Below are 287,102 nucleotides of genomic sequence, written 5' to 3' on the forward strand. Positions count from 1 at the left end.
CTTGTTAAGCGTGGAAACCGCGTGGAGAATACGGGGGTTCATTGTTCTATTCTCTGTACTCTTGAGGTATCTGAATATTTTCGTGACAACAAACTCCGGAGAGATTTTTTTTAAAGACCGTGCGTGGGAGAGTAGTAAAACGATATTAGTTTCTCTTTTTCGCAATAGCGAATATAAGACGTGGGCGGAAGAGAAAATCCTCTCGGCGTTTTATTAAAAATACTCTCGGGGACTCGTTCCTTTAAGGATCCCCTGAAACCGCCCTCGGAGCGGGTACGCAGGCCACGCACGCCCCAGCCGGGAGCGGGCTTCAGAGCGCGGAGGGAAAACTCAGATCAGCACCAAACCCTGCAAGATCGAGTATCAGGGAAGGCGTTTTTTGTTTTGTTTTTGATCTGTTAAAAAGAAAATCCCCAAGAGGGGAGCCGCAATTTTTGTGGGACGAGAATTATCTGGGCTTGTTAACCCTCCGCACAATAAAGGCGGTCGCGGCCGTGACTCCCGGGAGCGGCGCTGAGAGCGACAGCAATTGGGGAATCGGCCCTGGGCGTCGCCGCTGAGCCGGGGGCCACAGAGCGCGGAGCCTCCCGCCCTGCGGTGCAGCGGCGGCCCCCGGAGCACGGAGACCTGTTTCTCTCGGGCGCAGTCCCCCGGCCCGGGTCCTCTTGCCCCCTCCCCGCGCCGCCGCCCCTCCTTCGGGCCCCTGCGCGAGCCGCCGGCGCGTCCGGCTAACGAGTGCGGCCCAGCTGGCCGGGGTCGTGGGGTCCCGCGAGGAATCCGCAGTCGCGCGGCTCCCGGCGCCGCAGCGGGCCCGCGTGGGGATCTCTCGCTGCCCCTCCTCGCCTCCCGCTTCAGATCATTCCTTCCTTCCTCGTCGAGAGGGGGACGGCGGGAGGGAAAGGAGCCGCGCTCGTGCGGCCGCAGTGCTGGCAGCGCTCTACGGGCCTCCCTTTCGGTCTCCTCGGTGGAAGGCCGTGGGGCCCTGCGCTGCCGGGACACCAGAGTTGCTCGTACGGGAGCGACCGCTTCACCTCACGTCACCACCGGGCGCTCCCTCCGTCACCTACAACCTGACTGATGTTCACGGCGGAGGAGAGTCTCCGGACGCGCGCGGCCGGTTTCCCGTACGCAGTCTCTCACGGCTGACTTCGGGCCATTTTCCCGTTCGGGCCTGCGTGGACCGAGGGCTCGGCCGGACTCCGCCGAACGCCCCTCCCGCACCCGCGGCCACACGCCGCAGGGGAGGGAGCGGCCGCTGCTCCTGCGACTGGAGCGCGGGCTCCCGCGAGCGACTCCTTCCGGGCTCTGTGACGTCACCCGAGGTCCCGCCCCCGCGGGCAGAGCCAATCGGAAGACGGGGCACGGTCTGCCAGGAGCGCGCGCGCGCGCGGGCGGGCGGCCCTGGGGCGCAACGCCATGGACCCGGTTCTCCTCAGCGCCCAGGCTCAGGTCCCGCCGCAGCCACCGGAGGGGTGGCCGCCCGTGAACTCCGAGGAGGAGCTCTACGACTGCCTGGATTACTACTACCTGCGCGACTTCCCGGCCTGCGGGGCCGGGCGCAGCAAGGGTCGGACGCGGCGCGAGCGGGAACTGCGCACCAACTGGCCGGTGCCCGGCGGCCACGAGCGCAAGGTCGCGCAGAAGCTCCTCAACGGCCAGCGCAAGCGTCGCCAGCGCCAGCTGCAGCCCCGCGCGCGCACCCGCCTGGTCTGAGCGCGGGTGCGTGCGGGCTGCAGCCGCCCGGACCCTGGCCCAGAACCCTGGCCGCCTGGGCGCCGGTTGTGCTGGCCGTCTGCGACTGCGGCGGGCAGTCTCGCCCCCCTCCCCCCCCCCCGCGCGGCGGCTCCCGCTGGCGAGTCACGGCCGGCCCCGCTCGCCCCTGGGCCGCAGTACGAATGGCGTGAAGGATCGACACGGTCAGAGTGGGGAGTCGGAGAAGAGGCTCGGCGGTGCGGAAACATGTCTTTAAGACTGAGTGGAGCATTTTCCTCCAGCGCCTGCGCGCGGGCCGGGGACAGTGATCGGCCTGGCGGTTCCCTGCGGCCCCGAGCGAAGTGTTTTCTCCGGCTCGGCGGTAGCTGTGCTCCGCAGGGGAGAGTGCATGTGAACCAGCATTTCTTCCCGACGTCGCCCAAGTTGACCGCCGCCGCCTCTTTTCCTTGTGATTGTTAAGTAACACCAAGTGTCCAAGGGGTGTGCCTTTTTAGGGTTTCTAATTAAAGCAACAAGAACGGCATTTTAACTCTTGGTGGTTTCTTTTCCCCGTTGCTACGGTAACTCGTTTCAAGTCCACAAAGAAAGTAGTTCATCTTACGCATAACGAAGATGAATGGGGGTAGGCGGAACCTGCACGATTCACAGATGTGGTGTGCAGGCTTAATACTCGCCAGAATAAGAGTGTATTCCGCTATAATCGTGTACATGGGACATTGGCTAAGACTTGATCTCGCACCAGTCCTTCCAGGCGCGCCCTGCTAGCTCCCATTCCTCAGGTACGCAGATCAGGCCCCTGCAACGAAAGTAAAGGAAGAGGAGAGAAAGCACTCACCAAGTTTGTATGGAAGCTCGGAGTCCAGATGAAAAGACCCAGAAGCTCCACATTCAGGTACCAAATGATGTGGTTTTGGAATACAGGTGAGGTTTGGTGAGGTGGGGTCCAGAGCTGATGACCAAGAAAGAATTCTTGAGACATATTTGGTGCACAGGGGTGGTTTTATTAAAGCCTGGACAGAAAAAGCTGCTGTCTGGAGCTCTTTTTTATTCTTTTTTATAGTTACATAGTATGTGATGTGACTTTAAAAAAAAAAATCAGTATTCTACTGACAGGAATCTAGGTTGTTTCAAATCTTATACCATTACAAAATAGCCTAGTACAAATATGTAATATTCTCTCTTCAGTGTAGGAATTAATGACTTAAGCCAGGAATGATTTTAAAAGTCTGTTCTGGATGCTTGCCTGAACTGTCCACAGTTATGCTCTTCTGGGGCCCCGATGTCCTATACAAGGCTGGCTCCTTTACTCCTTCTCCGCTTATGAATTCTCCGACGGCAAGTACAAAGTCGCATCATTATTAAAGCTTTCATTGAGTTCCGTGAAAATAAAACTTCTTCGTGAAAGGTTTGTGCGTTATTTACCTTTTGGATGCACACACATTCCCTGTTACTGGAAATAATGCGTTAAACTCTCTTACTCTGGTGGAAGGGGAAGGCGTCTCTTGACATCCACGCAGAAATGCAGGGAACACCTCCGCTTCTCCTCCTCCATAAATCCCACCCCATCCCAAGGCCCTTCCCATGAAATGCCACTAGCCAACCTCCCCCCTTACTGCAGCGGTTCGGAAACGTTACTGCAGCCGCCTGTCGCACCAACAGTCACCGAAACGCACACACTTGGGGCTTTCGCAACTGCTGTTCCCTCCGCCGGGCCTGCTGCGACCCCTGATCGACACCTGGTTTCCTTTCGGTGCCTCCTCCAGGAGTCTATTCAATGCCGCCTCTTCAAAGACCGCCGCCCCCTCCTGCCTCTCAACTTCCATCTCACTCGCGCAGCTTCTGTTCCTGTCGCCACGACCTGCTTCCTGCGGGCGTCTGTGTCCCGCTCCCTGCCTGTCTCACGTGCTGCCGTGTGGACCTGCAGGGCCTCGCGGGCGCCGGACCGTCGTTCGGAACACGGGTGACTACCAGCGGACGGTCCTACCCCGCTGACGCGCACAGGCCGGGACACAGACTAAGAGCGTCCGAACACGCGCAGCCATAAATGCGAGGCGCCGCTAATCTCCACTTCTGCTGCCTCAGCCCAGATGAGAGAAAGACAAACCGGTCCGACTCGGCGCCGTCGATCCTGCCTGAGGTATTCCGGCTACCTCGTTCAGTCCCTACCGCGCGCCCACACGGTGACTCAGAACACCCGACCCGGGCGAGTAACTTCATGCTGAGAGCTAACGCGTCCGAGGGCAGCGGCAGTCGCGCCAGAGATCTGTCCGCCCGACTAACAACACGCCGGTCCGGAGGGAAGCGGCGACGGTCCTCGCGCCCAGGGAAGCGAACCGCAAGCCCCGCCCACTCAGGCTCAGCTGGGGGAAGAACGCTCGCGCGGTTACTTCACGCACTTCCGGTCCCCTGCCGGCGTCCGGCGCGGAGCTTATGACGCAAACCGCGTGCGACCTGGCGCCGCTGTGGCGTCCTGCCCTTCCAGCGACCTTCAGGGCCCGCGCGGACGTGGGCGAGCAGGAGCCTCTGCGTGCGCGCTGATTGGTCGCAAGCGCAGGCCCAGCCCGCCCCCTGTTTTCCGTTCTGCGGCGCCGCCGAAGCCGCTGGGGTCTCCGCCGAGTCTCGGACGTCTGGAAGCAGGGCCGCTCCGCCAGGAACCATGCCGCGTGGAAGCCGGAGCCGCACCTCCCGCATGGCCCCTCCGGCCAGGTGAGGCCTCCGTGGGGGGTTGAGGCCCAGCCGGCGCGTGACGCAGACGTAGGCCGCGCTAGGCCTCGCCGCGGCCGGGGGCGCCCGGAGGCCGGCGTGGCGGGGGTCAGCGTCCGCCGCCGCTCGTTGGTTGTCACGGCCTTCGGCTGGGTTTCGCGGCGGGGGCCCTTCCCGGTTCCGAGCGCCCGTGACTCCCTAGAGCCCGTTGAGTTAAGTGACTCCTCCGGGAGGAGCTTGGGACTCAGGACCCCCGCTCCGGCCCGGCCCGCCGCGCGCTCCCAGAGCGCCTTTTACCTCGGAGCGGCCGCGGCCTGGAGGTGGCGTCCTCCAGTGGGAGCCGAAACGTCAGGAGGAGCCCCCCCCGGAGGAAGAGGGGGAGGAGTGTGCTGGAAAGGCCGTAGGATGGGGGAAATGACCCGCATTTCAGTAAACTGGCAGATCTGAGCACCAGCAGTGGGTTCCGGGGGCTCGGCCTAGTCGGGAACGCAGTTACTGAAGCCTCCCGTGTAGGGGACGTTTTCTAGTTCTTTTCTCTTCTTTTTGTAATACTTATTTGTCAGGGCACAAGCAGAGGCCGCGGTAGAGGGAGAGGGACAAACAGGCTCCCCGCTGAGCAGGGAGGGGGCCCCCCCATGTGGGCCTCGATCCCACGACCTAGAATCATGACCCGCTGGGAAGGTGGACGCCTAACCAGCTGAGCCCCCCCCCCCCCCCCCCGTTTTCTAGGTCTTAAAATATTTTGAAAGTACACGGTTACTCGCACTTTAACCTCAACACCAGTAACCTTAGGGAGAGATGTTATTCATCTTTTCCAGAAATAAGGAAATCGACGGCTCGGAGCAAGTGACTTGTCCACGGTCCCTCTATCAGTGCGTAGGAAAGCCAGGTCCGACCCGAGTCTTCCAGTTCAGGACGTTTTAGCACACTGGTTTTCTGGAGTAGGGTGGATTGTGGTGAAACAGTAGGCTAGGAGTATAGGGAAAGAAGTTTAACGGAAAGAAGTTTCTCTCCAAAGAACCAAAAACCACATTTTTCTAAAGTGATGCCAGATGCACCTTGATGGAACCGGAGTATAAACTTCTGACCTAGCCTTTTTTGGGGCAAGAGCACCCGAGGAAGTAATCTAAAAATGGCTGGAGGAAACATAACATTTTATTTTTTTAAAATTTTATTTATTTGTCAGAGAGCAGAGGCAGGCAGGCAGAGAGAGAAGCAGGCTCCCTGCTGAGCAAGGAGCCCGATACAGGACTTGATCTCAGGACCCTGGGATCATGACCTGGGCGGAAGGCAGCCAACTGAGCCACCCAGGCATCCCTTTATTTTATTTTTTAAAGATTTTATTTATTTGACAGAGCACAAGCAGGGGGGAGTGGCAGGGACAGGGAGACGCAGGTAGCCTGATGAGCCAGGAACTCCATGGGGGGCTCAATCTAAGGACCATGGGGTCATGACTTGAGCCACCGCCATAGGTGAAAATTTTTAAAGCAGTGCTGGACATGTTAGTGAGAGCCTGTTGATGACCAGAAGCCTTAGTAATAACAGAAGCAGGTAACATGTATTTTGTATGTTTTATTATTAAAATACTGTATTCTTACAATAGAGTAAACTAAAGGAAAAATGTTACTAAGAAATCATGAGAAAATACATACGGTGGCGTACCTATCCTGTATTTATCGAAAAAATCCACATTGAAAGTGGGCCCCTGCAATTCAGACCTGTGTTAAATGGTCAACACTACCGTTCCTTTAAGTACAAACCTGGTAGCAGGTGGGCATTTCATACTTTCTGTTCTGTTCTTTCTTAGCCGGGCTCCTCAGATGAGAGCTGCACCGAGACCAGCGCCTGCAGCTCAGCCGCCAGCAGCGGCTCCCCCATCTGCTGTTGGCTCACCTGCGGCTGCACCCCGGCAGCCCGGTCTCATGGCCCAGATGGCATCCACTGCAGCTGGCGTGGCTGTGGGCTCTGCTGTTGGGCACACGATAGGTCACGCCATCACTGGGGGCTTTGGTGGAGGAAGTAGTGCTGAGCCTTCAAGGCCTGACATCACTTACCAGGTAAGGTTTTGAGCAGTGTTTTCTTTCCGTGGGTCATTATGAGAAAACCTAGTTATTTTTAAGTTCCTTATGTATAGGAACTGTCTGTAATTTTAGAATCCACAGTGCTTTTAACAGAAAATGGTTTATCAAGAGCCAAGCTTGGCAGTTGTTAGTGGCTTAGATCAGCATCATCAAGTACTGAACAAATTGTATTCGTTTTTAAGGAATAGAAGAGCAGTTCAACTTGATTTCACTGTAAACAGCCATTTCCCCCTTATTTTAAATTTAGTTTCAATCTTACTAAGTGTTTAAAAATCTCTTCAGTAGCTCTAAATCTCTTCTCTACTATGATCTCTTCTCTGACATTTGCCACTGCCCCTTTTTCTGAAGTATGTGAATTTATTTCTCTGATGAGCATATGTGTTTGGTGTGTAGCCTGTTGTATTTTGGTGTATTCGATACTCTCATCTGTCAATTTTTCTGTAATAGTCCCACTTTCTCCTCCATGAAACTTCACTGAACCTCACTGGTATTTTGCTTCATTGTTCTTGAATCTTCCTTCTTATAACTGGAATTTTGTTAAAGCCCATTTGCTTTTGCCTTTAAATTTTTTCACTTTCCATGTTATTAGATGGAAACCTTAATTTCCATCTAGTTCTAGTTATGTTTCCTCAGTTGACCTCAAAGACATTGGATACTGTTCTTTGTTCAGGCGTAGATCTAATTTGCTTTCTAAATGGTCCTGAATGTTGTGCCTTTCAGGAGCCTCAGGGAGCCCAGCCAGCGTACCAGCAGCCACAGCAGCAGTTTGGCCCTTGCCACTATGAGATGAAACAGTTTCTGGAGTGCGCCCAGAACCAGGGTGACCTTAAGCTTTGTGAAGGTTTCAGCGAGGTGCTGAAACAGTGCAGATTTGCAAATGGTAGGTGATGCATCAGTCCCTGTTCGATCCTGCATCTGCTCAGTTCATAACTTTGGGATTCTGTGTCATAAATTAAACTGACAAGTTGGAGATTTCGTTTACATTTTAAAAATAATCTAGTTCTTCTAACAAAGAGCTGGTCCAGAGGTTTCTAGTCATTATCTTGAGTTTTTGCCAGTTACATTGTGATTCTGATTTTTCTTTAAGTGGGTGTAGATTAGTGTGTCAAGTCTTGTTCTGGTTACAGGATGTGAGTGATCTAGCCATAAAGCTGTGAATAAAAAATTAGATTCCATTTTCACCCATGTCCAAGATTAGATATAAGGACTGATAAGTTATTGGCATTCTTCACACCTTATTTGAGAAAAGAGTTTATTCCATCCCTCAGTGGAACTCTGAGGTTTGGGCTATCTGGAGTGCTGGCAGTGAATTTGTTTATATAATCTCCTCCTTTTGATCTAAGAATTCACCATCTGTTAAAATGCTCATTTTCATTTTCCTACCTTCATTTAGGCAAGAATCTGATAAACCTGGGCTTTCATCTGTCTTTTTATCATTTGGAAGGCTTCTGCTTTGCCAAGAATATACAGTTATTACTCTACTAACTTACCTTTTCTGTTTGCAGGATTAGCCTAATCAAGAGGTTCAAATTGAAGACACGGAAAATCATCTCTCATGACCAAGTTAATTTAGCATAAAAATACATAATTAACAGTGAATATATAAAGTCTAAAATCACCAGTTAAGCCTTTCCATCTTTAATTACAGCTTGAAAAAGCATGTTCTTACTGAATAGAAGTTCATTGAGATGGTTTGAGTTTGGGGCTGCAAGGATGTTTGTGTGCCTCCTTAAATCACCTTTTGTGATGTTCTCATTTGTGAACTAATTAATAGAATAAAGTGATTTTCTCTCAAAATGTGGTGTCTTTGAAGTGTGAGATTATAAATTAGATATGGTATACGCATGCTGCACATAGGCATTTTGCAAAAGAACCCAAGTGTCTCAACTTGTCTTTAAGCATCTATGTTTTATAGTTTTAATATTAAATTAGCATCCATCTGGATGATCTGGCTGAGCTTCCCGAGGAGCTTTTGTAGGAAAGTAGTTCCGTAAGGAGTCGCTCACTAGCCAGCAGTGCTCACTAAAAAGGTTCCAGATGGAAGGCCAGGGTTTGGTACTGAGCAGTAGTAGGAAACTGTTTTAAAGTGAGCGATAAAGGAAATGTGGGCGGAGACCTATTGCAGGAGTGGGTTCCTGTGGCCAGGTCAGCACTTCTGTCACTTCCCCAACTATATCCAATTAATTGGTCAGAGATGTGAACCAGTCTCAGTACAGGCATTTCCCCTGCAAATGTTTTTATTCTACGTAAGGCCTTGTAGCTTCCCTTTGCTGAAAGACCCAAGCTAGCTGCAGCTGCCCACTCCATGCTGTCTTGAGATGGGCTCAATTTGGGGTGCATCATTTTTAAAAAAGGAACCCAGCGCCATTCTTCACAACTCAAAATATCATTCACTTCTGGGAGTTCTCCAGCCTGTGTTGTGCTCTGCACTTCTGCTTTCAGATGCACCTTTCTGAGGCCACTGGATTTCTTCAAGTTGCAGAGACCCGTGTTACTGCAAGGTGAGGAAGGCGCTGTTGAGTGAGTAGATCTTCCTCCAGTTGCTGCCTCCTGTTCTCAACTGTGTTCTTAGAGTGTCCCACTCAAAAAATTTTTTAAAGATTTTATTGGACAGCACAAGCAGGGGAATGGCAGGCAGAGGGAGTAGTAGAAGCAGGCTCCCTGCTGAGAAGAGTGCCCAGTGCAGGGCTCCATACCAGGACCCTGGGATCATGACCTGACCCAAAGGCAGATGCTTGACCAACTGGGCCACCTAGGTGCCCCTAGAGTGTCCCAGTCTTACTGAGTTCCTGAAAGGGGCCAAGAACACCTTGCCTGAATCACCACCGACCATTCACTCCTGGCAAATCCCCCAGCGCCCAGTTCTGTGAAAGCTCAGAACTTCTAAATTCTAATAGTGTTACTTCTAATAGTTCTTGTAATAGTGTTACTGCCCCTTATGTCCATGGTGTGTGATGGGGTATGGTGGGTACCCAAGTAGTATTTTTTTTTTAATTTTTTTTTTTTTAAGATTATATTTATTTGACAGAGATCACAAGTAGGCAGAGAAAGGGGGAAGCAGGCTCCCAGCTGAGCAGAGGGCCTGATGTGGGGCTCAATCCCAGGACTCTCAGATCATGACCTGAGCCGAAGGCAGAGGCTTTAACCCACTGAGCCACCCAGGTGCCCCACCCTAATAGTATATTGTTGAATCAATGAATCAAGGGAAAATGGGGCAGCTGGCTGGCTCAATGGGTAGATCATGTCACTTTCAATCTTGGGGTCATGAGTTCAAGCCCCACATTGACCACAGAGTTTATGTTAAATAAATAAATAAATAAACAGCTGTCAAGAAGAATGAAATCTTGCCATCTGCAATGGCGTGGATGGAACTAGAAGGTGTTATGCTGAACAAAATAAGTCAGACAAATACTGTATGATTTCATTCACATGTGGGATTTAAGAAAACATAAACACGAAAAAATGTTCATCATCACTAGCCATCAGGGAGATTCAAATTAAAACTACATTGAGATATCACCTTACACCAGTTAAAATGGCCAAAATTAGCAAGACAGGAAACAACATGTGTTGGAGAGGATGTGGAGAAAGGGGAACCTTCTTACACTGTTGGTGGGAATGCAAGTTGGTGCAGCCTCTGGAGAACAGTGTGGAGATTCCTCAAGAAATTAAAAATAGAACTTCCCTATGACCCTGCCATTGCACTACTGTGTATTTACCCCAAAGATACAGATGTCGTGAAAAGAAGGGCCATCTGCACCCCAATGTTTATAGCAGCAATGGCCACGGTCGCCAAACTGTGGAAAGAACCAAGATGTCCTTCAACGGACGAATGGATAAGGAAGATGTGGTCCATATACACTATGGAGTATGATGCCTCCATCAGAAAGGACGAATACCCAACTTTTGTAGCAACATGCATGGGACTTGAAGAGATTATGCTGAGTGAAGTAAGTCAAGCAGAGAGAGTCAATTATCATATGGTTTCACTTATTTGTGGAGCATAACAAATAGCATGGAGGATATGGGGAGTTAGAGAGGAGAAGGGAGTTGAGGGAAATTGGAACGGGAGGAGAACCATGAGAGACTATGGACTCTGAAAAACAATCTGAGGGGTTTGAAGGGGCGGGGGGGTGGGAGGTTGGGGGAACCAGGTGGTGGGTATTGGAGAGGGCACGGATTGCATGGAGCACTGGGTGTGGTGCAAAAATAATGAATATTGTTATGCTGAAAATAAAAAATAAACTAAAAAAAAAGAATAAAGAATGGTCAAGAGAAAACAAAAGAAAACATAAACACGGGAAGGGAAAGAATAATAAAAGATGAAAACGAGACAAACCATAAGAGACCCTTAGCTATGAGGAACAAATAGAGGGTTGCTGGAGAGGAGGTGGACGGGGGTTGGGGGGGGATGGGGTAACTGGGTGATGGGCATTAAAGAGGGCACTTGGAGTAATGAGCACTGGGCATTGTTTGCAACTAATAATCACTGAATTCTACCCGTGAAATTAATATGTGATAATTTAAGTAAAATTAAAAAATTAAAAGGAAAATGAATCGCTGACATCAATAAATGCAAGAGTCTGGCTGGCCTGGCCTCTCTCTGGTAGTAGCCATGGCTACAAAGAGACAGGAATAATCCACTAGATACATTGGCCTTTTGCCCTGAGGTTAGAAGGGATTTTGTTAAACACTGAAAGTATAAAGCAGAAATCAAGTCTGTAGTTTAGCATCCAGACAACAGAAGGGATCAGGGAACTTAGTGACCGTTAAGTGAAGTGTTTTCATCTTGAGCCAGATGCTGCGTCTCAGCAAGCAGAAGCCTTTATGCACAGACCCCAAGTCACTTCTGCTCCTGCCTCTCTAGTAGTCCAGCAAGTATCTCCCCCAGGGGAAGAAACAGATGGTCAACATGAATAACGGAAAGAGCACTTGGGGCCACAGCTGAGATCAGTCTAGAACCTCTTACGTATTTAGTGGCCTTGAGCAAGTCACATTCTCTTTACCATGGGCTTAACACCAGAGTTTTGGGGTGCAAGTGCTTTGTGAAATGCTAACCAGGTGTGCTTGTGGGCTCCGCCTCTGTGTGGGGCACTGCATTACCCCTTCCTTCATTTGTTCTATTCGAATTAGGGATTTGGAAAAAGATAGTTTTAGGGACATCTGGGCGGCTCAGTCGGTTAAGCGTCTGCCTTCAGCTCAGGTCATGATCTCAGGGTCCTGGATCGAGTCCCACATCGGGCTCCTTGCTCAGCAGGGAACCTGCTCCTCTTTCTGCCTGCTGCTCCCCCTGCTTGTGCCTTCTCTCTCTCTCTGACAAATGAAATCTTAAAAAAAAAAAAAAAAAGAGTAGCTTAGAACGAGAGAGCAATAAGTAAGTGTCTACTGTGTGCCAGCACCTTCCATACATTATTTCCAATTCTGTCAACCTCTTAATCATACTGATGAGGACCCTCACCCGAAGAGCCCAAGGGCGCACACTGTCAGAGCCCATATGCTTTTCCTGGCTGAAAACCAAATGGGTTAAGGATGAAATCATGGAGGTAGGTCAGAGATCGATTCCTAAAGGGGATATTCCCTAACCTTTAAGGTCTGCATTTTGCAAGTCAGCCACACTAACCGTTCCTCCGTGGGCCCCAATGTCTGGGTCCCCATAGCAGCCAGGGCTGCTCTATGGGTCTGCCAGTGCTTGGGTTTCTCCAGGGCCCTGCTCTCAACATACACAGAAATGGTTCCCAGAGAAGTGACTGCATTCCCACCAAGGCTGGCTTTGTCTACTCAGGGTCCGGAGGCCGAGGGAGCTCCGAAGGGGAGACAGGTCACCTCTGCTGTCCTGACTGGTCCCAGGCCGCCCGAGCTTCCCTCACCCTCCAGCAGAGGTCACCTCCTGGGGAGACTCCGGGCCTTGGCCTGCATCCCAGGTTTGCAGTTGTGATTTATTTCTGGTACATCAGCCTTCCGTCACCAAGTGGCAAAGCCCGAAAGCCGAAGGAGGAGCAGCAAGATATCTTACTGTGGCCACGAGCGTCTGCGGGGTAGCTGCTTCAGCGCTCAACTGTCCCCACTCCCCAAGGGGCTCTGAGAACTTCAGGATTCCTGTCACATTCACTCCGGGGCCTGCGAGGACCTAACAGTGAGTAGCTGGGCGGGTGATGGACAAAAGCCAGGCGACAGGCAGAGAGAGGGAGAGGCTCTGCGGCAGAGAAGACAGAAACCCCAAGAGCTGTTAGACCCACTTTTCTCTTCTGAGGGCAGATGGATGCAGAGCGACACCACCGACTCTTGAAGCCCCCGTCAGGGTATTTGCCTACAGAGAGCAGGTTCCCTGTATTTTCAGACTCTCTGAGCTTGGAGGAGGGATGTTTTGTTCCAAAAAAAATCAGGTAACCTACTCCCATCTGGGGACCCTTCCCAAAGAAGTCTTGGGAAAGGTGTGGGGGGTATGGATGGAGGCCATGGACAGAGGCCCAAAGATGGCCCAAGTTAGGCCTAGAGCAAGGGGCTGGCCCTCCTGCCCCACCCCAGGAGAGGTGAGTGCAGCCAGAAGTCTGTGAAGCTCCTCATGCCAGAGAATGGAGACCCCAGCCTGGATGGCTTCCGGGGCTGGGGGTGGGGTGGTGGTCCAGATAGATACACCCTCTGCCTGTGGAGGGCTGGGGAAAGGGAGAGACGGTGTGCTACCCAGTCGTGGCAGGTGGGGGCACAGATGCCCATCTTGGGAGCTTAAAAGGACTTGCAGGAAATAGGCTTGTTTTTACAGGAACAGACATTTCTGTGCTCAGCTGGGGTTGCTGACTGGGAGCCTGCAGCAGCCCGGGCACCTGCTCTTGGCAAAGGAGACTGTTGTTATTCTAATTCTTCCTCTGGTAACCAGGCACCCGGCAGTGGGGACACCAGGCATCCTGGAACAGCGAGCCCCACTTGGCTGGTCAGAAAATTGGCCCCTTGGATAGACCAGGCCTTCCTGAGCCCATAAAGGGCAGTAGAAGTGAGACTAGAGGCTGGTTTGGCCCTATGGAGTGTGAACTTGTGCCCATTTTCTGTCCGCCCCCTCTCCATCCCTCAAATCCTCTATCGAAGGTAGGAGTACTAGGTGGCCTCGTGGGTTGGTGGCCACCATATTCCTGTGGCAAAGCCAGCTAGCTCAGCAGCTCTGTGTCTGGCCTGCATATCCTGGCTTGGTAGTGCCCCGAAAGGCAGTACCTGCCACAGGGCTCACTGGCCAATATTTTGGTAGGACATGGGGCATTCTGAGGACAGGTCCACTCTGCCATCAGGACCCTGAGCCAAAGGGATACCTCCAACCATTGACTAACATTCAGGGAGCAGCACTGGGCACAGGTGGGGAGGAATGGCTAGGGCATCCCAGATAAGATCAGTCGAATGGAGGAGGTGACACCACCCACTGATGAGTGACACCAGAGCTTGGGACCATGAAGCTCTGCATCCCTCTGAGCACCAGGCAGAGGGCTTCTCGAGGAGTATGGAAGAAAGAAGAGGAAGAAAGAGAAAGAGAGAGACATGGAGCGAGGGACAGAAGAGCAGGCAGGCAGGCAGGGAGGGTGGAAGGAGAGGACAAGAGGGAGGAGAGAAGGTTAGGAAAGTCCTGGATAAGGGCAGAATGAGTAAGGAACAGTGGGAAGCACAGGAAGTGTGTCCTCGAAGGAGGGGAGTTTCCAGGAGAGGACAGTTATGACTGTAGGTGGCAGGGAAAGGCTATAGGACTGCCATATCAAGAAGGGAAATCATGAAGCTTCTCATCACTCAGAAGTGCAGAGAACAAGCAGAGGAAAAGCAGGACCACCTTCATCTCCTCAAAGAGAGGAGACAGCCCTTTACTTTGTCCCCTGAAGGTTTCTCGGGAGATCTTTCTGGATTCAAGGGTGTGACAGCCTTGTGAGAGCTGACCTTGAGGGCTGATGGCCCAACCTCCTGCCTCCAGCCTGGGCTTAGGCCTGGCCAACCACATGCTGTCAGAACAGCAGCTTACAGCCAGAACATTCCAGGAGCCACGTGCTTGCCTGGGGTTCACAGAAATTTACAGCCAGTGGGAAGGTGCAGGTGTTTGGAGCATTCACAATAGGGCTGCTCTGTGCCAGGTGATACAGACGGGGGAGAAAGGGCCTGGCCCTCAAAGGGCACACCACCTAGATCAAGAGGACTAACAGCTGCTGCTGCTTCTTTTTTTTTTTTTTAATTTAAATTCAATTTCGTTAACACCTGGTGTAATATTAGTTTCAAGGGTAGAATTCAGTTGACAGTGTCTTTCTATTTCTCCCTCAGAGCCCCTGAGAATCACCCCGAGTTGCTGAGCATGACCCGGGACGAGGCACTGCCAGACTCGTACTCAGCACAGGGCTTCTATGAGAACTATGAGCCCAAGGAGATCCTGGGCAGGTAAGGCCCAGACCTTCCCCAGGAAGTGCTGTCTTAGGCTCCAGCCAGTTCCATGGCCCCTTTTCCATCCCCAAAGCCTTATCCCCTTGAAGAAACCCTTAGTTTGGGTCCTGCCCTCCTGAACCAGGACCGATGAGAAGGGTACAGAAGCATCCAGGTAAGAGACCTCTCCCAGCAGAGCTGTCCCGGTGCTGTCGACAAGCACATCCAAACCCAGTTTTGTGCCAGTGTCGGAGATCAGGGGTCAGAGGGAAGATTATGGCCTTCGGTGCTGAGAAAAAGCACTGAACTAGGAGTCGAGGGTCCCAAGACCAGGCTTATTACGAAGCAGCTCCAGACAAATCACCCTCCAACTACCTTCTTCATCCTGCCCTCCCCCCAAGCTCACAGGGAGGTTGTGGGCAAGAAAGGACCTTTCTTTGGTGGCTTAGACCTGGGATTCTCCCTGGGGTGAGGGGGCCCTGGAACCACTTGTCCTCCGCACCCCCAGAGGAGTGAGCAGCGTCGTCAGGCGCTGTATCCACAAGCCCACGTGCCAGGAGTACGCTGTGAAGATCATTGACATCACTGGCGGAGGCAGCTTCAGCCCTAAGGAGGTGCAGGAGCTGCGGGAGGCCACACTGAAGGAGGTGGACATCCTGCACAAGGTCTCAGGGCTCCCCAACATCGGTGAGTGGTGGCCCTAGGCCCCAGCACGGTGCTCCACCATGACTCTGCTCTACTAACCCAAGTCCAGGATCGTGGCCCCACCGGCCCGTCTCCTGCCCCTGAAACCCCGCCAGCTCGGTGCCCTGAGGCGTGAGACTCCCAGTTCCATGCTCTCCGCTGCGGAGATTCAGTTCTAAGCCTCCTCTTCCAGCCAGACGGAAGGGGTTGCAAGCAGGGCTGGGGCTAGTTGCAGGTTGGGAATGGGAACGCGAGGTCCCTGGGCGGGTCCCTCCCTTAGCGGTCCTCCTTCGAACAGCATTCTGATGCCCCTTCCAGCTTCTGAGGTCGGTCCAAGCAGCTTTAAACCTGTTGCTCCTCTACCCCTGCTGCCGCTCTGCCCAGGCTCCTCTGCTACCTGACACGAGTTAGTCATTTCCATTTCAGTACAGCTGAAGGACACTTATGAGACCAACACTTTCTTCTTCTTGGTGTTTGATCTGTAAGTACCCAGCCCCGGAGCCAGCCACACCCTGGGGCCTGTCGGAGAACCTCCTGTAGTGGTCCCCTATCCAGTGCTTCCTGAAGCCCAACAGTCAGCTCCCAACACTGTGGAGGCCAAATACGATCTCCAGTGCGTTAGGGAGATCAGCCCTGGGGGTCAGGCTGCCAGGTCTCGAGTCCTGTGTCCACCATGTAGAAGCCAATGATTTCTTTCAGTGTCTGTTTTCTCATGGGTATTGCAGAAGTAATAATAGCACAGCAAATGGCAGGATGTAAATGCTATGAATTATTTACTACAATGGTCCTTCTACAAGCGGTCCTTCAACCCTCACTTTAGACACGGAAGCTACAGCAATGAGCAAGACATATAAGGTTCCTGACTTCGTGGAAGGATTTTCAGAGAGTGAAGAGAAAGCAATAAAGTCAGCCACAACACACGCACACTTACGTACATGTACAGACACATGAGCCAGAACAGGGCTTAGAGAGAGGTGGGGTTTCTTTAGATGGAACGACCGGCCAGGGAACGCTCTCCAGAAGGTGACCTAACTAGAGACACAGACGAAGTGAGGGAGGGATCAGAGTCAAGACCTGGAGAAGGCTCTGCAGAAGGGCAGAAGGAAGAGCCAAAGCAAGGGCCCTGCTGGGTGGGCTTTGCATGTTCCGGGAAGCCAGGGTGGGGGCAGGGAGCAAGCCTGTGGTGTTGGCAGGATGTGAGGTTGGTCTGGACCGAACACCAGATTTTGCAGGCATGTTAGCCAGAGTCAGGATTTTGGAGGGATGTGAGCAGGAAGGTGATGGGATCTGATTTACTTTTGAAAAGCATCCATCTGACTGTGAGGAGGCAAGAGTGGGAAGGAGGAGACCCTCAGTATTGGTGCAAGAGGCCCAGGAAAGCAGGTGGTAAAGGTTATATTTGGGGTGTGGCTGAAAGAATGACATCTTCGTTGTCATCATCAATGTCACTATCCCCCTGCTTCTGCACCACTAGGGCTCACAAGATGAGCTCCTGTCAGTGTTAGCTCTGAGAGCCTCTGTTTTCTCAAGAAAGGAAAAATGACACCAACCACTCTCTCTCCCAGGCTCTCAGCATTAAATTCCAACCACACAAAGTGCTCTGTGAACAATGCATTCAGACCTACTATCATTCCCAGGGAAGGGAGCCCTCCAGCTCCCTGTTCCCCCACTCCCGAGTCCTCACTGAAGAATGTGAATCTCCCTGTGTGCATCATTCCTGTGGGGGCGTCTTGATTTCTCCACACATAATGGCTAATTTAGGGACTGGGTTTACCTGAGGAAATTACTCAAGTAGATTTTGTCTTGTTAGAATGTTTCATACTGTAGCCATACTGTAGTACAAGCAGGGTTATTGTGCTCGGAGACACAGTGTAACTTGGCTGGTGTGTACTGTTCAACTGCCACCTCCAGGAAGCCACAGCCCGTTGCACCCTGCACAGTACCCAGTTTTACTGGTAAATCTTTCTGCAGCTGCTAACAGTGAATTCTCCTAGTGTCTTTAAAATGGAATTAGAATGATAAAAACTGGATTCACACATTGCTTTTTAGGAACACAGTACAGGTATCATGCAAGTAAGTTTCACCGCTGTGAATTCTAGGTTATCTCCTCAAAGGGGCCCCCTTCCACCTCCACCAGCTAAGCTCAAGGGTTTTCTTGCCTCTGTGCCATGGGCCAAATCCCTTGTGCCTTAGGAATCAAACCGATTTCCCCAGACGGGTGGCTGGGAGGGGGCAGGACGCATCTTTCCTATTTAACCAGGGGAGACTTTCCCAGGATCCCCAAGACTTAACTGGCTGCAGCTGTCCCAACTCTGCTCAGTGACATGGTCCTTTAGAGCCCTTGAGGCAGCTCAAATATCCCTAACCTTTGAAGAAGTCGCTCGGGGAAGCTATTTTTAATGCTGTCCTGAGTTGCCCTCCAGAGTGTAACTAGATTGTTCTAGCAGCGACCTCTTTCCACGTCATCCCAAGAAGTGAGAAGACTGAACCATAATTCTTAATCCCAAAATAAGCAGACTTCGCTCCCTCAGCACCTGCACTATGGCTTCTACCATTCGTTCCTGGGAAAGATCAGGATACTCCTGTCCTTCTGCTCTGCATCTGGGGCCTTGGACCAGTGGCTCGGGGTCCCTCTTTCACCTCCCAGCCCTGATTTTTTTTTAAGATTTTATTTATTTATTTGACAGACAGAGATCACAAGTAGGCACAGAGAGAGAGAGCGCAGGAAGCAGGCTGCTGGGCAGAGAGCCCGATGTGGGGCTCGATCCCAGGACCCTGAGATCATGGCCTGAGCTGAAGGCAGAGGCTTAACCCACTGAGCCCCCCAGGCACCCCCCAGCCCTGATTTTGACACTGACAGATCCCAGTCTGGGCTGGGACTTCCACACATGGGGGACCCGACACTGCTGCCATCCTACCCCTTCAGCCCCCCCGCTCTCTTAATCTTCTAGACAACGGCTCTACTCACGTCCCCAGCTTTTCCCTGCAGCCCTTGGTCCTTTATTGTGGCCCACCCTGTCTCTGGAGATGTGAGGGTAGGAAATAGGTCCCTGGGAGCAGGATAAGGTGGGGTGGACTTGGAACCAATCCAGCCACACTCTGTCCCCACAGGATGAAGAGAGGGGAGCTCTTCGATTACCTCACGGAGAAGGTCACTCTGAGTGAGAAGGAAACTAGGTAAGGATCCACCTGCCCCCACCACCACCCCCTGTCCCAGAGCACAAGTGGTCCCACCACCAAGGGCTTGGAGGGGGCACAGCTTGCGTTTGTCTGGGCTGGGGGTGTGCTGCAGGCTTCCGCAGCCTTCCGCCAGCCTGTCCGGAGCCCTCCCTCACTGGCAGTCCGGCAGGTACATGGGCTTTCGTCTCCCTCCTGGGAGATCTGGCCCTGCAGAGGAGGAGCGAGAGTAACACGTGCCTGTCCCACCCCAGGAAGATCATGAGAGCTCTGCTGGAGGTTATCCGCAACTTGCACAAACTCAACATTGTGCATCGGGATCTGAAGCCTGAGAACATCCTTCTGGATGATGACATGAACATCAAGCTCACCGACTTTGGTTTTTCCTGCCAGCTGGAGCCAGGAGAGAAGCTGCGAGGTCTGGTAACATGGCCTTGACCTATGTCAGAGGCTCAGGCTCTCTCATCCACACTTCCAGGAACAGAAAATGCCTGCATTTCTCCTCCAAGTCCTCCCCCCTTCCCCGGGAATAAAAATGTCACTGTCTCAGGTTGGGTGTCTTTTCGGGTAAGCCTCATCCCAGGGTTGGGCCAGGTTCCCACTGCTGGTGTTCTAGGCCATGAAACCACAGGCCCACGCAGGTGGTCCTAGGAGCCAGCACCTAGTCCCTGCCCTTGGTCCTGCAGTTGGTCAGTGTTAGAAGAATCCCAGCCCAAGCACCCGGTCACTTTTATCACCACGTCACCATTGTTTTCTTTGGACCTTCCCCTTCCAAGTGCCCCCTGCTGACCTATCCCGATGGAAACTATTCCTGCAGAGGTCTGTGGGACCCCCAGTTACCTGGCCCCTGAGATCATCGAATGCTCCATGAACGATGACCACCCAGGCTACGGGAAGGAGGTGGACATGTGAGTATACTGGGGAAGACAGCGACCCACAGTGACAGGGGAGTCCCCATGGCCCAGAGCACCTGGTTACGGAGGGAGGAAATGGCAGGAGCCACAGCCAGCCCTCCCGCCTTCCTGTCTCCCTGGTGCCAGGTGGAGCACCGGGGTCATCATGTACACCCTGCTGGCGGGCTCCCCGCCCTTCTGGCACCGGAAACAGATGCTGATGCTGAGGATGATCATGAGTGGCAACTACCAGTTCGGCTCGCCTGAATGGGATGACTATTCAGACACTGTGAAGGACTTGGTGAGAGGCCAGGCCTGCTGGAGTGGGGGGCATATGGTGCTGCAGAATGGAGGACCCTGCTGGGAAGACCCTCTGTCTCGTCAAGTGTAGCGGGGACCCTGCCTTGGTGTCTTCAGCTCCCTTCCTTGTTCTCTCAGGTTTCCCGCTTCTTGGTGGTGAACCCCCAGGGCCGCTGTTCAGCAGAAGAGGCCTTAGCGCATCCCTTCTTCCAGCAGTATGTGGTAGAAGAAGTGCGCCACTTCAGCCCCCGGGGCAAGTTCAAGGTACCGAAGCTCCTCCCACCCAGGGCCCCGGGGCAGGACCCTCAAGCCCAAGCCTCCAAGTCCCCTTCCTTCCCCCAGGGACTCGTTTCACCCACAGGGCTTCCAGAGCACCTGCCCTTCCGCTCTCCACCCATCCCCGCGATGGTTCCAGTTCAACTTCTGAATTCAGAGAAGGCTCCATCTGGCTCCTACAGCCTACATCTCTGCAGATGCCACAGGGGTTGGGATGTAGGGAGAACACGGGGAAGCGCCCAGCAGTAGGAACACAAGGCTTCATGGCAAACGAGCTCAGGGACTCTCTGCTTCGGAGGGGAAGGAGACAGGCCAGCAGGGGCTGGGGCCAGCTTCTCACTTCTGGCTCTCCACAGGTGATCGCTCTGACAGTACTGGCTTCAGTGCGGATCTATTACCAGTACCGCCGGGTGAAGCCTGTGACCCGGGACATCGTCATCCGTGACCCCTATGCCCTCCGGCCTCTGCGCCGACTCATCGACGCCTACGCTTTCCGGATGTATGGCCACTGGGTGAAGAAGGGACAGCAGCAGAACCGGGCTGCCCTCTTCGAGAACACACCCAAGGCTGTGCTCCTTTCCCTGGCTGAGGAAGACTACTGAGGGGCTGGCAGGCGGGGTAGGTAGGGTGGGCAACAGGCAAGGGGGGGAAGCCCAGAAACGTAAGCTGAGGAGTAAGACCATGCCCAGGCCTCTATCCACAGGGGGCACTTGGCCCTGGCCAGGACCCCTGGCACTAGGGCCACCATCCCCTCTCAGAGGCTCTGCACAGGAAGAGCAGGTTGCTCCCATCACACGTTGTAAGTGTGGTCAGGGCCAGGTCCCGGGGAGGGGCAACTAGCATTTGGGTTTGAGAGCCTTCCTGCTTCTCTCCTTCCCAGCTGTACCACCATCTCAGGTCCTTCCCCGAGACCCAGAGTTCCTGACACTCACAGGTACTTCCCTTAGGGTTCCAGGAGGAGGGTAAAAGAGAGGACAGTCTGAGATACACAATCGTGGAAATTTTACTGACCCCGCAACACCCACTGACACCATGGGAGCAGGTTCCTTTCCAGGGACATGTGTTTAGAGGCATATGGAAGCCCTCATATAATTAATAATAGAAAAGGAAGGTTCTGGTATTTGTTTCTCTGGAGTGTTACTTACTTTGTGACTCCCACAATGTAGTTTTGTCTAGTCTATAATTCAGTTCTCCTAGACCTTTTTAAGACTCATACTTTAAAGAGCCTAGCTACCGCCTTCTACAGACCAACAGCGGAAATCAGGTTCCCTCAAAGGCACATGAAACACCCCAAATGAGGCTAATGAAGGATGATTTTCCTTCTACAGCAGTTCGCTGGGAAAAGAAAAATGGGGAAATTCTGTTTTCGGAAAACAATGTGGGATCCCTGCATCAGGCACTGAGAAAGGGAGAGGGAACAAATTTAAAAATTTCTAATGACGGGCCTTTCAGAGCATTCTGCCCCAGATGTTTAAGGACTGGCCCTATATGGTTAATATCTGACCTCTATGAGAAACAGCCAGCTCCCGGGCCACTATCCCTGAGTCAGGCCCCTTCTTCAAGAGATAGCGGGACCCCTCCTCTGAGGTCAGAGTCCTCTCCTGGCCTGATGAGAGATGCCTGCCACAGAGGGATGGGGTAAGGGGAGGGAACTCCTTCTTGAGGCTAAAGCTGAAGAGCCTGGAGTTTGGCTGTGTGGAGTGTGGCTGTGTGGGAGTGACACGGGTACCACCGGGCTTTTCTCGGCTCTGCGTGGCTGTTCACAACTCCCCAGGCAGGCGGCCTGCACTGGAAGCACAGCGGAAGCCTAGGTTGTCTGAGGCTGAGTCTGGAGTGTTGCCCATCCTGCCACCAGAGAAGAGGAAAGAGAATGGACATTCGTTGAGAAAGGGGCCTGGAGCCTTACCCAACTTTCCTGCTCCACCTCCTAGGGCCTGCTGTGGTCCAGGGTGCCTAAGGACTCAGGGCAGGGACTAGAAAGAAGGCTGGTTTGAGCGCACTCCTGGGGAAAAGGGTAAGAAGGGATCTGGGATATGGTGGAGGAAGTGGGAGTGCGTAGTCCTGAGCGTCTGCTCTGGAAGGCAAGAAAGGCAATGACTAGTAGCTTCGGCTGCTCACAGTTCAGAATAACTCAGCCAAGACAAACCTGTCAGTAAGAAGTGAGAATATCATGTGCCAATGAGTACTTCATACTTTTCAAAGGACTTTCACATATATTCCTGCATTTGCCATTTCTCAACCTTCCAGCAGGCAGGTTTGTTCACCACTTTACAGACCCAGAATCAGATACCAGGAAGATTCAAATGTCTTGGCCAAGGCCAACCAATGCTTCACGGGCACAAGAGATTCAGTGGCAAACCAGCTTCCTGGTTCCCAGGCAGTACTTTCTCTACTACTTTACTGTAGAAGAGGAGGGAGGGAAAGCCGGGGCCCTCACTGTACCAAAAGAACCAGCTGCAAACCTGACTTCCTGAGGCCACGGAAGCTGTGGTCTCTTTCTGGTCCTTATGGAACCCAGGAATGGGAGGAGTCAGAGGGAGATCATCCAAATAACCCTACAGATGAACAAAGCAGAGAGTCCCAGCAGGGGACTCGGGAGCCTGGGACTCTACCACTCAGGCACCAACACTACCCATCTGTGTGACACGAGCAGGTCCCAGCACCTCTGTGAACCTATTTTGACTGTGAAGTAAAATGGTTATAGAAAATGATTTTTCATGTGCTTTCCACTTTGAAGGGTGAGCATTTCCATGACCACGGGCCATGACCTAGTACTGATGTGGCCATTCCCCTCCCCTGCCTCTGCCACCTAGTTATGAGGACGAGAGGAGAAACCCTTATGATGCGAGACACAAAGTCTCTCTGGTTGCTGAGACATGGCAAGAAAAGGTGCAAGTTGACCTAGGTTCTTCTGCTTCTCATGGCAAATGCTGCTTATTCTCTTTCCTCTACCCACAATCTGGGGTGCAGACCGAGGGGTGGAAGCAGCAGCAGCACCAGCTCTGGGGCTGCCTGTGCTCTGGGAGAACAGGACCCAGACCCTCAGACCCCAGCTACCAAGCTCCTCACCTGGTGGTGACCCGGGCCCGGTGATTGGCAGAACCATCAGCTGTGTCGATCCAGGAGGCCCCCCGAAGGACACGCATGTCCTGCTCAGCAGCCTGGTATGGAGATGCTGTCCACTCCCACACGTTGCCCATGAGGTCATAGAGTCCTGCAGCACAGCAGGTGGGTCAGTCCCAGGCTGGGCAGCACCATCCCCTGCCCCATAGGTATCAAATGCTTCCCTGGTGGTGTTTCTCTCGCCTCATCCTTCAGGCAGAGTGATCCCACCAACCAATTTGAGTGTTGAAAGCAACGTGGAGGGAGAACTTACCGTAGTTATTCTGGGGGGGGAAAGCATTCACTGGGGAGACTCCATGGAAGCCATCCTCAGCCTTGTCACCCTTGGGGAACTTTCCCTGAGGGGGAGAAATTTAAGCTCAAACATTTACCATCCTGTTCCAAGGTGGGTGTTCCTGCCTGCTCGGAGGAAAACCAAGGTCACCTGGGGCAGGATGAAGGGCATGAGGCAGTGTACTGAGATGCCCATCCTGAGCTCCCAAACCTGTCTCCTCATGGGCTCCACCCTTACCTCCTGGCTGGATTAGGAAATGTGTGGTTTCCCTGTGCCCATAGTGGTCTACGTCAAGCCCATCCCACTCCCACTTTCTCCACTTTCGGCAGCTTCCACCTCTCAGCCTTGAACGCCAGGTCTTCAGTGCCTTGGGGAGGCTCCTCCTCTCCACTCGGCACCACCTCCCTTCTCAAAGACGACTGATGCCTGCCCTATGCTCTCCTGCACCATCTCCTCCCCTTCTACCCCCAACAGTTTAACTCTCCCTCATCTGACCCGACTCTACTGTCCTCATCTGTTCTTATCACCAAAATGCTTGGAAAGGAACCTGTATTTGCCGATGCAGTTTGTTCAATCTTCTCAGTAAAACTGGGGTTCAGGTCCCCCTACTCTACAGAAGCTGATCTCACTAAAAGGAAGATGAAGGGGTAATAATTTACTCAGCAGCTACTCTGCTCCGGCTGCCACATTTCTCTCTTTTAATTTCATCCTTGCACGGCTGTGAGGTGAGTATTTTCTCCTTTTAAGAAACTGGCAACTGAGGCTCAACGTGGTTAACTTATCAAAGACAATAGAGCGAACACCTCAGATGTGTCTTTCTGCAAAGCTCTGATCCCAAGATCATCTAAAGATCAGTTTAGCCCTCAGGTCCACTTTAATGCTTTCCCCTGAAATGCGGATGCCGTGCCTGCCCCCCCACACTCTACAGGGATTCCCAGGGGAATAACATTCTTGCCTAAGATAAATGTTGCTGACTCTCAAGCCACTTGCTCTGACCCAGACCTCTGTCCTAAGATTCAGACTCATAGATCTAGACTCATGTTTTCAATGTTTGAGCACATAAACGACCCAAGGGTACCTTAAACTAAGCTGATGCTAAACCCATCACGTTCTATCCTTCTGACCCCAACTGCATACCATCTGTTCTGGATGATGGTAGCACCATAACCCTGTTGCCCAAGCTTAGTTTCATGCTTGAATCCAACTCCCTCCCACATCTCCACTTTGATTAATTACCAAACCCCGTCTATCTTTCGGCCATGCCTCTCCCATTTGGCTTCCTCTCCATCCCATTTCTACTTGATTCATGTGTTCATAATCCCCTGGGCCATTGCCACAGCCTCAAATTCAGAGACAGCTCCCACCCCTGCCCCCACTGCAGCTCTACTTCACTTAGACACCAATGAGTGACTAGCATCCTCCCCAAATCGAATGATGTTGTGAGTCCCATTTAAAATCCTTCACCAGTTCCCCACTGCCTGTGGGGAAAACCGTACAACCCGCTGTCTACCTCATCTCCTATACCTCCTGGGCTCCAGCCTCTCTGAATTTGTCCCATTTCTGAACACATGGTATCCCTTCCAATATAATGCTGACACTCACATTGTTCCTTCTGTTGTGAACACCCTTTCCTCCAATTTTCGCGTGGCAAACTCCTATTCCATCAGCTCAAATGTCATCTTCTCCATGAAGTCACCCCCACCACGCTCAGGCAGTCACTAACTTCTGCAACTCTTCGATATGAAGACCTACCACAATGTCCTTTGCTTTACCAGGTTCCTGTCCCATTAGGACACAAAGCCCACTGCAGTCCCACAGCCCAACACAATGCTTAGCCTCAGGAGGTTTTGGTCGATGCTTTGAGAAGGGACGGGGTGAGGAACATATGACTTACCTGCCACAGGTTGGTGCGGTTTGGCTGGAACTGGTTTCCCCATGGGTAAACCTGACCTGCCAGGACACAAGGAGACAGTGGGGGAGGAGGTGAAGGGTTGTGGAAGGGAAGGCCAGAGAGAGGGAGGGAACCAGAAGGAAGTCAGGAGGTGGTGAGAAAAGAGAGAGCGAGCGATTACTTACTTTCATTTCCCATGCCTCACCATCCACTCACCATCCCGCATTCGGAGCCCTTGGCCGCCTGATCTGCTCCAGGGCAGTGCAGTCCCAGGTGTGGCTCGGACTCAAGCCAGTCTGTAGACTATCTGTTACCCGCTCAAATCCGGAGAGGTACAGACACTGAGAGTAAGAGCTCAGACACTTGTCCATTGGACTTAGACTGGATAAATAAACAAGCAACCTCATTTATCACAGTAGTTTTGACTAATGGCATGGCTGGTATTTAAAAAGCAGCGGAGCTGCTGTTTCCTTCTCCTGACTTTTTGTTTAGTCGGGACTGCCACGCTTTGTAGGAGTCCCTTCACGCCTACGGAAAAGGATTCTGGGTAATTCTTTTCTTATTCCCTGTACTATGTTGTTCTGATTATATGCATTGAAATATAACATGTCTGGGTAGAATCTCCAAGAAAAACCAATTTTACGTCTGTTTCTTCATTCCAGTTTTCCAGTTATTAACTTTTATTGGTCTGAGATGGATCAGAACTGAGAATGGTAACAAGTGGCCCTCCGCCAGCCACACAGATTAAGAAGCACTGCTCTAGGAAGTATGGACCCTTCCCCCCCTTCAAAGCTCCCACACAGGGCAGGATGGGGAGAAGAATACGGGTAAGTCGCCTTGCCAGCTCTATACCGTTCAAGCCCCCTCGGGCAGCAAACTCCCACTCTTCCTCAGTGGGCAGCCGTTTCCCCCGCCACGCACAGTAGGCACGAGCATCATTCCAGCTCACGTGTACCACTGGGAGCTCCAGTTTCTCTCGGATGCCAGAGCCAGGACCTGCAGGCTGACAGCCAGGATGAAGTCAGACAAGCTTCTGGGACTTCACAGAAGTCTGAGGACGGCTAGGCCTATGGTGTCTGAGTTCAGCTTTTACCACTAGATGGAGCAAGGAAGTCGGAGGAGGCCGCCTGGAGCGTGAGCAGAGGCGAGTCAGGAGCATAAATGTGAACCAGAGGGGAATGGGATGGGCAACGGGCAAGAAGATCAGGGCGGAGGAAACAAGGGTGCTTGGCCGCTGCCCTTTTTAGTTTAATATCCCCAGATGGGCAAGGGGTCAAAGGAAACCAGGCTTCCAGAATAAGAGTCAGCAGGAAAAAAATGAGGCACAGGAACCAACCCTTACCTGCCTCCAGAACGCCCTTTCCACTGGAAGCCACCAGAGGACAGACTACAAAAAAGAAGAAGTATGACCGCCAGATTCTCTGACCCAGCAAGGGCACCTTCCTGGCTGACACACACGAGGCAGAGTGACACTTCAGGCTCAGAAGCAGGGGGTCCAAGTGCGGGTGTTTCTGAGCCCCTGAAAGCAGGCCACCTCACTGCTGTTACTGGAGGGGTGACAGGCTGTTCTCTTGTCAGCTCAGGGAGTAACTTGAACCCTACATGTATCTGGTTTCTTACCGAGCCTCAGTGCGCAGAAACCAGCCCAGTGTGAACACCAGGAGTGTGTGTCCCGCGGACCGTCCGCAGGGGGTCTCTTTTGCTTCCCCCCCACCCCGCCCCCTGCAGCTCTCAGATGGGCTTCCCTGTGATGCTCTACCGTAAGCACCATAACCCACTCGCACTCCCTCCGTGGCAAGCCCGGTCCTCTCACCTCCATCTGATGGGTCACTTTGTTTCTGAGCTCATCCGAGACAAAGTCCTCAAAGACAAAACTCCACCCGAACATCTCAGCCTCTGTCCGGTACTTTTCTTCCCTGACAAACTCCCTGAAAAGTGATATTTCACTTTTAAGCTGATGATAAGGTTCCATGTCCTGCTCTTACCCCCTCTTGCTCCAGAAAACCTCATAGAGTCTCCTCGAAGCCACACATCACAGAGTTTCTGGCAGCAACAAGCACGTCCTACGAAAGCCCGGGCAGGAGATTTTCTTTTAAAATCTGTGGCTGGGGGCACCTGGGTGGCTCAGTGGTTTGGGGCCTCTGCCTTCGGCTCAGGTCATGATCCCGGAGTCCTGGGATCGAGCCCCGCATCAGGCTCTCTGCTCAGCGGGGAGCCTGCTTCCTCCTCTCTCTCTGCCTACTTGTGATCTCTGTCTGTCAAATAAATAAATAAAATCTTTAAAAAAATAAAATAAAATAAAATCTGTGGCTGTATGTTTAATTCACATACAGTACTTTTTAGTGCATAGTTTTGTGATTTTTGACAAAGCGGACAGTCACCATCACAATCCAGATAGAGAGCAACTCCCTCATGCCTCTGCAACCACTCATCTGTTTTTGTCCCAATGGTTTTCCCTCGCCAAGAATATAAATTCACATAAATTGGATCATACATAAATTGGATCATCCAATAAATTGGATCATAACCAAACTTCGCTTATCCATTCACCAGGCACAGATCATCTGGATAATCTCAAGTTTTGGGAGATTATGAATAAAGGTGTTGAGAAGATTTAAGCGGGGGGGAGGGGAATGGGTCTCCTCTCTGAAAGGCCTTCATCATACACCTACTCACCCAACAATCACGAGAGGGAGGCAGAATGTGTTACTATTTCCATCTAACAGATGAAAAAAATGGAATCATATAAAAATAACGTGCTGAAATTTTAGAACGGATGTTCACACAGTTCGGTATGGTAAAGCAAATTTCAGCAAGCAAACTGCCAGGGTAAGATGGATTGTTTTCACTGGGCTAAAAGTACCCCGTCGATGCCCGCCCTTTGATCTGAGAAGACCTTGTTCACCCGTCAAAGGGGCACTGAGAATGGAGGAGGTCAGATTAATAGCTATTTACCAACCTCAGAGTGTCTGAACGGTTTGAAAATCTTCCACCAGAGAGGCAGAGATAAATCATGGGTTCTAAGCAACGTTTAGAGGCTTGCTGAAAGTCTATCATAAACAGATGATAAAAATAAATAAATAAGTAACAAACAAGTGTTATTTGAAATATAAAAGATTTCTATCACAAAATAGATCATAAGTTGAAATACACAAAAGTGCACATGCGTCTACCCAGCTAGCTGTTTCTGTCATGATATAGTGCAAGCCTGACCTGAAGTGATTTCTCCTTAAATTTTAATAAACATTCTTTTAAAAAGCACATATAAGTAGTGCATATTATAGAAAAATGAGAAAATAGAGGTAGATAAAAACAAAAAAACTGAAATCCATTATTACATCAACTAAGATATATCGTCTATATTCTTTCCTGTTCTGCCCCATCCACAGGATTTCTAAATAGCTTTAAGGTGTTTACCTAAAAAAAAAAAAAAAAAGTGCTGGGGCACCTGGGTGGCTCAGTGGGTTAAGCTGCTGCCTTCGGCTCAGGTCATGATCTCAGGGTCCTGGGATCGAGTCCCGCATCGGGCTCCCTGCTCAAGCAGCAGGGAGCCTGCTTCTTCCTCTCTCTCTCTCTGCCTGCCTGTCTGCCTACATGTGATCTCTCTCCTTCAAATAAATAAATAAAATCTTTAAAAAAAAAAAGGTACTTCTGTGCAATTATTCTCATTTGGACATCACAAAAACATGGGCAAAATCTGTTACCTAATGCAATGTTACATCTTCCAGTCCTTTTTAAACACATTTACACTCCATGCACGTATTTTTTAAAAATAGGATCATACCCTGTATATTGTTTGTAAGCTACTTTCTTCACTTAACATCTCACAATTCTTTTTGACAAAAGGATTTTAATGGCTGCTAAGTATTCTGTGTTGTTGATGTAACATGTTTAAGTGATCCTTATGTTGTTAGTATTTGTTCACAATGCCATCTTTTTAGCTAAATGTTTTTGGAAGACTTTCTTTTGCTTAAGGAGAATCTTTAAGGGTGGAATCACTAAGTCAAAGGGCCTGAGAAGTCACCAACCACCCTTATGCTCACCTCCGTCTGTGTCTCCTGAATTAAAAAAAAAAAATTTGTCTTTTATTTTTTATAGATTTTATTTATTTATAACAGAGACAGAGAGAGACACAGCAAGAGGAAGAACATACACAAGGGAAATGGGAGAGGGAGAAGCAGGCTTCCCACCAAGTAAGGAGCCCAATCATGGACTTGATGCGTGCTCAATCCCAGGACCCTGAGCTACCTGAGTTACCCAGGCGCCCGGAATCAACTTTTTTCTAAGTCCACAATGTAACACTTAAGTCATTTCCCACGTTTGCTTTGTCTTTCTGTTCCTTCCTTTCCTTACACTCCCCTCCTCCCTCTCCATCCCCCTCCTGTATCATATGAAGGTAAGTCATGGGTATCTCCTGGATCATTTTTTGCTTTAGCCTGCACAAACATACACAAACATACCACCTTGAGGAGACCAAGACAGCTCAGCATGGCTTCTTAGATTGAGCTGGAACCACAATGTCCTTCCTAGACTAACTCCATTTCCCTAAGTAAATATAAAGAGAATTTAAGAGACTCAGCTACTACGACCCTGCTCCCAATTCCTTCTCCCTGTGGAAGAGGTTTTCGTTGAGTGTTTGACTTCCGCCCATAATTCTCAGTGCTATACCCAGTGTAATGGAAAATCCACTGGCTGAAGAGTTGGGGGATGTGAGTTCCAGACCCAGCTCTGCCACTAACAGAGCGTGAACCTCCAGACTTCAGATTCTTCATCTGAAAACTGTAACACTTATCCCACAGCATTACTGCAAAGATGACATGTAATAGTAAACAAGCTACTTTCCTTTTAGATATAAGGAATAAAAATTTGAAAAAGCTCTACCACTCCTGGAAGAACACCTGATGTACCTGAAATCTTTGTTGGTGACAGGAAATATGTCAATGGCAAAGGGTTTTACTGTCACCTCCCGGACAGGCCCTTCACCATCTCTGCCATCTGGAGAATTTGTTCCCATCTGGAATCTCCCACCTGGTAGCTGGACCATGTTAGTAGTCTGCCCATTGCCTGCAGAGAAGAAGAACCATGTAATACATGTATATAGAACCAGTAATACATGAATATATATTAAACAAGTGGCAACATTTGGATTATATGTAATATTCATAAGGGTGTAATGAAAAAAAGTAGGCTTAAAAATCTGGCCTTAAGTTCTTGTTCTGCCACTTAATTTGTTGGGTAATCTTAGGCAAATTAGGCAGATTTATTTGCCTACAAAGTTGAGATAACATCTAACTATTTCATAGGTGTGGCTGTATAAATTAAAATTTTATGTGTGTGTGAAAAAAAAAAATTTATGTGTGAAATGTTCTGAGCAGATGGTAATTACTCAAGGAATGTTTATTTCTGTCCCTACTGCTCTATTCCTGTACCCAACAACTCTGTCCCAGCTACCTAAACCTAGACACTAATACTCGCAGAACGTGTCTATCCATACTTCTCATGTTGTTTCTCTGCCTCTTCCTCCCCATTTCTTACTGATTTTCCCCATTATATTAGATGTTCCAGGAAGAAAAGTACTATATCTATTTGGCCACTGTATTCCTGGCATCTAGCACAGAGCACAGTACTTAGCAAATAATTGACTGAGATCCTTCATATCCACTGTTTGAACCTCAGAAAATCAGGATTAAAAGGATCATTAATTCAACCCCCTTATTTAACAGGAAAAAACCCAGGACTCCAAAAAGGAAAAATCACGTGAAAAGCTAGTTAGCCGGGAGTAAGGACTCGATGACCCGGGTCTCCTTACTTCCTGCTCAGTGCTATTTCCAACCCACCGCACTTGTCCCCACTTTGGAACGTCCTGTTTCTACTTAAGGACGTCTAAGTACCCTACGTTCCTTTATGGCAGCAGCGTGCAGCCTCTTCGCGTGTTTCTGTCTGCAACCTCCTGTGCTCCTTCTGACGCACTCCCACGGGGACTTCGGCTACCTCAGGGAGAGGAACGAGCAAGCAGGCCCTCAGACTGAAGGGAGTTAAGAGACGACGTGCACTCGCCGCGCCACTTCCTGTCGACACCAGCGCTCGGAAGCCGGAACAGAGACACTGGGGAGCCGACGTTTAGGGACTTAACGAGAACTGTTACCCTTTTAAGGCAGGGAAAGAGGACAGTATTTTTTTCATGACTCTCTTGTGGCTTTTCAAGCTGATATTTACAAATAAAAGTGTGTAATGCCTGGATTCACTTCAAAAAGGCTGCAGGGAAATGGGAAATTGGGAGCGACACCAAAACATCAAGATCAGCTATCAATTCGCAACTGTCTTAAGCTGCGCGACGGGCACATGGGAAGGGATGTCTTTACACCCTCTACTTAACGTCCAGAAGAGAGAAAAAGAAGGGAGTGCACGCCGTTCCCACCGCGCCGCCTCCGGAGGTGCGTCGGGCCGCCGCAAGCCCTTCCAGGAAGCGGGCGGAGGGGCCACGGTCTCTCTCCCGACCAGGGCGGGGAACCCACCCCCTTCCTGATGTCTCCCGGGGCACACAGGGTCAGGCCAGCACACTGACCTAACGCGAACCGCGGACCACACAGGAGCAGCAAGAGCGCCGGGACCCGCGGCGAGGGGCCCATGCCGGCAACACGAGCCGCGCGCACAGGACGGCCCTGCTGCGCATGCACTCCGCGTGCCCCGCGTCGGAAGCCGTACTGCGTGCCCCACGTCGGACGCCGTAGTGCGTGCGTACAGCCAGAGCTTTTTTTTTTTTTTTTGGCGTTAAGGTTTACTTCTTCCGGGGCTACGGCTGGGTCCTGACTGAACACGTGTGGAGCCAGGTAAGAGCGGTGTCGTCAAGCTTAGCGCTGAGGGACGCCGCCTTTCCAGAAGTCCCTCATTACCCTATGAACAGAACATTTTGATTTCCTTCCCTTTCATATTCTAACTCTTGTCGGGCGCTGGAATAGCATTGGAGATCAGAGAAAAGGTTTCAACTTAACATTTATTATGCATGTACTTAGGCAGCTGCCAAGCCCCCCAAAACACAAAGCTTCACAACACACAACTTTGGGGGCGGGGGCTGCAGAGATACACCGACCATACCAAAACCCTGGGAGGAAGGGCACAAGCTCGGGGGTGTGAAGACATGACCCGCGGAGAATCCACCCCTCAGCCGCGGCCTGAAAGGAGTGGAGGCAGCAGTGGTGAGACGGCCGGCCTTTTTTCCCCACGTCACACCCTGGGCTCACTCAGCTCCCCCGTCCTTCTGTTCACGACGGCTCTTCTGGGGAGCATATTTAAGCACAGCTGCTTGGAAATCACTAGAAGTCTCAAGATCCAATAGTTTCACTCACAGGAATTTACTAAAAAGGGACGCTTTCAAAATTGTAAGTTACTTTAGTATTTGTATTAGCGAAAACTTCCAAGTGTAACAATGGATAAATGAGAATACGTCCATTAGAAGAAATTACTAAACCATTACAATTTGTTTTTCAAGTTACATTTAATAACAAGGTAGATAACATATACTTAACTAACATGGGACCTTTGTTATCACTCTAGCTAAAGCAAACATCCTTCTCATTGGGTAAAAACGGCCTGCTTGATGGGTGTACACTGCAGTGCAATTTAAAAAAATACTGTAATTTCAGAACTTCAGAATTTAGGTGTGTCAGTGTTCTCTTTTTTCATATGGGAAAAGAAGATGCTTTTGAAAATTGTTTGAAGCTTGGACAAAATTGTCGCTATATTCTTAGGATCACTCTATAGTCTTCATGATTCGGATGACATGAAGGAAGCTTCAAATTCAACCTTTTAGAGAAGACATTCCAGCTCGCATGATCTCATCAACCAGGAGAATGTTGGTGGCAATCACAGTGCTGAAAGGGGAGGAAAATTCAGATGAATTTGAGATATGAACCCTAATTCAGCTCAATTTCCAAACTGCAAATTACATCCAATTAAGTTTCTCCCTTTCCTCTCCAAAACATGGGAGGCTAGTTTAATTTCTATACTTTCAGTTGATGATCATTTCTGCAAACCAAAACCAAACAAAAAAACAAAAACCCGAAGGAATTAAATAGAAAACACCAAATTAAGAGTGTGATGAGTCCCTAAAGGTTATCTTAGTTTTGGTTTTCTCAAACTTACCAGGAGTGAAGCAGCTGCTTCTTTACACAATAGTTATCCCATATGCCTACTTCGGCTGCTACCATTGGCTCACCTGCAAAGAAATCCAGGCTTCTTAAAACCACACAGGAGGTTACAAGATCAGAATGCTAAGACAACAGAGTATTTTGTCATTTGCTCATCATTATCTAGACTTCCTCAATTAGTCCAATGTTGCTCCAAACCATGAATCCTGTATATACCATCTCTGATTAACTGGTTGATCTCTACTCAGAAGACTTCTAGTAATAGTAATGCTCTATTTGGTTACCAAATGATTTATCATCTCTATTTTATGGGACATGTTCTCATTTGTCCCTATTAAAGTAAAAAGCATTTGAATTGTAGTCTGGCCAAAATGGGTTATCATTTCCCTCACCCCAGGAACCTTTTCTATTAACCTGAATGTAAATGATGTTATTGATAACAATAGGTCTTACACATACTGCATGGGAGTAGACATCTCAGTTCTCTCTCTTCCACTTTCTACTTGTCTATTTTGTGTGATTGCATTTAAGACTAGGACTTTAAAATCATTTCATTAAGACTTGGTCCCATCTTCCAGCATTATTTGCTATCCTCAGCATTTTTTCATCCACGAATACCATCATCTAATGTATTTTCTTTTTAAAGTTATGGACAAAAGACTGAGTACAGTCAGCCCAACATGAAATCCTTCCATATTAACCTGAACCACCTACTACTACTCAGCAACATCAAAAATCCATCCTCTTTGAAATTACACAAATGTCTACCTTATTCCATTACTTACTGTATCTAGTCATTCCATTTTTATATTTTTTACAACTCTGGGTTCCCTAATAACACTGATGTCAAACTGCAAAGCATCACACCAAGATTCATTTATCTCCATTTTTTAAAACTTATTTTTCGTTTATCTCCATTTTTTATCCTTCCTGGCTTTCTCTCACCTGAATCTAGCTCTCCCCCTACAAATAGCTGTGTTCTCTTACCTGTGTTCAGGTCCACACCGACAAGTTGACCTGATTCTGAATGTTCTGCTTGAACTTTAACTAGTGTTTCCTGAAGGTCAAAACCAGAATTCTGAGCAAGTACCTAAAGCAAACAAATTTAATCCTTTAAAGACAGAACCTAAGAAGTGATAGTCAATCAACAATAAATGAACTGTAATTCCAATTAAGAAAAACAAACGAAGGGGAGCCTAGGTAGCTCAGTCAGTTAAGCGTCTGCCTTCAGCTCAAGTCATGATGCCATGGTCCTGGGATCAGAGCCTGCACTGGGTTCCCTACTCAATGGGAAGCCTGCTTCTCCCTCTTTCTGCAGCTCCCAATACTTGTGCTGTCAAATATATTAAAAAAATCTTAAAAACAAAAAAACAACATACCTTTAATGAAGACAGACCGGTATTTACATTCACTTCACAGAACAGACATTTGTTACTAACTCAATCCACTTAGCCCAGCAACACACTGATATGAGCAATACCCCCAAATGAGCACATGACAGAATAAAAATAAAAAGCAACGTTTACTCGGGAATATAACCCCTACACTCCAAACCCTCTAAAAACAGTTTCTCTCCTGCATCTGAAACTTCAGATATTCAATTCCCTTCCAGAGGAACCAAACACATCTGACTGATGAGAGATACCAAACTCTAGCTACATTCATGAAAAAGTTGATAAAACCTGTTTACTCAAAATCTACATTATGAAAAAGATCCCACATTATCAAAAACTTTCATCAGCTAACTCATTTTGATATAGTTAGGAACACTGACTGTTAAGGTAGTCCTACCTTGGGAATAATGAGCAATGCATCAGCAAATGCTTGAACTCCCAGCTGGGCCCTGCCTTTTACACTGGGCTTGTACTTAATCAAGGCTTCTGCCATTGCCACTTCCACTGCACCTGCTCCTGGAACTACACAGCCTATGGGGGGTGGGTGAGGAAGGAGAGAAATGCTCAACTACCAAAATAAAGCTGTAGAATCATTTTTAATACATAAAACACAATGTAAAAAACATTAATTTCCTAAGAATGTGTTACAGTCACAATGTTAATATTGTATTTGAAAGCACTATAAGCAACACATCAAATGGCAAAACGGTTTAACTAGTATCTGCAAGCTTTTAGTATTAGCTCATTTACATGTACCCACTTTTAAATATGATATGCTATGAAAAAGCTTAGCATACCATCACAGGCATTTTAGAGGGAAGACTTTACTTTTGCATGGTGTCTGGCTGTGTAAACTACTGATAAAAAGAACACAGTATTCAGCCATGCCTTTCACATTAGCCAAAGAACATAAATACAGTAAGGATCTTACCATCATCAAGAGCATTTTTAACAGCCCTCAAGCCATCTCTTATTGCATCTTTGATTTGTGTGAGTGTGTGCTTATTTGGTCCTTTGATCAATAATGTGACAGAGCGAGGATTGTTACATTTCTCAATAAAAGTGAACTTCTCTTCTCCCTATGTGAACAAGAGATAATTATTTTCAAAAACAGGGTATGTTTGGACAAAGAATGAAAAGCTTACAGGGCTTATGGAAGAATAAGTAGCATATTAATAAGGGACCAAAAGACCAATAATATTACAGCAAATTACTTCATTTAAAAAAAAAATCACATATAAAAGAAATGTGTTTTTTCCCATCAGTGGCTTATCATTTACTACACATAACCTTCAAAATGTATGTACACAAAGCAAAAACCTGATCCTAAGTGTGAATGAATTTTTACTACCAAAGAATTCATGAACCAAAAATCAGTATTTATTAAATTATCTTTGGAAAGAAAATACACTTACCAATGTGTATTCATAGACAAGTCCTGCATGTCCCAAACAATCAGGACTTAGGTCATCAAAGGAATTTAGAGCCACTCCACCACAAGCAAGAGTCAGCCTGAAACAGTGAAATGTGTTAAGGAAGATGTGTAAGCGGCTCTGTTATGTCTAAAGAGATTATTAATAATTTTTAGGAAGCAATCTTTCAGAATTACATACTAAAATCCTAAAATGTTATTTTAACTTAAATGTTCCCATTCACCACCAACCAGCTAAACTAGTCTTTTTTCCTAACTTCACATTTAATCCACTCTTTGAAAGTCAGCAAATACTCCTCTGATAAGAAATCTCAAGATGAACAAGAGCTCTTCATTGTGGTGAGGTCTGGGGAAAAAGTCATTCTCTGAAACCCCTTGATACTCTCTTGACATACTCTCTTAAGGTAAAAAACGAAAGCATACAACAATGTTCAGAAAAGCGTTATTCACAATAGCCTAAAGGAAGAAACTGAAGCGTCCACTGATAAATGCATTAAACAAAAGGTGATATATCCATACAACGGACTATCATTTGTCCTTAACAAGGAACAGCATTCTAACCCACTACAACATGGTGAACTTGGGAAACACCATGCTAAGTGAAATAAGCCAGACACAGAGGGCAATTATTGCATGATGTCTTAATATAAGATACCAAATTCACAGAGACAAAGTAGAATAGTAGTATTTGCAGGGGCAGGGGAAAGAAACAAAGTTATTTAATGAGTAGAGTTTCAGTTTGGGAAGATGAAAAAGTTCTGGAGGTGGATGATGAGAATGGTTGCACAATAATGTGTATGTAACTTAATGCCACTAGATTGTATGTTGGAAAAAAATGAGTAAAATGGTAAATTTTGTATTGTGTATTTTATTCAGAGTAAAAAAGGAAAAACACAATAGTAAGAACAGAAAAAAGAAGTAATCCCACTTAATTTGCAAAGTAAGTAAAATTTACAATACTAAGGTAATACGCTATGCATACCTTTCCATATTTCTCCTTTTAGCTCTACGCAGAGCTACTATACCTTCTTTTGCAAGAGCATCTAAGGAAAATGGGTCAATTCCCTATAACAAAAATAACAGTTAGTTAAAACAAAAGGCACTTTAAAAAACAGCAAAATGGACAATACAGACTCATTTCATTCTCACCTTTTGATTAATAACAACGAATCCTTTATCTGAATCACCACAAACTTTCTTTTTCAATTCTATTATTTTTTTAACTCTATCTTCAATGAATTTTCTTTCAGCCTTTACAAGCTTCTCTCTCTCTTCCGCACTCTTGTAAAAAAAGCCAGAATTCACTTCTCTGTTTAAGAAAAAGTTACGGAAAGGGGGTGGGGGAAGAATGTTTATTTTTTGAAAAGATAAACCAGCAGCCTCAGAAACAGGATTGGTCTTGAGATTTAACAAATAGCCACTGAGCTCCAATCCTGCCCCTGGTATATTTTCAGAGGTTGTTTTCCAGAATTCACCTGAACCCAACTGAAGCATTACTGCCCTCACAGTGGGGAAACTTAAATCTCACAAGTGACTTGCCCAAAATACCCAGCTCCTCCACCTTTCTATTCCATTTGTTAAGGGGCTGTAAACTCACGTTTTTTCATATTCTAATGACACATTGCATGTGAGGATGTATGCATCTTCTACTCTTTTTTTCATATCAGGATGCCGTGCCCCATGGTCCAAAACAAGACCTCTGATTAAGCTGTTGAAACACATAATAATTTGTACTGTTATTTAGTTCCAGATGATATATAACCTATACTAATGAAATTCAAATACTGAATTGAGACTGTATTGGTAATTTTCACATTATATTTCTTGAGTTTTTGAAAAAGGCTTTTGGGTTAAATCTAGGCAGGTTCAATTATGAAAAAGCAATACCCAGAACATAGTACAAAAACAAGCCATTCAAACAAAAGTAACAACACTTATCTTGTACAGAAAATTCTGCAGAGAAACAGTAGCAACTGGCAGGCTCTCAAATTGTGATAACCTCCTTTTAAAAATCATTTCCGTATTAGGCTTCTGAAATGTAATACATATTCTAAATTCCCTGAAAGTCTCCTGTTATGCTTTGTAACCTACAGTTTAATAAATCACTGACACAGCTCACTTTTCAGAATAATTCCAACTATAAATACATCATTTCAAGAACAAAATTGAGCAAACTAAATACTAAATTACACTAAAAAGTAACTTATCTAGGCAATACACATAAACTCGAAGAAAAAGAAATCAGCCAAATGATATGAACATACGTATAAGGTGCCTGTAAATTTAAAAACACACTTTGTAAGTATTTCATTGCTTTCTATCACCTACCTTGTATCAGTTTCAGATTTATGTTTCATCTCCATGATCTCAACCATGAAGAGGTCGATAGGTTCATCTTGTTTTTTAATGGCCAAAATGGAGTCCACCACAGCCTACAATAAGAGCATAACCATTAAATGAATTTGATTTGCAGAGGTCCAGATATTTACATTTCTTCAAAATCTCTGAATCAATCTATGTTTTTTTTTTTTTTAAGATTTTATTTATTTATTTGACAGACAGAGATCACAAGTAGGCAGAGAGGCAGGCAGAGAGAGGAGGAAGCAGGCTCCCTGCAGAGCAGAAAGCCCGATGCGGGGCTCGATCCCAGGACCCTGGGATCATGACCTGAGCCGAAGGCAGAGGCTTAACCCACTGAGCAATCTATGCTTTTTTTCTAGTCAGTAACAGAATACATTAGTTATAAAGGATTGAAGTCACTTAAATTTCAACATCTCAATTTACAATTACATAACTGACATTCCTACTATTCTATTAAAAATATTGGGGATAGGAAGTTTTTGCACAATAAAATCTCAATTTTATACACCTTTGATGAAAACTCTGATTACATCTTTATAACCCGGTCAGGTATACTGCTGTTTTTCTCATTTCACACACATCAACTCTCAATGCCACAAAAAGAGAAATATACTTATTTCACATGGTATGACATTGTGAGTTTTTAGGTAGCACTTTGTAATTTCAACTAGAAAGTATGCCAGGGGTTTTCAGTATAGATGTGCACACTGGACACATACATTTAACATACCTCTGTTAAGACATCAGCAAGTTCAGCATGCACTTTAGTACGCAGAGATGTTTTGGCCACATCTATAAGTGTTTCCCTGTCCATTTCTTTGCTTACTTTGACTTGTTCCAAAAACTGAAGTGCCTTTACCTTTGCAGCTTCAAATCCTTCTGTTATTATTCTGGGATGAAGACCCTATAAATATACAATTATATAACCACCGCTAAGTGGAGTTCTTCAACTAGATGGTAAAATATTTTAAAGGGATATTCTGGATCATTCACATGCTTTATTACAATGTGCTGACTTTCTGAATACATTTAAAAGGATAAATAGTCCTTTCAATGCAGAGGGAAAGAACAGACATTGCTCTAGCACAGACTCAAAGCCAAGGGAACTATAAAGCACACTTGGGTGTTCACTGTGCACACCACAAGGAATAACAGCCAAAACTTACAACCATACTCAAGAAGACCATTTACCTTTTCGGTTCACATCATTTGCTAACAAAAACAAACAGGGAGACTAGGGGTCTGCTTTTTCTCTCTTCCCAAGAATTTCTTGGCATTGGATTACTATTAAGGTTTGCTTTAACCCTCAGACTAACTCAGGGTTAAAAACATTTTGTAATTCTTTATGTTTTAGTTGGCTTTGTCCTTTAAATAAATACGCCTAGTCCTGAATATCCTGTTTTGAGATCTCAACTATCACTCTCTTATAGATTTATATAAATGCAACTTGATTTAAAAAGCTTTCAGGCCAAGGAAGTTTCCTTAATCTGTCCAAGATTGTATGAAGACCAGGATATAGGTTCTAGTTCCCAGATTAAGCCCCTGCTCTTTACATTCTACTACATGGCCACAGCTATTATTAACAACTCAATTTATACAAATTTCCTACATATAAACTACTACAGAAACAAGAATCATGTATACTTCAGAAATGTAGAGATCCGCCTGCTTCAGTAGCTCGCCAATGATTAGGACATTGGAAGTGGTACCATCACCAGTTATGTCATCTTGGGCTGTTGCTACTTTGGCTATTAAGGAGGCTGTCGGGTGCTGAATTTGCTGAAAGTAAAAAAGAAAAAAAATACTTGAACGGAAATAGTCCACATATACCATAAGATGTATGAAAGGTCTCCATACGTGTATTTATTTGTATAAAATTGCCCAAGTGTTCAGCTACAAACCACGCTGACTTAAAACTCACCATTAACTATTTCCCACATTAATTTATGGTAACTCAAACATTTTCACATATAGATTTGAGATCATCTCTGCTTTACTGATGAGAAAATCTGAGGCCTAGTAAGTTTTACTGAAGAATGCAGAGTTAACAGTAAGAAATAATTTCAAATCCATGCAAGCTTCTTTAGAACTCTTGAGAGTAAACCAGGTTCCTTCTAAAATTAAATCTCAGTCTCCAGTATTACTTGGAATTGAACAAAAAATTACAAAAATCATCAGTGAATGCTAAATCTTGAAAGGTTCTGTAAGAACAGGACATTCACTAAGTCTCCAATATCACCCACGGATTCTTAAAATTGCAAAGGATACAAAAAGTGTTCCTGAACTGCTTTTGGTTTTTAAGTCTCCTTATTCTCTGTAATCTAGAACAGTTTCCAGCCTTTTCTCTTTGGGGACACTGACAGTTTTAAGAATCTAGGCCAGATATCTTGCAAACTATCTCAACTAAATGTGATGTTAATTTTGGGGGGGGGGGACAAGAATATTACATGAGTAATACTATATACTTCTCACTGGTTTCATGTGCTTCTTCATTATATATATATATATATTTTTTTTTTAATTCTATTTATTTGACCAAGAGAGAGAAATCATAGGCAGAGAAGCAGGCAGAGTGGGGAGCAGGCTCCCCAATGAGCAGAGAGCCCAATGTGGGGCTCAGGGATTGATCCCAGGGCCTTGAGGATCATGACCTGAGCGAAAGGCAGAGGCTTAACCCACTGAGCCACCCAAGCACCCGTCTCTCAATTTATATTGTATTACACAATTTAAGAACTCAAATAAAAGAAGCCACACAGATAAAGCCTTTTTGACAACCTATGACTCTAAGTATTGTCTGTTAGTGCAGGTCACCACTTAGCCAACTAAAAACAGAGTTTTATCTCCCTTTGAGTCTGGAGGTGGAGAGAGATGTTAAAAGACAGAAATGAATATTTTAAAAGGCGAAAAAGTATAACCATTTTGCACCTGTCAATCACTTAGTTTTTCAGATTTTAACAGTTAATCTTAATAACTACAACCCTTTAACCACAGACTTACATGGCGAGAACAGGGACTCACTCACTCACTCACTGCAGGATCCCTCCCGGCACTGTACGGTCAGTGCTCTTACCGCACTTCCTCCACTGTCTGAAAGACCTGCTGAGAGCTGACCAACGTGCCCTCTGTTGAAAATAACATTAAAAACCTTCCTGCAAATCACACGCAACGCGGGAAACCCGGACATTTTGGACCTGGTAGAGCAGCCTCTCACCATTTCATGAAGCAGTACATTGCCGTCTTTAGTGAGCTTGATGTCTCCAGCTCCCGAAACCAGCCTGTTCGAAGGCACAAAAGAACCAGTGTGACTTTTTCAACGGGGACCTAACTGAAGAGTCCCACTGCAATCGGGCTTTACCCTGATCCTAGGCAGCGGGGCCACGCGGCCAGTTCTCGCCGCCCGTCACAGGAATGGTGCAGTGCCCACGCCCTCCCTTCGGAGAAACAGCCTGCCCCCCTCAGGGTCGCCGGGGTCCCCGGGCGCGGAGCGAGTCGCGCACGCGGGCAGCTTTGTTCTCCGCAGAAACGGCATCCATTACAAGAGGAAACGGCCGGGGCAGGAAACAGGAGCGACCCGGGAGTCTGCGGGTAAGCAGGGCCGCAGCTGCGAGCGGTGAAGCCCGGGGGCGCCCGGCTCGAGGCCCGGGCCCCCTGCGCCAGGCCCGCGATGGCGCTGGGTGCCCGCCCGGCCCCCGCCCCGCCGGCCCCGCCTTACATCTTCATGGTGCCTTTAGGCCCCAAGTTGGTCCTCAGCACGTCCTGCAGGCCCCGGGCCGCGCTGATGTTCACCGCCAGCGCCGCCTGGGCTCGAGCTACCTCGGCCTTGGGGTTCAGAGTCTTCACGGCCGCCATGGCTAACCAGCTCAGGAAGAGGAAGAGACCTGGCGGCGCGCCGAGTGCCCAACGCCGGCGCAGCGTGGCCAGGAGGCGCGCGCTCCCGGAGGCTTCTGGAAAAGTCGGGCGCGCCCGCCCCGCCCCCGGCGCTCCCGTGCGGCGCTACCATTGGGCCGCGGGTCGACTAGCGCCGCTCACTGGGTGGTGGCAGCGACGGTCCCGCCCCTCGCGGCCGCCCGGCAGCCATTGCGCGTAGGAGGGCTCTATTATGGGGCAGTAAAGGTTCCGGGCGGTCGGTGTCGGCGGCGGCCGGGACCCGGCTTTTCGGACCCGGGACCTGGGGACGGAGGCGGGGCCTGTGGGCCAAGCGTGACCCAGCGGGACTGCGGAACGGGCGGCTCTCGCGGAGGTCTCCGGCCGCAGATGTAGGGTGGACTTCCCCCCTCCCCCGACTCGCGCGGTTCGCTCGGCGTCCTGTCAACAGCGTTCTCTTGACTGCTGCGTGCTTGGAGGGGGTCTCGGTGCCGTGGGGACACGGCGGTGCGTCTGATAGTGTCTCTCGCCCAGTGCTCGGGGGTTGGAAGAGAAAGAGGGCGGGTGCGCGGTGCCTTGTTAGCAAGCTGTGGGCTGAGGAGAAGCCGGGCGAGCGCCCCCCCCCCCCCCCGACGCGCTGCTCTCTAGGCGGGTTTTTCTTTATTCATTTGTCGGAGAGCGCCATGGAGGACTCGATCTCAGCACCCTGGAGTCACGACCCGAGGGGAAGGCAGACGCTTACCTGACTGAGCCACGCAGGCGCCCTCGAGGCAGGTTTTCGATGGTGGAGTGAGTCGGGATCCGGTTCTCGGAGAGGACTGACTCCCTTTTATGACCAATTCCGAGGGCTGCGTGCGGTTCCTCTCTGCTTCCCAGTCCTCAGCGCCCGTATTCGGTCTGCGAGGTGACGTTTGGCCTCATTCTTGCAGGTAATGAGGAAAATGTTAGAAGTCAAAGTGCCGAAGGGTGCGGTGAAAAGTAGGCTGCTTGCCTTTCCTTCAGCTTCCTTCAGACAACGGCGTCACCCTCAGATACCCCGAACTTCGGATGCTGAGTTTGTAAATAAGCCAGCAGAGGTACGAGCATTTCCTCCACACGGACGCCGGTTTATAACGCGCACGTTGGGTGTGTTACACTCCATCTCGGCGATTTTGCACATCAGTAGGAGCAGGGACGCCTCCTTCCCGTTAACGGCTGCTGGTATTTTCTGTGAGAGTGACGGGATTAACCGGTCATTCGCTGGGTGACACCTAGGTTGTTTCCGGTCTTTTGCTCTTCAGCTGCCGTGAATACCCTGGTGTGTAATACTCTGAGGTGGCTTTATGCTTGAGAATCGGAAAAGCACACGCACACGTTTGAGTCACAGCGTTACTTACTGTGTCAGCACCTTATATGTGTGCAGATGTATTGACTGTTACAGACGAGCGGGGAGACGGGAGCGGAGATGAAGGTTGTGCGGTTTCCAGGCATGTGCTTGCAGGTAGGGAAAGGGGGAGTGGATCTCCTGAGGTACAAAATTTAAAGGGGCACCAAAAACTTAGTAATTGAGACCAATTTTTTTAAAAGATTTTATTTATTTATTTGACAGAGATGACAAGTAGGCAGAGAGGCAGGCAGAGAGAGGAGGAAGCAGGCCCCTTGCGGAGCAGAGAGCCTGATGTGGGGCTGGATCCCAGGATCCTGAGATCATGACCTGAGTAGAAGGCAGAGGCTTAACCCACTGAGCCACCCAGGCGCCTAAGACCAATAATATTTTAATACAATTTAAAAAAAAAACAATTGATGCAAGAAATGCACAATAAATGGAATTTTATTTTTTATTTTTAAGGATCTTATTTATTATTTGACAGAGAGAGACACAGTGAGAGAGGGAACACAGCCGGAGGGAGTTGGAGAGGGAGAAACAGGCTTCCTGCCAAGCCAGGAGCCGGATAATGGGGTTCGATCCCAGAACCCTGGGGTCATGACCTGAGCCAAACACAGACACTTAATGACTGAGCCACCCAGGTGCCCCTGAATGGAATTTTTTTTTTTTTTTAAGATTTTATTTATTTATTTGACAGGCAAAGATCACAACGAGGCAGAGAAGCAGGCAGAGAGAGGAGGAAGCAGGCTCCCTGTTGAGCACAGAGCCCAATGCGGGGCTTGATCCCAGGAACCTGGGATCATGACCTGAACTTGAAGGCAGGGGCTTTAACCCACTGAACCACCCCCGTGCCCCTGGAATTTTTTTTTTTTTTAAATATTTTATTTATTTATTTGAGAGACATCACAAGTAGACAGAGAGGCAGGTGGAGAGAGAAGGGGAAACAGGCTCCCTGCTGAGCACAGAGCCGGATGCAGGACTTGATCCCAGGACCTTGAGATCATGACCTGTGCCCAAGGCAGAGGCTTAACCCACTGCGCCACCCAGGCACCCCCTGAATGGAATTTTTATTAGGCAGCTCCACTAACATGACACCAGACAGTCTCAGCAAAACAGATCCACATGATCCCTGTAGAGGCAGTCTGCTTGCATATAGCAGTCTCCACTGCCACACTTTGAAGCAAATTAATTGTTTTCATTATACCATGCAAAAGAATGTAGCAAGGGAGTGTTGCCTGTATGCTAATATATGTGTAGAGTAGAAAACACTAGATTGTCTTGGGAGAATTTCACAGAAAGGGTCATGTTGTGGGAGCAGCTCCATTTCAATTATAATTGAAGCTGTTGTGGTGACAGGAGATATTTAGCCATTTGATTTGAAAGGGATTCAGTAAAGAATAAAATTTTGAGGAATGAACTCTAATGAGGCAAGGTGGTGATAATAGAATCCTAGAGTCAAACAATTTGAGTTTGAATTCTAGTTTGGCAAAAAAAAAAAAGAATTCTAGCTTAACAATATGTACCATTAGTGGGGCGCCTGGGTGGCTCAGTGGATTAAGCCGCTGCCTTCGGCTCAGGTCATGATCTCAGTGTCCTGGGATCGAGCCCCGCATCGGGCTCTTTGCTCAGCGGGAGCCTGCTTCCTCCTCTCTCTCTGCCTGACTCTCCGCCTACTTGTGATCTTTCTCTCTGTCAAATAAATTAATAAAATCTTTAAAAAAAAAAAAATATGTACCATTAGTGACCTTGGACAAGTTATTTAATTTTTTTTTTTTTTACTCTATTTCCTAATCTATAAAGTGACATCTTAAAAAAAATTAAATGAAATTACGTTTGTAAGTAACATGCTTTGTGTTGTGCCTGACATGGAAGGTGTGAAGTAATTGCCACTTTTGCATTCATACGGTATAATTACGCTATATAATTTTTTTTTTAACACATTTTTTTTTTTAAGATTTTATTTATTTATTTGTCAGAGAGAGAGAGAGAGAGAGAGCAAGAGCGAGCACAGGCAGAGTGGCAGGCAGAGTCAGAGGGAGAAGCAGGCTCCCTGCGGAGCAAGGAGCCCGATGCGGGACTCGATCCCAGGATGCTGGGATCATGACCTGAGCCGAAGGCAGCTGCTTAACCAACTGAGCCACCCAGGCGTCCCTAATTTTTTTTTTTTTTTTAAGCTATATAATTCTTATGGGACTTCACATGTAGTGTTTCATTCACTAATATGAATCCTTTGCCATTTAATAGGTCAGGTATTAAGCCAGTTTCATAGGTGATTAAATCAACCCCAAAAGGTTAAATGACCAACAAGGTCATGCTGTGTTGTATGAGTAGAGGGTCAGAAATCTAAATTTCACCCTTGACTCCTCCCTTTGCCCCAGCCCCCCACATCCACTTACTCCCTGAACACTTTCACTTTCTAGATATATCCATTTTTCTCCATCCCCACTTAGACCACTCAGGTTTAGGCCATGATGATTTCTTACCTGTATAACTACTGTAGTGCCCTAAGTAATCGTTCTGGCTTTCTTCTCCATGTTGCTACTGGAGCAATCTATCAAAAGTAAATCTGTGAGCCACAGCTCTGCTTATAATCCCTGTTATCCTCAAGACCTTAGACTGAAATATAAACGTCTTAATTTGCTTCCAGAATCAGCAACATCTTGTGCCTACCCTCTGGGTCAAAACCCTTTTCTCTTTTTCTCTTACTGCATTCCCTGGTCATCTGAATTTTTCAGTGCTTGGAACACTCTTCAAGGACCACTTCACTCCTCATTCTTATCCCCATTCCCATCCAGTGTGTATAGAAATAAACATCCCTAATCTTCAACAGGCATGGCCTACAAGGAGATAAACTTATAAATAGGTGAAGGACTATAGATTGTAAGATGTTATAGTTAAGAGAAATGAAGTACAATGAGCACAGAGATATTAGCTTTGAGCACCAAGGAAAGTTTCTTGGAGAAGATGAGGCTGATGGGATTTTGAAAGATACATAGATAATTCTTTCAAGAAGAGGACTTAGGAGAGTGATTCCAGACAGAGCAACAGTGAAAGGAACTGGCATGCCCATTGAAAGGTGTATACTTAGGATGGAGAGAAGAAGATTGCAAGAGACAAATCTGGAGAAGTAGTATTTCCTGGCTGTCATGCCTTTTTTTTTTTTTTTTTTTAAGATTTTATTTATTTATCAGAGAGAGCGAGCGAGCACAGGCAGACATAGAGGCAGGCAGAGGCAGAGGGAGAAGCAGGCTCCTTGCCGAGCAAGGAGCCTGATGTGGGACTGGATCCCGGGACGCTGGGATCATGACCTGAGCCGAAGGCAGCTGCTTAATCAACTGAGCCACCCAGGCGTTCCCTGGCTTTCATGTCTTGATTAAGACATCTGGGCCAGCAGTGGGAACCTCACAAACTAGTGATGAAGATGACTCTGGAGGTGGAATGGAGGATGAACGAAGAGAGAAAACTAAGGATAGGGCAAACAGGAAGAAGGATGTTGAAAAGTTTGTGCAAAGGTGTTGAAGGCGTGTTTAATGACATAAAGAGGTGTTCTTGGTAAGAGGGAAAAACATACTAAATGGCGTAAATTTTACGTTTTCCTTTTTGTAACCACTCCCCATGTATCTATACCAAAACAAGGATATGCATCAAAATACTATATTAAAAATTTCAGAATACTTTTATTTTTGCAAAGCTTCACAAATTTATGTAGCCACAAAAGGGAGATGCAGAAGTATATAAATGAAAATATGAAATATACAAAGTGTGTCCAGTGTCTTGTTTTTAAGTCTTCTAAGTGTATGTGTGTATATTTGTATATGTATCAATAAAGAACCAGAAGAATATACATCAACATGTTTAACATTTTCTATGTTTGCCAGTCTTGTAGGTGAAAAATGGTATCTTAAAGTTTTGTTTATTGAGAGTGAAGGTGAGCCTGTATCTTAGATGTGACCTGTTTCTGTGAACTGTCTATTCATGTCTTTTGTCTGCTTTCCTATTTGGTTTCTTGTGGATTTGTGGGAACTGTTTATGTTTTATGTGTTGCAATTAACTTGTCTCTATACTATTTGTACAGTAGTTTGTATGTATGTCTTTTTTCCAATTAAAAATTTAAAAAATTATTTTCCTGTAGTCATATATATATATATTTTTTCTTTTATGGGCATTGGATTTTGTGCTCTACTGTGTAAAACAGGCCTTATGCTCTTAAAACGTATTTTTAAAATTCTTCCATGTTTTCTTTTGTATTTTTAAGATTTTCGTTTTCATTTTAATCCTTGATTCATTTGAAATTTATTTTAGTAAGGAATGTGATAAAAATCTGTGGTATTATGAAAATATATATTTGGTCTTTGTCCCTGGTTCCTGGCACAGAAGTCCTTAACTATTTCTGAGTGATGGGATTATATTTGTTATAACAATTCCATTTAGAATATACTTGAGATGTGCTAATGATGTAAGTTAAGGTGAGAACTCTAGATAGCCTCAGGATGGGGACTGGTTACTAGAAAGACTAAACACAGTGATTACAGTGGGTATTCTCAGTCCTATGCCCCCATCCTCTGGGGGAGGCATAGTTATATGATAGTTTATAAAAATGGTTAAATAACCAGTGTGGGTAAACCCATTGGTATCCTGGTAGGGTGGTGTACCTAGAGGGCTTGGAAGCTCTGTGCTTCTTCCCCACTACCAGATCTTGTGCTTTTCTTCCATTTGGTTTCTTTATGAGTTGTATCTTTTATAATAAACCATAAACCTAAGTGAAGTGATTTCCCAAGTTCTGAGTTAGTCTCAAAAATTTTCAAACCTGGGGCGCCTGGGTGGCTCAGTGGGTTAATGCCTCTGCCTTCAGCTCAGGTCATGATCCCAGGGTCCTGGGATCGAGCCCCACATCGGGCTCTCTGCTCTGTAGGGAGCCTGCTTCCCTTCCTCTCTCTCTGCCTGCCTCTCTGCCTACTTGTGATCTCTGTCTGTCAAATAAATTAAAAAATCTTTAAAAAAATTTTTTTTCAAACCCGAGGAGGGAATTGTGGGAACCCCCAAATTTGCAGCCAAGTCAGACAAATGGAGGTAGCATGTAGACCTGGAGCTTGTAACTGGAGTCTGAAGTGGAGGCAATACTCTGGGACTGAGCCCTTCACTGCAGGGTCTGGACTAATTCCAGGTAGAATTAGAATTGGATTGAATTGCTGGATACCCAGTTGGTGTTGGAGAATCAAGAACCTTGGTATCTGAGGACTGAATTGGTTGTCAGTATTTGGAAAGGGCTCACACAGAATCCAGTTTAATTTTTTTTCAGAATAATTCATATTTTCCACTACTAATATGTAATGCAATTATTAGCATATGCTATGTTCTCAAATGTACCTGGATCCACCTTGGACTAAATTCATAGCTAAGTCTATGTAAGTAGGAATACCATATTTTATTTACTATAGTTTCACAATATGTTTCAAAGTTTGGTAGAGCTGCATCCTCTTCAGTCTTTCTTCAGAAATTTTCTGGCTATTTTGCATGTTTGATTTTTCCTAAATGAAATATAGAATTATATGGTTTTGAAAAATCTGTTCTTTTGGCCTACACTTTCAGAAATAAGCATATATTACTTTTTAAATAAAACTCACGTTTTATAAGTGTGATATTCAAATCAAAGCAGTGGACATATAGATAGCAAAAGGCCAGGGGCTACAGGCATTCTTGACATAAAGTTGACAGAATTTTGAAACGTACTACGTGGTCACCATTTCTAGTCTAGGAGTCTGAAGAAGTCAAAGAAATCCCAGAAGTGGGCCAGGTTTAGAATGGGTAGGTGGAGTAATAGTATGCATTTGGGGTAATATTTTTTCTGTTATTCACCATTCATTATTTGAGTGTACTTTGTAGCAGAGTAGTGTGCTTGGGATAAACATATGCACATGAAAAGTGGAGGCTCTTTTCTGTAGAGTCTTCCTAGTTTATTAGACAAACATACAATAGGACACACAATATACACAATGTACTCAACAGCTATAATGGTATATTCTGAGTGCTATGCTACTAGGGTAGATTTCCCAAAGCAAATCTTGATTTATTTTTTAAAAACCTTATTTACTTCTTTGACACAGAGAGAGATCACAAGTAGGCAGAGAGGCAGGCAGAGAGAAGTTGGGGAAGCAGGCTCCCCGCCGAGCAGAGAGCCCAGTGTAGGGCTCTATCCCAGGACCCCGAGATCATGACCAGAGCCGAAGGCAGAGGCTTTAACCCACAAAGCCACCCAGGTGCACCGCAAATCTTTTTTTTAAAAAACTATTAAAAATATATATTTACTTATTAGAAAGATAATATATGATAATCCTAGAAAAAAACAAAAAATTTTAAATAAATTTATAAACTTCCCCAAGAGATAACCATTTGTGATTGTTAATTTTATGTGTCAACTTGGCTGGGCAATGTTGGTTCTCAGATACTTGGTCAAATGTTATTCTGAATGTGTTTTTTTGGATGATATTAAAAAATTGGTGGACTTTGAGTAAAGTAGGTTATTCTACATAATATGGGTGGGCCTCATTCAATCAGTTGAAGGCCTTAATAGAATAAAGACTGACCTCCCTATAGCAAAAAGGAATTGTGCCAGCAGACTGCCTTTGGATGCAAACTGCAACTCTTTCCCTGGGTCTCCAGTCTGCCAGCCTGTGCTGCAGGTTTTGGATTCATGAAGCCTCCATAATCACATGAGCCAATTCCTTAAATTTCTCTTTTTTAATCTCAATGGTGGATAATTCCCTCGCTATGGATGGATATATAGATGTGTATATGCATCCTGTTGGTTCTGTTTGGAGAATCCTGACTAATAAAGATTTTGATACTAAGAGTGGTTCTAAGGAAGCAGAATCTTAAGGGTGAATTCTCTGAGTAGGTTCTGGGGTTTCTAGAATTGGCTCTCTGATCTGATCAGATTTTAGAGATGCTAAGGATTGTGTTTCCAGTAGTAAAGAGTAAAAGTAATGATAAAATCCGTGACATGATATGAAAATAGGAATATGTGAAATACCACTATTGGATATTCCTAATCAAACACAAGAGGCAAGAATCTGGATTACTGTGTGTGATACCTTCAAACATTTTTGTCAAACTAAGGAGTATAATGAAGTTGCTGTTGCTTCTAATGTCACTGAACAAAGTGGGGGGAAAATGGATGAGATGAAGGGTTCAGAGTCCCAGCCCAAGAACTGTATAAATGATTGAAAGCTTCTCTGTCCATGCTGAAAGATACTCCTGTAGCTGCAGAGCTGAGATTGCTGAAAACCAAACCCCAAATCTCATCATGTTAGTAGCCAAATTATAATGTGAGTTGAAAAGTGGAGGCATTGGTAAGGAAGGAATGGGATTCTGATATTTGGAATGGGGTGTACGAGAATGCCCTGATGAAGTTTGGGACACTGGGCCTGTAAATTCAGTTGTACTTTATTTGCTGGTAGAAGCAGTCTGTCTACCCCTCTCTGTGGAGATACATCCTGCATTGCACTAGGAAACTAATGGTCTTCCCCAAGAGAGTTGCCTTGGAAGACACTGCTGATTCTCTTCAGAACCCATTCCCACCACCCCTCTTTGCACCTAGAACTATAACTAGACTAATATCCCAGTAGGTCCTGGAAGCATAAGTAATTGTATAAAGAAGTGGCCCAAATATTGATGGTCCTAACTCCTGCTGTCCTACCTTCTCTGTCCCAGCCTGCACCTGTGGCTTTATAGGAAGTTCCCTCTGATCAGGTGACAGAGGAAGAGAAAACTTGGTCCTGATTTACAAATGGTTCTGCAGGATATGCAGGCACCACCCAAAAGTGGGCAGCTGTGTACATCCATGAAGGCAGTGATAGAGGGAGATCCTCTCAATGGGCAGAACTTCAAGCAGTGCATCTGGTTACTCGTTTTGCTTGGAAGGAGAAATGGCCTGATGAGTGATTATATACCAATTCATGGGCTGTGGCCAGTGGTTTAGCTGGGTGGTCAGGGACTTGGAAGGAACATGATTAGAAGGTTGCTGACAAGGAAGTCTGCAAAAGAGATATGTTGATTTCTCTGAATGAGTGAAAAACATGAATATATTTGTGTCCTGTATAAATGCTCAGCAAAGGGTGACCACAGCAGAGGACGATTTTAATAAGTGGATAACAATTGGCCCCTTCAAGCCACCACTGTCTTTGCCCAGTGAGTGGCCATGGTGGCAGGTGGGAGGTTATGATGGGGTCAACAACATGGACTTCATTCACCAAGGCTGACCTGGCTATAGCCATTGCCAAGTGCTCAGTCTGCAGAGACCAACACTGCATCTCTGATATGACTCTTCATTGGAGTGATGAGCCAGCTACCTGATGGCACGTTGATTACATTGGACCACTTCTGTCATAGAAGAGGCAACGATTTGTTTTTATTGGAATTGACACTCTGGACATGGATTTGCCTTCCTTGCACATAATGCTTCTGCCCAAACTAACATCTGTGGACTCCATGAACGCCTTATCCACCATCACGGTATTTCACACAGCATTGGTTCTGGTGAAGGAACTCAACTTTATAGCAAATGAAGCTAGGCAATAGGCCTGTGGTAATGGAATTCACTGGTCTTACAATGTTCCCCACCATCCTAAGTAGCTGATTTGACAGAATGGTGGAATGGCGTTTCTGATTCAGCAGTGCCAGCCAGGTGGCAGTATCTAGTGGGGCTGAGGGAAAGTTTTTCCAGGAAGCTTATATACTCTGAATCAATGTCCAATATAGGGTGCTGTTTCTCTCATACCAGGCATTCACCAGTCTAGGAATCAAGAAATGGAGATAGAAATGGCATCCCTAGTAACCCAGTAAAATTTTTGCTACCTATCCCTAAAAACTTGTGCTCTACTAGGCTCCTGGTCTTAGTTCTAAAGGGAGAAATGCTTCTAATAGGAGACATTCCAATGAATTGGAAATTAAGACTGTCACTTGACCACTTTGGATTCTTCATGCCCTTGAATCAATAGATTTATCTTTTAACTTTATGAAGTTTGCTTTTGTTTTTGTTATGTGGAAACATTTATTTATTTTTTAAAAAAATATTTATTTATCTATTTGGCAGACAGAGATCACAAGTAGACAGAGAGGCAGGTGGGGGTGGGAGGCAGGCTTCCCGATGAGCAGAGAGCCCGATGCAGGGCTCGATCCCAGGACCCTGGGATCACGACCTGAGCTGAAGGCAGAGGCTTCACCCAGGCACCCCAAAAAATTTTTGTATGTGGTCAAATTTACTAAGGTTTTGGTAAGTTTGAGTACTCATTAAAAGTAACTCCTCTACTGCAAGAGTAAATTTATTTTTCCCTATATGACTTGTAATTTTTGCTTTATGAGTATGATATTATACAACATAATTCCTGATACTTATACATTTTCTCTTCATTGTGAATTAAAACTGTAAGCAGTATTTCTCATTTAAAGATTTTTGGCCTCTACCTCATTGTCAATTAAAATTGTTACTCCTGCTTTCCTTTATTTGCCCTTGACTAGCAGATCTTTAGTCATCCTATTTCAATCTTCTGAATCACTTTTAGGTGAGCCTCAATAATGCAGCATACAGATTGGTTTCACTTTTAGATGCAATCTGAAAATTCTTTTTTAAAGATTGATTGAGGGCGCCTGGGTGGCTCAGTGGGTTGAGCCTCTGCCTTCGGCTCGGGTCATGATCTCAGGGTCCTGGGATCGAGTCCCGCATCGGGCTCTCTGCTCAGCGGGGAGCCTGCTTCCTCCTCTCTCTCTCTCTGCCTGCCTCTCTGCCTGCTTGTGATCTCTCTGTCAGGTGGATGAATAAAATCTTTAAAAAAAAAAAAAAAAAAAATAAAGATTGATTGATTGATTGATAAATACCAGGGGTAAATATGCAGTAGTGCTATTGCTTGGTCGTAGGGTAGCTCTATTTTTAACTTCTTGTGGAAACTCCACACTGTTTTCCAGAATGGTTGTACCAGTTTGCATTCCCACCAACAGCGTAAGAGGGTTTCCCTTTCTCCACATCCTCACTGGTATCCGTTGTTTCCTGGGTTATTAATTTTAGCCATTCTGACTCCTGTGAGGTGGTTTTTTTTTTTTTTAAAGATTTTATTTATTTATTTGACAGAGAGAGAGATCACAAATAGGCAGAGAGACAGACAGAGAGAGAGATGAGGAGAAGCAGGCTCCCCGCTGAGCAGAGAGCCCGATGCGGGACTCGATCCCAGGCCCCTGGGATCATGACCTGAGCCGAAGTTAGAGGCTTAACCCACTGAGCCACCCAGGCGCCCCTGTGAGGTGGTTTTGATTTGTAGTTCCTTGATGCTGAGTGATGTTGAGCATTTTTTCATGTGTCTGGTGGCCATTTGGATGTCTTCTTTGGAGAAATGTCTATCATGTCTTCTGCCATTTCTTAGCTGAATTTTTTGTTTTTTGGGGTATTGAGTTTGATGAGTTCTTTATAGTTTTAGATATTAACTCTTTATCTGATATGTCATTTGTGAATATCTTTTCCCATTCTATAGGTTGTCTTTTAGTTTCGTTCGTTGTTTTTCTTGATGTGCAAAAGCTTTTTACCTTGATGAAGTCCCAATAGTTCATTTTTCCTTTTGATTCTCTTGCCTCTGGAGAGATGTCTAGCAAGAAATTGCTGTGGCTGATGTCAAAAAGGTTGTTGCCTGTGTTCTTCTCTAGGATTCTGATGGATTCCTGTCTCATGTTTACGTCTTTCATCCATTTTGAATTTATTTTTGTGTGTGGTATAAGAAAGTGGTCCAGTTTCATTCTTCTGCACGAGTGTCCAATTTTCCCAACACCATTTGTTGAAGTGACTGTCTTTCTTCCATTGAATATTCCTTCCTGTTTTGTCAAAGATTAGTACCCCTAGAGTTGAGCATCCATTTCTGGGTTCTCTCTTCTGTTTCATTGATCCCTGTGTCAAAAACAGGGCCCATACCACACTATCTTGATTACAGCTTTGTAATACAGCTTAAAGTCTGGAAATGTGATGCCTCCAGTTTTGATTTTCTTTTTCAACATTACTTTAGGTACAAATTTGGCTATATAAATTTTAAAAATTGTTTGTTCCAGCTCTGTGAAAAATGCTGGTGGTATTTTGATAGGGATTGCATTGAATATGTAGATCACTTTGGGTAGCATAGACATTTAAAAAAAATTAAATTTATTTATTTATTTTTAATAAACTTATAATGTATTTTTATCCCCAGGGGTACAGGTCTGTGAATCACCAGGTTTTCACATTTCACAGCACTCATCATAGCACATACCCCCCCCACCAATGTCCATATCCCCACCACCCTCTCCCGTCCCCTCTCCCCCCAGCAACCCTCAGTCTGTTTTTTGAGTTTGAGTCTTTTATGGTTTGTCTCCCTCCCAATCCCACCTTCTTTCATTTTTTATTTTCCTACCCCCCAACCCCCCCACATTGCATCTCCACTTCCTCATATCAGGGAGATCATATGATAGTTGTTTTTCTCCGATTGACTTATTTCGCTAAGCATGATACCCTCTAGTTCCATCCATGTCATCGCAAATGGCAAGATTTCATTTCTTTTGATGGCTGCATAGTATTCCATTGTGTATATATACCACATCTTCTTTATCCATTCATCTGTTGGTGGACATCTAGGTTCTTTCCATAATTTGGATATTGTGGACATTGCTGCTATAAACATTTGGGTGCACATGTCCCTTTGGAGCACCACGTTTGTATCTTCAGGATATATACCCAGTAGTGCAATTGCTGGGTCATAGGGTAGCTCTATTTTCAGTTTTTTGGGGAACCTCCACACAGTTTTCCAGAGTGGTTGCACCAGCTTGCATTCCCACCAGCAGTGTAGGAGGGTTCCCCTCTCTCTACATCCTCGCCAGCATCTGTCATTTCTTGACTTGTTAATTTTAGCCATTCTGACTGGTGTGAGGTGGTATCTCATTGTGGTTTTGATTTGTATTTCCCTGATGCTGAATGATGTGGAGCACTTTTTCATGTGTCTGTTGGCCATCTGGATGTAGCATAGACATTTTTAATGTTTATTCTTCCAACCCATGTGCATGGGATGTTTTTCTATTTCTTTCTGTCCTCCTCAAATTCTTTCATAAATGTTCTGTGTTTTTCAGAATACAGATCCTTTACATCTTTGGTTTGTTTTATTACTAGATGTCTTATGGTTTCTGGTGCAATTGTAAATGGAATTGATTCCTTGATTTCTCTATTACTTTATTGTTAGTGTATAGAAATGCAACAGACTTCTGAGCATTAATTTTATATCCTGCAACTTTGCTGAATTCCTGTATCAGTTCTAGTACTTTTTTGGTGGAGTCTTTTGGGACTGGGTGAAGTCTGCATTTCATGTCATCTGTGAAGAGTAGAAGTTTGACTTCTTCTTTGCCACTTTGGATGCCTTTTATTGCTTTTTGTTGGATAGACATCCTTATCATGCTCCTGACCTTAGGGGAATTGCTCTCAGTTTTCCCCCATTAAGGATGATATTTGCTATGGTTCTTTCATATATGGCTTTTCTGATGTTGAGGTATGTTCCCTCTATCCCTACATTGTGGAGAGTTTTTATCAAGAAAGGATGCTGTACTTTGTCAAATGACTTTTCTGCATCTATTGAGAAGATTGTGTGGTTTTTATCCTTTCTCTTTTATTAATGTGCTGTATCACATTGATTGATTTGTAGATGTTGAACCACCTCTGCTGCCCAGGAATAAGTCCCACTTGGTCATGTGAGTAATTCTTTTAATGTACTGTTGGATCCTATTAGCTAGTATCTTGTTGAGAATTTTTGCATCCATGCAAAATTGGGGATATTATTCTGAAATTCCCCTTTATGGTGGGGTCTTTGTCTAGTTTGGGGATTAAGGCATCATAGAATGAGCTTGGAAGTTTTCCATACATTTCTATTTTTGGGAACAGTTTCAAAAGAATAGGTATTAATTCTTCATCAGATGTTTGGTAGAAAACCGCTGGGAAGCCATCCAGCCCTGGATGCTTGTTTTCTGGGAGATTTTTGATTACTGGTTCAATTTCTTTGCTGGTTATGGGTTTGTTCACATTTTCTGTTTCTTCCTTTTTCAGTTTTGGTAGTTTATATGTTTCTAGAAATGCATCCATTCCCTCCAGATAGTCTGATTTGTTGGCATATAATTGCTCATGATATTCTGTTAGAACTGTTTGTATTGCTTCAGTGTTGGTTGTAATCTCTCCTCTTTCATTCATGATTTTTTTTATTTATTTAGGTCTTTTCTCTTTTTGATAAGTCTGGCTAGAAGTTTATCAGTCTTTCTAATTCTTTTTTAAAAATATTTATTTATTTATCTGACAGAGATCACAGCAGGCAGAGAGAGAGAGAGAGGAGGAAGCAGGCTCCCCGCAGAGCAGAGAGCCCGATGTGGGGCTCGATCCCAGGACCCTGGGATCATGACCTGAGCTGAAGGCAGAGGCTTAACCCACTGAGCCACCCAGGTGCCCCTTTCTAATTCTTTTATTAAACAACCAGCTCCTAATTTTGTTGATCTGTTGTACTGTTTTGTTTTGTTGTTGGTTTTTTTTTTTTTTTCCCTACATCACTGATTTCTGCTCCAATCTTTATTATTTCTTTTCTCCTGCTGGGTTCAGGCTTTATTTGCTGCCCCGCCCCCCCCTTTCAGGTGTAACGTTATATTTTGTGTTTGAGATTTTTCTTGCTTCTTGAGGAAGGCTTGTATTGCTATACACTTCCCTCTTAGGACTGCCTTTGCTGCATCCCAAATGATTTGAGCTGTCATGTTTTCATTTTCATTTGTTTCCATGTATTTTTAAAAATTATTTAATTTCCTTCTACCCATTCATTCATTTTTTTTTTAAAGATTTTATTTATTTACTTGAGAGAGAGAGAGAGACAGAGAGACAGAGCATGAGAAGGGGAGGGTTGGAGGGAGAAGCAGACTCCCCGCTGAGCAGGGAGCCTGATGTGGGGCTCGATCCCAGGACCCCTGGATCATGACCCGAGCCAAAGACAGACACTTAACCAACTGAGCCACCCGGGCACCCAGCATTTATTCTTTAGTAAGATATTATTTAACCTCCATGTATTGTGGTCCTTCCAAATTTCTTGTGGTTGACTTCAAGTTTCATAGCATTGTGGTCTGAAAATATGCATGGTATGAACTTAACCTTTTTGTTCTGGTTGAGTCCTGATTTGTGACCTAGTATGTGATCTATTCTGGAGAATGTTCCATGTGTACTAGGGAAGAAAGTATATTTTGCTGCTTTAGGATGAAATGCTCTGAATATATCTGTTCAGTCCATCTGGTCCAGTGTGTAACTCAAAGCTCTCGTTTCAGGGCACCTGGGTAGTTCAGTTGGTTAAATGTCTGCCTTTGGCTTAGGTCATGATCCCAGGGTTCTGGAATCAAGTCCCACATTGGCTCCCTGCTCAGTGGGTTATCTCCTTCTGCCCTTTCCCCTGCTCATGCTTTCTCTAGCTCTCTCTTATGTGTTTTCTGTCTCTCTCAAGTAAATAAAATCTCTAAAAAATTTTTTTTAAATGGAAAAAAAAACAACCCACCAAAAAACCCCCCAAACCCTCATTTCCTTGTTGATTTTCTACTTAGATGAATCCAATGAATCCACATCCATTGCTGTTAGTGGGGTGTTAAATTCTCCCTACTATTATTGTATTATCATCAATAGGTTTCTTTAAATTTGTTTTTTTTTTAAGCTCTTTTTTAAAAGAGTTCATTTATTTGACAGAGAGAGAGAGCAGCAGAGGGAGAGGGAAAAGCAGACTCCCCACTGAGCAGAAAGCCTAATGCAGGAACTGAGTTGAAGGGAGAAGTGTGCCATGCAGGCACCTTCTGTAAGTTCATTACTAACTGATTTATATATTTGGCTACTCCCAAGTTAGGGGCATATATATTTGCAATTGTTAGATCTTGTTGGATAAAGCCCTTTATTATGATATGGTGTCCTTCTTCCTCTCTTATTACAGTCTTGGTTTAAAATCTAGTTTGTTTGATATAAGGATTGCCACCCCAGCTTTCTTTTGATGTCCATGAGCATGATAGATGGTTTTCTACCTCCTCACTTTCAATCTGGAGGTATCTTTGGGTCTAAAACGTGTTTCTTGTAAGCAACATATTGATGTATCTTGTTCTTTTGTTTGTTTGTTTTGTTTTTTCTTTCTGATACCCAGTGTCTTTTGATTGGAGCATTTAGTCCATTTACATTCAGAGTAATTATTGAAAGATATTAACCTAGTGCTATTGTATTACTTGTAAAGTTGCTGTTTCTGTAGATTGTTTGTTCCATTCTAGTCTTTGTTATTTTTGGTCTCTCTTTCTCTTAATGGGTTCCCTTTAATATTTCTTGCAGGGCTGATTTAGTGTTCATGGATTCCTTTACTTTTTGTTTGTCTTGGAAACTACCTCTCTTTCTATTCTGAATGGCAGCTTTGCTGGATAAAGTTTTCTTGGCTGCATATTTTTCCCATTTAGTACATTGAATATATTGGGCCAATCCCTTCTGGCCTGCCAGGTCTCTGTGGACAGGCCTGCTGCCAGCCTTACATGCCTACTTTTGTAGGTTAAGTATCTCTTGTCCCAGACTGCTTTCGGGATTTTCACTATATTTTTGTAATTTGCAATTTTTACTATAATATGTTGAGGTTTTGACCTATTTTTGTTGTTTTTGAAGGGAGTTCTCTGTGCTTCTTGCCTTGAATGCCTGTTTCCTTCCTCAGATTAGGGAAGTTCTCAGCTATAATTTGTTCAAGTGAAACTTCTGCCCCTTATCCCCCACTCTTCTTCTGGGACTACTGTATTATGGATATTATTTTGCTTTACGGAATCACTAACTTCCCTAGGTCTATTTTCATAATGTAATAGTTTTCTTTCCTTTTTCTTTTCAGCTTCATTATTTTCTGTAGTTTTATCCTGTAGATCACTGGTTCACTTGTCTGCTTCTTTCATCTTCATTTTTGTGGTCTCCAGTTGGGACTTCATCTCAGTTATAGCATTTTTACTTTAGACCTCACTAGATTTTAGTTCTTATTTCTCTACAGTAAGGGATTCTCTAGTGACTTCTATACTTTTTTCAAGCCTGTCTGGTGTCTTTATAATTGTTGTTTTAAATTCTAGTTTGGATATCTTACTTATAGCCATATTGATTAAATCCCTGGCTGTAGGGGCACCTGGGTGGCTCAGTGGGTTGAGCCTCTGCCTTGAGCTTGGGTTGTGATCTCGGAGTCCTGGGATCGAGCCCTGTATTGGGCTCTCTGCTCGGTGGGGAGCCTGCTTCCCCCTCTTTCTGCCTGCCTACTTGTAATCTCTCTCTCTGTGAAATAAATTAAAAAAAAAAAAAAAATCCCTGGCTGTGAATACTACCTCCTGTTGTTTCTTTTGTGGTGAATTTCTGTGTCTCATCATTTTGTCCAGAAAATAAAAGAAGAAAGAAAAAAAAAACAACAACAGCATCATCAACAACAGAAAGAAAACAAACAAACAAACTAGATCCTGGGTATGTTTTGATCTCTTGTTGAAAGAAACTAGATCCCAGCCCCTGGGTGTCTGTGGGTTAAGCCTCTGCCTTCAGCTCAGGTCATGATCTCAGGGTCCTGGGATCAAGCCCCACATCGGGATCTCTGCTCAGCAGGGAGGCTGCTTCCCCCCCTCTCTCTGTCTGCCTCTCTGCCTACTTGTGGACTCTCTCTATGTCAAATAAATAAATAAAATCTTTAAAAAAATAAATTAGATCCCAAAATAAAGAAAGAACATATACAGGTAAAAATTTCCCCTAGAGCTGAAGCTTTGCAGCCCTCTATGATCAGTGAACTTGGTGTGAATGAGCTGTTGTGCTGGTCTTTTGGGGGAGGGACCTGTTACGGGTCTCAGGTGAACTTGCCCTAGTGGAAACTGGCCTCCAGTGCACAGGGAGGCAGGGCTCTGTGTAAGCAGCTCTGGAGTCCACTAGGTCGTGCTGTTTGACTCCTTGAGGGCTTTCAGTACTGATGGGTGGGATGAACGTCTTGTTGCCCAGCTCTCTAGCTCCAGAGCTGAAAAATGTGCTTCCTGGACTCTCCAGTGAGCCCTTACAGGAGAGCGATCAATCACTCTTGTCTACCGGGTGTTTCTGTCAGAACTCAGTGCTCACCCTGCCTGTGTCTGAGCATATTTATCTCGGGCATGCACTGAGTTCCCAAACTCTAACTTTCAGGGACTCCTGTGGTGTAGATCCAGGCTGTTCACCCAGGGAGGGTCTTGCCACCTTTCTGCCTTTTGCTGAACCAGACCCATGAAAGCGGTCACAGGATGGCTCAGTGGTTCGCAGTTTAGGACAACCCAGAGCAGAAAGTTGGCACCTGGACTCACTGTTCTCAGAGGGCTTTCATGCTCCTGTGCCTGGGAACCATTCGGCATGCAGGCACCATCAGTTCTTGCAAACCTGGCGATCCTCAGACCGCACTGTCACAGCCTGCCACTTGAGCACCTTGAAGCTTCGCCACTTGAGCACCTTGAAGCCAGGCAGGTCCCCCACTGTAGCCGACTTCTAAAGGTTCTAATGTTGGTTCTGGTGTTTTTAATACTTTGGGGTAGTCTCCTTAGGCAGTCTCTCTCCCTGCCACCATATCCTTAGCTATAGCACACCGGATTCAAGTCTCTATGCTTCCTACCTTCCAGATTAATGGTGGTTTTTCTCCCAGGAGACTTGCAGAATTTTTCTGACTTCCTACTGATATTTCGGGTGTTCCGAATGATTTGATAACTATCTAGCTGTATTCAAGGGATGAGACAAACTTACGGTCCCCCTACTCCTCTTCCATCTTAACTCCTCTCCTGGAGAGATCTTTAGATCCACAAGAACTCTATGGATCTCCAGACGGCATCTCTCACAACTCCCCCATGTCATTCCTCTGGGCTTGATTCAGAGACCATTATCTCTGGCTGGGGCAACTGCTCTTGCTTTCAAATGGCTTTTAGAAGTGAGGACCACACTGTGGTTCATCTTGATGGGATGAGTGTCCTTCAGATGCTGGAAAGATCAGGGAAGCCTTGGCCTGGAGCCATGACACTAGGTCCAGGAGGGGGAGGAGCTAAAGGAGGATCTTGAGGACAAAGAGCTGATGCAAATTCAGCCACTGCCTCCCACCAAGGTCAGCAGGAAGCTGTTGATGGTTTCTTCAATGGTGTCTTTCCTTATTTTTAAATCCAGTAGCTGTTATTTATGTATCTTTAAATACTTATTTTGTTCTCATGTTTGGTTATTTTCTTTGGAAAGTTCAGCTATGCTTTTGTTGCATCTCCCTTGCCTGTTTTCTATCATTTTCTCTTTTATTCTCTTTCATTATTTTATATAGTTTGGTTAATTCTCTATCATTATTATATACTGTTTGCTTTGCTCAGTTTTATCCTTTATATTGGTAAGTGGGTTTTTCATAGTATCTAATTTATTTGTGTCCTTTTTTAGTTTCATCTTTATTTTTTTATTTTCCCCTTTCGACTTTTCCCTTAGATTTTGTTTTGTCTTTTGTCTTCCTCTTCTCATGTCATCTCTTCCCTGAACTCCTGCCTTTTGTATTTTTGTTTGGAGTCAATTCCCTGTGGTTTTTTTTTTTTTTTTAAGATTTTATTTATTTATTTGACAGAGATCACAAGTAGGCTGAGAGACAGGCAGAGAGAGAGGAGGAAGCAGGCTCCCCGCTGAGCAGAGAGCCCAATGCGGGGCTTGATCCCCTATCCTGGGATCATGACCTGAGCTGAAAGCAGAGGCTTTAACCCACTGAGCCACCCAGGTGCCCCTCCCTGTGTTTTTAATATTAAAACAGAATATATAATCAGTCTTAGTTTTCATCTTTTCTGTGACTAACAGTTTTCTGGTGTGTACTTTTAGCTATAGGTAAGATTTGCTCTCCTTTTCTACCATTCTTATATAGTAATTTTGTATGAAAAGTTGTATTAGTTTGTATAACAAAAAAACCACAGACTGGGTGACTGAAACAATACAAATTTGTTTTCTCACTCTTCTGCAAGCTAGAAGACCAAGATCAAAGTGTCAGCATGTTTGGTTTCTTCCAAGGCTTCTCTTTGGGCTTGCAGAAGGCTGCTTTCTCACCGTGTCCTCATAGAATCTTTGTTCTGTGTGCACTCACATTTCTGGTGTCTCTCCATGCATCCAGCTTTCCTCTTTGTTTTGAGCTCCCGGTTGGACTGGATTAGGGTGTAGTCTAAGGACCTCATGTTGACCTAATCATCTCTTTGAGAGCCTTATCTCCAACTGTTTTCACATTGTGAGGTACTAGAGGTTAGAACTTAAGCATATGAATTTTGGACATACACAGTTTTAACTCATGACAAAGGTATTTGTCACTTTGTTTTTCTTTATTTTTAATCCATTTCTTTAAAAGATTTTATTTATTTGAGAGAGAGAACATAAGAGGGGGGAGGGTCAGAGGGAGAAGCAGACCAGCCCCCTGAGCAGGGAGCCTGATATGGGACTCCAGGATCATGACCTGAGCCAAAGGCAGTAGCTTAACCAACTGAGCCACCCAGGCATCCATTTTTAATCCATTTTTAAATGAATTGTGTTTTCTAGGACCCATGATTTTCAGGGATCTCCTGCGAAGGAAGGGCAAGAGGGCCCAACGTAGTTTTCCAGGCTGAACAGTGCCAAAGTTTTTAGCTGCCATGGTCACACCGCCTCATTCAGTGTGGCTTTTCTTAGCAGCTTTTGTGTAGCCTCTCTTCCTTTGCTTTCTTGTTCTAAACTGGCCCATACCTGCTGTCATACCTGTGCTCTCTGGCTTTGTCACTGGTCCCTGAACCCAGGAAACATAGTGCCTGCATTTGAGGTGAGCTGTTTATCTACTTTCTGAGATTTATCATGTTTGGTTTCCAAGACATTCTTTTGGATACTGTGTACCTTCTCTGTCTACTGGGTTTCTTGTAGCCTAAGTGCAACCTCACCTCTCATCGCTGTGTGCGTTCTGGTTGTTTTGAACAACAGGTATTTTCATTTTCATGTGAACCTCTCATCCTCAGGGAATCTGCTTTCTGGTGTTTTCTGGGATCTGCTGCTGCTGCTTCCCTTATGACCTCCCAAGTGCCACTCCCCTATGCGTTGCTGCCCAATCTCTGCTGCTTTTGGTGGCCCTTATTCAGGCCTTGGAGTCTCTAGTGGCTTTTCTTCTAATATTGTGGAATACAGGATATTCAGGTCCCCCTCAACCAACTCTCCATTGCTTTGTAGAATTTCTAGGAGGAGAGGGGAGATTCAGTCATGAATGGCTGCACTTTTTATATTGTAATCATCCTGCTTTATAATGTAAGTTTTCCTATTTTTCTCCACTATAAGGATAGCTTTATGTTTTCCCTAATGACAAATTTAATACTTAATGTGCAACCATGTAGGAGATTCAAGTAACACAAAAGAGTACAAGGAAGAGTGAAAATCATCGAGAGGCAGCCATTTAGCATTTTGGTAAACATTTCAAATATCTTCCAGTTACATACAGATTTATATGAATAAGTTCATACTGTATATATTGTTTTATATTCTGCATTTTTACTCAGTAATTTGTCCAAAAGCTCTTTGTCAATAAATATAGATTTACCATCCTTTTAAATGGCTATGCTGTATTCTATTGTATAATATATATATATATACCATACATACATATATATACCATATGGTATATACATAACATAAATTGTTTAACTTATCTAATGAACACCCTGAAAGAGGAATATTTCTGCATTGATTGAGCTCTTTGGGATGGGTAACTAGAAGTTAAAAAATTGCATGCCTTTATATTCACACTGCAGATAAGGGCCCATTTTTCTGCATCCTTATCAACCTTTTTCATCTTTGTGTATGTGTGAAAAAATTTGTAACTCATTATTTTTCTTTGAATTTCTTTACTAGTTTAATTAGTTTTTTTTGTTTGTTTATTGGCCTTTAGTGAATTGCATATTCATGTTCTTTTCCCATATTTCTACTGGAATTAGTTGTTTTCTTTTCTTTTTTTTTTTTTTTAAAGATTTTATTTATTTATTTATTTGACAGAGAGAGAGAGATCACAAGTAGATGGAGAGGCAGGCAGAGAGAGAGAGAGAGAGAGAGAGAGGGAAGCAGGCTCCCTGCTGAGCAGAGAGCCCGATGTGGGGCTCGATCCCAGGACCCTGGGATCATGACCTGAGCCGAAGGCAGCGGCTTAACCTACTGAGCCACCCAGGCGCCCCTAGTTGTTTTCTTTTTTAAAGATTTTATTTGCTTATTTGACAGAGAGAGATCACAAGCAGGCAGAGAGGTAGAGAGAGAGGGGGAAGCAGGCTCCCCGCTGAGCAGAGAGCCCGATGTGGGGCTCGATCCCAGGACCCTGGGATCATGACCTGAGCCGAAGGCAGCGGCTTAACCTACTGAGCCACCCAGGCGCCCCTAGTTGTTTTCTTTTTTAAAGATTTTATTTGCTTATTTGACAGAGAGAGATCACAAGCAGGCAGAGAGGTAGAGAGAGAGGGGGAAGCAGGCTCCCCGCTGAGCAGAGAGCCCGATGTGGGGCTCGATCCCAGGACCCTGGGATCATGACCTGAGCTGAAGGCAGAGGCTTGCTTAACCCACTGAGCCACCCAGGCACCCCTGGAATTAGTTTTTTTTTTTTTTAAGTTAGTTTTTTTTTTGTTTTTTTTTTTTTTAAGTTTCAGAAGCCCCGATTTCTTTCTTTCTTTCCTCTCTCTTTTTTTTTTTTTTTTGAAGATTTTATTTGTTTATTTGACAGAGGTCACAGGTAGACAGAGAGGCAGGCAGAGAGAGAGGTAAGCAGGCTCCCTGCTGATCATGACCTGAGCCGAAGGCAGCGGCTTAACCCACTGAGCCACCCAGGTGCCCCTGGAATTAGTTTTTTTATTACTTATTTGTAGGTCTTTGTAATCTGCGCTGTTCCTTGGCCTGCCTTTGTCCTATCTGTTCCTTGCTCTTCCTTTGCTCTGTTCTGTCTGACACCTACGGAAAACATATTTCCCCTTAGGTTCCCTGTGTCAGCTGGCTTCTAGGTAGATTTAGCCAGGAGAAACCCTGATGAGAGGAAATGAGAAACCAGGGTGTTTCTCCCCCATGTTTCAGGTGGCAATGTGTGTATTTCCTCTATGGCTCCTGCTTTGCTTGGACAGCCCACTGAGCAACCCAGATGCCCTGAGCATCTTGTGTTCTAATGGAGCACCTCTGGGTGGGGTTCTGGATGAAACCTAGTCCCCAGAAAGACCAGTCCATAATTAGAAGCTTGGAAATTTCAGTCCTGCCCCCATTCTCTTGAGAAGAGAGAAGGGCTGAAAATGGAGTTACTGATCGATCATGCCTCTGAAGACTCCATAAGACCCAAAAGTGTATGGGGTTCAAAGAGCCGCCAGGTTGTAGGACACCCTGAGGTGCTACACCCAGCTTCATGGGGACTGAAGCTCCTACACTTGAGACTCTCCCAGACTTCACCCTGTGTGTATCTCTTCGTTTGGTTGTCCGTCTCTATGCTGTAGTAAGCTGGTAAATGTGTTTCTGAGTTCTGAAAAAGCACATGATCCAGCAAATCAGACCTAAGGAGGGGGTCGCTGGAACCTCTAATCTAGAGCCAGTCACACCATACACATATGTCCATGATATGTCCTGTGACTGAGGCAGACTTCAGAATAATATATACTGGTCTATTCCCATTTTTGAAAGAAGAAAAAACTCTGTGCATGTCAATAGTAATTATGGTGAGCAATTAATCCTGGGGAGTAAAAGGAATGAAGAATTTACCTTTCTAATTTTTTTGGTTTCATATTGGTTGAGATTAGTTTAAAAATATTTATTAGTTTTGTAATGGTTTATGAATCCATTAAAACTAAATGCTTTAGGAGTAGGGAGCATGAACTACATGAAGGTGGCCAAAAGGTACAAATTTCCAGCTATAAAATAAATACATTATGGGTATGTAATTGAAAAGAGAAAAGCTCAGGTTTTTTTCCTCCCAGCAAAACCCAATTCTTTCCTCCTATGTTGACTTTTACTACTTACACAAAACACTTTACTTCTGGTCATGAAATGTGGAAGTTTCACTAGCTGTGTATCCTATTATCCTAAATTTAACTCAATTCTGACACTATCTTCTCAAACATAATATCCCATAGGTTAAGGGCTCAGTCCCACAAGACTGCCCCCATCCACACACACATTTCATACACATTTTTGATTCTTTCATATTATCTGTGACCACCCATTAGCTTCCTCTGGACATTTTTTTTTTTTCAGTGCGGTTTGTGTTGTAGAGCACTGCTACCTCATGACCCAAGTGTTAGTACAGATGTGACTATGAGGTAGGTAGAGAGACCATGAGTAGCTGACAGATTTTATTCAGTGCAAATATTTTATTTGAAATCTGTTTCATATTAAGCATCTATGAAATATGAATAATAGCAGGAACTAATTATACTTTCCCACATTATTGTACTTGGGTTTCTTTCCCCCTAGAAATACTCAATTACCGTCTATGCTTATATACAAATATTTGGTGTTTAACATCTTTTATTATACTGATGTCTAAATTACTACAAAATATAAACAGGTTCTTAATTAGATTGTTATTTTAGATCCCCTTATTTTACCCTCCCCCATTAGTGGTATCATTTTTTTACCTCATATTTCAGAACATCAAAATTCCACCTCTCCATTCTTCAGATCAGAACCCACTTTGTCACATCTGGGAGAAATTAAACCAGATGTGCCCCAAACCTGCAACCATTTTCTTGCTGAACTTCAAGGGCATGCCTGGCTAAAGAACAGCAGCACTCTTGTTTCTGGATTGAATTGTGTTTTGAGAGGTTCTGTAGCAAAGAGCAGGGATGTGGTGACCGACTGTCCTGCTCCAGCAATTGCGTCCCCTCTCCCTGAGTGACCACTTGTAGGGAACCTGAACTGTTAGCGCCTGAGGTTTAGGGCGGCACCTCACTGTCCTGCTCCAGCCAGCTGACCCAAAGGTAAATGTTTGGAGGTGCTCACCCCTTATTTATTATAGTCAACTTAAAAGTAGCTCGGCAAGTGACACCTAGAAGAAAATAAGATGACAAGAAAAAAGAAAAGAAAAAGGATCAGACACATTTTGTCACTCACAGCTTTCTGCATTTAAGTTGTTTTGCTTTTGATACTGTATATATTTTTAAGTGATGGTTGATATATAATATGATAGAAGTAGTTACTGAAATTCTCCTAGAGACCTACATTCCTAGAACAGAAGATCAAACGTGAATTCAAAAAAGACCCCTAGAAGCTTCCGTTAATTGCAGAAAAGGTCCCTAAGGAGCCCAGAAGTCCCTGGCTTTCTCTTACCCTCATTTCTAGTGTGGCGTGCCGGGAGCGCTTCTGCCCCTCCCGCATGAAGTGGAGGAGGGGCGGGCTCAGAGAAGCCCCGCCCAGGGGCGGGGCCGGGAGGCGGAGAGGCTGCGGGTCCGCGGCGGAGGGGCGGGCTCAGAGAAGCCCCGCTCAGGGGCGGGGCCAAGCGCTTCTGCCCAGCCCCGCAGCGCACAGCCCCGCTGGTGCGGTCGGCCGCTGGGAAAGCCGCCCGGAGGACGCCGCGCTGCCAGCAGACCTCACGGGGCGGCTCGGGGAAGCCTCTTACCCTGCGCAGGCCGCCCCCTCGGAGCTCCGGGCGGAGGGTCGGGGCGCGCCCGCGGCTGCCTGCAGTCGGAAGGGCAGCCCGGCAACCAGGAAGGGCAGCAGCCCCGGGTGAGTCTGGGCGCGTGCCGGGCGCTCCGGTGCCGACTTCAGGTCTCGGAGCCGGGCCTTGTCCGTGGCCGGCGGCGTTCGCGGTCGCGGCGGGGGAAGCGCTCGCGGGGTTTCCAGGCTTTGGCTTCCCGGTGTACTCTGGAGGAGCCCCCCGGTCTTCCCCCGCCGCCGGTTCCCGAGCCGCGGGAATGAATGATGCAATCCTGCACCGGGACGTCGCCGCGGCGAGGTCGGGGGTCGGCGCGCGTCCGGCCGGGCCGTCTTTCCCGGCCGAGCTGGGGTGTCCGCGGAGCACCTGCCGGGCCCGCTGCCGCCCGCGACCGCCGCGAGGCAGGGACTGAGTCCGCTTCGTGAGAGAAGCTTGGCGGCGTCTGCTTCACGGGCGCCGCGCGCCGGCGTCTGCTTCACGGCGTCCGCTTCACGGCGTCTGCTCGTCCGGGGCTGGACTGACCCGTGCGGGCGAGAGGGTCCGGGGAGGAAGGGGCAAAGTCCAGGATTTCTGAACGGTTTTACCACAGCTGCTGGTGGGTGCTCGGTGTGGTCGCGGGGCCCTCACCGCCGCGGGGGTGACCTCGAGCGGTCGGGACGGTTGAGGTTTTCAGGTAACTGGATGCATGCCAGTGCCCTCTCTAAAGCTGATGTTTTCTGAGGTAGAATTCGACGCAACAGGACGCACCCATTTTGAGTGTACATTTGGGTGAATTTCGAGATTATCTACACACTTAAAATCGCCAGCGGATAGAATACTTCCGTCTCCCCTGCAGAGTCCCCAAGGCCTCTTTGCAGCCCGGCCGCCCCACCCCCGAGCCCTCCTGACCTGATTTTTGTCATCGTAGCGTCTGTGTTTTCTGGTGTGTCCTGGAAACGGAATCATGCTGCATGCGGTCTTTGGGGTCTGCCTTCTCTCACTATCACGTTTTCTGTGTTTATTTTGGCGCGTGGTACGGTTCCTGTGTGGGGATATCCCCCGGTTCTGAGCGCTTATCTGCTGGTGGACTTTCTGGTTGGGGGCTGTCACAAAGAGAGTGCTCTTGGGTCTCTCTTGGGTAAACCTCTGTTCAACTTCATCAGAAACCACTAAAATGTTTTCCAGAATGGTCGGACCATTTCCTATCCTGAGCAGTTCTGCGGTTCCCTGTCCTCACCAATACTTGGTGTGGTCGGTCTTTTTCATCTTAGTCATTCTTCTTTTCAGTTTAGTTTCATATCTTCTTTTCTGGAATGTCTATCCCAGTCTTTTACTCATATTTTAATAAGTTGTGTTATTACTGACTTGTAAGAGTTCTTTATTCTGGATACAAGTTCTTTGTCAAATATGTGTATGGTAAGTATTTTCTCCTATTCTGTAGCTTGTCTTTTCTTTTTCTTTTTTTTTCCCATTATGGTATCTTTTGTTGTTGTTGTTGTTGTTGTTGTTGTTGGCAGAGGCAGGGGGGAGAGAGAGAGAGTCTTAAGGAGGCTCTGTGCCTAGTGTGGAGCCTGATGTGGGGCTTGATCTCACCACCCTGAGTCATGGTTCTGAGCTGAGATCAAGAGTCAGATGCTTAACTGACTGCACCAGCCAGGTGCCCCATCATGGTATCTTTTGAAGAGCAAGTGCAAGTTTTTAATCTTGAGGAAGTCCATTCTATCATGCTTTCTTTTTATTGTTCATGCTTTATTTAAGAAAGTTTTGCCTACCTCAAAGCTGTTATTCTAGCTACCTATTGCTGTTTAACACATTACCCCCAAACTTAGCAGCTTTAAAACAAACATTCATTTTTTCACAGTTTCTGTGGGTTTAAAATTTGGGAGGTCACGTTGACCAAGTCCAGTTTATTTGAATGCTTTATTGGAGATCTGCCTTGCTCATTCACATGGGAGGCAGGATTCAGTTCCTTGAGGGTTGTGGGATCAAGGGCCCCAGTTCCTTTCTGGCTGTTTCCTGGGGGCCTCTTCCAGTTCTGCCACATGGACCTCACCATAGGGCAGCTACCTCCCAGGGAGGGAGGCTGGGCCAAGATGGAAGCCACATTCCTTTTCTTTGCTTTTGAGACCAACTCAAAAATTGGATGAGAGAAAGGTTATGCAAGGTTTGTATTTTGAACCCTCTGAATTATTTATTGCCATTATGGTTCCCCTCTTCAGACTCTTTGCGTTTTCTTGCCTCATCTTCTTAACTATTTCTATTATCTTTTTTTTCTTCTGAGTTTTGGTACTTTTATCTATTTCTACTTATAGTTTTAATTATGAGGATTATAATTCAGAATTGTTGGCTGTGTTCCCTTGATATTGGGCAATGGAACTTTTCGTTGACTGTTCTTGGCATGTTGGCCACTGTGTCTACTCCTTTTGAAGACAGAAGGATCTGTTTTGCAGAGTCTGGGATATACCTGAGTCAGCCCTCTGTCTGCATTTTGTTCTCTCAGTAGATCCTCCCCCCTTTCCCTCTCGTTGGCATTCTGCTAATTGGGTTAGGTGATTTCCTGTCAGACCTGAGGCTTTTGCAGAATAAAGCCAGAGAAAATAATGTGTTTACTCCTCTGCAGTGTGAAAAGGAGGCAGAAGTCAAGCGTTTCGCAAGGGAAGCAGTCTTAGGGAATTTTGCATCTGACTCTTCTTTGTACTAATCCTGCCAGTGGGGAGAGGGAAGCTAGACAGTTTCTCTTTCTTCTCTTGTGTCTGGACCTTGATGTTCGTTTCCTCCTCTCCTAGGCTCTCATCTTGCAGAACTCTCAAGATCTCTTGTAAAGAGATTCATAGTCAGAGCTTTATGCTGCATTTTTATTCAAGAAAGAAGCAGGGAGAGAAGAGTGTTATTTCCCAGGAATCCAGCACTGGAGAAACGTGAGTCTGGTTTGTCTGTTGTTGTTGTCATTTATCATTACCAGTTTCCTCCTCACCTGAATAAAACTGTCTGCTGTCATGTATGTGGGATCCATAAAATCTCAGGTTCTGCAGAACAGCTATACTTTTTTTGAGTCATAAAATACACTATAAATTCATTGACTGGGAACCCTAGGCCTATTTACCAGAGGCTCTTTGATTCTCCTCTGACCCAGAAGCTTCTCAGGCTGCATTTGTGCCTTCTTGCAGTGCCTGGAGGACCTGAAGCCGACTCACCGCTCCTCTGCAAGGTGACATCCATCTAAGCCTGGTAAGGTTTATTCTCTTGGATGTGCTTGTTCTCCACAATCTCTGTACCAGCTTGCATTTGTTCTTACACAGGTGAAGGTAAGAGGTTGGTCCTGACAAAGAGTAAGCTGCTGAAGCGATTTTGGATGCCTCTCATGAAATACAGAGATGAAGGAGTTCAAAGAGATTCTGGGTGAAGAGGTTTTTCCCTCTTATCTAAAATCAGACCCCCTAAGCCTGGCCCTGAAGGAAAACTTGCTTTTGTACTTTCGGAGCTGGGGATAAGAAGGGGTCATCCTCAGAGGCTTCTTCACCATTTGGCCCTTTCTTTCCCCCAGACAGACCAGCTGGGCGCCGGGCGGGTGGGAGACCTGTTCTGACCCATGGAAGGGAGGGGCTCAGTGGTCCGGACGGGGCCTGGGAGCTGCCATGTCAAAGCACCTACCCTTCCACCAGGACTTCTTCTGCCTCCTGTCCTGTCCCCCTGCCAGGGCCATATGTGAGGGATCCAGAGTCCATTCTCTAGCAAGGAGTTTTGTGTATGTGAAATTCTAAGGTTCACAATTTACTTGGAAGCACCTGAACTTACCAGATGTTTTTTTCCCCCTTGTAGACATGAGAATTTTGACTGAATTATGAATGGCTCCTGGTGGAGAGCTGAGAAAAAAGGCAACTGGCAGTAAATAAGGAGGCAGGGCATTTTATGGTGTGGGCTGGGAAGGGCTAGGGGAGGCTCAGGCCGTTTGTTTTGAGTGTGAGCAGGGAGCTGAAACCTGTGTAACCCCTGGTGTGGAGGGCATATCCCCTGATATGAGCATTTTGTGGGCAAAGTTAAGGTTCTGTAATCCAGCTCTGTCTCCCAGGGAGGGTGTGGAGAAAGATTCCGCCTTCCCAGTAAATTCAGTGCCATTTTTGTCTCAAACATCGTATTTTCTCTGCCTTTGGTACCACTATAGTGTACCATGGGAGGTGTCGGCAATTCTGAGTCCTAAGTCAGGACTCGTGTTCATCTGGGGATATGGAAGTCAGCCCTCACTCTACTTAAGGAAATGTGTGTTTCCTTCCATATTTGAGGCTGATGGTCTGGTTGAAGCTATTTGTTTTGTCTGTGGTTGGGGAGAAGCTCAAGCCACTGGCTTTTCAGACATGAACAATAATGATTGGTCTGGTCATCTCAGTGAGACCGCCTCTTGGAGATGATGCCCGTTCTGTACTTTCCAGGTCTGAGGCTAGGCGCAGGGGGGCAGTGTGGACTGGCTTTGGGGTTAGGAGTTTTGAGACTTCAGGAGCCCGCCAGTCCTCCTCGGGAGTCTTGCCCATTCTTAGTTATGTTGTGTTGCCTCATGCATAGTCTTTAGCCTGTCCCATTTATTTCATTTTAGCTCTTCTTAGGTATATTTCATTTTAGCTCTTCTTAGGTAATTTGTCTGCTCCTGGCTTTCCCTCCATTTACATATGACTCATTCTCCATGCTCAGGGGGGTTGCATTGCACTAAGCACTGCTTCTGTGCTGACAGACCGTCTGTGCTCTTCTGTGCTGGGGTAGCTGTCTTTCCATGTGATGTGAAGTGCGTTGATTCTCTCTGGACCAGTGCCACGTGGGTGGTTACTGAGCCATAGAGAGTGGGATACGAGGCTCCTTGGTATTCCCTGGCTTGGTAGAGATTGGACAATTTATGAAACTTGTTTCTATCCACTGGTCTCCCAAAGAATGTGCAGACTTTCTTCTTTCATTATTAATGAATCATCACCCATCACATTGTCCAGCTAGCAGAACTTTGGTCTTTTTTTTTTTTTTTTTTTAAGATTTTAGTTATTTAAGAGAGAGAACATGTGGGGAGAGGGATAGAGTGGGAGAGCAGAGGGGAGCCCAAAATGGGGCTCAATCCCAGGACCCTGGCATCATGACCTGAGCCAAAGGCAGACGCTTAACTGACTGAGCCACCCAGGCACCCTGGTCTGAATTCTTCATGGCAATCTTTGACATTTCCTCAGTCCAGATAGGTTCCTATCCAATGTTTAACCTTATTTAGTTCTGCTTAATTTATCTGCCTCTCAGTTTATCCACATCTTAATTTATGTACCACCTTTTATGTTGTCTGTATGCATTTGAGATCCAAATTTTAGTTTTTTAGCCATCGCTTAGGAGCTGTGTCACCTGGGTCATTTAATTTCCTTATACCTCTGGTCATTAATCTGTGAAATGGACACATTAATATCATTCCTACAGAAAGGCATGGGTCCAGACCTAAATGATGGCTGTGAAGTTTCTTCCAACTTAAGAATTTATGATGTCAATTCTGTTTCATTCATGATAGTCATCATTGCTGGTTAAGGATTTTAATTTTAGGCTAATAGCATTCTAAGTTGGAATAGGTTTTTTTTTAAAGATTTTATTTATTTATTTGACAGAGAGAGGGAGATCACAAGTAGGCAGAGCAGCAGGCACAGAGAGAACTGGAAGCAGGCTCCCTGCTGAGCCGAGAACCCCCCATGTGGGGCTTGATCTCAGGACCCCGAGATCATGACCTGGGCCGAAGGCAGAGGCCCAACCCACTGAGCCACCCAAGCGCCCCTAAATTGGAATAGTTTTGTTGAGAACAATAATCTCAGTTCTAAGTTCTCAATAACTTCTTAGATTCAACTCTATTTAATTTATGAAACATTTACTTTATACCTACGGGGTCCTGGAAATAAAGGTGAAAGATATTTCACTCAAGGAGAGGAATGGGAATGATTAATTAATTCTCTGAAGGAGTAGGAAGGAGATAATGTAGTATAAGGCAGGTTATTTAATTATCATCTTGAAGAATAAATAGGAATTTGCCCACTGAGTATGTGGGATTAGGCGATTTCAGGCAGAGAAAATAGCATTTGCAAAAGCATAGAGGATTAAAAAACCAAGACATATTTAAGAAACAAGACATCTTCTGTATATTATGAACATAAGTTGTGTGTGTGAGTGTGTGTGTTTTGTCTTGGGGGAGAAGGTTGGTGAAATAGGATCCAAATCATGGAGGGCATAAATTAATTGAATAACAGAGATATTATGGTTAATTAATATGCTAATGATGGGGAATGGTTTAGCAAGGGCATCATTAGGTCTGCTATGATTAAGTACTTTTTTTTTTTTTAAGGTTTTATTTATTTATTTGACAGACAGAGAGAGAGATTACAAGCAGGCAGATAGGCAGGTAGAGAGGGGGAAGCAAGTTCCCCTCTGAGCAGAGAGCCCTATGTGGGCGGGGCTTGATCCTAGGACCCTGAGATCATGACCTGAGCCAAAGGCAGAGGCTTAACCCACTGGGCAACCCAGGAGCCCCTTGATTTTGATTAGACTTTAAAGATAGAACCAACATAGTTTCCTGAATGATTGGATAGGAATTTTGGACATGGGCCATCAAGGGAGAGAATGGATTTTTATTTTTTAAGAAATTAATTGGACTAGAATCTTGGGGGTAAACAGGATCCTAAAGGTTCCATTTACCTTTAGGTAAATTGAAGAATGGCAGTTTTGGTGGGACAAGAAGATCAGGAGTTCAGTTTTAGGCTTGTATTTGGGGTGTTTCCCAGACATATGAGTCAGGTCAGGTAGGTGGTTGGAGTTGCGAGTTTGGGAGAGAGGACTGGGCTCCAGGTACACATCTGGGAGTTCCCATCCCAGAGACGACATTTCAAGCCATGAGCCCGGATGAATTCCATCGGGGAGTGAGTATGGTTGGAGAAGACCGGTGGGGGGCCGGGGACTGTGGGCATTACAAGATTAAGAGAATGGAAGAGAAGCAACCTGCAAAGGAGCTCAGTCTGTTTAACGGAAACTAAATTCACATTGAGGCTGATGTTAGTTTAGAGTTTAATACTCTATTACCTTACTGGATTCACGGACTGTCTTCTCTTTCCCCCTTGTCAGTGGGTCTCCAGTGAAACTCCAATTTCCCATTAAGAGCCCTCTTTTATAAGGGTTCCAAACAGGGGTCTGCAGTTTTTCTGTCAAAGGCCAGATAGTAAATATTTTAGGCTTTGCAGGCCTTACAGTCTCTGCTGCAGTGGCCCACCTGCTGTGTTATGTGAAAGCAGCTGTGGACATGTAAGCCAGTGAACATGGCTGTGTTCTTCTGAAACTTTAATTATGGACACTGAATTTTTTTTTTTTTAAAGATTTTATTTATTTATCAGAGAGGGGGAGAGAGCGAGCACAGGCAGACAGAATGGCAGGCAGAGGCAGAGGGAGAAGCAGGCTCCCTGCTGAGCAAGGAGCCCGATGTGGGACTCGATCCCAGGACACTGGGATCATGACCTGAGCCGAAGGCAGCTGCTTAACCAACTGAGCCACTCAGGCGTCCCATGGACACTGAATTTTGAAACCCATGCAATTTCTGTGTGTCGCAAAGTTTTATTCTATTTTTTTTTTTCAATTATTTAAAACATAGGCATGCCTGGGACTGGGGCTCAGTGGGTTAAGTGTCCCGCTCTTCATCGCAGCTCAGGTCTTGATCTCGGCGTTGTGAATTCAAGCCCAGTGTTGGGCTCCGTGCTGGTGTGGAGATTACTTGAAAAACAATAAAAAAAGCAAAACCAAAAACAACTTGCTCTTACTTTACAGACTGTACAAAAACAGGCTGATTTGGCCTACCGGCTATAGTTTGCCTCCCCCTGGCATAAAAGTGTTAAAAATATAAAACGTTTCTTCCCCCAGGTCAGCTTTGCCCTGGACCCTTCTGCCAGGTGCACTGCAGCTCTTTGGGGTTTGTTTTCAGCAGTGTCTGTTCTAAATACAGATTATTTGCATCATCTGTGTAGCCTCATATGGGACATATTTGATGAGAGACGGGTCTGGGGAACCTTTAGGATCCCATTTACCCCCAAGATTCTGGTCCAGTGATTTTCTTAAAAAATAAAAACCCACGACATCCCTTTCGAAACTGTCCTCCATTGCTTCTGCAGCTCTGTGGTCTCTCAGTCTCTTCCTGTGAGTCTCGACCTCCTTTTCCTTCCCAGGCTCCTGATCTGATCCTTTCTGCTCCTGAGAGCTCTGTCCTCAGACCCCTTCTTTCCCCCTCTCTCTACTCTCTGGTGACTTCCGTCAGGCCATACCCTCTGTATGGCTGACTGACAAATGTGCTGTTCCGCTCTGAACTCTCTTCTGTGGCAAAAAGCCTTTCAGGATTTTCCACTACCTAGATGTTAAAATCCAAACCCGTCAGCCTGGCCCAGAGCCCCGCTTGGTGCCCTGCCCGGCAGCTGGACTCCAGTGGGCAGTTTCCAGAATGTCAGCCATCATTCTTGTTCCTTGCCTTGGGCCCTGCTCTTCTCTTTGCTGTCATTATCCTCTCTTCTAGCCTCCATCTCCCTGCCCCCTACTCCCAGCACCCACCAAACTGATGCCCTGCCCTTGGAGAACCCTTTCAGGCTACTTACCCTTCAAGATTTGGGTTGAGTTTCTGTCCCCTTGGAAGCCCTGTCTCATAGGCAAGCTCAATCATCTTCTCTGTGTGCCTGTAGTATCTTTAGTATCTTATGCACATTTCCACTTCAGCACTTGCCTTTCTGCAGTCATTGTCAGGTCAAAAATAGTCGAATATTGGTTGAATGTGATATATATTTGTAAGTCGGTACCTTCACCAGACTGAGCTCCTCGGAGAAGAGTTTGGTCCTGCTCATCTTTGTATTCCAAGAGCCTGATATTTAGATGGTGCTTACTTTGTGTTAAAAACAACAACAACAACAAATGAGCCCAGGAGTCCATGTTTATGTGGAATATGCTGACTTTGATACAGATCAAAGTATATTGGCATTAGTAGGCCTAATTGGATCTTTTTATGGTGAAGCATGTTTAAATATGTCTGTCTTTTTCTGTTGTAGGAGGAAGATTCTTGCGAGGATGGTCTCCCATTCAGAGTTGAGGAAACTCTTCTGTTCTGCAGATGCAGTGTGCTTTGATGTTGACAGCACGGTCATCAGAGAAGAAGGAATTGATGAGCTAGCCAAAGTCTGTGGTGTTGAGGCTGCCGTGTCAGAAATGTAGGAATAGTATTTATTCACTTTATGAAGTGATAAAGAGTTGCAAGAGAGTGTTTGGGTGGCATGCAGGACCATGGCCGTTATTCCCTGAGTTTTAGGCCCTGACAGCAAACTTGGGCAAGTTAGCTTCTTCCGTCACTCAGGGCTGAATTCACCAGTGTGCATCATCCAGTCACCCATTTATACAGACTCTTATGGCAGAAGAAAATAGTTGCCTCTAAATAAATATGAGTGACAGGCTCTTACCCAGTGAGGGAAACGACGACCCTAACTAACCAGAGGAGATGATGGGGGGTGGGGATGGGGATCCATGGGGATCCCCAGTCGTCCAGCGCTTTGTGTCCATGGCTGACCATGTGGCCTTAGTGGCTTGCTACAAAGCTAGTTTGGGTTCAGAGTCTCTTAGTCTATGTGCAGGTGAGACCCTTCCCTTCCTCCTGCCCTCCCCATTGCTGCCTGCAGTCACCAGGTCAGACATTTCATGTTCAGCTGCATTTGACGTGAGATGTGACCACAAAATATTAATGTGATTCTCAAGCAGACTGCAGTAAGTTTATTCCCATGGCCTCGCTGCTGTGGCACTGTAGCATGTTGTGTGGTGGGGCTCTAGGCAGCACCTTCCTCATGGGTGGACACTGGAGGAGCTAGGGAGGTAAGGTGTGGACTTGGGGGACATCTGACTTGCCTAGTCTGATTGTTGGGTCTTCCTCCTAGGACACGGCGAGCCATGGGTGGGGCAGTGCCTTTCAAGGCTGCCCTCACAGAGCGTTTAGCTCTGATCCAGCCCTCTAGGGAACAGGTGCAAAGGCTCATAGCTGAGCACCCCCCACACCTGACCCCGGGCATAAGGTAAGAGGAACCCTGGTCTTGGTACCATCTCTCCGTAGCACCTGCATTTTGGGGCATATCCTCTTGAAAGCATCTCACTATGGCTCTAGTGCTGCCTTCTGCCTGCCTCTTTCAGCTCTTACGTGCAGTGCTGTCTGAGTGGTTCTGCCCAAGTCATCTGCCCTCCCCTTCTCCGAAGAGAGAGCCGAAGTTTCCTCCTCATTATCTGTTTCTAGGTTCATGAGCAGATTGGGTTGTGGGATGGTTTCTTAAGCCGTCCAGCCCCACCTATTAATTTCTTTTTTTTTCCCCTAAACTTTATTTTTTTTTTAAAAGATTTTATTTATTTGACAGAGACACAAAGAGAGAAGGAACACAAGCAGGGGGAGTGGGAAAGGGAGAAGCAGGCTTCCCGCAGAGCAGGGAGCCTGATCTGGGCCTCCATCCCAGGACCCTGGGATAATGACCTGAGCTGAAGGCAGATGCTTACTGACTGAGCCACCTAGTGCCTCCACCTATTAATTTCTAAGTGCATTTAGAAAAACATACATGGGGGGCCTGGGTGACTCAGCAGTTAAGCATCTGTCTTCAGCTCAGGTCATGATCCCAGGGACCTGGGATTGAGCCCCGCATCGGGCTCCCTGCTCAGTGGGGAGTCTCTTCCTCTCCCTTTCCCTCTGTATGTGCTCTCTCTGTCTCTCTGTAGCTCTCATTCTCTCTCAAATAAATATATAAAATCTTTTAAAAAATACATAAAACATTATAATTAACCAAGCAATATACCTTGTCCAATGTGTTTGGGCATATGCTTTGCGAACAAGAAAATGTATTTTAGTTTCCTTTTCATGTTTCACGTTTAGTAATGATTTTGGTGTTTTATATTTCTTTTTGCAGGGAGCTAGTAAATCGCCTCCAAGAGCGAAATGTTCAGGTTTTCCTAATATCTGGTGGCTTTAGGAGCATCGTAGAGCATGTTGCTTCAAAGCTCAATATCCCGTCGACCAATGTTTTTGCCAATAGGCTGAAGTTCTACTTTAATGGTAAGAATTGAATGGTACCATTTTTCCTTTCTTGTTAGTTTTAGTGTTCGGTATCTTATGAAATGTCTGTTGGAATGCACCTTAAGTAAGGCAGCCTCAGAGTTAAACACTGAGATGAAGGATTCTCTCCTTTTTAATTGATTTAATTTAATTTAAATTCAATTAATTATCATATAGTGTATTATTAGTTTCAGAGGTAGAGTTCAGTGATTCATCAGTTGTATAGAACACCCAGTGTAGGGGCGCCTGGGTGGCTCAGTGGGTTAAGCCTCTGCCTTTGGCTCAGGTCTTGGTCTCAGAATCCTGGGATCGAGCCCCACATCGGGCTCTCTCCTCAGCAGGGAGCCTGCTTCTCCATAACCCCTTCCTGCCCCTGCCCGCCTGCCTCTCTGCCTACTTGTGATCTCTTTCTGTCAAATAAATAAATAAAATCTTAAAAAAAAAAAAAGAACACCCAGTGTTCGTTTTTTTACACCTAGTGCCCTCCTTAATGCCCATCACCCAGTTGCCACATCTCCCCTGCTAACTTCCTCTCCAGCAACCCTGTTTGTTTCCTAGAGTTAAGTGTCTCTTATGTTTGTCTTCCTCTCTGACTTTGTCTTATTTTATTTTTTCCTCTCTTCCCCTATGATCTTCTGATTTGTTTTTTAATTCTACATAGGAGTAAAATCATATGGTAATTGTCTTTCTTTGATTGACTTATTTCACTTCACATCATACCCTCTTTTTTTTTTTTTTTTTTTTTTTTTGAGATGAAGGATTCTCTACTGGTGTCTTTTGCTCCTTGGGATCCTTTGCTCTGTGAAATAGACTTAGGCCATCATCTCTCCCGGCTTTAATGTCCATCTAATCTCTCTCGGTGTATAAGTGCCTGCACTTGATTCCTATGTACCTAGGTGACTTGTTTTGTTATGTGTTATAGTTCCATTTTTTGAGCTCTCTTCTGTATTTGAACCAGTTTAGGCTCAGGAAAGAGGGTTTGTTGGCCACGAGTCGCTGCTCTCCCAGCTCTGAAGGGCCTTCCGGTTCTTCTCTGGGCCATCACAGGGCCGCAGCTGCATCCCTGCCATTTCAGGAGGTTTCTCGTGATGGCCACGGGTGGCTGACAGCCTTATAACCAAATAATGTTAATTTAAAAAAAGTAAATGTGTTGGTGGAACATTTTTGAAGGGTCTACAGGTAGAGATTGTTAAAAAACGTAGACAGGGGGCTCCCTGGGTGGCTCAGTGGGTTAAGCCTCTCCCTTCGGCTCAGGTCATGATCTCAGGGTTTTGGGATCGAGTTCCGCATCGGGCTCTCTGCTAGGCAGGGAGCCTGCTTCCTCCTCCCTCTCTCTCTTTCTCTCTGCTTGCCTCTCTGCCTACTTGTGATCTCTCTCTGTCAAATAAATAAAATCTTAAAAAAAAGTAGGCAGAAAGTGTGAGAATTACTATAAGAAAGAAAATCGATCAAATCTGAGTTGGAATCTCCTCTTAGATGAAATTATATATTAACTTTTTAAAACTTCGATATATTATATATTACTGTTTCATGCTGTTCTGCCCCCTTAGTGAGGTTTGAGAATTACAACTCTGACAGCTTAGAGGGTAAAACCGATTGACCCCAAGGTGTTGATGACCTAAACACCTCCACAAGAGGGACCTGTACTTTAAAGTTGTCTGTTGGAGGGTGGGGAGAGGTGTGGACATCCAGGCTGTGTCACTTTATTGAGGGCCATTTTTAGCTTTCTCGGTGATATTTAAGTGAGGGTATCATCTGTGCACAAAGCTGGCTCTACCGGTATAATTCTTTGGGTCACTGACAGTGTTTTAACTGCTTTTTTAAGGTGAATATGCAGGTTTTGATGAGATGCAGCCAACTGCCGAATCTGGTGGGAAAGGAAAAGTTATTAAACTTTTAAAGGAAAAATTTCAATTTCAGAAGATAGTCATGATTGGAGATGGCGTCACAGACATGGAAGCCTGCCCTCCTGCTGTACGTATTAAGTGTGCTGGTTTTTCTGGTTGTGTTTTTGTTTTATACGGCTAATTTGGAACTCTGTGAGATTGGTGAAAGTTAAACAAGAACACTAGGTAGCATTGTGAAGAACCAAAACAAATAAAACAACTTCAGTCTCAGTATGTCAGCTGACATTTTGCAAACCTAAGGAATAGAATGGTTTAGAACTTTTTGACCTGGTTCCTGACACCTCTCAGCCCAGGTGTGTGCCCGATTTTCAGCTTCACTTCCTTGAATAATACCAGAAATAGTAAGACAGCTCTCGTAGCTGGAACCAAAATTTTAATGTATATACATACATATATATGATTTTATTTTTTGAGAGAGCGTGTGTGTGCGGTGAGAGAGACACGAGAGCATGCAGGAGCAGAGGGGAGGGGCAGAGGGAGAAGCAGGCTCCCTGCTCGGCCGAGCAGGGAGCACAGTGTGGGACTTGCTCCAAGGACCCTGGGACCATGGCCTGAGCTGAAGGCAGACACTTAATGTACTGAGCCTCCCAGGCGCCCCTGTGTTTTTATATTTGATAAAGTATTTCTTCATACATTATCTTCTCATTTTTACTAGTTAAAGGGGACTGAGACTCAGGGAGGTTTGAGAGTGTGCCTGTGTTAAAGCACTTCATTCCTATGAATGAATGTTTTCTGAGACTAGCTAGAAACGCATGCTGTGTAGTAAGTGTCCAGAATATCAAATATGTCCCTTTCAGGTAGGACTTTATCCTTATTATTTCATTCTAAATTAAGAAAAAAGAACCAAAAATAGAGTGGTGAACTTTTCAGTACCTACTTTCCTGAGATCTAAAAATAGTTGTCTCTGTAAATGATTAACACAAAGTGGTTAAAGAACCTTTGGGTCCTTTTCACTGACTTGCATCAGCTCAAGATAAGACATCTTCAGATGATTGACCCCCCACACTGGTGCTGAGTTAGTCACAGAGGCTGGGCCAGTTGAACGAGGAGTGCCTGAAGGAAACCGTGGAGAGTTCTGTCAGGTTGCTGCTAACCCTGATGTCAAGAAATGACCAAACTGTGAATAGCAGAGGACCTTACCCATCATCAGACAATGACAGGCCTGACTGAACCGAGCGCGAGTGTGTCTACGCAGACGTATAGCCCTCAAAGGTGGTCAGAGGAGTGTGTGATATAGAGGAAGGTTAGCTGCCCCATGTGAAGGCCTGGCAGGATGGGGATGGGGGGGGCAGCGGAGCAGAGTGGGGACGCACTAGGAGCGGACCTGGGCCTGTCAGGGGCCCAGGAGACTTTATGTATCAGGCACTTGGGGGTTTCCACTAGGCTGTGGGGAGCCCTGAAAGGCTTGGGGATAGAGAAGGAAGGCGACAGTGTGTTGGGACAGCTGAGTCGGTGCTTGCTTGCAGAAAGGGCTGCCAAGGAGGCAGGAAGCTCATGAGGCTAAATTTAACTGGAAGGTCAGAATCTTGCTCTGTTTTCCCCTTGTGTGGTCTGAAAACAAAAATGAAGAGAAAAGGCAAGTAAAAGAATTTTCAGTGTCCAAATTAGGTACAGTGTGCCTATACCCTGGCAGAAAAAGAGAAAGTACCGCTTTAAAAGACCATTGACTATAAGAAGGTGTCACTTGGTAGATACTAAGGAAACAACATAGATGCAATATTAAATTTAATGATGGAAAGAAGAGTGTTGCCCCAGATCCTGGGGCTGTCATCGCCTTCAGCCCAGAATAACACCCTCCCTGGGAGGGAGGTCCGTCAGGCTCACAGAGGGCCGGTCAGGAGATGCCTGCTGTGGTCCTGATTCTAGGGCCAGTGGGACTTCACCTGCACCCCATGCTTCTCTCTCATCTTCCCTCTTTGAGATCATCTGGCCTGGCTGTGCCTGCGTCCAGTTTAGAACTCAGGGGATTTTATCTTTGTAAGAGATTGTGCTGGTGTTAAGGGGGCTTAAATTCTCCTGGAAGGCTGCAGTGGCCTGGGCCTGAGTGGATTTGCAGCAGAGGTGCTCGGACTCATTCATTCTTGGGACAGGGGAGGCAAGAAGGCACCCTTTGAAGGCTTGGCTTTACCTCTCTTTGCACAGTTTGTTCTTTCAAGGAACACTTACTGCCCCAGGGTGTATCCTTTTTTTTTTGTTTAACTCTCCCCCCCCCCCCCCCCCCCCCGTTTTCCCCTCTTAGGATGTTTTCATTGGATTTGGAGGAAATGTGATCAGACAACAAGTAAAAGACAACACAGAATGGTACATCACTGATTTTGTAGAGCTTTTGGGAGAACTGGAAGAATAATATCAATTTTTATACGGTTCATAACAACTTTAGGTAAATTTTTAAGAGTTATACAGTTTGATACCATTTGCTTACAATTGCTTATTACAGCCTAATGTATAGGTTTGGTACCGATTATCTGTACTTCCAAGTAGACTACAGAAAATTGCTCCTTTTTAACTGCAGTCCCAACATTATTATGACCATTAATTACCTGGAGAGTTTTATAATCTGAATTCTTTATGTATTTTCCTACCTATATTTTATTTGAAACCTTTTAAAGGTGTATAGTAAACGAAACACCTTCCCTATTGGAAATACAGGGTAGGCAGCTTATGTGAATGTTGGTTTTCCCTTTGGAGGTAAATAAAAATTTATCATGTATCAGTACAGATTGGTGGCATTGTCACTTTCTGCCTGTCGTGTATTTCACTATCAAATGTTTAAGGTACGTTCAGTGTTTGAGTAGAAATAGCCTCCAGGCAAGGGACCAAGAAGTTGGGAGACCCTACCCTGATCACAGGGCGCAGTGCTGGTAACCACGCAACCCCGCCAACCCTCACCCTGGGCGGGGGGCGGGTTGGTGGGGATGGTGGCGGCTGGAGACGCTTCATTAGCTCTTGGAATTAGTCCTATCAGGAATGTTACAAAGGCTTAAAAAAATGGAGCCTTAAACAAAAGCAGTGACCTTAAAAGACAGGCATTTGATAATCCCATGAAGTAAAAGAACTAAAAACACATTTTACTCATCCCAAACGGGTTTCACCTTAAATGAGTTAATACCTCCTAATAGCCGATTTGAGCCGTTCTTTCTTAACAGAGGACTCAGGTTTGTGTTGATTCTTGCAGTGCCAGGAAAGAGGAATTTCAGAACGGGCTTCGAAAGTAAGTGGTTATATACCGTCTCTGGTAGAGACACGGGGAGGGTAAAGCACAGGTGTCGCTAGAGGCATTAAGTGAATAATTAGGTAGAAAAGGCCAGAAGGGTTTAATACAGGAATTTATTTGAAAAATTTATTATTTAACCAAATAATCAAATTTGGTCAGATACTCAGGTAATTGTGTACCAATCAGATGACTCGGATTTCCCTGAATCCAAGTTGCGGGAGGAGCGCGGTGACAGGTTTGGCGAGTTTAGAGGAGACCCGCAAACAGCGAGGCGGCCGTCAGGCGGAGAGACTGGCTGGCAGCTCTCCCGGGAGCTGTGCGGGGGCTCGGGGCGGGGCGGGGCGAGGCTCGGGGGAGGGGGTGGGGCGGGGCGGGGCTCGGGGGGGTGGGGGCGGGGCGGGGCTCGGTTCGGGGGGCGGGTGCTGCCGAGCCGGTCTCCTCGCGGCGCGCGCTGCAGGAGCACCGGCCCCCGGCTGCGGGAGGGCGGCCTCGGACGCTTCCGACTGCCGCACCGCCGGGGCCCGCCTTCTGCGGGGCAGGGGCCTGAGCGGGAGGGCGCTCCGGGTTTGGCGCAGAGGCGTCGGATGGGCTCAGGAAGCGCGTGCCTGCGTGGAACCGGCTGCGCCCGTCGCCCGAGGCCCCGGCCCTCAGCGCCGCGTCGCGCGCTCTGCCCCGCGCTGGGGACCCGGCGGCGCCGGCAGCTGCGCGCGGTCCCAGGAGCCCGGGGGCGGGGGTGGACGGGGTTGGTTGTGACGCGGCTTCCCGCCGGTGTGACGTCACGGTCCGTGCTGATGACGCGCTGTGCTGTGTAGACGGGAAGGCGCGAATCGGGGTGGTGGAATAACTGGTTTTTCGCGTGGGAAATGGAAACAGTCCCTCAGGGCTTCCCCGCGCCGAGAGGGGCGCGAGCGCGAGCCGCGGGCGTGTCGCTCCCACCGCCGCCCCCTCTGGGCCCGCCGCGGGCGTCCTCCCGCTTCTCCCCGGACGGCGGTTTTCCGCGCCGCTGCGGGGCCCCCGCGGCCGCTGCCAGGCGCCGGGCCGAGCGCTCGGGACGCGGTGCAGGGGCGCGGGAGGCTCGGGAGGGCTCCGGAGACGCTCGGGGTGGCGCGAGCGCGGTGCTCCTGCCTCTGCGACCCTCCGTCCGACTCGCCAGGGTCCGCACGGGAAGCGCGGGCCGCGGCCTGACCAACGGCCCCTCCGCGGCCGGCCGGCCCCGGGCTGCTCTCCGCGGCGCTCGCGTGGCTCTCCCGGCCCGGGGCCCGCGGCGCGCGCACGGCCCACCTCTTCCCCGCGAGGGCCGCGCGCGGGGTCACCGCCGGCGGAGGTCACGTGCGGAGCCGGCGACTCCCCGACCCGAGGGTTCACGGGGCGCTGGGCCCGGACGCCCTAAGCGGACACGCGCCCTCGGAGCGCCGTGTTCACGCGTGTCCCGCGGCCGAGGAGGTTTCACTCCCCAGGCCGGAAGCCTGTTCTGCAAAATGTGCGGCGGGTGTCCTTTCCGGTGGTCACGACCTCTGCAGAAAGTACTGCTTTCAGCCCTAAAGAGAGGACCATTCAGGACTTTGCTGACCAGTTTGCACCTCGGAACTTATTTGATGTATGTTTATGATTTTCCTTGTGAATTGTTTTTGCTGACTTGACCTAGGCATATCATAACTTCCAAGGACTGCTAGAATTTGCCTCAAAAATAGTATGCATGAAGACACTGCCCTGCCTTCCGAGAGCCTCGTGTATTTTCCAGCGGGAACCGACCGTCTCCATCCTGTCTCTTTTCCGAGCTTCCCTTTCTCCCTTTCTCCACTTACTTCCCCCTCCCTTCTTTCTCTCCATTCATCGAGCACATTATTAACATCTACTGTGTCCCAGCCAGAAAGTGAAGGTATCAATTTAGTAAATATAATGCAGAACTGAAGAAAAGGCTCTTTCACAGGCAGCCATGGAATAAGGGGGAAAGAAGTAGGTTCTGTCAATTGTTGGTTTTCGGAGAGCAAAGTGTGGGTCCTAGAGGGCTTTTAAAAAGGAGTAGGGATGATATCCCATGAATGATAATTAAAAATGAGTGGGCTTGGGGAAGTAATATTCACCAGACTTACACCCAACGGGTGGAAAACGAGTTTGGAAGTTTTGAATATTCCTAATGAAAATTCGTAGTAGGACAAAATGATTTGCTCTTCAGTGGGCATTTTATAAAGGGAGTTGGCAAAGTGGGCAGGAGCTGGTAAAATAAAGTGATTATTTGTAATTAGTATAATGAGAGGATGTTCTTGATAGTCACCAGGTGATGGCCATACTACTTAGTGAGTGCTCAGTTTTCAGACCTCGTCTGACCCCGCCTCGCAGCAGCATTTGCCATCGGTGATCGCATTCTTGATGGACGTTGTTCACTTAGCTTTCATGACATTACACTTCCTTCAGTTTCTTCCTGTTTCCCTGATGGTTCCTGGTTCCTCCTTACCCTGGCCCTCTTCTCTGTGTACACTCACTCCCCATAAGACTTTAAGTTCTGTATGCAGAGAGTTCACACATGCCTGTCTCCAGACAAGTCTGCTCTCCTGAACTGCAGAATTCTCACGCACCTACCTGCTACCTCCATCTTATACCCACATGGACCAGCTCAAACTCTGTATGAGCCAAACAGTTCCTGATCTTCACTTCCCCAGATCTGCTGTACCACGCCACCGACAGCCTTCCCCATCCTTAGTTGTGGAGGCCAAGACTTCATTCACTTGATTTATTCCTTCATTCATACTTTCATTCAAATCATCTTGGCTCAGCCGTCAAGACATATTCAGAATCTCTCCATTCTGCCTACTTCTACTGCTACCCCACTAGTCTAAGCCACATTTAAAATGTAAGTCAGATCTGTCCTTCTCGGCTCAGTACCTTCCAGTGGATCTCATCTCGAAAAGTAAAAGTCAAGGTCCTTCCAGTGGCTCCCAACACTCTACTGATCCAACCCCACGACCTCTGCCTTCTCCCATCAAGACCTCCCTCCCTCCTGTTTCAGCCAGTGGCCTCCATCCCTCTGGTGCATGCAGGAATGACCCTGATTCAGGGCCTCTGCTGCAGACATTCCCCCAGCATGGTGGAATTCCCTTCTAAACACTTGTTAACACTGTTACCTCCAAGTTTTTGCATAGATCTCAGCTCTTCAGTGAGGCTAACTCTGGCAATGCTCTGGCACTGCCTCTCCCAGCCCACCCTTAGATTCCTGATCTCCATTACCCTATTCTACCTCGCCCCACTACAGCATGCATCAACTTCTCCCATATCATGTAACTTATAGTATTTTTTTCCAGTAACATATAATGTATTATTTGCTCCAGGGGTACAGGTCCATGATTTGACAGCTTTCACCATAGCACATGCCCTCCCTGGTGTCCATCACCTGGCCACGCCATCCCTCCCATCCCCACCCCTCCGGCAACCCTCAGTTTGTTTCCTGAGATTAAGAGTCTCTTATGGTTTCTCTCCCTCTCTGGCTTCATCTTGTTTATCATATGATCTCACTGATATGAGGTATTTGAGAAACAAGACAGGATCACGGGAAGGGAGGGAAAGAGAACTTGCAGGATCTTACATTTTAATTGCTGGTCTCTTCTACTGCACTGTAAGCTTCACAATGGCAGGGATTATGTTTTGTTCATGATGTATTCCCTGTGTCTGATGCTTGGCACATAACAGAAACTCAGTATTTGTTGAATGATGACTAAAGCCTAGCATGAGGCAGGCTGCTTTGGGAAACCCAATGACTTAATTAGGACAAATTCCTCTTCCTAGTGTAGGGTATATTCTGAAAGAGCTCCATTTTACAGTTGGTTCATTCCTTGGCTTTCTGGACAGAAAGCTCCTTTAAGAAAGCAAAACAAAAGAAAAGCAAAGTTTCTAAAAGAAAACCTCATTCTTGCATATTCTGTTTGGCATCTGGACATCGTGGTGCTCACCAGAGACTGAATGGCATCTGGATGGGGAGTTGGGTGATGGCACAATTTAGGGAGACTCATCCAGCTCGTCCACCAACTGAGCTCAGTTGTGATAGCTAATTTTATAGGTCAACTCGACTGCCCGAGGGATGTCCAGGTAGCTGCTAACACATCTCTGGATGTGCCTGCCTGTGAGGGGTGTTCCTGGAAGGTCAGCATTTGATTCACCAGGATGAGTAAATATCCATCCTCTTCAATGTAGGGGGCATCATCTGATCCTTTGGCGGCCCAAACGGAACAAGGCAGAGGAAGGGCAAATGTATGCGTTCTGCTGGAGCTGGGAGGTTTATCTTCTGCTTTCAGAAGATCTCTCTGGAGATCTTGGTTCTTGGGCCTCTGAGCTTGGACTGGAAGTTAAGCAATCAGCTCTCCTGATTCTCAGGCCTTTGCACTTGGGACAGAATTATACCACTGGTTTTCTTGGTTTTCTAGCTGGCAGATGGCAGGTTCTGGGACTTCCTGACTTCCATAACCATGAACCAATTCCTGCCTCTTCTTAAGTGTACCTTATTTAGGTATTCTATCGGTTCTGTTTCTCTGGTAAACCCTAACACCCCAGTGAATGATAGAAAATTCGTTTCTGCAGGGTTCACTTCAAGTCCATACAGTTTATAAGTGAAAATCCCTCCATTCCTCGCAATTTTTTCCCAGTTCTGAATAGCTAGGTCACCAGTAAAGGTAATTCACCAGTAATACTAATTCTATCCTTTCTCTTTATATAGTTTAGAAAGCAGTTTCATCTAAATAATTCTTTGTTTCACATCCTATAAACATGCTCTGAGCATCCAGTCAGTAGAACTGCTAAGATGCAGGTCTTCTATGCTGGGGCTCCCCATCCCCCCTCCTTCCTCCTGCTCCCCGTGGCACTAAGAAGTTAAAAAATTCAGAGCAGAAGGGATGTTAAATGCCACTGAATTCCACCTCCCCATTTTATGGATTCAGGGAGCTGAAAACCGAAGACGGTTAAGTGCCTTGTCAAGGAAAAGCGCCGGTTCTTCTGCCAGCTGCCCCAGTTCCCCAGACACCATGCCCTGGTACACCAACACCCAGTCCTCGAACCCTTGGCTAAGTGGCTAGGGAGAAGTCGAGGAGCTTATTCAGTATTTTGCTCCATAAACTCAACATGTGCCCACTCAACAGGGACAAGCTGTATTTCAAGAGGGTCAGGGTCATTTTCAGCACAAGTTCATACAAAAAGATTGCAAACAAGTAATATGTGAAAATCAAGAGGATTTTATTGATTTTTTAGGTTCTTGGAGAAAACCATTCACATGTAAAAGTTTGACATTTGCTATGAGATTTATTCACACTTTATTTTATACATAAGTTCTTTAATTTGGGGGTCAGACAATTTTTCACTTCAACAGAACTTTCACGTGATTACAGTCACAAAACAGGCACACTATATTGAAAAACTAAATCAAACAGAGCTCGACAAAATATGCACTTTATTCCAACTTGAATCTCAACATGCACCACCCCTCATACATGATCTTGGAAGTATCTGCTGTGAGCTTACTAAAATATTAACTACAGAATGTCTGAGGTCACAAATGATTGTTTACAAAATAAAACCTCTTTTCCTAGTGCTACTCATTTTATTATAGAAAAATATTACCAATAAAAATTAGTGCTTTTCAAGATGTTCATTTCAAAATCACATATGATACACAGGTTCAAGACATTATTTCCTCTCACACAGAGCTATCACAGTACACTCTGTGAAGACAATTACTGATTAAATGTATGTACCTTAGCAACCACTTAGTAATGACATGTCGTTTACTACACCAACTGATTAAAAAGGAGAATGAATTAAAACATTTTCAGGTATTGGGTATGCTCTTAATTTGTTCTGAGTCTGAGGCTCAGAAAAACTGCTGGAGTAACATGACAAAATTTATATTTCTTCCTGATACAAGAAATTTGTCTAAAAAAATCTGTAATTATAAAACAGATTTGCTTTTAATAAAGAGGTTGCTAGCTTTTTTTTCATGGTTATGTTCCTATTTGGAGAGGATTCAAATTTTAATTTGGGCCCTCTTTTTCCAGAGGGTGGAGAGGGGTGGCTAGAAGTATAAGGTGTATTCGACAAACACAGGGATGTTTCCACTGTTACAGTCAAAACGTAATAGTTTCCTTTCTTGTGATTATGTAAATTTTAAAAAGAAAAGAGGTCTCATAAGCTATATACAGCAGTTTACACTTCAGTGTTTTTTCACTTGATATACAATTAAAATTAATTTATGACAAATACTTGTCCCATAAATTTATGTAGGCACGTCTAAAATCTGTTTACTGGAGGGGTGAGGTCTTCAGTGGGATCATGATTCTGGATTCCATTTCCTGAATGAGTGGGACTGAAAACAAGGATAAAGATTATTACGCTTGTTCTTTTTTTTTTTTTTTTTAAAGATTTTATTTATTCGACAGAGATCACAAGTAGGCAGAGAGGAAGGCAGAGAGAGAGGAGGAAGCAGGCTCCCCGCTGAGCAGAGAGCCCGATGCGAGACTTGATCCCAGGACCCTGAGATCATGACCTGAGCCGAAGGCAGCGGCTTAACCCACTGAGCCACCCAGACGCCACGCTTGTTCTTTTCTAAACATATTATGGTAAATGTACAGTAACAAACAGGTTGCAGAGAATGTTCAGAAGACATGCTGCTTGGAATCAGAACAGACTGGAAAACAAAGGACTGATCTCAGGGAGAGAAATACATAGGCTAAGGGTAGACCAGTTAATGTCCCAGGAGATGTTTTTAAAATTAAAGCAGATTCTGTTTGGAGATCTGTTTCATTTGTAGAAACTTAGGAAAGTCCCTGTTGTAAGAAAAATGATGCTTTCTCAAAAGGCTGAGAAGTCTGAGCTAAATAAAGTTATATAAAACGAAGTAATACTGCTTGTAACTACAGACAGCACTGAAACCCACTGCTGAGTAAACTACGCCTCTTGGAACTAACGAACGTTTAAGAATAAGCAAATCATCCAATACAATTACATGATGTTTTGAACCAAAAGACAAGATAACACTTATTTTCTAGAACAAATTACTCTTTGATTTTCTTAGTAGTGTATGGACTTAAATATACCTGACATGCAACATGACTTGTACTTATAACCTGTGTCCACGTTACTGGGTTGTATTCAGCCCAACTGTTCTTATAAAAAATCAAGCCACCAGGATTTCATAGTATATATGTATGTGGCTATCCATGCAAAATGTCAAATTAATTTTCAAAATTACTTTTAATTGCTGTACTAAATTATAATGTTTTTGGGAATAGATAACTTTGATGAGAAAGGGAAAGCCCAGAAAAATATTGTGTAATAAATATTCAGAGAATATTCAAATGTACAAAAAAAGGGGGAATGATGTAAAATTTATAACATACAAGGATCTGAAAACTGTACCAGACAATACTTGCTTTTTTAAAAAGATTTTATTTTATTTTTTAAAAAGATTTTATTTATTTATTTGACAGAGATCACAAGTAGGCAGAGAGGCAGGCAGAGAGAGAGGAGGAAGCAGGCTCCCCACAGAGCAGAGAGCCGGATGTGGGGCTCGATCCCAGGACCCTGGGATCATGACCTGAGCTGAAGGCAGAGGCTTTAACCCACTGAGCCACCCAGGCGCCCCTAAGATTTTATTTTTAAATAATATCTACACCCAAAGTGGGGCTTGAACTCACAACTTTATGAGATCAAGAGTCACATACTCCACTGACCGAGCCTGCCAGGCGTCCCCCACACATACTTGAAAGAAGGAAAGTTCCTTATTGAAAACAAGGCATTAAAGAAAAATCTGACTCTTCTCCATTAAAGAAAAATCTGACTATTCTCCATTCCCCCCAGCCTTATGAGTCACCATCCTAGAGTAATATACTATTAAAAAAAAAAGTACATATTAGCCTTGGAGGGAAAGAACATAAAACAGTTAAGATGAGAAGAATGACAAGTTTTATGTTTATGAAAATATTACCTGTATAATATACCAATTCTTCCCAGCCATGTTTATGCCACGCTGCATTCCGTATATCTTCCCTGGTCTGAAGATCCTTGTAAGCTGAAAAAGAACCACACAGAAGCAAGGCTTAAACCAAAGAAAATGTCCTGTATTCCACTAGTATGTCCGTCAAGTACTGGGTCAGCTGCTCGGCTAGTTTTCTCAAAAAGACCACTTTGGGGATTTAACACTAAGCTGAGATCACTATAAGCTGGTTACTCTGAGCAAAATTATTTAAGCCTTGTGAGAAGTAAAATAGCTCTCTTAAGTTTGACAGTCTAGTTGATCCAAGACCTATCTTTCAAACCAAGTGAATTTCTTCAATAACATGTTAAATTCATAATCAGAACTGTCACACTACAGATAAATAATATTCAATTCAATTTTGCTCAACATTTCCAAAGCACTACAACGATGTGCTCACTGCAGCGGAGGGTAAAAAGACTAGTAAAGGCAAAGAACACGGTGGTCTCCTTGAGAACAGAGCAGGGAGGAGAGCTGCGGGAGGTGTGATTTGACCAGGTGCTCCTTGAAGGTTGAAAAGAATGTCATCGACAGGAACAGAAGAGAAAGCTCCTCCAGGTAGAGAGAAGAGGGTCAAAAGCATCAGGTCTTCGGTGTCACGTGGTACAATTCAGGGATCTCATCCGGATGCCTTGATTTCTGATTCCCGATTCCCGGGCTAGGCAACCTCCTTCCAACCACTCACCAGGGAAATACCTCTGAGGCATTTTGACAGGGGTGTGTCAGTGCATCTCTAAAGCTTTTCACCATCGCAAATTAAAACTGTACCCACTGAACACTAACTCCCCATTCTCCCTGCCCCCCAGGCCCGGGTAACCTCTACTCTGCACTGTCTCTATGAATTTGCCTCTTCTAGACACCTCGTATAAGGGAATTTAATGTTTTCAAGGGTTATCTGTGTTGCCATATGGACTGGCATTTTGCTCCCTCCAGACGGATAAATACGTACATACCACATTTTGTTTATCTGTTCATCAGTCTATCCACATTTGGATTTGGGGAGGCTTTTATTTTATTACTGTTTTTTTGTGTGTTGTTGTTGTTGGGGAGGCTTTTAACGGTGGGAGGCCCTTGAGCGTGGACGTATTGCGGAGGGAGGGAGCCTCCCTCCCTCGGTGGTGGTGAGCAAACGGATGGGGTGGTGGTGAGCAAATGGATGCAGCGAGGCGTTGAGGTGAGGAAGGAGCGCACCAAGCGTGCAGGTCAGAGGAAGAGTTGCCGTGCTGTGAAGAGATCTGCTTTGGAGTTGGACGTGCTCAAGTCTGAGCCTGGTGCAGTGACTCAACGGCTACAGATTCTCGCTGATTTATTTATCTGTGAGTCACAGATACCTCGCTGTGGCACACGGCTGTAAGGATGAAGGAGAATGACGCTGGAGGGGCTGGGTCAGTGTGGTTCTCTAACAAGTACGGCACAGGGAGGCAAGGTTTTGGAGGCAGGCAACTGAAAATTCAATTCTGCCTGTCTCAGTACTTTCTCCAACAAAGTAGTGAGCAGGCAGTGGACATTTGGCACACTAACTGGGGACAACAAAGGCAGGCAGAGAAAGGCACTGCCTAAGAAAAGACACGATCACAGACACGGACTGGTGGCATGTCCCTCGTACTGGCTCTTCCCTCATGAGACCCGTCACCGCTCTGACACAGCAGGCAGACAGGTGCCGCCCTTGGTGGGACGCGGCAGGTCAAACCAATGCCTCAGTTAATGAATATGGTCCAGAAACGAGTTATGCTTTTCATTTCTTTTAAAAGTGGGCCCCACACCCAGTGTGCAGCCCTTGGAGGGCTTGAGCTCACACCCTGAGATTAAGACCCGAGATGAGATCAAGAGTCCGACGGGTAACTGACTAAACCACCCAGGCATTTTAACTTTAATGAACATACACACATGTGCCCCAAATGACCAAGCTGTTACTCAGACCTGGCTCCCGTTCAATTGGGGGACAGGGACACATAGCCTCAAATGACGACCTACCTGGTATCAGGCTCTGGGGGCTCAGGAGGAGAGGGACAGTCACTGGGGGGCGAGGGGGCACATCTGAGTCAGGCCCTGAGAGGCCAGACCAAAGTGAGCAGTGACGGAAAAGGTGACAGGAGAAGGGCCTCCAGAATGACAGTCTCAGACACAAGGCAGGCAGTAAGTGAGCACGTGGGGACCTGCCTCTCTGGATTGAATGTGGGATAATCCGCGAGGAGCCACGGAAGTGTCTAGAAAGGGATGGCAGCTTTATCATCTTCCCTCTCCCATGGCTGCTCACTTCTCTTGCTCCTCTCACCATGATCCCCACTCTGATGTCAGCCTCTAACACACCCCAAGTCTACGGGCCTTTCACTGCTGACCTCTTTCCTTCTAGACAGCCCAGCACTTAACTTTCTGTGTTTCAGTTTGCTGCAGTGTTTAAAGTTACTGATGGGGGATGTGCTGTGTCGTCTGGTATAGCTTATTTGGTAACAAACTCTGAAATCCTAGTAACACAAAAATGAAGGAAAAAGTTACATACCCCAAAGATGATGGACCATGTATAGCTGCCCAATCTGAGAGAAGAATCCTCCCACCGCTTCACTACCGTCCTGTCTGAAGCGAATCGCACGAGCCCTGTGAGGAAGAATGACAACGCTCAGGTGCTGAGCCAGGTGTGCTGGAACAATCCGATTCTCTCCGCCCTCAGAGCAAGTGGTACCCTATCAAGACTAAGTGGTTTTTAGCTACCAAATGCAACTGAAAATTATTTTAATGTGGATAACATATCTAAGTGCAAATGTACTTTTCTGTAGCTTTAACAGTTATTTTGGGGAGAAGTGGACAGTAATTAATGACTCTTAAAATCAGTGCTTGATAATACATTAGTCAAGAAAATTGGCCGAGGATAGGACCCATCAACTTAGAAAGAACTGCTTCTCCAAGAACATGCTGAGAGAAAGCTAGAGAAATGTGGATGCTAGAACACTCAAGATGCCGAAGGTACTGTTTCTTAGGGAGACAGGGACTGCTCCTGGAGAATGGGGTTTAAGAGAGAGATGAAGGGAGCACACCTTCAAAGCAGCTGCAGACCCAGGAATTCTGGAAAACACACTGAATAACCATGAACGTGGAGCTTCCTGGCAATCCAGTGTCACTATCAGAACGGAAGCTGCCTTGTGGTATTGTCATGGTGTTGCCCTATGATGACAGACGGCAGCTACACTCGGGGTAAGCAGAACATAATGTACAGACTTGTCAAATCACTGCTGTATGCCAGAAACTACTTTAACATGTGTGTCGACCATATTTCAATAAAAAATGGAAACAAAACCCCCCTGCCTTTTTTTCTTTTTATCAGAACAAACCATCAGGAAAATTACCAAATGGCATTCCTAATTTGTGGAAGAACATGTATATACATGTGTCCATGTGCATGACATGGAATTGTGATTAAGTTGGCTAAAAACCGGCACTTGTCTTCAACATTCCTTTTTAAGATTTCCTACTGCAAAACCCAGCTCCTTAAACACCTTCCGTCATATTTGCACAGTACTTTATCTATGTAGTGATGCATCTGAAATCCTAAAATGGTTTTTAAGAAAAATGTACAGGGGCACCTGGGTGGCTGAGTCGGTTAACGTCGCACTCTTGAAATGGACTCAGGGTCCTGCGATCAAGTCCCTCATCAGGCTCCACACTCAGCTGGGAGTCTGCTGCTCTCTCTCCCTCTGCCCCTCCCCTAGATCGAGTGTGTGCCTCCATGCTCTCTCTCTCTCAAATAAAGAAAATTTTTCTAAAAATTTGTTTTCCAAAAGCAGTTTTCAGGAATCAAACTTGAAAATGAAGGAAGTGGCCCGAAGTGATATACATAAGTCACCTGGAAAATAGCTGGGGTGTCTCCAGGGCCCCACACCACAGACCACCCGGTATATTTACAGCAACACTGCCCAGGTTTGGGCCTGAAGTCTGTCACCTCAAGGTACCAGAGTTGACAGGACTTGGGAAGATGGATTTGTTCTAATTAATTTAAAGGAGCTGGAGGCATAAGAACAAGGATTCTAATCTACTCACATATACAGTGAGACAGAACTCTTGAGGGACAAGAGATTTCAGTTGGCTTGACCAGCACTTTCTTGTCCTGGAGGTAAACTTCACAGCAACTGAATTAGAACATCTCGAGACAGTGGTGGGGTACAGATCCCAGCAAGGGCAACCAGGGCAGGAGTGATACACCCAGAATCCTCCAGACTGATCTGTGCATCTCCACTCTCATACCCATGAGCTCCACTCTGAGCGGGACCCACGCTTTCAGGTTCTTCTGTGGTGAAGGAGGAATCTCTTGCTAGTGCCCCCATGGGTTACCCCCAAATAATATTAAATTCTTTAACCCTTACATTCAGAATTAAGTGATCAACAGCTTTATAATAATTATAAATCTGATTGGTAAATTACTGAAATTAAGCAAATCACTTTAATGTGCACTCTAGCTCTAGAGGGAAAAACTGTCTTTCATTGATCGTTATAAATATTCAGCATTATTCATTCCATTACGAATTTTTCTAATTCAGTTACAGGAGGCAAAGAAAACATACTTGCCTTAGCGTGGTAATAATCAGAAGCATGTACTGAAGAGATCACCATCTTAAATAGTTACCTATGTGCCAAAATATAAATTGAACGCTGAACTGGCTTTATAAATACTTAACTGAAGAATCATCTCAGCACTTCTTTGTGAAGTCCACGGCGGGCAAGTCTTAATTAGTAATGTGCAAAAAAAGAACTAATGAATGATCCTATTCTGCGGGCAACTAAATTATTACGTTTATAAGGCCCCTCCCTAAAAATGATCCCTTAATAAAACGGTGCCTCTAGTAGTGGTATCCAATTAAATAGGTATGTCTTAGTTTTCAAATTAAAAAAACTTCTAACTTGCTTTATGTAGCCTTTGATGACCCAAGAAGAAAAGATTTATTAGAAATAAGAATCACGGGGGCCCCTGCTGGCTCAGGCTATAGAGCATGTGACTCTCGATCTCTGGGTTGTGGGTTCAAGTCTCATGCTGGGTATAGAGATTACTTAAAAGAAAATCTTAAAAAAAAAAAAAAATCCAGACCTGTTTTTTGGAGCTAGAAGAGATCTTAGTTCAAAGCAAGAAATTTCATTGCTGAAAAAAGAACACGTCTAATCTGAAAGTAAGTAAAAAGTCACAGGTTCTCATTTAAAGATAAGGAAGGCAAGGGGTTAATGTCTGACTAATGGCCAATAACCTACTCTTCTATCCCTCTTAATTCCTGAGGTTTTATATTATTATAACTTCTATTTGTTTTTTCCTCACAATAGGATTTTTAAAAACTATATAAAATGATGGTAAAAGTTGGTGTTTTGTGATAATGCTCTTGAGCGAGCTTCTTATGTTCCACCATCCAGTTTAAAATAGCTGTTAAGATGGAAAAAATGGGGCGCCTGGATGGCTCGGTTGGTTGAGCTACTGCCTTAGGCTTAGGTCATGATCCTGGAGTCCCAGGATCAAGTCCCACATTGGGATCCTGCTCCACAGGAGTCTGCTTCTCCCTCTGACCTTCTCCCTCTTCATGCTCTCTCTCACTGTCTCTCTCTCAAGTAAATAAATAAAATCTTAAAAAAAAAAGAGATGGAAGAAATGGAGAGTTTTATAGTTCAGGCCAGGGCTGGCAAAACAGATCCTCAGACTAAATCCCACACCAGAGTGAATTGTTTTGGACACAGAATGGTCCACAAACCCTAAAATATTTACTAACTGGTCCTTTACAGAAAAGCTTGCCAACCTGTGATTTTAAGAAAATATTCTCTATTCCTAATTTTTAAAGTGTCTCTTATTAGAAGTTAGTGTTTAAATAAAACTGGTGTTGAATCTTACCAAATGTCCTCTGAACATGTACTAAGATGATTTTTATACTGTTAATTTGTGCCCATTAAAACACTCTGGCCACTTAGATTTTTAAAACATCAATACTTGACATTTTCGTACATTTCAGATCTTTTCAAACAGAAATGACCACCACAGAAACAGAGGAAGCTCCCTTTGCATTCTTCCCCCCGCCCCCCGGACTAGTTACCACTTTTTGGAAGCAGTTACCTCTCCTTTGAAGACCGTCTTCCTGTCCACGGTTCTATATTTCTACTTCATATGTGTGTATCCATGAACAGTAATTATATCTTTTTCATAGAACTCGTTTATATCACTCTCTTGATCATTTTAAAATTGTACATATTCTCTAACTAGCTTTTTCTCCTCAACTTGGCTTTTCAATATTACTGCATCTGCCAATCTGTTTCACATTCGCCACCGTGTAGGATTCTACAGCATGAATTTACTACAATCCATTTCCCTCAGACACATAGGTTGTTCACAGGTTTGGCAATTGACCTTTTCTTCATGTGCAACCACGAGTTTCTGCTGTCTGTTAAATGTTTACCAACATTTACCAACATTACCTGGCCCAGGATGGGCCAGGCCTTGTAGACAGTGTCAGGGACTGGAAAGTGGAGCGGCTCCTGGGCTGACAAGTGCTCTAACAGAGGCGTGGAGGCAACGGGCTGGGGTGCAGAGGCCACACACCAATTACACACTTGACTGTGTTGTATCTATCAATTTCCTTATTATGAATTACCCTTGGATTCATGGTATAAATTCTCTTTAGCGAGGCGTGTCATTAGCAGCTTCACTGAGGTATATTTTATAACCTATAAAATTAAATTAGATGTATAGTACTTTTTTTAAAAAAAGTAAACTTACAGCCTTGTGCAATCATCACTTAAGCTAGGATCCCTTGTGCCCATCTGCAACATTTTCTGTTCCCACCTCCAGCCAAAAGAAATCACTCATCCTTCCGTCTCTATAGATTAGACGTTTCTGGACATTCCATACATGTGGACTTCGAGCACATATCCATGGTTCACTCCTTTTCATTGCTGAGTAGACCCCCACACGGACCACCACGGCTTGTTTATCCGTTCCTCTGCTGATGGGCATTTAGGTTGTTTGCACTACTTGGTTATTATGAGAAATGCTATCTATGATCACGGATATGAATCTATAAGGATGCATGCTTTCATTCTCTTCGAACAGAACTGCTGGGCCATATTGTAATTCCACGTGTAACATTTTGAGTAACTGCTTATTTTCCCAAGTGCCTGCACCATTTAACATTCTCCCCAGCAATGTATGAGGGCCCCAAAGCATTCCCAACCTCACCAACATTTGTTACTATCTGTCCGTTTAGCCACAGCACTCTGAACATGTGTGGAGTCTCATCTCTTGTGGTGTTACTTTGCATTTCCCTAACAACTGAGAGGGCTGGGCACTTTTCATGTGCTTATTAGCATTTATTTATACATCTCCTTTGATGAAATGTCTATTCAAATCCTTTGCCCACTGAAAAACATTTTTTAACATTTATTTTATGATTATTATTTTTTACTATTAATTTATTGTATCATTAAAAACACGTAACATTAAACTTATCTCAGCCACTTCACAGTTCAGGACTGTCAAGTACATTCACATTGTTGGGCAAGAAATCTCCGGAACTTCTTCATCGTGCAAAATTGAACTCGATACCCACTAAATACCAAGTTCCCTTCACCAGGACCCTGGCAACTGTTCATTTTCTGTTACTGTGATTTTGGCTACTTTAGATACTCATAATAGTGGAATCATATAGTATTTGTCCTTTTATGACTGGCTTAATGTCCTCAAGGCTCATCATATTAGAGCACATGGCAGAATTTCCTTCTTTAGAAGGCTGCATAATATTCCTTTATGTGTATATATAAGATTTTCTTTATCCATTCATGTGTCAATGGATATCTGGGTTGCTTCCACCTCTGGGCTACTGTGACTAATGTTGTAATGAACAGGAATGTGAAAATACCTTCTTGAAATGCTGCTTTGAATTCTTTTGATTACATACCCAGAAGGAGGGTTGCTAGATCATATGATAATTCTATTTTTAATGTTTTGAAGAACTGTTGTACTGTTTTTTCCTAGTGGCTGCAACATTTTACATTCTTACTGACAATGTACAAAGTCCCAATTTCTCTGTATCTTCACCAACACTTGTTATTTCCCGTTCTTTTGATAATGGCCTTCAGAGAGGGTGTGAGATGGTATCTTATTGTGGTTTTGATTTGCATTTCTCTTATGATTAATGATGCTGAACATCTTTTGGCTGTTTGTGGATATTTAGAGAACTGTCTATTCAAATTCTGTCCATTTTTAACTGGGTTATTTGTCTTCTTATTATTGAGTTGTAGGATTTTTTTTATATATGTGGATACAAGTCCTCTATCAGGTATGATTTGTAAAATTTTCTCCCAGTCTATGACTTACTTGCCTTTTAATTTTAAAATGATGCCCTTTGAATTATAAAAGTTTTTAATTCTGATGAGTTATAATTTATCATTTTCTTGTGTGCACTGTGGTTTTGGAGTTACATCTAAGAACTCTTTGCTTAACCCTAGATCACAAAGATTCTCTCCTGTGGGGCGCCTGGGTGGCTCAGTGGGTTAAGCCGCTGCCTTCGGCTCAGGTCATGATCCAGGGGTCCTGGGATCGAGTCCCGCATCGGGCTCTCTGCTCAGCGGGGAGCCTGCTTCCCTCTCTCTCTCTCTGCCTGCCTCTCTGTCTACTTGTGATTTCTCTCTGTCAAATAAATAAATAAAATCTTAAAAAAAAAAAAAAGATTCTCTCCTGTGTTATGGTTAATTTTGGTATATATGTGAGACAGGGCTCTAAATTTATCCTATTGCAAAGATATTCAGTTGTTTCAGCACCCTTTGTTGAAAGGCTATCTGTCCCCACTGAAATGACTTGGTGCATGGACTGAAAGCTAATGAAGTCATGTATGTGAGTTTCCTTCTGAACTTGCACTTCTGTTCCATTGATTTGCATGCCTGTTCTTATGCTAGTACCACACGGTCTTGAATACTCTAGCTCTGTAGTCAGTTCTGAAATTGAGAAGTGTGAGTCCTCCAGCTTTGTTCTTCTTTTTAAGGTTGTTTTAGCTGTCCTGGGTCCTTTGCATTTCTGAAGCCTTGCTGGGGTTCTGACTGGGATTGTTGTGAATGTATAGATCAGTTTGCGGAAAAACTGGTACTTTGTTACTTAAATGAAGGAAAAAAACAACAAGCAACTGTGTTATTGTGGTGTTGTGTGTGTGACAAAGACATTTCAAAAAAAGTAATATCCAAGAAGAATATGAAATAACCTAATGCAACAGGGGGGTTTTATTTAAAATAAAAAAATATATATATATCATGTTATTCAGGATTTACCTTCAAATAGTCTGGGTTGGGAGAGTCAGACCTAAGCAAGACTGGCCAGGTGTTGGTAACTACGGAAGCTAAGTCACGGGCATGGAAGGTGGGGAGATTCATGGGGTTATTCCCTCTAGTTGTGTGTATGTTCAAAAAAATTTCATAACAGAAACATCAAATAAAACAGTCTAGTATCAACTCATGGCTTTATACCCAGATTTTATTTCTGGAATTAACTCTATAACCTAAAATAATCTATTAGTAAGACTACAAACTCACCATTTGGTAATATACTCACCAGTAATTGCCCCATTCTATCATAGTTCCTGGCTGAAAAGAGATTTGGATTTTGGTTTGTTAGTTCTGTGAATACATATGGAAATAGTAGTATAAAAAATATCAAATGACAAAACTAACTTAAAAATAGCTTTTAATAACATGAAGTATAATGTAAAAAATGTAACAAATTAATATTATTTACCATGCTCATATCTATCCCATAGTGGAAGTAATGTTCTATTCTATTTCAAGTAAGAAGGCAGTATTTACAGTAAAGCATCCAATTATGGTTATCAAAATCATAGCTAGGTCCATTCTCCAGATGTACTGAACTCATGATTAAATTGTTGGCACCCATTCAGACTTTATTGTGAAATTTAAAAAAAAAATTCAATTTACTGAATCACTATATTTTCCAGTATAATGGTGAGTATTAGACTACTAAGATCTACTACTGATATGTACTCCTTTTAACAATATTGCCATGTTGCTATCTGGGGCTTTCTTTCTAGTAGTGCTCAGTGGGGAAGCACCATGAAAGGCTTACAAAATATTCCCTTCGACTCTTAACAGTGCTGTGTGACTTATTCAGCGGGGCCACATTTATTAGTTGCTCTAGTTCAATTACAGCAGATGCTATAAATTGCAGCTAGTCCTGCATTTAAGGTCTTTAAGGTCTTTCCTCTTAAAAACCGCTATCCTAGATGGAAAAATGTCAAATAATAAACATTATACATAAGATGTATAATGGCATGGCAGAAGAGAAAGAATATGAGAAAAGAAGATAAAAAAGGAAAGAGGAGAAGGACTGGACAGCAGAGAAGACAAACCAATCAAAATATTATGCCAAACAAACATCACAAAATGTAAACTCAAGTTTTGTTTTTGGCACTAAGGGGTGCTCACGCCTCCTCACAGAAGAATGAGGGCTGTTACCCGTATTTCAGTACTCACTCGGAGCTGGTAAGATCTGAGTTCATATATATTAGGTCCTGACCGTGGCACAGGCTCATTCCAGAAACTGAACTCCAACAGCAGCTGATTCTTCCTAGAGAGAAGCATGTTGCTTCTTGCCTTGCGGAATTCCACAAATTCCTTTGAGGGAAACAAAAAATGTGCTCATGATATCCTCTGATAGTTACATAGAAACCCACGTTAGTATCATTTATATTCCTCCCATGATAGAAAGCTACCATAAAAAGGGTCCCAGGTGGCCCGAGACAGCCCTGGTTTACAGCTTGTTGAGCCAGCATAAAAATTATAAGCACTCACTTTCACTCTCAAAAGTGTCCAGAGTTAGATGACCAACTACATGGCCATCTCAAGTACTCAGGTAAGAGTGTAAGCAAATTCAATTCCTACAGTTTTAAGTTCTCCTGACAGTGACTGACAACATATCAATAGAAGTGACATAGGATTACAGAATACCAGATGGTCCAAAAGCCACTTAGGTTTGGACTGGGAATCTACACAAAAGGTTTTCTTTCCAGTAGTGTGTGGCTGTTCAAATTCTCTTCATCGACCTGCACCTATCACTGAAGGGATAGGAAGGGGAGGGAAGTCGCTTCCCAAAGCAGCTGTGTGTTAGGTAACCCACGGCTCACTGTGTCTACCATGCTGACTTGCTGGCGTCGAAGTACCGGCTCACCAGTTTCAAAGCACAGCCGACTTCTATAGTAAGAACTGTTATGTTAATAGTATTAGAGCCTGTTAATTAGTTCCAGTACAGCTTCAAGAATCCAAACAATAAAACTTTTACTACAAAAAAGTTTATTGGGGCGCCTGGGTGGCTCAGTGGGTTAAGCTGCTGCCTTCGGCTCGGGTCATGATTTCAGGGTCCTGGGATCGAGTCCCGCATTGGGCTCTCTGCTCAGCAGGGAGCCTGTTTCCCTCTCTCTCTCTCTCTGCCCGCCTCTCTGTCTACTTGTGATTTCTCTCTGTCAAATAAATAAAATCTTTAAAAAAAAAAAGTTTATTAATGTTAAAAACTGAGGACAGAAAAGAGTCATTTAATTCTATACTATCATTTATCATTAGTCTGAATAAATAAACATTTTTCAAAATCATACCCGATTTTCTCTGAGTTTACTCATGACCTCTGTGAGGGCTGGGTAGCCTCCTTCATACCTCCAGAGGTGCACTGAAATATATTTTAAAAGAGAACATACATTTAGGGTTTCATTATACTCTTCCCTTGAAAACAGTCTCCACATACACGTTAACACGACACGAAACTATAATGGGCTGTGCTGCATACGAGTGACACCATAAATGTTCAATAATGGATTCAAATTTAAAGAAAAAAAAGTAGTTTTGTGAAATCAATGACTGGAGAAACTATTTTAAACATAAAACTAGACTGACTTGGAGAGCTTTGATTATAAAGACAAGTATTAAATTAAATATTATTTAAGTCATTGACAGGAAAGGCATAGGGAACAAGCGTTTATTCCAAAGACGTCTGCTTCCTACCAGCTTGATCCTGCTCGCCATACCACGTGTTCCAGGTCCCCACCAGAGTACAAGGGTAATGCTTATCTTCATGAATCTTTGGCAACACCTCTTGACTTAAAGAGAAGAAACAGCAACACTAATTACACAACTGACAAGATCATACCAGGTGGACACATGATCAGCAACAGGGAGAAGCCGTCTACTCTGTTCTGACAACTAACATCACAATACATTTATGATAAACCTGTGTTTAGAATTACCCTTTTAGCTACGTTCTACTCTAACATTCCCCCTTATCAGAGACTCAGGTTTCCGTAGTCCAACTACCTAGAACAGCTGGAAACAACTGCAGTGATAAAAATGGATAAGGAAGAGCCAAAGGTCCCAGCATTCCAGGAACTACATGGGTCTACCATTTGCTATTTCAGGAAAAAGAAAATGAAGTACTTAGGAATGGTGAAGTTTCTAAGAGCTAAGTTCTGCTAGTTCCCAAGATAGGAAGGAGAGAAACAGGAATAGAAAAAGAGCACAGAAGAAATAAGAGAAGGAAGTGATGTTTAAGACAGGGGACAACAGAAGCGGCCCGAGCAGGTAGAGGTGGCCGGGGCAGAGAACAAGTTGGCTCTAAGGAGGGAGGAGGAAGACAGAGCTGGAACCCAATAGCCTGGAAGCAACCCAGCTCTAACAGTCCCCGAGGGAATCAGAAACCAAATTAAAGATACAGCGTGGAGCATAACTAGGTTCTACTCGATTCAACCAGTTGATGGGATTTAGGAAGTATCATACAATCCCATTTTGCATCATTACCAGTGACTGTACAGACTAGCGGCAAAGCCATGATGGTTATGACAGTCTATTAATTTAACAGAGGTGCCAGAGCTTGGCTCCATGGAAACCTTCCTATCGTACAGATTTTAATAGCCAGAGCAAGGCAAAAGGAAGAGACATGACTGTGCCATCCAAAAATAAAAGCTAAAACATGCACATGTTCTGAATAGAAAAACTGTGATGAAAAAATACAATACAGATTCAACAATAAATGCAAAAGGGTATCAAGGCTTGGAAATGGAACCTGTTCGAACTATTTGCTGACACTGAGTGAAAGTTAGTGGTCACTGCCAGAGGCTGAGGCACCACAACTGAGTGTACATGCAGTTAACAGAGAAAAGCCCAGAATGCTCTTCTGTCGAGCCAAATGAAAACCCAAAATGTCATCCTTCAAAAAATACACATGGTGTGATCATTGTACAGGTCAAAAAAGACTTACGTTAGAAATAACACTGGACTGATGGAAATCAAGGGTGGGGAAAGATGGATTATATATAACTACTGGAAACAGATCTCCTTTTTTGTCACAACATGAACAACCCCAAATGAGAGCCAGTGTAGAAGAAAATCTGTAGAGATGACCAATGTGGTGTTGAGACAGGGGCTGGAGCTTGACGGCGAGGCCTAGGGTTTTCACCAATACGGAGTGGTATCTTCTTTGCTGGGGACTCCAAAGCTGCTCTTGGAAGCCGTGGCCTTCCTTACACAAATGAAGGCTGTAAGGCAGGTAGTACTTGTACCTAGAACTAGCTGGGTTGGCCAGACCTCATCACTGGGGCCTCTAAAAACTAGGCAGGAGTTAAATCTTTATATACTGGAAACAGTTTCAGAGAAAAGAAAAACTCGATGAAGGAGAAAGCAGAACTCGGGGAGATTAATTTGATAAACTTCTAAGTAATGAATTGGGTGTGGGGTAAGGTACAGGCACAGCCTTGAGGCCAGGAAGGCACTCAACGAGGAGGTTACTTAGAAATGGGGCTCAAGAGGCTGGGAGAAGGAGATGGAGAAGGAAATGGAATAGAACCAAAATGCATGTCAAATGAAGAATGCATAGCTCTTAGCAACCAGTTGCAAAGAACTAAGGAAAAGATTAACTAAAACCATGGTGAGTGACACATGTGGGAGGTAGGAAGTGCCGTGTGATTCCACATGTTGAGTTTGAAGGGAGAGGAAGACATCCAAATGGAAATATGAACACACAGGAAATGAAAATCCGAGACAGGAGATGAAGTGATACAAACAGGACAGGAAGGATAACCCAAGGAAATACTAACATGGACAAGAAATTTCATTTTATGAAAGAAGATTTAGAAATATGCATCTGCTTTGTTTTAGGACATTTTTTAATAAAGAGAACTGTGCTGAGGTGATTAAGAAACACTATGCTAATGTTTTATTTCATGAATCCTTCCCCAAATAAAATAACAAAAAGTTTTTGCATCAAAAAATTATGCTGATTCTGGTGACAAAATTATTTGCTTTCTCATGAAAATAGCAGATGTGAAAGGTAAAAAAATGCTTTTTAATGATGTTTGCTCATAACTGATCATTAAAATACAATTTGTTAGCTTAATCAAGAATGAATGCACTTAATTCTCTTTGGTCTTAAAGTTTACAAATTCTGTAAAAGCATATGCATCTCATTATCATATGAGAATCTGCCAAAGGGACTTGAATCCTGGTGAATGAAGACTTGAGAAGAAATGGTGGCTATATTCAAATATATATGGGACTTCCATGTGGTGGCTTTAGTGGAACTGGAAACAGTGGAGATCACGGGGATGTCAGTTCTAATTCCTAACACTCAAGTTATCCAGAGATGGAATGTATGAATGTACCTAAACACACCAGTCAGGAAGGTCTGCAGAAAGGACTCAAGCACTGGTGAGTAGATGGACTAGATGGCATTATACAGTTCCTTCCAACCTACGAGTCTAGAACATTCTAATGTCTGAGAGCTTACGTGATAGCTGTGTGAGTCCTTAAAACCAAAATGCCCTTGGCAGTCCCACACAGAGCTCAACTTAAGAGCCTCTGAACATTCAGCTTCAAGAAGAGGGATCAAAGATCCGACTCTGCTATCAAGGGTTAGCTGAACCAACAAATATGCAAATTGTTAATTTTCCCCAAGTAAAGGATAGTTTGGTATACACACCAAATTTTGTTGTATGCTTCTAGGCATTCCGGTTTAACATTGTGAACTGAAACAAAAGAAAATTCAACGATAAACTTATGAACAAAGGGAAAAAAGTCAACTATGAAGATAGCAAACCTATCACTCACACTGCAATTTGTATAGACTGCTTGTTTCCTTTTTGGCTAGAAGATTAGAGTGAGCATCTTTTCTTGGATCAACTTTCCGGACAAATAAGGATTTTAGCCAGCTGTCTTCTCGAGGTCTATTATTAGAGAACGTCAATCTCCTATGGAATAACAAACATAAAAATGTGAGTCTCATTAGCGGAATGAAGATTTCAGCATCTTCAGGTAATGTCACATAGCACACCGTTTTTATAAAATCAATCCATTCAGCAAACATGCCTTGAGCACCTATTCTAGGCACTGTTATAGAACCTAGGATACCAGGGTGCGTGTGTGGCTCAGTGCGTTGAGCCTCTGCCTTCAGCTTGGGTCGTGATCTCAGGGTTCTGGGATCAAGCCCCACATCCAGCTCTCTGCTCAGCGAGGAGCCAGCTTCCCCCTCTCTCTCTACCTGCCTCTCTGTCAAAGAGGTAGAATCTTAAAAGAAAAAAAAAAAAAGAACCTGGGATACCACAAAATGTCCACTCTCCATTCTGATAGCACGCAATCGAAATGGCAAAGTGTAAAAGATGTAACTTGTGGTCCTTAAAAGAGAGTTTTAACTTTTTAAAAAGTTTTTATTTTTTAAAAGATTATTTATCTATTTATTTATTTATTTGACAGAGAGAGAGAGAGAGAGATTACATGGAGGCAGAGAGGCAGGCAGAGAGAGAGAGGGGGAAGCAGGCTCCCTGTTGAGCAGAGAGCCCAATGCAGGGCTTGATCCCAGGACCCTGAGATCATGACCTGAGCCAAAGGCAGAGGCTTTAACCCACTGAGCCACCCAGGCACCCCTAAAGTTTTAAGTATAGTTAGCATACAATGTTGTATTAGTTTCAGGCATATAACATATTGATTCAACAATTCTACACCGTCTGTCAACATTCAGCATTACGACAGTATTATTGACTATATTCTCTACGTTGTAATTTTCATCTCCATGACTTATTTTATAACTGGAAGTTTGTACCTTTTTTTTTTATTTTTTAGATTTTACTCATTTATTTGAGAGAGAGAGAGAGAGACACTGAATATGGGGAGAGGGACAGAGGGAGACAAAGAACCCCAAGGAGAGCCTGACATGGGTCTTGATCTCATGACCGTGAGATCACGACTTGAGCCCAAATCGGACGCTTACTCAACTGAGCCACTCAGGCATCCCTGGGAGTTTGTACCTTTTAATCCGCTTCACCTATTTTGCCCATCCTCCCTCTACCCACCTCCCCTCTGGTAATCACCAGTTTGTTCTCTATAGTTAAGAGTTTGTTTTTTTGTTCATTTGTTTTGTTTTTTAGATTCCACATGTAAGTGAAATTGTACAGTATTTGTCTTTGACTTATTTTACTTAGCACAATACCCTTCAGTTCCACCCATGTTGTCACATGATCTCATTCTTTTTTTATGGCTGAATAAATTGTGAATCCATTGTGTATTATGTGTGGGTGTATATATATGTGTGTATCTATATGTAGCATATCTTCTTTATCCATCCATCTATTGATAAACATTTTGGTTGCTTCCGTACCTTGGCTATGGTAAATAATAATGCAATAAACATATGGGTGCACGTATCTTTTTAAATTAGTTTTTTCATTTTCTTTGGTTAAATACCCAGTAGTGGAATTACTAGACTGTGTGTTATTTCTTTTCGTTTTCCACATAAATTCCTTATACTGTACACTTCATCCTTGTGATTTGTTCATTCCATAACTGCAAGCCTTGCACCTCCTATTCCCCTTGGCATTTCTATTTTCAATGTTTCGTGAACCTTCCATATTGTTTTCCACAATGGCTCAAACCAATTAATATTTGCACCATCAGCGTAAGATGGTTCCCTTTTCTCCACATCCTTGCCAATACTTGTTATTTCCTGTCCTTTCGATACTAGCCATTTTGACAGGTGTAAGGAAAAATCTCATGGTGGTTTTGATTTGCATTTCCCTGATGATTTGTGATGTTGAACATCTTTTCACAGAGTTCATGTTTATCTTTGCCATTTCTGCTATGTGTCTTTCTCTCCTCTAGTGCAATTTCTGACATAGAAAAAAATACATATGGTAACCTAGAGTAGTCAAGTTCATAGAGAAAGAAACTCGTAGAGTGGTGGCTAGAAGTTGAGGAAGGAGGAGAATGAGGAGTTATTGTTTAATTGGAACAGAGTTTGGGAAGGTGAAAAAGTTCTGGAGTTGGAGGTGGTAATGCACAACAGTGTGAATCTACTCAGTGTTACTGCTGAACTGTACACTTAAATATGATTAAAGCGGCAATTTTATGTTACATACACTCTACCACAATAAATAAGTGTGAAGATATACAGGGGAAATGAAATAAATTCTTTCTTTGAAAAAATTATATTGGGGTGTCTGAGTGGCTCAGTCAGTTAACTGTTTGCCTTCAGCTCAGAAAAGATATATGCACCCCTATGTTCACGGCTGCATTATTTTTTTTTGGTCAGAGAGAGAGCGAGCAAGAGCAAGCACAGGCAGACAGAGTGGAAGGCAGAGTCAGAGGGAGAAGCAGGCTCCCCAAGGAGCAAGGAGCCCGATGCGGGACTCGATCCCAGGACGCTGGGATCATGACCTGAGCCGAAGGCAGCTGCTTAACCAACTGAGCCACCCAGGCGTCCCATGGCTGCATTATTTAAAACACCCAAGATGAGGAAGCAACCTAAGTCCTAAGTCCACTGACACATGAATGGATAAAGAGAGGTGGTCTATGTATATGCACATATTGTAACACACACATGCGCACAAAAATTATTCAGTCATATAAAATCAATTTTTTGTAAATAAGATTTATTTATTTGTCGAGAGAGCGACCGAGCAAGCATGAGGATCAGCAGGCAGAGGAAGAAGCAGGCTCCCCACCGAGCAAGGAGCCTGGGGTAGGACTCGATCCCAGGACCCTGGGGTCATGACCTGAGCTGAAGGCAGACGATCACTGAGCCGCCCAGAGCCCCAAGATTTTTTTAATAGGACTATATAATTCCTGTTTTTTCTTTATTTTAGATTTTAAGTTCACTAGACAGAAACTGTATTGAAAAATTTTGGGGGGTGGTGGTTAAATAGATTTTAAGACCTTAGGAATAACTGTTATGAATAATGAAGAAAGGGGTCCAATGCAGATTTATAAAAATATCAGCATTAGGGAATTTCATTTAAAATAACAAATATTTACCAAAGCAACCACTTCTAACAGTATTTAATTCCAGAAATGCACAGACATGCATCATCATGTGTACATACAGATATTTAATTTTTATGACATTTAATTCTTTATAACATTTATTAGTACCTTATTTCCAGTTTTTTTCCTGGTATAGGCAATTTAAGTATCCATTAACAGGGACCGGTGAAATAAATTTGCAATATCCAAAACCATAATAGAAGCAATCATGAAAAAGAATGAAGCAAACCTACATGCACTGATAACCTGGTATTTCTGAAAGTAAATTATGTGGGAAAAGCAGGTATAGAACTGTACCATAAATACACAGAGCGAATTGTTAATAGTAGTGATACCTGGGGAAGGTTACTGGATGTGGGGTGGGAGTTTTTTCTTTTCATGTATAGTCTTCTGGACTATTTGACAAATTTTCCATATATATTATTGTACTTAAAATTAGCTATAAAAGTGCCCATTTAGAGAGTCTTTTATACGAAAGGCACATAGGTATATTGGCAAACTAAATTTGGAAGGGGAAAGACCCTGAAGTAATTTATTTTCCCTCCTCTTTAGAATTTAAGGGGATTACAAATTAATAAATACATACTTCCTGTTAGGCACTGAGTTAGGTAGCCCGTCTATGTCATCTCTTTCAGTCCCCGTACAGCCTAGCAAGGTAGATATTATCACATTTTAAGGCTTTTCTCAGAGAGGTTACATGACATGAGCTAAGACGTGGCAAAATGAAAATATGAACCCAGACCTAACTATAAAGTTCAAAGAACTCTCACTTACGTGGGATGCCTCCCGAACATTCATCTCACCAGTTGAGCATTTTCCCAGGTTTTACTAACACCAAAGGGATTCACTTTAAGGTGGGTAAAATGAGGTAAAGTGTATGGAAACACTCTGTAATCTACGAATGAGCCTAAGAAATAGTCATGGGACACACACAAGAACGCAAGCGGTGTTTGCTTGGGTAGCAATTGTCTTGACAAATAAAAGAGAGTCCAGTCCAGCATTACCCCCAGCGGATGGTGGAACACTGAAATCTTTTCTGCGTCAGGTGGCCAAAGCTGACTCATGCACCCAGTCCATCTAGCTGTCCAAGCTGAATCAGGGAACACAGCAGAAAGCAGCCATGCCAACAGCTGTCAGGGTGATAAGATCCCAGCCGGGGTTCTTTTTTGAGAATGACAAACACGATCACCACCACATGTATGTTGTGTGGCACTTTACAGAGTGGTGGGTGGGAGGGCAGATCATTCTATAAAACATTAGACTTTATTTTTATTGTATTTTCCCAAAGATCTTATTTTTAAGTACTCTCTATACCCACCGTGGGGGCTAGAGAGATCAGGAGTTGCAGGCCTACCAGCTGAGCCAGCCAGGCGCCCCACAGCACAGCAGACTTTAAATAGAGTCAGCATGAGGAGCCGAGGAGTGCCCCGGTGGAGCAGGCTTCGTGCCCGACTCTTGGTTTTGCCTCAGGTCATGATTGCAGGTGAGACTGAGCCCCGTGGTGGGCTCCACTCAGTGCAGAGTCTGCTGGAGACTCTCTCTCCCTCTCCCCCCTGCATGCTTTCTAAAATAAAGAAATAAATCTTAAAAGAAAATAAGCACTATGTGCCAGGCTCTGTGGGTATAAAGATGAACCAGACGCTTCGCCTGTTCAGTCTCTCACCCGGAGTGGTCCCAGATACTACAGACTTACACACACACACACACACACACACACGGTCTCTGACACTACAGACTTACATACACACACACACACACACACACACGGTCTCTGATACTACAGACTTACACACACAGACGCACATACATGCATGTGCACTGTGTGCGCTCAAGGGAAGGAACCACTGGTCTGGCGTGTGAGGAGAGGAACTCCCGCAGAGACATTCTGGTTCGGTCTTGGGAGACAACACAGACTGGTGGACAAGGCGGGTGGCAATTCGAGTCACAGGGAACACAGACCCAGGGGCATGGTGTGGTGACCCCGTAGGGCGCATCTGGGCAACAGCAGAAGTTCAGCGCGGCGGAGGGGAGGGGCGGGCAAGGGGGCGGGGCTAGGTTTCCCGCGCACCACGGCTGTCCGCCGCGGTCAGCCCGCCCGCGGTGCCGCGCTAGCCGGTCTGAGGGAAGCGGCGCGGCGGCGGGCGGACGGCGACCCCAACAGCAGGGCGCGTGGCTGCTGGGTTTTCCGCCGGCAGCCGTGCCCCGCACGCCAGCGACACGGGAGGAACCGAGTACTCCTGGGACGGGCCGACAGCCGGTCCTGGGTTCCGACCACAGCAGCAGGCACGAAGGGAAGGTCACCTTCAAGAGATACTCCTGAGCCGGAAAGCAGAAGACGCGGGTCCCGACCGCGTGGGCAGACCGCGTCGCACTTCGGATGGAGCAAACCACACGAGGAACTGCACGCGACTCTGAGACCCCAGGACGCGGCAGCCCTCCGCGCGCGGGCGTCTACACCTGGTGCCCGCGTGGGTCAAGCCCCGTGCCCGTGAGGCTGTCGAGAGGAACACGCCCGGCCGTGACCTCGCAGAGCTGTCCGCTGGTGGCAGCACGCGGACAACCATGATGACGGCCTAGCGGGAGGTGAGCTCCCGGACAGGCGCGTCAGGTAGTGCCGGGGACAGCGCGGGGTCGGAGGAAAGGGACTCCCAGCGGCTGGGGGAGACGTGAACCCCTTCTCCGAGGAAGCCCTTGCTGCGCTGGAGACTGGAAAGATGAGGCCGATGCCCAGGAGAGGAGGCAGAACCGCACCTGCCAAAGCCAGGAGCCCGCGAACGCGGCTGAGGAGGCGGAAAGGAGGGTGAAGGGCCGGGTCCGCGGAACAGTCTTGGGGGAGCGCAGCCGTACGTGCCCCTCCTGACCAGCAAACCCTCCGCCACCCCAATAAACCAGTCTGCAGAGAACTAGCCCCTAACTCTTCATTTTTTTAAAAGAAAACTACACAGAGGGGTGCCCGGGTGGCTCAGTCGTTAAGCGTCTGCCTTTCCAACAGGAGAACGTTCTACTCAGAATTCTTTAGTTGTCCCCTTCACCAACAGGTTCAAATCCTTACTTTTCACAGGACTCTGGACAAGTGTTACCAAGAGTTGAGGTAGGGGTATGGTGAGAGAGAAGGTAGAGTCAAGACATTCCGGAGGCAGAACTGACATATCTGGCAGCTGGCTAGCTGGGAAGCAGAAGGGGTGGACCTGGGGCCACCACACGGAAGATGTACCATTAGTGGAGAGAGAACCTGGGAGGACAAGCAGGTTCTGTTGGAGGAAGAGGAGTTGAATTCTGGGCACAAAAGCATCTCAAGGACCCGTAAGACACTAGTGCAATGTCCGCTAAGCCACTGGAACTCCAGGCATTGCACAGAGCTGGGAGGTGCTGGCAAATAAATCTCCGGGGAAGGCTTCCTCCTTCCCCTCTGAAACCCCTCTCACAAGGTCACTCAGACTCCTGTCGGCAAATCCAGTTTTCTTCATCTTACCTTTTTAGCAGCATCTGGCACAGTTGCCCACCACCTTCTTGAAATACCTCCCCTTGGGCACTGCCACAAACAGGGACGTCACGGGCGCCTGGGTGGCTCAGTGGGTTAAGCCGCTGCCTTCGGCTCAGGTCATGATCTCAGGGTCCTGGGATCGAGTCCCGCATCGGGCTCTCTGCTCAGCAGGGAGCCTGCTTCCCTTCCTCTCTCTCTGCCTGCCTCTCTGCCTACTTGTGATCTCTCTCTGTCAAATAAATAAATAAAATCTTTAAAAAAAAAAAAAAAACAAAACAAAAACCCAAAAAAACAGGGACGTCACTGGCTGCCCCTTCCCAGTCTCCCTTCTTCTTCTTATATCTAGCATGTGAATTTTCTTTTTAATTTAAATTCAAATTAGCTAACATATAGTATGGTACTGGTTTCAGGAACAGACTTTATTGATTACCTGTAATACCCAGTGCTCATCCCAACAAGTGCCCTCCTTAATATCCATCACCCATCTAGTCCAGCCCCCAGACCTATATGTTCTCCATATTTGATTCTCTTATGGTTTGCCTCTCTATTTTTATGTCATTTTATTTTTCCTTTCCTTCCCCTATGTTCATCTGTTTTGCCTTAAATTCCACATAGGAGTGAAATCATTTGTCTTTCTCTGACTTATTTGCTTAGCACAATACCCTCTAGTTCTACCCACATTGTTGTAAATGGCAGGATTTTATTCTTTTTGATGCCTGAGTAATATTCCACTATATACAAATACATATATAATCTTTACCCATTCATCATTTGATGGACATTTGGGCTCTTTCCACACTTTGGCCTACCAATGCTGGCATGCCTCAGGGCCCGTTTTTTAGCCCCTTCTCTATCCACACTCTTCAAACAATCTCATCCATTCCTGTGGTTTTAAAAAATATTTTATTAAGAAAATTTTCAATTAAATGCAAAACAGTATAATGAAGCCCATAGATCTACCAACATTTGGCATTTCTATATACCAATAACTCCCAAATGTAACCTATAGTCCAGACATCTCCTTTGAGGAGTCAAACAGGTCAACTGGGCCAAATGCCCTTCCATTTGAATAGCTCACAACCATCTCAACTCCAAAAGTGCTCTGGATTCCCCTCTTCCGACCTTGTACCTGTTCTTCCTTCTCCGAATTAGGCGCAAGCTCCCAAATGGCCACAACTTTATTCACTGACATTTCCCAACAGCACCTGGCACATGGTGGGCACTCACTCACTCATATGCTTATAGAACAAGTGACTTTCAGTAAATGGCACCACTATGAGCCGTTGATTGTGTTTCCTTTCCAAAATCAGACTGGTATGACATAGATCAGATCATGTCACACTAGAATGTATACCTTTAAATGTCTTCCATGGCTCTCAGTAAAAAATCCAAACTCTCCAAAATGGCTTGCAAGGCCTGAAATTATGGGGCTCCTGCTCCTTGCCACCTGTCTTCCCTTCACTCTTTATTTTCCATCCTCCTAGACTTTTCTGGAGTTTCCTGGTATGCCTTGCTCCTTCCCAGTCAGGGCTTTCCTGCACACTGACCCTTTAGGTCTCAGCTTAATGGCACCTTCTTGGAGGGCCTTCCATGATTTCATGGGGTAGGGTCCCTGATATTCTCTCATACTACCTACCTCAACCTTTAAGTTGATGTAGGTTTTTATACCTCTGCCATGGCTTCCTGGGGATAGTGACCACGGCTATTACATTGAGCTCTGCAAGGTTTCAAAGAGATATACATTCAATATTTGTAGAATTAGTGTATTAGTTGGGTCTAGACGTAGTCCCAAAGAACTCCTACAGTTAAGGAAGTCAAAAGATACAGAGGCCTGTGAGAATAATCCAAGAGTCAACAGGTTGGGCTTCAGTTTCGAGCGCATTTGGTTCCAGCAGGGCGTGGGGATACTGGGCAGACAAGCTGACTCTGGGTACTTTAGATGACTATGTTGGGGGAACACCTTTCAGCCTCAGCTGTCTTTGTTGGAAAGGAGAAAATATGAATTTCAGTTTCGTATCCCCTGTGTAGGGGAAAAAACAACAAAAAACAAGACACAGCAGATGCTCAATAACAGAATAAAGGGAGACTGCTCTGTCGACGAACTCGGAAAGATACACATCGAACCTGGAGACCCAAGTTGGGCTTCAGTCCTAGGAACGCCTGATAACCCTGAGCTCAAACGCCTTTTCTAGCTGGACGTGTCCCGCGCTCTGAGGCTCCCTCTCACGCGTAAAACAGACCCCGACACCGCAGAGCGCGTCTGGGGCTGGATTAAGGGACCTCTCCGGCCCGGAGTAAGTCTGACAACGGGCGCCCCTCCGCAAGCGGCGGCTGAGTCTCCGGAGACTCAGCACCCAGCCCCAGCAGACCACGTCTGGATCCTCCGGCGGGAGGAAAACGAGAGCAAATCTGCGCCAGCCAGAGCCTGGGTCTTGACCACGGAAGCAGGACACGGAGACGAGGGGATGGTTCGGGAAACCCAGTAGGGGACCCAGCGCGCGGGGAGAAGTTCCTACTGGAACCCAGAGCCCGCTCCCGAAGGCGACCCGTAACGCCCGTCGCCGCGCCACCTCCGCTTCCCCGCAAGCCAGCCTGTCCGCGCTGGTCGGACGCCCCGCCACTCCGCGCGCCCCGACCATGAGCTACCGAACCCCTGCTCACCGCCTCAGGGGCGAGCAGCAGCCCCGGCGCCGGTCGGCGGACGCAGACCCCGCGGCCCCGCGCTTGCGAGCAGCCGCCGGCGACGCCAGGGCCTGGCGCCTCCGCGCGCGCGCCCTCGGCCACCGCTCGGGTCGCGCCGGGTCAAGGTCCCGCAGGCCGGGCCCGCACGGCGCGCGGATGTGGCCTGGGCACGGAGCGCCGTCCCCGCCGTGACCTTGAGCCCGGCGCGCCCCGACCGCGCTCCGACTCTGCCGAGGCTCCCGTCCGCGCCGGCCTGGCCCACCGCGGCCTCGGCCCCACCGGCCACGCAGCCCCCGCGGCCCGGCCCGAGCAAGCGCTGCCGGGCCGGAGCGGGCCGGGGGACCCCGCGCCCTCCGCCCCGCGGCGGCCACTCCCCGGCCGCTCCCGGAGAGGGCGGCGCTGCTCACCGGAGCGGGGGCTGGAGGCTGCAGGGCGCGGCCCGCCGCAGGAGACCGCCGGCCGAGGCCGCTCCGCGAGCGTGCAGTACTCGCGCCGCCATCTTGCTCTGGCGCCTGGGCTCCCACCACCCGGGCTGCAGCTGACGCTCCCGCCGCCGCCACCGCCGCCGCGACCCCTCCCCCGGCCGGGCCCGCCGAGCCGGGGCGGGGCCGGGGCGGGGCCGGGGCGGGGCTGGGCGCGCGGCTGCCGCAGGGCGGGGCGCGGCCGCCAGGGAGGCGCAGGGCGCACGGTCCGGGCGCAGGAGGCCCCGCGGCGGGGAAGGAGGAGCGCCCGAGAGGCCTGCACTGGGCGACGACGAGCCCCGCGAAGGAATCCGGGCGCCTCCGCAGGTGCGCAGAGGAACGTGGGCTTTAATCACAAGGAGCGAGCAGCACCGCGCTCGACCCGGGCCTCTTCCGGCACCGTCCGCACTTCGTGCCGGCGCGGGTATTTCCTCTTCAAGCCGAGGCCGACCCCAGACGACGCGGTCACGGACACCTCCCGGCTGGAAACACACTCAGGTCGTCGCGCGGTCTCGGGACACCGTGTTCTGGTTCATTTCAACGCGGGCGGGCGCCGGCCGCGGCTCCGCTCTCCAGCCGGCCCCGTCCAGGGGCCGGGGTGTGCCAGGGGGATGCGCTGAGCGCGCCGAGCGCGGAGACGGAGAGGCTCGCAGGGCGGGGAGGGGCCCGGACGGGAGAGCGAGTCCCGCGGCGCCACAGGCAGGGGCCGGAGCCCGGGCCGCCGGCGCCACAGCGTAGTCCCTGGGGGCGAGGAGCTGACCGGTGCAAGGGGGACATCTCCGGCCAAGGAAGCAACTTAGAGGCGTGGGGTCAGGACGGCATCTGTTCCCGGAAAATGCATCCCGGGTCAGATAAAAGGGCACAAGCGTAATCTCGAAAACTGCCACCCAGACGAGGTAGGCAGAAAGGGAGCGAGACCGTGCGCGAAGGGGGAGCAACGAGGAGGAGGAGACGCCCAGCCGGCAAGGGGAGCATCTGAAGGGCCGCGCGAGACACTGCGGACGCCGAGAAGAAAATGCCCTCCGGACTGGGTAGCTGGGGGTGTCTCTGTTACCCAGGCAGGTCTCCGCAGAAGAGGGCGGCGGCTCGGGACACCTGGGTGGCTCCGGTCGTGATCCCAGGGTCCTGGGCGGGAAGCCTGCTTCTCCCTCTCCTACTCCCCCTGCTTGTGTTCTCCCCCTCTCACTGTGTCTCTGTCAAATAAATAAATAAAATCTTGGGGCGGGGGGCGGGGAAGCCGCGGGGCCTGACCCCAGGAACTGGGCTTCTTGGAGGCAAAGGAAGCACCAGCGCGCAAGGGGTGCAGTTTTCTGACTGGGAGATATTTGGACATGTTCGTATGCCACAGAGCCACCTGAGAGGACACAGAGGGGTCCTGTGTATGGAGAAGTGGCAACAAGGATTTGCTGCAGACCAGGGAGATACGTCTCTCTCTCGGAGGCCAGTGGAAAGAAGACCAAGGGGCACAGGACAGGAGGCCGGAGGCAGTGTGGCTGAGCAAGCTGCTGGTTTCAACTGGCTTACGTTAATGACCCTGTAAGGAACTGGAGAGATCCAAAAGGGAGGCTGAAGTGAGCTTTCCCCAGGGCAGAAAGGACATGTCCCCATCCTTCCCTGCAGGAGCCCTCTTCAAGCCCATGGTGTCAGTGTGCCCTTGTGACTTTCTCACATATTCTCCCAACTTCTCAGCTATTTTTCAAGAGACAAATGTTTTCAGGGGCATCTGGGTGGCTCAGTGGGTTAAGTCTCTGCCTTTGGCTCAGGTCAAGATCCCAGGGTCCTGGGATGGAGCCCGCATCTGGCTCTCTGCTCAGTGGAAAGCCTGCTTCTCCCTCTCTCTCTGCCTGCCTCTCTGCCTACTTATAATCTCTGTCAAATAAATCTTAAAAAAAAAAAAAAAAAGACAAATGCCTTCTAATGCATTTTCCTGCATTGTAAATTTGGTAAATATTTCTTGGATTTGACCTTGCTTTTGTGATATTTAGCGTAAGACCACTTATTCTGCACCTTCCCCCTCCATCATCTTGCTCTGGAGTTCCATTAACCCTGTGTGTCTCACTAGGTGAGGTACTTTAATTTCTCAGGTGTATAGCTTAGGTTACTCCATGCCATAGAGGAAATATTGGGCATATTCCTGGAGCATAATTTTTAATACCAAGATTATTAAGAAAAATATCTTAACATAAAAAAACAATAAAGTATATGTAAACATTTTAAGTGTTTGAGGCTTTTGAGATGGCTTGTACAGGTGTCCTGTTTATTCCAGGATAACCGGTTCCATACAGCTTCACCTGTGGGAAACCTAGGCACCATTTTGCTTGTTGGAACATCATCTATCCAACCTCTTTTCTTCTTTCCTTATTCAGCTCAGTTTAGGTCTTAGGACCAGTCTTTGAAAGTCTGTCTCCTTCCTTCTAATCTTTCCTCTTCCAGCTCCATTCTCTACACTGATGCTGTAACGTTTATAGGAGTGTGAATCTAATTATATCATTCTCTTAAAAAATGTCAAATAACCTAAACCACCTAAGTATAATGTCTGCCTATTTCTTTTTCTTTCATTCATTCTTTTTTTAAAGCAAGTTTATTAAGCAAGTATACAGAAAAAGCTCTCAGGAGTGAGAGGGGTTCTGACAGAGTTGCCCTCTGCCTGTTTCCTTACCTGAGCTCCACTCATGTTCAAAATGTCCCAGCAGTCCTCACCAGCTTACAGAACCCCTTGGTTATGCTCCTTTTTCTCATACTTTCAGGATTTTACACTCTTCCCTCTGCGTGGAATGCCCTTTCCACAACCCTCATCTACTAGCCTGGAGACTATCCCTTTAAGATTTAGTTCTCTAACACTATCTAGTCTCTCCCGGGAAAGTTACCCTAATTTCTTCCCCACCGGTGTGCTTTTCTTTGCCACAAAGAACCCCGTGCATACCTCACTTACTAAATTATGAGCCTGAGTGTGTGGACAGTGCCTCGTGGTTACTGCTGAAACCCTGTGCTTATAAAATACACATATTAGTTGAGACTGAAATATGTTCCAAATCTCTTTCTAAGAGCCAGAAGACTGAATTACATAACTTGTTTCTTCAGGTCAAAATCTAGGTTTGTAGTTTATTAATAAACAGCAACAAAACAAACTCTCCAACTCAAATGCACAGTGCGAGAAGCTCTAAAACTTCATCAATGTATCCGATTTTAGGAACTCAGTCTTATTTAATCTACGCTAGAATACAGGATTAAAAAATAAGTGACAGAATTTTCAAGTTTTATTTTCTATGTTTCAACATTCATAATACAAACTTTAATCTGATAAAATCTGACCCCAATCAGACTGTTATTTCCATTTGTAACTAGTTAAATCAGAAAAAAATTTAATTTCAAATATATGCCACCAAAAATAAATATTCACTTAATGTAGTCTTATCTGTTTTTTATCAAAAGATATTTCCTCCCCAAATAAAGATTCTAAGATAAATTCAAGATTCCTTTGAAAGAAAAAAAAAAAGGATACCTTCTAACACAGTGAGCTTATAAAACAATGCTAGGGGACTGCTAGGCACACTTACTCTAAGAGGAAAGTATGTCCACTGAAAAGGAAATTTAAAACATGACCTTAAACTTTTATGAAAAATTTTAACGGCCTTTACTTCATTTACTTTTAGCTATTCCATAAATACCGGGAGAGAAATTAGTTTGTAATGAAACTTAAAAAAATTTCTTTTTCCATAAAGCAAGCTTATCAATCTTTCCCTTTGGCTCCTTCTTCCAATCCTCCTTCACTGTGCTGAAGAGCTTTTGAGTTCTTCCAGATTTTTGGGTAGGCAGGTGGTTTCTATGCTGACTGGGCTTTCCAGGTAGGTAGTTCCTGCACAGGGTTTTCCAGTCACTGGATCTATGACTCGTCCGACTTTGAAAATGATCTCGGCCAGTTCATGTTTCACGTGCTTTGTTCGTGGAACAGGTAGAGCTTTGAGAAGCACAATATCCCCAACTGTGCACTGCTGAAGAGCATCGTGGGCAAAGTAGGTTTTTCGTTTATTAAAATACTGTTGAAAGAAGGGGGAATAAAATAGTAGTTCCCATGTGTGATCTGACAATACAGTACAGAATATGAAAAAGATGCATGGAAAACAAGCTGGGACTTGGGGGAAAAATAATACACTAATACAGAAATTACCTGCTTAATTTCTGGAAAAACAGCTGAATTCTAGAGTGGATCATGTCCCTGAGCTCTCCAGCCTAATACCCTCAGTATCCTTGGTCTATCAAGCATCATCATTCTTTACCCTTATTTAAACTCTTTCTTCCTTGTGGAGCCTTCTCTCCAGCCTATAAACATGCTACTTTCACTACTAGCTATGTGATCTGGGGAAGTCACTTAATCATTCCAAGCTTAGTTTTTTTTTTTCCTCCCCCAGCAAAAAATGAAGCTCCAATATCTGCATCTCTAAAGTTACCCAGAGAATCAAATGCTATAATATACAAAAAACACTTAGCTCCATGTGTGGCTCAAACTGCAGACTGAGCCACAGATGGCCATCAACAACCTTGCTACAGAAAGTATTTTCACTCTACATGCGAGAAAACAGGTCTGGAGTAAGGCAACGGGCACAGCTAGTAAACAAGAGTCCATATTCAAGCTAAGGTATTCTGACTCTCACGACAATAACCATGCTGTCAGTTTCCTGCTTGCTCCTGTGTTATTATTGTTAATATGCTCCCTAACCCACTTGGTGTCCCCTTCCCTCAACTCTGTCCCCTGGGTGGCTCAGTCGGTTAAGTGTCTGTTTTTGGCTCAGGTCATGATCCCAGAGTCCTGGGAACAAGTCCTGCATCGGGCGCCCTGCTTCTCCCTCTGCCCCTCCCCCTTCCTGGGTGCACTCTCTCAAATAAAATCTTTAAAAACCAAAACTCCCTGTCACCTCTGCTCCTGTGTTTTTCATCCTAGATAGCAAAGCGCATTTCTACCTCCCTGTATTCCCAACCTTGAATGCAGAGCCATCCCTGGCACTTTTTCTTGCTTCCTTGCACTTCTAACAAATCAAAGACTATTTTTTTCTGAAATCTACTTTTCCCAATCCATTTGCATTACTTCAAGGACTGTTTAGGTCCTTATATCCAGTTCTAGACTTTTGCAAAAGCCTTCTTATCTACTTCCTTACATCCAGTCCTCACCTGTGTCTCCAAGTCTGCCTTCCTTTGTCTATATGATAAAATCCAACAACACCACATCCAAGGCCTCTCTCAGTCCAGCTCCCAGTGTTCTTCCATTCACTCAACAACAGTCAGTGCCTATGGGGGTCAAGCTCTGGGCTTGATCTTGCCAAAGTACTTGTTGTTCCTGCACAATGTCATGCCCTTTAATGGCTAAAAGAACTCCCATAAGCCACTCATGATGGCCAGAATGACTCCCCCACACCTGGTCCTTTGGATAAAAGCCTTTCTGAGATTCAGCCCCAATGTCTCTTAACTGAGGATGCCCTCCTTCACCCATGTGGGAAGATAACAAGTGTCCTGCTCTCTGCTCCCAGTACTTTGAATACGAACGACTACAGGAGTTATCAGACCCAGTTAAAATTAACTCTATGTGTCCCCGGAATTTGAGAATGGACCACGATCAATTCGCTCCATTAGACCCACAGGTCAGCACAGCGTCTGGCTCACAGCGGATGCCCAGGGCATCTGTACTGGCGGAACCGTTTCTCTGCTCAGAACCCACAACGTGCTGTGATTTACCAGTGTCTTCTGAAAAAGGACATCCCTCACCTTTAATAAATAGGGATCCAAAACCAGTCTGGTCACTCTCACTTTGGCTGTTTTTTGCATTGCTGTTCCAATCACCTTCCCCACGACCCACTTGGCGTGGACGGACGAACGAACTACTGACATCACGTGGCTCCGGTCACCTGCAAAACAAATCCCGAAGTTCAATGTGCGGGCTGTTGGGCTCCCACAATGAATTCTGTTGCGAGAACCGCCGAAGTTCAGAAAGCTCTGCCGGCCTTCCGGCACCGCCGCTTCGGAGACGCTCGCGCTCCGCCTCCTTCCCCCAGCCTTCCACCTCACACCGGGGACGGAGCCGGCCTGGTCGTCCAGGCCTCAGTCTCCCCGCGCGCAACGGGAGCGAGAACAGGCTCCCGCCGCAGCAGTGCTTTGAGGGTGCTTGGTCGCGGCGTCCCCGATTCCGTTCCTTCCGCTGGGCGTGCCCGTGCCCGAAGGCTCCGGCCCCGCTGCTCGCGCGCAAGGCCCAGACGGCCGGGACCTCCCCGGCCCCGGGAGGGCACCCCGGCTGGGTCCGTCCGCCGGGCCTGGGGTACGCTGGGGTGACTGACCCTCCCGCCCCGCACTACTCCAGGGTCAGGCACTCGCCTGGCCTCCAGGCTCTCACTGGGCCTAACCCTCCTCCGGATTCACCCACTGCAGCTGCAGGACGCCGGCCGCGCTCGCCAACCTGCTCCGCTTTCGCCGCGCGCGGTGCGGACGGGCGGCGGGAGCGTGGGCCGGAGCGTGATGACGTCATGTCCTTGCACGACGGCTCCTCTCATTGGCCGCGTGGCCCACCGGCCACGGGCGGAGTAAAGGCGTGGCTCCGCCCACTTCCCTCAGAGGGAACCGCGGACCGTGGGTCAACGGGGGACCTGTACCTGCGCCTTGTCCCCCCGCGGTGCTGCTGAGGCGTGGCGGATTTCAGCCTTTCCTTTAACTATTCCATTCGGCTTCCTCTTTTTCTGCCGAGCTCCCAGGCTTGGACTAGGCCTTTCAGAGCAGAGGAACCTCGTTCATTCATTAAACGCCGGACACAGGACACTGCTAAATGATGAGACCTAAGCATTCTACCCCACAGCTGCTTTAAAGAAACACTGTAGGTTTTTGTGCCCAGTTTGGTTTTACACGTTATTTCTCAAGATCTGTGAGACGGAGAGAAGTCCAGCGTTGGCACACACTTACTGCGCCAGTGACGGAGGAGCTCCGCGGGCCGTGAGCTGCTTGACCTTCTCAGAGGGACGGAAAACTGGGACTGTGTTGGGAAATTAAGAGAAACGGAAAACAATAGCTACTGGCACAGACAATTTGAGGGTCAAAATATGGGTATGGAATCCTGTCTTTAACCATTGAAACATCTTAGCAACTGGTGAGGGAAGACTGAAAATAAGAATTCTCCCATACTTTAGTCTGTCCAACACTCACTTCTTTCTTAGCAAACTGGTCTAGAACACCGCTTAGATTCTGTGCTAGGCAAAAAGATGCGATAAAGAAGACTCCTGCTCTCAAAAAGCCCACAGTCTAGTAGGGACAGGTGAGTAAAGAAACAAGTATTCCCACCCACAGTACAAAAGGGTTCCCCTTTCTCCACATCCTCTCCAACACACGTTGTTTCCTGTCTTGTTGATTTTGGCTACTCTCACTGGTGTAAGGTGGTATCTCAGTGCGGTTTTGATTTGAATCTCCCTGGTGGCTAATTCCTTAAGAAGTGAATAACAGAGCCATCCTGTGACCCTGCAATTGCACTGCTGGGAATTTACCCCAAAGATACAGATGGCGTGAAAAGAAGGGCCATCTGGGGGCGCCTGGGTGGCTCAGTGGGTTAAGCCGCTGCCTTTGGCTCAGGTCATGATCTCAGGGTCCTGGGATCGAGTCCCGCATCGGGCTCTCTGCTCAGCAGGGAGCCTGATTCCCTCTCTCTCTCTCTCTGCCTGCCTCTCCATCTACTTGTGATTTCTCTCTGTCAAATAAATAAATAAAATCTTTATTAAAAAAAAAAAAAGAAGGGCCATCTGTACCCCAATGTCCATGGCAGCAATGGCCACAGTAGCCAAACTGTGGAAAGAACCAAGATGCCCTTCAACAGATGAATGGATAAGGAAGATGTGGTCCATATACACCATGGAGTATTATGTCTACATCAGAAAGGATGAATACCCAACTTTTGTATCAACATGGATGGGACTGGAGGAGATCATGCTGAGTGAAATAAGTCAATTATCATATGGTTTTGCCTATTTGTGGAGCATAAGGAATAACACGGAGATCACTGGGAGATGGAGATGAAAAGTGAGTTGGGGGAAACTGGAGGGGGATACAAACCATGAGAGACTGTGAACTCTGAAACAAACTGGGGGTTTTGGAGGGGTGGGTGAGCCTGGTGGTGGGTATTATGGAGGGCGCATATTGCATGGAGTACTGGATGTGCTGCATAAACAGTGAATTCTGGAACACTCAAAAGAAATTTTAAAAAATAAGTAAAAATTAAAAAAAAAGAAAGAAGTGTAAAACAATTGTACGTTATAGGAACCTTGAGAAAGGAATGCATACTTTTGTGGAGAGAGAAGGCTTGATCAATACATAGCCCTTGACCAGGGGCTGTATAGCTTGAGGGGAGAGGGACATGGGATTTGGGAAGGGGATTTGAAGCAGAAAGGAGAGCATGTGCGGGGGTGCTGGGGTGTGAGAGACAGTATGATGAGCAGGAGGCTGATACAGGAAAAGAATGACAGGGATAGAAATTGGTCAGAGATAGGCCTCTACCTTGTTAAGGGCCTGACCTCACTTTTTGTTCTAAATGATGAGAAACCTTTGAGAGATATGAATAGTTTTGGTAGCTTTCAACATCATTGTGGTAGGAGTGCGGAAGAGAGGAGAGATGTTGGGGAGATTGGAGGCTAGATGCTTTGTCAGGGGATGGTGAAAACCTAAATTGAAGCAGTGGGAATGGAAGAAAGAAGGTGGGTTGGAGAAGTGATTGGGAAATTGGTCATGTGAGGCAATGGGACAGAGAGGAGGTAAGAGTGTGCAAGTGAGGCAAAACCTTAACATGTCCACAACTGAGCTCCTTGTCCCTCAACCTTATTCCACCTCCTTTTCTCAAAGGCATCATCATGCACTCAATTAGTCAGACACATCTTGGATTACACTCTCCTCTCTTCTTTTATGAGTATTGTCATTTCTACTTCCCAAATATTTATTGTCTATTTCTCTCCATCTCCACTAACCCAAGCCACCATCATTTCTGACTTAGACAAATGCAACTGCCATCCTTTAATTCTTTGCTTCCGTTCTTGTCTTTCTCTACATAGCAGTCAGAATACGCACATTGGATCATGACATTTCCTTGTTTAAAAACCCTATATATGGGTGCCTGGGTGGCTCAGATGGTTAAGTATCTGCCTTCAGCTCAGGTCATGATCTCAGGGTTCTGGGATCCAGTCCCAGGTCAGGCTCCCTGCTCAGTGGGGAGTCTATTCTCCCTCTGCCCCTCCCCTGCTTGTGTTCTCTCTCTCTCTTTCTCAAATGAATAAATAAAAATTGAAAAAAACAAAACAAAACCCTGACTGCTTCTCATTGTACTTGAATACATTTCAAGATCCTTAAAGGGCCTACAGGGTTGTACCATTTAAGAGTGCTTTTGGTGAATGTCTATTAGTCAGGTAAACAAATAGAAGTTCTTAGGGGTGATGTCCCATCATGAAACAGCGTGGTTTTTTTTTTTTTTTTTAAGATTTTATTTATTTATTTGACAGACAGAGATCACAAGTAGGCAGAGAGGCAGGCAGAGAGAGAGGAGGAAGCAGGGTCCCCGCCTAGCAGAGAGCCCGATATGGGGCTCGATCCCAGGACACTGGGATCATGACCTGAGCCGAAGGCAGAGGCTTTAACCCACTGAGCCACCCAGGCGCCCCATGAAACAGGGTGTTGAGAGGTTTGCAGTCCAGGTCTAGTGAGGGTCTTAACAATGTCATCAAGGAGTCATGTGCTTTCTATCTTTTATCTGCTATCCTCAGTGCTTTGGCTTGTTACCTCATGGGTACAAGATGGCTGTGGTAGTACCAGGAAGCACATTGAGTATCATGGCATAAAGGAGGAGCAAGGGCAGCATCAGCCCATCTGTCTTTTTATCAGGGAAACAAAAACTTCTGCTTATGTCTGCTTCACCAGTACTGTGCCATATGGCCACTTATTAAAGCCTCAGTTTTAAGAGAGGCTGGGAAGATGTGTGTACAGCATCTTTACCTCAGTATTGGAAGCAGGCAAATGAGAAAGGGGATTGGGAGTGGAAGTTGGGTTAAGTATGCAAAGTAGCTGCCCTAAATGTCTTTTGTTTACTTCTCCATCTCAATTTACATTCATCATCCTGTTAGCCACTACGCTCCAGTTTTACTCTTAGCTTCTTGCATAAGCCAAGTTTAGTGAATCCTTTTATCCTGAGATTCTAGTCTTTCTTCACTACAAAGAAATTCTACTTTCTTCTTTCTCTTCCTCCCTTCTTTCATTTTCTCTTTGCTTCCTTTATAGTTTCTCTTCTTTACTTTGTAATTATTTCTTTCTGGAAGGTCTTGAAGAATTTAGATTTTGCATAGGTTAAAAATGTATATATTTGTACCTTTTTAAGACCTTGAAATACATAGGAATTTTTCAGATGATTAATTAATTTATAATCTATTATTTTGTTAATCCCTGGCAAAAGTGTATTTTTTATAGCCTTAGAACATGTCATTGTTTCTTTCCCCACTCTCTTTAGATCTCTATGTTCTATTTGGCATTTCCTTTTTAGACAATCCAGCATTATTTATGTCAAAATTTTCCCGCACAGTTTTTTTTTTTTTTTTTTTTTTTTTTTTTTTTTTTTTTTAAAGATTTTATTTATTTATTTGTCAGAGAGAGAGGAGCGAGAGTGAGCACAGGCAGACAGAGTGGCAGGTAGAGGCAAAGGGAGAAGCAGGCTCCCTGCCAAGCAAGGAGCCCGATGTGGGACTCGATCCCAGGACGCTGGGATCATGACCTGGGCCGAAGGCAGCTGCTTAACCAACTGAGCCACCCAGGCGTCCCTTCCCGCACAGTTATAGAACCTTTTTAGCATTTGAAAATCACTTCTGTATGTAGGTTTTCTTATCACACATTTTTACAGATTTTATTTTATGGTTATGTGATCCACTCATTTTATATTATTATAAACCAGCCACACTCTATTTTCTACCATATCTCTGAAGTGGATGTTAATTCTTTCATATCTCTGCATCATCATTAGACTAAGTTGTACACATTTTATTTTTCAAAGTTCTTATCTAAATTTCAGTTAGTTTACGTATAGTGTAATAGTCATTTAATGTGTACGATATAGTGGTTCCACACCTTCCACACTACACCTGCTGCTCATCACAAGTGCAGCCCTTAATCCCATCTCCTATTTAGCTCCTCTCCCCACCTCCCCTCCGATAACCATCAGTTGTTTCTCTATAGTTCAGAGTCTGATTCTTGGTTAGCTTCTCTCTCTTTTTTCTTTGCTTATTTGTTTTGTTTCTTAAATTCCACAGAGGAGAGAAATCATAGGGTATTTGTCTTTCTCTGACTGACTTATTTTATTTAGCTTTATACACTCTAGCTCCATCTGTGTCATTGTGAATGGCGAGATTTCCTTCTTCTTTATGGCTGAGTAATGTATAATCTCACATCTTCCTTATCCATTCATCGATTGATGGACACTTGGGCTATTTCCATAATTTGGCTATTTCAGGTAATGTTGCTATAAACATTGGGGTGCATGTATCCCTTTGGACTAGTATTTTTGTATTCTTTGGGTAAATACCTAGTGGTGCAATTGCTGGCTGATAGGGTAGCTCTATTTTTAACTTTTTGAGGAAACTCCACACTGTTTTCCAGAATGGCTGCATCAGTTTGCATTCTGATCAGCAGTGCAAGAGGGTTCCCCTTTTTTTCACATCCTCACCAACAAGTGTGGTTTTATGTGTTGTAGATTTTAGCTGTTCTGACAGGAGTGAGGTAATGCCTCATTGTGGTTTTGATTTGCATTTCCCTGATGCTGACCAATGTTGAGCATCTTTTCATGTGTATGTTGCCCATCTGTATGTCTTCTTTGGAAAAATGTCTGTTCATGTCTTCTGTCCTTTTTTGAATTGGATTATTCATTTATTGGGCATTAGGTTTTATAAGTTCTTCACATATTTTGGATACTAACCCTTCATCCAATATGTCATTTGAAAATATCTTCTCCCATTCCATAGGTTGCCTTTTAGTTTTGTTGACTGTTTCCTTTGCTGTGCAGAAACTTTCTATTTTGATGAAGTTTATTTTTGCTTTTGTTTTCCTTGCCTCAGGAGACATATCTATAAAGAAGTTCCTATGGCCGATGTCAAAGAATTTACTGCCTATGTTCTCTTCTAGAATTTTTATGGCTTCAGGTCTCACATTTAGATCTTTCATCCATTATGAATTTACTTTTATGTATGGTGTAAGAAAGTGGTCCAGTTTCATTCTTTTGTATGCTGTTCTCCAGTTTTCCCAACACCATTTGTTGAAGAGCCTGTCTTTTTTCCATTGGATATTCTTTGTCAAAGATTAGTTGACCAGGGGCACCTGGGTGGCTCAGTGGGTTAAAGCCTTTGCCTTCGGCTCAGGTCATGACCCCAGGGTCCTGGGATTGAGCCCTGCATTGGGCTCTCTGCTCCATGGGGAGTCTGCTTCCTCCTCTCTCTCTCTGCCTGAGTCTCTGCCTACGTGTGATCTCTGTCTGTCAAATAAATAAATAAATCTTAAAGATTAGTTGACCATAATTCTATGGGTTCATATGGGTTTTCTATTCTGTTCCATTGATCTATGTGTCTATTTTTTTTTTTTTTTAAAGATTTTATTTATTTATTTGACAGAGAGAAATCACAAGCAGATGGAGAGGCAGGCAGAGAGAGAGAGAGGGAAGCAGGCTCCCTGCTGAGCAGAGAGCCCGATGCGGGACTCGATCCCAGGACCCTGAGATCATGACCTGAGCCGAAGGCAGCGGCTTAACCCACTGAGCCACCCAGGCGCCCTATGTGTCTATTTTTTGTGCCAGTATCATACTGTCTTGATCACTACAACTTTGTAATATAACTTGAAGTCTGGAATTGTGATTCCTCCAGTTTTCTTTTCTTTTTCAAGGTCTCTTTGGCTCTTGAGGGTCTTCTGTGGTTCCATACAGATTTTAGGATTATGTGCTCTAGCTCTGTGAAAGATGTTTTTCGTGTTTTGATAGGGATTGCATTAAATATGTAGATGCTTTGGGTAGTATAAATGTTTTAATAATATTTGTTCTTCCAATCTATGAGCATGGAATGTCTTTTCATTTCTCAGTCTTGTCTTCAATTTCTTTCATCAGCGTTTTCATAGCTTTCAGAGCACAAGTCTTTCATCTCTCTTTGGTTAGGTTTATTCCTAGGTATCTTATTGTTTTTGGTGTGATTGTAAATGGGATTGGTTTCTTAAATTTCTCTTTCTACTGCTTCATTATTAGTGTATAGTAATGCAATAGATTTCTGAACATTGATTTTGTATCCTGTGACTTTACTGAATTCATTTATCATTCTAGCAGGTTTTTGGTGGATTTTTTCAGGTTTCCTTCCTTCCTCCCTTTCTTCCTTTCTCCCTCCCTCCTTTCCTTCCTTTCTTCCTTCCAGAGATTTTTTTCCTTTCAGAGATTTTATTGATTTGACAGAGCATGGGCAGGAGAGCATAAGTGGGGGGGGCGGGGCTGTCAGAGGGAGAAGGAGAAGTAGTCTCCCCACTGAGCATGGAGCCTGATGTGGTTTGATTCTAGGACACTGGGATTATGACCTGAGCTAAGGGCAGATGCTTAACTGACTGAGGCACCCAGGTTCCCTCTTTCAGGTTTTCTACATAGAGTTGATGTCATCTGCAAATAATGAAAGTTAGATTTCTTCCTTGTTGACTTGGATGCCTTTTATTTCTTTTTATTGTCTGATTTCAGTGGCTAGGACTTCTAGTACTATGTCCAATAATAGTGGTTAGAACGGACATCTCTGTATTGTTCCTGACTGTAGAGGGAAAGCTCTCAGTTTTTTTCCCATTGAGGATGATATTAGCCATGGGTTTTTCATATATGACCTTTATTCTGTGGAGGTATGTTCCCTGTAAACCTATTTCCTTGAGGGTTTTTGATCATAAATGGATGTTGTACTTTGTCAAATTCCTTTTCCACATCTAATGAGAGGATCATATGGTTCTTATCTTTTATTAATGTGATGTATCATGTTGATTGATTTGTTATCATGTTGATTGATTGATTTGTTAATAATTGAACCACACTTGTAGTCCAGGAGTAAGTCCTACCCGATCATGGTGAATGCTATTTTAAATGTATTGCTGGATTCAGTTTGCCAGTATTTTATTGAGAACTTTTGCAACTATGTTCATCACAGATATTGGGCTGTAGTTCTCTTTTTCAGTGGTATCTTTATCTGGTTTTGTTATCAGGGTAATGATGGTCTACAGAATGAATTTGGAAGTTTTCCTTCCTTTTCAATTTTTTTGGGATAGTTTTAGAAGAATAGGCATTAACTCACTTTTTTTTTTTTTAAAGATTTTATTTATTTATTTGACAGAGAGAGATCACAGTAGAACAGTAGACAGAGAGGCAGGCAGAGAGAGAGAGAGAGAGAGAGAGAGAGGGAAGCAGGCTCCCTGCTGAGCAGAGAGCCCGATGCGGGACTCGATCCCAGGACCCTGAGATCATGACCTGAGCCGAAGGCAGCAGCTTAACCCACTGAGCCACCCAGGTGCCCCACTTTTTTTTTTTTTTTTAAAGATTTTATTTATTTATTTGACAGAGAGAAATCACAAGTAGACAGAGAGGCAGGCAGAGAGAGAGGAAGGGAAGCAGGTTCCCTGCTGAGCAGAGAGCCCGATGCAGGACTCCATCCCAGGACGGTGAGATCATGACCTGAGCCGAAGGCAGCGGCCCAACCCACTGAGCCACCCAGGTGCCCTGGCATTAACTCACCTTTAAATGTGTGGTAGAATTCGCCCATGAAGCCGTCTGGTCCTGGACTTTCGTTAATTGGGAGTTTTTGATTACTGATTCAATTTCTTAACCAGTTACCAGTCTGTTCAAATTTTAATTCTTCTTATTTCAATTTTGGTAGTTTTTTTTTTTTTTCTGACAGACAGAGATCACAAACAGGCAGAAAGACAGGCAGAGAGAGAGGAGGAAGCAGGCTCCCCGCTGAGCAAAGAGCCTGATGCAGGGCTCGATCCCAGGACTCTGGGATCATGACCTGAGCCGAAGGCAGAGGCTTTAACCCACTGAGCCACCCAGGTGCCCCTCAATTTTGGTAGTTTATATGTTTTTAAGAATTTATCCATTTCTTCCGGGTTGTCCAGTTAGTGGCATATTGTTTCTCATAATATTCTCTCGTACTTGTTTGTATGTCTGTGATGTTGGTTGTTGTTTATCCACTCGCATTGGTGATTTTATTTATTTGGATCCTTTCTCTTTTCTTTTTGATAAGTCTGCCTAGAGGTTTATCAATTTTATTATTTTTTTTTTCCAAAGAGGCAGCTGGTGGTTTCATTGATCTGTTCTATTGATTTTTTGGTTTCTATAGCATTTATTTCTGCTCTAATTTTTATTATTTCCTTCCTTCTGCTGTCTTTAGGCTTCCTTTGTTCCATGTGTAGTTTTAGTTTTGTTTTATCAATGAAAGGAGGTGAATCAGGATCTTTCTGTGCTGCCATCTTAAACCCTCTCCATCCCGTTTTTCCTTCGCCCATTAAAATTTTGAGTTATTTGTTACTTTGCTATTTACTTGTAGGAGATTCTTATATATCTTGGATATTAACCTGTTATTGGATACATGATTTGAAAATACTATCTCCCATTTCTAGGTTACTTTTTAATTATTATTATTATTATTATTATTTTTATCCCTTTGCTCTGCAAAGTTAATGAGTCAACTTGTTACTTTTGCTTTTGTTTTCTGTGTCATTTTCAAAAAAAACTATTGACAAGACCATGTCAAGGAGATTCTCTGCTATGTTTTCTTCTAGAAATTTTATGATTTGAGATCATATGCTTAAGTTTCTAATCCATTTTGTGCTCCTATTTTTTACACACTGTAGTCTGGTATAAAATAACCATTCAACTTTATTATTATTTTTAAAGATTTTATTTATTTATTTATTTATTTATTTATTATCAGAGAGAGAGAGAGAGTGCGAGCGCAAGAAGGCAGAGAGGCAGGCAGAGGGAGAGAGAGAAGCAGGCTCCCCACTGAGCAGGGAGCCCGATGCTGGACTCTATCTCAGGACTCTGGGATCATGACCTGAGCAGAAGGCAGCGGCTTAACTGACTGAGCCACCCAGGCGTCCCCAGTTTTATTCCTGTATATATGTTCATTTAGTTTCCCTAACAAGGTTATCCTTTCCCCATTGTATACTCTGGAAACTTGGTTGAAAATTTGTTGCCTATGTGTCATATATTTCTAGGAATTCCATTCTGTTCTACTGGTCTATTATCTCTTTTTATTAGCATGATTTTCTCTAGATATATCCATATTGTGGTATATATCAGTACTTATTTCCTTTTTATCATTGAGTAATATTCTGCTTTATGAATATAGCACATTTTGTTTATCCATTCATCAGTTATTGGATATTTGGGTTGTTTCTGCTTTTGGTCTATTATGAATAATGCTATGAATGTAAATTTTGTACAGATACATGTTTTTATTTTTCTTGGGGATATACCTAGGAGAATTACCTGTCAGATAGTCACTCCACATTTATCATTTTGAAGAACTGCTGACTCTTCCAAAGTAGCTGCACCAATTTACATTTCCAGCAGCAGTGCCTGAACATTTCAATTTCTCCCACTGTCCTCCCCAACACTTGCTATTATTTTAGTTGTAGCCATAAAAGAGGTTTTGAAGTATTATCTCATCATGCTTTTGATTTGCATTTCCTCAATGGTTAATGATGTTGAGTATCTTCTCATGTGTTTACTGGACATTTTTCTGTCTTCTTGGAGAAGTGTCTATTCAGATTTTTTGCTCTTTTTCAATTAGATTGCCTTTTTTTAAAAAAATTAGGTTGTCCTTTAAAAAATATTTTTATTTGAGAGAGGGAGAGAGAGAGAACAAGTGAGAGCCTGAGCCGGGAGGGCCCGGGAGGGAGGAGAGGGACAGGGAGGAGCAGACTCCTGGTGAGCAGGGCGCCTGACGCAGGACTCGATCCCAGGACCCTGGGATCATGACCTGAGCCAAAGGCAGACACTTAACTGACTGAGCCACCCAGGCGCCCCCATTAGCTTGTTTTTTTATTGCAAGTTTTCCACAAATGGCCTACTAGATCTGTACATATTCTAAATATGAATCTCCGTCAGATATGATTTGCAGATATTTCTTTTTTTTAAAAGATTTTATTTATTTATTTGACAGACAGAGATCACAAGTAGGCAGAGAGGCAGGCAGAGAGAGAGAGAGAGAGGGAAGCAGGCTCCCCGCTGAGCAGAGAGCCCGATGCGGGGCTCGATCCCAGGACCCTGAGATCATGACCTGAGCTGAAGACAGAGGCTTAACCCACTGAGCCACCCAGGTGCCCTGATTTGCAGATTATTTCTTTCCAGTCTGTGGCTTATCTTTCTACCTTCTTGATTATTTCCTTGGCAGCACTTTTTTTTTTTTTTACATTTTGATAAAGTCTGATTTGTCTATTTTTTTCTTTTGTCATTGTGGCTGTGGTATTGCATCTAGGAAGACTATGATTATTCAAGATTATGAAGATTTAATACTAAGTAGTTTTTTTGTTTACCATTTTTAAAAAAAATTATATTTACAGATCTTATATTTAGTAGGTCTTTGATCCTTTTTGAGTTTTTTTTTTTTTAATGGTGTAAGAAAGGAGTATAACTTTATTCTTTAGTATGTGGACTCCAGTTGTTCCAGCATCATTTGTTTAAAAACTCTTCTTTCCTTATTGGATTGTCATGACACCCTTATTAAGGAACGTATGTATTGCATGGAGCACTGGGTGTGGTGCATAAACAATGAATCTTGGAACACTGAAAAAATAAAATTAAATTAAAAAATTGATGGATCATCATAAATGTAAGGGTTTATTTATGGACTCTCAATTGTGTTCTATTGATCGATATGTCTAATCTATGCCAGTACCATTGTGTCTCGATCATGATAGCCTTGTAGTAATTTTTGAAATCAATAAGTGTGAGTCCTCTACCTTTGTTCTTTTTCAAGAATATTTTGTCTATTCTTGCTCTTTGCATTTCTATATGAGTTTTAGGATTAGTTGGTCCGTTTCTGCAACCCCCTGAGAGTTTATTAGATCCGTGTTAGATCCGTCTTCTGCCCTTCTCAGCCATTGTTCGTTGCCTTCTTTCACTGAAGACTTTCTTTATCCTTTGCATTTTCTTTAAAGATTTCATTTATTTATTTGACAGAGAGAAATCACAAGTAGGCAGAGAGGCAGACAGGGGCGGGGGGAAGCAAGCTCCATGCTGAGCAGAGAGCCCAATGTGGGGTCAATCCCAGGACCCTGGGATCATGACCTGAGCTGAAGGCAGAAGCTTTAACCCACTGAGCCACCCAGACACACCTTTATCCTTTGTATTAAAATATTTCGGTTTCATGTTTCTCGCAGATGAAATATTAGACTTACATAACAAATGTGCTCATCTAACTATCTGATCCTGAATATAAGAGTGACACCAATAAATGGAACCAATAAAATACCTTCATTTCTAAGGATATTGGAATGTTCAGATCTATTTGGAAACATTTTGGTGAATGTTAGCTGATAGTATGTTACAAGAAATTGTAAGAAGATAAAACTTCTCTAAGGGCAAACATTTTTCAGACAAAGGGCCTGTTTTCAGGTTTACTCCTTGCCTTCCTCTTGATAATACGCCTGCCCTGTTTGTCATGGGATGTGAGTTGTTATTGTGATGAAGGGATTGTAGTGTGTGGAATAATGTCTGACCAAAATTCATGTCTACCCAGAACCTGAGAATGTGACTTCATTTTGAAATAGGGTCTTTGCAGATGTGATTAGTTAAGGATCTTAAGATAATATCATATTGGAATTAAGGCAGGTGCTAAAACCAATGTTATAAGAAGTGAGGAGACAGAGATACACAGAGAAAAGGGCCATGCAAAGATTGAGAAAGAGACTGATGTGATGCAGCTGTAAGCCAAGGGTTTCTGGAAGCCCATAGAATCTAGGAAGAAGAAAGATTTTCCCCTGAAGTCTTCAGAGAGAACATGGCCCTGCTGAAATCTTGGTTTTGTACTTTAGCCTCTAGAACTCAGAGGATACATTTCTGTTGCTTTAAACTTCTTAGTTTGTGGTAGTTTGATATGTCAGTCCAAGGAACTTAATAAGCTGGTGTGTGTGAAGTTATAACATTTTCATTAAAAATATTTTATTTGTTTATTTGACAGAGTGCTAGAGAGAGAGCACAAGTCAGCAGAGTGGCAGTGAGAGGGGGAGAGAGAGAAGCAGGCTCTCCGCTGAGCAGGGAGCCTGATGCAGGCCTGATCCCAGGACCCTGGAATCATGACCCGAGCCAAAGGCAGCCGCTCAATGAACTGAGCCACCAGGGCACCCCTGAAATGTGAAGGTAGCAGACTTTGATAGAATAAGCACTTTCAAATGTACCATTAAGACTAGGGGTCAGCAAACTGTAACCTATAAGCTGTATCTGGCCTGCTGCAGGCTTTAAAAATTAATTCCAGTGTAATGAGTATACAGTGTCATATTAGCATCAGGTGTACAATGTAGGCTAAACAATTCTTTTTTTTATTAATTTTTAAAATTTTTATTAACATATAATGTATTATTAGCCCCAGGGGTACAGGTCTGTGAATCGCCAGGTTTAGATACTTCATAGCACTCAACATAGCACATACCCTCCCAAGGGTCCATAACCCTGCCACCCTCTTCCTCCCCCCTCCCCCTGGAAACCCTCAGTTTGTTTTGTGAAATTAAGAGTCTTTTATGGTTTGTCTCCCTCTCGGTCCCATCTTGTTTCATTTATTCTTTTCCTACCCCCCAAACCCCCCACGTTTTATCTCTCCTTCCTCATATTAGGGAGATCATACGATAGTTGTCTTTCTCTGATTGACTTATTTCACTAAGCATAATACCCTCTAGTTCCATCCACGTTGTCACAAATGGCAAGATTTCATTTCTTTTGATGGCTGCATAGTATTCCATTGTGTATATATACCACATCTTCTTTAGCCATTCATCTGTTGATGGACATCTAGATTCTTTCCATAGTTTGGCTATCATGGACATCACTGCTATAAACATTGGGTGCACATGCCCCTTTGGATCACTACATTTTTAATCTTTAGGGTAAATACCCAGTAGTGCAATTGCTGGGTTGTAGGGTAGCTCTATTTTCAACTTTTTGAGGAATCACCATGCTGTTTTCAAGAGTGGTTGCACCAGCTTGCATTCCACCAACAGTATAGGAGGGTTCCCCTTTCTCTGCATCCTCGCCAGCATCTATAATTTCCTGACTTGTTAATTTTAGCCATTCTGACTGGTGTGAGGTGGTATCTCATTGTGGTTTTGATTTGTATTTCCCTGATGCCGAGTGATGTGGAGCACTTTTTCATGTGTTTGTTGGCCATCTGGATGTCTTCTTTGCAGAAATGTCTGTTCATGTCTTCTGCCCATTTCTTGATTGGATTATTTGTTCTTTGGGTGTTGAGTTTGATAAGCTCTTTATAGATTTTGGATACTAGCCCTTTATCTGATATGTCATTTGCAAATATCTTCTCCCATTCTGTCAGTTGTCTTTTGATTTTGTTAACTGTTTCCTTTGCTGTGCAAAAGCTTTTGATCTTGATGAAATCCCAATAGTTCATTTTTGCCCTTGCTTCCCTTGTTTGGTGATGTTCCTAGGAAGAAGTTGTTGTGACTGAGGTCAAAGAGGTTTCTGCCTGTGTTCTCCTCAAGGATTTTGATGGATTCCTTTCTCATACTGAGGTCCTTCATCCATTTTGAGTTTATTTGTGGTGTAAGGAAATGGTCCAGTTTCATGCTTCTGTATGTGGCTGTCCAATTTTCCCAACACCATTTGTTGAAGAGACTGCATTTTTTTTCCATTGGATGTTCTTTCCTGTTTTGTCGAAGATTAGATAACCATAGAGTTGAGGGTCTATTTCTTATTGATTTTGAGGGGAGTTCTCTGCACCTCCTGGATTTTGATGGTTGTTCCCTTTGCCATATTAGGGAAATTCTCTCCAATAATTCTCTCCAATATAACTTTTGCTCCCCTCTCTTCTTCTTTTGGAATCCCAATTATTCTAATGTTGTTTTGTCTTATGGTATCACTTATCTCTCGAATTCTCCCCTCATGGTCTGGTAGGTATTTGTCTCTCTTTTGTTCAGGTTCTTTGTTCTCTGTTATTTGGTCTTCTATATCACTAATTCCCTCTTCTGCCTCATTTATCCTAGCAGTAAGAGCCTCCATTTTTTACTGCACCTCATTAATAGTTTTTTTTTTTTTTAATTTCAATTTGGTTAGATTTTAGTTCTTTTATTTCTCCAGTGTTTCTCTAATATCTTCCATGGCTTTTTCAAGCCCGGCTAGTACCTTGAGAATTGTCATTCTGAACTCTAGTTCTGACATATTACCAATGTCCATATTGATTAAGTCCCTAGACTTCAGTACTGCCTCTTGTTCTTTTTTTTTTTTTTTAATTTTTAATTTTTTTTATTTTTACAGAGAGATCACAAGCAGACAGAGAAGCAGAGAGAGAGAGGGAAGCAGGCTCCCTGCTTAGCAGAGAGCCCGATGCAGGACTCCATCCCAGGACCCTGAGATCATGACCTGAGCCGAAAGCAGCGGCTTAACCCACTGAGCCTCCCAGGCACCCTCTCTTGTTCTTTTTTATTGTGGTGACTTTTTCTGCCTTGTCATTTTATCCAGATAAGAATATATGAAGGAGCGAATAAAATACTAAAAGGGTAGCAAAGACCCCAGGAAAATGTGCTTTAACCAAATCAGAAGAGATACCAAATAGTGGGGAAAAGAAAGGGGGTAAAAAGAAGTTCAGGGAGGGGCGCCTGGGTGGCTCAGTGGGTTGGGCCACTGCCTTTGGCTTGGGTCATGATCTCGGGGTCCTGGGATCAAGTCCCACATGGGGCTCTCTGCTCGGCAGGGGGCCTGCTTCCCTTCCTCTCTCTCTGCCTGCCTCTCTGCCTGCTTGTGATCTCTCTCTGTCAAATAAATAAATAAAATCTTAAAAAAAAAAAAAGAAGTTCAGGGGAAAAAATTTAAAAAAAAAAAGGAAAAATATAAAAAAGAAAAAAGTATATATTAGACTCATGAATAGAACAGGGTCTTGCACTTAATTTTGGGAGTATTTTGGTCTCTTAGAAGAAACTACCTCTCAAAATTTTAAAGAATGAAAAACATATATAAGGGTAAACACAAGGAAGGGATGAATATGACTATAAAGATGAAATTTTTTTTTTAATTTCTAAAAAAAGAGTTGATAAGATAAGTTGGTTAGGAGAATAAAGAAAAAGAAAGTGGAGAGAATATGCTCAGGCTGGAGACGAGAACAAAGCCCTGTGCTAGATTTAGGGTATATTTTGATTAGAAGAAGTTGTATCCCAAATTTTTTTAGAAGAAAAAGCCCAGGTGTATACAAAAAATAAAGTTAGATACAATGAAGCATAAAATATAATAATGAAGGTTCAAAAAAGACTTTTTAAAAAATGAAAGGTATTGTTAAGATAAATTCACTAAAAAAATGTTAAAAGAGGAAAGGGTAACAGTTAAAAAATTTAGCAGAAGAAAAAATAAAATTAAAAAAAATTAATTTACTTTGCAAGACTAAAGAATCATGGGGAGAGAACCATGAATTCCATGCTTTTCTTTCTTCTCTGGAATTCTGCTGTTCTCCTTGGTAAGTGAACTTGGTGTTTGCTGGATATCTTGCTGATCTTCTGGGGGAGGGGCCTGTTGTAGTGATTCTCAAGTGTCTTTGCCGGAGACAGAATTGCCCCACCCTTAGGAGGGGCCAGGTTAAGTAATCTGCTGGGATTCAATTTCGGGAGCTGTTATTCCCTCAACGCTTTCTGTAGAGTTCTGGAGGACGGGAATGAAAATTGTGGCCGCCCAATCTCCAGCCCGGAGAAGCCAAGAGCTGGGGGCCCCACTCCTCAGTACGCCCTCAGAGAAAAGCGCTCAATCACTCCCATCTCCTTAGTCTCAGGCTGCACTCCGAGTTCACCCAGCCTGTGGCCAAGTGTCTCTGTCTCTGGCACATAGCCCCACCTGGAGTCTCCAAACCCCGCAGATCCCTGCATTCTTCTGGGGGGGTGTCTCCCCGGTTCTTGTGGGGTCTCTCCTCACAGAGCAGCGGCCTGTGTCCCGGACCACAATTTAAGGTAACCCCAAGTTAAGAGCTCACTCCTTGGCTCTGTCTCTGTAGCCAGCTTCCCTGCTCTAATACCTGTGAGTTCTGCAACACTCAGACACCCCCGATCCTTCTGTGACCCCGTGGGACCTGAGACCATGTTGTCCCCACATAGGCTTCACTCCGGCTTAGCCTCTGGAGCGATGTCCCTCAGCAGAACAGACTTTTAAAAGTTCTGATTTTGTGCTCTGTTGCTCCACTGCTTGCCAGCCCCCCCCCCGCCCCCCCGCGGTCCATCCTCCTGTCTCTTTGGATTCACTTCTCTGCTTCTCCTACCTTTCAGGAAGTGGTCAATTTTCTGTTTCTAGGATTGTTGCTCTTCTTGTCTTCAATCTGTTGGATTTGTAGGTGTTCAGAATGGTTTGATAAGCTGTCTAGCTGATCTCCTGCTACCTGTTGTTGTCTCAGCCTGCTACTTATCTGCCATCTTGACTCCTCCTAACTAGACTAAAGAATTCTATATGTTACTTAGTACTAGTCCCTTTCACCTATTCCACCCACCCCCTCACACACCTCCCCTCTGGCAAATACCTATTTACTCTCTATATTTAAGATTTTATTTTCTATGGCTGCCTTAGTGCTATGGTGGGAGATTTGAGTAACTTCCAAAGAACTGTATGTCCCCAAAGTGTAAAAACTGCGTAAAAAAAAAAAAAAAGCGTAAAAAAAATGGCTTACATCATCAAACTGTCTACTGACTTCATGACCACAGGCATCATGATGACAACGACTTTAAAAAGATCTTTAACTTTAAACTTTAAATCTTAATCTTTTAACTTTAAAAAAGGTATTTGGTAGAATGAAGTTGTCTACGAATGCATGATTCTCAAAACAGCAGTCACTTAAAGGAGACAGAAGTTTATTTCTCTCATCCACATTTAAACAGTGAAAAGCTGGAATGCCAACCTTATGATTACCAGCAACTCTGCTCCTTCTGTATTGCTGATTTTCCATCCTCAACATATTGTTTCTACTTCATAAGCCAAGATGCAGCTAACCCATCTATATTCTAGTCAGTAGGAACAGAGAAAGGGAAAAAGAGCATACTTTCCTTTAAGGACTCTTCTAGGAATTTAGTCACACTTCTACCTATATTTAATTTGCCAAAACTCAGTCATGTGGTCACATGTAGCCACAAGGTGGCTGAGAAATTTATTCTGAGAGGCTAAGTGCACAGGGATTCTATTATTATTATTTTGGGAGGGAAGGAACAGATCTTAGGGAATGGACTAATAACGTCTGCCACAGCTAACCAGGCTGGCTTTTGTCCTTTTTGTTACTCAAGGATCCAAGGGAAAACACTATATCTCAAATAAAGTTGTAATAATATTAACATACTTAAACCTCTTGAACAAATGGCTTTATACCACAGGAATGCATCTGCGGTTCTGTTTCAGGAGTCCCACCAGGAAAATGGTCAAGGATTTGAATCTAGTTATTTCAGGGAGGACTTCATACCTGATTGTATGAAGTGGAGGGTGAGATAGAGAAATCTAGGGTAATTCTCAGGTGTCTGCCTTCAGTGAATTGGCAGGCTCTTGGGTATACTGGCATTTGAGAGATGAGAGAATGAGGAGGCTGTTCAGTGTGATTTACTTCTAAGGTTTTAAAAGTTGTTAAGGTTTATCCCCCCTAGGTGATGCTCAATTGCTCTACCTTTCAGTCCTACTGAATATTTTAAACTTCATTTTTTACATGGCTATCTGGGCCTCGGAGACAAATCATTCTTGCCTTGCATGTCTGTCCTTCTGTCTTATTTGAGCACCTTCCATGTCACTCAGCCATCTCTCATATCTTGGCAATCTGGGCTTTCTAGGTTTCATATTATGAGATGGCAGCATGCTCTAAATTATAGCATTGCATTTATGTAAAATGTAAATGTGTAGTTGTATACAATTGTGTAGGATGAAGTATTAAAGACTGTGATGTAGAGGAAGAAAAGGGTGGTAGTCAGGAGTGTCAGTGATCTTGTAGCTGATTGGGCTATCATGCTATATTCAAAATATCATTATCAGGAGGTGTATTCTTATGGGGTTTTGCTCTAACTTATAAATTCTCAGTTCAATAAAATGTTCAAGTTCTTCCTACATTAGAATACCATTTCTTTCATCTCCTAATTCTTTTTTATAAAGTTTGGGCCTTTTTAAAGGTTCAATGAATGTTGTTTTTTAAAATAAGTTTTTTTTTAAAAAAAATTCAAACCCACAGAAAAATTATAATAGTACAATGAGCAGCCATAAACCCTTACTCAATAAACCCTTACTCATAAACCCTTCACTCAAATCCATGAACATTTCACTCAAATATTCATCAATTGTTAAGATTTTGCATGTTTTTTCTCTCTTGCTATTATATTTTATACATAAACACACACAATCTTTTGATATATATGTGTGTATATACAAATATATACACATGTATGTGAGACATGTATTTTTTGGAAACCATTTGAGAGTTTCTTGCAGACAATGACACTTCAACCATAAATACTCCATTTATCATGTGTCTGCATCCTCATATATGACCACAGGGAAATTATAAAATTTCACATTGATACAATATTATGAATCCATAGCCACAATTTCTTAATGATCCCAATGATGTTCTTTATTGACCCAGGATTTAACCAACGATCATGCATTGCATTTAGTTGTGTTTACTTTCCTTGCAGTTTTCTTTTCTTTTCTTTTTTTACGACACTGACATTTAAAGAGTGTAAGACAACTCTTCTGCAAAATAACTCCCAATTTGACTTTGCCTGATGGTTCCTGATGTGTGAATTCAGGCTAATGTTATTTGCAGGAACATTACATATGATATGTCTTTCTCAGAACATTATTATCACTAGTTACATGATTTCAGGGTGTCCCACTTTTTTTCACTTTGAAAATTTAATTAATTAGAGTATAGTTGACACATATTGTTACATTAGCTTCAGGTGTGCAACCAGTGATTCATGAACTCCATACCTTCCGCACTGTGCTCACCACAAGTGTAGCTACCACCTGTCACCCTCCATCACTGTTATGATACCATTGATTATTTTCCCTGTGCTGTACCTTTTATTCCTGTGACCTATTCATTCCATACCTGGAAGCCAGTACCATCTACTCCCCTCCACCCATTTTGTCCTTCCTTCTACTGTCCTCCCTTCTGGCAAGCATCAGTTTGTTCTCTGTATTTCTAGGTCTGATTCTACTTTCTGTTTGCTTATTCATTTTTTTTTTTTTTTAGATTCCGTTATAAGTGAAACAGTTTTTGATATTAGTTTAATCTTTGATTGAGGTAGGTAGGGTCTGCCAGATCTCTCCATTGTAATTTCCTTTGTAATTAATAATTAGTGATTAATATTAATACTTAATAATTAAAATTAATAATTAGTAATTGCTGGGAGATGCTTTTGAGATTGTGTGAATATACTGTTCTCCAAACAAACTTTCAGCCAAGAGTTTTAGCATTCATTCATGGCTCTCAATTATTGTCAAGGTGGTTATGAAATAGTAATTTTTCTATCTCTATTACACCTGCTACATTTTTTAGTTAGCATGATTTTGTAAAAAAGAGCTTTCCTTTTCCCCCACATCACATTTAAACGTTATTTTTTGCTTGAGATGTAGTCCACATACAGTGAGATGCATATGTAACTTAAGTATTCATCAGTTTTGATGAATACACACACACACACACACACACACACACACACACACACACACACACACACACTCAGACCACTGTGAAGACAGAACATTTCCATAAATTTCCTCATGTCCCTTCCTAGTCAAGCCATCTCCTCCGGAAGCAACCGCTGACCAAATTTCTATCACTATACATTAACACTGTTTATTCTAGATCTTCACATAAATGGAATCCTATGGTATCTATTTTAAGTCTAGCTTCTTTCACTAAGTATGTTTTTGAGATAGATTCATTTTTTTTGCATTCACCCCTTTAAAAATTTTGACTTTTTGTATTTGTATGGACTAATGGATTTTTAAATTTACTGTTTTATTCCTCCCATTCATTTTGAAGTCTGCATTTTCCCAAAATTAGCCGGTGGGAACCTTGTTAAGCTGATGTCTGTGTTTTTCTGAACTTGCCTCCATTAGTTTTTGTGAATTTCTTACTTTCTGGCAAAAAAGTGTGATCCAGGCTTACCTGTACTTTTCCTATCTTGGTTATTGGATCAGCAAATTCTCCAAGAAGTTTCAGTGGGGAATGGTATTTAGAAACCAAAATCTAGGTGTTAGGTGAGCGCTTTGCTACAAGAGTTTTTTTGCTTCCAGAATATTGTAGAAGATGTAGCTATCTGTATATTCAAATACTCATAGAGAAGCCTGTGTGCATGCATACAGGCATATAACAGAAACCTCTAAAAACCAATGTGCCTCTTCTTTTCCCTGTATTCTTTGTTTTTGTCCCCTTTCTCCCACAGTGAAAACCTTGGTACCCACTCCAGCAACATCAATGATTGATTTGCCAAATGCTACAGTACACACTAGATACTTTTGTAATTGTAGAAATAATATCACCACTAACAACAAACTTGCTAAGTATATTTGAGATTGCTTTTTGAATTTATTTTGTCTTTACTGCCTACAATGACAGCACTGTGTTAAAAATTTATTGGGATGATTTTTTTCTGTGTGGTTATTATCAATATTCTATACAATTAGGTTCATTTGTATTTGTATACAGTTTTGTATTCAAGGATAGGGAGAAACCTGTCATTTTAAATTTAATCTTCATTTTTGAATCTGCAAGTCATTAAAATGGTTCAAAACTCAAAAATATAAAAATATATATTCAGAGAAGTTTCATTCCTTTCCAATTCCTTTAACCCTGTTCTTGTTCCCATAGGTGACCTATTTGTTTCTGGTTAGTCCTTCCTGTATTGATTCTTGCAAAGATAATCAAATACATGTGCATTCTTTTTCTTTCTTACAAAAAGTAACATTCCATATATGCTTTTCCACACTTGTCTCATTTAACATATTCTGAAAGTATCATTCACTCCAGATTAGCTTATTCTTTTTCAGATGCATAGAACGTTACTGTGTGGATGTACCATAGTTTGTTGAGAAATATTTCTTATATGAACATTTAGTTTTTTCCTCCAGTGTTTTAATAACCAACTTTGGACATATGTATTTAATTATTATTAGTGGTGTGTCTTCAGTGTGAATTTCTAGAATGGGTTTGCTCTATACTGCCAAATGCCCTTCGAGAGAAGTTGTGACATTTCTCCTGGTAATGTATAAGAGAATTTTAAAAGAGGCTTTAAATAATGCTAGTCAATAAAATTCCTATACCAAAATGACATGACAATGGGATAGATGATTTTGGGAAAGTTCAAGAGTCAAAATTTCATATCTGTACAAAAAGGTCTTAAACTGCCCCATGATATAATAAATATTTTGTTATAAAAGGAGATCCAAGAAGAGTCTTTGCACCTAGGTTTTATGGATGACCTAAGAATCAGCCAGGTGTTAATCCATAAGTTGCAACTTAATTTGTCTGACAGTATTATTCTTGTTTGGGTTAGATAAGATTACTAGAACCTAAGGAAGCTATTCAAATAGTACCTGGAAAGAACAACCTAAACCTATGAACAATGAAAAACTGAAACCCTGGGAAAGTATTCAAATAAGGATAAGACAAAAAAAATCCATATAGGTTAACATTTTAATGGTTTTGGTATAATTAATATTCAGGTTACATTTTACCTTTTTTTTTTTTTAACAGATTTTATTAGTTTGAGAGAAAGAGAGAGAGAAAGCACAAGCAGGAGGAGGGGCATGGAGAAGCAGACTCCCTGCTGAGTGGGGAACCCAATGTGGGGCTCTGTCCCAAGAGTCCAGGATTATGATCTGAGCTGAAGGCAAAGGTTTAACCAACTGAGCTACCCAGGTGCCCCTTTTTTACTTGTTTCTTTTTTCTTTCTTTTAATTTATTTGACAGAATGAGAGTGAGAGAGCACAAACTGGGGCAGCAGGAGAGGGAGAAGAGGAATCCCCACTGAGCAGGGAGCCCGATTTGAGGCTTGATCCCAGGACCCTGGGATCCTGATCTGAGCCAAAGGTAGATGCCTGATTGAGCCATCCAGATGCCCCTTTTCCCGTGTTTCTTAAGGTATTTAAAACATTTGATACGATCTTAAATTTTAGGCTTGTGATTTTTTATTTTTATTTTTATTTTATTTTATTTATTTATTTAGGCTTGTGATTTTAATGAAGCACTTTGATGTGTTTAAATTGAAATCAGTGCTTAAAAGAGTGGGTATATCTAATTTTAGAAATTCCTAAGTTTTTATATGTTAGTTTCACAGCTGTGAATAATTAGAGGAATGCTGGCTGCTTAAAGAATGTGTTTCTAAAACTAATAAACACTAATCAAAATATAAATAGTAACAAATATATTTCTCCAAGCCCACAAGGCCTTTGGACATAAGAGAATCTATCAACCTGATGATCCTTTAACATTCTGAAGTTCTGAGAAAGTTACACAGATTTTAATGTGAGCAGCAACCTTTTGCTTTATTAACTTTAATATATTCAACAAATATTTTTCATGTGTTATAAAATGCTGCTCCAGGCACTATTTTTATTCACTGTACCAGTAAGTGATCCATGTTCTAGTGACATTTCTAATGAGAAATCCTTTATTATTATTATACATATTATATTATAGGATTATTATACATAATCCTTTATTATTATGTATAAACTTTAATTTCTTTTCATAAAGGACGAATGGACATAGTTGGATGGACCAAATGAACTAAGATATTTGAAAGGGTAATGTCTTGCCCTCCTAGACAGAAATAAGTCATAACTAACAGGTTTTTGAATGACTACTATTCCTCTGGCTTCTCTACTCCAAGAACAATATATAATCAATATACTAAGAGTTCACTCTTTAACTTGCAACATTTTGAAAAGAACAAAGGACATGAAAAGAATTTGATCCCAGAATGATATAGTTTACTGTACAACTAAGATAAGCATCATCATTTATGACCCAAAGAAATTTAATAAGCTTCTAATTTTTAATTCTTATTTATTATGATGAATTGGTGAAAATCTTTGGGGAACTGTGGTCTGGATAAGTCCAGACACTTCTTTTCTAGGATTATCTAAGTTCTGCGGAAACTCTCCTGAAAATCCCATTGTTTTCACCTGTGTTGATACACTGCCTTGTATTGGAACCCTTAACACTCTTTGCAGATAGGTCTTTTTTTTTCTGGTTGCAAAATTAAACTTTGTTCAAAGCCTTTACCAATTTTAATTAACCATTACTTCTTTTAATACATACCTCCACTGTCTGAAATTTCACCTTAGCTCACTTTCTTTCTGAAATGTGGGTGCCCTCTTTATGGAAAATGAATGTTAAATGTAGCTCATTTTGGTGCCTGTTTCCAGAACAGATCTGACCTGAAAGTGGACCCCTACTACACAGACATTTGAACACAAAATACTATTAAAAATCCTTCTTGACTATAGTAACTCAGGATTTTATTAGCTATTCCACACCCACTGATGCATGGGGCATAAATGTACTTTGAAAAGTTAGTGACAAAATGAGTTCATTACTTTCTTGGTTTTTAGCGTTTTGGTTTTTAAAATCTTTAAGCATTTCAGCTTTGCCCCGAGAACTTTATAAAATCTAGTCTTTCAGAGGGAAAAAGAGAAGCCTTTGAGCTGAGAGCTATGTTAGAAGAAAAAAGGTGAGGAAGCAAGGGGAAATGCAATCCTACCTTAACTTCATGGCTTCTTCAAGCCATGCCTTAGGAGACAGAAAAACAGAAAACCAAGCAACTGAAGCACCCCCAAAGGTGCAGCTGTTTGCTGCTTATGACAGTTTACATTTATAATGCTTTGTAACATCAAAAGGTGATAACCTGTTAAACAGGGCAGTATTCATAAAAATAAAATTTAACCACCTTAAATTCTTTTTGGAGAAAGGTGTTATATACACATATTTCAATAAATAAAATGAATTATTAAGCCAATTAGTAATACTTCCTTAGTTGTTTATATAAGCCAGTTAGGCTCTTCCCTGGTTCTTATCCTCATGATGGCACCACAGCTCAACATCTGGGATAGTCTCATACTTCTTGTCTTTCACAGATGTGCAGGGAGGTGCAGGCACTCTCAGCCCCTGGTCCTTACAGAGGAAAAAAAAAAAAGGCAACACAAAACAACAAGAAGAAACTTCTCTCTCCAAACCCACAAATATAGCAGAAATACCCATTTTAGCGAAAACAATCTGCTATAAGGAAATTTAAACTAGAACAACAGGATAGAAAAGTAGACTTCTCTGAATCACTTTTTAAAGTCCATCACTATGATCCTCGGTCTCCCCCAAGACTCTTCTTAAAGTGATCCTAGGACTTGTTTGATGAAAATGCAAAAGTTGCTAAAAAACAAACAAATAAACAAATAAACACCACCATATCCTGTCATATTGTTTCTCAAATAAAGGTACAGATTTAGGTGGTACATCAAATAGAAACTTCTAATTTGGAAGTTATATATATATTGATAAATATCTGTTTATTTATTTTAGAACAGATATAATTGACATATAAAACTCATAATTTCCATAAATACTATTTCCTAGGACAAGGTTAAAAATTCTTAGTCCCTTTAAAGGAAAATATTAAGTAAACACAATATGATAAAAACTGTAAAGGAAACACACAAATGACGAAAGTTTGAGAAATATTGCCTTTATGTTTATTTCAAATTTATGTGACTGGTTACACTACATCATTGCCTTAATCAATGTTTACATAATTTAAAAACTTTATATCATAAAAGTTAAAGGTGAATAATTACAGATTATTGCCTACAAGATTTCTGGTCATTGAAAAAAACTTTATATCAGATTTGGAATGTGACTTATAAGTTATTTTCACTATTTATAAGTGCTCCTTGGAATACACTACTAATTTAAAACCTAAATTTATTTAGTTTCTATGCATTAAAAGTTTTCTCTCCTCTGTAAATAATTTGATATTGAAAGGGATGAAAAGATCTGACCAAAAGTTTTCCCAGATTTATATATTCATATGATTCCCCCACCATGAGTTATGTGCTGCTGGGTAAGTGAAGGACTGGGACTTAAGGTTTTCCCACATTTATTATATTCACATAATTTCTCCCGAGTATGGATTTTCCTATGTTGATTAAGGTGTGCACTCTGGCTAAAGGCTTTCTCACATTCATTACATTTATAGGGTTTCTCTCCTGTATGAGTTCTCTCATGCTGATTAAGATGTGTCCTCTGGCTGAAGGCTTTCCCACAAAAACTACATTCATAAGGTTTCTCTCCAGTATGAAATCTATGATGTTCAGTAAGGGATGTGATACGGCTAAAGGCTTTACCACATTGATTACATTTATAGGGCTTCTCTCCAGTATGAATTCTCAGATGTTGAGTAAAGGATGAATGCTGACGGAAGGCTTTTCCACATTCATTGCATATAAAAGGTTTTTCTCCTGTGTGAATTCTCTGATGTTGAACAAGATGTATCCTCTGGCTGAATCTTTTCCCACATTCATCACACTTATAGGGCTTCTCTCCTGTAAGGACTATCTGAGGTTGAGTAAGAGAGGAGTTGTGGCTGAAAACCTTCTCACATTCACTGGGTTTCTCTTCAGTATGAATATGGTTAGTAAGAAGAATACCTTGATTGAAGATTTTTCCACACTCATTATATTGATAAGGATTCTTTCTTACATAGTTTCCCTGATAGTAAATCAAGTCTGGATTATGTTTGATGCTGTTTCCTTGTGTGTCAGAATTAAGCGGTATTTTAATGGAAGGAATTCTCTGATGCGTAATAAGGTTTGCATTCATGTTATAGTTTTCTCGAAATCTATTACAATCACAGCTTCTCTCCTGTGTGATCTTTTTGTGGGTTAAAGATATTTGTGCTAAGTATCTCTGCTGGTTTTCTTGGTTAAACTCTAACTGGTAATCAAAATCCCAGAGTCCTCCCAAGATGGAGTACCAGAAACTATCTCCTGTTAGTCTCTCCATTATCATGTCATGATTTTGTTTTTCATCAGAAATGTTCTGGTTTGGAGTCGATTTTTTGATTTCACGTCTACTCTCCCCATCTAAAAGAAATGCAGAACATACAAATACTTTGTGATCTCCTCTGTTTTGAAAAAGAAACTGTTGCACAATGAATTACCAAGGGAAGTATATAGTAATGTGGACAAGGTGTATGTGGCATAAGTTTTAAAATATGGCCATGTAACAAGGAAGACTATAAAAGGATGATGGAAAGCAGTAAGCAGGGGGAAATTTAAAACATGGATGGTAATCATAAGAAGAGATCATCCAGGAGTATCTATAGCTGAAAGGTAATGGAAAGGAAAACAAGAAATGTCAGAGAAAGTTCTGTGCTTAGAGGTGGGAGATATTAGAGGAAAGACTATACTTGTTGAAGACAGGTCCAAGTACTCCACCTTATAAATTTCATCTGTGGATTATTCTATGGTAGTGTCAGTGACCTGTTTATTTAAAAAAAGTATTTCTTCATATTTTTATCTTTTGCTTAAAATGACACAATGAATACTTGCTTATAATAACACATTCAAATAATATGGAACTGCAGTAAGGAAGAATTTTAGCCCCTTAGAGGTCATTATTTTTAATAGTTTGGAGCCTGTCTTGCCAGATTTTTTTCCATGTTCATACAAATATAAATGTAAATCATGTTCTAAACAAGCATGAATTGTGATAAAAAAAATTTCATTTCAGTCTCCTACTACTTCTTTAAACTTAATTTAATGGGGGCATTCTTACTATGCTTCTGGATGAAGATTTGGGCAGGTTCCATGGTTCCCCTAATTTTTAGATAACAAATACTCCTTCTGTTATATTAAGTTACAAACACAGTCTCTAATCAGTAATTAAAGTGTTCAGTCACCTGTTAATAATCAAAACTTCAAAATTAATTCCCTTTCCTTCGCCTTGGCCGTTAAGAGTCATAGTCTTCCTTTTTCCCTACCACCTGCCTCTTTCTGCATCCTACTCTTCCTACTCGTTTTTTCCCCTGGTGCTGTGCTCTCATTTCTTGTTCCCACTTTAGTTATTTCCCTGGCTACCTCTTTCTTCACTCACTGTTGTTTAGTTCCCTTCTTTTTTTTGGGGGGGGGTGCGCAGAGGGCGAGAGAGAATCTTAGCTCCACACCAGCACAGAACCTGTTGTTGGGCTCAATTTTATGACCCTGAGATCATGACCTGATCCAGAATCAACAGTTGGACACTTAACCAAGTCACCCAGGTGCCCCTGTTTAGTTCCCGTCTAACAAGACTTTGAGGGTAGAAGCTGTGTGGAGGAAGAGATTAAAAGGCCAGTTTTTGTATGACTGTATGACTGAGTAGCTTCACATTCTCACCTTGGCAGAAGATTAAATAGGAACTCATGACTCTTGGGAGGTTTTAGCTGGACCTCTCTTTTTCCTCTCATTTCCATGATCTGGACAGATAAATCTTTACTTGGATAGTACCTTGGGACCATCCCTACAGCAATGAATCCTATTGGACAAAATCAAAGATGTTGGATGACTCGTAAACACCGATGATACCTTGGCTTGACAATCTTGCAAACTGCAGACAGATCCTAACTCAACAGTTTCTCCTGGCTCACCTATAAAAGCCATTTTATCAGTAGGCTGTTCTTGGACCTTGGACAGTTTTAGTTTTCTCAAATGTAAGTCATGTGCTAGTCTTGGTCTTTCAACCATAGGGAATGCATATAAAAGCTGAAAGCGTGTTTTCCCCTGTAGCTGGGACATATGATTATCATCCTAATGAGGGCACTTAACAGTAAAAGGGAGCACCATTAATAATTATGCCAAAAACTATCCTGGAAAAATAAAATGGAATTACACCATAATACTCTTTCGTACTTTGCTTTTTTTTTTTAAAGAGAGAGAGAAAGTGAGGAAAGGCAGAGAGAGAATCTTAAGCAGTGTGGAGCCTGATGTGGGGCTTGGTCTCACAATCCTGAAATCATGACATGAGCCAAAATCAAGAGTCTGGAGCTTAACTGAGCCACCCAGGCCTGTGAATTTTTTTTTTTCTCATTACTGCATATCATGAACACATTTCCATGTCAATAAATACATTTCCATAATTTTTAAAGGTTGTAAACTATTCACTTTTATGGATAAATAAAATTATGTTTAATCAATTCACATGGGCACTGGACTTACTGTTATTACAAACAGCATGGCAAGAATAGTTAGTTGGCTGAACATGAAATAGGAATTGTAGAAAAAAAAAGAAAATTGTTAAAAACAGATCAATATGCTTACAGATATTACAAAAAGATACAAAAACAGAACTTACTCTGGTCTAAAATTATATGTGGAAAAAAGTGATTTAAAATATTTGTTTTAAACCAATGGACATTTTCAACGAAATTATCAACTGAACCACTTTATTTTTAGCCAAAACACTTTGTCTGCCTAGGGACTTTGGCTCCAAAATGTTTAGAATTGTTGGCTGGAGTTTGGAAACAACTCCTTCTGCCTAGGAGTACAGTTCAGGGCCTTCATTCCCTACGGCCTAGCTTCTAAAACTTGCTTATTCCTGGAAACATGGCAGCTTGGTCAACATACTCATGGCCACCTTTGTTGACGGCCTTCTTTCCATGTCTTTCCTCTGAGTGAAAAGGGAAAACTGCTGCTGGTTGGCAGACTTGTCATCTATTGATACCAGGAGGAGTGACAATGCATGGACCATATAGGCACTGTTTCCCTACTCTGGATACCCTCAAGGCCCATCAGATATTCAATCACAGGGCTATCTATCTATGTCCCATTGGGATGCCAGGGTACAGAGTCTAGACTCCAGGTTGAGACAGTGATTATCTTGTGCTATCTGTGAAGAGCATTTGTGAAGAACAAACTCTAATCCATTTGCTCTAGCTCCTTACTTAGCCCAAACCCCCATGTTAGTAGACATGACTGCAACTTACCTTGAAAGGAGGGTGGGCATTGACGAGGATGAATACTTTCATCAAGCTGTGTATATGAGATGATGTTTTGGTGCCTTTCACTCATTATCCACTGTCTACTTTCCTCCTCGTTTGGCTTTACCTGGCTAGAAACCCAACCATTCACTGAAGCTCCCAAGTCTTACTTTATACTTCTCCTGAATTGATTTCCTATCACATCTTATATTGCCTACGCCTCTGTTGTCTGAGATTATGGAAAAGGTGCTAGTTGGGAGGAAAGTGTTTTCAGACACAGAAGCAGAAGAGCTTCCTGTGCCTACACTGTGGGAATGACATGCATTCTGTTTGTGCCCAAGTTCTAAATTAAGTAAGTGCAATATCTTGGTCACAGCTACAGACTAAGGTTCTTTAGCTTATTAAGGGAGTTCCAGGCTTTCATTATTCTTGCAGGAGCCCAGGAGCTCTACATCAAGAAAAACAGGGGATTTGCATAGAACTACTGTAGTCTCAATATGGTAACTATTTGTCCCCACTGACTCCATACCCCTGAATCAACTCTTAGGGTGATGAGCCTTTAATAAAATTAGATTTCTAGGGTACCTAGACCTCTGACATCCTTTGCATCTAGGCAGGGATAGCTTCTAGATAGGATCTTAGAATTAGCATATTGTGATGCCACTGGGCAGCCACAACATCTTGGAAGGCCTTCTGCACTACTGCATACCTCACCTAGTAGACATCTTACCCTGCTTAGCCTCATCCAATGCCTTTTGAAATAAGTTGTTTAGAAGTCAGAAGAAAGGAAACAAGAAAGGAAAGAGGAAGGGAAAGAAGGAGAGAAGGGAGAAAATGAAAGAATTAGGGAGAAAGGGAGGGAGGAAAACATTTTAAAAATTTATCTTTTTTAAAAAGATTGTATGTATGTACGTATGTGTGTGTGTGTGTGTGTGTATGTATGTATGTATTTGTGAGCAAGACAGCACGAGCAGGCAGGAGAGGGAGAAGCAGGCTCCCCAAGAGCAGGGAGCCTGATGCGCGTGTGATCCCAGGACTCCAGGATCATGACCCTGAGCCAAAGGCAGATGCTTAATCAACCGAGCCACCCAGGCACCCCAAGTTTATCCTTTCTATGTGTAAAGTACTATAGTATTTATAGTTCTCTTTTGTTAACTAAAAAAAAGTGCCATGATTTATAGTAGGTTATAGTATTAATTTAGTGGATAGAATACATTAAAACTGAGAGAAAACAGGCTCAAAAAGTTTAGAAACTATCAGTTCATCAGACATAGAAGGATAAATGTTTTTTGGTAAGGCTGTCTCAATTGTAGAGATTATACAGATCTTATGGGTTGCAATAAAAATGAATTTCTTAATGAGGGTGGTGGTTATAAATAATTAAAAACTACTGTTTTAGCAGAGGTCGGTAAGCTTTTTCTGTAAAGGGTCATAGTAAATATTTAAAGTTTTGTGGGTCGTATGGGCTTTATTGTTTAATCAACTCTGCTGTCATAGAGTGAAAGCAGCCACAAACAATATAGTGACAGAGTGAATGTGGCTCAGTTCCCATAAAATTGTTTACAGAAACACGTGACTGTAGACAATGTTTATTCATCCAAACAGTCTATAATACCAAACAGGGTTATCTGGAAAGGGAACCCCCTGTGATAATCTAAGACCTCCTTATGCTGACTGGGTGATTCATCTTATACTAGCAATGTATGAGAGTGCTTTCTTCCCTACAGAGATTTCAACAGTGTGGGCAACTTTTTGGACTTTTGCTAAACTGAGAGATGAGAAAAGGTAATCTGTATTTTCAGTTTGTGTTTCTTATGAGCGAGGCTGATCATTTTTTCTTACATTAAATGTATTTGTATTCTTTATCTAGTAACTGTTCAGAGATGTGTGTACTCTATTAGGCTGTTGGCCTCTTCCTGAGTTTGAGGAGCATTTTATTAATGGGAACTTAGCCCTTTCGATAGAAGTTGCAAATATTTCCCTTTATTGCCACTTGCCTTTTTACCTGCTTATTGTTCTACACCACGCAGAGTGCAGGGATTTGTGTCTGTCGAATGTATAAATCTTTTTCTTTTATGGCTTCTAGATTTTGAAACATACTCAGAAATGATTTCTCTATTTCAAGGTTTTAAAAGATTTCTCCTGTGTTTTCTTCCAGGTCTCTTATGGTTTCATGTTTTACATTTAAAGCCTCTGTTTCCTTTGAGATATCTTGGTTTAAGGGGTAAGTTATGGATCTAATTTTATCTCTTTCCAGATGGCTATTCACTATTCATTAAAAAATCTACTTTTTATAATTATATGTGTGGTGAGCATAGTACAAATATGAATTACTATGTTGTGTACCTGAAACTAATGTGATATTGTGTGTCAGTTATTCTCAAATTTAAAAAAAAAGGTCTACCTTTTAAATACCAGTTGGCTCAATACCATTTTCTTAACATGTCCACCTTTCCCCTCCTAATTTGAAATAACGCCTTTATCGTCTACTAAACTCCTGCATACATCTAAGTCTATTTCTGGATGTCCTATTCTGTTCAGTTGGTCTGCCCTGTTCTAACAAAATTTTACTGAATATTATCTAATTGAGACAATTCCTCTTGTTTTTCTCTGAGTTTTCCAGATTATTTTTGTTTCAGGTTTTTTCTTTTCTTTTCTTTTTTTTTTTTAAAGATTTTATTTATTTATTTGACAGAGAGAAATCACAAGTAGATGGAGAGGCAGGCAGAGAGAGAGAGAGGGAAGCGGGCTCCCCACCGAGCAGAGAGCCCGATGCGGGACTCGATCCCAAGACCCTGAGATCACGACCTGAGCTGAAGGCAGCGGCTCAACCCACTGAGCCACCCAGGTGCCCCAGGTTTTTTCTTTTCTATTTCATTTTTTTATATGTCCAATTAACCAACATATAACCAATATGAAATTTAGAATGAGCTTATCTAGATCCTTCTAAAATCTTGAAGATACTGTTTATGGGATTATAGTACATGCATATTAGGGACACTGACATCTTGGTATGTCCATTTATTCAAGTTTATTTTTGTGTCTTTCAGAGTGTTTTAAAGTTTTCCTCATGCAGGTATTGCACCATTTCTTGTTAAAAGTTTATTTCTAGTGCATTTAATTTTTCTCCCTAATTGTTCTGAATTTCTCTTCCATTTGAACCCTTTATCCTGATGGCAGGCCTTTATTTCAAGCAAACATTGGAATGTGTGTGAGTCACAAGGTGATTATTTTTGGCTGTAAGCAGATTGGACAAAGGCAGGGAAATACTCTGCCCAGCTTGTTTCCACGTGGGCCTTTGTAGCACCGGGTCTGCCTTCTTTCCCAGAGATCTGGTGACTCAGAAACAATAGACTCTGCTTCATGTACAGAGTTCCCACTTTCCTGGAAAATGCCTGGATTTATTTTGCTGAGAAAGAGAAAGAGAGAGAGAGAGAGAGAGAGAGAGAGAGAGAGAAATAAGCAGTGGCAGTGGATGAGGAGAAATAGGCTCCCCCATTGAGGAGGAAGCTGAGGCTCAATCCCAGGACCCTGGGATCATGACCTGAGCTGAAGGTAGTTGCTTAACGAACTGAGCCACCTAGGTGTCCCATCCACCTTCTTTATAATGGTGACACAGTAATCTAATGTATGTGCATACCATAATTTGTTTAACCTTTATTGGTCAACATTTAGGTAGTTTATAGCCTTGTTGTTTCCCCCAATATGAACATCCTTGTATATAAGTCAGTTGTCACATGGGACACTTCAGGTGGGTTTTGATATATTGTTCTTAAGGACTCTAAACATGCGTGCGTCCTGTTACTTATATTTATTTTGTGCATAGTGATGACTAGAAGCCAACCGACACCATAAATGTCTTGACTAGCAATCAAAGATTTTCTATCAAAAGCAAAAAAAAAGTTTATTTCTAGGTGTTTTATTTTTTTGGTTACTACTAAATGGTTCTTCTCTTCCATCTTATTTTCTAACTGGGTAGTTGTTTGTGCTTCTATTGTCACTCCACTTCAACAGTTAGTTACTTGGTTAATACAGTTATACTCTGAACTCAGATCCATATAAAGAGTCTCAAACTCGCTGTCACACTTTCTTGCCGGGGAAGTATACAATGCCCTTATTCACACGCTACTTGCTTTCTGATCTCATCTAGAACACCACTGCTTTAACCCATCCACTGTTTCCTAGTTTCCAGTCCTCTCCAGGCCTTACTTTACTTCTTGTCACTTCCTGGAATCTATGTCAAATCACCTGAATTAACAAACTCTCATTTTCTTCCTTTAGTTCCACTCATCTAGCAGGCCCTTGGCCTGAACTCTAACTCTACAAAGCCTTTCTGGTGCAGAATAGAATAGGAGAAATGGCATATGCATGGACACTGGAAACCACAAATGCATGGGGCAAAATCTCATCTGGATCCTCAAAGCTGCTTGGTAATCTCTTGATTCATCTTTGGTCAGCTTCCATTGAACTTAACAGGCAAGAGCAAGTGCTCCTCAAGTTCTGTCCTTATGCCCCACCATTCCTTTACATTCAACAGGGGACCCTGCCTTCAACTGCACCAAGAAAGTAGAAATAACCATGTGCGAATTCCCCCAAATCTCCCACCAACAAACTTATTACATACAAAATCACCCTAATCTCCTTCCCAGTCTCACTCCCATCTCTTCTAGAACCTTGCTCTGTATTTTGTATTTATTTTCTACTTATTCCTTCTTTTTTTTTTTTAAAGATTTTATTTATTTATCCGACAGAGAGAGATCACAAGTAGGCAGAGAGGCAGGCAGAGAGAGAGAGGAGGAAGCAGGCTCCCCGCTGAGCAGAGAACCCGATGCGGGATTTGATCCCAGGACCCTGAGATCACGACCTGAGCGGAAGGCAGCGGCTTAACCCACTGAGCCACCCAGGTGCCCCTAAAATCATTCTTGCTTTGACAATCCTCTTTTGACACCACCTTCTATTCTCCCATTATGCTCTATTGTCTCCCTTTCTCATTTGAGCTTCTTGTAAGAATACTGCATACTTACAAGGTCCACCTTTTTAACCTCCTGTTCATTAAAAAATGTATTAACTGATTGTTCTTCTAATCACTCCCCTGTTATTTCTCTCTCTCTTTTTTAAAGATTTTATTTACTTATTGGACAGACAGAGATCACAAGCAGGCAGAGAGGCAGGCAGAGAGGAGGAAGCAGGATCCCTGCTGAGCAGAGAGCCCGATGCGGGACTCGATCCCAGGACCCTGAGATCATGACCTGAGCCGAAGGCAGCAGCTTAACCCACTGAGCCACCCAGGCTCCCCTCTCTTATTTTTTTTTTTTTTTAAAGATTTTATTTATTTGACAAAGAGAGACACAGCAAGAGAGGGAACACAAGTAGGGGGATTGGGAGAGGGGAAAAGCACGCTTCTCACTGAGCAAGGAGACTAATGCAGGGCTTGATGTGGGGTTTGATCCTAGGACCCTGGGATCATGACCTGAGCCAAAGGCAGATGCTGAACGACTAAGCCACCCAGGCACCCCATGTTATTTCTCTTATTAATTAACATAATTGCTAACCTCTTTGTTGCTAAATCAAACACTTACTAGGTCTTACCTCAGTGAGGAAGAGGTTTCTAGGTAAACAGATCAATAGATGCCAGTAAGGCAAGCAGTACCCCAGAGGGCAAGCCAGAATTACATGAGGCCATCAACAGAAATGTCTTACCACATCCTTATAAGAGGAACCAGTGCCTGTGTCCCTGTGTCTTACAGGATAATGCCAAAATGCAAGCTGTCTCCTTGAAGGAGACTGACAGCCTGCTTGTTCCTGACAAGGTGGAATGAGGAAATCATTTGTTCAACCTGACCTGTGAACCAAGAGCCTTAGGAATCTACAAAATAAGTTCTGGAAACTTTCTTAAGTTAGCGATTATTTTCTCTAGCTGGGGGTCTGTGGATAGGGATGTATGGGAAATAGCATGAATCCTACAAATGGACTTGCCTGTGGGAAAAAAATACCTGAAGGAAAAAACACCTGAGGGAAACAATAGATTTGCCTTCTGCTGTAAGTGCCTATGCTGGCAACTCACCTGGAAAAGGAGTTTTTCATTTTCATTTTCTTTTCTTTTTTTTTTTTTTTAAAGATTTTATTTATTTATTTGTGGGAGAGAATGAGGGCAAGAGAGAGAAAGAGCACGAGAGGGGAAAAGGTGAGAGGGAGAAGCAGACTTCCCACTGAGTGGGGAGTTCAATGCAGATTCCATCCTGGGACTCCACGATCATGACCTGAGCTGAAAGCAGATGCTTAACCAACTGTGTCACCTGGGCGCCTAGGGCGTTTTTCATCTTCTTCCTTTAGCTTCCTACTTCCCAGGTTTCAGGGTGTGGAGATTCATAGAAATAACGTCACCTACTACTGTTGGAGAAAGTGTTCGGAGGTTCTTGAGAAAATGTTTTATTAGCTTCTACCCATAGAATGCCAGCACTGGTCAGACCAAAATTCAGGTAAAGTGAGGCTGAAAGAGGAGCAGGTTTCTCACCCAAGATGACCTGGAGCACTAAAATCAATAAGGACAGCCAAGTCAAAGCCACCCTGAGAAAGAAGCTGAAGTCTGAATGGCAGAAAACCAAGTCCAAATGGGAAAACACTGTGCCAGAGCAAAGAATCAGGGTGGAAACTACATAGAGAAGGGGTAGCTGAGTTCAGGATAAAAAACTACAGTGTAAAATACCTAACTCAGTATCTGGCATACATTTAGAAGTGAACTACTTACTGATACAACCAGGCAGAACATTTTAGGTGGTATGCCAACAAGAGGGAGCTAAGGTTTTGTTTTTGTTTTTATTTTTTAGTTAATACCTCTCTTATTTCATGGATGCTTTATTTATTTATTTTTTATTTTATTTTTATTTTTTTTATTTTTAAAGATTTTTATTTATTTATTTGACAGAGAGAAATCACAAGTAGATGGAGAGGCAGGCAGAGAGAGAGAGAGGGAAGCAGGCTTCCTGCTGAGCAGAGAGCCCGATGCGGGACTCGATCCCAGGACCCTGAGATCATGACCTGAGCCGAAGGCAGCAGCTTAACCCACTGAGCCACCCAGGCGCCCTCATGGATGCTTTAAAGAGAGAGTATAACATCAACGGATCCAGGTTTTGAAATATTTAATTAAGATGATAGTATGACATTCATAAACAAAAATATAATCTAAAATCTGGGAAGATTATATGGGTGAAATATTGAGGCTAAAAATACAGCAATGGGAAAATGCCATAGAAGGGTTACTTAAAAGGAATATACTACAGAGCAGAACACTAAGCCTGTAGGAACACATACATTTAGAAGAATAAAAAGGGAGAGAAAGCAGTGTAGGAGCATATAGAGATACTGGACACAGACTACAAAAGGCAAGAATCGTGTACATCGCAAGCCAGAGTGAAAGAAAATTTCTAAAAAAGTAAAGTAAAAAAAAAAAAATCTTAGTACATATTTAAAAAAAAAAAGTAAAGGCAACACAAACCAATGCAACAAGATTAGAGGAGACAATAACTTTTTTTTTTAAAGCCACTGGATTCGACTGAAGGAAGTTGGTAATAATCTCCAAGAAAACCACTTTAATGGTACAGATAGGATAGGAGTCATGTCACAAAGGTAATCAAGAGAATTAAATTTGAGGCTATGGGTTTTAGACAAGTTTAAAGAGTTTGATAACAAAAGGAAAAGGAATGAAGAAACAGAAAATTCTATGTGGAGATCTGCAACATCAAAGTAGTCATGAATGTTAGAGTTAATACCTTCACACTAACTTTTTGTTGTGTGAATTTTTTAATGATAAGTATATATTATCTGTGTAATTGGAAAAAATTAGAGGGCCATTTCCAGTTTGGAACAAAGTCAAACATAAACTGAATTTTTAAAAAGGTCTCAGTATTCTGTAAACCCCAGAGGCAAAGACTTCGAGCACAGTCAGTTGAATATTTCAGAAGTGACTGCTTCTTTTCACTGAGCAGCAAATACCCAAAAGCTTGCTCCTCACCTGTGTGAGCGTCCACTGCACTGTCTCTTTCCATCCCCCGCTGCTCCTCTTTCTCCAACTGAGAGATCACCTCTGGCTTATAAAGTTGATGCCCTATTCACGGAAAAAAATGTATGTCATAGAAGTTTGTACTAGGAACAAAAATTTCTCTTAGAATTCATTTCCAACCTTTTTGGTCTTTGGAGCCTCTGGATTTAGAAAGGGGAAACTTCCAAGGCAATAAAATAAAGCTACCCAATCTCATACTCAACAAAATCAAGACTTTTTACCTGAGGAGAAACAGCAAGAAAGAAAGGCCCTGTCTCCGGCACTGATTAGCATTCTGTGCTGGCCTGAACTATATTCACAAAAGATTTGGAAATTTTCACTACTTAAGGGAATAAACCCATTTAGAATGGTTTCTAGTTTTATAGGGACAACATCCTTACCGAGTGCTACCAGATTCCTGTAGTTCTCCAGCATCACATCTCGGTAAAGGATCTTCTGAGCAGGGTACAGCTGGTTCCACTCTTCTCTGGTGAAGTTCACAGCCACGTCCTGGAATGTCAGTGAGTCCTGAAGATATCAAGTATATCTCTGCTTAGCCAGAAACCAGTATTAACAGGGGCCCTTAGGGGAAGGGGAAAAGGTGTAGCAGTGGAAAAGGTTAGGATGTTTGAGCTGTTGTGGTGACAATCTTTAGGGTTCTCTGAGTAATCTAGGTCAAAATTTTTGAAACAACAATTAGTATGTGTTCAAGTCAGACATAAAAACATGTATGAAATTATGCTTACTTTTAAGCTTTTTACAGTTTTTGCAAGGGAAAGACTCTCATCATCTAAACAATTTTTAAAAAACCATATGGGAAATTTATGCTGTAAGATTTCAGAAATAAAAGAATACAGGATTGGTTGAATTACTGTAAGGAGGTGTCAAGTTGGTGGATTTTGTGTAACCTTAACAGATTTTTAAACTCTTGACAGAATTGGAGAGGGGATATTCCAGTGGTTAAAAAAAATAAAAAAAATCAAAAAGGGCAAACAGGTTGAGAGTAGAAGACATATGATGAATGTGGGATCAGTAAAAGAGACTTCCTCACTACAGTTAGGAAATTCAAATAAAAAAGGGTTACCTCTAAATTTTCTTAATGCTTTTTAACAATCCTTTTGCTCTAAGAGACACCCACATATAAACACAGAAACATACAACCAATATATGCCACCCCCTCTTCCCTTACAATCTAATCCCTCCAAAATACCACCAACTTCATGGGCATAACTTAACTCTTCAGAATGAGTGTGGTTCTAGGGCATCTGGGTGGCTCAGTGGGTTAAGCCTCTGCCTTTGGCTCAGGACATGGTCTCAGGGTCCTGGGATCGAGCCCTGCATCAGGCTCTCTGCTCAGCAGGAAGCCTGCTTCTCCTTCTCTCTCTACCTGCCTCTCTGCCTACTTGTGATCTCTCTCTGTCAAATAAATAAATAAATAAATAAAATCTTAAAAAAAAAAAGAATAAGTGTGGTGTTACAAATAAGGGCTTTCCCCCATAAGTTAACAGTCAATATTTAAGTATAGTACTGGCATTTTACTTAAATCAATTTTCATTCTTTGATAACATATCTTTCTAAAATGTATTTCAATTAAGTGACATAGGAATTTAGAAATTAATCACCAAGGCTGAAAGTAATTAAATAATTTACCCAAAGACATATGGTTAGTAAATAGCAAGAACTGGAATTCTTCTTCAATCTTATTCTAAAGCCTATACTCTTTCCATCACACTGCAAAGGTATCTTTTCTGCATAAACTAATATTTTCCCTCTTGTGACTTTTATTTCTAATTTCCATTCTACTTTCCCCATGCTTCTTGAGGGTAGTAGCAGGCTGAAGAAAACTAGGAATTTATAGTCTACATTCTTTAGTATCTGCATTTGTAGTTCCTTTTTGGTTGTTTGAATCAGGACTTTTTCTCTCCTTCTATATCTTCTAATGATCTCGCACTTGGGTTACCAGTTTCTTCTCTTCTTTCCTTCTTTTAAAAAATATCCTTATTTGAATTCTATTTTAAATTAAAATATTAATATATATTAATATAAAAACATACAAAAAAGTACTTCATAAAAAATTGTTTGGGCTTCTTTCCTCTATCCAGCTCTTATGTCTAATCAGTATTTGTAGTTTTCAGTGTATTTCCTGATAATTCTTCATGCAAATATATGGCTTCTCATTTCCTCCCACTTTTTTTTTTTTTTTTTTTTAGCCTCAAAGACAAGGTATTGTATACATTGTTTTTTAACTTAACTATGAACATTGGAGTACATATAGCCCTTCTTTTTGCTATATCTGTATCTTTGGGGGTAAATACCCAGTAGTGCAATTGTAGTAGTACTATTACTTATACTATGAATTGTATTACTTGTACTACTAATTGTAGTAGTGCTATTTTTAATTTCTTAAGGAATCTCCACACTGTTTTTCAAAGTGGCTGCACCAACTTGCATTCCCACCAACAGTGTAAGAGGGTTCCCCTTTCTCCACATCCTCTCTAACAGTTGTTGTTTACTGTCTTACTAATTTTAGTCATTCTCACTGATTTAAGGTGGTATCTCAATGTGGTTTTGATTTGAATCTCTATGATGGCTAATGATGATGAACATTTCTTCATGGGTCTGTTAGCCATTTGTATGTCTTCTTTGGAGAAGTGTCTGTTCATGTCTTCTACCCATGTTTTGACATCCTTATCAGTTTTTTGGGTGTTAAGTTTGAGGAGTTCTTTACAGATCTTGGATATAGCCCTTTGTCTATCATTTGCAAATATATTCTTCCATTCCATGGGTTGCCTCTTTGTTTTGTGGACTGTTTCCTCTGCTGTGCAGAAGCTTTTGATCTTTTTTTTTTTTTTAAGATTTTATTTATTTATTTGACAGAGAGGGATCACAAGCAGGCAGAGAGGCAGGCAGAGAGAGGAAGAAGCAGGCTCCCTGCTGAGCAGAGAGTCCGATGTGGGGCTCGATCCCAGGACCCTGAGATCATGACCTGAGCCGAAGACAGTGGCTTAACCCACTGAGCCACCCAGGTGCCCCAAAGCTTTTGATCTTGATGAAGTACCCAAAGCTCATTTTTACTTTTGTTTCCTTTGCCTTTGGATACATATCTTGTTCTCCTCTAGGATTTTGATAGATTCCTGCCTCACATTGAGGTCTCTCATCCATTTCGAGTCTATCTTTGTGTATGGTGTGAGAGAATGGTCAAGTTTCATTTTTCTATACATAGCTGTCCAGTATTCTCAGCACCATTTATTGAAGAGAGTGTCTTTTTTCCTGCTTTGTCAAAGGTTACTTGCCCACAGAGTTGAGGGTCCATATCTGGACTCTACTCTGTTCCATTGGTCTATGTGTCTGTTTTTGTTCCAGTACCAGCTGTCTTGGTGATCACAACTTTGTAATATAGCTTGAAATCAGGGAACGTGATGCCCCCAGTTTTTTCTTTTTCAACAATTCCTTAGCAATTCAGGGTCTTTTCTGGTTCCATACAAATTTTAGGATCGTTTGTTCCAGCACTTTGAAGAATGCTGGTGGAATTTTGATTGGGATGGCATTGAAAGTATACATTGCTCTGGGAAGTATAGACATTTTAACCGTTTCTTCTTCTGATCCATGAGAATGGAATGTTTTCCATCTTTTTGTGTCAACTTCAGTTTCTTTCATGAGTGTTCTATAGTTCCTCAAGTACAGATCCTTTACCTCTTTGGTTAGGTTTCTTTCAAGGTATCTTATGGCTCTTGGTGCTACAGTAAATGGAATCAATTCTTTAATTTCCCTTTCTATATTTTTATTGCTAGTGTATAAGAAAGCAACTGATTTCTGTGCATTGATTTTATACCACATCTTCTTAATCCACTCATCAGTCAATGGACACTGGGGGTCTCTCCATAGTTTGACTATTGTTGATAATGCTGCTATAAGCATTGGGATGCATATGTCCCTTCAAGTTTCTATATTCTTTGGGTACCTGGTAGTGTAACTGCTGGATTGCAGGGTAGTTCTATTTTTAACATTTTGAGGAACCTCCACGGTATTAACCAGAGTGGCTTCACCAGTTTACATTCTGACCAAGAGTGCAAAAGGGTTCCCCTTTCTCCACATCCTCACTAACACCTGTTGTTTCTTGTGTTGTTTAATTTACCCATCCTGACAGTTGTGAGGTGGTATCTCATAATGGTTTTGATTTGTATTTCCCTGATGATGAGTGATATTGAGCATGTTTTCATGTGTCCATTAGCCATCAGGATGTCTTTTTTTGGAAAAGTGTCTATTCATATCTTCTGTCCATTTCTTAATTGGGTTATCTGGGTTTTTTTGGGGTGTTGAATTTATAGGTTATTTTTTTTAAGATTTTATTTATTTATTTGACAGAGATCACAAGTAGGCAGAAAGGCAGGCAGAGAGAGAGGAGGAAGCAGGCTCCCTGTGGAGCAGAGAGCCTGATGCGGGGCTCGATCCCAGGACTCTGGGATTATGACCTGAGCCAAAGGCAGAGGCTTTAACCCACTGAGCCACCCAGGTGCCCTAATTGGTTCTTTATAGATTTTGGATATTAACCTTTTATCAGGAACGTTGTTTGCAAATATCTTCTCCCATTCTGTAGGCTGCCTTTTACTTTTGTGGATTGTTTCCTTTACTGTGCAGAAGCTTTTTATCTTGAACTCTCAATAGTTCACTTTTTTTTTGCATTTCCCTTTCCTGTGGTGATGTTGAGTAAGAAGTTGCTACAGCTGAGGTCAAAGAGGTTGCTGCCTGTGTTCTCTAGGATTTTGATGGTTTCCTGTATCACATTTAGGTCTTTCATCCATTTTGAATTTATTTTAGTATGTGGTATAAGAAAGTGTTTTGGTTTCATTCTTCTGCATGTTGCTGTCCATTTTCCCAACACCATTTGTTGAAGAGATGGTCTTTTTTCCATTGGATATTCTTTTCTCTTTTGTTGAAGATTAGCTGGCCATACAATTTTGGGTCCATTTTTGCTTCTCTATTCTTTTCCACTAAACTATGTGTCTGTTTTTGTGCTAGTACCATACTGCCTTGATGATTAAAGCTTTGTAACAGAATTTAAAATCCACCATTATGATGCTCTCAGCTTTGATTTTCTTTTTCAACATTACTTTAGCTATTCAGGGTCTTTTCTGATTCCATACAAATTTTACGGTTGTTTGTTCTGGCTCTTTGAAAACTGTTGATAGTATTTTGATAGGGAGCGCTTTGAATATATAGATTGCTTTGGGTAGCATAGACATTTTTTTCCACTTTTTTATTACATTCAATTAGCTAACATATAGTACATCTTAAGTTTTTGAGACGCAGTGTTCAATGATTCATTAGTTCTGTATAATACTCAGTGCTCATCACCACATGTCCTCTCCTAAATACCGATCACTCACTTACCCTATCTCCTTACCCCACTCACTTCTGTAACACTTAGTTTGATTCCTGGAGTCCAGAGTCTCCATGGTTTGTCTCCCTCTCTGATTTCTTCCCATTCAGTTTTCCCTCCCTTCCCTTGTGGTCCACTGCACTATTCCTTATGTTCCACATATGAGTGAAACCATATGATAATTGTCTTTCTCTGCTTGACTTATTTCACTTCGCATAATTCCTTCTGGTTCCATCTATATCAGTGGAAATCATGGGTATTCATGCTTTTTGATGGCTGAGTAATATACCACTGTATATATAAACAACATCTTCTTGTAACATAGACATTTTAACAGTATTTGTTCTTCCAGTCCATAGCATAGAATGTTTTTCCATTTCTTTGTGCCTTCCTCAGTTTCATGATTCATAAGTGTTTCATAGTTTTCAGAGTACAGATCTTTTTACCTCTTTGGCTAGGTTTATTCCTAGGTATCTTATGGTTTGGGGTGTGATTGTAAATGGGATCAATTGCTTGATTTTTCTTTCTGCTGCTTCATTGTTGGTATATAGAAATGCAACTGACTTCTGAGTATTGATTTTATATCCTGCTACTTTACTGAATTTCTGTATCAGTTCTAGCACTTAAAAAAATTTTTTTTTAAATTTTCAGCATAACAGTATTCATTGTTTTTGCACCACACCCAGTGCTCCATGCAATCCGTGCCCTCTCCAATACCCACCACCTGGTTCCCCCAACCTCCCACCCCCCACCCCTTCAAAACCTTCAGATTGTTTTTCAGAGTCCATAGTCTCTCATGGTTCACCTCCCCTTCCAACTTCCCTCAATTCCCTTCTCCTCTCCATCTCCCCTTGTCCTCCATGCTATTTATTATGCTCCACACATAAGTGAAACCATATGATAATTGACTCTCTCTGCTTGACTTATTTCACTCAGCAGAATCTCTTCCAGTCCTATCCATGTTGGGTATTCATCCTTTCTGATGGATGCATAATACTCCATAGTGTATATGGACCACATCTTCCTTATCCATTTGTCTGTTGAAGGGCATCTTGGTTCTTTCCACAGTTTGGCGACCATGGCCATTGCTAGTTCTAGCACTTTTTAAATGAAATCTTTTGGGTTTTCTATATAGAGTGTCTGCGAAGAGTGAAAGCTTGGTTTTTTCTTGGGTGATTTGGATGACTTTTATTTCTTTGTGTCATCCTATTGCTGAGGTTAGGATTTCCAATACTATGTTGAATAGTGGTGAAAGTGGATATCTCTGTCGTATTTCTGACCTTAGGGGGAAAGCTCTCAGTTTTTACCCATTGAGGATGGTATTTGCTGTGGGTCTTTTGTATATAGCTTTTACGATGTTGAGGTATGTTCTTTCTACCTCTACTTTCTCGAGGGTTTTTATCAAGAAAGAATGCTGTATTTTGTCAAATGCTTTTTCTGCATTTACTGAGCGGAATCATACGGTTCTTATCCTTTCTTTTATTAAAGTGGTGTATCAAATTGATTGATTTACAGATGTTGAACCACCCCTGTAGCCCAGAGATAAATCCCATTTGGTTGTGGTGAATAATTCTTTTAATGTACTGTCGAATCCTATTGCTGGTATCTTATTGAGAACTTTTGTGTACATATTCATCAGGGCTATTGGCTATTGTCTAGTTTTGGAATCAAGGTAATGCTGGACTCATAGAATGAGCTTGGAAATTTTCCTTCCATTTGTATTTTGTTAAACAGCTCAGGGAATAGATTAATTCTTCTTTAAATGTTGGGTGGAATTCCCCTGGGATGCAGTCTGGCCCTGTACTCTTGTTTGTTGGGAGATTTTTGATTACTGCTTCAATTTCTTTGCTGGTTATGGGTCTGTTCAGGTTTTCTATATCTTCCTGTTTCACTTTTGGTGTTCATATATTTCTAGAAATGCATCCACATTTCTTTGAGATCGCCCCACTTGTTGGCATATAACTTTTCATATATTCTCTTAAAATTGTTTTTATTTCTGCTGTGTTGGTTGTGATCTCTCTTCTTTCTTTCTTTCTTTCTTTTTTTTTTTTTTTAAAGATTTTATTTATTTATTTGACAGAGAGAGATCACAAGTAGGTAGAGAGGCAGGCAGAAAGAGAGGAGGAAGCAGGCTCCCCGCTGAGCAGAGAGCCCGATGTGGGGCTTGATCCCAGGATCCTGGGATCACGCCCTGAGCCAAAGGCAGAGGCTTTAACCCACTGAGCCACCCAGGCGCCCCGATCTCTCTTCTTTCATTCATGATTTTATCTATTTGGGTGCTTTTCTTTTTGTTAAGTGTGGCTAGGGGTTTAACAATTTTGTTAATTCTTTCAAAGAATTAGCTCCTAGTTTCATTGATCTGTTCTATTCTTTTTTTATTTCACTATAATTTATTTCTGCTCTAATCTTAATTATTTTCGTACTGCTGGACTTAGGCTTTATTTGCTGTATTTTCTCCAGCTTCTTTAGGTGTATGGTTAGGTTGTATATTTGAGACTTTTTTTGTTTCTTGAGAAAGGCCTGGATTGCTATATACTTCCCTCTCAAGGCTGCCTTTGCTACATCCTAAAGATTTTCGACTATTGTGTCTTCATTTTCATTTGTTCCCATGTATTTTAAAAATTTCTTCTTTAATTTCTTGGTTAACCCATTCATTCTTAAGTAGGATGTTCCCTGACCTCCATGTATTTGTGGTCTTTCCAAATTTTTTAGGAGGGTTGACTTCAAGTTTCATAGTGTGGTGGTCTGAAAATATGTCTGGTATGATCTCAACCTTTTTGTCTGGGTTGAGGCCTGATTTGTGACCCAGTATACCATCTATTCTGGAGAATGTTCCATATGCACTCAAAAAGAATGTGTATTCTGCTGCTTTAGGATGAAATACTCTGAATATGTCTGTTAAGTCCATCTGGTCCAGTGTGTTTTTCAAAGCTCTTGTTTCTTTGTTGATCTTCTGCTTAGATGATCTCTCCATTGCTATTAATGGGGTGTTAAAGTCCCCTATTATTGTATTATTATCAATGAGTTTCTTTAAACTTGTTATTTTTTTTTAATTTTTTATAAACATATAATATATTTTTAACCCCCGGGGTACAGGTCTGTGAATCACCAGGTTTACACTCTCCACAGCACTCACCATAGCACATACCCTCCCCAATGTCCATAATGCCACCCCCCTTCTCCCAACCCCCCTCTCCCCAACAACCCTCAGTTTTAAACTTGTTACTTTTTAAGACTTTATTTATTTGACACACAGAGAGAGAGAGAGAGAGAGAGAGAGAGAGAGATATCACGAGTAGGCAGAGAGGGAGGGGGAAGCAGGTTCCCTGCCAAGCAGGGAGCCCGGTTGCAGGGCTTGATCCCAGGACCCTGAAATCATGACCTGAGCTGAAGGCAGAGGCTTAACCCACTGAGCCACCCAGGTGCCCCTAAGCTTGTTATTAACTGATTTATATATTTGGCTTCTTCAAGGTTGGGTACATAAATATTTATAATGGTTATATCTTCTTGTTGGATGTACCCCTTTGTTATGATACAGTGCCCTTCTGCATCTCTTATTACAGTCTGGTTTAAAATCTAGTTTGTCTGAGATAAGGATTACTACTCCAGCTTTCTTTTGATGTCCATTAGGGTGACAGATGTTTCTGTACCTGCCACTTTTAATCTGGAGGGGACTTTCAGTCTAAAATGAGTCTCTCGTAAGCAGCAGAGTAATGGGTCTTTTTTTTTTTTTTAATCCTTTTTGAATTCCTATGTCTTTTGATTGGAGCATTTAGTCCATTTATATTCAGAGTAATTACTGATAGATATGAATTTAGGGTACTGTATTACCTGTAAAAGTCACTGTTCTTATAGATTTCTCTTTCCTTCCAGTCTTTGTTGCTTTTGGTCTCTCTCTTGTGCTCAAAGGGTCCCCTTTAGTATTTCTTGCAGAGCTGGTTTAGTGTTCTTGAACAACTTTAGTTTTTGCTTGTCTTGGAAATTTTTTTATCTCTCCTTCTAATCTGAATAAATTAACCTTTTGGATAAAGTATTCTTGGCTGTATATTTTTCTCATTTAGCACACTGAATATATCATGCCATTCTTTTCTGGTCTGCCAAGTTTCTGTGGTCAGATCTGCTGTTAAGTCATTTGGCTAAGGACCTTTTGTCTCCAGTTGTTTTGGAATTCTCATTACCTTTGTATTTTGCAAGTTTCACCATGATATGTCTTGGTGTGGACCCCTGTTTGTTGATTTTTGAGGGGAATTCTCTGTGCCTCCTGCACTGAATGCCTGTTTCCTTCCCCAGAAGGGAATTTTTCAGCTTTGTTCAAATAAGCCTTCTGCCCCTCTTTCCTACTCTTCTTCTTTTGGAACTCCTATGATATAGATATTATTGTGCTTTGTGGAATAGCTGAGTTCTCTAAGTCTGTCTTAATGATCTAATAGTTTTCTTTCCCTCTTCTTGAGCTTCATTATTTTCCATAATTTTATCTTATCACCCCACCTATTGATCCTCTTCTTCCATCCTCATTGTTATTACATCCAGTCAGTTTTGCATGTCCGTTATAGCATTTTTTATTTTGGCCTATTTTCTAGGTCTTTTATCTCTTCAGCCACGGTTTCTCTGGAATCGTCTATGCTTCTTTCAAGCCCAGCTAGTATTTTTATGACTGTTGGTCTAAATTCTTGTTCAGCTTTATTGCTTATTTCTGTTTTGAGCAAATTCCTGGCTGCGATTTCTTCTTGATCTTTCTTTTGGGGAGAATTCCTCCATCTTGTAATTACGTCCAGGTTTCTGTCTTTTGTGTGTTATGAAAGCTTGTTATGTTTCCTGCTCCTGAGAGTAATACTGTATTAAGAAGGGGTCCTACACTGTCCACAACCTGGTGCTTCTGGAAGTGTTTTTGGTGTATGCTCTGTGCATTCTGCTATTGTGTTTTGGCTGCTCTTTCCCTCAGGTCAGTCCTCTACAGAGTTCCTCCTTGCTTGCAGTTGGGAGTATCTGGCTCTTCAATTATGTGTGCTTTGATTTGTTTGTTAAGATAAGTCTGCTTTTCCCTCTCCTACTCCTCCTGCTTCTGTTCCTTCCCTCCCTGTCTCTCTCTGTCAAATAAATAAATAAATAAATAAAATCTTAAAAAAAAAAAAAAAAAAAAAAGATAAGCCTGGGGTAAAAAAGAGTCTGATCCAATAAAGGAGGAAAGGAAAAGGAATATAAAAGGAAACAAACAAAAAACTGTACCAAAGATTAAGAAAGAAAGAAGGGAAAAAGAAAGTAAAAAGAAATAAGTCTGATCTAAAAAACAAGAAAAGGAAGCAAACAATAAAAAACTATAAGCCTAAATCCAAACACAAAATAAAGATTATATATAAAAAAAAAAAAGGGTAAAAGAAAGAAAGCCTGGTCCCAGTTCCACCAGAACTGATGCTGATGCTTTGGAGCACTCCATCAGACCTGGTACATTCCGGAGTGCCTGTGTTGATCTGAGGGAGAGGCCAGCTGCACTGGCTCACAGTTAGACTTGCCTTTGCAAAGATATCCCTGCCAGGAGCCTGTGCCAGGACAGGCTTTGGTGTAAGGAATCTAGCCGCCATTGGAGGTGCTGTGTTTCTCTTTGAAGTCTGATGGTACTGTCAGCAGGGTGGGGAGTAGTGGAAAATGGTGCCTTCCTCTCTGTTTGGGGAGGGGAGCCTGGGGCTGCCACTGTTTAGGAGGCCCTTATGGAAAAGGGAACAATCTCCTTTGTTTTAGGCTTTGGTCAGATTGCTGCCCTTAACTTGTCTGTGCCCAGCTGTTGGCATGCCTGGTGTCAGTTCTCCTTTTTTTTTAATGTCTGGCCGGTGGTTGGGATTCAAAACTCCAAATCTTAAAGGGCCTGGCAAGGCTCTAACCTGCTTCCCTCCCGTGGAGGAGAGGCTCTTGGTGCACCTCGCACTGTTGTGTATCAGAAAAGCAGTCACATGATGCATGCACCATGGTTGGAGTCTATTGCAATGCACATTGAAAAGCTGTGACCAGGTCTGCCCATGCTTCTGTCTTTGCTGGTGAATGGCTGTTCTGTGGGCCCTTTGTCCTTAGAGAGGCAAAATATCCTATTCCAAATGTACTCCAGGATTGGGGGTGATCTCTTCTAGTGTGACCCAGGGGATGACCTCACCATGGTGTATTGTGCAAACCCTACATATCCTCTCTCCCACTTTCCCTCTGTCCCTTACTTTGCTCCACAAAAAGGGTCCCCCCCCCCTTTCTTCTCCACCAATTCCTGGCTCTGAATCTCACATCTCCCATGTTCACTCCCTCCAGTTATCCAGATTGTTTTCTTAATCCCCAGATTGATTTCTGGTTGTTCACAATGATTTGATCTAGCTGTGTTTGAGGGCTGAGGCAAGCTCAGAGTCCCCCTACTACTCTACCATCTTAACTTCTCTCAGAGTGCATTCCTTTTTATGGCCAAATAGTATTCCATTGTGTACACACACACACACACACACACACACACACACACTGCATCTTCTTTTTGTAAAGATTATTTATTTATTTATTTGACAGAGAGAGAGAGAGAGAGATCACAAGCAGGCAGAGAGGCAGGCAGAGAGAGAGGAGGAAGCAGGCTCCCTGCTGAGCAGACAGCCTGACTTGGGGCTCGATCCCAGGACCCTGAGATCATGACCTGAGCTGAAGGCAGTGGCTTAACCCACTGAGCCACCAAGGCGCCCCCACACTGCATCTTCTTTATCCATTCATCCACTGATGGACATTTAGGTTGATTCCACATCTTGGCTATTATAAATGATGCTGCAAAGAACACAGGGGTGCATATACCTTTCTGAATTTGTGTTTTTGTTTTCTTCATACATATACCCAGAAGCGGAATTGGGGGATTATATGGTAGTTCTATTTTTTGATTTTTGAACAGCCTCGACACTTTTATCCACAGTGGCTACACTAATTTACATTCCCACCAACAATCTCACCAACAACTGTATAGCCTTGCCAATACTTGTTAACTTTTGTCTTTTTGATAATAGTCATTCTGACTAGCGTGAGGTAATATCTCATTGTGGTTTTGGCTTTCATTTCCCTGATGATTAGTGATGTTGAGCACCTTTTCATTGGCCTTCTGTATATGTTCTTTAGAAAAATGTTTATTCAGATCCTCTGCTCATTTTTGCTTTTTTTGTTACTGACCTATATGAGTTCTTTATATGTTCTGGATATTAACCCTTTATCTGATATGTGATTGCAAATATCTTCTCCCACTCAATAGGTTCCTTTTTTATTTCGTTGATGGTTTATATCCCTGTGCAGAAAGAAGCCTTTCAGTTTGGTGGAGTCCCATTTGTTTATTTTTGCTTTTGTAGCCATTGCTTCTGGAGTCAGATCCCCAAAAATATCACTAAAACTGATGCCAAGGAGCTTATCACCTTTATTTTCTTCCAGGAGTTTTATGGTATGTGGTCTTACATCTTCCATTTTTTTCTTGAAAAAATTTTTTTTTAAAGATTTTTATTTATTTGAGAGAGAGAGAGTGAGAGAGAGAGAGATAGAAAGCGAGCACAAGCGGTGGTAGGAGCAGAGGGAAAGGGAGAAGCAGATTCTCCTGCTGAGCAGGGAGCTGGATGCGGGACTCAATCCCAGGGCACTGGGATAATGACCTGAGGCGAAGGCAGACATTTAACTGACTAAGCCACTTAGGTGCCCCTCTTAAAAATTTTTTATGGCTTAATTTTTCACATTTAAATGTTTGCTCCATTTGAAGACCATCCTAATGTAAAGTATGAGCTATGGATTCAACTTTACCTTTTTCTAGATGGTTCCCCAGAAATGTCATCATCAATCATTGAATAAACTAACTTTTCACCACTGGTTTGAGATGCAGTCTTTGTAATACACTAATTCCCATTTGTTCAACAAATCCTCAGTACTTCCTAAGTGACAATCATGGTGCTTGAGATATACAAGTGGGGAAAGAAAAAGACTAACATTCCCCCACTCTTATGAAACTTATATTGTAGCAGTGGAAAGTAGACAAAAAATATGATAACTGGGTAAATTATACATTATGTTAAAAGATAAGAGTAGAGTAAGAGGTACTGACAATGTGAGGGGTGAGGCACTGCAATTTTACATAGGGTGGTCAGGAAAGATGTTACTAGAGAGGTGACATTTGATAAAAGACTTGCAAAGTTAGCAGTACAAGGGCCCGAAGGCAACAGTGTGTGTGGCGTGTTCAAGGAAGAAGAATGTAGCCACTGTGGTTAAAAGATAGAAAAGGGGTAGAAAAGTAAAGGATTAAGTTAGGGCGGTAACAGGCCCAGATTCGGTAGGAATGTTTAGGCCATAAAGACTTTGACTTTTAATCTGAGTGAAATGGGAGCCATGCATTTTGAGCAGAGCAGTGACATGATCTGATTCACCATTACCCTACCACTTCCTGGGCTACATCTTTTTGAAATCACCTTTTTTTTCCCTTTGTCTTTACCACTCTTGCTAATCTCTGCAGTTTTCAAAGAAAAGCCCTCAAATCTACCTATTTTTCTTCACTTTCTAGTTTTAAGCTGTTATTTTCTATCATATACTATATGGCAGTAGCTTCCGAAGCAGATTTCTCCTCCCTCCTTTCTTGCTGCTCACAAATTCACTTGTCATATACCACACACCTGGGTGATTTTTTTTTTTAAAGATTTAATTTACTTATTTGAGAGAGAGAGCAGGAGGGAGAGGGAAAGAGAACCTGAAGGAGACTCCAGGTTGAGCACAGAGCCCAATGAAGGCCTTGATCCCACGAATGCAAGATCACGACCTGAGCCAGAACCAAGAGTTGGGCACTTAATCAAATGAGTCACATAGGCAAGCCACACCTGAGTGACTTTTAAAGTAGAATTCAGTTAATTATTATTTTACTATCCCATTTACCTTTCTTCCAAGGCTTTCTAGTGCATTTGGAATAAAAACAAAGCTTTTCTTCAGGGCCACAAGGCCCTGTGTACGCAGGCCCTGCCTTCTTCCCCAAGTTTATCTCAAGTCGTTCTCTCCCTCCCTTCATTTCAACAATGGTGGCCTTTTAACTTCTTAAATATATACCAATTGATATTGGTATCTGGTGTATTAAGCTGAAAAGCCGGTTAAACTTGAGATCCATAGAAGGCATCTTAAACATTTAAATTTGAAATATATAATTGTATATTTATGTGCTCATCTTTTGATGTGAAACTAAGCCTTTTCTGAGTGATTTTAATGATTAAGTGTCCATATCCATAATGCATCAGTCAGCTTCTGTTTCAGTAAAATGCAACAAGTGACACTTGGGAAATTATATAGATATAGAATCCTCTAAGATTTTTATGATTTTCCTTCAGTGTGTCACAGTTTGTTTACACATAATTTGACAGCAATTTTTTAAAAAGTGATGGACATTTATAAGGTCTTTCCAAAGTATTCAACTACTTTTCACAGAAACAACTCCTTGTCATAATTATACCTCATCAGCTTATATAATACTTAAATTATAGAACAGTAACAAGAGGCTTAAACAGGTTTTGCAGAGGTACAAGAGATTCTTGATAAACACTAGCTCCTGGAAGATGTCCTCAGGCATGTTTAATAATGCCATTAGCTGGGCATCATTGATTTTTTACAGAGAGAATGCGTGTGTTGTTAAGTCTGGTGAGTTAAGTGATGGGTGATTAAAAGATAGTCTATAGTTTCTTTTGCTTCTTTTATAATATCTAACACAGACATGAGCTCAAGATCTGCTAAAAATGCTGGAAGGATAGAAGAACTATAAAGGGTATATAAGGTGAATGAGAACCAGCCTATAGAAATTATCATCTGTCCCAAGAGTCTGAAGGGCTCTGGATTCACTTCTGAAAATTGAAAAATAAAAGGGCCCATATTCTTAGAACTATAACAGCATTCCAGAGAGTAAAACTGAACTTACCTGAGACCTGACTATCTGTGATCCATTACTCATTTCTTTCTCCTCCATGTTCCCCCCTTGGGAAAGTATAGCATTGTGAGAGGGCATAACTGGGAAAAAGAAAAAAAGGAGCATCTGGTAAATATATGATATTAATGCTGAAACTAACTTGCAATTTTTGCTTCCTGTCAGAATGGCAGACAGTTTAGAGAGAAGCCTTCTAAGACATAAGCTCAAAGGCTGGATAACTTATTGAGGAATTCAGTGTAGGACTTTCTCTTATTGCAGCATATGAGAAGCTCAAGAAAGCTCAGTGGTGCTTTGCCCTGACTACACACCTGGGGGATTTTTAAAAAAATGCTAGTGCCCTATTCCCAGAGCTTTGCTTTTTGTTTTTGTTTTAATTTAAATTCTAGTTAGTTAACATATAGAGAAATATTTGTTTCAGGAGTGGAATTCAGTGATTCATCACTTACATAAAACACCCAGTGGTCATTGTAACAAGTGCTCTCCTTAATACCCATTACCCCTCTAGCCCAGAGATTTGGGTAAATCCGGTATTATCCAAATTGGTCTAGGATGGACCTGGGAAACAGCATTTTAAATTCTAAAGTCTCTAAGTAATTCTAAGTAGGAGATGACAACCACTGAGATGAGTTGATACAGAAAACATATGTTGAGGGCCTAATCTCTGAAGTTCTTTTTAGTACTCATTCTCTATGTTTCCTTCTTAGTACTTGTTCTCTACCATTTTAAAATCTGATTCCCCTTCTCTCATAATTTCCCTTTTAATTCCTGTATTGGAAAGATACACACAGAAAACTCCTAAAAACCAACCACTTCCCACCCCCAAACTGTGTGCAATTTTTCATACAATACACACATAGACTTTTCCAGAGAAGCCTGTGGGATTACCACAGGCTTTTTTTCAAATAACTAACCACAATGGCTTGGAAAGTAACAATTCCCTTGATTGCCTAAGGAATATCAGAATTATAATCAATTCAGATAAAGAGTGACTTTGGGCTTAACACTCTTTTTCCTCCAAGCTCTTCTAAAAATCTAAGTGAATTTATCAACCATGTGGAAAACTCATGTAGTAGTTCTCAATCTGGGCCATGCATTAGACTCAGTCCAGATTTTAAGTTATACATATGTAAATGTATAAATGCCCAGGCTCCACCCAAGAGATACTAAACCAGAATCTGTTGAGGTGAAGTCTGGCCTTTACACATTTTTTTTAAGTGCCTGACAAATGATTCTGATGCAAGCAGGGACTCAGAACAACTGTGAGAGCCTCTCATTTCCTTAACTTCTTCAATGCCAATGATTTTCATCTTCATTCTACTTCAGGCACCTACTTCTAGTACCACAGCACTTTTGAAGTCTTTCTTACCTTATAAAACACTACACTATGAATCAGGAGACCTTAGGTTCTGAATTGGATGGATGGGTAAGGAAGTGAAGGCAGGAGTGGCTCAATGTAAGGGAAAAATAGGAAAAAGCAGTGTTTATCAAAGTGTGGTCTGAAGATCACTTGAATCATACCATTTGCTGAAAAGCAGATTCACTGGTCTTACTCCAGACAATATGAAATAGCATCTCTGGGGAGGAGGTTATTCTTGGTGCATGGATTGCATTAAAAAGTTATTTCTTCCCTGGAATCAGACCATTCTCTCCAGCCTCCTACAGACCTGAATCTAGTACATAACTTCTCATTCTTCTGTCTTCAACTTTATCTGTTGTTTTTATTGACTCCTTCCTGCCATAATTTAAAACCTTTTACTATATCTCCCAACATTAAAAACTTTCACTGGTTATGTGCCCATTTCTAACTACCATTCATTCTTTTTTCAAAGCTACAACTCTTCAAAGGATTGTCAATTCTTGTCTCTACTTCTCCATTACTGACTTATTTTTCAATTATCTGTGACCTTTCTTCTGTTCTGGCATCAGCACAGCACTGAAATTGCTCTGGTTAGGAATACCAAAACCTCTTATGTTCAAGCATTGGAGTTCATTGCTTTTTGGGCTCTGATGAGTATCTGACACTGCTGACAACTGTGCTTTGCTTTATGTCCAGTCTTTCTCAGTGAGCTATGCGCTAGTCCTTTTCCTCTGCTTACCGTTTACATATTGTTGTTCCTTAGGATTTTCCAGTATCTAATTTTGTTCCCTCCACAGGTGAAGTAAAGTCATCTTTACTTGTAAAGTATACAAACCTGATCACATCAGTACCTCACTTTGAAATTCTTTAGTACCTCCCTACAGTTCTTAGATTGGAGTACAAAGCCATAAAAAATCTTATGACCTTTTCCCTGACTTCTCAAGCCACTCTCCTGTTTGTTTTTGAGGATTCATTTACACTGTTCTGCTTTTAAGTCCTTAAGTGTGCCATGTATGGTATATCTCCCCTGCCCCTCCTCTCCAGATAATACCTACTCTTCCTTTAGATCTCAGCTTAAATCAAGGAAGATTTTTATATCACAGACCAAGTGAGGTTCCACATTTACACCTTCCTGTTTTTGCTAGCACTTTCTTATCATTGTAATTATTTGTATAGTCATTTTTATTTATACCTCATCCTTGTGTGATGTTAGCTTCCATGAAGGCAGGAACCTATTGTCTTATTTATTATTCTACTTTGAATGCTCTCTGTATGTGGCTCAAAGTAGGTACTCAATAATATTTTCTAAGTGAGTAAATGAAAGGATTCTGGTGTTTTCTATTTTTTAATTTTTTATTTTGAACCAATCTTAGACTTACAGTAAAGTTGCAAAAGCAGGACACAATTCCCACATACCATTCACCCTACTTGTACTAATGTTAATGTTCTATATGACCAGGGTACAATGATCAAAACCAGGAATTTAAGTTGGTACAATACTATTAAATCAAACTAATCAAAATTTAATGGTTTCTCCACTAGTATTTTTTCTCTGATCCAGGATCTCTAGTTGCTTTTTTCCCCCTTTGTCTTCTCCAATCTGTAAGTTCCTCAGCCTTTCATAAGCTTACTATGAAGAATACTGAGGAGTTATTTTGTAGGGTCCCTTAATTTGGGTTTGTCTGTTTTCTCATGATTGGAAAGAAGTTAAGTATTTTTGGGAGGAATATCACAGAAGTGATTTTATCTCTTTCTTAGTGCATGATATTAATGGGTTTATGATGTTGATATGCCTCATTAATGATAATGTTAACCTTTATCACTGGGTTAAGGTGGGGTTTACCCCACTAATTCAGTGTGAAGCTACTATCTTTCCCTTCATAGCTAATAAATATCTTTGGGGAGATGCTTGAAGATTATAAAAATATCTGGATTTTTCTCAAACCCACTAATTTTATTTTTATAGCTTGCCTTAAGTTTTATTTATTTAAAATTTTCTTAAGTTAACATATAGTGCAATATTGGTTTCTGGAGTAGGATTCAGTGATTCATTACTTACATACAACACCCGGTGCTCCTCACATTAACTGCCCTCTTTAATACTCATTCCCCCACCCACATACCTCCATCAAACCTCAGTTTGTTTTTTGTCTTTAAGAGTCACTTATGGCTTGCTTTCCCTCTCTCCTTTTTTCCTTTCTCCTCTTCCATATGTTCATCTATTTTCTTTTTGAATTCCACATATGAGTGAGATCATGTATGAAACCCACTAATTTTAGCATCCATCAGTGTATCTTGTCCTCAACAATCAGTAATATGGTGTTTGCCTAATGGTGATTTCTCTATTTCTCTCTTTACCACTAATTTATTAATTGGATTTTTTCGGTAAGGAAAAGCTGCTCTTTATCTCTTATCATTTATTTACTAATTTATATCTCTATGAACTCATGAATATTTATTTTGATTTATAAACCCCAGGATTATCATTACTTATTGTATAAGTTGTTTTGGGTTTGGCTAGTAGAAGTCTCCTATGTTATTTTGACCAGCCTCTATCCTATTCTGAACACTTTTTGGCACCATAAGATGTTTTAGGCTCTTGTATTATCCCTCCCTGGCCCTGGAAATCAACTACCCATCCAAAGAAACAGTTCCTTTTATTGGAGAAATGCTTAGAAACAAAGATCTGGGTACTAGGTGTGTTCACTGGAACTGGGGTATCATTGCTTCTAGGTCCTCTAGCAGAGATAGAAGAGATATATATGTATGCATATTAATCATACATATACATACTTCTATTGGATCTTCTATGTATCAAATGCCATGAGTTCATACTAACACCTCTGATTCCAATCCAGTACCTCAAGGGCTCATTTTAGTCTTCCTCCTTTCCTCATTGGTAACTTCTTCAACCATAAAAAAATTGTTGACTCTTAGTTCATTTACTTATTTGTTCAATTTTAGTACATACATAGTTTCAGAATTAACTCATATCCCTGTGAGAAACACATTTATTAACTTGATTACAGCATTTATATAGAGTTCTCTTTGTCTTCAGTTATAAGTATCCAACCAAGATAGTGTTTCCTGACGTTATTTGGATTAGTCTTTTTCTTTGCCATTTCTTTCAGTGTGGTTATGTCACTCACTTGTAATACATTTGTTAGTATTTGCATTTATTCTCTTCTATTTATACTCATGTGGCTTCCTTCAGCTTTACCTACTGCCATGGTTTCATTGATCATCTCTTCTAAGCTACATAACCACACACGTACCCAACCACCTTTCTCGACATCCCTAGGCAGATGTCTCTCAGATTTCTCAAACCTAACATGTCCAAAACTCATTCTCTCTCAAGCCTCTTGTCATATATTTTGCAATGGAGTAAAGTACGTATGAATACCAACTCTACTGCCAGAATGACTGGGTTTGATTCCCAGCTCCACAACTTACTTGCTGTGAGTTCAGTTGTGTAAGTTACTCAACCTTTCTATATGGTTCACTTTCCTCACCTGCAAAACTAATAATAATAGTACTTACCTCATATGTTTTTTGTAAGGATTAAGTGAGTGAATATTCTGAAACCATTTAGAATGTAATAGCCCGTGGTAGCCATATTTATATGTTACATATTATTCTTACTCTATTAAATTCCCTATCTCAATGAACAGCATCAGCAAGCCTGAAACCTGAATGTCATTCCTGACCTCTTTCTTTCCCTTAGTCTCTCTCTTCAATTAAAAGTCAAATCCTGGTAAATTTATCCCCTTAAATATGTAGTGAATTCTCCATCTTCACTTCCACCACCTTGATTCAAGCCACTATCACCTTTCACTTTGACTACTGCCATACTCATCGAACTAGTCCTTAACTTTAGTCCAATATTTTTCTCACACCAGAACCAGAGTGATCTCCCTCCACACTCCTTCTCTACCTTGGAAATACCTTCATTTTATTTCTTGACAAATATTAAAACAAAATTTTTTGTAGATATAGAAAAGCAGAAAGAAAATCCTACCATCACCCAGAGATAACCAGTTACTTTTTTGGGGGATATATACTGGCAAACTTTTTCTATGCAAAGATACACACATTTTATAATATGGTGTGTATATATATATATATATATGTGTGTGTGTGTGTATATATGTATATATATATATATAACTTTCTTTTTCAAAATGTGGGTTTTAATTATTTTAATTGATGATATTGTACATATCACTTCAGGACAGAAAACAAAACTAAATATCATTAAAAGATTAGGGTTATATAGTCTCTTCAACAAATGATGATGGGAAATCAGTACAAGAGAATGCAACTGGACCACCTTCTTATACCATATACAAATATAAATTATAAATGGACTAAAGACCTAAATGAGATCCCAAACCATAACAAATCCTATTAGAGAGCATAGGCAGTAATAATGTCTCTAACACTGACTGTATCAACATTTTTCTAAATATGACTTAGCAATTGCACTACTAGGTATTTACCCAAAGGATACAAAAATACAGATTTGAAGGGGTACATGTACCCCAATGTTTATAGCAGCATTATCAACAACAGCCAAACTATGGAGAGAGCCCCAAAGTCCAACAACTGATGAATGGATAAAGCTGTGGTGTGTACATACACACACACACACACACACAATGGAATATGAGTCAGCCATCAAAAAGAATGAAATTTTGCCATTTTGCAATGATGTGAATGGAGCTATGGTGTATTATGCTAAGTGAAATAAGTCAGTCAGAGAAGGACAAATACCATATGATTTCTCATACATGGACTTTAAGAAAGAAAACAGATGAACATATGGGAAGGGGAAAAGAAAAAAAGAGAGGGAAGCAAGCCATAAGTGACTTTTAAAGACAGAAAACAAACTGAGGGTTAATGGATGGGTTCCATGGGTGATGGGTATTAAAGAGGTCACTTGTGAGGAGCACTGGGTGTTATATGTAAGGATGAATCACTAAATTCTACTCCCAAAACCAATATTGCATTATATGCTAATGAAATGTAAATTTTAAAAAGTCACTTTCCACATAGAAAAAACAAAAACAAATTATTAAAAAAGTGGCACATATGTATGTGCCACATTTTATCTTATTTTTATTTATTTATTTATTTTTCAAAGATTTTATTTATTTATTTGACAGACAGAGCTCACAAGTAGGTGGAGAGGCAGGAAGGGGGGGGGAAGCAGGCTCCCTGCTGAGCAGAGAGCCCGATGCGGGGCTCAATCTCAGGACCCTGGGATCATGACCTGAGCCGAAGGCAGAGGCTTTAACCCACTGAGCCACCCAGGAGCCCATGTGCCACATTTTAAAATGTATTTTGTATATTTATAAAATTTTAATATATTTATATATTTTATATATACACACTCACGCATGCAGAATGGAATATTGCTCAGCCATTTCAAAAAGAATGAAATCTTGCCATTTCCAACAGCATGGATGGAGCTAGAGAATATCATGCTAACCGAGATAAATCTGTCAGAGAAAGACACATGCCATATGATTTTATTCTTATGTGTAATTTAAGAAACAAAACAAATGAACAAAGGAAAAAGAGAAAGACAAACCAAGAATGAGACTCTTAAATACAGAGAACAAACTGATAGTTGCCAAAGGGGAGGTGAATAAGGGGGATAAGGCTGGTGAAGGGATAAGGTCAAAGAGGAGATGGGGATTAAAGAGTACACTTATCAGCTGAGCACTGAGTAATACATAGAACTGCTAGATCACTTACTGTACACCTGAAGTTAATGCCACACTATATGTTAAGCATACTGGAATTAAAAACTAAAAATAAATAAACAAATATATATGTATGAAAATATGTAAACAAAATAAAAAATAAAAATAATAAAACTTAAAATAGTGTTACAGTATAATCAACTGCATGCAATACCCAAAATTTATTTAACAACTTCATAAACTTTGGGAGCCTTCTTTTCCCTTCTTCCCTTCCACCCTTCCTTCCACTGTTATAGACAACAGCAAACATTGTACAGTTTTGGCATAATTTTGTCTGAATATTTCTTTAGGATAAATTCCTAGAAGTGGAACTGCTGGATCAAAACAAAGGTAAAACACTATTGAGGAAGGCTGTATCATTTTACTAATTCATCAACAATATGAGAGTGACCATTAGCCAAGAATAATAAGCATTATTTAAAAAAATAGAATAAAAATAGTAAAATATAATAAATAGTACATAACCTAATTCTTAGATAACATGGAAGGCAGAACTTCCTATTTTCAGCTTTCATATTTTATCTTTTATAAATTACCCTTTGTGTCATTTGTCCACCTTTCTACCATTTTGCCTTTTTCTTATTGATCTGTAAGAATTCTTTATTACAAACTATATTGTGCAGGAAAAGATTAACTGAGTGGGTCTGGGTCGTCCAAACGCTGCACATTTTAAGGAGAGGTTTGAGCCTGGTCTGGTTCCTGAGAGATAACCTATAATGCCTTGCAACCCTCTGCCTGTTCAAGTGTCTCTGGTTACCTGAGGCTTTGGGGCAGGTCAGAAAGTTTATGCTAAAATAGGATTTATAGTGGCATTCTTGGAACACGTAGGATCACCTTGACCTCTGGAGGGACTGGAGATTGAAGATCAATAAAACAGGTTGTCAGCTATGGCTACGTGACCAATTTCCAATAAATACTCTGGATGCCAAAGTTTGCATGAGGTTCCCTGGCTGGCAATACTGTATGTATGTTATTACACATCACTTCAGGGGGAATTAAACACTATCTGCATGACTCTTACTGAGAGAAGACAACTGAAAGCTTTGCACCTGGTCTTTCCCTGACTCTGCTATACCTGCTTTTTTTGTTGCAGATTTTAATCGGTCTCTTTTAATTGTAATACTCATGCTACTGTAAGTATAACAATTTTGCTGAGTTCTGTGAGGTTTTTTTTTAGCAAATCACTGAACCTGAGGGTGGTCTTGGGGATCCCTGAACACAGACATAAACAGCAACTTCCTTGTGATAACATAAATAACAAATGTAGTCTCCATGTTATCATTTGTCTTTCATTCTTTGATGCTTACAAAAAAAAAGCTGATTTAAAAATCTTCTCCATCATAAAATGTTTTCTTCTCCCCTGTGTAGGTCCTAAGTATGTGTGAGGGTTTTGTTTTGTTTTTTCCTTAACAGTTATACATGTGCGTAAGTTTTTTACACACGCTACATGAAGACATTAGTACACAACACTTGGGAGTATATGAGTAAGACTGAGTGACCTTCAACACCTCTTCTATTTTACTTTCCCCCCTGGAAGTAATTCACCATCAGTCATTTGGTGTACATTTTTTCGGCCATTTATGAACATATATAATATAACCACATTCCTACATAACATAATTCAACATATTGTGTGCCACTGTTCTGCAGCATCATTTATTTCCTAAATGTCTTAGAGATCTTTCCTTGTTTAACTTCAAAATAAACTACCTTATTCTATTTTATAGCAGTACAGTATTCTACCATATGGATCTATCATAATATATTTAACCATATTGCTAGTGAACATTTAGGCTGTACCCATTTCTCACAATTGCAAATAATATTGTAATAAACATCTTTTTACACACCTCCTTGTGTACCTGTGCAAGTATTCCTGCAAGACTGAGTCCAGAATGAAATTTCTGAGCCTGAGTGAGCTCATTTAACATTTTGGTATGAATTGTGAAATTCTCATTCAAAGTGCCTTCCTCAGTCTTACAACTGGTGCCCTTCCCTGGGCACTTTCCTCGACACCTTGCATCATCAATATTTTTATATATTGCTAGGCTACTGGGTGAAAAATATCTTTGTCTTTATTTGCATTCTATGGTTACTTCCGAGGTTAAGCATTAAAAAAATTTTTGTGTGTGTTTTGGTTACCTGTATTTTTTTTTTTAATTGAATAATTTATTTGAGAGAAAGGGAGTGCCAGAGAGAGAGCACAAGCAGGGGCAGGGGCAGAGGGAAAAGCAGGCTCCCTGCTCAGCCCCATGCAGGGCTCAATCCCAGAACCCTGAGATCAGGACCTGAGCCAAAGGGAGACGCTTAATCCACTGAGCCATCCAGGCACCCTGGTTACCTTTATTTCTTCTAAACATGGCCTATGGGTATCCTTTGCCCATTTTTCTTTTCTCTCTCTCTCTCTCTCTCTCTCTTTTTTTTTTTTTTGCTATTAACAGAGGCTCTTTACATATTATGGACATTAATCCTTTGTCTCTTACACATATTGCAAATATTTTCATGTGTCTTGTTTTTAGCCCTTTGTTCTCTTTGAATACAGAAATGTAAAATTTTGACATAATCTAACGAGTTTTTCCCAGACGGTTGTGTCATGGCACGGCTACAGCATGAAGTGCAAGGGTGGAAGGCGAAACGGTGCAGCGTTAAGATCATAAAGGGCTTTGAGGGCACTTCTAAGGAAGCACACGACTGTCCTGATGGCAACCGAGCACCACGCAAAGGCAACACAGCGACTCTCAACAAACATTCCCCATCTAGCAACTATCGACTGAGCACCAAAGTACCACGATCAAACCTCTCAGAGAATTATCATTTTTTTCAAGTTTCACAATTTCAAATACATCACGAGAAACAGACCATTGTGTCAAAGGGCGTAACGGGGACTTGCGCTGCTGCCTACGAAAACATATTTTAAACATAAAGCAGAATGGTATCAGTGCGGAAACTGCCAGAGCGTCGGGAAGCGGGTCCGAGTTTGCGGAATATCCGCGCCTGCGGAGCACAACAAAAGTCACTTCAACTCAGTGGGAAACTGATTCAGTTCCTAACGGCAGGACCGGGAAAAAGGCATATTCCTACCCAACCACTTACAACAAAATAAATAGCCCCCAAATATAGGTAGACATGTAAAAAAGATATTTAAAAATCCTTTAAAAGCCGTAGAAACAAATAAAGGCGAATGTGTTCGTGATCTGGAGACGGGGAGAAACTTCCCGAAACGGTAACGCCCTCGCCCACACGGAAACCCGCTGCAGAATGCACGACCCCGGGCTGGGGGGTGCGGGTCTTGGCGACGGCTGGGGGCGCGGCCGGGGACTCCGGGTCGAACGCGGGGAGCGACCGCGACGCGCGCACCCCCAGGCCGCCCCCTGCCCTGCCCTCTCGCCCGCCTCCGGGCCCGCGGCGCGCCGCACTCACCGGCCTCCACAGACAAAGGGCGCTCTGGGCGGCTCCGCCCCCTGACGCCGCGGCCGCCGCCGGGCCTGACCTGGGCGGGACGCCGTGCGGAGAGCCCGACTCCCCGAGCCAAGGACGCCCAGCGGCGGGGCCCTTGGGGCTGGACCGGCCGCCCGCGCTAGCCCGGCCCCGACCGAAACCTCCCCGCGATGGCGACCGCGCCGCGCGGGCTTGGGCTGCGCCACACGCATGCGCCGGCGGCGCCCCGGGCGGCCGGCTTCCCGCAGGCTGGACTCGGAGTTCCCACACGCTCGCCCGCGGGCTGCCACGGCAGCGGCGCTCCCGGGGCCCCGGACCTCCGCCCCGCGCTCCTAGGGCTCCGCCGCCGCGCCGCGGGGTGGGGGCGAGTCGGCCAAGGCCCGCCCGCAGCCCTTACCGGTCCGAGGATGCGAGGACCGGGTTCGCGCCGGATCCTGGGCCCCTGCCCGCTCCTCGTAGGGAGAGACCCGAGCGCAACGATGACGGACGAACGCGGCTTTCCGTCGTAACGCCGGTCTCCTGAGGAGAAGAGCAGCGTTCTGTCAGCGGGGCTACGGTCGGCTTAGCCGGGGTTCAGGACGCTCTCGGCGCGACCCCGACCGCAGGGGTGGATCCGGCGACGCCGGTCTCCTTCACCCTCGAAACCGTGTGAGAAGCAGGGACTGTGCGGTCCTGCCGCCTAGGGACACTCGCCAGCGGCGATGTGAACTGCACAGACTCGTTGCCTGGAAGACATTCCGGAGCCCGTGGCTTCTCTCTGCGCGTTTGCTTCTGGCACCTCAACGCGGCCGACGAACCGCTTCCACAGGGAGGTTTGGTGGCAGCGCCTCAACTGCACTCCTGAATGGGTGGTGAAATACAGCCTTGTCCTTTGCACCTGCGCAGAGCCTTTTTAAAATAAACGAAATTCAAGTTTAATCCCAGTTTATATTAGTTTCAAGTTTAATCCCAGTATAGTTAGTTTACATTAGTTTCATGTGTAAAATACAGTGATTGGACAATTCCGTATATTACTCAGTGCTTATCCCGGTAGGTGTGTTCTTACCCCCTTCACCAGTTTCACCCACCGACCCACCCACCTCCCAGCTGGTAACCATTAGCTTGTTATCTACAGTTGAGTCTTTTTCTTGGTTTATCTCTTCCCGCCCCACCCCCTTTGCTTGTTTGTTTTGTTTCTTAAATTCCACATATGAGTGAAATTATATGGTATTTGTCTTTCTCTGACTGACTTATTTCACCTGACGTAATACCCTCTACTTCCAATCAAGTGGTTGCAAATGGCAAGATTTCATTCTTTTTGATGGTTGAGTATTATTCTGTACTATTCGTATATATACACATATCTATGTGTATATATATTCATATATATGAACATATACTGTATTGTACATACAGAATAAAATCGTACTGTGCATTATAGATAATGTTTATTATTCTATTTTATATATATGTAAAACAGACATACACACACACATATATATACTACTTCTTTATCCATCAGTCATGGACATGGGTTGTTTCCATATGTGGCTATTAGATAAAGCTGCTATAAATAAAGGGGTGCATATCTCCATTTGAATTAGAGTGTTTGTATCATTTGGGTAAATACCCAATAGTGTCATTCCTTGATTGCAGAGTGGTTCTGTTTTTAACTTTTTGAGGAACCTCCATACTCTTTTCCACAGTGGCTTTACTGTTAGGGTCCGTAATCAAAGGAGCGAGACTGATGCAAAGTGAAGGTCAAGCAAAACTTTATTTCTCGCCAAGTATCCCGGTGGGGGGCTGTCTCTTACAAAGAGGCGACCCTTCCCCACCTCACAGACTAACTTTTATAGAGGTAGTTGAACCACGCTATACACAGGTGGCCAATGAGATTGCAAGACACAGAGAAAACTGCACAGTCAGGCTAGGTTACACAGGGTGGCCAATTGAATTTCAATTTACCCTACTAGGTATATGTGTGCCCCACTGATTGGATGTCTGCACCTGCCCTGACCCGCTCTCCTATCTGGGCTTTGCAAGTAAGTTCCTTTGGGAGGGACAGGGTCAATCTAAGTTCTCTGCATAAACACAAAATGGCTCCGGCTGGCTAAGTAGGCCCTTACATACCACTTTGCATTCCCCCTAACAGTGTAAGAGGGGTCCTTTTCCTCCACATCCTCCCCAACACTTGTTTCTTGTGTTTTTTATTTTAGCCATTCTATCAGGTCTGAGGTGATATCTCATTGTAGTTTTGATTTGTATTTTCCTGATGATGAGTGATGTTGAGCGTTTTTTCATGTGCCTGTTGGCCATCTGGATGTCTTCTTTGGAGAAATGTCTATTCATGTCTTCTGCCCATTTCTTGATTGGATTATTTGTTTTTTGGGTTTTGAGTTGTATAAATTATTTGTATATATTGGATACTAAAGTTTTATCAGATATATTATTTGCAAATATCTTCTCATTCAGTACGTTGCTTTCTAGTTCTGTTGATTGTTTCTTTTACTGTGCAGTTTTTTATTTTGATGTAGTCTCAATAGTTTATGTTTTGCTTTTGTTTCCCTTGCTTTAGGAGACATACCTAGAAAAATGTTGCGACAGCCAATGTTAGGGAAATTACTACCTGTGCTTCTAGGTTTTTTATGGTTTCAGGCCACACATTTAGGTCTTTCATCCATGTTTAACTTATTTTTGTCATGATGTAAGAAAGTGATTCGGTTCTATTCTTTTGGATGTTGTCCAGTTTTCCCAAAACCATTTGTTGAAGAGACTGTATTTTTCCCATTGGATATTCTTTCCTACTTTGTCAAAGATAAGCTGCCCAGACAATTGTGGGTTTATTTCTAAGTTTTCTATTTGGTTTCATTGATTTTTGTGTCTACTTTCATATCAGTATAAACTGTTTTGATTTTGACAGGTTTGTAATATAACTTGAGATGTGGAATTGTGACCCCTCCAGCTTTGGTTTTCTTTCTCAAAATTGCTTTCTCAGGATCTTTTGTGGTTCCATTGAACTTTTAGGTTGTTTGTTCTAGTTCTGTGAAAAATGCTGTTGGTATTTTGATAAGGATTGCATTAAAGGTGTAGATTGCTTTGGGTGATATTGACATTTTAACAATATTTGTTTTTCTAATTCATGGGCATGGAATCTCAATTTCTTTCATCAATGTTATATAGTTTTCAGAGAATAGATCTTTAACCTTCTTGGTTAAATTTATTCCTAGATATTTTATTATTTTCAGTGCAGTTGTAAATTGTTTTCTTAATTTCTCTTTCTGCTGCTTCTTTATCAATGTATAGAAGTGCAACAGATTTCTTTATATTGACTTTGTATCCTGGGACATTATTGAATTCATTTGTCAGTTCTAGTAGTTTTCTGGTGGAGTCTTTCAGGTTTTTTTTCCCAATAGGGAATGTTTTACTTCTTTACCAATTTGGATGCCTTTTATTTCTTTTTGTTGTCTGATTACTGTGGTTAGAATTTTCAGTACTGCCACTTCCTGACCATGCACAGGAGAAGAATGAGGCACAAACAAGTCAGCTGCAAGAGAAAGGGAGCAGGGGCCAACAGTACAGAAGACTGTTTCCCCAAACAACCCCTCAGTCTCATATTTATTGGAAGGTAGGGAGAAACCCACCAAGAAGCCAAAGTAGGTTACACATTAACCACAAGTCTTGTAGGTAAGTAAGAAGAATGGCAAAATATGTCTGGTCACATAGTACATGACCAATAGTTGAGCAAACCCAAACAAAAGGGATTGTCTGATTAACTGGAGCTTCTCTCCCGGGAAGGGGAGATAACAGAAAAATGAAGCAGGTGGCATTCCACCCTGAGTGGTCCAGGTGTCCCCAGCTGCTGGGCATCAAGGACATATATCATCTTCTCGCCCAGAGGTCTGTTGCTAGTACATGTTTTTCTTAAGACTATATCTAAGCATGCTTGGTTACTAGTATAATTTCTCATTATATTTTAAGCAGTACATTGTTCTGAGGGACAGTTACACAGTACTACGTTGAATAAAACTGGTGAGAGTGGACATCCTTGTCTTGTTCCTGACCTTAGTGGGAAAACTCTCAAATTTTCACCATTGAGTATAATGTTCATTGTGGGTTTGTCACATATGGTCTTTACTTATACTGAGGTATGTTCCTTCTAAACTTACTTTGTTGAGGGTTTTTGTCATGAATGGATGTAATTTGGCAAATGCTTTTTCTGTGTCTGTTGAAATGATCATATGGTTTTATTCTTTCTCTTGTTGATGGGATGTATCATGTTGATTGATTCAAGAACATTGAACTACCCTTGCACACTGGGAGTAAATCCCACTTGATTGTGGTAAATCCCACTTGATTTTTTTTAATGTATGTTGGATTCTGTATTTTGTGAAGATTTTTAAATCTATTTTCATTAGAGATATTGTCCTGTAGTTCTCTTTTTATAGTGGTAACTTTTCTGTTTTGGCATCAGGCTAATGCTGACCTCACAGAATGTATTTGGGAGTTTTCCTTCCTTTCTATTTTTTGGGATAGTTTGAGAAGATTAGGTATTGGTGACTAACAGAGTAGAAAAAAAAAATTTCTTTAAATGTTTAATAGAATTCTCCTGTGTCACCGTCTGTTCCTAGATTTTTGTTTGTTGGGAGATTTGATTACTGATTTAGTTTCTTTGCTAGTGATTGGCCTGTTCAAATTTTCCTTCTTTTCTTATTGATTATTTTTATTAACATATAATGTATTATTTGCCCCAGGGGTACAGGTCTGTGAATCGTCAGGCTTACACCCCTCAGTCTGTTTTGGAAGATTAAAGTCTCTCTCTCTCTTTAAAAATATTTTATTTATTTGACAGACAGAGATCACAAGTAGGCAGAGAAGTAGGCAGAGAGAGAGGGAGAGAGAGAGAGGGGAAACAGGCTCCCCGCTGAGCAGAAGGCCTGAAGCAGGGTTCAATCCCAGGCCCCTGAGATCATGACCTGAGCCATAGGTAGAGGCTTAACCCACTGAGCCACCCAGGTGCCCCAGATTAAGAGTCTATTATGATTTGTCTCCCTCCCAATCCCATCTTGTTTCATTTTTTCCTTCCCTACCCCACAAACTCCCCACTCTGCCTCTCAAATTCCTCATATCAGGGAGATCATATGATAATTGTCTTTCTCTGATCGACTTATTTCTCTCAGCATAATACCCTCTAGTTCCATTCATGTCGTGGCGAATGGCAAGATTTCATTTCTTTTGGTGGCTGCATAGTATTCCATTGTGTATATATACTACATCTTCTTTATCCATTCATCTGTTGATGGACATCTCAGTTCTTTCCATAGTTTGGCTATTGTGGACATTGCTGCTATAAACATTCGGGTGAACATGCCCCTTCACATCATCACTACATTTGTATCTTTAGGGTAAATACCAGTAGTCTGATTGCTGGGTCATAGGGTAGCTCTATTTTCAAACTTTTTGAGGAACCTCCATACTGTTTTCCAGAGTGGCTGCACCATCTTGCATTCCTATGAACAGTGTAAAAGGGTTCTCTTTCTCCACATCCTCGCCAATATCTGTTGTTTCCTGACTTGATAATTTTAGCCATTCTGACTGGTGTGAGGTGGTATCTCATTGTGTTTTTTTTTTTTTTAAAGATTTTATTTATTTATTTGACAGAGAGAGATCACAAGTAGGCAGAGAGGCAGGCAGAGTGAGAGGGGGAAGCAGGCTCCCTGCTGAGCAGAGAGACCGATGCGGGACTCGATCCCAGGACCCTGAGATCATGACCTGAGCTGAAGGCAGAGGCTTAACCCACTGAGCCACCCAGGTGCCCTCTCATTGTGTTTTGATTTGAACTTCCCTGATGCCAAGTGATAGTGAGCACTTTTTCATGTGTCTGTTGGCCATCTGGATGTATTCTTTGCAGAAGTGTCTGTTCATGTCTTCTGCCCATTTCTTGATTGGATTATTTGTTCTTTGGGTGTTGAATTTGATAAGTTCTTTATAGATTATGGATACTAGCCCTTTATCTGATATGTCATTTGTGAATATCTTTTCCCTTCTGTCAGTTGTATTTTGGTTTTGTTGACTGTTTCCTTTGTTGTGAAAAAGCTTTTGATCTTCATGAAGTGCCCATAGTTCATTTTTGCCCTTGCTTCCCTTGTCTTTGGTGATGTTTCTGGGAAGAAATTGATGCGGCTGAAGTTGAAGAGATTGCTGCCTGTGTTCTCACAAGGATTTTGATGGATACCTGTCTCATTGAGGACTTTCATCCATTTGGAGTCTATTTTTGGATGTGGTATAAGGAAATGGTCCAGTTTCTTGCTTCTGCAAGTAGTTGTCCGATTTTCCCAACACCATTTATTGAAGAGACTGTCTCTTTTCCATTGGACATTCTTTCCTGCTTTGTCGAAGATTAGTTGACCATAGAGTTGAAGGTCTATTTCTGGGCTCTCTATTCTGTTCTATTGATCTATGTGTCTATTTTTGTGCCAGTACCATACTATCTTGATGGTGACAGCTTTATAATAGAGCTTGAAGACTGGAATTGTGATGCCACCAACTTTGGCTTTCTTTTTCAACATTCTTCTGGCTATTCGGGGTCTCTTCTGGTTCCATATAAATTTTAAGATTATTTGTTCCATTTCTTTGAAAAAAAAAAAAAAAGGATGGTATTGTGATAGGGATTGCATTAAATGTGTAGATTGCTTTAGGTAGCATAGACATTTTCACAATATTTGTTCTTCCAATCCATGAACATGGAACGTTTTTCCATTTCTTTGTGTCTTCCTCAATTTCTTTCATGGTACTTTTTAGTTTTCCAAGTATAGATTCTTTGCCTCTTTGGTTAGGTTTATTCCTAGGTATCTTATGGTTTTGGGTGCAATTATAAATGGGACTGACTCCTTAATTTCTTGTTATTCTGTCTTGCTGTTGGTGCAGAGAAATGCAGCTGATTTCTGTGCATTGATTTTTATATCCTGCCACTTTAATGAATTCCTGTATGAGTTTTAGCAGTTTTGGAGTAGAGTCTTCTGAGTTTTCCACATAAAGTATCATATTATCTGCAAAGCATGATAGTTTGACTTCTTTGCTGATTCAGATGCCTTTAATTTCTTTTTGTTGTCTGATTGCTGAGGCTAGATCTTCTAGTACTATGTTGAATAGCAGTGGTGATAGTTGACATTCCTGCTGTGTTCCTGACCTTAGAGGAAAAGCTCTCAGTTTTTCCCCATTGAGAATGATATTCACTGTGGGTATTTTATAGATGGTTTTGATGATATTGAGATATGTATCCTTTAACCGACACTGAAAAGTTTTGATCAAGAAAGTATGTTGTACTTTGTCAAGTGCCTTTTCACCATCTATTGAGAGTATCATATGGTTATTGTTCTTTATTTTATTAATGTTTTGTATCACATTGATTGATTTGTGGATGTTGAACCAACTTTGCAGCCCAGTAATAAATACCACTTAGTTGCGGTGAGTAATCCTTTTAGTGTACTGTTGGATCCTATTGGCTAGTATTTTGATGAGAATTTTCACATCTCTGTTCATCAAGGATATTGGTCTGTAATTCTCTTTCTTGATGGGGTCTTTGTCTGGTTTTGGGATCAAGGTAATGCTGGCCTCATAAAATGAGTTGACAGTTTTCCTTCCATTTCTATTTTTTGGAACACTTTCAGGAGAATAGGAATTAATTCTTTAAACACTTGGTAGAATTCCCCTGGGGAGCCATCTGGCCCTGGGCTCTTGTTTATTGGGAGATTTTTGATGACTGCTTCAATCTCCTTATTGGTTATGGGTCTGTTCAGGTTTTCTATTTCTTCCTGGTTCATTTGTGGTAGTTAACATATCTCTAGGAATGCATCCATTTCTTCCAGATTGTCGAATTTGCTTGCATATAGTTGCTCATAATATGTTCTTATAATTGTTTGTATTTCTTTGGTATTGATTGTGATCTCTCCTCTTTCATTCATGATTTTATTTATTTGTGTTCTTTCCAACTTTCCACTTGTTATTGAGTTGTAATTTCAGAGCATTGTGGTCTGAAAATATGCAGGGAATGATCCCAATCTTTTGGTACTGGTTGAGACCTGATTTTTGACCCAGGATGTGATCGATTCTGGAGAATGTTCCATGTGCACTAGAGAAGAATGTGTATTCTGTTGCTTTGGGTTGGAATGTTCTGAATATATCTGTAATGTCCATCTGGTCCAGTGTGTCATTTAAGGCCTTTATGTCCTAGTTTATCTTTTGCTTGGAGATCTGGCCATTTCAGTGAGGGGGAGGGTTAATGTCTCCTACCATTATTGTATGATTGTTGATGTGTTTCTTTGATTTTGTTATTAATTGGTTTATGTAGTTGGCTTCTCCCATGTTAGGGGCATAGATATTTAAAATTGTTAGATCTTCTTGTTGGACAGACCCTTTGAGTATGATATAGTGTCCTTCCTCATCTCTTATTATAGTCTTTGGCTTAAAATCTAATTGATCTGATATAAGGATTGCCACCCCAGCTTTCTTTTGATGTCCATTAGCATGGTAAATTGTTTTCCACCCTCTCACTTTAAATCTGGAGATGTATAAATGAGTTTAAAATGAGTTTCTTGTAGACAGCATATTGATGGGTTTTGTTTTTCTTATCCATTCTGATACCCTGTGCCTTTTGATTGGGGCATTTAGCCCATTTACATTCAGGGTAAGTATTGAAAGATATGAATTTGGTGCCATTGTATTGCCTGTGAGATGACTATTACTGTATATTGTCTCTGTTCCTTTCTGATCTACTACTTTTAGGCTCTCTCTTTGCTTAGAAGACCCCTTTCAATATTTCCTGGATGGCTGGTTTGGTGTTTACATACTCTTTTAATTTTTGTTTGTCCTGGAAACTTTTAATCTCTCCTAGTTTCAATGATAACCTAGCTGGATATAGTATTCCTGGCTGCATGTTTATCTTATTTAGTGCTCTAAATATATCATGCCAGTTCTTTCTGGCCTGCCAGGTCTCTGTGGATAAGTCTGCTGCCAACCTAATATTTCTCCCAGACTTCTTGTCCCAACCTGCTTTCAGGATTTTCTCTTTGTCAGTAGTCTTGCAAGTTTTACTATTAGATGACAGGGTGTGGACCTATTCTTATTGCTTTTGAGAGGGATTCTCTGTGCCTCCTGGATTTTGATGCTTGTTCCCTTTGCCATATTAAGGAAATTCTCTACTGTAATTTGGTCCAATATACTTTCTGCCCCCCTTCTTCTTCTGGGATCCCAATTTTTCTAATAATGTTTCATCTTATGGTATCACTTATCTCTCAAATTCTCCCCTTCTGGTCCAGCAGTTGTCTTTCTTTTGCTCAGGATCTTTATTCTCTGTCATTTGGTTTTCTTTTTTTTTTTTTTTTTTTTAAAGATTTTATTTATTTATTTGACAGAGAGAGACCACAAGTAGGCAGAGAGGCAGGCAGAGAGAGAGAGAGGAGGAAACAGGCTCCCTGCTGAGCAGAGAGCCCTATGTGGGACTCGATCCCAGGACCCTGAGATCATGACCTGAGCCGAAGGCAGCGGCTTAACCCACTGAGCCACCCAGGCGCCCCTGTCATTTGGTTTTCTATATCACTAATTCTCTCTTCTACCTCATCTATACTGGCAGTAAGAGCCTCCATTTTTTATTGTGCCTCATTAATAGCTTTTTAAAAAAATTTAAACTTGGTTAGATTTTAGTTCTTTTATTTCTCCAGAAAGGAATTTTATTTCTCCAGAAAGCGTTTCTCTATTATCTTCCATGCCTTTTTCAAGCCCAGCTAGCACCTTGAGAATCATAGTTCTGAACTCTAGTTCTGTATTGATTAGGTCCCTAGCCTTCAGTACTGCCTCTTCTTCTTCTTCTTTTTTTTTATGGTGAGTTTTTCTGCCTTGTTATTTTATCCAGATAAGAATATATGTACGAGATGGGACGCCTGGGTGGCTCAGTTGGTTAAGCAGCTGCCTTTGGCTCAGGTCATGATCCCAGTGTCCTGGGATCGAGTCCCACATCAGGCTCCTTGCTCAGCAGGGAGCCTGCTTCTCCCTCTGCCTCTGCCTGCCATTCTGTCTGCCTGTGCTCGCTCTCTCCCCCCCTCTCTCTGATAAATAAATAAAATCTTAAAAAAAAAGAATATATGTACGAGAGAAGAAAATACTAAAAGGGTGGCAAGGATCCCAGAAAAATATACTAACAAATCAGAAGACATCCAAAACCAGGTGGAGAAGAACGGGGAAAAAAGAAATTTTAAAAATTAAAAAATTTATATATATATGTATATATATATCTGGTGAATAGAACAGATTCACCCCAATTGATTTGGGGTGTATTTTGATCTCTTAGAATAAATTACCTCCCAAAATTTTAAATATATATATAAATATATATATAACTTATATATATAAGTTATCCTTTATTTAAAATTTTGGGAGGTAATTTATTCTATATATATATATATATATTTATATATATATACACTTAACTTATATATATATACACAAAAATAAGGGTAAACATGATGAAGTGATGGAATATGACTGTAAAGGTGAAAAATTTTTAAAAATTCTAAAAAAAGAATTTATAAGATAAGTTCATTGGAAAAAGGAAAAAAAAGGAGGAGGGAATATTCTCAGGCTGGAGACTAGAACAAAGCCCTGTGCTAGATTAGGGCACATTTTGATCTATTAGAAGAAATTGTATGCCAAAATTTTTTAGGAAAACCTATACGTATATAAAAAACAAGGTTAAATACAATGAAGGGATAAAATATGACTATAACAATGAAGGTTTATAAAGATTTTTTTAAAGAAAGGTATTGTTAAGATAAACTAGTTTAAAAATGTTAAAAGAGGAGAGGAAGAGTTTAAAAAATAGAATAAGAAAAAAATAAAATTAAGAAAAATTTAACTTAGCAAGACTAAAGGATCATGGGGAGAAAGCCATGAATTCCATGTGTTGCTTTCCCCTCTCTCTGGAGTTCCACAGTTCTCCTTGAGCAATGAGCTTGGTCTTGGCTGGATGTTCTTGCTGATCTACTTGGGGAGGGGCCTGTTGCAGTGATTCTCAAATGTCTTTGCCTAAGGCGGAATTGCACCACCATAGCCAGGAGCCAGGCTAAGTAATCTGCTAGGGTTCGCTCTCAGAGCTTTTTTTCCCTGAACACTTTCTGTAAACTCTGGAGGATGGGAATGAAAATGGTGGCCCCCAATCCCCGGCCCAGAGGAGCCAAGAGCTCCTCAGGGTGCCCTCAGAGAAAAGCAGTCAATCACTCCTGTCTCCCTGGCCTCCAGCTGTGCTCTGAGCTCACATTGTGGTATTTCAATGTGTTTTTGATTTTTGAATTTTAAATTCAAAAATTTTTATTTGAATTTTGAATTTTTGAATTTCCCTGATGGCTGCTGATGAACATTTTTTAATGTGTCTGTTAGCCATTTGTACGTCTTCTTTGGAGAAGGGTCTGTTCATGTCTTCTGCCCATTTTTTATTTGTTTTTTGGGCATTGAGTTTGAGAAGTTCTTTATAGATCATGGATATTAGCCCTTTGTCTGTAGTGTCATTTGCAAATATCTTCTCCCATTCCATGGGTTGCCTCTTTGTTTTGTTGACTGTTTCCTTTGTTGTGCAGAAGCTTTCTATAGTGATGAAGTCCCAAAAGTTCATTGTCACTTCGTTTCCTTTGCCTTTGGAGATGTGCTGTGTTTGATATGGAGGTGGTTTCAGCCTATGTTCCCCTCTAGGGTTTTGATGGATTCCTGTCCTCACATTGAGGTCTTTCATGCATTTTGAGTTTATTGTTGTGCATGGTGTAAGAAAATGGTCAGGTTTCATCCTTAGGTATATAGCTGTCCAATTTTCCCAACACCATTTATTGAAGGGATTATCTTTTTTTCCACTGGATATTTTTTCCTGCTTTGTCAAAGATTATTTGACCATAGAGTTGCAGGTCCATATTTGGGCTTTCTACTCTGTTCCACTGGTCTATGTGTCTGTTTTTGTGCCAGTGCCATGCTGTTTTGGTAATCACAGCTTTGTAGTAAAGCTTGAAATCAGGCAATGTGATGCCCCCATCTTTGTTTTTCTTTTTCAACATTTCCTTGGTGATTCAGGGTCTTTTCTGGTTTTATGCAAATTTTAAGATTGTTTGTTCCAGCACTTTGAAAAAATGCCCAAGGTATTTTGATCAGGATGCCGTTGAAAGTATAGATTGCTGTGGGCAGTATAGACATTTTTACAATGTTTGTTCTTATGATCCATGAGCATGGAATATTTTTCCATTTTTTTGTGTCTTCTTCAATTTCTTGCGTAAGTGTTCTGTAGTTCCTAGATTATAGATCCTATACCTCCTTGGTATACCTCCAAGGTATCTTGGTTTTTGGTGCTATGTCAATGGAATCAAATCTCCAATTTCTCTTTCTACAATTTCATTGTTAGTGTATAAGAAAACATTGATTTTGATCAATTTGATCAAATTTGTCAATTTGATTTTGATCAATCTGATCATTGATCTGTGCATTGATTTTTTTATACTGCCACAGTACTGAATTGTATAAGTTTTAGTAATTTGGGGGTTGAGTCTTTTGGGTTTTTCTTTTTTTCTTTTTTAAAAGATTTTATTTATTTATTTGACACAGAGAGATCACAAGTAGGCAGAGAGGCAGGCAGGCAGAGAGAGAGAGAGAGAGGAGGAAGCAGGCTCACTGCCGAGCAGAAAGCCTGATGCGGGACTCGATCCCAGGACCCTGAGATCATGACCTGAGCTGAAGGCAGCGGCTTAACCCACTGAGCCACCCAGGCGCCCGGGTTTTTCATATAAAGTATTATGCCATCTGCAAAGGGAGAGAGTTTGACTTCTTCTTTGCCAATTTGAGTACATTTTATTTCTTTTTGTTATCTGATTGTTAGGACATCTAGTCCTATGTTGAACAATAGTGGTGAGAGTGGGCATCCTTGTCATGTTCCTGTTCTTAAGGGAAAGACTCTTGGCTTTTCCCCATTGAGAATGATATTCGCCGTGGGTTTTTCAGATGGATTTTAGGCAGTTGAGGAATGTTGCCTCTATCCCTATACTCTAAAGTGTTTTGATCAGGAAAGGCTGTATTTAGTCCAATGCTTTTTCTGCATCAGTTGAGAGGACCATGTAGTTCTTCTCTCTTCTCTTATTGATGTGTTATATCACATTGATTGATTTGAGAATGTTGAACCACGCTTGCATCCCAGGAATAAATCACATCTGGTTATGGTGGATAATCTTTTTAATGTACTGTTGGATCCTATTGGCTAGGATCTTGTTGAGAATCTTGGCATCTAGATTTACCAGGGATATTGGTGTGAAATTCTCCTTTTTGATGGGTCTTTGCCTGGTTTGGGGAGCAAGGTAATAATGCTGGCCTCATAGAAAGAGTCTGGAGGTTCTTCTTCTGTTTCTGTTTTTTGAAATAGCTTCAGGAGAATAGGTATTTTATTTCTTCTTTGAATGGTAGAATTCCCCCATGGAATCCATCAGGTCCTGTCTTGTGTTTTTTTTAGGAGTTTTTGATCACTGCTTCAATCTTGTTACTAGTTATTGGTCTATTCAGATTGTCAATTTCTTCCTGTTTCAGTCTTAGGAGTTTATAGGTTTCCAGGACTGCATCCATTTCTTCTAGATTGATTAACTTATTGGCATATAGCTGTTGATAATGATTTGTGATTATTGTTTCTATTTCCTTGGTGTTAGTTGTGATCTCTCCCTTTTGATTCAGAATTTTATTAATTTGGGTCCTTTTTCTTTTCTTTTGGATTCATCTGACCAGTGGTTTATCGATCTTGTTTATTCTTTCCAAGAACAAGCTTCTAGTTTTCTTGATGTGTTCTACTGTATCTCTGGTTTCTTATTCATTAATCTCTGCTCTTTCTGCTCCAATATTAATTATTCCTCTTCTCGTGTGTTGAGTAGGCCTAATTTGTTGTTGATTCTCCAGTTCTTCATAGTTTAAAGACAGTTTGTATATTCAGGACTTTTCTGGGTTTTTGTTTTGTTTTGTTTTTGAGTGAGGCTTGGATGGCTATGTGTTTCCCCCTTAAGACCACCTTTGCCATATCCCATAGGTTTTGGACCAAGTTCTCATTGGTTTCCATGAATTGTTTAAGTTCTTCTTTGATTTCCTGGTTAACCCAAACATTCTTAAACAAGATATTCTTTAGATTCCAAGTGTTTGAATGTCTTCCTACTTTTTTCTTGTATTTGAGTTCCAGTTTCAAACATTGTGGTCTGAGAATACACTGGGAATAATCTCAGTCTTTTGGTATTGGTTGAGACCTGATTTGTGACCCAGTATGTGGTCTATTCTGGAGAAAGTTCCATGTGCATTCGAGAAGAATGAGTATTCTGTTGTTTTAGGGTGGAATGTTCTCTATGTATCTATGAGGTCCATCTTGTCCAGTGTGTCATTTGAACCTCTCGTTTCTTTGTTTATTCTTCTTAGATGATCTGTCTGTTGCTGAGAGTGGAGTGTTCAGATCCCCTACAAATAATGTATTATTATCATCAATATCTCTTTATTTTGATTAACAATTGGCTTATTTAGTTTGTTGCTCCCATGTTGGGGTCATAGATATTTGTAGTTGCTAGATCTTCTTTTTGGATAGACCCTTTAAGAATGATGTAGTGTCCTTCTGTATCTCTAACCATAGTCTTTACCTTCAAATCTAATTTATCTGATACAAGAATTGCTACCCCAGCTTTCTTTTGTGGTCTGTTAGCATGAAAGATGGTTCTCCATTCCTTCACTTTCAGTCTGGATGTTTCTTTAGTTCAGAATGAGTCTCTTGTAGACAGCATATGGATGGGTCCTGTCTTTTTATCCAATCTTTAACCATGTGTCCTTTCTTGGGTATACTCCTCAGTCCTAGAATATGTTCTAGAGCTCTCTTTCTGTCTTTTTACATCTCCCATGATAGCTTAATAATTTCTTTTAAAAATTTTTTTTAAAATTTCTTTTCAGTGTTCTAGAATTCATTTTTTATGCACCACACCCAGTGCTCCATGCAATACGTGCCCTCCATAATACCCACCACCAGGCTCACCCAATCTCCTACCCCCACCCCTCCAAAACACTCAAATTGTTTTTCAGAGTCCACAGTCTCTCATGATTCATCTCCCCCTCCAATTTCCCCCAGTTCCCTTTTCCTCTCCGTTGGGGAGATGGAGAGGAGAAGAAAACTTAATAATTTTTTTTTTTATTAAACTTGTTTAGAGGAGAGGAAGATGGTAGAGGAGTAGGAGAACCCTAGGCTCCCCTTGCCCCACAAACACAACTAGATAACTATCAAATCATTCTGATACCTCAGAAATTGACCTGAAGACAAACTCCACAGCTAAGGGGAGAGAAAAGGCAACATCAAAGAAGGTAGGAAGTACAGAGATATGGTTTAAGGGTGAAACAGATTGTAGGTGCTGAGAAGGGGAGGGAGCCATGGTCATGGAGAAGGGCAACAGAGAAGGGAACACACACAAGGAGAATGTTTCCCAAAGCTACTGGTTTAGAAGGTGAGAGGGGCTGAATTTCATGAGTTCTTGTAACCAGTGGAGCTTAAATTCTATTTTATTTTATTTTTTAAAATTAAAATTTAATTTAACATGTGCTGTATTATTAATTTCAGAGGTAGAATTCAGTGATTCATCAGTTGCATACACTGCCCAGTGTTCATTACTTCAATACCCACCTTAATGCCCATCACTCAGTTACCCCACCAGCCTCCCCTCCAGCAACACTTTTTGTTCCCTATAGTTAAGAGTCTTTCATGGTTTGCCTCCCTTTCTGCTTTCCTCTTATTTTATTTCTCCTTCCCTTCCCCTATATTCATCTGTTTTGTTCCTTAAATTCCACATATGAGTGAAATCATATAGTATTTGTCTTTCTTTCTTTGACTTATTTTGCTTAGCATAATCCCCTCAAGTTCCATCCACAACATTGCAAATGGCAAGATGGAGCTGGTTGGTGCCATTCCCTACTCCACCCTCTAAGCATAAACCCAGAGCCCTTTATTATTGTATGGTGTCCTTCTTTGTCTCTTTTAACACTCTTTGTTTTAAAATCAATTTTGTCTGATGTAAGTACTGCTACTATGACTTTCTTTTGACATCCTTTTGCATGGTAAATATTTCTCTGTTTCCACCTGCAGGTGTCTTTAGGTCTATAATGAGTCTTCTGTAGGCAGCATATACATGGGTCTTATTTTTTTTTAATCCATTCAGTCATCCTACTTCTTTTGTTTGGGGCATTTAGTCCATTTGCATTCAAAGTAAGTATTGATAAGTATGAGTTTATTGCTATTTTATTGCTTGTTTTGTAGTTATGAAGTTTTTCTGTGATCCTTTCTTCTCTTTTTCTCTTTCATCGTTTGCTGGTTTCTTTTAGTGATATATTTGGTTTCTTTCTTTTTCTTTGCATATCTTAGTGATTTTTGATTTGTGGTTACCATTAGGTTTGTATATACCACCTCATGCATATTAAGTTGATTGTGGTTTAAGTTTGAACCCACTCTCATTCCTCTCCTCCCCATGTTTTAGGTATATGGTGTCATATTTTATGTACTTTTATTTTATGAGTTCCTTGACTGATTTTGTACAGAAACGTTCATCTTTATTGTTTTTGTGTTTCCTATTTTTATGCTGCCACTTTTTCTTTCTCCTGAAAGACTTTTGTTTATCTGGGAAACTCTTTAAGTCTCCTTCTGTTCTGAATGATAGCCTTGTTGAATAGAGCATTCTTGGCTGCAGATTTTCCCCATTCAGCACTTTGAATGTATCATGCTACTCCCTTCTGGCTTGCAAATATTCTGTTGAAAAAAATCCACTGATAGCCGTATGAGGTTTCCCTTGTATGCAACTGTCTTTCATATTGCTGCTTTTAATTTTTTCTTCTTTCACTACATTTTGCTATTTTATTTTATTTTATTTTTTTAAAAGATTTTATTTATTTATTTGACAGAGAGAGATCACAAGTAGGCAGAGAGGCAGGCAGAGAGAGAGAGAGGAGGAAGCAGGCTCCCCGCCGAGCAGAGAGCCCGACGGGACTCAATCCCAGGACCCTGAGATTATGACCCGAGCCGAAGGCAGCGGCTTAACCCACTGAGCCACCCAGGCACCCTATTTTATTTTTTATTATGTTCAGATAGCCAGCATATAGCACATCATAACTTTTTGATGTAATTTTCAATGATTCATCAGTTGCATATAACATCCAATGTTCATCACAGCACATGCCTATTTTAATTACAATATATCTTGTGGATATGTTTGTGTTGAATTTGTTGGGTCATCTCTGAGCCTCCTAGATCTAGATATTCGTTTCCTACCCCAGATTAGGAAAGCTTTCGGCTGTTATTTTTTCAAATAAAACTTCTTCCCTCTTTTGTCTCTCTTTTCTTTCTGGGATCCCCATAATGTGAATATTATTATGCTTCTTGGAGTCACTGAGTTCCCTAACTTTATTCTCATTTTGCATAATTCTTTTTTCTCTCTTTTGTTCAGCTTCATTACTGTGTCTTCTAGTTTATTATTTTTTCTCTCTGCTTCCTCTAGCCTATTTATTCCACCAAGTGTATTTTTTAGAAGATTTTATTTATTTATTTGAGAGAAAGAGAGAGAGAGAGCAAGAGACAGCACAAGTAGGGGGAGAAGGAGAAGCAGACTCCCCACTGAGCAGGGAGCCTGACGTGGGGCTTGATCTCAGGACCCTGGGATCATGATCCCTGAGACAAAGACAGCTGCTTAGCTGACTGAGCCACCCAGGTACCCCAAGTGTATTTTTTAAAAAATTATTTATTTATTTTGGGAGAGAGAGAGAAAGAAAGTGAATGGATGAGGGGAGAAGCAGAAGGAGAAAATCTTTATGCAGACTTCCCACTGAACAGAGCCCAATGTGGGCTAGTCCCTACAACACATGAGATCATGACCTGAGCTGAAACCAAGAGTTAGACACTTAACTGACTCAGCCATCCAGGTACCCTGCTGTCAAGTGTATTTTTTTAAAGATTTTATTTATTTGAAGAGAGAGAGTGAGAGAGCACAAGCATACACACAAACAGGGAGAGGGACAGAGGAGAAACAGGCTCCCCACTGATCAGGGAGCGCAGTGCAGGGCTCAATCCTAAGACCCTGGGATCATGACCTGGGCTGAAGGCAGACACTTAACTGACTGAGCCACCCAGGTACCTCATCATCAAATGTATTTTTAATTTCATTTATTGTGTCCTTCATCTTTGATGGTTCTTTTTTTTTTTTAATGTTTTCTATTTCTTTGTTAAGGATATCACTGAGGTATTCCAGTCTTTCCTTAAGTCCAGTGACTATGTTTATGATAATTACTTTAAATTCTCTATCAGTCATGTTACTTGTATCTGTTTTGCTTAGGTCTCTTGCTGTAGTTGTCCTGTTCTTTCATTTGTGACATGTTACTCCTCATTTCACCTTCCTCTCTATGTCTGTTTCTCTGTGTTAAGAAAGTCAGCTAAGTCTGTTGCTCTTGAAAGCAGTGGGTGGGATGTGCATTTTTAACTAGGGGGTGCTGGTCCTCCTCCCCCAGGGACACTACAAAACATGCATAGGTGAGGGGTGCAGTTATAACAAGGTGTATACATCCTCTGTGGCAGGTTGGAAGATACAGTATTGTCAAGGTTTGCACAGATTCTCTGGGGGAGAGGATCCACAGCTCCCAAGTCTGAAACAGGTCTGTTGGTAGAGGCTAGAGCATGGAGTAAGCAAGTTTGGTAGTGAATTCCGGAGCCTTGCTGGTTCTGGAAGATGGCTGTGTGTTTTTGATGAGGAGTAGGGGAGGGAAGTGCCAACTTTTAGCTCCTTTATTCCTGGAGAAGCCCCTCAGTGAACTCTGAGATTAGTCTTCCTCCTGCATATCTGTGGGCTGTTTGTTGTGCTGTTTCCTTAAGGTAAGGGGTTCAGCCTCCTATCATCCTTCAGACTGTCTCAGAACCAATTCTGCTGATTTTGAAAGTTCCAGGCCTTAAGTCCTGATGGTTCTGACCACGAGAAATTTGGCTCCTCTAATTTTCAAAGCCAGATGCTATGGGGATTTTTCTTCCCTTTGTAGGCTCCCTGGTGTGCTAGTAGTTTTTTCTCTCTTCTCTTGCCCATAGCTCCCTCCCTCTGGTGGTCAGATCTATTGGTATTTGTGTTCTCACCTAGTGCTCACCCTTCCCACTTTCTCTCTCTCTTTTTTCTTCTACATTTAGTTGTGGAATTTGTTCAGTCAGTGTTTGGGTCCTTTTTCTGTGTTGTTTGCTCTGATGCAAGAGTTATCTAGTCATATCCATGGGTTGAGGTGGGTTTAGAGTCCTCTTACTTTGCCATCTTCCTTGTAAGCTCCTAAACAATATTTTCTCAAACAAAGGAAATTTGTTGAGAATTGTAGTTTTTCAAATCTCTTAAATGTTTGGCTTAATTAAAGAAAGCTGGTTAAATTTTTTTTTAAAAAGACAAACATAAACATCTTCTGTTCATAAATTGGAAAACTTAATATTGTTAAGATGTAAGTATTATTCAAAATGACCTCCAGATTCAGTGTAATCCTATGAGAATTCTAAAATGTTTCCCAAGGGGTGCCTGGATGGCTCAGTGGATTAAGCCTCTGCCTTCGGCTCAGGTCATGGTCTCAGGGTCCTGGGATCAAGCCCTGCATCAGGCTCTCTGCTCAGCAGGGAGCCTGCTTCCCTCTCACTCTCTCTGCCTACTTGTGATCTCTCTCTGTCAAATAAATAAATAAAATCTTAAAAAAATGTTTCCCAAAATAGGAAAGGTTGTTCTAAAATTCATGAAGAGTCTTCAGGGGGCCTATAAAGGCAAAAAATCTTGAAAATAGGGAAAGGTTGGAAGCCTCACACTTTCTGATATCAAAACTCATTACAAAGCTACAGTAATCAAACAGTGTGTCATTGGCATAAAGACGAATATATAGACCCATGAAATAGAAGAGGAAGCCCAGAAATAACCACTCACATATATAATCAAGTGATTTTTCAACTACAGTCCCAAGCATACTCAATGAGGAAAGAATGGATTTTTTCAACAAATAGTGTTGGGAAATATGGATGTTCATATCCCAAAGAATAAAGTTTGACCCTAATCTTTCACCATATACAAAACTAACTCAAAATGGATCAAAGATCTAAATGTGAGAGCTAAAATTATAAAACTTTTAGAAGAAACCATAGGAGTACAACTTCATAACATGCTCTTGGCCATGATTTCTTGCAGTTGACATCAAAAGAACAGACAACAAAAGAAAAAAAATAAATTGGATTTCATGAATATTTAATACTTCTGTAGATCAAAGGACACTAGTATAGAGTGAAAAGACAATTAACAAAATACAAGAAATTATTTGCAAATCATTATATATCTGATAAGATATAAATATCCAGAATATAAAATCTCCTACAAGTCAACAACAAATAAGAGACAACCACATTAAAAAGTGGGCAAAAGGCTTGAATAGACCTTTCTTCAAACAAGGTATACAAATAGTCAATAAGCATATGAAGAGGTATTCAACATCACCAATTATTAGGGAAATGCAAATCAAAACTACAAGATGCTACTTCACACCTACTAGAAAGGCTACTTCATACCTACTAGGAGGGCTACTACTACTAGGAAGGCTACAAAATGCAAATGTTGGGAATGATGTAGAGAAAAGGAAGCATTTGTGCATTACTAGTGGGAATGTAAAACTGTACACTTGCTGTGGAAAACAGTTAAGCAGTTTCTTAAAAAATTAAACAGACTCACAATCTGATCCAGAAATTCTACTCCTGGGCATATACCCACACAAAATTGAAATCAGGGTCTCAAATAAATATTTGCATTGCAACATTATTTACAATAGCCAAAAAGTGGAAGAGACCTGGTGTCCATTGCCAGATGAATGGATAAGCAAAATGGGGTATATGCATACGATGGAATATCATTCAGCCTTTAAAAGGGTGAAAATTTTATGGAATAAACACCGGTGTTATATGCAACTGATAAATCACTAAATTCTACCCATGAAAGTAATAATACACTATAGGTTAACTAAATTGAATTTAAATAAAAAACTTAAAAAAGGAAGAAAATTCTGACACATGCTACAATGTGGATAAATCTTGAAGATATTATGCTAAATGAAATAATTCAGTTACAAAAGGGCAAATACTATATAATTCCACTTATATGGAATACCTAGAGTATCCAAGTTCTGACATTCACAGTAAGGACAAAGATTGCTAGGGACTGAGGGGAGGGTGAAGGGGATGGTCAGTTGCTATTTAATGAGTATAATCACTTTGAGAAAAGAAGGAGTTCTGGAGATACAATGTGAATTTACTGAAATCTGCTGAAATTAATAGGGTAAATTTTACATCATAATGTAACTATATTCTCACTTAATATAAAAAGCAAAAATTTAAAAGACAGTTCAATGACCATATCTGCTTCTACATTCAATCTCTTGATGTGTTGCCTTGGTTGGTATTTCTGAAGAAAATCTGGTTTCATACACATATGTAGATGGAGAAAAAGGAATCCTTAAGTAATTTTCTCACATAATTGTTAATGTTTTCCTTTGATACTCCACCAAAATGTGATAAGCTAAGTTGCAATGTAGAATCTCAAACAATATTAAAGAACTTTTTGTTTTATTACACTAAAATCTGTTGTTCTATCTCACTCTCCAAATGGATCTTGAACTCATGTATAACTTTGTAATGTAATGCATTGGTCATTTGGAAAATATCTGTTTAAATTCATTATTCAACCCAGTGTTTCTTGGCTGAGGGTGATTTTACCCTTTAGGAAATATTTGGCAATATCTGGAAACAGGTTTGGTTGTCACACTCTAGGCTTGTTGCTGTCATCTACTAAGTACAGGCCAGAGATGCTGCTAAACATCTTATAGCCCTTTCACGACAAAGAATCATACAGCCTCAAATGTCAATAGTTGGGAACCTTAGTCTATTTAATGCTGACATACTTCATTATACAACATAAAAATTTTGTATTTGTTTATATCACCACTAATCTTTTAGGGCAAGTTTGTAAGCATTAGGAATCTGTCAGGAAAATGTTGGTGGATAGGAGTTCTCTAGAAACCAAAAGACTAAAATTTTACCATCTGCAACATATTATTTCCAGTTATTTTCCTTCATGTTACAAAGCACATTTTATTCGTTTTCAAGAAACTGTCCTAGAAATAACAAAGCCTGAAAACTAATGTTGTCAGTTGTTTTTTCAATGGAAATTGGTGTTCCTTGACAAAAGGAGTTATTATTTCTCACAATCACATAACTTATTTTACCTAAGACATCCATCACACTTGCATAGTATAAATATTTATGGGTACTCACCTTCTTTTTCTTTTTGCATGAATGTGTGAAGTGACTAACACAATGACTAATAATACAATTTGGTGCCACTGCCAGATTAAAGCAGCACCAGTTTTACCTACCACTGTTTCTGAACCATCAGTGCAAATGTCAGCACATTGGAAAAAGCAAATTACCTTCATATTATTAGAAAAAATTTTGTCCTTTTTTAAAAAAAATTTTATTTATTTATTTGACAGAGAGATCACAAGCAGGCAGAGAGGCAGAGAGAGAGAGAGAGAGAGAGAGAGAGGGAGAAACAGGCTCCCCACTGAGCAGAAAGCCCAATGTGGGACTTGATCCCACGGCCCCAAGATCATGACCTGAGCCGAAGGCAGCAGCCCAACACACTGAGCCACCCAGGTGCCCCTACAAAAAATTTTGTTCTTATGGATTCCTTGAAAAAGTATCAGTGATCTCCTGAGTCACAGGGAACGTACTTTGGGAATTTTTGCTCAAGACTTATGTGACATAAGTAAACTCCAATTTGTTTAAGGCACAGTTAATTAGGTTTTAAAATACTAGATAACTTGTATCTCTAGTTTTCAAGACATCTTTTACAGGCTTGCCAAAAAGTCAGCAGTTAGAGATACTCTCTCTGAAAATATTTTTCTCTTTTTTACAGCTTTGTTAAGATGTAATTGACACATAAAAACTGTATATATTTTAGATATACAATGTGATATTTTGATATACCTATACATTGTGAAGTGATTATCCCAATAAATCTACCATCACCTCACATAGGTAGACCATTGTATGCATGTGTGTGTGGGGGGGGGGTGGACAAACACTTAAGATCTACTCTTTTAGCAAAGTTTTAGCAAATTTCAAGTATGCAATGCAGTGTTATTAACTATAGTTACCATGATATTTAGTAGATCTCCAAGTTACCATGGTATTTAGTAGATCTCCAGAACTTTTTCATCTGCATAACTAAAACTCAAAGCTCTTGAATTTACAGTAATATTTCAAATTCTGAGAGGATAGGTAGAAGAAGTTAAGAAATAATTTTTTTCGTGGTTTAGATGTTTATTGTTGATTGTAATTAAATACTAGAAATCACTGCAATGCCCATCATTAAAGTTCTGCTAAATAATATAGAACTTTCATATATACTAGACTAGAGTAAACCATACCATAAAACAGAACACTATCTTTATTAGAGAACATTATTTGTTACAAAGGAAAAAAAATTGAGGTCAGTATATACACAAAAGAGGAATAATCCTCGGGATGTATCAAGTGAAGAAACCATGGTACAGAGCCATTCTTTCATTCTGCTTGCTTTTCTTTTTGGTATACTTGTGTATAATATTTCCTTTTAAATCATGCCTCATTTCTCATATCTTTGTGCTGTACTCAAAAGTAGGGCGGCATGTTCTTCTCAGGCAGTTCTGTTTAGAAATCAGCACAACACGCTCTTTTTGTATCTTTCCTCCCTTTACCACAGTGTTGCAAACACAGCGACTATTTGGTCCATAACTGGGGACAGTAGAAAGAACACCAACTTTGGATCTGTTTAGACCTATGTCTCCTGCATAATTGAAATCTTGGGCAAGTAAGTTACTTGAATTTTTCTGAATCTGAATTTTCTCTCTTGGCATATGGCAACAAAAATATGTATATATCTATCTACTATGAGGACTAAAGGAGCTGAAGCACATAAGCACTCAGCACAATACTAGGTGCGTAAAGAGCATCATAAATGACAATTATTAATTTAATTAAATGTCTAAGGGACTTGTTTAGATTTTATAAGCTCTTCTTTTCCAATTCTTCTTGAATAAGTACACTGTAACACCCTAGTCTTCCCTGGTAAGCTATTTTTGAAAGTTAAGTAATTCTGTGTTTTCCTGATTCTTTTAAGCACTTTTTAAAGCAAAGTTACCTATTTCCCACCCACATTGTACTTTATTTTATTTTGTTATTCTAACCCTAACCACATAGTACCTTAAAGAAGAATGTTCTCTGTTGTCTTGATTTCAGAAGAGAGTTTACTTTCTTTAGATGATTTTGCATGTTTATGATTTAATGTATCTGTATACATTGTAAGTTAAATATTACATATTATTTATTATATAGAAACCTGTCTAGAAAAACAGCCACAATTTAAAATAGGTCAGTTGTGTGGACTGAAAGCCAAAACCTGGGATAATGTCCTATTAGACTTCCTTATTGATCTAAATTATATTATAGGAATATAGCCTTCTAAAGTAATTTAATTTTAAAGTAATTTTAATACAATTTTTGTTTCTTCATTTTCAGCTCTTTCAGCCTGGAATGGCAGAAAAACCAATGTGCATGCCCACACAAATACCCCATGATGAAGATATAGTTGAGTATATCTTTCAAACAGAACTTTCCATTTTGTACTTTAATGAGATTGAATAAATTTGAAATATTGACTCAGTAAAATGATATAGACATAGATGATAAAGGCTCATGTTTGTTATGTTTGCACATGAATTAACTTTTATATTGGTTGGAGTTAAATACCAATAATGGTTTGAATAACCATTGCCTGTTTCTTGAGTTTACAGACCTTTTCAGTAGTGCAAAAGAGTATTCCTATTTAACACCAAAGAATAACAAATTAAAACTCCAGAACTTCCTATTAGGTGAGAAGAATAGCCTTACTTTGATGCAGGCATTTGTGGAACTTTATGTGCTGATAATAAGTAACTTTTAAATGAATTATTCTAGGAAATGTTTGGGTAAATCCTTGCTTATTTCTTTGCTCAGTGAGAGATTGAACCAAGTTTCATTTAAAGATGATCTCTGTACTAGGGATAATATATAATAATTCACATAAAAATTTAACTAAAAAAGAAGAATAGTATGCCTGATGGGTGAAAACTCAGTTTTGAATTCTTTTTGAGCAGAATTTCAAATATATACATGAATATTGATCTATGTTAAATAATGTTCGTTTGTCTTTTTTAAAAATTTAAATTCAGTTAGTTAAGATTTTTGATATAATGTTCAATGATTCATAAGTTCAGTATAACACCCAGTGCTCATCATATCATGTGTTCTCTTTAATGTCCACCACCCAGTTACCTCATCCCCCTACCCATCTCCCTTTCTGCAACCCTCAGTTTGTTTCCTGGAGTCAAGAGTATCATATGGTTTGTCTCCTTCTCTGATTTCTTCCCTTTCTCCCCACCCCCATTGTCTTAACAACTAATGGCTCTCTTCTTGGTGTTTTCTCTTCCTCTAAACATGCAGGTTTTTCTATATCCAAACTACAATATTTTTCTTTTCCTTCTCACTGGTACTCCTTTGGAGTGAATGTCTTTTTTTTTTTTTTTAAAGATATTTATTTATTTATTTGACAGAGATCACAAGCAGGCAGAGAGACAGGCAGAGAGAGAGGAGGAAGCAGGACCCCGCGGAGCAGAGAGCCCGATGTGGGGCTCGATCCCAGGACTCTGGGATCATGACCTGAGCCGAAAGCAGAGGCTTTAACCCACTGAGCCACCCAGGCGCCCTGGAGTGAATGTCTTTTTTTTTAAATTTTTTATTTTTTATAAACATATATTTTTATCCCCAGGGGTACAGGTCTGTGAATCACCAGGTTTACACACTTCACAGCACTCACCATAGCACATACCCTCCCCAATGTCCATAATCCCACCCCCTTCTTCCAAACCCCCTCCCCCCAGCAACCCTCAGTTTGTTTTGTGAGATTAAGAGTCACTTATGGTTTGTCTCCCTCCCAATCCCATCTTGTTTCATTTATTCTTCTCCTACCCACTTAAGCCCCCATGTTGCATCACCACTTCCTCATATCAGGGAGATCATATGATAGTTGTCTTTCTCTGCTTGACTTATTTCGCTAAGCATGATATGCTCTAGTTCCATCCATGTTGTCGCAAATGGCAAGATTTCATTTCTTTTGTTGGCTGCATAGCATTCCATTGTGTATATATACCACATCTTCTTGATCCATTCATCTGTTGATGGACATCTAGGTTCTTTCCATAGTTTGGCTATTGTGGACATTGCTGCTATAAACATTCGGGTGCATGTGCCCCTTTGGATCACTACGTTTGTATCTTTAGGGTAAATACCCAATAGTGCAATTGCTGGGTCATAAGGCAGTTCTATTTTCAACATTTTGAGGAACCTCCATGCTGTTTTCCAGCGTGGTTGCACCAGCTTGCATTCCCACCAACAGTGTAGGAGGGTTCCCCTTTCTCCGCATCCTCGCCAGCATCTGTCATTTCCTGATCTTCGACAAATCAGGAAAGAATGTCCAATGGAGTGAATGTCTTAATTTGATTTTATTTCTATATCAGTCACACTTTTAAAATCACACTTGATCCACCTTTCATCTTCACTGCTTTTTAAATCACTGTCAAAGTTTTGTTTCAGAAACTAAAGCACTGACTAATGTCCATTCCATATTTTCTTTGATCCCCCCTTTGCATTAAACCATGGTGAACACCCCTTTGTTTACATGATATTAAAATAATAAGATTTTAGAAATAGAAGGGATCTGAAAGGCCAATAGTCAAACTTAAATCTGATATATAAATGCTTGCTATATATCTTTTAGCAAGTAATCTTACAGGGTCTTTTTTTGAATCCTTTTACAATTGGCAACTAGTTTATTCTCTCATTTGAATAATAAAATTATCATGCTCAAATAATAAGAAAGAGAAGACACTTCTCTCATTCTAGCTTTTTTTTTTTTTAACCAGCAATAACTAATCTCTGGATGACTTTCATATCAGCACACAGATCGACCTTATTCTTCTTAATAGCTATGTACTTTCTAGTACAGAGCTGTTATAAATGTACTTTTCTTCAATAACCAGTTCCCTCCAGGTAGTGATAAGGTAACTCCTGCTATTTTTTTCTTTTCTTACCCCACCTCCTCCTCTTCCTTCTTCTCCTTCTTTCTTCTTCCCAATTCCATATAATGCTGTTTTTAATATACTTCTACATACTTTTTCATGTATATTTTTGAATACTGTGCTAGAAATTGAACTGTTGGGTTAGAAAATATACACAATACAAAATTTGATAGTAATTATCAAATCACTCCATAAAGATATTTTGTCAGTTTGTACTACAACCATCAATACATGAGGATGCCTAGTTTTTTTTTTTTTTTAATTTTTTGGAATTGGAATTGGAATTTTTTTTTAGATTTTTAAAAATTTATTTATTTGACACAGAGAGAGAGATATCACAAGGAGGCAGAGAAGCAGGCAGAGAGAGGGGGAAGCAGGCTCACTGTTGAGCAGAGAGCCTGATGTGGGGCTTGATCCCAGGACCCTAAGATCATGACCTGAGCTGAAAGCAGAGGCTTAACCCATTGAGCCACCCAGGCAACCCTCCCATATTGGAATTTAAAGCTTGAGTAGACTCACTTAATTAAGTGTAATTGAGATGCAGTGTAATTAAGATGCAGTATTATCCCTAAAGATAAAAATGTAGTGATCCGAAGGGGCACCTGCACCCAAATGTTTATAGCAGCAATGTCCACAATAACCAAAGAACCTAGATGTCTATCAACAGATGAATGGATAAAGAAGAGGTCATATATATGTGTGTGTGTGTGTGTGTGTGTGTGTGTGTGTGTGTGTATACATATGCATACACACACACAATGGAATACTATGCAGCCATTAAAAGAAAGGAAATCTTGCCATTTGCGATGAGGTGGATGGAACTAGAGGGTATCATGCTTAGCGAAATAAGTCCATCAGAGAAAGACAATTATCATATGATCTCCCTGATATAAAGAAGTTGAGAGGCAACATGGGGGGTAGGAAAGGAATAAATGAAACAAGATGGGATCAGGAGGGAGACAAACCATAAGAGACTCTTAATCTCACAAAACAAACTGAGGGTTGCCAGGGCAGGAGGTAGGGAGAGGTAGGGAGGTAGGGAGAGGGCGGTTGGGTTATGGACATTGGGGAAGGCATGCACTATGGTGAGTTCTGTGAAGTGTGTAAACCTGGCAATTCATAGACCTATACCCCTGGGGCTAATAATACATTATATGTTATTAAAAAGATTTTTTTAAAAAAGAATAAAAGATACAGTGTTATATTAGTTTCAGATAAACAATATGATTTAAAAATTCAATACATTACTCACTACTCATAATGATAAATGTACTCTTAGTCTCTTTTATCTATTTCCCTATACCCCCCCATCTTTTTTCTGAGAAACACGTTTCTTCACTGAATTTAAGAGTCTATTTTTTTGTTTGTCCTTTTCTCTTTGTGTGCTTTGTATCTTAAATTCTAAATATAAGAAAAACAATATGGTACATGTTTTTCTCTAAGTGACTTATTTCACCTAGCTTTATACCATCTAGGTCCATCCATGCTGTTGCAAATGACAACACTTCATTCTTTTTCATGGTTAAGTAATATTCCATTGCATATACATATACCACATATTTTCTCCTCCAAATTATTATTTAAATTCCAGTTAGTTAACATACAGTGTAATATTAGTCTCACATGTAGAATTTAGTGATTCAGGAATACAACACTTGGTGCTCATCAAAACAAGTGAGCTCCTTAGTCCCCATCACCTATTTACCACATCCTTCTATCCAATTCCCTCTGGTAATAATCAGTTTCTTCTCTATAGTTAAGAGTCTGTTTTTTGGTTTTCCTCTCTTTTTACCCCCTTATGTTCATTTTTTAATTAAATTCTACTTATGGGTGAAATGTGGTATTTGTCTTTCTCTGAACTGACTTATTTCACTTAGTATAACACACTTTCCATGTCATTGCAAATTGCAAGATTTCATTCTCTTTAATGGTTGAGTAATGTTCCATTGTGTATACCACTTTTTTATCCATTCATCAGTTGGTGGACACTTGTGCTCTTTCTATTATTTGACTATTGTTGATAGCGTTGCTCTAAACACTGGGAGAGGTATAGCCCTTCAAATCAGTATTTTGGTACTCTTTGTGTAACTACCTAGCAGTGTAATTGTTGGGTCATAGGGTAGCTCTATTTTTAATTTTTTGAGAACTCCCATAAAGTTTACCAGAGTGATTTCACCAGTTTACATTCTACCAACAGTGTAAGAGGGTTTTCCTTTCTCCACACCCTTACCTTTTGTTTCCTATGTTCTTAATTTTAGCCATTCTGCTAGGTGTGAGGTAGTATCTCATTGTAGTTTTGATTTGTATTTGCCTATTGATGAGTGATGTTGAACATTTTTTCACATGCCTGTTGGTCATCTGGATGTCTTCTTCGGAAAAATTCTATTCATGTCTTCTGCCTAATTTTAACTGGATTGTTTGTATTTCAGGCATGAGTTTTTAAGTTCCTTATACATTTTGTACCCTTCATCAGCTATGTCATTTGCAATTATCTTCTCTTATTCCACATGTGGCCTTTTCATTTTGTTGATTATTTCCTTTGCTGTGCAGAAGCTTTTTATTTAGATGAAGCCCAATAGTTTATTTTTGCTTTTGTTTCTCTTGCCTCATATCTAGAAAGAAGCTGCTACCTAATGTTAAAGAGGTTACTGCCTGTGTTCTCCTCTAGGATCTTTAAAAAAAATATTTTAAATCAATATATAATCTGTTGTTTGTTTCAGGGTACAGGTCTGTGGTTCATCAGTCTTACCCAAGACACAGTGCTCAGCGCAACACATATCTTCCCCAGTGTCCATCACCCTGCAACCCCATCCCCCCATTTACTTACCCGTCAATAACCCTCAGTTTGTTTCCTAAGATTGAGAGCCTCTTAAGTTTGTCTCCCTCTCTGGTTTCACATAGTTTTATTTCTTCTCTTCCCTTATGATTCTCTTGTTTCCTAAATTATGCACATTAGTGATATCATATAATAATTGTCTTTCTCTGATTGACTTATTTTACTTGGCATAATAATCTGCAAAGGAGACATCCAAGTGGCCAACAGACACATGAAAGAGTGCTCAACATCATTTGTCATCAGGGAAATACAAATCAAAACCACAATGAGATACACCTTATACTTGTCAGAATAGCTGAAATTAACAAGTCAGGAAATGACAGGTGTTGGCAAGGATGCAGAGAAAGGGGAACCCTCCTACGTCATTGGGAATGTAAGCTGGTGTAGTCACTCTGGAAAAGAGTATGGAGTTTCCTCAAAAAGTTTAAAATAGAGCTACCCTATGACCCAGCAATTGCACTACTGGGTATTTTCCCTAAAGATACAAATGTAGTGATCCGAAGGGAAACATGCACCCGAATGTTTATAGCAGCAATGTCCACAATAGCCAAACTATGGAAAGAGCCCAGATGTGTCCATTGACAGATGAATGAAGAGGTGTTATATATATATATATATATATATACATATATATAAAATACTATATATAATATATAGTGTGTGTGGGTGTGTGTGTGTGTATATATACACACACACACACGTGTGTGTATATATATATATATATATATATATATATATATATATCAGACTATTAGCCATCAAAAAATTGAAATGTTGCCATTTGCAATGACATGTTCTATAGTTTTCTGACTACGAATCCTTTGCCTCTTTGGTTAGATTTTTTAAAAAAGATTTTATTTATTTGACAGACACAGATCACAAGTAGGCAGAGAGGCAGGCAGAGAGAGAGCTGCTCCCTGCTGAGCAGAGAGCCTAATGAGGGGCTTGATCCCAGGACTCTAGGGTCATGACCTGAGCTGAAGGTAGAGGCTTTAACCCACTGAGCCACCTAGTTTTATTCCTAGGTATCTTAGTGTTTTTGTTGCAATTATAAATTGTATCAACTCCTTAATTTCTCTTTTTTCTGTCTGATTGTTGGTGTATAGAAATGCATTCTGTGCATTGATTTTATATCCTGTCACATTCCTGAACTCCTGTATGAGTTCTAGTAATTTTGGGGTGGAGTCCTTTGGGTTTTCCACATAAAGTATCATGTCATCTGCAAAGAGTAAGAGTTTGACTTCTAAGCTACTATTTCTTTAAATAAAATTTCTGCCCCTTTTCCTCTCTTTTCTTCTTCTGGGACTCCTGTAATATGCATGTTACTAGATTTGATGGAGTTACTGAATTCCATAAGTCTATTCTTGTGTTATACTTTCTCTATGCTGTTCAGCTTCTTTAATTTCTGTTACTTTGTCTTTTCTGTCACTAATTCATTCCTCAGCTTCTTCCAGCCTGCTGTTCATTGCATCAGTCCTGTTTCCAATCTCATTTACTCCACTCTCCATTTCTGACTGATTCTTTTAAAACTCTTTTCTCTCTGCAGTAAGGGTCTCACTGATCTCTTCTATTCCTTTTTTTTTTTTAAGCCCAGAGAGTATTCTTGTGATTGTTGCTTTAAATTCTCCATCACACATGTTACTTATATCTGCTTTGCTTCGATCTCTTGTTGTAACCTTATCTTGTTCTTCATTTTGGATTAATTCCTCTATTTGGCATTTTGTTTAAGTCTTTGTCTTCTTTTTTGTGTTAGAAAGCCCCATTATTTTTCTTGTTCCTGATACTCTCAGGACCCCTGTATGGATTTATGAGGCAGAGGTCATATAGTGTCCAGGGTCTGATGCTTCAATGAGTGTTTCTGATTTGTGCTGCATGCACTCACTGTTGCTCTATTTTTCATACCAGTGGTCTGCAGAGGCTATTCTTGCCTGCATTGGTCAGGGCACAGTCAGAATGATTTTAACTAGTTGTGCTCTGGTCTGCTTGGTAAATGAGACCTGATACTATTTCCACTACAACTGAAGCCCTACACAACTCTCTGGTCAGGAGACATGGTGTGGGCAGGGATTTGTGCTGGTCTTTTGGAAGTGGGGCCTGTCACACTGTGCTTGAGGAAAGCTTGATTGAGAAGGGTAGTCCACCAGAGTTCAAGGGATGGGGCTTTGTGTAAGAAAGTTAGGCAGCCAGTGTTGGCACTGTGCTGTTTCCAGCAACTCTGTGTTTATGCTGTGGGCAGATGAGGGAAAAGTCGCCAGAGAGCTCTTTTTTCCCCAGAGATATATTTGTGAACAATGCTTCTTTGGTGTGTGCCTGGAGAAGAGGGAATAATCTCCCCCCCATGTGCCCCAGGCAGTCATCAGTGCCCTGTTTCCATGGGATCTGCCCCTGGGTTGTTTGCCTGCCTTCTTTCCAGGAGCAGCACCATGCCCTTGGAGGTCTATCCCAGACAAGGCAGCTTACCTTTAAAACTGCAGGCTTTAAGCCCTGCTGGTTGTAAGAAATCATGAAACTCAGTCCTTCTAGTTTTCCAAGCCCATATCTTTTGCAAAACTTTCTCCTTGTGTGTGCTCCTGTGTGCTCCCCTCTCTCAGCATTCTCTGCAACTTTGGCTCTAATCATATTCCAGCTCCCATTATCTTTTTTCTCCCCTTTATCACTTCTCCACACTTTCTATCTTCTTTGATGAGGCCTCTTTTCTCCCTTTAGTGTGGAGTTGTTCTGTCATTGTTCATGATTTCTGGGGGTATTTAGAATGATTTTTATAGTTATCTATTTGTGTTGGTGAGACAAGATGAGCCTAGGGTCTTCCTACTTTACCACCATCTTCTTCTTCCTCCTCCAGATTTACTATTTTGTAAGTCGAAAGCAAAATTTATGTGTCTGGACAAAGACTTATTTGCTTATGAATTTACTTCATTTGAATGTTGTCTAAGTTATGATAACCAAATGATAATTCTAATTTCCTTAACATATTAAAATTATATTTTCAAATGATATTACTAATTCTAATTAAAATATTTTATTTTTATTTTTTAAGCCCAAAGGAGATACTGTCCGTTGTTTAACAATGCTTGGTCATTTTGGTTTTGAATGTTTGCCTCATCAGTTGGTGAATCGATCTATCCAACAAGGATTCTCTTTTAATATTCTCTGTGTGGGTAAGTGTCTGACTCTTCATCTGAATTATTAATTAGTTTTCTTTAATGCTCATTTCAACTTATCTTAAGTAGTATAACACTGGTGCTGTTAATTCAAGACCATGTCTGTTGATCTGTGTTTGTTTTCATCATGTTAGTCATACTACCTTGACTTTTTTTTCTTTAAATGTTTCATTGCTCTTCAAAATTGGATTATCTTTGTGTATATATTTTCTATATTATATTAATGACTGAGAGGGTTAAGAGAAGCAAGTATACTTTAAAAGAAATTATAGTCATTGAAATATTTGAGACCCTTTAAACCACTTTAGGGGTAAGAGTGCTATTTCCTCTCAGCCATCTTTTGTCCCTAGATAATGCATCTATGTTTGTTACAGGGGAAACTGGGATTGGAAAATCAACACTCATTGACACATTATTCAATACTAATTTGAAAGACAAAAAATCCTCACATTTTTACTCAAATGTTGGACTTAAAATTCAGACATATGAACTTCAAGAAAGTAATGTTCAATTGAAATTAACTGTTGTGAAGACAGTGGGATATGGTGATCAAATAAACAAAGAAGCCAGGTTAGTGTTTTCTTATTTTAATTATAAAAGATTTTCTTATTTCAAGAAATTTAGTTTCTTTGGCTATCTCTCTCCCATCTGCCTCTATCTTCACAGAGCCCTCTTTGTTCCTCTTGCATCTCTTAAGGGCATTTGTTATTTGATATAAGATGTCTCTAGGTTATCCAGGATGATTGTATTTGTACAAACACTCTTTATTTTCAATAAAATTAAATTTACTGGTTTTATGGAATAGAACTCAGACACATCTTTTTGGGTCTCACCATTGAATCCACTGTTCCTAATTTATAAGATAAGATTGATTCTTAAATAATTTCTAAAATGGATCTTTATCATTTATTTACTTGTCTTTGGGATGTCTGGGTAGCTCAGTCAGGTAAGCATCTGTCTTCAGCTCAAATCATGATCCCTGGGATCAAGCCCCATATTGGGCTCCCTGCTCAGTGGAGAGCCTGCTTTTCCCTCTCCCTTTGCCCCTCCATCCCGGCTTGTGCTCTCACCTTCTCTCTCTCTCATAAATAAATAAATAAATAAAGTGAGTTAATAAAATCTTTAAATTTACTTGCTGGATTACTTATTTTCTATCACTTATCCAACTTATAAATAAATTTATTTTGGTAAAAATTGAAATGCACCAGATGAAATGAAAACCCACTTAGCCAAACATAGGTACTTTGGGCCTTTTCTTTTTCCAACAACAGACACTTCTGTAGGTTTAGTAAGTGTCCTCTCAGACCTTTTGTTGTCATACAACTACTGAATTTTTGTAATAATTAAGATATGTCTGAAATAATACAGAACAAACTTATTTAAACTATATTTTGTGTAATTAAAAATGCATACACCTTTATGAACAGGTTAGTAGATAATTCTGAAACATCCTAAACAAAAACAAGAACAAAACCCCCCAAACATCCTATGTAAACACCTTTCTATGCAAATTATGACCTCAGGCATTTTTCTTGATCACAAACTCTCATCAAACTACTAGAAGAATATAAAATGTTTTCCAGTGTCTGAGAAGGAGGAATTAAGAGTTACTGTTCAATGGATATAACATTTTAATTATGCAAGATGAACAAGTTCTTGAGATCTGTTGGACAATAGAAGATTTAACAGTCTTTGTTATGCAAGTAGACCTCCTGTTAATTGTTCTTACCACAATTAAAAAAAAAAAAAAACCTACAGGATGCTGCAAAAGTATTGCTTAGAGGGCAATTTATAGCATAAAATACTTATATTAGGAAAAAAAAAACCAATCCCAAGTATTGTAATTTCCATGTTAATGATGAGGGAGCATGAGGCTGGCTGAAGACAAAGCAAAAGCTGGTGCCTTGCACCCCCCTCTCCATCCGCTCCCCCTCAGTCATATGTGTAGCATCCCTCAGGCAGCCCTGACTGCCATGAACAATAAGCAAATAGTTAACTAGCAGAGCTCACAGTCCTGCTAGACAGGAGTCTCCCTTGGCTTACAACTGTCCTAAATCTCACTAACAAAGATGATTGATAGCAGGATTGTGACATCCCACCAGAAAGTCTCCCAACTATCTTAATGTTAATGGCTGGTCTAAAGACAACATTGATCCAGCCACCAGGGCAAGGTAGGCCAGGGTAGGCCTGGGACATCCTGGCACCTTGGAGGCCCTCTTTAGCCTGTGAAAACTCCATTGAAACCTCCCTTCCCCTCACCTTCCCCCAACCACAGGGTACAGAACCTGCCCTCACAACCCAGGGCAGCAGCTCTTCCTGCCCACGGGTCCTGTCCCCGTGCTTTAATAAACCACCATTTTGCACCAAAGATGTCTCAAGAATTCTTTCTTGGTCATCGGCTCTGGACCTCAGCCCACCGAACCTCACCTAGGTTCTAGAACTTCATCATTAAGAAACTAGACAAATAAAAACAAATTTACCCTAAAGCAAGAAAAAGATAGGAAAAATTATACTACAGCAGAAATTGATGAAAAGAGGAAAAAAGGTCAGAAAATCATTTAAATCAGCAAATTAACTTTGCTGGTTATTTACAAAGATTGATAAGAGTGAAAAACTTTAACCAGACTGAGCAAGCAAAAGAAATGAGGAGTCAAATATCACTAATCTCAGGAATGAAAAAGCATACATTATTACTGGTTTTATAAAAATTAAAAAGATAAGAACACAACAAATAATTCAATGCCTATAAAGTCAGCAGTTTACTTTTTATCTTTTTTTTAATTTTTAGGGTGCAAGCTGCTTGGATTTGAATTTAACTTTTTTATTATGTTCACTTAACCAGTGTATAATAAAGTCAACAATTTAGATGCTTTTCATAAAAGGCCTTTATTGTGTTGAGATAAATTATTTCTATACCTAGTTTCATGAGGTTTTTTTTTTTTAATTCATGAAAGGGTGTTGAATTTTATCAAATACTTTTCTGCAACTATTGGTTATTTGATTTTTATTTTGCAACGTGGCATTTATAAATCAATTTGCTTATGTTGAATGATCCTTGCATTCTGAAGATAAATCTCTTTTTGTCTTCATGTATGATGCTTTTAATTTGATGCTGATTCATTTGCAAAGTATTTCATTGAAGACTTTGCCTCTGTGTTCAATAGGGATATGGCGTGTCATTTCTTCTCATTAGTATTAGTATTAGTATCAGGATAATTCTGACCATCCAAATGAGTTTAAAATTATCCCTTTAAATTTGTGGAAGAGTTTAAGTATTGGTGTTAATTCTTCCTTAAGTGTTTATTAGAATTAAATATTGAAGCAATATCGTCCTGAGTTTCTCTATGTTGGTCCAGTGTGTCATTTAAGGCCTTTATGTCCTAGTTTATCTTTTGCTTGGATGATCTGTCCATTTCAGTGAGGGGCGTGTTAAAGTCCCCTACCATAATTGTATTATTGTCAATGTGTTTCTTTGATTTTGTTATAATGCTTATATGGTTGGCTGCTCCCATGTTAGGGGCATAGATATTTAAAATTGTTAGATCTTTTTGTCAGACAGACCCCTTAGGTATGATATAGTGTCTTTCATCATCTCTTACTATAGTCTTTGGCTTAAAATCTAATTGATCTAAGGATTGCCACCTCAGCTTTCTTTTGATGTCCATTAACATGGTAAATTGTTTTCCACCCCCTCACTTTAAATCTGTAGGTGTATAAATGAGTTTAAAATGAGTTACTTGGGGCGCCTGGGTGGCTCAGTGGGTTAACGCCTCTGCCTTCAGCTCAGGTCATGGTCCCAGGGTCCTGAGATTGAGCCCCGCATCAGGCTCTCTGCTCAGCAGGGAGCCTGCTTCCCCCTCTCTCTCTGCCTGCCTCTCTGCCTACTTGTGATCTCTCCTGTGTCAAATAAATAAATAAAATCTTTTAAAAAATAGAATGAGTTTCTTGTAGACCGCATATTGATGGTTTTTTTTTTTAAAGATTTTATTTATTTATTTGACAGAGAGAAATCACAAGTAGACGGAGAGGCAGGCAGAGAGAGAGAAAGGGAAGCAGGCTCCCTGCTGAGCAGAGAGCCCGACGCGGGACTCGATCCCAGGACCCCGAGATCATGACCTGAGCCGAAGGCAGCGGTTTAACCCACTGAGCCACCCGGGCACCCTGGGTTTTGGTTTTTTATCCATTCTGATACCCTGTGCCTTTTGATTGGGGCACTTAGCCCATTTACATTCAGGGCAAGTATTGAAAGATATGAATTTAGTGCCATTGTATTGCCTGTAAGGTGACTATTACTGTATATTGTCTCTGTTCCTTTCTAATCTACTACTTTTAGGCTCTCTCTGCTTAGAGGACCCCTTTCCATATTTCCTGTAGAGCTGGTTTGGTGTTTTCAAACTCTTTTAGTTTTTGCTTGTCATGGAAACTTTTAATCTCTCCTTCTAGTTTCAATGATAACCTAGCTGGACATAGTATACCTGGCTGCATGTTTTTCTCATTTAGTGCTCTGAATATGCCAGTTCTTTCTGGCCTGCCAGGTCTCTGTGGATAAGTCTGCTGCCAATCTAATATTTCTTCCAAACTTCTTTTCTGGACCTGCTTCAGGATTTTCTCTTATCGCTTATCTTTCAAATTTTCCCCTCACAGTCCAGTAGTTTTTTTGTCTCCCTTTTGCTCAGCTTCTTTATTTTCTGTCTTTGGTCTTCTATATCATTAATTCTCTCCTCTGTCTCATATCCTAGCAGTAAAAGCCTCCATTTTTTTGATTGCACCTCATTAATAGCTTTTTTGATTTCAGCTCGGTACGTTTTATTCTTTTATTTCTCCAGAAATGGCTTTTATTTCTCCAGATAGTGTTTCTTTAAAATCCTCCATGCCTTTTTTGAGCCCAGCTAGCACCTTGGGAATCATCATTTTGAACTCTAGATCTGACATATTACCAGCGTCCATATTGATTAGGTCCCTAGTCTTCGGTACTGCCTCTTGTTCTTTTATTCGTGGTGAGAATAAGGCAGAAACTGCCTTGTCATTTTATACAGATAAGAATATATGATAGGGATTGCATTAAATGTGTAGATTGCTTTAGGTAGCATAGATATTCTCACAATATGTGTTCTTCCAATCCAGGAACATGGAACATTTTTCCATTTCTTTGCGTTTTCCCCAATTTCTTTCATGAGTTCTTTATAGTTTTCTGAGTATAGATTCTTTGCCTCTTTGGTTAGGTTAATCCTAGGTATCTTATGGTTTTGGGTGCAATTGTAAATAGGATTGACTCCTTAATTTCTCTTTCTTCTGTCTTGTTGTTGGTGTATAGAAATGCAACTGATTTCTGTGCATTGATTTTCTATCCTGACACTTGACTGAATTCCTGTACAAGTTCTAGCAGTTTTGGAATGGAGTCTTTTGGGTTTTCCACTGATAGTATCATGTCATCTGCAAAGAGTGATAATTTGATTTCTTCTTTGCCAATTTGGATGCCTTTAATTTCTTTTTGTTGTCTGATTGCTGAGGCTAGGACTTCTAGTACTATTTTGGAAAACAGTGTGAAGGTTCCCTAAAAAGTTGAAAATAGAGCTACCCTATGACCCAGCAATCACAGTACTGGGTATTTACCCTAAAGATACAAACAAAGTGATCCAAAGGGGCATGTGCACCCGAATGTTTATAGCAGCAATGTCCACAATAACCAAACTATGGAAGAAGCCTAGCTGTCCATCAGCAGATGAATGGATAAAGAAGAGGTGGTATAGATATACAATAGAATACTATGCAGCCATCAAAAGAAATGGAATCTTTCCGTTTGTGATGACATGGATGGAACTAGAGGGTATTATGCTTAGTCAGCTGGAGAAAGACAGCTATCATATGATCTCCCTGTTATGAGGAAGTGTAGATGGAACATGGGGGGTTTGGGGATAGGAAAAGAATAAATGAAACAAGATGGGATCGGGAGGGAGAGAAACCATAAGTGGCTCTTAATCTCACAAAACAAACTGAGGGTTGTGGAGGGAAGGGGGGACTGGAGTGGGGATGGGGTTATGGACATTGGGGAGTGTATGGGCTATGGTGAGTGCTGTGAAGTGTGTAAACCTGGCAACTCACAGACCTGTACCCCTGGGGATAAAAATACATTATATGTTTATTAAAAAAATAAAAAAATTAATAATTTATTAAAAAGTACACTTTGCTAAAAGAAGTTAAAGGAAAAAAAAAGAATATATGAACAAGAGAATAAAATACTAAAATGGTGGCAAAGACTCCAGAAAAATATGTGTTAACCAAATCAGAAGAGACCCCAAATTATGGGGAGAAGAAAGGGGGTAAAAAGAAGTTAAAAAATAAAAAAAAGAAAAAGAAAAAAGAAAAAATACATATTAGACTGCTGAATAGGACAGAGCTGCCCACTTGATTTGGGGAGCATTTTGCTCTCTTAGAAGAAACTACCTCCCAAAATTTTAAATAAAGAAACACACACACACACACTTTTATTTATTTATATTTATATTTATACAAAAATAAGTGTAAACATGAGGAAATGATGGAATGTGACTGTAAAGATGAAAATTTAAAAAAATTCTAAAAAAAAAAGATTTGATATGATAAGTTGGTTGGGAAAAGAAAAAACAAGAAAGTGGAGAGAATTTACTCAGGCTGGAGACTAGAACAAACCCTGTGCTAGATTTAGGGTATATTTTGATCAATTAGAAATTGTATCCCTAAATTTTTTAGAAGAAAAAACCCTATGTGTATATAAAAGATAGAGTTAGATACAATGAAAGATAAAATATGACTATAATAACAAAGGTTCAAAATGATTTTTTTAAAGAAAGTTATTGTTAAGATTAGCGAATTAAAAAATGTTAAAAGAAGAAAGGGTAAAAGTTAAAAAATTATAATAAGAAAAAAAATTAATTAACTTTGCAAGACTAAAGAATCAAGGGGAAAAAGCCATGAGTTCCATGATTTGCTTTCCCCTCCTCTGGAATTCTGCTGTTTTCTCTGATCAGTGATCTTGTTCTTGGCTGGATTTCTTGCTGATCTTCTCAAGGAGGGACCTGCTATAGTGATTCTTAAGTGTCTTTCCCCAGGAAGAATTGCTTGCCCTTGCCAAGGGATGGGCTAAGTAACTTGCTCCGGTTGGGTCTTGGGAGCTTTTGTTCCCTGAACACTTTCTGTAGAGCTCTGGAGGATGGGAATGAAGATGGTGGCTGCCCAGTCTCCAGCCCAGAGGAGCCGAGAGCTCAGAGTCCCCTCCTCAGTGCGTCATTGGAGAAAAGCGTTCAATCACTTCTATCTCCCTGGTCTCCAGCAGTGCTCTGAGCTCACCCAGCCTGTGACTGAGCTTTTCTGTCTCTGGCACACAGCCCCATTTGGAGTCTCCAAACCTAGCAGATCCCTATTGCTCTTCCAGGGGGTCTTCCTGGATCTGCCATTTGTGGGGTCCCTGCTCAAAGGGCAGTGGTCCAACTGTGCCACGGATCACAGTTTAAGGTAACCCTGAGTTGAGAGCTCACTCCTCTGCTCCATCTTTGTATCTGACTTCCCCCCTCTAATACCTGCAAGCTCTGCTACACTCAGACACCCCTGATCCTGATCCTTCTGTGACCCCATGGGACCTGAGACCACCATGTCCCCACAAGGGCTCCACCCCCGCTTAGCCTCTGGAGTGATGTTCCTCAGTGGAGCAGACTTCTAAAAGTTCTGATTTTGTGCTCTGTTACTTCACCACTTGCCAGAAGCTGGCCCCTTCCCCTGCAGACTATCTTCCTCTCACTTTAGATTCACTTCTTGACAGGTCCTACCTTTCAGAAAGTGGTTGATTTTCTGTTTCTAGAATTGTTGCTCTTCTCTTTGATCCCCTGTTGGATTTGTAGGTGTTTGGAATGGTTTGATAAAGATCTAGCTGAACTCCTGCTACCTGATGTCATCTCAGCCTGCTACTGAGATGCTATCTCAGTAGCAGTCAAGCCTGCCATTTTGACTCCTTCCCCCAACCCTCTGGTTTTTAAAACCAAAAAGACGTGGGGATTTGTCTTCCTTGTGTGAGCTCCCTCGTGCAAGGACCTATTTCTTTCCCCTCTCTGCATATGCAGCTCTCTCCCTTCTGTGAGCACTTTTCCTCCACCTTTCTGACCTTCCTAAACTTTCAGATACAGATTCTTCCCCTTCTCCCTCTCCCTCTCCTTTTCCTTTTTCTCCTCCCCGCCTTCTCCTCCCCCCTTCTCCTGTTACTCCTCCTCCTCCTCCTCTTCCTTCTTCTTTTTAAGATTTTATTTATTCATCTGAGAGAGAGGACAAGCAGAGGGAGGGACAGAGGGAGAGAGAGAGGAATAAGCAGTTTTCCTACAAAGCAGGGACCCAATTTTGGGGCTCCATTCCAGAACCCTGGGATCATGACCTGAACCGAAGACTTAACCTACTGAGCCACTCAGGCACCCCAGATGTAGCTTCTCTATATTTAGTTGTGGAATTTGTTTTTCCAGTCTTTGGATCTCTATCTGATTTGTTGACTTGGATGTGGATGATTTCTATTTGTGAACATGGGATGGGGTGAGCACAGTGTCCTACTCCACCATCATCCCAAGCTCCCCCATATTAATAATTTATTAAATGGTGAAAAGACAGACTATAGGTGTTATTAATCTGTCATTTTAATCTGTTGAAATAATTTTTTTCAGCTATCAACCTGTAGTTGACTATGTAGATGCTCAATTTGAGGCCTATCTTCAAGAAGAATTGAAAATTAAACGTTCCTTCATTGACTACCATGATTCCCGTATACATGTGTGTCTTTACTTCATTTCACCTACAGGACATTCCCTGAAGTCCCTTGATCTATTAACTATGAAGAACATTGACAGTAAGGTGTGTTAGATAAATCCATCAACCTACCAAGATTTGATAATTATTTTGTGATAATATATAACTTGAAGGTATTTACATAGAAGAACTTGTTAATTTTAATATGTTAAAATATATTTTTCTTTTCTTTTTTAAAAAAATGTTTTTATTTATTTATTTGACAGAGATCACAAGTAGGCAGAGAGGCAGGCAGTGGGGGGGGGGTCGAGCAGGCTCGCCATGGAGCAAAGAGCCCAATGCGGGGCTCAATCCCAGGACCTTGAGATCATGACCTAAGCTGAAGGCAGAGGCTTAACCCACTGAACCATCCAGGCAACCTCTGTTTCCTATTCTTATAAACACACCAGTCACATTGGATTGGGGCCTATTCTAATGACCTTATTTTCACTTGATCACCTCTCTAAAGAGTCTTTTCTGAGATACTTGGGGTTAGGGCCTCAACATATGCACTGGGGAGGGATGATACATTGAGCAGGTACTAGCATTTGATAAATTTCAACCTTAGCTTTCCAGAAACATTTAATTAGGTGTGTATTAGGAAAATAAGATAAAGTTAAAAAATTTTAAAATAGGGCACCTGGGTGGCTCAGTAGGTTAAGCTGCTGCCTTCGGCTTGGGTCGAAGTCCCACATCGGGCTCTCTGCTCAGCGGGGCGCCTGCTTCCCTCTCTCTCTCCGTCTTTCTTTTTTTTATTATTAATATATTTATTTTCAGCATAACAGTATTCATTATTTTTTCACCACACCCAGTGCTCCATGCAATCCGTGCCCTCTATAATACCCACCACCTGGTGCCCCAACCTCCCACCCCCCCTTTCTGCCTACCTCTCTGCCTACTTGTGATCTCTCTGTCAAGTAAATAAATAAAAATATTTAAAAAAAAAGATTTAAAAATTTTAAAATAAAAATTTACAGGTTTTTTTATGATTAAAATCATAGAGGTTGTGGCAGCTTTTCTGTATTTTTGAAATTGATTTCATTCTACAGTACTATAAAACAATCCCATTAACATTTACCTGTTACTCCTGATTGTGTGAATCATAAAGTTTTCATGATCCTGGTTAGTGGTCCTATCACAGAAGATTCAGGATTTAATATGTATGTATATATTTTTTCCAGTAGAGGATAAATACATGTGAAAGAAACTTTTATGTCATGAGTTTTTTTTCTACACTTTATTAGGTTGAGGAGAGAAAAAGTTGTAAAATTTTTATCAAAGAAGTCCTGACTTGTGCTATGTATTGTTCAAACTGGAAAGAAATTTTGTACCTAATCCTTTTTTTTAAACATCTTAATTTTATTTTTTCTAATGTTTCAAGATTCATTGTTTATGCACCACACCCAGTGCTCCATGCAATATGTGCCCTCCTAATACCCACCAACAGGCTCACCTATCCTGTACCTAATCTTATATGTCACCATGTTGTTGAAAGAAGTTAGATTTCTAGTTAAAATCAAGAGATGGCTCAATTTCTTGATCATTAGGATATTCAATCACTAGGGACACATAGTTTTATTTTTAATTTTATGGGTAGCTGTTATCATCAAAAAATTTCCAGATATAGAAAATTACTTTTTTTTTTTTTTTACAGGAACATTACATAGAAGGGTGAGCAATGGTGTGTGTGTGTGTGTGTCTGCTGTCTTCTCTTCTAGGTTGCTCAATTCTCTTTGCAATAAGTGACTTTCATCCCTCAAATATGAACACTTAAGGGATTATTAACATGGAAATTTCTACTTGTTATGTGTTAAGGTTTTGCTATCATTAGAAGATAGCTTTCTCAGCAATATGACCCAAAATATTTATGTTAAACTTGAACCTATCTTAGTAGTTGTCTGCTTTTTACTGTAGAAGGTTCTATTTAAGATTCTAAAATTTGAACATCAGTGTTATAGTGAGGCCCTAGATTTGTACAAGGATTTTTTAAAAATGCACTTTGAAGAATCTAAAATAAAAACAATATACCTAGAACTGACTTTTATGCACACTTACAATATCACAGAACTTGACATTATATATCTATGATTTGATAAGATACTTTCACAATAAAAACAGATATTTTATAATTTTGTGTATTTTTAATTTCTACAAAGTTTAATTATTAAAATGTAACTGCATGGAGACAGGAGTGATCATATTGCAGAACTACAAAGAAAAGTTTATGAATAAAATTTCAACCTCAAATATGCAATATAGAAATAATACCTTTTTAAAAATATCAAATGATATTTGTGAGCAAGATTTATATATATATATATATACACACACACACACACACACACACACACACACATACACACACATTCAGTCTTCAAGGTATGGTAACAAAAAAGGTATATTATTTTTAGGTGGCCTTTGAAAACCACAAACAAATATATCTACAAAGACATGGATTTATGGAGAAGGTGATGAAAATGAAAGAGAATTAACTTAGTATAAATTAATATTATTGTATAGTATTAATTATAGTAATAATGTAATGTATAGTATTAATGTATAGTATTGATGCAAGTTACTCCTGACTTTGAGCACTCAGTTTAAGAAATCAAATTGAATATGAATTAATTTGACTCTCTTATTCTACTATGTACATTTTAATAACTCTAAATGTATGGAAAGTTTAAGATAGTTTGAGAAAATAAATTTGGAACTTCTAAACCTGAATTCTGATAAAAGATTAATATTCAGAAGTACTAATGATTTTGGACAGCCATTTTGTGACAAAGGTATGGTAGTAGCCAGTGATTATCTAGTTATAAAAATTTTACTGTGAGAGATTATGAGGTTTTGACGTAAAAACTCCAGGAATAACAACAAATCCTTGATGGTGAGATTTTGTTTGGCTCTTTATTTACAGGTGAACATTGTACCATTGATTGCCAAAGCAGATACAATTTCTAAAAATGATTTACAGAAATTCAAGTGTAAAATAATGAGTGAATTGGTTAGCAATGGCATCCAGATATATCAGTTTCCAACACATGATGAAACTACTGCTCAGGTGAACTCCTCAATGAATGTAAGATTTTATTTTATTTTTTTAAAATTTTTATTGTGTTATGTTATTAACCATACAATACATCATTAGGTTTTGATGTAGTGTTCCAAGATTCATTGTTTATATATAACACCCAGTTCTCCTTGTAATACGTGCCTTCCTTAATACACCACCAGATTCACCCATCCCTTCTCTGCCCCCTCCAAAACCCTCAGTTTGTTGGAGTCCACAGTCTCTCATGGTTCATCTCCCCCTCTGATTTCCCCTAATTCACTTTTCCTTTCCTTCTCCTAATGTCCTCCATGTTATTCCTTATTTTCCATAAGTAAGTGAAACCACGTGATCCTTGGCTTTCTCCGCTTGGTTTATTTCTCTCAACATAATCTCCTCCAGCCCCATCCGTGTTGATGCAAAAGTTGGGTATTCATCTTTTCTGATGGATGAGAAATAGTCCATTATATACATGGACCACATCTTCCTTATATTCATCAGTTGAAGGGCATCTCAGATCTTTCCACAGTTTGGCTACTGTGGACATTGCTGCTATAAACATTGGGGTGCATGTGGCCCTTCTTTTCACTACATCTGTATCTTCAGGGTAAATACCCAGTAGTGCAATTCCAGGGTTACAGGGTAGCTCTATCTTTAATTTTTTGAGGAATCTCTACACTGTTTTCCAAAGTGGCTGCACCAACTTGCATTCTCACCAACAGTATAAAAGGGTCCCCTTTTCTCCATATCCTCTCCAACATTTGTTGTTTCTTGCCTTGTCAATTTTGCCATTCTAACTGATGTAAAGTGGTATCTCAATGTGGTTTTGATTTGAATTTCTGGCCAATGATGATCAACATTTTTTCATGTGCCTGTTAGCCCTTTGCATGTGTTCATTAGACAAGTGTCTGTTCATTTCTTCTGCCCAGTTTTGACCTATCTGTATTTTGTGTGTTTAGTTTGAGAAATTCTTTATCGATCTTGGAAATCAGCCCTTTGTCTGTAGTGTCATTTGCAAATATCTTCTCCCATTCTGGGGTTGCCTCTTTGTTTTGCCAACTGTTTCCTTTGCTGTGTGGAAGCCTTTCATCTTGATGAAGTCCCAAAAGTTTATTTTCACTTTTGTTTCCCTTGCCTTTGGAGATGTGTCTTGAAAGAAGTTGCTGTGACTGATGTCAATGAGGTTACTGCCTATGTTCTCCTCTAGGATTTTGATGGATTCCTGTCTCACATTGAGGTCTTTCATCCATTTTGAGTTTATCTTTGTGTATGGTGTAAGAGAATGGTTGAGTTTCATTCTTCTGTACATAGTTTTCCAATTTTCCAAGCATCATTTATTGAAGCAACTATATTTTTTCCATTCCATATCTTTTCCTGCTTTGTTGAGTATTAGTTGACCATAGAGTTGAGAGTCCATAACTGGACTCTATACTCTTCCATTGGTCTATGTGTCTGTTTTTGTGTCAATACCATGATGTCTTGGTGGTAAACTTTGTAATATAGCTTGAAATAAGGCAACATGATGCCCCCATCCTTGTTTTTCTATTTTAACATTTTTTGGCAATTCAGAGTCTTTTCTGTTCCATACAAATTTTCGGATTGTTTGTTCCAGCACTTTGAAAAATGCCAATGGTATTTTGATCAGGATGGCATTGAAATTATAGATTGCTCTGGGTAGTATAGACATTTTAACCATGTTTCTTCTTCCAGTCCATGAGCATGGAATGTTTTTCCATCTTTTTGTGTCTTCTTCAATTTCTTTATTGAGTGTTCTGTAATTCCTCGAGTATAGATCCTTTACCTCTTTGGCTAGGTTTATTCCAAGGTATCTTATGGTTTTTGGTGCTATGTAAATAAAATTGAATCTCCAATTTCTCTTTCTACAATTACATTCTTAGTATATAAGAAAGCAACTGATTTCTATGCATTGATTTTATATCCTGCAACATTACTGAATTGCTGTATAAGTTCTAGTAATTTTGGGGTGGAGTCTTTTGTGTTTTCTACATAAACTATTATGTCATCTGCGAAAAGAGAGAGTTAGACTTCTTCTTTGCCAATTTGAGTACCTTCTATTTCATTTTGTTGTCTGATTGCTGATTGCTGTTGCTAGAAGCACTATGTTGAACTATAGTGGCAATAGTGGGCATCCTTGTGTTCCAGATCTCAATGGAAAGGCTCTCAGGTTTGCCTTATTAAGAATGATGTTCTCTGTGGGTTTTTCATAGATGGATTTTATGAAGTCGCGGAATGTTCCCTCTATCCCCATACTCTGAAAATTTTTAATCAGGAAAGGATGCTATGTTTTGTCAAATGCTTTTTCTGCATCAATTGAGAGGACCATGTTGTTGTTCTCTCTTCTCTTATTGATTTGTTCTATCACATAGATTGATTTGAAAATGTTGAAATACCCTTGCCTCCCAGGGGATAAATTTGGTTGTGGTGGATAATTTTTTTAATGTAGAGTAGAACCCTATTACCTAGGATCTTGTTGAGAATCTTGGCATACATATTGGTCAGGGATATTGTTCTGGAATTATCCTATTTGATGGGGGTTTTTGCCTGGTTTGGGATCAAGGTAAGACTGGCTTCATAGAAAGAGTTTGGAAGTTTTCCTTCTGTTTCTATTTTTTGAAACAACTTCAGAAGAATAGGTTTTATTTCTCCCTTTGATGTTTGGCAGGCTTCCTCAGGGAATCCATCAGGTCCTGGCCTCTTGTTTTTTGGGAGGTTTTTGATCACTTCTTCAATCTCCTTGCTAGATATTGGTCTATTCAGGTTGTCAGGTCTTCCTGTTTCAGTCTTGGGAGTTTATAGGTTTCCAGGAATGCATCCATTTCTTCTAGGTTGATTAAGTTATTGTCATATAGGTGTTGATAATAATTTCTGATTATTGTTTCTATTTCCTTAGTGTTAGTCGTGATCCCCCCTTTCAATCATGATTTTATTATTCTGGGTCCTTTCTCTTTTCTTTTGGATTAGTCTGGTCAGTGGTTTATCACCTATTAATTCCTTTAAGGATCCACCTTCTAGTTCCCTTGATGTGTTCTACTGTATATTTGGTTTCTAACTGATTGATCTCTGCTCTAATCTTAATTATTTCCCTTCTTGTGCATGGGTTAGGTTTAATTTGTTGTTGATTCTCCCATTCTTTCAGGTGTAAAGACAGTTTGTATATTCAGGATTTTTCTTTTTCTCTTTTGTCTTTCTTTCTTTCTTTCCTTCTTTCTTTCTTTTTTTTTCTTTCTTTCTTTCAGCTTGGATGGCTATGTATTTCCCCCTTAGGACTGCCTTTGCCCTATTCCATAGGTTTTGGAATGAAGTGTTTTCATTCTCATTGGTTTCCAGGAATTGTTTAAGTTCTTCTTTGGTTTCCTGGGTGACCCAAACATTCTTGAGCAGAATAGTTTTTAGCTTCCAAGTGTTTGAATTTCTTACAAACTTTTTCTTGTGATTGAATTCCAGTTTCAAAGCATTGTGGTCTGAGAATATGCAGGGAATAATTTCTATCTTTTGGTACTGGTTGAGCCCTGATCTGTGACCCAGTATGTGGTCTATTCTGGAGAAAGTTCCATGTGAGCTAGAGAAGAATGAGTATTCTGTTGTTTTAGGGTGGAATGTTCTGCATATATCTATGAGGTCCATCTGGTCCAATGTGTCATTCAAAGCTATTGGTTTTTTTGTTGTTGTTGTTGTTTGTTTGTTTGTTTGTTTTTGGTACTCTGCTTGGTTGATTTGTCTATTGCTGAGAATGGTGTGTTAAGATCCTCTACAATTAACATATTCTTATCAATATGCCTCTTTATTTTGGTTAACTGTTGGCTTATGTAGTTGGCTGCTCCCATATTGGGAGCATAGATATTTACAATTGTTAGATCCTCTTGTTGGATAGATCCTTTAAGCATGATGTTGTGTCCTTGTGTATCTCTGACTACAGTCTTTAGCTTAAAATCTTATTTGTCTGATCTGAAAATCACTACCCCAGATTTCTTTTTGCAGTCCATTGACATGAAAGACGGTTCTCCGTCCCTTCACTTTCAGTCTGGATGTATCTTTAGGTTCAAAATGTGTCTTTTGTAGACAGCATATGGATGGGTCATGTCTTTTCATCCAATCTTCAACCCTGTGCCATTTCATGGGATCATTTAGGCTTTTCACATTGATTATGAAAGGTATGATTTTATTGTCATCATGTTATGTGAAGTCCTTGTTTCTACAGATTGTCTCCATATATCTCTGTTCTGTATCACTCTTGAGGTCTTTATGCTTTTATAGAACCCTCATGAATATTTCTTGCAGGGCTAGATTAATGGCCACATATTCTTTCAGTTTTTGCCAGTCTCGGAAGCTCTTTATCTCTCCATCATTCTAAATGACAGCCTTGCTGGATCAAGTATTCTTGGTTGCATGTTCTTCTCATTTAGGACCCTGAGTGAGTCTTGCCTTTCTGGCTTTCCAGGTCTCTGTGGACTGGGCTGACATTATTCCGATGTTCCTCCTCCTATGCCCAACAATCTCTTCCCCCTAGCTACCCTTAAGATGGTTTTCCTGGTTTTAAGATTCGTGAGTTTCACTATTACATGCCTGGAGGTTGGTCTGCTTTCCTCGATCTTGGGGACTGATATTCTCTCTGCCTCTAGGATGTGAATGCTTGTTTCATTCTCCAGACTAGGGAAGTTCTCAGCTAGGATTTGCTCAACTGTATCATCTCTCTCTCCAGCCCCTCGGGGATCTCAATAATTCTGACATTGGAATGTTTCATGGCATAATTTATTTCTTTAATTATGTTTTCATAGCTTCTAATCTGCTTGTTCCTGCCCTCCTCCTACTCCTTTTCTATCCGTTTGTCTTTTAGATCACTAATTCCTTTTTCTACCTCATTTGCCCTAGCTGTTCAAGTATCTAGATTAGATTGGGTCTCATTAATAACATTTTAAGGTTCTGCTAGATCAGCTCTCACTTCTGCCCTTAGAGAATCTATGTTGCCACTAATTGTTTTCTCCAACCATCTTCTGGTTACCCTGAATTCTATTTCTGGATAGCCACCTTGGATTCTATTTCTGATACCATAGTTGATTGACACTCTCTGCTTGACTTATTTCACTCAATGTAATCTATTTCAGTACCCTAACCCCCCCATCTCCTTCCAACAATCCTATTTTTTCCCTATAGTTAGGAGTCTTATAGTTCATTTCCATCTCTGATTTCATCTTATTTCATTTTTCCTTCCCTTCCCCTCTGTTCATGTTTTGTTTCTTAAATTCCACATGAGTGAAATCATATGCTATTTGTCTTTCTCTGACTGACTTATTTCACTTAACATAATACCCTCTATTTCCCTCCACGTCATTGCAAATGTTAAGATTCCATTTTTAGATGCTTGAGTAATATTCCATTATATATATATCACATCTTCTCTATTCATCCATCATTCAATGGACATTCAATAGACATTTGGACTCTTTCCATAATTTGGCTATTGTTGATAATGCTTCTACAAACATCAGTACTTTTGTATCCTTTGGGTAAATACCTAGTATTGCAATTATCGGATTTTAAGGCAGTTTTATTTTTAACTTTTTAGGGAAACTCTGTAGAGTTCTCCAGAATGACCGCGCCTGTTTGCATTTCCAACAACTGTGCAAGAAGATTCCCCCTTTTCCACATCTTTGCCAACACCTCTTGTTTCTTGTGTTGTCAATTTTAGCCATTCTGGCAAGTGTGAGGAGGTATATCATTGTGGTTTTGAATTGCATTTCCTTGATGATAAGTTATGTTGACCATCTTTTCATGTGCCTGTTAGTCATTCGTATGTTCTTGGGGAAAGTGTCTATTTAGGTCTTCTGCCCATTTCTTAACTAGATTATTATTTTTGTTATTGTTGATTTGATAAGTCTTTTATAGGCTTTGGATGCTAACCCTTTATCAGATACAAAATATGCAAATATCTACTCCCATTCCATTGGTTACCTTTCAGTTTTGTTGATGGTTTCCTTTGCTCTTCAGAGGCTTTTTATCTTGGTGAAGTCTCAATAATTCACTTTTGCTTTTGTTTACTTTGCTTCAGATTATATGTCTAATAAAAAGTTGCAAGGTTGGGGCACCTGGGTGGCTCAGTGGGTTAAAACCTCTGCCTTTGGCTCAGGTCATGATCCCAGAGTCCTGGGATCAAGCCCCACATCGGGCTTTCTGCTCAGCAGGGGGCCTGCTTACTCCTCTCTCTCTGCCTGCCTCTCTGCCTACTTCTGATCTCTGTCTGTCAAATAAATAAATAAAATCTTTTAAAAAAAGTTTTAAGGTTGAGGTCAGAGGGGTTTTAGCTTGTGTTCTCCTCTAGGATTTTGAAAGATTCCTATATCACATGTAGGTCTTTCATCCCTTTTGAGTTTGTTTTTGTTTTATGATGTAAGCAAGGGGTCCAATTTCATCCTTTAGCATGTTGCTCCCCAGTTTCCCCAACACCATTGTTGAAGAGACTGTCTTTTTCCCTTTGGATGTTCTTTCCTGATTTATTGAAGATTAGTTGACCATAGATTTGAGAGTTCATTCATGGGTTTTCTGTTCTGTTCCATTGATCTATGTGGCTGTTTTTGTTTCAGTACCATACTGTCTTTTTGTTTTTAGATTTTACTTCTTTATTTGACAGAGAGAGAATACAAGCAAGGGGAACTGCAGACGGAGAAGGTGGAACAAGCTCCTCACTAGGCATGGTGCCTGATGCAGGGCTTGAACTCAGGACTTTGGCATCATGACTTAAACTGAAGGCATACACTTAACAGACTAAGTCACCCAGGTGCTCCTGTACCTTAATATCTTGATGGCTACAGCTTTGTAACATAGTTTGAAACCCAGAATAGTGATGCCTCCAGTTTTGTTTTTCTTTTTCACAATTCTTTGGCTATTTGGGCTCTTTTCTGGTTCCATACAAATTATAGGATCATTTGTTCTAGCTCTGTGAAAACTGCTGATAGTATTTTGATAGGGATTGAATAGCATAAATTGCTTTGGTTAGTATAGACATTTTAACAGTGTTTGTTGTTCAAAACCATTAGCACAGAATTTGTTCCATTTATTTGTGTCCTCTTCAATTTCTTTCATAAGTGTTCTATTGTTTTCAGAGTGTAGACTTTTTGCTTCTTCAGTTATATATGTTCCTAGGTATCTTATTGTTTCTGGTGCAATTGAAAATGGGATCGATTCCTTGGTTTCTTTATCTGCTGCTTCATTATAGGTGTACAGAGGCATAACAGATTTTAGAAGAAGATGGCAGAGGAGTAGTGGACCCTGGTTTTGTCTGGCCCCTGGAATTCAGCTAGATACCTATAAAATCTTTATGAACATCTATGAATTAGAACTGGAGCTCTAAGAAAAGAATTGCTGAAATTCTCTGAATAGAAAAGCAACTATTTTTGCAAAGAATCCTAGGCCATGTATCTGAAGATTAAACCATGGGGGTAGGGGGAGGGAGCCTCCCTAAGCTGGCTACTGCAAAGTGATATAGCAGTGGAGTGCAAAATCAAAACTTCTAGACATCTGCTTCAGTGATGGGTGTTCTGGTCTGAAAGGCACTCAGGTGGCAAAGCAGGCAGAATCCTAAGTGGAATAGCATAGTCTCAGGATCCCTGGTGTCACAAAAAGAAAAGGGGTACCTGAGGGTTGCAGAGTTTCCAAACACTGGAACAGGGAAGCCAGCTGCAAACAGAGAGGCCAGAAATGGACTTTCAACTTTGTGTTGCCGTAAACAATGAAGCTTGGTCTGGTCAGGCAACCACTCCCCAAGCAAGGGCCCAGCAAGAGGCAGAACTGTGGCAAGACCTTTCTCTAACCCCTGCGAGGAGTGGTGCAGTGCATACCACTGGAGACTCTAAAGTCTGGAGACTCAAAATGGGGTAAAGATGCTTGGTCACAGCCTGGGTGAATACAGATGGAAACCAGGGAGACAAGAGTGACTGACTGGTTTTCTGTGAGGACTTATTGAAGAATGGGGGGTGCAGTATTTAAGATCTGGGGCTGGAGATTGAGAGACTGCCATTTTGATATTTATCCTCTAAAAGTGCAGAAATCTTTCAGGGAACAAAAGCCACATAGAACAATCTAGAGGCATTCACACTGAACCCAGCCTCCTAACAAGGACGGTGCAATTCTGAGGAGGCAGACACCTGAGAACCGTACAACAAATGCCTCCCCTGGAAGATCAGCTGGAACATCCTAATACCAAGAGGTTTTTTTTTTTTAATTGGAAAAAATGTTTTTATTTTTATAATTAAATATTTTTTTATTATGTTCAATTAAGCAATATAGTATATCAAAGTTTTAAATGTAACGTTCAGTGATTCTTTAGTCGCGTATAATACCCAGTGCTCATCACAACACATGCCCTCATTAATACACATCACTGGGCTATCCCCTCTCCTCACCCCTCCCTTCTGTAAGCCTCAGTTTATTTCCCAGAGTCCAGAGTCGCTCATAGTTTTTTCTCCTTTCTTATTTCTTCCCACTCAGTTTTCTCTTCCTTCTCCTGTGGGTCTCTACACTATTACTTATGTTCCACATATGAGTGAAACCATATGATAATTGTCTTTCTCTGCTTGACTTATTTCATGTAACTTAATCTCCTCCAGTTCCATCCATGTTGATGCAAATGGAGGGTATTCGTCCTTTCTGATGGCTGAGTAATATTCCATGGTATATATGTGCCACATCTTCTTTACCTATTCCTCAATTGAAAAGCCTGTCAGTTCCTTCCATAGTTGGGCTATTGTGGACATTGTTGCCATGAACATTGGGATGCATGTTCCCCTTCTTTACACTACATCTCTGTATGTGGGGTAAATACCTAGTAGTGCAGTTGGTGGGTTGTAGGGTAGCTCTATTTTCAATGTCTTGAGGAAACTTCATACTGTTTTCCAGAGTGACTATACCAGCTTAAATTCCCACCCACAGTGTAATAAGGTTCCCCTTGCTCCACATCTTCCTCAACACTTGTTGTTTCCTGTCTTGTTAATTGCCATTCTAACTGGTGTAAACTTATATCTCATTGTGGTTTTGGTTTGAATTTCCCTGATGTCTAGTGATGTTAAACATTTTTTCATGCATCTTCTAGTCATTTGTATGTCTTTGGAGAAGTGTATCTTCAGTCTTTTGCCCATTTCTTGACTGGATTATTCGGGTTTTGGGTGTTGAGTTTGAGAAATTCCTTATAGATCTTGGATACCAGCCCTATCTTAATTCGCAATATCTGCTCCCTTTTGTGGGTTCCCTCTTAGTTTTGTTGACCATTTCCTTTGCTGTGCAAGAGCTTTTTATCTTGATGAAGTCCCAAAAGTTCATTTTCTCATTCACTTCCCTTGCCTTTAGAGACATGTCTTGAAAGAAGTTGCTGTGGTCAGTGTTGAAGAGATTACTGCCTATGTTCTTCTCTAGGATTTTGACGGATTCATCCCACATTGAGATCTTTCATCCATTTTGAGTTTTCTCTTTGTGTGTATGATGCAAGGGAATGGTCAAGTTTCATTCTTCTGTACATAGCTGTCGAATTTTCCCAGAACCATTTATTCAAGAGACTATTTTTTTTCCATTGGATATTCTTTCCAGATTTATTGAAGATTAGTTGACCATAGACTTGAGGGACCATTTCTGGAGACTCTATTCTGTTCCTTTAATCTATGTGTCTGTTTTTGTGACAATACCATGCTATCTTGATGATCACAGCACTATTATATAGCTTGAAGTCAAGCGTCATGATGCCCCCAAATTTAGCTTTCTTTTTCAACAATTCCCTGGCAATTCAGGGTCTTTTCTGGTTCCATACAAATTTTAGGATTGTTTGTTCCAACTCTGTGAAAATTCGGCAAATGTATTTTGATAGTGATTGCATTGAAAGCATAGATTGCTGTGGACAGCATAGAAATTTTCACAATGTTTATTCTTCTAATCCATGAGAATGAAATCTTTTTCCATCTCTTTGTGTCTTCCTCAAATACTTTCACAAGTGTTCTGTAGTTTCTAGAGTACAGATCCTTTACATCTTTGGTTAGGTTTATTCCTAGGTATCTTGAGGTTGTTATTGTAAATGGGATTGATTCTTAAATTTCTCTTTCTTCAGTTGCATGTTTAGTGTATAGAAATGCACTGATTTCTGTGCATTGATTTTGTATCCTGCCACACTGCTGAATTATTGTGTGAGTTCTAGTGGAGTTTTTTGGGTTTTCCACAGAAAGTATCATGTCATCTGCAGAGAGAGAGTTTGACTTCTTCTTTGCCAATTTGACTGTTTTTATTTCTTTTTGTTGTCTGATTGCTTAGACTAGGACTTTTAGTACTATGTTGAACAATAGTGGTGAGAATGGGCATCCCTGTCATGTTCCTGACCTTAAGAGAAATGCTCTCATTTTTTCCCCTATTGAGAATGATATTCACTGTGGGGTTTTCATGGATGACTTTTATGATAGTAAAGTGTATTCCCTCTATCCCTACACTTTGAAGAGTTTTAATCAAGAAAGAATGCTGTATTTTGTCAAATGATTTTTCTGTGTCAGTTGAGAGAATCCTATGGTTCTTGTTTTTATTAATTTGGTCTATTATGTTGATCGACTTGCAAATGTTGAACCGCCTTTGCATCCCAGGGATAAATCTCACATGGTTGTGGTGAATAATCCTTTTAATATACTGTTGGACCCTATTGACTAGGACCTTGGTGAGTATTTTGGTGTCCATGTTCATCAGGGATATTGGTCCGTGTTTCTCCTTTTTGATGGGGCCTTTGCCTTGTTTGGGAATCAAATTAATGCTGGCCTCATAGAATAAGTTTGGAAGTTTTCCTTCCATACCTATTTTTTGGAACATAATGTCAATAGAATAGGTATGATTTCTTCTTTAAATGTTTGGTGGAATTCTCCTGGGAAGACATCTGGCTCTGGACTCTTGGTTTGAGGAGGTTTTTGATTACTGTCTCAACTTCCTTGCTGGTTACTGGTATGTTCAGATGTTCTACCTTTCCTGTTTCAGTCTTGGTAGTTTATAAGTTTGCAGGAATGCATCCATTTTTTCCCAGATTGCCTAGTTTGTTGGCATATAGCTGCTGGTAATAAGTTCTAATAATTGTCTCTATTTTTTTGGTATTATTCATGATTTCTCCCCTTTCATTCATGATTTTATTTATTTGGTTCCTTTCTCTTTTCTTTTTGATAAATCTAGCTAGTTTTATCAATCTTAGTAATTCTTTCAACAAACCAGCTTTTAGTTTCGTTTATCTCTTCTACTGTTCTTCTAGTTTCTATTTCATTGATTTCTGCTTTAATCTTTATTAATTTCTCTTCTCCTGCTTGGTTTAGCCTTTATTTGCTGTTCTTTATCCAGATCCTTAAGGTTAGCTTGTGCATTTGGGAATTTTCTTTTTTTTTTTTTTTTTTTTGAGAGTGGCATGGATGGCTATGTGCTTCCCTCTAAGGACAACCTTTCGAGTATCCCATAGGTTCTGAATTATTGTGTTTTCATTTTCACTGGTTTGCATGAATTGTTTAAATTCATATTTAATTTCCTGGTTGACCCATTTATTCTTTAGCGGGATGATTTTTAACCTCCAAGTGTTTGCATAACTTCCAAATTTTTCCTTGTGGTTGAGTTCCAGTTTCAAAGCATTGTAGTCTGAAAATTTATAGGAAATAACCCCCACCTTTTGGTACTGGTTGCAACAAGATTCATCAGCCAGTATGTGATATGTTTTGGAGAAAGATCTGTGTGTATTCGAGAAGAATAAGTGTTCTGTTGTTTTGTGGAATGCTCTGTATATATCTACAACGTCCATCTGGTCCAATGTGTCCTTCAAAACTCTTGTCTCTTTGTTGATCTTCTGCTTAGATGATTTGTCTATTGCTGTGAGTGGAGTGTTGATGTCTCCTACTATTAATGTATTATTATCAATATTATTCATTGTTTTGGTTGACAATTGGCTTATGTAGTTGGCTGCTTCCATGTTGGGGGCATAGATATTTACAGTTGTTAGATTTTCTTGTTGGATAGCCTCTTTAAGTATGATATAGTGTCCCTCTACATCTCTTACTACGCTATTTGGTTTATTTTATTTTATTTTTTGCCCTTTTCCCCCCTTATTGTGTTATGTTAGTCACCATTCACTATTTGGTTTAAAATCTAATTCATCTGATATGAGAATTACTACACCAGTTTTGGTTTGTTTTGTTTTTGAAGTCTCCTGGCATGATTGATGGTTCTCCATCCCATCACTTTCAGTCTGGAGGTGTCTTTAGGTTCAAGATGAGTCTCTTGAATTCAGGATATGGATGGTTCCTGTTTTTTCATCGAATTTGAAACTCTGTGTCTCTTGGTGGGAGCATTTGGCTCATTTACTTTTAGAGTAACTATTGAAAGATATCAATTTAGTGACATCCTATTGCCTTTAAAGCCCCTGTTTCTATAGATTGTCTCTGTAAATTTCTAGTCTATATTATTCTTGGGGTCTTTCTTTTTTTCATAGAACCCCCATTAATATTTCTTGCAGGGCTGCCTTGGTGGTCACATATTTTTTCAGTTTCTGTTGGTCTCAGAAACTCCTTGTCTCCGTCCATTCCAAATGACAGCTTTTCTGGATAAAGTATCCTTGGATGCATTTTCCTCTCATTTAATACTCTGAATAATTTGTCAGCCCTTTCTGGCTTGCCAGGTCTCTGTAGTAAGGTCTGACATTATTCTGTTGTTCCTCTCTCTGAGAGTAAGAAATCTCCTCCCCCTAGCTGCTTTCAGGATAGCTTCTCTTTCTCTAAGAGTTGCAAGCTTCACTGTTATATGTCAGGGTGTTGTTCTATTACTGTTGGCTTTGGAAGAGTCCTCTCTGCTTCTTAGACACGAATGCTTGTTTCCAGATCAGGGGAGTTCTCAACTACGATTTACTTAATTATACTTCTTGATCTCTCTCTCTCTACCCCCTCGGGGATCCCAGTAATTCTGACATTGGGACTTTTTGTGGTGTCATTGATCTCTCTAAGTCTATTTCCATGGGCTACTAGTGTCTATTCCTATATTCCTCAGCTTCCTTCTTTTCTGTCAACTCATCTTCTAGATCTTTAATTTGTTCTTCTGCCTCATTTACTGTAGCTGTTAGCGTATCCAGTTTAGAGGACATCTCATTCATAGCATTTCTAAATTCATCCTGATTAGATCTCATTTCTCCACTTAGAGATTCTATATCATCACTAATGCTTTTTTCAAGCTTAGCTATTGACTTCATGATTGCTAATCTGAAGTCTATCTCTGACATCTTGCTTAAATCCATTTCCATTAAATCTATGTCAGAGGACATTGTCTCTGGTTCTTTCCTTTGTTGGGAGTTCCTCCTCCTAGTCATTCTGTTGAGGGATGTTTGACGAAATGAACAGAGTCCAAAATGTCAACCGTGCCCCAAGCAAAATGCACCTTAGAAATAATGTGAAGTAGTCAAAAGCTACTACAGATATGCCACCAAAGCCAAGATGGTCCAAATCAATAAAAAAGAAAGAAAAAAAGAAAAAAAAGAAGGAGGAGGCCTGGAGAAAGATTATAATTTCTCAGGGTGGACACATCAGGGTGATTTGTCAGTTCCTCCTTGATTTTCAGATTGTGTTTTAGAAGACATTATATTCCAAAATTGCAAAGAAATGAGAATATATTCTCATTTCTTTTTCACTTTAGAAGTGTTTTTTCTTATAGAAAAAAATTTAAATTTATTTTTTATTTTCAGCATAACAGTATTCATTATTTTTGCACCACACCCACCATTCATTATTTTTGCACCACGGTTTCCTCCATGCAATCTGTGCCCTCTATAATACCCACCACCTGGTACCCTGACCTCCCACCCCCCGCCCCTTAAAAACCCTCAGATTGTTTTTCAGAGTCCATGGTCTCTCATGGTTCACCTCCCCTTCCAATTTCCCCCAACTCCCTTCTCCTCTCTATCTCCCCGTGTCCTCCATGCTATTTGTTAAGCTCCACACATAAGTGAAACCATATGATAATTGACTCTCTCTGATTGACTTATTTCACTCAGCATAATCTCTTCCAGTCCCATCCATGTTGATACAAAAGTTGGGTATTCATCGTTTCTGATGGAGGCATAATATTCCATTGTATATATGGACCATATCTTCTTTATCCATTCGTTTGTTGAAGGGCATCTCTTTCCACAGTTTGGCAACTGTGACCATTGCTTCTATGAATGGTGGGGGTAGAGATGGCCCTTCTTTTCACTACATCTGGGGTAAATATCTAGCAGTGCAATTTCAGGTCATAGGGTAGTTCTATTTTTAATTTCTTAAGAAATCTCTACACTGTTTTCTAAAGTGGCTGCACCAACTTGCATTCCTACCAACAGTATATGAGGGTTCCCCTTTCCCTACATCCTCTCCAACACTTGTTTACTGTCTTAATTTTTGTTATTCTAACTGGTGTAAGGTGCTATCTCAATGTGGTTTTGATTTGAATCTCCCTGATGGCTAATGATGGTGAACATTTTTTCATGGGTTTGTTAGCCATTTGTATGCCTTCTTTGGAGAAGTGTCTGTTCATGTCTTCTGCCCATTCTTGGATGTGATTATTGTTTATTTTGACTTATCTGTTTCTTTCTCTTATACCATGCACAAAGATAAATTCAAAATGGATAAAAGACCTCAACGTGAGGCAGGAATCTATCAAAATCCTAGAGGAGAACATAGGCAGTAACCTCTTTGACATCAGACACAGCAACTTCTTTCAAGACATGTCTCCAATGACAAAGGAAACAAAAGCAAAAGTGAACTTTGGGACTTCATCAAGATAAAAAGCTTCTTCACAGCAAAGGAAATAGTCCAAAAAACGAAGAGGCAACCCACGGAATGGGAGAAGATATTCACAAATGACACTACAGACAAAAGGCTGATATAAAAGATCTATAAAGAACTCCTCAAACTCAACACACACAAAACAGATAATCACGTCAAAAAATGGAGAGAAGACATGAACAGACATTTCACAAAGAACGTATACAAGTGGCTACTAGACATGAAAAACTTTTCATCATCACTAACCATCAGGGAGATTCAAATCAAAACCACATTGAGATATCACCTTACACCAGTTAGAATGACAAAAATCAACAAGACAGTAAACAACAAGTGTTGGAGAGGATGTGGATAAAGGGGAACCCTCTTACACTGTTGGTGGGAATGCAAGTTGGTGCAGCCACTTTGGAAAACAGTGTGGAGATTCCTTAAGAAGTTAAAAATAGATCTTCCCTTGACCCTACAATTGCCTTGCTGTGTATTTACCCCAAAGATACAGATGGAGTGAAAAGAAGGGCCATCTCTACCCCAATGTTCACAAAATTTTTATTTATTCTTCTGCATTATATTTTCTTTAGATTTTGTCTTAAAGATTTTTTTTTTTTTTTCCTTCTTATTTTTATTTTTTATAAACATATATTTTTTATATACATATATTTTTATCCCCAGGTCTGTGAATCACCAGGTTTACACACTTCACAGCACTCACCAAATCACATACCCTCCCCAATGTCCATAATCCCACCCCCTTCTCCCCAACCCCCTCCCCCCGGCAACCCTCAGTTTGTTTTGTGAGATTAAGAGTCACTTATGGTTTGTCTCCCTCCCAATCCCATCTTGTTTCATTTATTCTTCTACCCACTTAAGCCTCCATGTTGCATCACCACTTCCTCATATCAGGGAGATCATATGATAGTTGTCTTTCTCTGCTTGACTTATTTCGCTAAGCATGATACGCTCTAGTTCCATCCATGTTGTTGCAAATGGCAAGATTTCATTTCTTTTGATGGCTGCATAGTATTCCATTGTGTATATATACCACATCTTCTTGATCCATTCATCTGTTGATGGACATCTAGGTTCTTTCCATAGTTTGGCTATTGTGGACATTGCTGCTATAAACATTCGGGTGCATGTGTCCCTTTGGATCACTACATTTGTATCTTTAGGGTAAATACCCAATAGTGCAATTGCTGGGTCATAGGGCAGTTCTATTTTCAACATTTTGAGGAACCTCCATGCTGTTTTCCAGAGTGGCTGCACCAGCTTGCATTCCCACCAACAGTGTAGGAGGGTTCCCCTTTCTCCGCATCCTCGCCAGCATCTGTCATTTCCTGACTTGTTGATTTTAGCCATTCTGACTGGTGTGAGGTGATATCTCATTGTGGTTTTGATTTGTATTTCCCTGATGCCAAGTGATATGGAGCACTTTTTCATGTGTCTGTTGGCCATCTGGATGTCTTCTTTGCAGAAATGTCTGTTCATGTCTTCTGCCCATTTCTTGATTGGATTATTTGTTCTTTGGGTGTTGAGTTTGCTAAGTTCTTTATAGATTCTGGACACTAGTCCTTTATCTGATATGTCGTTTGCAAATATCTTCTCCCATTCTGTCAGTTGTCTTTTGATTTTGTTAACTGTTTCCTTTGCTGTGCAAAAGCTTTTGATCTTGATGAAATCCCAGTAGTTCATTTTTTCCCTTGCTTCCCTTGCCTTTTGCGTTGTTCCTAGGAAGATGTTGCTGCGGCAGAGGTCGAAGAGGTTGCTGCCCGTGTTCTCCTCAAGGATTTTGATGGATTCCTTTCGTACATTGAGGTCCTTCATCCATTTTGAGTCTATTTTTGTGTGTGGTGTAAGGAAATGGTCCAATTTCATTTTTCTGCATGTGGCTGTCCAATTTTCCCAGCACCATTTATTGAAAAGGCTGTCTTTTTTCCATTGGACATTCTTTCCTGCTTTGTCGAAGATTAGTTGACCATAGAGTTGAGGGTCTATTTCTGGGCTCTCTATTCTGTTCCATTGATCTATGTGTCTGTTTTTGTGCCAGTACCATGCTGTCTTGATGATGACAGCTTTGTAATAGAGCTTGAAGTCCGGAATTGTGATGCCACCAACGTTGGCTTTCTTTTTCAATATCCCTTTGGCTATTCGAGGTCTTTTCTGGTTCCATATAAATTTTAGAATTATTTGTTCCATTTCTTTGAAAAAGATGGATGGTACTTTGATAGGAATTGCATTAAATGTGTAGATTGCTTTAGGTAGCATAGACATTTTCACAATATTTATTCTTCCAATCCAGGAGCATGGAACATTTTTCCATTTCTTTGTGTCTTCCTCAATTTCTTTCATGAGTACTTTATAGTTTTCTGAGTATAGATTCTGTGTCTCTTTGGTTAGGTTTATTCCTAGGTATCTTATGGTTTTGGATGCAATTGTAAATGGGATTGACTCCTTAATATCTCTTTCTTCTGTCTTGCTGTTGGTGTAGAGAAATGCAACTGATTTCTGTGCATTGATTTTATATCCTGACACTTTACTGAATTCCTGTATAAGTTCTAGCAGTTTTGGAGTGGAGTCTTTTGGGTTTTCCACATATAGTATCATATCATCTGCGAAGAGTGATAATTTGACTTCTTCTTTGCCGATTTGGATGCCTTTAATTTCCTTTTGTTGTCTGATTGCTGAGGCTAGGACCTCTAGTACGATGTTGAATAGCAGTGGTGATAATGGACATCCCTGCCGTGTTCCTGACCTTAGCGGAAAAGCTTTCAGTTTTTCTCCATTGAGAATGATATTTGCGGTGGGTTTTTCATAGATGGCTTTGATGATATTGAGGTATGTGCCCTCTATCCCTACACTTTGAAGAGTTTTGATCAGGAAGGGATGTTGTACTTTGTCAAATGCTTTTTCAGCATCTATTGAGAGTATCATATGGTTCTTGTTCTTACTTTTATTGATGTGTTGTATCACATTGACTGATTTGCGGATGTTGAACCAACCTTGCAGCCCTGGAATAAATCCCACTTGGTCGTGGTGAATAATCTTTTTAATGTACTGTTGAATCCGATTGGCTAGTATTTTGTTGAGTATTTTCGCATCTGTGTTCATCAAGGATATCGGTCTATAGCTCTCTTTTTTGGTGGGATCCTTGTCTGGTTTTGGGATCAAGGTGATGCTGGCCTCATAAAATGAGTTTGGAAGTTTTCCTTCCATTTCTATTTTTTGGAACAGTTTCAGGAGAATAGGAATTAGTTCTTCTTTAAATGTTTGGTAGAATTCCCCCGGGAAGCCGTCTGGCCCTGGGCTTTTGTTTGTTTGGAGATTTTTAATGACTGTTTCAATCTCCTTACTGGTTATGGGTCTGTTCAGGCTTTCTATTTCTTCATGGTTCAGTTGTGGTAGTTTATATGTTTCTAGGAATGCATCCATTTCTTCCAGATTGTCAAATTTATTGCCGTAGAGTTGCTCATAGTATGTTCTTATAATAGTTTGTATTTCCTTGGTGTTAGTTGTGATCTCTCCTCTTTCATTCATGATTTTATTTATTTGGGTCCTTTCTCTTTTCTTTTTGATAAGTCGGGCCAGGGGTTTATCAATTTTATTAATTCTTTCAAAGAACCAGCTCCTAGTTTCGTTGATTTGTTCTATTGTTTTTTTGGTTTCTATTTCATTGATTTCTGCTCTGATCTTTATGATTTCTCTTCTCCTGCTGGGCTTAGGGTTTCTTTCTTGTTCCTTCTCCAGCTCCTTTAGGTGTAGGGTTAGGTTGTGTACCTGAGACCTTTCTTGTTTCTTGAGAAAGGCTTGTACCGCTATATATTTTCCTCTCAGGACTGCCTTTGTTGTGTCCCACAGATTTTGAACCGTTGTATTTTCATTATCATTTGTTTCCATGATTTTTTTCAATTCTTCTTTAATTTCCCGGTTGACCCATTCATTCTTTAGAAGGATACTGTTTAGTCTCCATGTATTTGGGTTCTTTCCAAACTTCCTTTTGTGGTTGAGTTCTAGCTTTAGAGCATTGTGGTCTGAAAATATGCAGGGAATGATCCCAATCTTTTGATACCGGTTGAGTCCTGATTTAGGACCGAGGATGTGATCTATTCTGGAGAATGTTCCATGTGCACTAGAGAAGAATGTGTATTCTGTTGCTTTGGGATGAAATATTCTGAATATATCTGTGATGTCCATCTGGTCCAGTGTGTCATTTAAGGCCTTTATTTCCTTGCTGATCTTTTGCTTGGATGACCTGTCCATTTCAGTGAGGGGAATATTAAAGTCCCCTACTATTATTGTATTGTTGTTTATGTGTTTCTTTGATTTTGTTATTAATTGGTTTATATAGTTGGCTGCTCCCACGTTGGGGGCATAGATATTTAAAATTGTTAAATCTTCTTGTTGGACAGACCCTTTGAGTATGATATAGTGTCCTTCCTCATCTCTTATTACAGTCTTTGGCTTAAAATCTAATTGATCTGATATAAGGATTGCCACTCCTGCTTTCTTCTGATGTCCATTAGCATGGTAAATTCTTTTCCACCCCCTCACTTTAAATCTGGAGGTGTCTTCGGGCTTAAAATGTGTTTCTTGGAGGCAACATATAGATGGGTTTTGTTTTTTTATCCATTCTGATACCCTGTGTCTTTTGACAGGGGCATTTAGCCCATTCACATTCAGGGTAACTATTGAGAGATATGAATTTAGTGCCATTGTATTGCCTGTAAGGTGACTGTTACTGTATATGGTCTCTGTTCCTTTCTGATCTACCACTTGTAGGCTCTCTCTTTGCTTAGAGGACCCCTTTCAATATTTCCTGTAGAGCTGGTTTGGTATTTGCAAATTCTTTCAGTTGTTGTTTGTCCTGGAAGCTTTTAATCTCTCCTTCTATTTTCAATGATAGCCTAGCTGGATATAGTATTCTTGGCTGCATGTTTTTCTCGTTTAGTGCTCTGAAAATATCATGCCAGCTCTTTCTGGCCTGCCAGGTCTCTGTGGATAAGTCAGCTGCCAATCTAATATTTTTACCATTGTATGTTACAGACTTCTTTTCCCGGGCTGCTTTCAGGATTTTCTCTTTGTCATTGAGACTTGTAAATTTTACTATTATGTGACGGGGTGTGGGCCTATTCTTATTTATTTTGAGGGGCATTCTCTGAACCTCCTGAATTTTGATGCTTGTTCCCTTTGCCATATTGGGGAAATTCTCCCCAATAATTCTCTCCAGTATACCTTCTGCTCCCCTCTCACTTTCTTCTTCTTCTGGAATCCCAATTATTCTAATGTTGTTTCGTCTTATGGTGTCACTTATTTCTCGAATTCTCCCCTCGTGGTCCAGTAGCTGTTTGTCCCTCTTTTGATCAGCTTCTTTATTCTCTGTCATTTGGTCTTCTATATCACTAATTCTTTCTTCTGCCTCATTTATCCTAGCAGTGAGAGCCTCCATTTTTGATTGCACCTCATTAATAGCTTTTTTGATTTCAACTTGGTTAGATTTTAGTTCTTTTATTTCTCCAGAAAGGGCTTTTATATCTCTCGAGAGGGTTTCTCTAATATCTTCCATGCCTTTTTCGAGCCCGGCTAGAACCTTGAGAATTGTCATTCTGAACTCTAGATCTGACATATTACCGATGTCTGTATTGATTAGGTCCCTAGCCTTCGGTACTGCCTCTTGTTCTTTTTTTTGTGGTGAATTTTTACGTCTTGTCATTTTGTCCAGATAAGAGTAAATGAAGGGGCAAGTAAAATACTAAAAGGGTGGCAACAACCCCAGGAAAGTATGCTTTAGCCAAATTAGAAGAGATCCAAAATCGTGAGTGGGGAGAAAGGGGATAAAAAGAGGTTCAAAAAGGAAGAAAGAAAAAAGAAAAAAAAAAAAAAAAGAAAAGAATTTTTTTTTAAAAAAGAAAACACCTAAGAAAAATGTAAAAAAATATATATATATATTAGATAAACTAGTAAAAAATCGTTAAAAAAGAAAAAGGTAACAGTTAAAAAAAAAAAAAATTTTACCCGAAGGCGAGAAAAAAAAAAAAAAATGAAAAAGAAAAAATTAAATTAACTGCAAGACTAAAAAAAATCACAGGAAAAAAGCCATGAGTTCCGTGCTTGGCTTTCTCCTCCTCTGGAATTCTGCTGCTCTCCTTGGTATTGAAACCGCACTCCTTAGTAGGTGAGCTTGGTCTCGGCTGGATTTCTTGTTGATCTTCTGGGGGAGGGGCCTGTTGTAGTGATTTTCAAGTGTCTTTGCCCCAGGCGGAATTACACCGCCCTTACCCGGGGCCGGGGTGAGTAATCCGCTCGGGTTTGCTTTCAGGAGCTTTTGTTCCCTGAGCGCTTTCCGTAGAGTTCCAGAGGACGGGAATACAAATGGCGGCCTCCTGGTCTCCGGCCCGGAGGAGCCGAGAGCCCAGGGCCCCACTCCTCAGTGCGCCCTCAGAGAACAGCGCCCAGTTACTCCCGTCTGCCTGACCTCCGGCCGTGCTCCGAGCTCACCGAGCCTGCGACCGGTTCAAGGTAACACGGAGCTGCGAGCTTACTGTCGGCTCTGTCTCTGTAGCCGGCTTTCCCGTTCCAATACCCGCAAGCTCTGCGACACTCAGACACCCCCGATCCTTCTGTGACCCTGCGGGACCTGAGGCCACGCTGACCCCGCGTGGGCTTCGCTCCGGTTTAGCCTCTGGAGCGATGTCCCTCCGCGGAACAGACTTTTAAAAGTCCTGATTTTGTGCGCGGTTGCTCCGCCGCTTGCCGGGAGCCGGCCCCTCCCCCCGGGGTCTATCTTCCCGTCGCTTTGGATTCACTTCTCCGCCGGTCCTACCTTTCAGAAAGTGGTTGTTTTTCTGTTTCCAGAATTGCTGTTCTTCTTCTCTTCGATCTGCCGATGGATTTTCAGGTGTTTGCAATCTTTAGATAAGCTATCTAGCTGATCTCCGGCTAGCTGAAGCAGTCTCAGCTTGCTACTTCTCCGCCATCTTGACTCCTCCCCCCTGTCTTAAAGATTTTGACCTTTCTAATTTTACCTCTAGGAATTCATAGGTAATACTTATTTTAAACCAAAATTGATTAATAAAGTAAATACTGTTAATTATTTAATACTTGACATGATGTTTAATGATTTTTATATTTGACATTTCTTGTATATCAGCCCTTCTATTAAGGCAATCTATGTAATTCTGACAAATCATGAATTTATCTTGCATATTTCTGCCATCTTTACATTTGTCTCAAAAGCTTATTTTACTGATGATTATTCTTCTTACTTTGCTTATCATCTCCCCCAATCTCCCTTTGGTTTCACATTAATTTTCAGATCCCTCTGACTCTCACTTCCCAGAGTGACCTTTTAATTTTATTTAGAATTCACTAGACATATATAGTATATTTATTAATATACTCTGTATATCCATTAACTAATTATTATAGTTTTTTCTTAATACTTTCCATTTTAACTTGTATACTGGGGTTAGAAGTTGTTTGCATATTATTTCCTCCACATACTTGTGTTTCATGGTAGGAAAATGTGGAAAAAATTGTGTCTAATAAAAATATTTATTTGTATTCCCCACAGCGGAATCCCTTTCTTTAGGCTCTACTCAGTAGGTAGTTTTCATTTGTGTGCATGGCTGGATGATAATGCTTGCAAAAATTAATTTGCACATATTTACTACCAAGTCTTAAAATTCAAGACTGGGTAATGCCTTGTTTGAATAAACTTACTATGATATTCTTGTCTCTATTGATTTCCATAACAGAAAAAAAAAAAAAAAAAAAAAACCAGAGTAGGCCATATTGTTATAAGGGAACATAACTGAAATTTTTCTTACTTTTAGGGACAACTACCTTTTGCTGTAGTAGGGAGTATGGATGAAGTTAAAGTTGGAAAAAGAATGGTCAGAGGCCGTCAGTACCCTTGGGGAGTTTTACAAGGTAAATGCGATGAAAGTGAGCAGGTTTGCTCTGGAAAGTGTGTGTGTGTGTTCTCATAGTCTTAAAATATTTTAACTTGAATCAATATTGGTAGTTGTTGTTAAAGAATAAATGAAGGGTTACTCATGAAGAGCACAAATCTTTTCCATATAAGTGAATTCTTATTTTGACTATAATTCATTCTCATAAGAGTTTCCTAGGTGGTACTTTAGAAAAATATTCACAGATTTTTGTTAGAACCTCCTCATTTACCCCAGTCTGACATATGCATGCTATCTCTCTATGCATACAGAATTGCATTAAGAATGTTGGAAAGTGACTTGAACAAAAGAACTTTGAACAAAATTGAATCATAAATATCAGTGTTTAAAACCTATTGCATAAATAAATTACTGCTTAATTTATAAAGCATTTTTGAGAGGTTACTAGACAAAAAGGATGGTAAACTATTTTTAAAATAAAGAAAGGTAATTTACCTTTGGAAACATTATGCTTAAATATTTATTAAATATTATTATTAATTATCTAACATTTAAATATTTAATTTAATTAATATTTAATTAATTTAATATTATTTAGCTATCTAAAAATTTATTAAATGTTATTATTAGCTATCTAACATTGTGATGGTTGAAATAGTATAAAAGGCAGTCATTTATTCTCTGGTTTATATAGTTGTAATATAAATTATTGGGGATTAGATTATCTCCACTTATACTAGTTTCCAAAATATTGTCTTATTAATAGGTATCTTAAAAATTAAATATATGAGGGGCGCCTGGGTGGCTCAGTGGGTTAAGCCGCTGCCTTCGGCTCAGGTCATGATCTCAGGGTCCTGGGATCGAGTCCCGCATCGGGCTCTCTGCTCAGCAGGGAGCCTGCTTCCTCCTCTCTCTCTCTCTGCCTGCCTCTCTGCCTACTCGTGATCTGTCTGTCAAATAAATAAATAAAATCTTAAAAAAAAAAATTAAATATATGAAACATACTTAAAAACAATATACCTCAATGAATATTAAGTTTGGTTACAGGGGTGCCTGGGTGGCTCAGTGGGTTGGGCCGCTGCCTTCAGTTCAGGTCATGATCTCAGGGTCCTGGGATCGAGTCCCGCATCGGGCTCTCTTCTCTATCTCTCTCTCTGGCTGCCTCTCCGTCTACTTGTGATTTCTCTCTGTCAAATTAATAAATAAAATCTTTAAAAAAAAAGTTTGGTTACAATATCATGCACAATAAAATATATATAATGCTCAGTAGTCTGGATATGACAAACACAGGAGAGTGCCATGTAAATTTATTGATTGATTTTAAATATTGCTAATTTTGTTTCATGAATATGGGATATAAATACTGTTTGAGAACTAAATCATGCATAGTTTTTAATGCCCTCATGGTAACAGGATTTACATTAATGAAATTATTTACTTTAGTGAAATTAGATAACAGTCTTTGTTAGTGCTCTATGAAATACCTTGGGGGCAGTTTGTAAAATGCTAACAATAATTAACAAACTACACTGTACACTAATATGAATGTTAATTCAATTCCTTATTTATTCATTGGCTAATAAATATAAAGCAAATGTCCTTATCCAAAAATAAACTCTGCCTATAATAGATATATACCATATAATCATAGTTACAGTCCCAAAGAATTATATCTATTAATTATAAAAATCTCTTAGCTGTTTTTTTTAGCCCTTTTTTCTTTTTTTTCTTTTTTTAAAAATTTCTTTTCAGTGTAACAGTATTCATTGTTTTTTGCACCACACCCAGTGCTCCATGCAATACATGCCCTCTCTAATACCCACCACCTGGTTCCCCCAACCTCCCACCCCCCACCCCTTCAAAACCTTCAGATTGTTTTTCAGAGTCCATAGTCTCTCATGGTTCACCTCCCCTTCCAACTTCCCTCAATTCCCTTCTCCTCTCCATCTCCCCTTGTCCTCCATGCTATTTATTATGCTCCACACATAAGTGAAACCATATGATAATTGACTCTCTCTGCTTGACTTATTTCACTCAGCAGAATCTCTTCCAGTCCTATCCATGTTGGGTATTCATCCTTTCTGATGGATGCATGACCGTGGTCATTGCTGCTATAAACATTGGGGTACAGATGGCCCTTATTTTCACTCCATCTGTATCTTTGGGGTAAATACACAGCAAGGCAATTGTAGGGTCATAGGGAAGCTCTATTTTTAATTTCTTGAGGAATCTCCACACTGTTCTCCAAAGTGGCTGCACCAACTTGCATTCCCACTGATAGTGTAAGAGGGTTCCCCTTTCTCCACATCCCCTCCAACACATGTTGTTTCCTGTCTTGCTAATTTTGGCCATTCTAACTGGTGTAAGGTGGTATCTCAATGTGGTTTTAATTTGAATCTCCCTGATGATGAACATTTTTTCATGCGTCTGATAGCCATTTGTATGTCTTCATTGGAGAAGTGTCTGTTCATGTCTTCTGCCCATTTTTTGATATGATTGTCTGTTTTGTGTGTGTTGAGTTTCAGGAGTTCTTTATAGATCCTGGATATCAATCTTTTGTCTGTACTGTCATTTGCAAATATCTTCTCCCATTCCGTGGGTTGCCTCTTTGTTTTCTTGACTGTTTCCTTTGCTGTGCAGAAGCTTTTGATCTTGATGAAGTCCCAAAAGTTCATCTTCTCTTTTGTTTCCTTTGCCTTTGGAGACATATCTTAAAAGAAGTTGCTGTGGCTGATATCGAAGAGGTTACTGCCTATGTTCTCCTCTAGGATTCTGATGGATTCCTGTCTCATGTTGAGGTCTTTTATCCATTTTGAGTTTCTCTTTGTGTACGGTGTAAGAGAATGGTCGAGTTTCATTCTTCTCCATATAGCTGTTCAGTTTTCCCAGCACCATTTATTGAAGAGATTGTCTTTTTTCCACTGTATATTTTTTCCTGTTTTGTCAAAGATTATTTGACCATAGAGTTGATGGTCCATATCTGGGCTCTCTACTCTGTTCCACTGGTTTATGTGTCTGTTTTTATGCCAGCACCATGCTGTCTTGGTGATCACAGCTTTGTAGTAAAGTTTGAAATCAGGTAACATGATGCCCCCAGTTTTACTTTTGTTTTTCAACATTTCCTTAGTGATTCGGGGTCTCTTCTGATTCCAATAGATTCTTGGATTATTTGCTCTAGCTCTTTGAAAACTACTGGTGGAATTTTGATCGGAATGGCATTGAAAGTATAGATTGCTCTAGGCAGTATAGATATTTTAACAATGTTTATTCTTCTGATCTAAGAGCATGGAATGATCTTCCATCTTTTTGGGTCTTCTTCAATTTCTTTCATGAGTGTCCTGTAGTTCCTTGAGTACAGATCCTTTACCTCTTTGGTTAGGTTTATTCCCAGGTATCTTATGTTTCTTGGTGCTATTGTAAATGGAATCGATTCTCTAATTTCCCTTTCTGTATTTTCATTGTTAGTGTATAAGAAAGCCACTGATTTCTGTACATTGACTTTGTATCCTGCCACATTGCTGAATTGCTGTATGAGTTCTATAGTTATGGGGGTGGAGTCTTTTGGGTTTTCCATATAAAGAATCATGTCATCTGCGAAGAGAGAGAGTTTGACTTCTTCATTGCCAATTTGGATACCTTTTATTTCTCTTTGTTGTCTGATTGCTGTTGCTAGGACTTCTAATACTATGTTGAACAAGAGTGGTGAGAGTGGGCATCCTTGTCGTGTTCCTGATCTCAACAGGAAGGCTGCAAGCTTTTTCCCATTGAGGATGATATTTGCTGTGGGTCTTTCATAGATAGATTTTATGAAGTTCAGGAATGTTCCCTCTATCCCTATACTTTGAAACGTTTTAATCAGGAACGGATGCTGGATTTTGTCGAATGCCTTTTCTGCATCAATTGAGAGGACCATGTGGTTCTTCTCTCTTCTCTTATTAATTTGTTCTATCACATTGATTGATTTGTGAATGATGAACCATCCTTGTAGCCCAGGAATGAATCCCACCTGGTCATGGTGGATAATCCTTTAAATGTGCTGTTGGATCCTGTTTGCTAGGATCTTATTGAGAATCTTAGCACCCATATTCATCAGTGATATTGGTCTGAAATTCTCCTTTTTGGTAGGGTCTTTGCCTGGTTTGGGAATCAAGGCAATGCTGGCTTCATAGAAAGAGTCTGGAAATTTTCCTTTTGCTTCAATTTTTTGAAACAGCTTCAGGAGAATAGGTGTTATTTCTTCTTTGAAAGTTTGGTAGAATTCCCCAGGGAATCCATCAGGTCCTGGGCTCTTGTTTTTTGGAAGGTTTTTGATCACTGCTTCATCTCGTTACTAGATATCAGTCTATTCAGATTGTCAATTTCTTCCTGGTTCAATTTTGGAAGCTTATAGTTTTCCAGGAATGCATCCATTTCATCTAGGTTGCTTAGCTTATTGGCATATAACTGTTGATAATAACTTCTGATGATTGTTTCTACTTCCTTGGTGTTAGTTGTGATCTCTCCCTTTTCATTCATAATTTTATGAATTTTGGCTTTCTTTCTTTTATTTTGGATTAGTGTGGCCAATGGTTTATCAATCTTATTGATTCTTTAAAAAAACCAGCTTCTAGTTTCATTGAGAAACGTATCAGTCTGCTCTCCTTTGGGTGCTGCAGAGCCCATATAAATTCCCCCTTGGCAGCTGGTAGAGCAGGTTCCGAGTTGCAGTCCCAGGGGATGCAGGATCTTCTGCTTGTACCCAAAACCATGGCAGCAGCGGCTGTCTGGGAAGCTCCAGACCACCCGAGAGGTTCCAAGCAGCGATCACACACTGAGATTTTCCTGCTGGTCCTGGGCTGGGAGTGCCTGGTCTTTCTGGGTCTAAGAGCACCGGGCTTGCACGCACCTCTCTCAGGGGAGGCTGCAGGTCGCACACGTGTCTCAGGCTCCAGTAGCAGTACACAGGTCTGAGAGCACCAGGCTGGGCCTTCACCACACCTCTCTCAGGGGAGGGTGAGGGGCTTGTCTCAGGCTCTGTAACACAGCTCTGTGTTCTGCCATCTGGTGAGGCTCCCAGCCCCTCACAGCAGCTGGACCCCACATGTTCTCAGGCATGCTGGCAGCTCAGGGACCAAGACCTGGTTTCTCCACCACACTCTCTCTGGCTCAGCACCAAGGGAGGCTGTCCTGAGTCTGGGGACTTAAGCCCCTGTCCCTAGCCACCCCAATTCCCACAATTCCCCCCCCCCCCCCACCGCGATCCTTTGCTCTTTCTGAGTGCTTTCAACTAGTCTCCAAGTTAATGCTGGTCCCCAGACGCAGGGCACTTTCATATTAGGGGTATTACTTTCCAAACGGTTGTCTCTGGTGGCTCCCTCCCCCTTTTGTTTATCTTCCGGTATCAGTCCGACATTCCCACTCTGCTTTACCTGCCCACTGGCATCCTCTGCCTCTGTAGAGATCCAGACATGTATAATTCTGATCTCTGGCTGATTTCATGGGTGATCTGAGTTCTTTGGTAGGTAATCAGCTCACTTTGGGGTACAAGTTGAAAAGGCACCTCCTCCTACTTCCCTGCCATCTTTTCTCCCTCTTACTGTTATTTTAATTGTGCTTTTCATGCATACTTTCACTCAAGAATACTTATTGGGTGTCAAGAGTTGGTAATGAATGTTGGTGTTTTCTTATTTTTCTGCCTAGTGGAAAATGAAAATCACTGTGATTTTGTCAAGCTCCGGGATATGCTTCTTTGTATAAATATGGAAGATCTGAAAGAACAAACCCACATTCAGCATTATGAACGCTATAGGTGCTGCAGACTGAAGAAAATGGGCTTTATTGATGTGGGTCCAGACAACAAGCCACTTAGGTGAGTGGAGAAGATCCTGTCAGAACAAGTTAATGGGTGATTTAGAAATCCCTAACAACCATGAGATTCAATCATTTGGAATGAGAATAACTGTACATTTCACATTCTGGGTCATCTTGAATTATATGTTTATTAATCACCATAGATGGATAGAGTTATTAGCAGCAATGTAATTCAAGGGACCATTTATATGCTTAAAATGAGTATTCACTATGAATATATGTTGAAATGTGTTTCCAAAAAAATATTATTTTGTTTTTATTTTTGTATTTTATATGAAATAGATGTTCATGAAGGAGATTTTCAAAATTGGCAAAGATTAATAAAGATTGGCAAAGGATATTGAGAAGGATGGCAAAGGGCATTGAATGTTGGATGAAGGAAAGAGGAAAAGCAACAGAAATATTGTAGAAGCCAAGTGAAAATAGTTTAAGAGCAGGTGTATTTAGTTATATTTAAGAGGAATAGGATTTGTGCTGCAAAGGATGACAGTGTGGTATGATCCAGGTATATTGATTTTGTAGGTACTTTGAAGACAAACAAAACTGAACTGTCTTTGAATTAAATTTTGAAAGATGTCTGACTTAATTTTTATACTTTTATTTTGGGAGAAGAGATGGACTTTTTAATAAAGATGTGCAAACCAGAATTTTTCCCTCAAAGTCAATTTTTAAAAATGAAGTATAGTTGATACCCAATATTACATTATTCTCAAGTGTACACATAATTATTTGAAAACTTTATACATTATGCTATGCTCACAAGTGTAGCCACCATTTGTCACCATACAACACTATTATGATACCACTGACTATATTTCCTATTCATCCCATGACTTTTTTTTTTAAGATTTTATTTATTTATTTGAGAGAGAGAGATTACAAGTAGGCAGAGAGGCAGGCAGAGAGAGAGAGGAGGAAGCAGGCACCCTGCTGAGCAGAGAGCCCGATGCGGGACTCGATCCCAGGACCCTGAGATCATGACCTGAGCCGAAGGCAGCGGCTTAACCCACTGAGCCACCCAGGCGCCCTCATCCCATGACTTTTTATACCATAACCAGAGGCCTGTACCCCCACTCCCTTTTACCTATTTTTGCCAATCTCCCATTACCCTTCCCCTTGGCAATCACCAGTTTGTTCTCTGTATTTATTCTTTTGTTTCTCCTTTTCTTATTTGTTTATTTATTAATTTGTTTTGTTTTTTAGTTTCCACATATAAATGAAATTATATGGTATTTTTCTTTCTGTGTCTGACATTTCCCTTAACATAGTACTCTTAGGTCCATTCATGTCACAAATAGCAAGATTATTTTTTTTAAGGTTGAGTAATATTCTTTACACACACATACACACATACATACCCACACCACATTTTATTTATCCATTCTCCTATTGATGGAAAATTAGTTTGCCTCCATATCTTGGCTATGGTAAATAGTGCTGAAATAAACACAAAAATTCATACATTTCACCTATCTTTTTAAATTAATGTTTCACTTTCTTTGGATAAGTAACCAGTAGTGGAATTCCTGGAACATATGGTATTTGTATTTTTAATATTTTAAGGAATCTCTGTACTCTTTTTCCACAGTGGCTATACCAATTTACATTCTAGCCAACAGTGCATGAGGGTTCCCCATTGCCACATCTTTACCAACATTTTTAAATTTTTGTCTTTTTGATTCTAACAATTCTAACAGTTGTAAGGTGATATCTCATTGTGATCTGATTTGCATCTCCCTAATGATAATAATGTTGAGCATTTTTTCATGCTTTCTGGCCATCAGTATATTTTCATTGGAAAAAAGTTTATTCATGTTCTTTGCCCATTTTTTATCAGTTTATTATTTTTTTAGTGTTGAGTCATATAAAGTCTCTATATATTTTGGTTATTAACCTTTTTAAAAAAAAATTAAATTTATTTATTTTCAGTATAACAGTATTCATTATTTTTTTCACCACACCCAGTGCTCCATGCAATCCGTGCCCTCTATAATACCCACCACCTGGTACCCCAACCTCCCACTCCCCCACCTCTTCAACCCCCTCAGATTGTTTTTCAGAGTCCATAGTCTCTCATGATTCACCTCCCCTTCCAATTTCCCCCAGATCCCTTCTCCTAAGTCCCCATGTCCTCCATGCTATTTGTTATGCTCCACAAATAGGTGAAGTCATATAATTGACTCTCTCTGCTTGACTGATTTCACTCAGCATAATCTCTTCCTGTCCCGTCCATGTTGCTACAAAAGTTGGGTATTCATCCTTTCTGATGGAGGCATAATACTCCATAGTGTATATGGACCACATCTTCCTTATCCATTCATCTGTTGAAGGACATCTTGGTTCTTTCCATAGTTTGGCGACCGTGGTCATTGCTGCTATAAACATTGGGGTACAGATGTCCCTTTTTTTCACTCCATCTGTATCTTTGGGGTAAATACCCAGCAGTGCAATCGCAGGGTCATAAGGAAGCCTTATTTTTAATTTATTGAGAAATCTCCACACTGTTCTCCAAAGTGGCTGCACCAACTTGCATTCCCACCAACAGTGTAAGACGGTTCCCCTCTCTCCACATCCCCTCCAAAACATGTTCATCATCACTAGCCCTCAGGGAGATTCAAATTAAAACCACATTGAGATATTACCTTATACCAGTTAGAATGGCCAAAATTAACAAGACAGGTTATTAACCTTTTATCAGATATATCATTTGCAAATGATTTTTTCCCATCCAGTAGGTTGCCTTTTTGTTTTGTTGATGGTTTCCTCCACTGTACAAAAACCTTTTATTTTGGTGTAGCCACAATAGTTTATGTTTGCTTTTGTTTCTTTTGCCTGAGGAGTCATAGCTAGAAAATGTTGGTAAAAAAATGTTAGCCAACGTCCAGGAGATTACTGCTTATTTTTTCTCCTGGGATTTTTATGGTTTCAGGTTTCACATTTTGGTATTTAATTAATTTTGAGGCTCTTTTGTGTATGGTATAAGAAACTGGTCTAGTTTCATGCTCTTGCATGTAGCTGTTTCAGTTTTCCAGTACCAGCTATTGAAGGGACTATCTTTCACCCATTGTATATTATTGCCTCACTTGTCATATATTAATTGACCATATAACTATATTATGTTATATAAAGATGTTATATATATAATATATAATAATATATAATAATATATTATATTGTCATATATTAATTGACCATATAAACCTGGGTCTGTTTTTGGCCTCTCTACAATGTTCCATTTATCTATGTATCTATTTTTTTTTTAAAGATTTAATTTATTAATTTGACAGAGAGAAATCACACAAGTAGATGGAGAGGCAGCCAGAGAGAGAGAGAGGGAAGCAGGCTCCCCGCTGAGCAGAGATCCCGATGCGGGACTCGATCCCAGGACTCTGAGATCATGACCTGAGCCGAAGGCAGCGGCTTAACCCACTGAGCCACCCAGGCGCCCCCTCTATGTATCTATTTTTGTGCTACTACTGTACTATTTTGATTATTTTAGTGATGATGGTGATAGTGATGATGATGACGCCTGGCTTAATTTTATTTTTATTTTTAAAAGACTTTTAAAATTTATTTGTCAGTGAGTGAGAGGCAGAGAGAGGAAAATTGGGGGGGTGATAGGCTGAGAGAGAAGCAGACTCCCTGCTGAGCAAGGAGTCCAATGTGGGACTTAGTCTCAGAACCCTAGGATCATGACCTGAGCCAAAGGCAGATGCTTAACTGACTGTCCCACCCAGGCATCCCTGCCCAGATTTATTTTAAATAAGAACCTTGTAAAGTAGAGGTTTCCCCAAATTTTATTATCAAAAGATGTGAAAAAGTATGATATATTGAAAAATGATAACAAGAAATCACTAATACAACTGTTTTAAACTTCTACTCTTCTTCAGACATACAATCTATATATTCTTCAATACTAAAACTCCCTTTTTTTTACATCTCATGACATAAAAATTTCTATTTCTATACATGAAGAAAATGTTGTTAAATGTCCTTACATGGGACTTAACATACAATATATATTTTTACAGCTTTATTTATATTACAATTTTAATATGATAGTAATAAATTATTTTTTTGTAGTTTTCAAGAGATCTATGAAGCCAAAAGACAGAAGTTCTATGATCACTGTCAGAGGGAAGAAGAAGAACTGAAACAAAAGTTTATGCAGCGAGTAAAGGAGAAAGAAACAACATTTAAAGAATCTGAAAAAGAGGCAAGTATGCTAATCTGGTATAATTTGTATTCATTTTTAGGTGTATTAATCTCAAGCATTTATTTGATGATTTTAGAGAATATTTTCTATTTTTCAAAAGATATTTATGATATGATTATCTGTTTTGTATGTGTTGAGTTTGAGAAGTTCTTTATAGATCTTGGATATCAACCTTTTGTCTGTATTGTCATTTGCAAATATCTTCTCCCATTCTGTGGGTTGCCTCTTTGTTTTCTTGACTGTTTCCTTTATTGTGCAGGAGCTTTTGATCTTGATGAAGTCCCAAAAGTTCATTTTCTCTTTCGTTTCCTTTGCCTTTGGAGACATATCTTGAAAGAAGTTGCTGTGGCTGATATCAAAGAGGTTACTGCCTATGTTCTCCTCTAGGATTCTGATCGATTCCTGTCTCACGTTGAGGTCTTTTACCCATTTTGAGTTTCTCTTTGTGTACAGTGTAAGAGAATGGTCGCATTTCATTCTTCTACATATAGCTGTCCAATTTTGCCAGCACCATTTGTTGAAGAGACTGTCTTTTCAAAAAATGGGCAGAAGATATGAACAGACACTTCTCCAATGAAGACATACAAATGGCTATCAGACACATGAAAAAATGTTCATCATCACTAACCATCAGGGAGATTCAAATTAAAACCACATTGAGATACTACCTTACACCAGTTAGAATGGCCAAAATTAGCAAGACAGGAAACAAAGTGTGTTGGAGGAGATGTGGAGAAAGGGGAACCCTCTTACACTGTTGGTGGGGATGCAAGTTGGTGCAGCCACTTTGGAGAACAGTGTGGAGATTCCTCAAGAAATTAAAAATAGAGCTTCCCTATGACCCTGCGATTGCACTGCTGGGTATTTACCACAAAGATACAGATGGAGTGAAAAGAAGGGCCATCTGTACCCCAATGTTTATAGCAGCAATGGCCACGGTCGCCAAACTGTGGAAAGAACCAAGAAGCCCTTCAACGGATGAATGGATAAGGAAGATGTGGTCCATATACACTATGGAGTATTATGCCTCCATCAGAAAGGATGAATACCCAACTTTTGTAGCAACATGGACAGGACTGGAAGAGATTATGCTGAATGAAATCAGTCAAGCAGAGAAAGTCAATTATCATATGACTTCACTTATTTGTGGAGCATAACAAATAGCATGGAGGACAAAGGAAGATGGAGAGGAGAAGGGAGTTGGGGGAAATTGGAAGGGGAGGTGAACCATGAGAAACTATGGACTCTGAAAAACAGCCTGAGTGTTTTGTAGGGGCGGGGGGTGGGAGGTTGGGGGAACCAGGTGGTGGGTGTTAAGTAGGACACATATTGCATGGAGCACTGGGTGTGGTGCAAAAACAATGAATACTGTTACACTGAAAAGAAATTAAAAAGGAAAAGATAGCTATTTATGATACAGGTTTGAACACAAGCTTTAAAAATTAGAGTCAGCAATTTTATTTTTTTCTAGAATATCTAATTCGCTTTTTTAAAAAGTGAAAACAATTTTGTAAGACCTATTTACCTTTGTCTTATCTTATAATTTGGATTTTCAAGCATAAATTTTAATTTATAACAAATTCAATCTACTGACTTCTGTGAAGAGTCATTACTCTCTAACACTGCTGCTGCATTAGAAAATTTTCTTCCCTTTTATAAGTAAGTGGATAAATATTCACTAATATAAGACCTCAAGAACTTTTAGTTGATGAATCATGTGAGTTTTTTTCATTTCTTTATGTTTCCAAAGAAATGGAAAAAAGACTACTTATATAATTTTGATTATTTGCACCAACGCTTTTTTAACAAAAATATATTTGAAATAAAAAATATCGTTCTCTCAAGTGAATGTGGTTTTAACTTAAGAATTTAGTTTAAGGGCGCCTGGGTGGTTCAGTGGGTTAAGCCTCTTCCTTTGGCTCAGGTCATGGTCTCAGGGTCCTGGGATCGAGCCCTGCATTGGGCTCTCTGCTCAGCAGGGAGCCTGCTTCTCTTCTTCTCTCTCTCTGTCTGCCTCTCTGCCTACTTGTGATCTCTGTCAAATAAATAAATAAAATCTTAAAAAAAAAAAGAATTTAGTTTAAAGCAGAAATAGGTCAATTGAACTTTGTCAATAGAAGCAAGATAGTGATTAGGTGCTGTATACCAGATGTCTCAATCATGGTTAATTGAACTATAAGTAACAAAAATTATATTATCTTAAAGATAAAGGTAAAGTTTAGAAGTACTCAAGGGTTTCCTATGGAATCTAAGAACAGACAGTATAGTTGGATCTTAGGATAACTTAAACCCAGAGTACAAAGTGACCAAAAACCAAATCAATAATTTAAATCCTCTATTTTTTCCCCCTACCTTATTTGTGTACATCTGTTTTCTCCAGTTCTTCAGTTATATGTTCCTTCAAGAAGAACCAAACAAAAATTGGTTGTGCAAACTGAGGAGTTGCCAAAATTCTTAACAGAGATTAATGAATGGCTATAGGAAAAAATTCTGGCAGAAATAAAATATCCAGGACTGTAAAAGCATCCATACAGAACAAAGTGACAGGTAGCAGGCCCTCTAGGCTTTCTTCAGAAAAGGAACAACTTAATCACTGAAAACAGAATAAGCAGACAGAAACTAGGATTAGCTGACATGGAAAGTGGAGGCTCATAGAGGTAAAATAAGCTTTTAAGCACATCTAGCAGATAGATTAATCAGAATTCAAAATTACAACTTTATAATTTTAAATACTTAAAAATTGATGTTTGTACATCTACACATTACTAAAGATTAGTTCATCTTTTCATTTTTAAAAAAATTTTAAATTTTAATTTCAGTTAGTTTACATACAGTGTTATATTAATTTCAAGTATACAATATAGTGATTCAACACTTCCAAATGCCATGCTGGGCTCATCATGTCAACTACAGTCCTTAATTTCCACCAGTCCTTTCCCTCTAGTAACCATCAGTTTGCGCTCTATAATTAAAAGTCTCTTTCTCTTTCTTTCTTTCCTTCTTTCTTTCTTTCTTTTTGTTGTTAGTTAACACAGAGTACAATACTGGTTTCTGGAGTAGAATTCAGTGATTTGTTACTTACATAAATCATCCAGAATATTCATTACAAGTGCTCTCTTTAATAGCCATCACCCATCTGGCTTAACCCCCAACCGCCTCCCTCCATTAACCTTCAGTTTGTTCGCTATCACTAAAAGTCACTTATGGCTTATTTCCCTCACTCCCTTTTTTCTTTCCACCCCCTCCCATATGTTCATATGATTTCTTTATTAGATTGCATATTTGAGAGAGATCATATGGTACTAGTCTTTTTCTGAGTGACTTATTTCACTTAGCATAATACATCCTTGCTTTATCCATGTTGTTGCTAATGGCAAGATTTCATTCTTTTTGATGGGTGAGTAGTACTGTATTGTATATACATACCACTTCTTCTTTATCCATTATCAATGGATGGACATTTGGGCTATCTTTGATTTTTGCTATTGTTAAATATGCAGCTGCAAACATCAGGTATATGTAAACCTTTGAGCCTATATTTCATGTTCTTTGGGTAAATGCCTAGTTAGTGCAATTGCTGTAGGGTAGTTACATTTTTTACTTTTTGAGGAAGCTCCATACTGTTTTGCAGAGTGGCTGCACCAGTTTGCATTCCCACTAGCAACACAATAAGTTTACCCTCTCTCTCCATCCTCACCAACACCTCTTGTTTCCTGTGTTGTTGATTTTCATCATTCTCACAATTGTGAGGTGATATCTCATTGTAGTTTTGATTGTTTTTTCCTGATGATGAGTGATGTTGAGCATCTTTTCATATGTCTGTTGGCCATCCCATATGTTTTCTTTGGAAAAATGTCTACTCATGTCTTTTGCACATTTTATAACTGGATTATTTGTGGTTTTTGGTGGGGGGGGGTGTTGAGTTTTATAAGTTGGTCGCTTATTTTGGATACTAACACTTCGATTAGATAAGTCATTGGCAAATATCTTCTCCCATTCTGTCAGTTGCCTTTTAGTCTTGTTATTTCTTCACTGTATGAAGCTTTTTATCTTGATAGGTGCAAATAGTTTATTTTGCTTTTGTTTCCCTGGCCTCAAGAGACATAACTAGAAATAAGTTGCTATGGCTGATGTCAGAGGTTACTGCCTGTATTCTTGACTAGGATTTTAATGGTTTTCTATGTCATACGGAGATTTTTCATCCATTTTGAGTTTATTTTTGTGTATGGTGTAATAAAGTGTTCAAGTTTCACTATTTTTTATGTTGCCATTAAATTTTCTCATTGTTTTTATATTTAGTCATTCTGAATGGTGTGAGATAGTATCTCACTGTGGTTTTGATTTGTATTTCTCTCTCTATCTCCCTCTTTTTAGGTTTGAGGAATTATTCTTTATGTTCAGTTAGCCAACATGTAGTACATCATTAGTTTTTGATGTAGTGTTAAACGACTCACTAGTCAAATATAAAACCCAGTGCTCATCACAACACATGCCCTCCTTAGTACGCATCACCTGGCTACCCCATCCTCCCACACTCTCCCTTCTGCAACACTCAGTTTATTTCCTGGAGTCCAGAATCTCTCATGGTTTGTCTCCCTCTCTGATTTCTTCCCATTCAGTTTTCCCTCCCTTCCCCTGTGGTCCTCCACACTATTCCTTATGTTCACCTCTGAGTGAAACCCTATGATTATTGTCTTTCTCTGCTTGACCTATTTCAGCTAACATAATCCTCTTCAGTTCCATCCATGTCCATGCAAATGGTGAGTACTTATCCTTTCTGATGGCTGAGTAGTATTCCATTGTATATATGCACCACATCTTCTTTATCCTTTCATCTGTTGAAGGGCATGTCAGTTCATTTTACAGTTGGGCTATTGTGAACATTGCTGCTATGGACATTGGGGTGCATATGGCCTTTATTTCCTACATCTATATCTTTGGGGTTACTACCTAGTAGTGCAGTTGCTGGGTCATAGGATAGCTCTATTTTTAATGTCTTGAGGAACCTCTACACTGTTTTTCAGAGTGGCTATAACAGCTTACATCCATACCAACAGTGCCTCTCCAAAACTTGTTTTCTGTCATGTTAATTTTTGTGATTCTAACTGCTATAAGATGATATCTCATTGTGTTTTTGATTTGTATTTTCCTGATGGCTAATGATGTTGAACATTTTTTCATGCATCTCTTAGTCATTTGTATATCTTCTTTGCAGAAGTGTTTCTTCATGTCTTCTGCCCATTTTTTGATGGGATTATTTCTTTTGTGAGTGTTGAGTTTGAGAAGCTCTTTATAGATCTTGGATATCAGCCCTTTATCTGAAATGTTATTTACAAATATCTTCTCCCTTTCAGTGGATTGCCCCTTAGTTTTGTTGACTGTTTCCTCTGCTGTGCAAAAGCTTTTGATCTTGATGAAGTCCCAAACGTTCATTTTTGCTTTTCTTTCCCTTTCCTTTAGAGACATGTCTTTTTTTTTTTTAAAAGATTTTATTTATTTATTTGACAGAGAGAGATCACAAGTAGGCAGAGAGGCAGGCAGAGAGAGAAGAGGAAGCAGGCTCCCTGCCGAGCAGAGAACCTGATGCGGGACTCGATCCCAGGACCTGAGATCATGACCTGAGCCGAAGGCAGCGGCTTAACCCACTGAGCCACCCAGGCGCCCCTAAAGACATGTCTTGAAAGAAGTTGTTATATCCAGTGTCAAGGAGGTTACTGCCTATGTTCTCCTCTAGGATTTTGACAGATTTCTGTCTCACATTGAGGTCTTTCATTCATTTTCAGTTTATCTTTGTGTATGTTGTAAGAGAATGGTCTAGTTTCATTCTTTTGCATATGGCTGTTCAGTTTTCCTAATACCATTTATTGAAGAGACTGTTGTTTTTCCATTGGTTATTCTTTCTTTCTTTCTTTGTCCAAGATTACTTGACCATAGGGTTGAGGGTCCATTTCTGGGCTCTCTCTTCTGTTCCATTGATCTACATGTCTGTTTTTGTGCCACTGCCATGCTGTCTTGATGATTGCAGCTTTGTAATATAGCTTGAAGTGAGGCATTGTCATGCCTTGGTTTTCTTTTCCAATAATCCCTGGAGATTCAGGGTCTTTTCTGGTTCCATACAAATTTTAGGGTTGTTTATTCTAGCTCTGTGAAAAAATGCTAATGGTATTTTGATAGTGATCACATTGAATGTATAGATTGACTTGGGTAGCATAGACAATTTAACAATGTTTATTCTTCCAATTCATGGGCATGGAATGTTTTCCCATCTTTTTGTGTCTTCTTCAATTTCTCTCACAAGTGTTATGTAGTTTCTAGAGTACAGATCCTTTACCTCTTTGGTTAGGTTTATTCCTAGATAACTTATGGTTTTGGTGGTATTGTAAAAGGGATCGATTTTTTAATTTCTCCTTCTTCAGTTACATTGTTAGTGTATAGAAATGCAGTGGGTTTCTGTACATTGATTTTGTATCCTGTCACATTGCTGAATTGCTCTATGAGTTCTAATAATTTGGGGATGGAGTCTTGGATTTTCCACATGAAGTATCATGTCATCTGCAAAGAGAGAGACTTTGACTTCTTCTTTATCAATTTGAATAAATTTTGTTGTTTTTGTTGTTGTTGTTGTCTGATTGCTTTTGCTTCGACTTCTAGTACTATGTTGAACAATAGTGGTGAAAGGGGGCATCCTTGTCATGTTCTTCATCTTATTGAGAATGATATTTACTGTGGGTTTTCCATAGAGGGATTTTATGAAGTTGAGGAATGTTACTTCTATCCCTATTCTCTGAAGAGTTTTAATCAGGAATGGATGCTATATTTTTTTAAATGCTTTTTTTTTTGCATCAACTGAGAAACTCATTTATGTGTTTTATCACATTGATTGATTTTCTAATATTGAATATTTTCTAATATTGAACAACCCTTACATCCCAGGGATAAATCCCACCTTGTTGTGATGGATAAATCCTTTTAATGTACTGTTGGATCTTATTAGTGAATATCTTATTGAGAATCTTGGCATCCATATTTACCAGGGATATTGTTCTGAAATTCTCATTTTTGATGGGATCTTTGCCTGGTTTGGGGGTCAAGGTAATACTGGCTTCATAAAAATCCAGTTTTCATTCTGTTTCTATTTTTGAAACAGTTTCAGGAGAATAGGTATTATTTCTTCTTTGAATATTTGGTAGAATTCTCCAGGCAATCCATCAGGTCCTGGATTCTTGTTTTTGGGGGAGATTTTTGATCACTGCTTCAATCTCATTGCTGGTTATTGGCCTATTCAGGTTGTTTATTTCTTCTTGTTTTAGTCATTGAATTTTATAGGTTTCCAGGAATGTATCAATTTCTAGATTGATTAACTTTCTGACATATAACTCTTGATAATAGTTTCTGATGATTGTTTCTATTTCCTCAGTGTTAGTCATGATCTTCCCCTTTTATCTATAATTTTATTATTTTGAGTCCTCTGTTTTTTTCTTTTGGATAAGTCTGGCTATTGGTTTATTGATCTTATTCTTTCGAAGAAACAGTTTCTAGTTTCATTAATGTGTTTTACTGTATCTCTGGTTCCTAATTCATTGATCTCTGCTCTAATCTTATTTCTCTTCTCATGCATGGGGTAGATCTAATTTGTTGTTGATTCCTTCATGGTGTAAATAAGTATGTGCATTCGGGATTTCTCTGTTTTTTTGAGTGAGGCTTGAATGGCTATGTGTTTCCACCTTAGGACCTCCTTTGTCGTATCCCATAGATTTTGGACTGATGTGTCTTCATTCTCATTGGTTTCCATTAATTAATTAAGCTCATCTTTGATTTCCTGGTTGACCCAAACATTCTTGAGCAGGCTGGTTTTTAGGTTCTAAGTGTTTGAATTTCTTCCAAACCTTTTCTTGTGGTTGAGTTCCAGTTTCAAAGCATTGTTGTCTGAGAATAAGCAGGGAATAATCTCAATGTTTTGGTATTGGCTGAACCCTGATTTGTGACCTAGTATGTGGTCTATTCTGGAGAAAGTTCCATTTGCACTTGAGAAGAATGAGTATTCTTTTGTTTTAGGGTGGCATGTTCTGTATGTTTATATGAGGTCCATCTGGTCCAATGTGTTGTTCAAAGCTCTTGTTTCTATGTTGATTTTCTGTTTAGTTGATTTGTCCATTGCTGAGAGTGGAGTGTTAAGGTCACCTACAATAACGTATTCTTGTATTATTGTATTTGTGAATTTTATGATTACATGATTGGGTGTTGATCTGCCTTCATTGATCTTTGGGCATATCCTCTCTGCCTCTAGGACAGGATTGCTTCATTGCCCAGATTAGGGAAGTTATCAGCTAGAATTTGCTCAGCTATATCATCTAGTCCTCTCTCTCTCTCCACCCCCCCCCCCCACCCAGGGATCCCAATAATTCTGACATTAGAACATTTCATGGCATCTTTTATTTCTCTAATTCTGTTTTCAAGGATTCTAAGTTGTTTGCTCCAGGCCTCCTCCTGCTCCTTCTTTTCTATTAGTTTGTCGTCAAGATCACTAATTAATTCTTCTACCTCATTTACCCTAACTGTTAGAGAATTTAGATTAAATTGTATCTTATTGATAGCATTTTAAAATTCTGCCACATCTTCTCTCACTTCTGCCCTTAATGACTCTATTTTGCCATTAATACTTTTCTCAAGCCTGACTATTGTCTTTCTAGCTGCTACCCTGAAGTCTATTTCTGATATCTTGCTTAGATCCATATCCATCAGATCTGCTGGAGATACCATTGTCTCTGGGCCTTTTCTCTGTTGGAAATTCCTCCTTTTTTATCATTCTATTGAGTTGTGGTTGAGGGCTGTACAGGTGAAAATAACAACCACCCTCCAGGCAATGGGCACCCTGGGAAGTTTTGGAGTCACGACTCAGAAGTCACGACCAAAAAGAAAGAAAGAAAAAGAGATCTAGCCAAAATGAGCCCCAAGAGTAAGATTTATAAAGTAAAAAAAATAACAAACAAACAAAAGTCCAAGAAAAGAAAAAAGGAAAAAAAACCGAACAGAACAAACAAAACCCCCAGACCAAACGAACCCCAAGAGTAAGATTTATAAAGTATGAAAACAAAAGGAAACAGAGAAACAAAAAGACCAACAAAAGAAAAAATCCAAAATAAAAAGGTGGAGGGATGGTTATAATCCCTTGATGTGGGTGAGAAAGTGTATTTCAGTTCTTCCTCGGTGTATCTTGTTATCTTTGTTAGAGAACACAACTTTTCAGAGATAAAGGGAAATTAAAGCTGGTGTATATATAAAGGTAATATTGAATAGGGAAAAAAGCTTATATCTATCTATCTATCTATCTATCTATATCTATAAGAAAGAAAAAGAAAGGAAAAAGTCTATGTATGAAAAAGTTCAAGTTAAAATGATACTATGTAATACGTTGTATTAAACACCTAGGTGAAATTGTAGTTGGGTGGGGAGGTTAGGTGAGCCTGGCTGTGGGTATTAAGGAGGGCACATATTGCATGGAGCACTGGATGTGATACATAAACAATGAATCTTGGGACACTGAAATAGTAAAATAAAATTAAAAATATAAAATGGTAAGTAGGTAAAAAAAACAAAAGAACAAGAATCATGAGAAAGAATTAAAAAGCGAGCAAGCAAGCGAGTGAGAGAGAAAAGTTATATTTGAGAAATATACAGGCTGTGAGGTAATACCAGGAGCTTAATATACTTTTTCCCCTTGGTGCTGGGGTTTTATAGTTTTATGGGGACCCTATGGTGGTTTATTTTTTAAATTTATTTTTATTTCTTTTCAGTGTTCCAGAATTAATTCTTTATGCACCACACCCAGTGCTCTATGCAATATGTGCCCTCCATAACACCCACCACCAGGCTCATCCACCCCCCAACCCCTACCCTTCCAAAACCCTCAGTTTGTTTCTCTGAGTCCACAGTCTCTTATGGTTTGTCTCCCCTTCCAGTTTCCCCCAACTCACTTCTCTCCATTTCCCCAGGTCCTCCATGTTATTAATTATGCTCCACAATCAAGCAAAACCATATGATAATTGACTCTCTTATTGACTTATTTCACTTAGCATAATCTTTTCCAGTCCCACCCATGTTGATACAAAAGTTGGGTATTCATCCTTTCTGATGGAGGCATAACACTCTATAGTATATATGGACTGTATCTTCTTTATTCATTCATTTGTTGAAGGGCATCTTGGTTCTTTCCACAGTTTGGCAACTGTGGCCCTTGCTGCTATGAACACTGGGGTACAGATGGCCCTTCTTTTCACTCCATATGTATCTTTGGGGTAAATACCCAGCAGTGCAATTGCAGGGTCATAGGTCTATTTTTAATTTCTTAAGGAATCTCCACACTGTTTTCCAAAGTGGCTGCACCAACTTGCATTCCCACCAACAGTGTAAGAGGGTTCCACTTTCTTCACATCCTCTCCAACACATGTTTTTTACTGTCTTGTTAATTTTTGCCATTGATATATAACTGGTATAAGGTCATATATCAATGTGGTTTTGATTTGAATCTCCCTGATGGCTAGTGATGATGAACATTTTCTTATGGGTCTGGTAGCCATTTGTATATCTTCTTTGGAGAAGTGTTTGTTCATGTCTTCTGCCCATTTTTTTTTTTTTTTTGGTTGTGATTATCTGTTTTGTGTGTGTTGAGTTTGAGAAGATCTTTATAGATCTTGATTATCAGCGCTTTGTCTGTAGTGTCATTTGCAAATATCTTCTCCCATTCCGTGGTTGCCTTTTTGTTTTGTTGACTGTTTCCTTTGCTGTGCAGAAGCTTTTGATCTTGATGAAGTCCCAAAAGTTCATTTTCTCTTTTGTTTCCCTTGCCTTTGGTGACATATCTTGAAAGAAGTTTCTGTGCCTATGTTCTCCTCTAGGATTTTGATGGATTCTTGACTCACATTGAGGTCTTTTATCCATTTTGAGTTTATCTTTGCGTATGGTGTAAGAGAATGGTCAAGTTTCATTATTCTATACATAGCTGTCCAATTTTTCCAGCAACATTTATTGAAGAGACTGTCTTTTTTTCACTGGATATTTTTTCCTGCTTTGTCAAAGATTATTTGACCACTGAGTTGCAGGTCCATATCTGGGCTCTCTACTCTGTTCCACTGGTCTGTGTGTCTGTTTTTATGCCAGTACCATGCTGTCTTGGTGATCACAGCTTTGTAGTAAAGCTTATAATCAGGCAATGTGATGCCCCAAGTTTTGTTTTTCTCTTTCAACATTTCCTTAGAAATTTGTGGTCTCCTCTGGTTCCATACAAATTTTAGGATTGTTTGCTCCAGCTCTTTAAAACATGTTAGTGGAATTTTGATCAGCATGGCATTGGAAGTATTGATTGCTCTAGGCAGTATAGACATTTTAACAATGTTTATTCTTCTGATCCAAGAACATGAAATGGTCTTCCATCTTTTTGTGTCTTCTTCAATTTCTTTCATGAGAGTTCTGTAGTTCCTCGAGTACAGATCCTTTACCTCTTTGGTTAGGTTTATTCCCAGGTATCTTATGGTTCTTGGTGCTATGGTAAATGGAATCGATTCTCTAATTTCCCTTTCTGTATTTTCATTGTTAGTGTATAAGAAAGCCACTGATTTCTGTACATTGATTTTGTATCCTGACACATTGCTGAATTGCTGTATGAGTTCTATAATTACGGGGGTGGAGTCTTTTGGGTTTTCCATATAAAGTATCATGTCATCTGCGAAGAGAGTTTGACTTCTTCTTTGCCAAATTGAATATCTTTTATTTCTTTTCGTTGTCTGATTGCTGTTGCTAGGACTTCCAGTACTATGTTTAACCACAGTGGTGAGAGTGAAGATCCTTGTCGTGTTCCTGTCAGCTTTTCCCCTTTGAGAATGATATTCACTGTGGGTTTTTCATAGATAGATTTTACAAAGTTGAGGAATGTTCCCTCTATCCCTGTACTCTGAAGTGTTTTAATCAGGAATGGATGCTGTATTTTGTCAAATGCTTTTTCTGCATCAATTGAGATGACCATGTGGTTCTTATCTCTTCTATTATTGGTTTGTTCTATCACATCAATTAATTTGAGAATGTTGAACTACCCTTGCATCCCAGGGATAAATCCCACCTGGTCATGGTGGGTAATGTTTTTAATGTTGTGTTGGATCCTATTAGCTAGGATCTTGTTGAGAATCTTAGCATCCATATTCATCAGGGATATTGGTCTGAAATTTTCCTTTTTGATGGAGTCTTTGCTTGGTTTGGGGTCAGGGTAATGTTGGCTTCATTGAAAGAGTCTGCAAGTTTTCCTTCTGTTTCTATTTTTTTAAACAGCTTCAGAAGAATTGGTATTATTTCTTCTTTTAATGTTTGGCAGACTTCCCCAGAGAATCTGTCAGGTCCTGGGCTCTTATTTTTTGGGAGGTTTTGATCACTGCTTCAATCTCATTATTAGATATTGGTCTATTCACGTTGTCAATTTATTCCTGTTTCAGTCTTGGAAGTTTATAAGTTTCCAGGTGTGCATCCATTTCTCCTAGCTTGCTTAACTTATTGACATATAACTGTTGATAATAATTTCTGATGATTGTTTCTATTTCCTTGGTGTTAGTCATGATCTCTGCCCTTTAATCATAATTTTATTAATTTGGGTCCTCTCTCTTTTCTTTTGGATTACTTTGGCCAGTGGTTTATTGATTTATTGATCTTATTGATTCTTTCAAAGAACAGATTCTAGTTTTGTTGTTGTGTTCTACTGTATCTCTGGTGTCTATCTCATTGATCTCTGCTCTAATCTTGATTATTCCCTTCTATGTGTGGGGTTGGCTTATTTTGTTGTTAATTTTCCAGTTCTTTTTTTAAAATTTTTTATAAACATATATTTTTATCCCCAGGAGTACAGGTCTGTGAATCACCAGGTTTACACACTTCACAGCACTCACCAAAGCACATACCCTCCCCAATGTCCATAATCCCACCCCCTTCTCCCAAACACCCTCCTCCCAGCAACCCTCAGTTTGTTTTGTGAGATTAAGAGTCACTTATGGTTTGTCTCCCTCCCAATTCCACCTTGTTTCATTGATTCTTCTTCTACCCACTTAAGCCCCCATGTTGCATCACCACTTCCTCATATCAGGGAGATCATATGATAGTTGTCTTTCTCTGCTTGACTTATTTTGCTAAGCATGATTCGCTCTAGTTCCATCCATGTTGTCACAAATGGCAAGATTTCGTTTCTTTTGATGGCTGCATAGTATTCCATTGTGTATATATACCACATCTTCTTGATCCATTCATCTGTGGATAGACATCTAGGTTCTTTCCATAGTTTGGCTATTGTGGACATTGCTGCTATAAACATTCGGGTGCATGTGCCCCTTTGGATCACTACATTTGTATCTTTAGGGTAAATACCCAGTAGTGAAATTGCTGGGTCATAGGGTAGTTCTATTTTCAACATTTTAAGGAACCTCCATGCTGTTTTCCAGAGTGGTTGCACCAGCTTGCATTCCCACCAACAGTGTAGGAGGGTTCCCCTTTCTCCGCATCCTCGCCAGCATCTGTCATTTCCTGAATTGTTGATTTTAGCCATTCTGACTGGTGTGAGGTGATATCTCATTGTGGTTTTGATTTGTATTTCCCTGATGCCGAGTGATATGGAGCACGTTTTCATGTGTCTGTTGGCCATCTGGATGTCTTCTTTGCAGAAATGTCTGTTCATGTCTTCTGCCCATTTCTTGATTGGATTATTTGTTCTTTGGGTGTTGAGTTTGCTAAGTTCTTTATAGATTTTGGACACTAGTCCTTTATCTGATATGTCGTTTGCAAATATCTTCTCCCATTCTGACAGTTGTCTTTTGATTTTGTGAACTGTTTCCTTTGCTGTTCAAAAGCTTTTGATCTTGATGAAATCCCAATAGTTCATTTTTGCCCTTGCTTCCCTTGCCTTTGGCGATGTTCCTAGGAAGATGTTGCTGTGGCTGAGGTTGAAGAGGTTGCTGCCTGTGTTCTCCTCAAGGATTTTGATGTATTTCTTTCTCACATTGAGGTCCTTCATCCATTTTGAGTCTATTTTCGTGTGTGGTGTAAGGAAATGGTCCAATTTCATTTTTCTGCATGTGGATGTACAATTTTCCCAGCACCATTTATTGAAGAGGCTGTCTTTTTTCCATTGGACATTCTTTCCTGCTTTGTCAAAGATTAGTTGACCATAGAGTTGAGGGTCTATTTCTGGGCCCACTATTCTGTTCCATTGATCTATGTGTCTGTTTTTGTGCCAGTACCATGCTGTCTTGATGATGACAGCTTTGTAATAGAGCTTGAAGTCCGGAATTGTGATGCCACCAACGTTGGCTTTCTTTTTCAACATTCCTTTGGCTATTCGAGGTCTTTTCTGGTTCCATATAAATTTTAGAATTATTTGTTCCATTTCTTTGAAAAAGATGGATGGTATTTTGATAGGAATTGCATTAAATGTGTAGATTGCTTTAGGTAGCATAGACATTTCCACAATATTTATTCTTCCAATCCAGGAGCATGGAACATTTTTCCATTTCTTTGTGTCTTCCTCAATTTATTTCATGAGTACTTTATAGTTTTCTGAGTATAGATTCTGTGCCTCTTTGGTTAGGTTTATTCCTAGGTATCTTATGGTTTTAGGTGCAATTGTAAATGGTATTGACTCCTTAATTTCTCTTTCTTCTGTCTTATTGGCGTAGAGAAATGCGACTGATTTCTGTGCATTGATTTTATATCCTGATACTTTACTGAATTCCTGTACCAGTTCTAGCAGATTTGGAGTGGAGTCTTTTGGGTTTTCCACATATAGTATCATATCATCTGCGAAGAGTGATAATTTGACTTCTTCTTTGCCGATTTGGATGCCTTTAATTTCCTTTTGTTGTCTGATTGCTGAGGCTAGGACCTCTAGTACTATGTTGAATAGCAGTGGTGATAATGGACATCCCTGCCGTGTTCCTGACCTTAGTGGAAAAGCGTTCATTTTTTCTCCATTGAGAATGATATTTGCGGTGGGTTTTTCCTAGATGGCTTTGATGATATTGAGGTATGTGCCCTCTATCCTACACTTTGAAGAGTTTTGATCAGGAAGGGATGCTGTACTTTGTCAAATGCTTTTTCAGCATCTATTGAGAGTATCATATGGTTCTTGTTCTTTCTTTTATTGATGTGTTGTATCACATTGACTGATTTGCGGATGTTGAACCAACCTTGCAGCCCTGGAATAAATCCCACTTGGTCGTGGTGAATAATCCTTTTAATGTACTGTTGAATCCTATTGGCTAGTATTTTGGTGAGAATTTTCGCATCTGTGTTCATTAAGGATATTGGTCTATAGCTCTCTTTTTTTGATGGGATCCTTGTCTGGTTTTGGGATCAAGGTGATGCTGGCCTCCTAAAATGAGTTTGGAAGTTTTCCTTCCATTTCTATTTTTTGGAACAGTTTCAGGAGAATAGGAATTAGTTCTTCTTTAAATGTTTGGTAGAATTCCCCCGGGAAGCTATCTGGCCCTGGGCTTTTGTTTGTTTGGAGATTTTTAATGACTGTTTCAATCTTCTTACTGGTTATGGGTCTGTTTAGGCTTTCTATTTTTTCCTGGTTCAGTTGTGGTAGTTTATATGTTTCTAGGAATGCATCCATTTCTTCCAGATTGTCAAATTTGTTGGTGTAGAGTTGCTCATAGTCTGTTCTTATAATAGTTTGTATTTCTTTGGTGTTAGTTGTGATCTCTCCTCTTTCATTCATGATTTTATTTATTTGGGTCCTTTCTCTTTTCTTTTTGATAAGTCGGGCTAGGGGTTTATCAATTTTATTAATTCTTTCAAAGAACCAGCTCCTAGTTTCATTGATTTGTTCTATTGTTTTTTTGGTTTCTATTTCATTGATTTCTGCTCTGATCTTTATGATTTCTCTTCTCCTGCTGGGCTTAGGGTTTCTTTCTTGTTCTTTCTCCAGCTCCTTTAGGTGTAGGGTTAGGTTGTGTACCTGAGACCTTTCTTGTTTCTTGAGAAAGGCTTGTACCGCTATATATTTTCCTCCCAGGACTGCCTTTGTTGTGTCCCACAGATTTTGAACCGTTGTATTTTCATTATCATTTGTTTCCATGATTTTTTTCAATTCTTCTTTAATTTCCCGGTTGACCCATTCATTCTTTAGAAGGATGCTATTTAGTCTCCATGTATTTGGGTTCTTTCCAAACTTCCTTTTGTGGTTGAGTTCTAGCTTTAGAGCATTGTGGTCTGAAAATATGCAGGGAATGATCACAATCTTTTGATACCGGTTGAGTCCTGATTTAGGACCGAGGATGTGATCTATTCTGGAGAATGTTCCATGTGCACTAGAGAAGAATGTGTATTCTGTTGCTTTGGGATGAAATGTTCTGAATATATCTGTGATGTCCATCTGGTCCAGTGTGTCGTTTAAGGCCTTTATTTCCTTGCTGATCTTTTGCTTGGATGATCTGTCCATTTCAGTGAGGGGAGTGTTCAAGTCCCCTACTATTACTGTATTATTGTTGATGTGTTTCTTTGATTTTGTTATTAATTGGTTTATATAGTTGGCTGCTCCCACGTTGGGGGCATAGATATTTAAAATTGTTAGATCTTCTTGTTGGACAGACCCTTTGAGTATGATATAGTGTCCTTCCTCATCTCTTATTATAGTCTTTGGCTTAAAATCTAATTGATCTGATATAAGGATTGCCACTCCTGCTTTCTTCTGATGTCCATTAGCATGGTAAATTCTTTTCCACCCCCTCACTTTAAATATGGAGGTGTCTTAGGGCTTAAAATGAGTTTCTTGGAGGCAACATATAAATGGGTTTTATTTTTTTATCCATTCTGATACCCTGTGTCTTTTGACAGGGGCATTTAGCCCATTAACATTCAGGGTAACTATTGAGAGATATGAATTTAGTGCCATTGTATTGCCTGTAAGGTGACTGTTACTGTATATGGTCTCTGTTCCTTTCTGATCTACCACTTGTAGGCTCTCTCTTTGCTTAGAGGACCCCTTTCAATATTTCCTGTAGAGCTGGTTTGGTCTTTGCAAATTCTTTCAGTTTTTGTTTGTCCTGGAAGCTTTTAATCTCTCCTTCTATTTTCAATGATAGCCTAGCTGGATATAGTACTCTTGGCTGCATGTTTTTCTCGTTTAGTGCTCTGAAAATATCATGCCAGCTCTTTCTGGCCTGCCAGGTCTCTGTGGATAAGTCTGCTGCCAATCTAATAATTTTACCATTGTATGTTACAGACTTCTTTTCCCGGACTGCTTTCAGGATTTTCTCTTTGTCACTGAGACTTGTAAATTTTACTATTAGGTGACGGGGTGTGGGCCTATTCTTATTGATTTTGAGGGGCGTTCTCTGAACCTCCTGAATTTTGATGCTCGTTCCCTTTGCCATATTGGGAAATTCTCCCCAATAATTCTCTCCAGTATACCTTCTGCTCCCCTCTCTCTTTCTTCTTCTTCTGGAATCCCAATTATTCTAATGTTGTTTTGTCTTATGGTGTCACTTATCTCTCGAATTCTCCCCTCATGGTCCAGTAGCTGTTTGTCCCTCTTTTGCTCAGCTTCTTTATTCTCTGTCATTTGGTCTTCTATATCACTAATTCTTTCTTCTGCCTCATTTATCCTAGCAGTGAGAGCCTCCATTTTTGATTGCACCTCATTAATAGCTTTTTTGATTTCAACTTGGTTAGATTTTAGTTCTTTTATTTCTCCAGAAAGGGCTTTTATATGTCCCGAGAGGGTTTCTCTAATATCTTCCATGCCTTTTTCGAGCCCGGCTAGAACCTTGAGAATTGTCATTCTGAACTCTAGATCTGACATATTACCAATGTCTGTATTGATTAGGTCCTTAGCCTTCGGTACTGCCTCTTGTTCTTTTTTTTGTGGTGAATTTTTCCATCTTGTCATTTTGTCCAAATAAGAGTATATGAAGGAGCAAGTTAAATACTAAAAGGGTGGCAACAACCCCAAGAAAATATGCTTTAACCAAATCAGAAGAGATCCCAAATCGTGAGGGGGAGAAAGGGGATAAAAAGAGGTTCAAAAAGGAAGAAAGAAAAAAAAAAAGAAAGAAAAGAATTTTTAAAAAAGAAAACGAATAAAGAAAAATATAAAAAAGAAAAATATATATATTAGATAAACTAGTTAAAAAAGTTAAAAAAGAAAAGGGTAAAAGTTAAAAAAAAATTTTTACCAGAAGGCGAGGAAAAAAAAAAAAAAAAGAAAAAGAATAAAATTAAATTAACTGCAAGACTAAAAAAAATAACAGGGAGAAAGCCATGAGTTCCGTGCTTTGCTTTCTCCTCTTCTGGAATTCTGCTGCTCTCCTTGGTAGGTGAACTTGGTCTTGGCTGGATTTCTTGTTGATCTTCTGGGGGAGGGGCCTGGTGTAGTGATTCTCAAGTGTCTTTGCCCCAGGCAGAATTGCACCGCCCTTACCAGGGGCCGGGCTGAGTAATCCGCTTGGGTTTACTTTCAGGAGCTTTTGTTCCCTGAGTGCTTTCCATAGAGTGCTGGAGGACAGGAATACAAATGGCGGCCTCCTGGTCTCCGGCCTGGAGGAGCCGAGAGCCCAGGGCCCCACTCCTCAGTGTGCCCTCAGAGAACAGCGCCCAGTTACTCCTGTCTGCCTGACCTCCGGCCACGGTCCGAGCTCACCGAGCCTGTGGCTGGTTCAAGGTAACCCCAAGCTGCGAGCTTACTGTCGGCTCTGTCTCTGTAGCCGGCTTTCCTGTTCCAATACCCGCAAGCTCTGCGACCCTCAGACACCCCCCATCCTTCTGTGACCCTGCGGGACCTGAAGCCACGCTGACCCTGCATGGGCTTCGCCCCAGTTTAGCCTCTGGAGCGATGTCCCTCAGCGGAACAGACTTTTAAAAGTCCTGATTTTGTGCTCCGTTGCTCCGCCGCTTGCCGGGAGCCGGCCCCTCCCCCCGGGGTCTATCTTCCCGTTGCTTTGGATTCACGTCTTCGCCTTTCAGAAAATGGTTGTTTTTCTGTTTCCAGAATTGCTGTTCTTCTTCTCTTTGATCTGCCGATGGATTTGCAGGTGTTTGCAATCTTTAGATAAGCTATCTAGCTTATCTCCTGCTAGCTGAAGTAGTCTCAGCCTGCTACTTCTCCGCCATCTTGACTCCTCCTAATTTTCCAGTTCTTTAAGGTGTAAAGAAAACTGATGTATTCTGGATTTATCAGTTTTTTTTTGAGTGAGGCTTTAATGGCTGTGTATTTCCCCCTTAGGACTGCCTTTGCCATATCCCATAGGTTTTGGACCAATATGTCTCTTCATTCTCATTGGTTTCCATGAATTGTTAAAGTTCGTCTTTGATTTTCTGGTTGATCCAGACATTCTTAAGCAGGATGGTCGTTAGCTTCCAAGTGTTTGAATTACTTCCAAACTTTTTCTTGTGGTTGAGTTCCAGTTTCAAAGCATTTTGGTCTGAGAATATGCAGGGAGTAATCTCAATCTTTTGGTATCATATGAGCTCTGATTTGTGACCCAGTATGTAATGTTCTGGACAAGTTCCTTGTGCGCTCAAGAAGAATGAGTATTCTGTTGTTTTAGGGTGGCATGTTCTGTATATATCTATGAAGTACATCTGGTCTAATGTGTCATTCAAAGCTGTTTCTTTACTGATTTTCAGCTTGGATGATCTGTTACCAAAAGCGGTATGTTAAGATCCCCTACATTAATGTATTCATATCAATATGACTCTTTATTTTGATTAACAGTTGGCTTAAGTAGTTAGCTGCTCCCATGTTGGGAACATTATATTTACAATTGTTAGATCTTCTCAGTGGATAGACCCTTTAAGGGTCTAGCTCTCATTTCTGCCCTTAGAGATTCTATGTTGTCACTAATGGTTTTCTCCAGCCTAGCCATTGCCTGAATAATTGTTACCCTGAATTCCCTTTCTGACCTACTGTTTAGGTCCATATCTGATAGTTCTGTGGGAGAGGGCACAGTCTCTGAATTTTTCCCCTCTTGGGTGTTCCTCCTCCTAGTCATTTTGGTGAGAGGTGGTTGAGGGGATGTATGGCTGAATATATCAATCATGATCCAGGCAAGGTGCACCCTGGAAAGTTTTGGAGCAATCAGAAGAAAGAAAAAGAAAAAAAGAGAGAAAGAGAAAAAAAAGAGAAACCCAGCCAAAATGAGCCCCCAAAGTAAGATATATAAACAAAAACAGACAAACAAAAAGACCACCAAAAGTAAATGACAAGAATCCAGTCAAAATGAACTGCAAGAATAAGATTTATATAATACCAGAACAAAACAGATACACAGAAACACTGACAGAAGAAAAAGCTGGGTGGTTATAAATCCTTGATGTGGGTGAGGAAGGTTATTTTGTCTCTTTCTTGGTATATTTTGTTATTTTTGTTAAAGGAATCAACTTTCCAGAGATAAAGGGAGATTAAAACTGGTTTATATATAGGGGTAGTATTGAATAGGGAAAAGGTATTATCTTGAAGCTTGTTATCTATATGTATTTAAAAGAAAAAGAAAAAGGAAAAAAAGCCACAGGTACATATATGGAAAAAGTTCAAGTTAAAACATTATGGAGTATGTTGTATTAAGCTTCTAGTTGTACTGGTATGTAGGTTAAAGAAATTAAAAGAACAAGAATCATGAGAACGAATTTTTAAAAAGGTTGTATCTATGAAATATACAGGTTTTAGGGCAATACCAGGAGCTTAATATATTGTTTTCTCCTGATGTTGGGATTTTACAGTTTTATGGGCCTCTGTAGTGGTTGTCCTCTCATTCTTTTGGCTTGCTTTCTAGGGGAAAGTCCTGCCTCATTGTTTTTCTTTTTCTTTTTCTTTTTTTAAATTTTATTATTATTTTTTAAATTTTCAATAACAGTATTCATTATTTTTTCACCACACCCAGTGCTCCATGCAATCCGTGCCCTCTATAATACCCACCACCTGGTACCCCAACCTCCCACCCCCCGCCACTTCAAACCTCTCAGATTGTTTTTCAGAGTCCATAGTCTCATGGTTCACCTCCTCTTCCAATTTCCCCCAACTTCCTTCTCCTCTCTAAGTCCCCATGTCCTCCATGCTATTTGTTATGCTCCACAAATAAGTGAAACCATATGATAATTGACTCTCTCTGCTTGACTTATTTCACTCAGCATAATCTCCTCCAGTCCCGTCCATGTTGCTACAAAAGTTGGGTATTCATCCTTTCTGATGGAG

At 41.4% G+C, this 287,102-nt stretch overlaps 9 protein-coding genes and 2 non-coding genes across 20 annotated transcripts in view; 4 read left to right on the top strand and 7 right to left on the bottom strand.

Moving 5' to 3' along the window:
- The first annotated feature begins 4,227 nt into the window (after nt 1–4,227).
- Nucleotides 4,228–8,294, top strand: CHCHD2 (coiled-coil-helix-coiled-coil-helix domain containing 2). The gene is made up of 4 exons (XM_059154864.1): nt 4,228–4,419; nt 6,224–6,473; nt 7,218–7,377; nt 8,003–8,294. Exons 1-4 carry the CDS (start codon nt 4,370–4,372, stop codon nt 8,011–8,013), a joined length of 471 nt encoding a protein of 156 aa, XP_059010847.1. The 5' UTR covers nt 4,228–4,369; the 3' UTR covers nt 8,014–8,294.
- Nucleotides 8,295–8,380: 86 nt separating this feature from the next.
- Nucleotides 8,381–21,326, top strand: PHKG1 (phosphorylase kinase catalytic subunit gamma 1). Of its 2 annotated transcripts, XM_059154861.1 has the most exons (11): nt 8,381–8,998; nt 12,452–12,630; nt 14,781–14,894; nt 15,385–15,563; nt 15,987–16,041; nt 18,672–18,737; nt 18,992–19,155; nt 19,555–19,645; nt 19,778–19,931; nt 20,069–20,194; nt 20,563–21,326. In XM_059154861.1, exons 3-11 carry the CDS (start codon nt 14,812–14,814, stop codon nt 20,806–20,808), a joined length of 1,164 nt encoding a protein of 387 aa, XP_059010844.1. In that variant the 5' UTR covers nt 8,381–8,998; nt 12,452–12,630; nt 14,781–14,811; the 3' UTR covers nt 20,809–21,326. The 2 variants fall into 2 exon arrangements, with proteins under 2 accessions (XP_059010844.1, XP_059010843.1); XM_059154860.1 differs by lacking the exon at nt 8,381–8,998 and having other exon boundaries at nt 12,031–12,630.
- On the bottom strand, nt 21,194–32,188 carry SUMF2 (sulfatase modifying factor 2). 2 transcript variants are annotated; one of them, XM_059154863.1, is made up of 10 exons: nt 32,060–32,130; nt 31,386–31,640; nt 30,402–30,558; nt 27,308–27,422; nt 26,837–26,881; nt 26,347–26,497; nt 25,498–25,553; nt 23,583–23,667; nt 23,276–23,420; nt 21,194–22,051 (listed from the first exon to the last, which is right to left on the bottom strand). In XM_059154863.1, the coding sequence occupies exons 3-10, from the start codon at nt 30,536–30,538 to the stop codon at nt 21,967–21,969; spliced, it is 819 nt and encodes a 272-aa protein (XP_059010846.1). In that variant the 5' UTR covers nt 30,539–30,558; nt 31,386–31,640; nt 32,060–32,130; the 3' UTR covers nt 21,194–21,966. The 2 variants fall into 2 exon arrangements, with proteins under 2 accessions (XP_059010846.1, XP_059010845.1); XM_059154862.1 differs by lacking the exon at nt 31,386–31,640 and having other exon boundaries at nt 32,060–32,188.
- A 281-nt stretch (nt 32,189–32,469) lies between these two features.
- CCT6A (chaperonin containing TCP1 subunit 6A) lies at nt 32,470–42,778 on the bottom strand. The gene is made up of 14 exons (XM_059154853.1): nt 42,541–42,778; nt 42,040–42,103; nt 40,473–40,607; nt 39,559–39,732; nt 38,796–38,899; nt 38,065–38,175; nt 37,617–37,776; nt 37,450–37,532; nt 36,451–36,547; nt 35,967–36,114; nt 35,433–35,566; nt 34,629–34,731; nt 33,637–33,709; nt 32,470–33,365 (listed from the first exon to the last, which is right to left on the bottom strand). Exons 1-14 carry the CDS (start codon nt 42,675–42,677, stop codon nt 33,293–33,295), a joined length of 1,596 nt encoding a protein of 531 aa, XP_059010836.1. The 5' UTR covers nt 42,678–42,778; the 3' UTR covers nt 32,470–33,292.
- On the bottom strand, nt 35,784–35,923 carry LOC131820229 (small nucleolar RNA SNORA15). Its single transcript, XR_009349543.1, has one exon. It is a non-coding gene; the product is annotated as a small nucleolar RNA SNORA15 (small nucleolar RNA).
- On the bottom strand, nt 39,833–39,966 carry LOC131820230 (small nucleolar RNA SNORA22). The gene has a single exon (XR_009349544.1). It is a non-coding gene; the product is annotated as a small nucleolar RNA SNORA22 (small nucleolar RNA).
- PSPH (phosphoserine phosphatase) lies at nt 42,307–84,429 on the top strand. 6 transcript variants are annotated; one of them, XM_059154856.1, is made up of 8 exons: nt 42,912–43,199; nt 43,622–43,768; nt 71,498–71,629; nt 77,780–77,938; nt 78,653–78,787; nt 79,661–79,806; nt 81,632–81,780; nt 83,953–84,429. In XM_059154856.1, exons 3-8 carry the CDS (start codon nt 71,556–71,558, stop codon nt 84,058–84,060), a joined length of 771 nt encoding a protein of 256 aa, XP_059010839.1. In that variant the 5' UTR covers nt 42,912–43,199; nt 43,622–43,768; nt 71,498–71,555; the 3' UTR covers nt 84,061–84,429. The 6 variants fall into 6 exon arrangements, with proteins under 6 accessions (XP_059010840.1, XP_059010839.1, XP_059010837.1 ...); XM_059154857.1 differs by lacking the exons at nt 42,912–43,199; nt 43,622–43,768 and adding an exon at nt 42,307–42,413; XM_059154854.1 differs by lacking the exons at nt 42,912–43,199; nt 43,622–43,768 and adding an exon at nt 68,672–68,803.
- A 5,694-nt stretch (nt 84,430–90,123) lies between these two features.
- On the bottom strand, nt 90,124–117,994 carry NIPSNAP2 (nipsnap homolog 2). Of its 2 annotated transcripts, XM_059153992.1 has the most exons (10): nt 117,818–117,991; nt 108,041–108,180; nt 107,913–107,958; nt 104,948–105,042; nt 104,545–104,615; nt 103,430–103,570; nt 102,495–102,526; nt 95,439–95,533; nt 92,891–92,974; nt 90,124–91,270 (listed from the first exon to the last, which is right to left on the bottom strand). In XM_059153992.1, exons 1-10 carry the CDS (start codon nt 117,907–117,909, stop codon nt 91,206–91,208), a joined length of 861 nt encoding a protein of 286 aa, XP_059009975.1. In that variant the 5' UTR covers nt 117,910–117,991; the 3' UTR covers nt 90,124–91,205. The 2 variants fall into 2 exon arrangements, with proteins under 2 accessions (XP_059009975.1, XP_059009976.1); XM_059153993.1 differs by lacking the exons at nt 104,545–104,615; nt 107,913–107,958 and having other exon boundaries at nt 117,818–117,994.
- Nucleotides 117,995–121,110: 3,116 nt separating this feature from the next.
- On the bottom strand, nt 121,111–124,371 carry MRPS17 (mitochondrial ribosomal protein S17). 2 transcript variants are annotated; one of them, XM_059153996.1, is made up of 3 exons: nt 124,232–124,371; nt 123,629–123,768; nt 121,111–121,908 (listed from the first exon to the last, which is right to left on the bottom strand). In XM_059153996.1, the coding sequence occupies exons 2-3, from the start codon at nt 123,749–123,751 to the stop codon at nt 121,639–121,641; spliced, it is 393 nt and encodes a 130-aa protein (XP_059009979.1). In that variant the 5' UTR covers nt 123,752–123,768; nt 124,232–124,371; the 3' UTR covers nt 121,111–121,638. The 2 variants fall into 2 exon arrangements, with proteins under 2 accessions (XP_059009979.1, XP_059009978.1); XM_059153995.1 differs by having other exon boundaries at nt 124,251–124,361.
- Nucleotides 124,372–149,814: 25,443 nt separating this feature from the next.
- Nucleotides 149,815–189,108, bottom strand: ZNF713 (zinc finger protein 713). The gene is made up of 6 exons (XM_059154464.1): nt 189,057–189,108; nt 188,705–188,899; nt 187,994–188,403; nt 162,536–162,662; nt 162,108–162,200; nt 149,815–151,226 (listed from the first exon to the last, which is right to left on the bottom strand). The coding sequence occupies exons 1-6, from the start codon at nt 189,106–189,108 to the stop codon at nt 150,169–150,171; spliced, it is 1,935 nt and encodes a 644-aa protein (XP_059010447.1). The 3' UTR covers nt 149,815–150,168.
- A 22,742-nt stretch (nt 189,109–211,850) lies between these two features.
- Nucleotides 211,851–287,102, top strand: part of SEPTIN14 (septin 14) — an 84,748-nt gene continuing 9,496 nt past the window's right edge. The window contains exons 1-9 of the mRNA XM_059155175.1: nt 211,851–211,950; nt 212,658–212,726; nt 221,128–221,248; nt 221,626–221,821; nt 229,930–230,116; nt 232,971–233,132; nt 255,739–255,835; nt 261,496–261,664; nt 265,750–265,882. Coding sequence (XP_059011158.1) covers nt 212,673–212,726; nt 221,128–221,248; nt 221,626–221,821; nt 229,930–230,116; nt 232,971–233,132; nt 255,739–255,835; nt 261,496–261,664; nt 265,750–265,882 — 1,119 coding nt within the window. The 5' untranslated portion in view covers nt 211,851–211,950; nt 212,658–212,672. The remainder of the gene's footprint in view (nt 211,951–212,657; nt 212,727–221,127; nt 221,249–221,625; nt 221,822–229,929; nt 230,117–232,970; nt 233,133–255,738; nt 255,836–261,495; nt 261,665–265,749; nt 265,883–287,102) is intronic.

The sequence above is a fragment of the Mustela lutreola genome, chromosome 17 (assembly GCF_030435805.1).
Source record: "Mustela lutreola isolate mMusLut2 chromosome 17, mMusLut2.pri, whole genome shotgun sequence".
Taxonomy (NCBI): Eukaryota; Metazoa; Chordata; class Mammalia; order Carnivora; family Mustelidae; genus Mustela; species Mustela lutreola.

Coding starts and splice junctions, on each gene's coding strand:
- CHCHD2 (XM_059154864.1), top strand. CDS start 4,370: ATGCCGCGTGGAAGCCGGAGCCGCACCTCCCGCATGGCCCCTCCGGCC. Junction 4,420..6,223: donor CGCATGGCCCCTCCGGCCAG/GTGAGGCCTCCG, acceptor GTTCTTTCTTAG/CCGGGCTCCTCAGATGAGAG. Junction 6,474..7,217: donor GGCCTGACATCACTTACCAG/GTAAGGTTTTGA, acceptor TGTGCCTTTCAG/GAGCCTCAGGGAGCCCAGCC.
- PHKG1 (XM_059154861.1), top strand. CDS start 14,812: ATGACCCGGGACGAGGCACTGCCAGACTCGTACTCAGCACAGGGCTTC. Junction 19,156..19,554: donor GCCAGGAGAGAAGCTGCGAG/GTCTGGTAACAT, acceptor CTATTCCTGCAG/AGGTCTGTGGGACCCCCAGT. Junction 19,646..19,777: donor TACGGGAAGGAGGTGGACAT/GTGAGTATACTG, acceptor CCCTGGTGCCAG/GTGGAGCACCGGGGTCATCA.
- SUMF2 (XM_059154862.1), bottom strand. CDS start 32,123: ATGGGCCCCTCGCCGCGGGTCCCGGCGCTCTTGCTGCTCCTGTGTGGT. Junction 26,498..26,836: donor AAAGGGCGTTCTGGAGGCAG/GTAAGGGTTGGT, acceptor CCTGGCTGTCAG/CCTGCAGGTCCTGGCTCTGG. Junction 22,052..23,275: donor CGGGCCCGGGTCACCACCAG/GTGAGGAGCTTG, acceptor CTCTGGTGGCAG/GATGGGCAACACTCCAGACT.
- CCT6A (XM_059154853.1), bottom strand. CDS start 42,677: ATGGCGGCCGTGAAGACTCTGAACCCCAAGGCCGAGGTAGCTCGAGCC. Junction 36,548..37,449: donor AAAAGGAGAAATATGGAAAG/GTATGCATAGCG, acceptor TCACTGTTTCAG/GCTGACTCTTGCTTGTGGTG. Junction 33,366..33,636: donor AAGCAGCTGCTTCACTCCTG/GTAAGTTTGAGA, acceptor CTCCCCTTTCAG/CACTGTGATTGCCACCAACA.
- PSPH (XM_059154857.1), top strand. CDS start 71,556: ATGCTGCATTTTTATTCAAGAAAGAAGCAGGGAGAGAAGAGTGTTATT. Junction 71,630..77,779: donor GAATCCAGCACTGGAGAAAC/GTGAGTCTGGTT, acceptor TTTCTGTTGTAG/GAGGAAGATTCTTGCGAGGA. Junction 78,788..79,660: donor CACCTGACCCCGGGCATAAG/GTAAGAGGAACC, acceptor TTCTTTTTGCAG/GGAGCTAGTAAATCGCCTCC.
- NIPSNAP2 (XM_059153992.1), bottom strand. CDS start 117,909: ATGGCGGCGCGAGTACTGCACGCTCGCGGAGCGGCCTCGGCCGGCGGT. Junction 105,043..107,912: donor GAAGCATACAACAAAATTTG/GTGTGTATACCA, acceptor CTTCTCTTTAAG/TCAAGAGGTGTTGCCAAAGA. Junction 92,975..95,438: donor CATGGTCCATCATCTTTGGG/GTATGTAACTTT, acceptor GTTCTTTTTCAG/CTTACAAGGATCTTCAGACC.
- MRPS17 (XM_059153996.1), bottom strand. CDS start 123,751: ATGTCAGTAGTTCGTTCGTCCGTCCACGCCAAGTGGGTCGTGGGGAAG. Junction 121,909..123,628: donor TGGATCCCTATTTATTAAAG/GTGAGGGATGTC, acceptor TTCTTTCAACAG/TATTTTAATAAACGAAAAAC.
- ZNF713 (XM_059154464.1), bottom strand. CDS start 189,108: ATGGTTACCAGCTGGGAGGTGGGTGGGTCGGTGGGTGAAACTGGTGAA. Junction 162,663..187,993: donor CCCTTTGTCTGTGGAGGCCG/GTGAGTGCGGCG, acceptor TGATATCTTCAG/GACTCACTGACATTCCAGGA. Junction 151,227..162,107: donor TGCAGTGGACGCTCACACAG/GTGAGGAGCAAG, acceptor CATTTCTTTTAG/ATGGGGAGAGTAGACGTGAA.